General features: G+C 34.0%; 2 protein-coding genes and 1 pseudogene across 2 annotated transcripts; 1 reads left to right on the forward strand and 2 right to left on the reverse strand.

The window, feature by feature from the left end:
- The first annotated feature begins 10620 nt into the window (after positions 1-10620).
- Positions 10621-51265, forward strand: LOC145296034 (putative enoyl-CoA hydratase echA8). The gene is made up of 7 exons (XM_080142078.1): positions 10621-10846; positions 16612-16773; positions 21726-21832; positions 24208-24352; positions 28337-28486; positions 47773-47946; positions 49774-51265. Exons 1-7 carry the CDS (start codon positions 10717-10719, stop codon positions 49839-49841), a joined length of 936 nt encoding a protein of 311 aa, XP_079998204.1. The 5' UTR covers positions 10621-10716; the 3' UTR covers positions 49842-51265.
- Positions 51266-59246: 7981 nt separating this feature from the next.
- Positions 59247-206748, reverse strand: LOC145296033 (phospholipase ABHD3-like). Its single transcript, XM_080142076.1, has 10 exons — positions 206234-206748; positions 118910-119073; positions 118398-118516; positions 81068-81128; positions 76361-76412; positions 70652-70764; positions 69891-70064; positions 63288-63336; positions 61405-61570; positions 59247-59816 (listed from the first exon to the last, which is right to left on the reverse strand). The coding sequence occupies exons 1-10, from the start codon at positions 206396-206398 to the stop codon at positions 59635-59637; spliced, it is 1245 nt and encodes a 414-aa protein (XP_079998202.1). The 5' UTR covers positions 206399-206748; the 3' UTR covers positions 59247-59634.
- Positions 128017-128151, reverse strand: LOC145296513 (U2 spliceosomal RNA; annotated as a pseudogene).
- Positions 206749-246808: the final 40060 nt, after the last annotated feature.

The following is a 246808-nucleotide window of genomic DNA, read 5'->3' on the forward strand; positions in this document are numbered from 1 at the left end:
TGGGGGATGCCCTTTTCTCTACCTTGCAACCTCTCTCCCACAGAAGAGATGTTGCGAGCCTGTCCTTGTTTTATCGTTATTTCCATGGCAGATGCTCGTCTGAACTCCAATCTCTTGTCCCCCTCGCCAATCTTTCATGAAAAACACCCGTCTAGCTGAATCCACTGTGAAAAATTTCCCCCACTCTATATCTGTGCCTAAATCAAAACGCGGATTCCATGAACAAAGCTTCTTTCTTAGAACTGCACGCCTGTGGAACTCTGTTCCGTCTGCCTGCTTCCCTCCGGACTACAACTTGGATGTCTTCAAGTCCAATGTTAACAAATTCCTAATGAACCGCCCCCTTAAGTAAACACTTCAGCAAATTTCCTCACTAACTTAATGTACTTGCAATAACCCTTATCCCTGAGGGGCTTCCGGGCTTTGATAAGTGGTGATCACTGTGTAAAAAAAAAACAAAAAAACAAACTACATACTGAAATTCCTTTAAGCCTGCTGATATATCTCTAGTGAACTCAGCCAAAAGTAAATTCACATAAACACAATGAAACTTTGAAACAATCTTTCTGATGCTTTTGTCTACTTCTTATTTAAAAACTTTAAAACTTCTCAACAAACTTTGGTCTTTCAAAATATATTTTATATCTCTCTAAAATTGTTGACATAAATATATTTTATGCGTTGACTCTTATTTTCTCACTTCCATTCCAAAATTCCCACTGTTGAGTTAGCACTTGTTGACTTGGGACCGATTCATAACATTAATATTTTTTTTATCCATCTTTTTCATTTGCCATTTTAACTACATGTATATTAATTGTTAGTGCTGTTCCTGCCACATTTCAAAGACATTACTAATGCCAAAATGCTATACATAGCCAGGAGTACCACTACAGTACTATATTGAAGAAATAATTGTAGGTTAAAGCAAAGTAAAGTCATAGTAATTCATATTCACTAATAATAAGATGAATCGTTGATAAGGTGGGCAAGAAAAATGAGTAATTGTGTCCATGTGAAGCAGAGGGAAAGGAGAAGGAGAGAGGGAGGATGCTTAATAGATGACAAAAATGGAGTCCGTATAAAGGTTTCATAAGTGGCAGATGATCTAGTTAAAAACATTGAAAAAATAACTCAGGTTAGGAAAAGTCTCAGAAAAAAAAAAGAATTATGGGGATTAAAACTGACTTTTATCAATTCTCAACACTAAAATCAAACAATACATAGAAAGGATGTGGGTGGGAGGATAATAGAGTTGATGAGAGAGAAAGAAATAGTAGAAGGAACTGGTTAAAGCAAGTGTAAGGTTGAAATTAATTACTACAGGGTGACCCAAAAAAAACAAAAGCTAAATGGAGGCCATCTAGAACATATGCTGTAGAACGAAGAAAAAAGGCTAAAGACCCTAGTCTTTTGATGTGATGTTTTGAATATAATAAACTAGTTATGACCAAAGTTTCATTTCATTCAGACAAAACACTAAGAAACGGGGCCTAATTAGAATTGGGGCCCGTTTTTTGGGGGGGTCACCCTGTATATGGAAACTAAAATAGATAGGAAGAAGGTAGGAACAGATCTACAGAAGGGGAAGAGGAAAAATAAGCCATCAATGGAGATAAAGGGATGAGAAAATAAAGGCTAAAGTTCGGTAAAGGTTAATATTTTAATTTAATATATTTGTAATCTAAATAAAAATTTACAGCACTCCTTTTCACTTACACTATAATTTGAACCACTAAGTTTGATGTATTCACAGCTGCTAAACACTCGATTCCTTATTCTCCCCAATTTGTTCTTCTTAATGCAGTTATTCCTCTCATATGTAAATTACATTTATAATAATATTTTTAAACCACACACCCAATGATGATTAAAAATCATGTCACAGTTGGTACTTATATTTCTAACTTTATATATATATGGTCAGACACAGCTAAACCTCCGTACATGACCAGACCACTAGCCTTTCGTACACAGCCATACACAACAAATACAAAATATACAAGGAGTAGAAAAACATATACAGTAGAAAACATGGTCGTCTTTAAGTCCAATTGAGTTTGATGCAAAGTTATTAGTAAAGAGTTTGGCTTTGTCGTATGCTGACAAAATCACTTCAGGTCCGTTGATGGTCAGGATAGAGGGTGCACACTTGTTTAGGACCTTGTTTGTTATTTGCCAAAACTCATGGAAACTAACCCTCTGTTTTTCAACTTTAGACTTGATGGACTGAGCATTTGACTCTCTCACGTTTTCTATAACCTTTTTGCAATGATTGCTGGCAATTTTGATTTTAAAAAATCTATTACATTTAAAGCAATTGAAGTAGTGGGTGCTACGTACTATGTAGGCAGCGCATTCAGGAGTATACCATGGCTGGCTGTTTAGTTTCTGTTTAAATTTCTTGGAGCGTATGTAGCTGTCTATGCTAATGGTTAACCAATCAGTTAAGTCAGATGCTATATACAACGTATTTTCTAACACATAGAATGTAGGAGTATTTCTAATATGAGCATTCAGAAATGCATCCTCTTCTACCTCTACAGGGTACAAAACAGACTTCGGCATCTAGTGGGTGATGTCCTTTTTTTTTTCTCTGCTCTACTATTATTTTCATGGCAAGTGCTCGTCTGAGCTCCAATCTATGGTCCCCCCTGGCCTGACTTTCGTGAAAAACACTTGTTTAGCTGAAACCACTATTAATAATTTCTCCCACTCTTTATCTGTGCCTAAACCTAAATGTAGATTCTATAAACAAAGCTTCTTTCTTAGAACTGCATGCCTGTTGAACTCTGTTCTGTTTTCGTGCTTTCCAACTAACTAACTGAACTTCACTCTGTCCAATAAGTTTTCGGGGTAAACATCCGACTAGCTACAGCAACTATCATCAATTTCCCTTACTCTCTCTCTCTCTCTCTCTCTCTCTCTCTCTCTCTCTCTCTCTCTCTGTCTAAATCTAAGCAAAAATTCCATGAGCAGTTTTTTCCTAGAGCTGCTTATTTGTGGAAAAAAATATAATGGAGCTGTTTCTCGACTAACTTTGACATGGTCGTGTTCAAATCCAACTGTACAAGTTCTTGAAGAGCTATCCTCTAAAATATATTATTATCAAATTTTCATTACGGTATCCATTAACACTTATCCTCAAGTAGCCTCCGGACTTTGATGAGTGGTGACTATATAAAGTAAAAAATTAAAAAAAACTGTCCCAGTCAGCCATCGAGTATCAATACACTGTTCAATGGAGAGACATATTTCAGGTTTTGTTATCGTTTGTTTTTGTCTTTATGGAGACAACCAAATGATCAGATCTTAGCAGAGAGAGAACTGAGGATAAGCACAATTCAGGGCATATTATTAGAAAAAGGTTCAGTAAACTCAAGTGGATTCATTGGCAATCTGTGTTAGGTCATATGCAAGAGATAAACCATGAGAAAACATTTTTTCGTCATTTGCTTCATTCCATTTCAACATTGTAAGTATTGAAGTTTCCACAGACATGAATGTTGGTTGACAACAAGTAAAAAAAACTTTTTTGTTTTTATCTTAACCATGCCTTTTAGGCACAGCTATTAACAAGACATTTTCAAACAAAAATTAGCGTTTTCAAAATCTGTATGAGATTAGGTGTGCAGAGGGAGAGAGAGAGAGAGAGAGAGAGAGAGAGAGAGAGAGAGAGAGAGAGAGGTGAGAAATAAAGAATTCCATATTGGATGTCTGAGATATTTTGGTGTACATGTACTATAATATCGACAGGAGAGAGTTAATCGCGACTAACCTGGCAAGCAGCAAAATCTCACCCCTTCACTATTGAGGTCCTTAAATGCCGGAAAACCTTCTACTCTAATAATTTCTTCCCTCAGACTGATAGACTTTGGAATTCCATTCCTGTTTCCTGCTTTTCTGACCACATTAACATACAGAAGTTTAAATGGGATATGAACAACCCAACTCCCATCAACTTCCCTGTTTGACACAATCCCAAATAGTTGCCCCCTTACGTTTCAAATGGCAATATGCCTTGTTTGGGTTGAAAAAGAGTAAAAAAATAAGTTAATATAGATGTGAATATCATGTTTTAACAAAAGTTTGGTCTGTTTTTGTTAGGCTTCACAAAGCAATACAAACACAATATCAGATTTCATTGTTCATGCCATTTTCATTCTTGTCCATGACCTTTTCAATCTGCCATAATAGTGCTTGACTATACACAGCAGAAAAGAAGATGAAAGGTCTCATATAAAACATAGCTGGGGAAACAAGGCATTCCTCAAAATCGGCTGCTCTTAAGAATTTTGAAAAAAAAATTTTTTAGTGGATTAAGATTTTACATCAAAGATGAGTTATTTTTCTTTATACGCTTTCTCTCTCCATGAACTGGATTGACATTCTCACTCTTTCTCTCTCTATCTACTACTTATGCCAGAGAACACCACCGTGTAGCTGACGGCTAACATGGCGCACAGTTTAACTGATGTCAACCCTCTATCTTTTTCTGTGTCTACACGCTGGACTATCATTCCCATTTTCCACTACATCACTCACTTCTCTTCCCACGCGCGAACAAACGATAGTGACCCGAACGTGAGATGAACACACATTTCCTTTTTCCTTCTACACTACCAATCCCGCAACAAACGATGGTTACACCTGCGCAGACATGAACACGTGTTACATCTAAAACATTCACTTTTCAACAGTAAATAAACGACACGTTTATTTATTCCAGCAATTGAGTTTTTGTTTCCTTCATTCCATTCGTTTCATTATTTTTCTTTTGTAATGGGATTAGGATTTATATATCCTAGTCCTCTACAGATTGGGTATTATCAAAATTTTTTTATTTAAAACTAGCTGTACCTATCCGGTGTTGCCTGGAACTAAAACAAAACAAAAAAAAAATTTGAAAAAGAAAAAAGACGACTTTGTTTACAAAGTGTGTTCGAAATAGATAAATTCCTTTTCATTGATGTATAATTCACACCTCTTAACTTCACTGTGTTTTCTTAGCTTCAAAAATATGTCATGCCTCAACGCGGCATAGCCGGAAAATCTTCTTGTTGACCTTTCTCTAAAAACAAACTTCTCCTGTTCTTCAAACGGCTTACTTATATGCAATCAAAGATCGTCTAATCTGCATATGATCACCTGAAGAATATGTAGAAGATTAGGATATAAATACCCTAAACTCGCTACAAGAAAAAATAATGAAACAGATTGAATGAAGGAAGCAAAGAAATCAAATGTTGGAATAAAATAAACATGTCGTTTATTTTCTGTTGAGAAATGAAAGTCTTGGGTGTACATATGTTCATTAGGCCGTTGACGACTATGCGCGTGGAAGGAAAGGGGGATGCAATAGAGAAACGCAAAGTTGCAAGCCAGCCTGTAGAAAGAGAGAGTTAAGCTCAGTAGAGCGTCACGCACATGTCTGTTTTGATGGACCAAAGCCGAAGGGGAAATAGAGTGAGAATGTCAATCCAGGTTATGGAGATAGAAAGCATATAAAGTGTACGTACTGTTTGTTAGCTTTTTGTTCCACATAGTAGCAAGTGGTGTGAGGTACGCGCGTGCCGAAAAGGCACGCTGTCGAAAGCTGGTCCTAAAAGGAAGAAGCCGCTTATTGCTCTTTCTTTTATACTTGTTTCCGATTGTCTTTTGCGCATGTGTGTATTTCCTTTGAAAGGGGAAGTGACATTGTCCATGCGTGCTTACATGTGCGCATGTGTGAGTACATGTGTGTATGTTAGTGTGTGTGTATATACACGTGAATGTGAGTGTATGTATGCGAATGTGAATATATGTACGTATGTGGACGTGCGCGCGTATGTTTGTGTGCGCGTATGTATATGATAAGTAATATAGCTCGAGATGTGAACACGTGTTTTTGTGTGAGACTAGAAAAGAGACTCGCGCAAAGGTTAGAGGTTACATCACTTAAGACATCATATGAATAACACTCAAAATGAGAGCAGTAGTTCAAATGATACAAATTAAATCTTCATCTAGGAAATTCAAAAACATTAAATTTGTTCCGTTTGGCAAGCATTCAACTATTTACGTCAAGACTAGAGAATCTCCGTAAACACTGAACAATCGGCAACCCCCTCTTACAAATCTTTTCCTTTCTGTCTTTTTTCAACTATTTCTATTTTTTGTATAACTAGCAGTTCATCCCAGCTTTGCTCGGGCCCTATGCACTGTTCATAACTTTATTTGCACATGTATATATATATATATATACATTAAAAAGTTTGACTCATGTCCACGTCTCCTACATCTAAAATTTTAAGTGTTTAGACCCAAAATTGGTGGAAGAGTTTGGTAGACTCTGCAAAAGTCAGCTCTTTCAACTTTGACCTCTTGCCTGCCAAATTTTCGCCCAAAATCCGATTAAAAAGCTTGCTCTATGTCTGAATACACTTTATGTAAATTTCAAATGTTTAGACCAAAAATTGGCTGAGAGGTCAATTTTCTTTTAAAACTCTGACTCCAATTTTTACCCCTTGTTTTGGGCTCAAACACGGCCACCGAGAGTAAGAAGAAGGCCTGTTAACTGAAAAATGCCTGCAGGCAATGTAGGTAAGATTTGTCAGACTGTCAGTACTATATGAGGGCCATTTGAAAAAGAGCAATAAAACATTTTTAAAAAGAAAAAGGAACACAGTTCGATTAATACTGAAACTGAACTTTATTCAATATAAAATATAAATATTATCTATGTAAAATTAAGTAATTTTAAAGCAATATACAATTTAATACTGATAAAACTGAATTATGAATTTAGGGAACAAACAATTAAAGAAACAGTAAACACAAATATTTTTTTGGCCTTTGGAACAAGATCACAGTGTAGTATCTGTTTTGATGCTACACTTTACCTTTTCTGTCCTCGGTCAGTGGAGGAGAAATCTTTCATGACTGAGATTATTTTTTTTTTCCTATCCAAAGTGCCTCTTCTATGTCCATTTTTTTCCCCATGTTTTTCATCAAAATGTGTAGCATATTAGTTGTCTCACAGGCCATCATCAGTGATCGCTCACTGGCAGTAACCTGTGGTGTTCCCTGGAGACTAAGTAACAACAAGTCTCCCCAGATTTCCAGTGTTCTCCACCTCTTGACCACTTGTGCAGATGATTGCATGTTATCGCAACAGCCGTTGTCACTGATTTCTCATTGGCATCGGCCATTGGTGTTTCCTGGAGTTTGGGTGACAAAATGCCTCCCCAAGGTACCAGATTTGAACTGCACACTCTCAGTGGAGATTTGGTTAGTACTCTCCCACCTCGGTCTTACCATCCTCCCTGACCCTTCACAGCTAGTTGGTGTGGCACCAGTCGATGTCATCTACACCAGTTTTTTATTATTATTACTATTATTATTATTATGATATTAATAAGGGTGCTTGTGCAGTGTACGCACGTGTATTTTAAATATTATTTTCAAGTTAAATCAAATCTTGGGTTTGTATTACTGTACACATAGATTCAAAAAAGTTGTCAAAAATCAAATATATACCAAATAAATGTTATCAAAGGTTAGATAAGTTACTCTTCTACCTATCTGGAAAGGTTTTTAGTGGTTTTACTCACTTTAAAACGTGTAATCGCTTTGAAAATCATACAATTTTTATCGATATATTTTAAAAAGAAAAATGTCGGCATGCTTGCTATTGAACTCGGTAAGTTTAGGAAAATGAGTTCAAACAAATAAATTATACAAAATACTGTTAGAAACCCACCGAATATATGTCCGCCTATGTAACATATATTGAGCGAGTTTTTAACAGTATTTTGTATAATTTTTTTGTCTAAACTCGTTTTCCTAAACTTACTGTGTGCAACAGCAAGCATGCCACCATTTGCATTTTTCAAATACATCAGTAAACACTGTATGCTTTTTGAGACAAATAAACACTTTACATTAAATAAAAACACTAAAAATTTAGCCAGTTTGGTAGAAAAGTAACTTATCTTGCCTTTGATAACATTTATTTGTTATATATTTGTTTTTTTGACAACTTTTTCGAATTTATGTGTATAGTAAAACAAACCCTTCACGTAAATTATTTACAGTTAAAATGTTATAAACAACAAAAACTTGAAATTTTAAATATATTTCAAAGAAATAAATTCCGCCCAGTGCTAAAATATTGAAAATTCACCGATCGTTAAAAAAAAAAAAAAAAAAAAAAAAACTGCCATGAAAAATACTAACTTTAAAATATTTGGAAATACTCAGTGAAAAGTTTTATTTATTATTAAAAGAACAGACTGAAAAATATTATATAAAATTGTTTGTATTGTAGCAAAAAAAAAATAATAAAATGGAATATTCGACTTTCTCCGATAGAAATAAAAGTTAAAAAACTAGTTCACTTACTATATTTTGTTAGATTAAAATTATCCCAATGTGCAATTATAATAATTATTATCCAAATGGAGAATTGTTCTTTCTCTTTAGAACATACATGGACAATAGGTAACACATATTGGTAGCCATGGACAATCAGTAACACAATCGGTAACCATATTTTTTATGCCTCTTAGCGTGACTACGTGGTTGAATACCAAAAATTTTCTATACCTACAAGTCGATCAGGAAGTGACGTTATGCTGTCATGTTCACCAGTCTACTCTCTCGGTGATGGTGGCTCAAATCAAGTTAAAAAGTTTTACCCATGTCCAAAAGGAAACTACATCTTAAATTTCAAGTATTTAGACCCAAATTGGCAGAGGAGTTTGGTAGAGTTTTCAAATGTCAAATCGTTGAACTTTGACCCCTTGACAGCCAAATTTCTGTCCGAAAACAGATTACAAAGATTTTCCCAAATCTCAATACCCCTTATGTCAAACCTCGAGTCTGTAAATTAAAAATTGACAGAGTAATTTGGTAGGGAAATGTACACACACAAACATACACACAGACAACTTTATTTTTATAGATATATAGATATAATAATTTTTTGTATGATGGAATTATAATTTTTATTATAATATAATATTTCATTTTATTTCCACTTGTGCTTTATTTCTTCTTTTTTGACTAATTTCAAGATTGTTTACATTCACATGTAATTACTTAAAAAATAGGTACTTTGGCATTTAACGACCTGCGCTGAAATAATAACGTTATTATTTAGAAACCTATTATGTAAGATAGGGAAGGTGAAAACGTTTTGCAACTATTCTGTACTTTCACCTAACAATATAATCCAAAAAAGATGTTGTAAAACTTGAATTTAACTTGAAAATACTATTAAAAAATTCAATGCAAAAACACCTTTCAAAAGTTGTAAATAATTTTTTTTTTAATTAATGATGGCGGGGGGGGGAGGCGACAGACTGAACTTTTCTCAAAGTGAAAAGTGTAAGAAATTCTACAGAAATAAGCAAGCTTTTTATTGAACGGTTTCTCTGCACACAGATTTATTTTAACCAATCAAATTGCATGTTATAACTAACTGCCGATAATGTTCTCTGCGCCAAATTCCCTTTTCAGATCAGAATCCGAGAAGACGGAGAGTTGGAAACACATGGATTCTCACTCGAATCGAGGCAGCGAAAATACTTTGCTGCTTCAAGACGTTTCAAATGCCCAAATGTTGAGCGGCACTTTATCATTGCAATTACCAATGCCCTTAAGTAGGGCGAATTTATATTTGCACACTTTTGCTACAAATTAATGTCTGTCAAGATAAAATTAAAGTCTACTGTTTGGCCTGTCACTTGTCCGCCATTGGACTAACAGCGAAGGATTCCTCCTGTATGCCCAGCCAGCAGCATCCGACTTGGAAGTCACCTCAACATATCCAACCTGCACATGTCTTCGTCAGCAGGAATTCTACCCAGCCTTTATCGAAGACAAACTATTATTCCCTTCGGGAATGTTACCAGCCCTTAGTGGCCGATAGCTGAAGATGACGCATCTTTTGCAACATGGACCTTTTTTTTTATTTTAATAAAATTTACGTTGAAGTCTTAAGATGAGCTTGTTGTAATTTCTGTTTGGTTTTCTTCCATTCTGCAAGCGACAAAAACCTTGTGAGAGAAATCTCACAAAAGTCGAAAAAATAAAAAAAAAACAAAGAAAAAGAAATAATATAATTATGACGGGGCAGGGTGGGGCTAAAGGAGCCAACGTCAAAACGAGGCTGTAAATCGGTTCTAAAACATGGAGTTTTACTCGAACGTTGTATGTGAAACTGAACACCCCCCCTTCCAAATCTTTAAATATTGATTTTTTTTTTTTTTTTTTTTTTTTTTTCAATCTTTCATAATCTGGTAACTTAGTGTCCAATCGATGAAAAAAAAAATTGTAAGGGATGCCGATTGTTCAGGTGGGTGCACCCACTCAAATTCTTTGATGTGCTAGTGCACAAGTATCTCTTGTGCTTGCTCTCTGCTGCTCTTCATGGGGATGCAATTTAAGAACATTAAACTTTAGTTCAAAACTTAACGACGAGATATTTTTGATTTTCTATGTTGTTCTTTTTTTCATTATTTAATTATTATTATTATTACGCAATGAAAATGATGTAAATTATTTCAACGTTAACCTATTAATTTATTTATGCGTTTATAATCTGTGTTTATTTTTTTTTTTTTAATGCGATGATTAACACGAAGAAACTCGTGAGACGGGATTTTGAAAGAAGGGAGGTAACTCGTTCGGCATTGTATGTTCGCAGTTTGCACATGTCGTTAAGTTGCTTAAATGTATTCACGAACTTTGATAATCACCGGACGAAAATGTCATCTCCTAGGAAATTCGCAATGTGCTTCTTTATTTAGTCGACGAATAAATCGAGATTTTGGACCAGCAGCCACACGGAAGCTGAGCAATAGTAAGAATGATTCGTGTTTGTCCGACTTTAATGTTTTTTTTGTTGTTTAAACAGATTACAAAGATTTTCCCAAATATATGGTGCTGGTGCATGAGTTTTGGTAAACAAACATTAAACAAAGTTTATTTGGTTCATAGATACAGTAAATAATGCGTTTCTTTTGCTAAAGGCCGCAAATAAACCGTAATACTTGACTTATACTTATTCTATTTAAACCAGGAATTACTTTACACACGTCAATATCGTTAATCACTTTCGAATGTTACGTAATCATTCTTTTTTCTGTTTCTATTTTTAAAAACTATCATATAAAACCTCGTGTGTGCGTAACTTTGGTGATCATTACTATCACCGACATAAATTATTATAATAGCAAAATAATCCGAAAAGCGCAACGTTCAAGCCAAAATAAAAAGAACAGGGCCAGACACGCCAAAGTTCTTTCCTTTTAGGATTAATGAACGCTCCCTAGAACGTGCTGCACTGCTGCGTGCTGCGTACAACATCGGAGCCGATGTATTTCGCTTTGGGGGCCTCGTATACGTCTGCCAAATTAATTATTTTGATGAAAATGCACTGGGCGGGGGGGGGGGGCATCCGAAGACTTTAAGAAGTGGATTACGGGATGTTGAAAATAAGAAAATGCCTTAGGAATAAACACCCTCCAACCTCTCCATGTTAAGAACGGCTTTTCGACCCCCCCCCCTTTGGAGGTTGGACAACCAGTGCAGTGCACATTTGCGACCATTATTTTAAAGGAAATACAGTTAGAAATTAAGCGCTCATGGAGTTAAGACAAGGATACGATTTTATTATTATTATTACTTGTTTACTTTTCTTAATCTGCCTCGGCAATTTCCAAGACTATACTCTTGTGAAGACGAGGTATTTATTTTTTACTTAAAATTGTTTCATTGTTTGATGGATTATTTATTTAGCGTCCCAAATGATCTCCTGCAAAAAAAAAAAAAAAAAAAATGCTCACTTAGTCTCGATGTTAGTTATCTCCCTTGGATACATTGATAAGTATACCAGAGAGTTAACCTCCTTCTCATCACCGGAAGAGCAGTACAAGACCAAAGGGTAGAGGGACTAGGCCAGCACACAAGAGATAGTACTCTAAGCCAAAATGCCTGAGCACAACCTTATGAAACAGTTAATCATAAATAAACCCCTTATGAAAGAGAAATGTCAGACTTATCGGCGAGGATATATCTTATGAAAGAGAAATGTGGTCCACTCTCTGTCAGACTTACCAGCGAGGATATATCATTGACTGATATATCATTGCTAGAACAATTTTTTTGGCTCAGCATATACATATATGTATCAGTATAGATAAGTATCCGGATAGTAAAGCTAAAACTATTATACAAGATGGCCCAGAAATCTTGTTTCTTATCTTACCATAAGCTAATGAAAGAGGAATAAATAATACAGCAATATAAAACACATGCCCTGGATTTCATCTATTCATTTGATTTCATCTATTCATTTGATTTCATTTGAAGAAAAAGAAAAGAAAAACAATCCCTATTTATTCACCTCTCCATGAGCACATAGACACTACATCAATTTTTAACTTAAGGAAGATCCAGCTCCCCAAAAAGGGTCACTCTGGATTGCAACAAAAACAAAAATTGCCTCTGTCTAAAAGGATTTCTCCTTCACTCACAAAGAACAGAAATGATGATGTACAGTATCGGAACAGGTTTCACACTATGATCTTTTCTCCCTCTTTCTCTTTTTCCTGACTCCGATCAAGCAAATTTCCTTGGTTGGTTGTTTTTGTTTTACGGCATATCAACCCTTTTCAGGTTATTTAATGCCGAATTCAAAGATTTTGAAGAAAAAATTTTTAATAGAATATATTTGTTGTTTTCAAGTCGGTTTCTATTTAACCCATAGTTGGAACCCTAACAGGTACTACCACTCCGGATCAGAGTGGACCTGAGAGCAATGGTAATTAAAGGGTGGCTCCACACTCCCCAAAGCCCGCAAGCTGGGGCCGCACCACTGGATATAGTTTAAGGTCATATCCAGGACCCCCATTGAGGGACTTTTACCCTCTGCAGGGAAGCAGTCAGTGTATTCTAATGCCCCACCGACAGGGTCCAAATTTCCTTGAATTTCAATTTCTTCTTAAGATTCTTTAAGAATAAGCCTTAAGTTTTAGACATTTTCTAGAATTAAAATCATTAGCTTCAAAAAATTATTTACTTATAAGTGACCCTTTATTAAGACAAAAATGCATTCAAGGATAAGAATAGATTGTTGGTCAGTTGATTGATTTAATATTTCTAGAAACTTCCTCCTTTGGCACAACCCACACAGGGTGCATGTTGCACCAGAACAGAAGATGGAATGAAAGACGGGCTTTTATTTTTGTCATCATTATTTTCAATATTAATAAAATTAATATTAATTTTACAAAAAGTTATAATAACTTGATGAATGAACTAAAAATAAATTTTTAAATTTATTTTTTTTTCAATAATTGTTTTAAATTGACAATAATCTGCTTTGCAGGATCGAGTGTGATATGAAAATGTAAAAATTCCCCATTTATAAATTAAATAGAATCAATAAATTAAAGATTATTTGACAAAATAACTGACTTCAGCATTAAAAAGAGTTAAAATGACGTAAAACAAGACTATTGAACCTCCTCTTATTCTCATTACTATTGCATAATTTCTAAAACACCTTTTGTACTGTTCAATCATCTGTTTGGGAAATATTATGATTGAGTTTAAAGATTTAACATATCCATATTTGGTTTAGCCGCCGTTTACATTGCATTGATTTCCAAACTATTTCTGGCCATATCTTCATGTATAGGTTGCACAGTTTGAAATTGACCAATTTTCTTTGGAGGGCATTTCTTGATTAAGGCAAGATTTTGATAGGTCAAATGCCCTTTCTAATGCCATCTCCATGAGGTAATAGGACCAACGTTTTATCGAGACACCATCTCTAGGTGACTGCCCATCAATTGTATACTTCAGGTGGAAAGATTAATAATTAAGTTCCTACCTTATAAAGTTGTTAAATACAACTCATTTGTAGTTAAACCCAACTTCCAACATTTTGTGACTTTTTCACTTCCTCATTTTTAATATATGAATTTTGGATCTAAATCTTTAGTTTATATTTGAAGACAAAAAAAGGGTCAGAACTTTTCCTCACACGTCTTTCGTTGCCCACACAGATTGCTTCAACGAGATTATGTCCTGTCACTCTCACAAAAAAAAAACCCTGTCCTAACACGCAGTCACTTTTAATTCCAATCGTACCACAATTTGCATATTTCTCTTTTTTTGTACTGGACGGATTCCAGGTTGGAATGAGAGCGTTTTTTTGTGCACATCCTATTTTGTCAACTCTGCAGAAGCAATGGCTTGTTGTTCAGTGCCGCTACACCACTCTCCCATCCGGTGATCATCAGATCACATAGATGACAACTCGGAGCTGATCTTTGTCCAACACTCCTTCGAGGTAAAAGTACTTCCTCCTTGGATGACTCATCTAGAAAAGTGTTATTTGGTGTAGACGCATCAGCTTCTTCAGAGAAATCACCACGTGCCTCGTTTATGGTAATCAACCTCGCACTCTGGGTTGAGAGATCACTGCCACTTTTGTCCTCTGTGGTATCTAAACCTATGCCAAGATGCAAGTGGCTTACATGGCAGGGCATCTGGTCGATAAGGTTTTGTAGGCTTTTTACTCTTGTGACACATCCATACATATAAGGAGTCATGCACCATCCATTGGGATCTTCACACAGACACGATCGCCCATATTGTATCTATTCTGCTGTTCGGGCTTATCTGAAGAGAGTGTGTTGATGTGCTTTAGTCCAATGTGGTAACGATAATCAGGTTAGCTGAGGTAGTCATCAGCAGCAACACATCATAATGAGGATAATATTGTACCAATAGACTGCTTCCACTATGGAACAATATTTCTTTGCCATAATTTGTGTCATACTCTGATGACAGTGCTCCATAATGCCATTGCTGGAGAGGACGTATACACAAGAAAAGTGCAGTCGAACTCCCCATTCACCCAGAAAGTTTTCGAAAATCCTGCTGCGGAATGCTGTATCATTGACGACGAGTATTTCTGCCGATGCTTCACGCTCGCAAAACAAGGTGGCTGATAATGCTTGCTGCATCCTGTTTTCTCAAATGGGACCAGATAGAGAATCTTGTGGGCCTGCAGTCAATGAGCGACAGATGGTGTTTGCCTTGGTAGTGGGTGTCGCTAATGTCTAATTTACCTTTTTGCAAACATGTGGGTGGTGAGTCGATCAACTAGCATTTTTCGCAATTTCTTACCATAGCCCTTACTAACACCTTGGGAATCATGGGATCCACTTGTTCGTTTTATGCTGGGATGGCCACTTTGGTGATGGACAGACTTCCTCCAGTCAAGGTTGTACTTACTTAGCGACACGGCTCCCGCACAGTACGAAGGTTCAAACTGTTTTTTTTTAATTAAATCGAGCAATCGCTGTGGTACTCTCATTAGAGTGTCTGCTCAATTATGTTTTGACCTCACTAGGACTGCATCTACGGACAGTTTATATTCCTTGACCAAACTTGCAAGTGCGTCAAGTCGCTGTCTGATCTTTGGTTTGCTCATTGAACTCAGCATTGAAGTCTGGTTCCTCTTTTCTGATGGCATCGCCGAATCAGTTTATGTAAACTCCACCCAACCTTTTGTATTATATTCATTCTTATAAGAATATCAGAGCCCAACAGCGGTGTGTCCATGACTAGAACATCAACTTTTACGGGGCTTGCATCTTCTATTGCAAATGTGATAGTCTTTACATCCTTGTTGCGGAGAATTTCCCCGTCAACTATTAGGACCTTCGATGCTGACCGACTCCAGAGGTCACACACTGATCCAGTCATGAGGGACCGAGAGCATCCACATGCTTCTTGTCATTAACGACGACTTATATTACAGGTAGCGCCCCTTTTAATTTGACTGGGGAGAGAGTGGCACTGACGTCTCGCCCTTGTTCCCGTTTCCCAGACATTCTCTTGCTAGGTGCCCTGTTTTGTTGCAAGGAAAACAGCACATAGTTGATCTATTTCTCTGATTGCTACCTCTATCATGCTGCATGCAGTTTCTGGCCAGGTGGTTTGGGCCTCCGTTTCTGAAGCAGTTAATGCAGCCACTCCTACTACTTTGGCCAGGCGTTGGTGCATACGGGGCCTGTCTAGTTTTCACTGCAGCAGCAAGAGCCTCATCCCTGTTGTCCACCAACACGGCGCATGCTCTTTCAAGCAGTTTTTTCAATGATAGGGTAGCCATTCTAGTTGACGAAAAAATGCTATCATTAGAAAGAGAGAAGATTGAATTTTATTTACTAATATTTACTAAGATATAACCTGAACAATAGATGAGTTATTATAAGTTAAATTTTATCTAAATTTCACATTTTTTTAAACCCGTTTTCGCAACATAAACATGCTGAGTGAACAGGGTTGCTCAGACAATTTTTAAAAAACTAAAATGCAGCATTTCTTGTGTACTGGTCTAGTCTACCTATCTTCTCACCTTGTGCCATATCTTCCACTGTGGAAAAGAAAGAAATACATTCTCCAAAGCTTTCAAATAAGGCCTCAATACTGAATGCATTTTACAGATCATACATAGGACCTGAGCATGAGCAATACTTGAAATTCTATAAACACACGTGTGCATCCATCCGATGTGATTTATTGTTTCATCTTTTTTCCTTTCTACAGAAACTGTCGATGTCGAAACGGTTGGTAAAGTGCGTTTGATTGCGATAAATCGTCCTGAGAAGAAAAATGCTGTCGACACATCAACTGCTCACCAACTCTACCAAGCTTTCCGAGATTTTGAGAATGACGATGACATCAATGTAGCCATTTTGTATGGAAAAGGTATTTTTTTACATCTAGTAATTATTCAACTTTCTTAAAAGAAATTTAAAAAAAAAACAATTTTTTATATTACTTGTATTGATTGGACTATTGTTCTCATCTTGAATGTTATTTGTGCAACATTTTGGTCAGTTTGGCCTTCAACCGTCTTCAGGCATGTTGGCTGTTGTTTGAAAAAGAAAAAAAGTTACTGGCTCTGTAGATATTTTTGTATTCTTTGAGTTAGTCTCTGTTTTGTGAGTGTGGTATCGTATGTGTGAAAAAATTGGTTGAGAAAGGGGAGGCAACTCTAATAAAGATTGACAGGAGATTATCTCCCTTGCATTGGCAAAATTTTAAGTGTGTACAATTTTTGTTTTTCCTACAATTGGAGGCTTGGTCTGCTTGGTAATTTTTTTTTTTTTTTAGTATATGTGCTGCCTCTTTGAGTCATCTGACCCTCCACCTTGCATCCCTGTCAATTATTTTGACCTTATTCCACAAAAGTGGTATTATTGGGACAATTTTTCAATTTTTCATTTGCTTTTGTTGAGTATGCATGTCATCTATTTTCTTTTTCTTCAGATAAATTCATGAGTTTTTATAATTTTGACATGACATGATATATAAATGTATAAAATTTAAATGACATAACATATTTCAATAATGGCGTACATAGAAAGAGCTTGATAAGCTAAGAAAGAATCTTTTTAAATTTTTTAAATCCAATTAAAATCAAGGAAGTTATGACTATTTTTGTGCCTAACACATTTGGATATTTTTCTCTCTTTAAGACCATATGCATTTTGTCACATTTTTTTACACTACTTTTTCAGTAAAAATGCTATATATTTATTAAAACACAAGATTAAGCAGTGAAATTTACAATATAAGTGTATTGTCGTGTAAGGAATCAGAATATGCTACTGAAAATCTCCAAAAACTGCAGTAAATGCGCATAAATATGCTGCAATTCCTTAAAAATGCCATATATCCATTAAAAGAAAAGAAGTTAGAGAACTCAAAGCTGGTTTGTAATGCATTTTATTTACAAAATACTGAAATCTAAATCTACGACTGTTTAAAAATGAATATATTACAATATTTCTTTAATATTATTGTAGATTAATACCTTCCATTACCCCCTCCTCGACCACCTCTTCAAAATGTGTTATTCTACCATTGTAGACAATTACGTGAACACCCTGAAAAATCTTTAATGAAAGATAAACAAAAATTATTTTAGAATTTAATGTAAAATAATTTCCCATTTTGAGCCATTTCAGCATTTTAGGGCAGTTAACCCATTTTTTTTTTCTATGGGAGATAAATCTTGGGCATTTTTTTTTTCTAAAAGGCGAGTATGTGTAGTTTTAAGAGGTTCTTTGTGCAATTATGAGAGGGTGGGGAGGTTGCCACTCTGACTTTGGGTTTATGATAGGGCTAAGGGAAATTATGTGTGAACATCCTGAGGACTTAATAGAAACAAAGCAAAAACAATTTTAGAATTTAGAGTGGGGGTTGGTTTCACATAAATTTAATGTAAAATAATTCACCATTTCAAGACCATTATATAGCGTTTTAGGATAGTTGACCAATTTATTTTTTATGGGAGATAAGTCATGTGGTTTTTTCTTTAAGGAAAGATCTTTTTTTCATGTAGCTTACAGAGGAATTTTGTTTGGTGGGAAGCTTGCCACTCGGGCTTAGCGCTAAAGAAGGTCTTGGTGGAGGTTTGCCACTCATACTTAGGGTGAGTGATAGAATTAAGGGTGATTTTTTTTTTTTTTTTTTTGTAAAACGGCGTTTGACACCCCTTGTGAAACTTTACAAGAATTACGACAAACAGACAAATGTTATTTAAAACAAGTGATGTCACAAAACGTGATGTTTGGAAAAGTATCAAGTATTTTTTGCCCACCTATATTTAAATATAAAAAAAACTTTTTGCTTAAGCTGGCAAGTTGTTCACAAATTTTGAATTAATTTTAATTTTTAATTACATTTCATGTCTTTTTCTACCATTTTTATTTCTTAACTTCACTGACATTTGGAAAAGTATCCTTCATACAAATATTTAAATATCCAGTTTGCATTTTTAAATTATAATCGGGTAGATTAGTTTCCATTTGATAATAATACGCTGAAAACATTGCAAAAAAGATAAAAATTTAAAAAATATAGAGGGGGAGTACTGCTCGTAAAAATCATATTTCACATTTCCGGTTGTTCAAAGCAAAACACAATATTTTAAAAATAAGACCACTAGTCAGATTTCAAAAATATTTGTATCGTTGATAACAAAATAGCTTTAATCAAACATGTAAGAAAATTTGTTATAATCAGATTTTCAATTTTAATAAAATTCGACCTGAAATAAAAATCAACAACAAAAATAACGTCTGTTTACAGCCGTCTTATTGCTGCTGATGATGATGATGATGCTGATAATGATATTACTAATACTGTAAGATAGTCTACACTCAAACTCAAAATGATTTTTTCCGGGTATCATGATTTTAAATTGCTAGCTACCATAAGAGAATGGATAAAAACAATAAAAACATTGTTTTATATAATAGTGGGTGTCTGAAGAAAATTTTTTTTTTCAAAATTTTTAATACTCATGTTGAAATCTGTTTTTTTAACACAACAAAAATAAAAACGGGTGGTCAAAAGTATTTCAGACGCCTCAAACTATTAAAAGTGACATCTCTACGGATTAGTTTCCAAATTTCATTACAAAATCTTACCAAAATTGCTGTTTTAACCTGTCCAGGTTTTTATTACTTCATTTGCTTAAAACTCTAAAAATATATAATGTACATTGTTATTTATTAATTCATTTGAAAGTATATTCAAAACGATATTATTTTGAAGACTTAAAGTGCTTTGGTTTGTAAAATATGACTATTTTAGCAGAAGCCCCTTAAAATCTGTGATCATCCAAAGCGTTTTATCATCCATACCTGTTGATAATCTATTCAGCCACATCTCTTTGCTGGAACTCCTGTTTATATAAGACTAAAAGGGAAATACTCATTTGACCTGCTATTGGAGAATTCTACTTGTATTTCTGGGAGATTCTATCCTTTGCAGGTTGGTTTATGATTGAAAATCTGAAAAACACAAAAGAAATTTTTATCGCTTACACTTTATTGGATGTTACAATGTTTTCTCAGCATTTCCCACATACTGCAAGAGAGACTCTGCTCATAAAACACTAATAAAATCTGACATTTACCCATTCTCTAGTTATTCAATTTTTGCTCCCCTGACAAAAGGAGGGTGAATCTGTAAATTCACCCTTGTCTGTTTGTCCATTCATCTGTCTGTGCTTTTCTCAATAACTACACCTTGGAATTTTTAAAAATTTCGCACAAACATTAAACATGAGATGAGTTAAAAAGTAACAGAACGGATTTTCCGAAAAAACTCGGGTTGGCCCCCTAGTGGTGGCTTTCGAGTTAAAATGGCTAAAAGTGATACTTTTGTGCTTGGATTTTTATAAAACATTATGAAAAGTTGTAACTAACTGATTTCTATATAATTTTGTTTGTCTATACTTTGTGATAACGCTTGGGTGTGCCCCAGGGGCTCTTTCAGGGCTAATTAAAACACTCCATTATTGGGACTATTTTACCATATTTGTCCAAAATTTTCTGTGTATGTCTATTTAGCAGTTTTGCATTATGTTATACTCAAATTTAAATATGTTAAAGCCTTGGGGACTTTTGGGGCTAAATGGGAGGTGGGGGCAAATGATAAACTTAGTCATTTCTTTTTTTGCATGGTGCAGAACTCAAATTTACGGATTTAAGGACTAAAATTGTACCGTTTGTTCATTTTCACCAAGATTTGACATCCCCTGGGGACTTTTGGAGTTAAATGGGGGAGAGGGGGCAATGCTGAACTTAGTCATTTTTATATGCCTCGTTCAATGTGCACTCACGGGGTACCATGAATGCATCACTTGTTTTTTCTTGTTTCCATTCTAATTATGTTTTTCTCTGTAAACTAATCCAGAGATCACTTTTTTTTAAATTTTCAAATTTCACAACATTGTATGCAAATTCCAGCAATGCATTCTTCACTAAAACATATTTACATCACAAATAACATAAGTACTATCTACCTCAAACCCCCGGGGGGCAATCTCATTACAGTAATTGTTTTCGTTCTTTCTTTCTTTTGTAAATAAAGATATCAAAATATTGACCTTTGATAAAGCAAATAATTTCTTATATAAAATAACAATAAATCTGGCTGAGATTCCTATTTTGTTTCTCTCTGACAAGTTGAAAAGATACATAGGCTGGAACTTTCCAGTTATGAAAACTTACACATTTCTCTCTCTCTCTCTCTCTCTCTCTCTCTCTCTCTCTCTCTCTCTCTCTCTCACTTATATCTTGTCATGGAGTCAGATGTTTTTATGTATTTCACAAGCTCACTCTTTAGTTCTTAGGGTTCAGCAGCTCAACTGTCTCTAAACTCCATTCTCCAAGCATTTGTTTTCATGTATTCTTTGACCGACAAACTGTCCTGCAATTGAAGATAACCATAATTCTGCAAGTGTTTACCAATGATGATATGAGATTCATTCTTAGAATAACCTTTATGCTGGGCAAATATAATACTTTCAGCAAATCCTCTGACAATGTGTTGCCTTTAGTTATTAATCCATCTAATCTTGGATTTGTTATTACACTGCAGCCAGGCAAGACAGGAGTAGATGAGGACTCATCATTTGCTACCATATAACATGATACTCCTGACTGCTGCTACATGACTTACCCCAGATATCCTGATGTTATCAGAGGTAACAGCTCACAAAATTTCGCCCATACTGCTTTTACGTTTGTGATTGTACTTAATTCATATTCTGCACTTACACTGAACATATCACCAAAATATTCAAACCATGTTCTCTGATGAGATTTTTTTTTTTCTTTTGTTATTTAAAAAAAAAATAGGTGGCAACTTTTGTTCTGGATTTGATCTCGGGGAATTGGCCAATTGCTTTCGACATACCACTGATTCTTTGCCAGATATGCCAAGCCGGTCAGAAAGGGCACCGATGGTAAGAATTCTTCTTGGTTTCTTATCTGAAAAAAAAAAATTCTTTTTCAATGTGATTTTGATTATTGCAGGTATAAACTTCACTGACATAGGGTTTTAGATGCTTATTCATTATTTATTCATTATTTATTCATTGTTTATTCATTGCTCTTCTTATGAACACCAATAAGGACATCATGGTTATAAAATCTAAAAAACAAAAATTTTTTTTTTTTTTTTTGCCTTGCCCAAGCTGCTCCACAAACTTCTCTAGATCATAAGTCAGTCATGACCCGCCAGTCAATATGCATCTCCTTTTATTGTACACAAAACTCTTTGATCATTACACAATAGATGCCTATCTTATTTTTTTTTTTTTTTTTGCCACACACACTCAACAATATGTAAAACACATTTTTTACAAACAAACTATCTGCATCAGTTGTTGACTGCCAATACATTGCATCCTTTAAAATCTTTATGCTTTCCAAAAATAACCAAAATTACATTTGATTTTCCCTCAACCATTCCTCCATCATGTGTATGTATTGTACGTGCACTTTTGATAAGCTGTAGTGCATCTGCATAGTATACACAATTTCATTCTTATTATGTAAAATATATATCAAATAATAACTTTTAGTATATTTTACGGCTCTGTCGGTGGGGCATTAGAATATGCCAACTGCCTTTCTTAATGCGCACTGTTTGAAGATACTGGCTTTCATCAAACATTAATGTTATGTTTTTTTTTGTTTTGTTTTTTTGAAAAACTTAATCATATTCTGCAAAGTCAAACACAAAACAACCATTTTTCTATAAAAACAAACACAACATTATAAATAAATATTTAAAGATATAAAAAGAACTTCAAACATTAAATCTTTTTCTAGAATTACTGTATTTGGCATTAAATATCCTGAAAAGGGTTGATATGCCATAAAACTAAACAACCAAACTGTATATAAATATTAAAAAAAGAATAATTTTTTTTCAAAAACTAAATAACTTGAAAAGTATTGACATGCTGTAAAGCAAAATAACCTTTTATTTATTATTTTTTTCAGAGATTCTGTATGCTAGCAAGTGTTGCAGTCAAGTTTTAGTCCTCTTTAAAAGTGGAAATGTTAAAATTGTTTTTTTTTTTTACTTTTTATAAAAAAAAAGAAATTGGTGACTGTTAAAATTCAACAAAATTTAGATGTATACATTTTTTTTTTCTTGAACTCATCCAGCATGGAGTTTAGATGCCACTGTTTGTTTTTTTTTGTTTTTTTTTCAATTTGTATCCAATACTTAAATGTTAGCTTTTATAATGATTTTCATGGAACATTCTAGAAGCTTGCGTAAAACAAAATGATTAAGCATATTGTACATGTGTTCTACTCTATGCATTGTCACATTAAAAATTAAATGATTGGTTAATTCTATGCATCAACACTTTCTACTATTTTAATTCTTAATCATCAAACCTATAAAGTTAAATATAAACAGTCATTGTTATCTTTTCCAAATGTCAATCAAAACTTGAGATTGAAATTATTTAAATTCTTTCTTTGTTTTGAAAAGCATCTAAAATTTTGCTTTAAAAAATGGTTAAATAATAACCGTTTTTTTTTTTTTTTATTACAAATTTATTTTGATAAAAATCACCCCAAACAAAGCATAGAACAAAAGTGAGAAAAAAAATCAAGAAGGGATGGTTGATGAAAGTCATTAGTGTTGGGAAAGTGACAATTTTGGATAAGTCATAAGACAAAAAAGTTAAGACAGATTTCACCAGCAAGATCTGTGCAATTAGAGTGAAAGAATGAGTCAGATTTATGAGCATTAAAGTCACCAGAAACAAAAATGGAGGTTGATGGATGAAACTACAATGCATTATCAATAATAACAACAGAGCAGTCATAGTTAGAAGGAGAAAAGGTACAAAAAGAACAAATAATAAATGGACAACCTCAGTCAGATGAAAAGACATGTATGGCATTATTGGAAAGTAACTGATCATTATTAAGTGCTTGTAATTTACTGAATTGAAATAGAATTCTTACAAAAAAGAGTATGATAAAGGATAGTTTTATTGAGAATTTTTTTTATTTTATCCTTTAATCCACACATTATATGACAAAAGGAAAAGAATTGCTGTTTTTTGGATTGATTATTATTTTGACTCAATATTTTCAATCTCTCTCCTTAACCCTTATCCTTATTTTTTGTTCATTAATAAGTTGTGACTCATTTGCAAAAATAAATTACTTTATTATTATTTTCTTGGAACAATTACATTTCAATAATAAATTCAAAACGCTTAATAAGAAGAAAGTTGCTTTCCAATCACGTTGTGTATTCGTACAAATTTCTATGTTAATTTTTATTTGTTTCTGTTCAATATTTAAGGGTCCAACTCGAATGTCATTCTCCAAACCTGTAATTGCTGCTATCACTGGTTATGCTGTAGCGGGTGGCTTAGAATTGGCTCTAATGTGTGACATGCGTGTTCTTGATGAGTCAGCCATTATGGGTGTTTTCTGTAGGAGATTTGGTAAGACATGTTTATTTGAATTCCATCACAAAAAAAAAATTTATAGTGACGATTGCCTTTTTTTAGCTTGACAGTTGTACAAACATAAATATCCTTTTAGAAACTATTATTACAATATGTAACACAAGATAAATAGGTTGGGCAGTATATAAGTGACTTTCATTTTTTGAAAAGAGAATGCAATTTAATTCTTTTGTGGTATTTTTTAAAACTTTTATTCACCCCTAAACCATGCATATTGACACTGAAACATAAGGGACCAGATTTATAGAGGCAACCTTAAGTGGGGAGTTGTGCAGCAAGATTTTTGTTCACATTGCATTTGAATTTTTAACACACTGGAAAAATTGGGGAAAACAAGGAGCAGAATGAAAATTCCAAAGGCAAGCAATCAATGAAAAGAAACTATTAGAATAGAAAGTTTGCCAGCTATTGGAGAGCTCTACAGTGCAAGGGTGAGAATTAGCAGCTAGTCGAGTTGGTTAGTGGTATTTACATTAAAGGGATATAAGTGCAGTAAGCATATTCCATGGAAGTATTTCCACAGAAATGCAATGCTGAGGCTGGAATTTGGTAGGCAGTATGGGAATATTAATTTAAAGACTCTCATCTTGTCCGTGCACAATATTCCATGGATGAATGAATGGTGTCTTTACAGATGCATAGGATACTGGCAGGTGTAAGAAGTTTTTTCTTGGTAAAGGGAGCTCCTCTTCTTGGCAATGTATTTCAATGCATGTTATCTTAAATAATTCACACTGCAAATTTACTGTTTCAGTGTATGTAATAAAGTCCTTATTTTCTTGTTTGACAATATTAACCATTTATAACATGTGAAACAAACTGTCACATACGCCAAATATTTTCAATAATATTTCAATCATTTCTTCAAATCAAATATCCTGTTTTATTTTTTTGTTTTGTTTTGTCTTTGTTTATTTTGGCAGTATGAAATTTGTGTACTTCATATTTTCCTGAGTGCTTAATTTTTGTAATAACAAAATAGTTTTTCTTTGTCAGACCGTAACTGACATCTTTTTGAAAAAATTGTTTTGTATCTTCTAAAGTATGCGAGGAACATTATACCATCTGTTGGTTTATAATAAAATTCCAAGAGAGAATTAGTCATCCTTTTGGTGGAAAACATTTTGTGTCTTCTCATTGGTCTACTTGCTTTGTTAATACATTTTGCAAGTTTTCTTGTTTTACTATTTGCTTTCATAATTTTAACTGCAGTTCTTGTAATTTAATTTGTTGATGGTGCTCTTGGTAATTGCAACTGCAACAATTCGATTTATTTTTATCTTTCACATTTTTTTTTTTCTGTTCTGACATGGTGAAAAATAGTTTTCGCAAATTCCATCACCTGTTCCATAATTTTTATATTAATAAAACAAAATAAGAAAACTAAAAAAATAAAGTCTCAACCTTTTAGATTAATCCAAGAACTTGGTAAAAATAAACGCATTCATCATTTTTTTTTTTCAAATAATAAAACTGCTCCCTACCTTAATAGTTTTAGTTGTTGTTAATCTTTCAGGGTTCTGTTTTTTGTTTTGTTTTGTTTTGTTTTTCTTTTTTTCTTTTTTTTCTCGTTCGACTGTCAACTTTCCACAAGCACTCTTTCATTTTCCTTAGCCCTATATTCTTGTGTTGTTTGAATCCAATCATTGCCACAGTTATTATGAAACACTCAGGTATATTAAATTTAGATTTTCACCACATGTTCTTGAATCGTCATTAAACACTGTTATATTGTGGATTTCTATATAAACAAATAATAAATCACAAGTGGAGTAATTAATCGAACAATGGATTTATTGTACGAATAGTACAAAAGGAGTAGAATATAGTCCAAGGAAAGATATATATATATATATATATATATATATATATATATATATATATAGGCTGGTTGGTAAGGTTAGAAGACTGTTTCACTGATATGCATGAAGTTACTTTCTTTCGTCTTCCCTATTGTTAAATTTACTTCCTTTTTTTTTAGCATTCTTTCAGTCATTGTCTTTAACTATTTATTGTTAGAGGGGTGCTAGGTTTTCCCATTATAACAGGTTGTCCGTTCTCATTGGAGTTGGGCGCCGGGACGGGAGATTCTGAACAACTTGGAATTTTCCCTTACCTGGCGACTGGTCCGTAACGCGCTGCCCCTTCTCGACGAACTCTGCCGGTATAAAGAAAATACAAGCGGCTTCTGTCCGCGCTGTGACGAACGCGAACCCGAAACGATCGGGCACGCGTTTTTTAGTTGCAGCCGGATCCAGCCCTTATTGGAGTACATCGGGGGGGTAACGGCTCGCATCAATGCCAAATGTCCACTCGATCTCGACGAAGGTTTTTTTGTGTACAACATGGAGCCGCCGTTCCCCAGGGAGGAAAGAATGGTTATCCTGGCGATCCTGGCAGTAGCGCGCATGGTGATTTGGATCACGCGCCTCAAGTTGGTCCGCGAAGGGACATCTGTTCCGGATCGGGATCTGATCGTTTACTTTAAACATCTGCTTAAAGTAAAGATCAGATGCGATTGGAGGAGGTTGCCTAGAGCGGAATTTGACAAGAGGTGGATGCACAGCACTAGTTTGTGCATCCATCGAGGAGCCAAGTTTCAATACGTGTTCCCTCCTTAAGCATGGCACGGGCGGTGCTGGGGCCTTCGGAACCCATCCCGCTTAGGTTCTAGCTAAGAAAAACTTAAGAAGACTCTTGACTGGTGGTATAAATGAGATCCTGTTCCTGATTTTATTTTTTGGTACTAGAGAACCTCCGAGTCTGCCCATCCCCTTTGTGCAACATCCTTGCTTTTTCAACATCCCCGGTCACTTCCCTACTCAGAGGTCACCTTCCAACCCCCCTCCACCCGTTGCTTTGTTTTCTCTCACTGCCATTAAGATATTTTCCCCAATCCCCAATCAGGGATCGCCCTGCGGAGGGAAAACAGTGGGGGGTCTAGTCACCTAGATTAGTACAGGGGGGTCTCACTAACAACCCAGTAGGATTTATTTTTTGTTTTTCATATGAACACTTTTAATTAGTTTTCCCCTCTCCACGAGCAATCCTTTTCCTAATTTAAAAACTTTTTTATTTACCAATGAAATTGAACTTTATTTTTTCACACACACACACACACACACACACACACAAAATTAATTTAAAAAAAAAAAAAAAAAAAAAAATGCATACACAAACACAGACAACTGTTTATTAATTGTAAATATGGTTTTCATTCTTAAATGCTGGGGATTTATTAGTTAGTTTAAGATCCATAGAGTGAATAAGGTATTTTGGTAAATGTTGCCAGTCAAGAGTAAGACTCCAAAGTCTACATTTATTACTTTTTAATCACTTTAGTCACAAAGACCCTGAACCCTTCCCCTCCCCAATTTCTTGTAGGGCCTTGTGCCTAATTTTGTTGTTCAAAAATCTTTTGTTTTTTACTTAATTGTATTTTCAAAATTTTTAAAAAAGCAATAAAATATATAAACAAGATCAAAGTGTAGTATCTGTTCTTCAGATGCTGCACTTCTATTTCTTGTTCTCTTTCGGTGGAGGAGAAATCCTTCACGACTGAGACAATTTTTATTTTTGTACCTTTTCTCCACGTTAAAAAACGACCCTGGTGTCTAACTCTGTCCCGTGGGGAGGCATAGTAAATAGGTACTACTATCACTACGATGAGAGACAAAAGAGACGCCATGTTACAATTTTTGCAAGAAAAGACACAGATGACCTATACTCGTTGTTACTATCAACTTTGCATTATAGAAACATGTATTCATACTACTGCTACTAGACAAATGTTAGATGACACACGAAGAACATATTTGTTCTATGTTTCATCCAATGCATTACAAACAACTTCTGTTTTTTTTTTATCTTACAAAGAATTCATTTAATTTTATACATTAAAATTTTTTTTTTCACACTGATCTTTTTGTAATTTAACTTTTGAATTTGTTTGACTGGCAGGGGTTCCTCTGATTGATGGTGGCACAGCACGTTTGCCGCAACTGATTGGTTTATCTCGTGCCCTTGACATGATTCTCACAGGTCGACCTGTTGATAGCAAAGAGGCTCTTAGTTTTGGATTGGCTAATCGAGTTGTACCAACTGGTACAGGTAAGTGAAAATATTCAATGTCATTTGTTCATTGCACATCAAGGTTTGTTTTTCCACTCTTAAACAGTGTATGTTACCTTATCTCCATATATAATAAAGTTACTGCAGAAATTCCCCTCTGAACCAAAGTGTCATAGGTTTTCAACAACAGATGCCACATACAAGTTCAATACATCTGGCCTAATAGCTACTATTTTATGTAGCTTTTGAACACTATTTTGGACACATTCAGTTAAATAAAATACTACATTGCATCCAACGAGCAACACCATCACAATTGCAACATCGTTAGAGGAAGTAGTTCCTATTTTTCTTTCTAAATATTAAGTCCTACACCTGCTACCAGTTGTCACCGGAATGAATTCTACATGATCCACAGATTCTGTGAATACACCAACTATAACTGGCTATTACATGCATAGACCTAACATAATTTTTCCAAACTCTGATTTGTAAATAATAAAGGCTCCCTCGCAAAAGTTCTAATTGACTGAGCTCGAAAAATGTTTATATTCCGGAATCCAATTCTTCACTTTATAAACGAATGCTTACTAACATTAAAAGATGGCGTCACCAAGAGACATATTAAGACGTCTTCGTCAAAACAACAAGTACATTGAGCAGCCTTTGCGATCGACTTTTTATACCATTAAGCACACTACATATAGATTGGTGATGCTTCAAATCAATGCATTTCATATCTATTTATATATTGAGGAGTTTAGCTCCCAAGTATTTGCGTCTTTTACATTAAGATTTCTCCAGAAAAAAAAACAACCAAACAAAAAGAACACATATAAAAAAGATACGGTAATTTATTTGTAGGTCATTTTATCTTTTCCATGAACGACATTTACAGGTAAAAAAATACAGACATTTATTGAACAAAATACAATTGAACTTATTTTTTGCAAATGATTTTATTTCAGCAACATATTTTTTCAAATAAAATTCCATAATTTTTTTTTTTTTTTTTTTTTAATAAATTGGAATAAATTATTATTTGGAAGCTAACCTATTCACTATATAAATATATATATATATATATATATATATGATATGTGTCCGTTTGAAGCATCACAAATCTACACAAGCACACAAAATATAACTATAATGACGTGTAGTTAAGTCTGGACTAAATTGAAGAGGTTAGCTCCCAAATATTTTCGTTTTTCTTTTTTATTATGCTGAAAAAAATTTACAAAAGTTTATTGAATGAAATAAAACAATTTTATTTTTTGCCAACAATTTTATTTCCGCAACGTATTTCTTTTATTAAATTTCCTGGACTAAATTTAAGTCCCCAATTATTTGCGCTTTTTTTTTTTTTTATTATGCCAAAACATATATTACGGAAGTTTATTGAACGAAATAAACCAAACTTATTTTCGGTCAACTGTTTTCTTACAGTCATTAAAAATACTTAAATTTTTTTAAATCTGAGAATTAAGCCTGTACTCAATGATTATTGCTGAACAAAAATGACGACAAAGTAAAAAAAATAAAATGTAAAGGCTATGAGAATCCTTGTTCAGGTCTGCAGCAGTTTTTTTAGTTTTTTTTTCCTTGTGACACAATATTGACATATTAAGTGAGAGCACAGAATAATCACAGCATATAATCATATCTCCATGTTAAGAATGGGTTTATAGATACTAACATTAATTTGGCACAGTACATTCATTTTGCCCACAGGCACCAGTTCCCGCTTTTTATTGGGCTGGCAGTGGCTCCCACTAACAACCGTTCAATTTTTCTTTTTACACTGGGCAATGCTGGTACACAGGTCCTGTTAGTATGTAATAATATTCCAATGCGGATAGTAAAATAAACAAGGTTAGAATAAGAAATTTTCATATAAGATTAAAATTAAGTAGAGTGGAATTTCTCATTAGAAGTCAAGTTAGAATTCCAGCAGTTATGTCACACACAGGAAATCACCATATATACCTTTTGTATAAGTCGATGTGCATTTTAAGATTAAAAAATTGTGTCATTTTAGGTATTACCTGTGTATAAGTCAACTGTAGATTCTAGACAATTTAAATGGTCCGTCTCCTGGCTTTCTCTTGCACAGATAATTTCCTTTTTGTTTTTGTTTTTGTTTTTTTGTATCTGCGAGCGATAATATGTGCATCTGCGCATGTGTGAGCTATTCGATTTTCATATATGGAACCAACCCGCTGCACACTTACATGGAACGAATGCAAATGTTGCTAATCATACATTCTGACCAATGACATGCTGTAGATTCCAGACACAGTTACTGTTTTTAGACATAATTTATGTCACATACCATAATAATGTAAATGCATAGATTGCATAAACCATAATAATGTAAATGCATAGATTGCATAAACCATAATATGCCATAATAATGTGAACATCTGTGTTAAAAGCCATTAAATGGTTTCATTAAATAATTGTCATTAAATTGTTAAAACTTGTTGAACTTAGGGGAGAACAACATATCATAAACACTACATTTCCTTACCTACTAAAAAACTGTCATATCATCACCGAATACATCATATCAAACATAGGCCTAGAGCCACATCTAGAGAGTGAACATTGCATGAGCTATTCCAATTATTATTAAGCCTCCCACTAAAAAACTATGCATGTGCTTACATGCTGACAAACACACTGCAGTGGGATTTGGAAGAAGTGCAATTAATAACTGGGACTACCGGTATATACCAAGTTATGATTAAGCACCGAGTTGCTCTTTAACAACATTCCCAAAAACATTACCTATGTATAAATTGAGCCCCCAAAAAATAACCTTAAAATCGTCTCCCAGAAATTCGACTCATACAAAAGTATGTACGGTACATGAATGGACAGAGAAGATTTTTCTCTTTTCAATGAATTGGCAGAGAGAATGGTCAGGTTGTTTGGATAGTTGCTCCCAACTCTCTTGGTGAATGGGTTTGTATTTTCAAAATTTTTAAAAAAGCAATAAAATATATAAACAAGATCAAAGTGTAGTATCTGTTCTTCAGATGCTGCACTTCTATTTCTTGTTCTCTTTCGGTGGAGGAGAATTCAATAAACTTCCATAATATATGTTTTGGCATAATAAAAAAAAAAAAAAAGCGCAAATAATTGGGGACTTCAATTTAGTCCAGGAAATTTAATAAAAGAAATACGTTGCGGAAATAAAATGTATACTGCCAATAAAAAATAAAACCCTAGAAGTTGTTCAAACTCAAGTGAGTTTATGTTCTTTTTTTGAAGAACATGAAAAGAATTTGTTTATAATTATAATTAGACAAAAAAAGAATTTGTTTATAATTAGACAAAAAAAGAATTTGTTTATAATTATAATTAGACAAAAAAAAATTTGTTTATAATTATAATCAGACAAAAAAAGAATTTGTTTATAATTATAATTAGACAAAAAAGAATTTGTTTATAATTAGAGAGAAAAAAAAGAAAGAAAATGAATTATTGCTGCATGTCATCAGCAGAATTCTAGCGGTGTCCATGAAGAGCTGCCATCTGGATAATCAAATCATTAATCAATTCTTTTCTCATAATTTTGTGATCAATTGCTGTTTAAATAGCTAAATAAAACATCTGTTTTTTCAATCATATAAGGCAAATATTAGTTTGTGTTGTTAAAAGACAAAAATCTTATTTCCTATTGATTTCATACTTAATTTGATCAACAGATTTTGTTTTGATTATTAATATCAAATAGTAAGTTCGAGGAATTAGCCCTCACATACTTTATCTCTTTTCTTTTGTTGTCTTTGGCTGACCGATGACACAAAAGGAAGAGAGGGGAAAGAAAAGAGAAAAAAAAAACAGCCTGGTTTAATAGTATCATAAATTTTTACTTAGTGCTGTAGGTCAATCGGTTAGCTTACTGTTTGTGAATTCAAACCTCATTCTGCACATAATTATTTTTATGTGCAAAGTGATTATTTTTATGCGCAAAGTGATTATTTTTATCTTAGCTCCCAAAATGAACTTAGACATAAAAGTTCACCTTGGGAACCATACAAATTTGGTTACACTTTTATTTATTTATTTTCTTTTGTAATTTACAGAAATTAGGACCCTAAACAATGAATAAAACTACTAATATATATATATATATATATTAATTACACACACACACACACACACACACACACACACACACACACACACACACACACTCAACAAAAATACACAAAACCTTATCCTTCAGATAAATATAAGGTTGGTCAGAAAATAATTGAATTTAGAAATAAACACATATGCATTGAGTTTGTACCAAAATCACTTGATCTATTTTTGTTATTTGATTGTTTTAATATGTAGTCTCAAATGAAAGTAGTATGGTTTAATCTAACTTCTAATTTATCATTGACGCAAATTTGTTTCCTTTGGTACAAAAAAATAGGAGATTTTGCTATAAAAAGAAAATAATCGTTTTATTTTGTTATTTGAGACCTTCACAAACTGTCAACTGGATTTTGGAAATTTGCATGTCTCTCCATCTCCCAATTTGTCTACCTTGAAAATCTTCTATTCCCTCTGACTAGTCTCTCTGCCAGTTACTTTGTCTAGTAATTGCCTGTGAAATAATGGAACGTTTACATGTTAAGTTACGGGCTGGAGGATCATTGGGGAAAGTAATGTTCCCAAAAAAAGCTCCTTAATTCATTTTTTTTTTTCTATCATTATTTTTTAATTCATCAGTGAAAGTACAAGCATGATTTTTTTAAAGTTGTTTTTGAGGATTTGGGATTTTTCTGTTATTAAGCATTATTATATCTTTCGCAGATTTATAAAAACAATGAGATTATGTACCTTATAGCCTTTGTTACGATGAAGCACTGTTACTTAACAATAATAATAAAATATATATATATATATATATCACATCAAACAAACGGAAGAGGGTAAACTCTTTCAAACCCGTTAAAAAAAATTCTTTTTAAAAAAGGCAAAATAAAATAGACGAAAAACACAGTGGAAAAACAGAACACAAACATGAAGTTTAAAATTTTAAGTAATTTTATTCATATTCTGGGAGGAAAAGATAGCAAAAAATCAAGATAAAAACAAACAGTGGAGATAGGAAATTTTACTATCTAATATCTAAAAATATCTAATATCCAAAAATGCTGAATGGAAATCTGTAGTAATGTCACAAATAATCTTACCACTCGAACATTGAAAGGAGAAAGAAGAGAAAACACAAGAAGTGTACTTTGTTTTATGCAAGAAAATGTGAAGAACGGGATAAGCCTATGTGACTAGATGAGATTTGAGGCGAATAAAAGAACCCAATTTTGGGGGAATGAAGGCAATTCTCTATTACGTCTTGAAATGTTCTGATTAGTTGCCAACTTTCAGAACAAGCTAATTCCTCGTTAACTAATAATCAAACGTAAATGGCAGGCAAAGCATTTGACATTCGGATGATTCTGGAATTTTATGGTGTTTCACCCAATCATACAGTGTTTGAATAGTTGGAACAATTAGAGTTGGTGTGTAAAATGTGCACTGTTGACAACGTCGAGCATGTTCTACCACTCAGAATGAGAGGCGAAGCTTTGTCAATATACCGATGATTAACCTGGGACCAGAGGAAGGATTTAAAGCAGATGATACAAGTTCTCCTCGTGGTTTTTGTGCCAGACCCTTTTGTTGCATTTGACAAATTTGTCTCCTGTCATTTGCACCCTGGGGAAACTGGACGAATACTTGTGTGACCTACAAGACTTGGCACGTTTAATAAAAGAAAACCCCTCTGACTGGTGGCTCAGTTATGCATTCGTATCAGGATGCCCTGCTTCAGTTAGACAACAATTGCGTGGCTCCTCAAGGATGAAGCACATGACCCTAGAACAAAACCTTGTTAGGGCTCAAGCTCTCATGATAGAAGAAGTAGAGGTAGGTGAGCCTGTTGCTGAGGTTTTTCTCATGTACTTGTGGACCTTCAATGCAGTGTAGTGCCACAAGTGTGGAGGTGTCAATCATCTCAGAAAAAGTACTCCCCATAATAAAGCTAAAAATCAATGGGGTAGATCGGATAGCATTAGTGGATTCCGGATGCTCCTCATCCATTGTGAGTGGGTTGCTATGTCAACCCAAAGTACGTTAAAGTATTACAATTCTCATAGTAGGCAGGAAATACCACATACACTATGGTGTTGGCAGCAGAACTTTAACAGTGACCAAAAGAAATCCCCTGAAGGCTGACGTTTTAGTGGTAAACAAAAAGCTGGGAATGGACTTCATCAGAAAATTCGGTGGCATGCATATCAACAAAGGCGACAAAGTACATTTTTGCTAGGGCAACTCCTGCTCCAGGTGGGACAATAGAACTGGAACAGCTTGACTTGCACACGGAGTTTAACCGGAGTTCACTAAATCCTGGACGATGTTGTGGAAGTGGTGACGTGATCAACTGCCAGAAAAATTATGTAACAAAGTACCAGAGTATAACATCTCTGCAAGAGCTCATGCAGAATACAATAAGTTACAAGTTTGGATTGATAATTATTGGTTGTTTTTTTACCCAAACGAGGAATTGAGGTCTCCCATTGGTTTGATCCCACTAATGATAGTCAATAAAACAAACAAAAGTAAGACCAGTGCTCAACTATCCAGATTTTAGCATTACAAGTTGATTTTTTTTTCTTTTTAGATAACTATTTTATCAACTTGCATGAAAAGAGCTGTGTAAAGATGCTTAGAACTGTTTGCATTATGCAAATACCATCAGTAGTTCAAAAGTTTGAAGAATTTAAGTGCTTTTCTGTGGACATTTTTCTTTAGAAAAAGTGGGTTAAATTACAGATTATGCCAAGAAATTCAGTAATTTCGCCACCATTTATTTATTTTTCAAGCTATTCTTATGAAACTTGGTATTCTTTTGTAAAATTGTGTACTCTTTCTGATTATGCAGTCAAATCTGATGTATCTTTTTACCATAAGCCATGAATTATAAATTAAGATGTACAAATTAAAATATTTTTTTTAATCGCGTGCAAGCGACTCTAGAAGTCACTCCGTCGGTCGGTCTGGCAGTCTTTCTGTCCGTAACACTTTTGTGCTTGACCTTTTTGGTTAAGATCAAAGGTCTGTTGTTAATAGAAGCTGTTCTTAGCTTTTTAAGATTTTCCTGGCCCTTTGGCCAAGATCAAAGTGTAGTATCTTGTTCCACGTTCACTTGGCTAGGTCAGACGGACCATAAACTAGTTATGGCCCGGCTGAAGCTAGGAAATAGCTCACTGGAAGTTAAACACCTCCTTTCTGGAGATCAAGACTTCCAAGAGAAGCTAATAGAATTAATTACCGGAAGTAAGTGGTGGGTAGGTCTAAAAGCCAAAATTAGAACCTTCTCCGTCAAGTATGCCCAGCGCCTTGCACTAGATAAGGCCAAGACGAAGAAGAAGCTAGAGCAGAAACTAGCCCGGGTTATGGGGGAAGGTGATAGGGTTAGTCAGGAACTAGCTAGCTCTGCGTGAGAATAGCGTGCGTTATAAAGGTCAAGTAGTCAGAGCTAGGCTTAGGAAGGTAGGCAATGAAGCAGTCAACTCCAACACTGACGCACGTCGTGAAATTTCTAGGCGTGGCTCGAACAAATACATTGCAAAGGTAAGACATCTGGATGGACGCACCCTGGAATCGACTCGGGAGATCTGCGAGGGGTTTCGAGAACATTTTGAGGAGCGTTTTACGCAACAGCTCGATCTTCCGGTCCTTGAGTTTAGCGACTATTTGGCTGACTTTCCCCGCCTCGAGGTGGCTAGAGCAGCTAGTTGCGAGGGCCGGGTGACAGAGCGGGATGTCTTTACTGCGCTGAAGTAGATCAGCTGTGACAGATCGCCGGGGCTCGATGGTCTGCCATACGAACTACATTTGAGGCTGTCACCATGTTTCTGCCTCTTCTGATGGATGTGTTCAACCATTGGTTTGCTCAGGGATCAATCCCGGGGCAAGTCACCAAGGGAGTGATCACATTGCTGAGGAAAGGTGACGGGCATGGTGGGGAAGAGTTAGACGATTACAGGCCTATAACTCTGCTAAACACAGAGTTGAAGATTTTGGCCAAGGTCCTTTCGAATCGGCTGCAGATTGTTATCGGCGAGTTAGTTGAACTGGAACAGAACTACGCTGTGAAGGGGAGATCAATTCAGAACAACTTGCACCTGATCCGCACGATCCTAGAGGGAGGGATAGATGACGACACGGAAGACGCGCTGATCAACTTAGATCAGTCCAAAGCTTTCGATAGGGTCGACCATCGTTTCTTGGCGTCTGTCTTAGCGGACTTAGCGGGCGTCTGTCTTAGCGGACTTCTCCATGTGGATCTCCGTGATGTATCGACAGCCCACAGTCGTTGTGCAAGTCAACGGAAAGTACTCGAAACCATTTGTTATCTCTTGGTCGGTTCGTCAGGGTTGTCCGCTGTCGCCCCTGCTCTATGTCCTGGCTTTGAAGCCCCTGCTCCGCAAGCTAAGACGTGGGGAAGCAAATTCGGCCCTGCGCCGAATTACAATACCCAGTGGTTCAGCGACCAAGGTATCCGCGTTCGCTGATGATGTCACGGTCTTTGTGTCGAGCTTCAGAGACATCAAGATCGTGTCGGAGGCGTTCGCTCAGTACGAAAGAATTACAGGGACCAAGATAAACTGCAGCAAGTCGGTAGGACTGCGGTTGGGAGCCTGGAGTGGCAACGCAAACCTCCCGGCGCCCTTCAGCTTGACGGATGGCCCGGTTCAGATCCTCGGCATGTGATTCGGACCGGGTCTCCAGCTTGACAAAAATTGGTTGGAGATACAGTCAAAAGTGGAGGCTGCAGTCAATTCGTGGCTTCCTAGGAAACTTTCCTTAAAGGGTAGAGCTGAGGCATGCGCCACTTACGTCTTTCTTCTCATCCTTTACCGACTGGCTGTACTTCCCCTGCCTGCACAGCACCTAACAGCTCTTGTCGAACTCTTGTCCTCGCTTTGGGACAAAGGAAGACACTGGAGGAGCAGACAGATCTGTATTCATCATCCGTGTGAGGGAGGCTTGGGAATGCCGGACTTGAAGTGTCATCGAGACGCTAAGAGGCTGGCCTTCCTGAGCCACTATATGCAAGATGACCAACTGTAGCACCCTGTGGTTACGGCTGCCTTCCCCGACCTTGTTCTTGACCCTTCTATCGAGAGCCGTCGCAGGCCACCGGGAAAATCTGCCTACATGAAAGAGTGCCGAGCCGCGCTAAAACGACTACCAAGGTCCAGCGACCTTGTGACTGCTACCCGTAGGGAACTCCACAGGGATCTAGTAAAGGAGGCCGCCGCCGACCCGCTATGCACATGTTTGGGTTGGCAGCAGAGTGAGATCCATGGAGTTGGGCGCCAGGTTCAAGTCATTTGAACAATTCAGAGTTCTCTCTGACCTGGTGATTGGCCTGAAATGCACTTCCACTCAACAACATACAATGCAGTACCGGGTATTTGGAGTCGTTTCTATGGCCATTGTCCCCGTTGTGGGACAATGGCCATAGAAACGACTGATCATGCTTTCTTCGATTGCCACGAACTCCGCCGGTACTGGTTGTATGTCAGCGAGGTGACGGCTCGCATCGATCCTGAGCATCCTCGCCCAATTACCGTATCCAATGTCACGGACAACGTGAGGCCGCCGTGGGACTGGGAAAGACAAATGATCTACGTTACGATCCTGGCATTTGACAGAAGATGGATACATGTAGCAAGTCTGTGTGTACGAAGAGGAGCCAAATTTGAATACGTGTTCCCCGCCTAGGTGTAGAATGCGCAGTTCCGTAAAGTAAAATTAAACAAGTAGCCTCTCAGCTAGCTGAGTGTGTGTTCCATCCCTTCCCAATTAGGAAGCCTCCAAGATCCCCACCCCCTCCTTCTTGCAATTTTTGTTTTCACCCCCATCCTCTAAATTTCACCCATCTTGGAGAGAAAGAAATACAAACTAACCCCCATTCCTTACCCACAAAATTTTCTTTTCTCCAGTCATCCCCATCTAGAGGGCATTCCCACTTAGAGACTGACCTGCAGAAGCGAGGTTCCTTTTACAAACCTAGTGAAACGGGCAGTCTATCAACTAGACGGGGTTCGGAGGGTCCTACTAATCACTTCTTTCCCCCTCCCCCGCCCTCGACACAAATGAATTATTGTACCATTTTTATTGCTATCTTTTTTGTTTTTACACGTCAATAAAAATTTTTTTTAAAATTGGGAGTTAAGTAGGACGTCCCTCAGTATGAAAGGGTGAATGTGGTATTATGGTGAAAGAAGATACTAGCTGGGAGAAACTTTTGATTTTGTTTAGTTCTGGAGTGACAAGGATGACCAACGACCCCCACAATCCCCCCTTTTGAGTTGGCCATGTGCCTAAGTTTTTTGTTCATTGTTGATTTTCAATGTATTTTTAACATGAATAAACGATTTAATATCTCGCAGTGTAGTATCTGTTCTTAGTACATGCTGTACTTATGTTTGTAACTTTGTGATATAAAGTGGGGGATCACTTTTCTCTATTAATGTAATGTAAAATGATCACCCACTTTACAACCAGTCAGTCTCAAAGCCATTCAAGTCATTCTCCAGATCATTCAAGTTGTTTTTGAACGATTCCAGTTATATTTTAAGCATTCAAGTCATTCTTAAGGTCATTCAATTCATCCTTAAGTGCATTACAGTCATTCTAAGTCATTTACTTTTTATTTATTTAAGTCATTTCAGCCCATTTTTCGGTCATTTTAGTTTATCTTTAAGAATTTCATGTTAATCCTACATTCACGCATTTATTCATTACACGAGAGCATGCGACTAATGGCTATCGGCCTTGTTTTTTTTAACTTGCGCTTGCACAGTGGGTGTCTATTCATGAACAAAACTAAGTATTATACTGGTATTTAAATATAGCCTTCTGGGGTGTAGCCATTGAATGCCTAAAAAGTATTCATGGCCGGTATTTACTACTCGCCTCAAAAAAAAAAAAAAAAAAAAAAAAAATCGAGTAGATATGAATTAATCAGAAATAAATCGAAGAAAATTTTTCATATACATTTTGAATTTCTGTAAAAGAAGGAAATTCCCATAGTTGACCAGAATTTATGCATTTGGGGACCAGTCTAATTCTCAAAATAACTCCTGATTCACATTTTGTAAATCCTCCTTATCTGGCCAAAAATATACCCCTATTTTCTGAGATGCAGCCATAAATGGTATTCTACACGAGTCCTCGAATGTAGCTTCCACAATACCAGGATACCTGATAAGCAACAACTATATATTCACCAGTTTATAGTAATTTTCATCATTTCTATTCTGTTGTTGTTGTGGAGACGGCCACTAATTAACATAGGTGGGTGAGTGAGATATATAAAGGTATCAATCACCAATACAGGGGGAGTTCTGCAAATAGGCAAGACGCCTATGTTGCCTCCAGTAAGACATGCAACACGCCACCGGCCAGAATATCTCCAACTGAAGTATATCTGAAGACATGTAAATATGTATATAACTTTTCTTCCTATTATATTATTGTATACCTTTACTTTCCATGTTCTTGTTAATTATTTGTGCAGACGCCACAGTGGCGATGGGAATTCGAAAAAAAGATTTACGCGGGATAAAATCCACTATTAAACACAACAGTGGCATTGAGAATTCAAGAAAAGGCTTACTCTCAAATAGAAAAAGAGGGGTTAAGCATTATTTTTGCGGTGACGAAATTCCACCATAACTTTTACGGGAGACACTTTATACTGGAAACAGATCACAAGTCCCTAGTAACAATCTTCGGCTCAAAAAAGGGCTTGCCAGTATATATGACAAATCGCCTACTCCGTTGGGGTGCGATCTTGCTAAATTATGACTTTCAAATAAAACATCTGGGTTCGAAAAAATAAGTCATGCGGATGGCCTGTCAAGGCTTATACCGAAAATGGAGGAAACCCTTGAAAAGTCAGTAATTGCAGCTATACGTTCCAATTATGAGGAAAAAAACATGGTGGCGAATATAATAAAAGAATTACCAGTCACGTTAACCAATATAAAAAGGGAGGCTGAAAATGACGATGTCATCACAGACATAAAGAAAAAAATAAGATAAAATGATGAAAAAACGCAAAGCATATTTTCCGTATGCAATGATGTTTTATTATATAGTGAAAGAGTTGTTATCCCGAAAACCTTGCAGAAAAAGATCTTACGTGATTTTCATACAGGACACCCGGGTATAAATAGGATGAAGGCACTTATGCGGGGTTACGTTTACTGGCGTAACATGGATGTGGATATTGCACTAACAGTAAACAAGTATAAAGGTTGTGCGTTGAAAAAAAACTGACCAGCCATGGTCATGCATTCATATAGACTTTGCTGGACTGACTGAAGGACAATACTACCTAACCGTAGTAGATAGTTTTTCCAGATGGCCTGAAGTAAAGCGTTTCAAGAACCCGACGACAAATAACACAATAAGTTTTCTGCATGAAATATTTGCACGTTTTGGTGTGTCAGCCATTATAGTCACAGATAACAGAACACAATTTACATCAAGTGATTTCAAGGACTTTTGTGACACTTTTCAGGTAAAACACATAACTACACCACCGTTCCATCCTCGATCAAATGGATTAGCGGAAAGGTTCGTAGACACGATAAAGCGTGCACTTAGAAAATACATAGGGACCCCGACGGATAAAGCATTACAACAATTCCTGCAAATATACAGGATAACTAAGAACCCAAATACACCATCGAAATTATCGCCAGCAGAATTAATGTTTGCTAGAAAAATAAAATCACCATTTGATAAAAAAGCAAGCAATCGTCCATCAAACTACGCACACATCACGTAAAAGGTTTAAACCTGGTGATCGTGTTCGTGTATATTTTAAATGTATGAAAAATAATATTTCATATTGGGAGTTTGGTATGGTAGATAAATGTATCGACGACTTGGTCTACATGATAAAAGGTCCAAAAGGGATACACAAAAGACATCAAAATCAATTGAGAAAACGTCATATAAAAGACAACGAACATGACAAACCTGATGAAAAGGAAGATCCAATTGATATACTATACGAAGCGTTTGATATCGAACCACTACAAACCATGCCCGAACTGAGAAGATCGGGAAGGAAAAGAAAGTTTACAGAACCAATTATAATGAACCCCAAGAGAAAAAGATATTGAAATCTACACAACTTCAAATCTTGGGAGGGGGGGGTGTTGTGGAGACGTCCACTAATTAACATAGGTGGGTGAGTGAGATATATAAAGGTATCACCAATACCGGGGGAGTTCTGCAACGACTGCCAAACAGGCAATACGCCTATGTTGCCTCGAGTAAGACATGCCACCTGCTGGAATATCTCCAACTGAAGTATATCTGAAGACATATAAATATGTATATAACTTTTCTTCCTAATATATTATTGTATACCTTTATTTTCGTGTTCTTGTTAATTATTTGTGCAGACACAACAGTTGTTTTACTGAACATTCAACTATGTAAATAAAGAAATAAAGCAGTAAATTTTTACCTTGTTTTCACCTTAAAATGACTACTATCTGGGTTTTCGGGCATGCTGAAAACGAATATCAAGTTTAAATTTTCCGCAAATAAGTAGTTTTCCAGATATTAAGCAATATCATTTCTTATGTTATTGCTAGTGGCCAGCTTGGTATGCGCAAGTGCAACCCTGAGAAACTACACGCAAACATATGGGTTGATGCAAGCTCTCTTGCAACTGGCATGCATTAGTATGTGATGGAACTGTAATAGCGGATGCTTGCTGTTTACATCCAGAAAAGAACTCCTAACATATTAACATCGTGGCACTCTATGCTATTATCAAAGGGATAAACTTGGCAATCCTCCGGAAGGCAACTACCTTACACTTGTTCACGGATTCTGCTTGTGTCCATAAGTGGATATTGGATACCCTTACCGGCAGGGCCAGGGTACAAAGCAAAGGTATAAGTGAGATGTTCATTTGACAATGGTTTGACACTAAAATAGAATTGGTGAAGGAATATGCACTGTCAATAGATGTATCCTTGGTCAGATTTATTCAAAACAAAGATAGATCAATGGATAAGAGTGCCTTAATTCAATTAAGAGGAACACTAAGCCTGTGCAACCTGTCTGCACTGAGCTCACTTGGGCTTGACCAGATCAAGATTGTTCATCAACAAAGCGGGCATCCTGGTCTGAGACAGGCACTTTACTTTGCAAAACAGATTTGCTCTGGGGTTTCTAAGGCTACTGTGAACACTTGTCAGAGAATGTGATCTGTCACCCATACACTCATCAAAGAATGCTTGGAATGTTTCACAAACATGGCACAGGCTAATAATGGATATTACCTGTCGTAACAGGGGGCTCATTTTTTGACATTGATTGTGGTCGCACTCTATTTGCTATCTGACGACACCTTCCTTGACAAGATGCAACAAGTGTAATCAACTAACTAAAGATGCTCAAGAGAGATTCTGACAGATAATGAGACTGCTTTTCAGAGCAGCTTGTTTTTTTTTTGTTTTTTTTTTACATGGGGTTCACCACTTATCAAGGCCCAATGGTCACTCGGGGATAAGGGTTATTCTGTGTACAGTACTCAATGGGATAGTGTAGCAATAGTATTGGAGAATTGATAAGGTGTCATTACTTAGGGGGGACGGTTCATCAGGAATTTGTTTGTGTTGGACTTGAAGACATCCAGGTTGAAGGCAGGAGGGAAACAGGCAAGCGGAACAGAGTTCCACAGGCATGCAGTTCTAAGAAAGAAGCTTTGTTCGTTGAATCTACGTTTTGATTTAGGCACACATAAGGAGTGGGGAAAATTATTGACGGTGGTTTCAGCTAGTCGGGTGTTTTTTTAAAAAGATTGGCGAGGGGGGGACCAGAGAATGGAGCTCAGATGAGCACTTTGATAACAAATAACAATAGAACAAAGACAGGCTCGCTACGTCTCTTCTGTGGGAAAGAGGTTGCAGGGAAGAGAAAAGGGCATCCCCCACCAAGCCACGAAGTCTATTTTGTATTCTGTCAAGGCATAATAGGCTGTTTTTAGCAGCTCCTGCCCAGATGTGGCAGCAGTATTCCATCTTTGGACATACTTGTCTCTTATATAGATAGAGAATTGCATCAGTAGTGAGATATCTTCTGGAGCAGTAGAAGGATCCCACCATTTTCCCAGCAACCTTAGCCACAGACTTGATGTATGTGCTCCATTTAAGATCAGGAGTAAAGGTCAAACCCAGAAGCTTATCAAAACATGGGGCCTCCCCTAGACAAGAGCCATCCATTTCAATTGATGCCAGATGGGGATCAGAGCATTGCTGATGTAAAGATAGGAGCTTGGTTTTTGATGCATTAAAAGTAACCAGCCACCTCTTTCCCAACTGTACCACGCATTCAAGATCAGAGGAGAGAGAATCAGAGACATCATCATTTACAGCCTTTGATGTGTTGCCATAGATGGTTGTGTCATCAGCATAGATGTCAACGAAGGATTTTAGTATGTGTTTTGGGAGATCATTGATGTAGATCAGGAAGAGAGCTGGCCGCAGTATGGCTCCCTGAGGGACACCAGCATTAATACTATGGGCCTCTGATTTCTGCCCATCAACCACTACTCTTATGAGCCTATCAGAGAGAAATGATTTAATGATCGAGAAAACATTTCCAGTTCTGCCGTGGGTGGAAATCTTGTGTAGTAGGCCTTTATGCCAAACCTTATTGAAGGCCTTTGATATGTCGAGAGCAATTGCCCTAGAAATGAAGCCTTTGTCGAGAGATTCGCTAATCCTATGAGATATAACCATCAGCACATCTGCTGTAGATCTAGCAGAACGGAAACCATATTGTGTGTCGCTAAGAAGGTTATTTCTGCTGAGGTGGTTGACTACTTCTCTATTTATTGTGGATTCCAGCAACTTACTCATGACACACAGGAGACTTATTGGTCTGTACTGAGAGGGGGATGACTTATCACCTGAATTCTTAAATACAGGGCATACTGATGAGGTTTTCCAGGGTGTTGGGAAGCACTTCTCCTTAAGGCAACGCTTAAACAGTTTTGTAAGTATGGGAGCAAGTTCTGGTTGTAATTTTTTTAACACTATAATTGGAATACCGTCAGGACCAGTTGCTTTACTGGAGTCAAGGTTCTTGATTAGCTTGGCGACCTCACGCACAGATATTTGTATGTTGCATAGCGTGTTGTCTGTTATAGGAGGGAATACGGGGAGTTGATGGCCTTTGTCGCACAGGGTAGAATTTGCTGCAAATTTTTTGGCAAATAGTTTGGCCTTCTCGGATGCTGTCGAGATGACCTCTGGTCCATTGATAATGGTTGGGATAGAACGCACGTTTCTGTTCAGGATCCTATTTGCTATTTGCCAGAACTGGTGGGAACCAAGCCGCTGCTCAGCTACTTTGGATTTAACGGATTGAGCATATAGTTCTCTTGCATTTTTTATTACTCTTTTACAGTGGTTGCTGGCGGTCCTGAAAGCAGCTTTAGTTTCAGTGCATCTATTATGTTGGTAGCTAGGGAAAAAGTGAGTTCTGTGTGCGATGGCAGCAGCACATTCAGGGGAGAACCATGGCTGGCTGTTAGGTTTTTGTTGGAATTTTTTGGATGGTATGAATTGGTCTATGCCTACAAGTAACCATTCAGTCAGGTCTGATACTATTGGGGACACATCCTTTTTAAACATGGAATGGAGAGGTAAATCAGATATGAATGTATGGAAGCTATCCCAGTCCACCATAGAGTATCGGTATACAGTACGGTGGAGAGGTACGTCTGTAGATTTATTATATTTCATTTTTATCTTAACATACGACGCAGTGGTCGGCGGATCCCAGAGGACATAGAACGAAACATGAGCATAGCTCAGGGGAAGTGGATAGAAAAGGTCTAGAAGGCTTGTGTACTGACCGGTAGTATCGGGCACACGGGTGGGCTCACGAACAATCTGAGTGAGGTCATAGGCAATGGCAAAATCATGACAGAACCTCCCCTCCTCATCAGTCTTATTTGAGTGGGTCAGCCATTCCACATTATGGATTGAAGTCACCGCAAATGTGAATGTTAGCCGAAGGATGAGCAGACAAGATGTGGTCAATTTTCTCTGATATACTCTTAAAGACAGTAACTCCGCTGTTGTGGGGGCGATAGAGGGCAAATATAAATGCGGTGGTGTAAGCAAGTGCAACCCAGAAGCACATATAAAGTAGATTAGGGTCTTCTCTGGAGATATCCCTGCCACATGGGAAGCCATCTTTAATGTAGGCACATATTCCATGCCCGTGGCGATCTTTAAAACTTTTCTAGATGAATAGAAAATTCAACTTCGATTCCACTGTGCATATGACCCTTCTGGTAATGGCATCATCAAGCTGTCACTGAGCTATAAAACTGATCGGCACTAGAATATAGTGCACTATACCAGAAGTAGTATATTGGTACAATATCATGTCTAAAGGTGGCATGTCCTCTGCCACAGCACCTGCCAATATGGTCTATCAGTATTGCATACATTTAAAAGGAATCAATGGAACATCAATGCCAGCATAACAGGCGACCGCATGTGGGTAAAGGCTCTACATGGATGATGTATCACAAAATATGGAGTGGGGCATGTGACCAGAATTACCAGTGCACAGAACATATCAGTTGACGGAATGCCACACCATGTAAAAGATCTGTGACTCATAGTGGCACCAGATTTGCCAACGGTCTGTTCTACCATGTCTTCAGAGGATGTGAGTGTGAACTGTAGTTGTATTACCACAAAAAGACAAATAATGTGTTCTTTCTGCCACTCACACATGGAAAGAAGAAAAAAGAGAAAACACAAGAAGTATATGAGTACCTGGTTTTATGCAAGAAGACGTGAAGAACTTGATAAGCCCACGTGACTAGGCAAGATTTGAGATGGATTAAAGAACCAGTCTTGGAGGGAAAGGAGGCAGTTTTTCATTACATCTTGCATGAGTGGAAACATTGCGATCAGTCATGACCTTGCAGAACAAAATCATCTCGATAAACAAAAAGGCAAAACAAAAAGAAACATCAATTCATCGCACGAGAGAGAGGAAGAAAGTAGACTTACAGTTCTTTTTTTTGTGTGTTTTCATATCTTGTGGCATTTCCGTGTTCAATTTACATCATTTCTGTCGTGTTCCTTTTATCTGCAGTTTTTTGTCAACAAATTTTGTTATTTTACTTTTTTGTTAACAAATTCAATCTTCTGCTTCAGTTCACATTGACAAATTTTGCTTTTGAAATCCACTCGTCAAATGTCATTTAATGAAGGCAGTCTTTCCGACACCACAATCTTTTTTTTTTTTTAAATGCTGACATTTTTGCAAGTCATATTTTTCTTTTTTCCATTTTGTTAATCTTGTGTCTTTGTTTCTTTCTTTTGTCTGTTGAATCTGCATCAACAAGTTTGCTCATTTAGTTTTTCATCGTGTTCCATGCCCACCAAAGTTAAGGCCGTCATTTTTTTTTTTTTTTGCTGCTACTCTAAACGGGATTCATTCGCCATCCTTAGCCATGATTGCTTGCTGAGATGTGCCAAAAATGTCTTTCTTCTTTACCTCTTCCTACATATTCTGCCTGATTTTCCTTTTGGCATTGGGTGTGAATCATTCGTGTTTGACCAGGTCAATTGCTGAGTCACCATCCATCCAGCTTTTGAAGTCCTGTGGGGAGGAAGGAAGTTGTAACATGCCTCATCCATTTGTTTAGTCTTTTCCTTTACTCTCTCTTCCCCTCTCCTGACCCTCCCTTTCTCTTCTACATTTTCTCAACAGCGAGGATTAATAAAAAAAAAAAAAAAAAAAAAAACAATGTTTTCACTCAGCTTAAAAATAAAAATTTAAACTTCTTTTCTTTTAAAATACATAATCCAATGTTGCACATATAATACCTTTTCACACATGAAAACAATCAGATTATATAATCTACAAAGATGGTCGTTGGTGATGAATCTGATTTCATTAAAATAAAAAATTCTAACTTTTCGCATTTTAAAATGAATTGTCCCAATATTGAATTCTGTCAACTGAAACTACAATTTTTAACTACATTTAACTGAAAATAATGGTTACTTTTATGTTCTCAATAGTATTAACCCTGACAGATGTTTATTATATAAAAAGGAATATTATTATTAATTGCAAATTATACAAATTGATGTAGAAAGCACTATTCGTAATAATAATTCTTTTTTTTATGTCTTTTAATCATTTTTATTCCTTTTTTATCCTCTCAGCCGTTGGTCAAGCAACTCAGTTAGCATTAAGCATTTCTCGGTTCCCTCAACAGTGTCTGCGAGTTGACCGATCATCCGCTTATTATTCGGCCTACAATTCAACTTCCATGCAAGATGCACTACAAAATGAATCTTTCAGAGCCAAAGATGTAATCCGAAATGAATCCCTTAAAGGTAAGATTGTTAAACTCTCTTGCCTTGATTGGCAATCTGTCTAGAAAAACTATGAATTGCAGAATTAAATGAGTGTATGGGAGCTTTTTCTACCTACAAATGAAGAATGTCTTGCATATTTATGGCAGAAGAGGAAAGGTATGGTTCAATTCATTCCATTGGATTGTTGAGCTTATTCATCTGCCGATTGTAAATTGTTTCTCAGAATATGACACTCAGAGATCAGAATCATCTGATAGGATCACATTTCAAATAAGAGCATCCTTCATCAGGTAAACATTTCAAGCACGTTAGCTCTGTTTATCAAATGTTGATTCTGGTGGCTTGGCTCTGCCAAGTGACTGGACAATGGGAGGAGCCTTAAAGACATTCTATTCAGAGAGTTCACCACTGGCCTGTAGGAAAACCTATCCTATGATAGCTAGGATATCTGCAAGCAAGACAAGGAGGGCAGGTGGTATTGACTCAAAAAACTGGGAGTCTGTGACTGGAAAACAGCCGCTGAAAAAGTGTTGTGAAGGCATGCTCCAAGAGGAAGTGAGAGACCGGCAGTTGAAGGGGAGGAAATAGAGCACAGATGGCTGAAATAGAGCTCTCACAACCATATACTACCTACATCAGTAGCAACTACAATAACGTTTGCTAATTCAGGATAGATCTGTACAGTCACAGTAGATATTACAATTTGGCAAAAGACTGATCTACGGTGCAGAACGTTACTATTTCTAATTTGTAAATTGTCATAAAATACTGTAATAAGGAGAACGGAATTGGTTATTTTTCTTAGAAAAATGACAAGAACTAAGGATATCTCACACGACTTGCTAGCTCAACCTAGCAAAAGTATATCTGGATGGCAAAGCTATTTAGATTGTCAAGTTTTGTTACCTTAGTGGTACGACTGGAGCACAGGGTGGAGAAGATGCTAGCAAAAGTGAGGAGTGGATGGAATAAGTTCCAACCTGTTGACAGGGAAAGACCAAAAGTAACATGGGAGGAACTGATAAAAATGAACATTAAAGAAAAGAGAATAAAGACTTTATTCAAAGATTTGTTTGGAAGTTATTTTCCAATGCATGGCAGCATGTAAATTGGATGTTAAACGAATGATGATTAATCCAATTTTGGCAACACTAAGCTAAAGTGCAATATTTAATTACGGATGGATGTATTGTTGTATGAGTTACGATGCAAAATGACCTGGATATGAGTTGGAGATTTGGCCGAAGCCATCTGATGCTTGTTATCCAACAAGATGGGAAAGTGAAGGGATTCCTGGAGGTCATTCACTTCACAATGTGTTAATGAATGCCAAGTATAGGCAAGATTGTCTTATCAACACATACCTGAAATATTGGCTTTACATTCTCTAAACTTAGGTGATTTTTATTATGAAGAGAGGAAGGGCTTGCCACTTTGACTTAGGATAAGTAACCTTTTTCCTTTTACAGCATGAAACTGAAACTTTATATGGTTAGCAATTTTAGTTTTAGTATGATGATAAACCACACGAGCATCAAAAACAAATTCTGAAATAAAAAAATATAGTTTCAGTACATTAGAAGTATACATTTCAGTAGAAAATTAAATATTATTGCATTTAGTTATTTTTTATTTTTTTTATTTCATTTAATTTCTTCAGTTAACTCTACTGTAATATTGCTGAATTGTTTAAACTGTTTTCCTCTTACCTATAGCATAGCACATAACTTTTTATAATGGATATAAACTTTTAATAAACTGCTTTATGCCCCTGAAAACCAGCCAGAAGTGGTTAGTTTTCAATTAAATCATTAATTTAATAATTTTTTATATTTGATTTTCTAGGTGCAAATAGCTTCATGTCTGGTGAAGGCAAACATGGTTCATTTGATGATTTTAAGGAGAAAACCTGAAGTTGATGTTCAGATTTCAAGAAATTTTCATCTGACCACAAAAATGAAATTGGCACAAAAATATTATTTTTTTCCGAATTCTTGTCACATTTTTCACATATTTATTAATTTGCAAATCATTTACTGAAAAATGAAAAAAAAAAAAATGGTTTAAACGTTTGAAACATGTCTTGTTTAACATAAAATGTGAAGACAAATCAGAGGTTTTTATTTAAAACATTTTTAAAACCAACTTTGGTTGTTTTTTGTGACTTTAATTTTATTTTGCTCTCGTTTATTTAGTTAAAAAAAAAAAAAAAAAAACTTTATAGGGAATTAGTTCCCAGAACAATTTTACACTACTTTTATTCCTTCATGAAAATTAAAATCAAGATCTAACAATAGTAAACCTTATCTTTAGAATTTCATCTTAATTTTGATGATTTTGATTCTAAAAAATGTCTAAAATTTAAACCTAAGGCTTAAATTTTAAGCTAAGGTCATAAGAAATTGAAATTCAGAAAAAATCTTGCTTAATGTCTAAATCTAATTCAATGTAAATTTAATTTTCAAATGGGAGGCTGTGTCCATATTATGTCTCAGAAAGCCCCTTTAATATATTTCGAATTAACTGAAATTTCACCCCACTCTTCGCATAAAACTAAATATAGCCCACATTACAATCCCTTATACCTAGTAGCTCTGTTCCAAAATTAATCTGGTGCTACCAGATCAGGCTGTCCTAAGATATTGACTTCCTGAAATGAAATGCACCTAACATTGATGCTTTTTGTTGTTCTACTTCCTTTTGCCAAACTTATGTTCTACAAAACTAAAAGCAAAAGTAACAACCCACCTTTTCCTCCTTCCCATTCCCCTTTCTATCTCCCATTTCCTGATTGGTTTCCTAATTTAAAATGTACCAAATATATTAATACTGTAACCCTTTTCCCTCTCCTATTGCAAAACTCATTCATGTTCTGCAGGGCAGGGAACAAAAACGATAAAATCCACTATAAAACAACTCCACAAACACTACAAACCAGTGATTGAAGATACAAATAAAAACCTTCTTTAAATTAACTGGATGCAACATGAATACTATTTCCAAAATAATTTGATTTGGCATTAAATAACCCAAAAAGGGTTGACATGCTGTGAAACAACTAAACCAAATCAAAATTCATAATGATTAGTTAATTAAGCAACGAATCCTGTATATGCAAATATATAAAACTTTATAGAAACAGATTTTATAAATTGTAGTGAAAACTTGTTTTGTATATTGATTGAACCATGGACACTCAAAAAATTTGTGTGTGTGTGGTTAGGGTCTATATTTGCTTTAAGTTCAATAAAGAATTTAGCAAATTCGTTATATGCATTGAAAGCCTGAATTTCTTTTATACATTTTTATCAATTGAATAAATGTCTATTTTTAATGATTTTGCTTGCTTTTTTTTTTTTTTATTAGACCAGTTGAAATTTCTTTTTTTGTAAAAGTTGTAAACTTTTCAAGAAACAGAAAAAAACAAAACAAGACACAAAAATCTTAATATTTTATTTTTGAAAACTACAATGAAAGACATTTGCATAATTAGTTTTCTCTTATATTTTTCTACAAATTACAGCATTTAGATGCATGTTTCTTAATTAAATCCAGAAAGGAATTCATTTAAAAAAAAATTCAAGAAACAAAAAAAAGCTTCTTAATTCAGGCGATAAAATTGTTAAAGGAAAACCCTGTGGAACTTGATGCACCAAAAGTTGCTTTAATTTAACTGCGCACAAAGATTTATTGGAGTTGCAGAGAAGGTGGTTAGGTTCCTTTTTAAAAAGGTCTTCTACCCCTCCCCTCCATACCTCTTTGAAATTCTTGAATTACAACTTTGGTGCTCTAAAATGACACCAGTTTTCTTCTTCCAACCCTATGACAATGATCTGACTTATGTGGCTAATATCTTCTCCGGCAAGTGTGAATTAGCAAATAATAATACAAACTGTGAAATTGGCACGCTGATACCCTCCAACTATGGGTAAAATATTTATCATGGGTATTGAATTTGGCTGAGATTTAAATTTGAAAAAAAAAAAAAAAGCAAAAGAGGCTTAAATTGTGCCATAAAACTAAGTGTTAAAAGTTATAGATTTTTGTAAATTTTTGATGTTCAATTGGAAGAGAGGGGGGATGTCATTTTTTTTTTTTTTAAGCTTAAAAAAACAAAAAATACTAAAACAAATCCAAGTTTTCCGTTTAGAAAAGTGTTTTGTTAAATGGAAAAATATTTACAATGCACTTTTCGAACCTGAATTTTTAGATAAAATTTTCCTTTTGATTTAAAACAAGTGTTTCTTTTTTTCTTTTTTTTAAATTTTTTTTTTAACTTTGCTGTGAAACAAAATGCGGAATGTAATAAGTTCTTTTGCAAGTAATGAAATCAAGTAGGATAGTTGGATAATCCTGCCATTTTGTGGCGGTTGGCTTGCAGATCAAAGCAAGGGGAATTGAGATTAATTGATATGTTTCAATGCCTTCTATTATTTTGGTGGGATGATTTTTTTTTTTTTTTTTTAATTTGATTTGATTTTTTTTTACTACAAGATTACACACCTACAAAATTCATCTCTCCCAGATGAATGCAATCAATTTAATTTCATTCTTCTTTTATACAATTAAAAATGTTCCCGTGCATACTTTTTTTTTCCTTGTTTTCCTAAAATTATTTCGTTGACTCAAAAAGAAACTCAAATTTGAAGAGAAAATTCTTTGAAAGACTTTTTTTTATTCATAAACCCAAGTGACTTTCTCCAATTTTTTGTTCATTTCATAAAATATACAATCAAAGAAAGTTTAAAGGTGATGGTGGAAGAACAGTTCATGCGGTTTTGGATGAGCAGATTAAAGAGAAATCACACAAACATGAACTTTACCATTTTTAGGGAATATTTCAGGGTGGCTTGAGAAATCGGTGCCAAATATGGGAGGAATTTGGATTTTAATTTGTTTCAGCTACGATATATTTGGTATAAAAGATTTTATACAAAGTTTTTATCTACACCTTTACAGACATATTTCCGTTAAACTGAAAATCAGCTGAACTTCTCCAGGTCACCATTTAATACAGTTGCTAAAAACGTGTCTCAAATGTTTGTATAAAGTAATAATAAATCATTGTATTCTTATTTGGTAAAATAAGAATACAATTATTTATTATTACTTTTGTAGAAACACGGTAAAAGTTTGCTGTAAAAATAAATTTTATTTGTATATATATATATATATATATATATATATATATATACACATTAGTATGAAAAAAATGTACATCCTGTCAAAATTGGACACAACACTTGGTGCTTTCCATTGCCAGGTTTTAAAAAAGGTAAGCCGTTTCCATTTTTATTTTCTGCTTCAACAGATGAATTTTTCTGCCAAGACTTTTTTTTCCATGAAAAAAAAAAGCAAAAAATTTGCTGCACCATTTTAGTTTTCTAACTTTTTGGAAGAGAAGTTTTATACAACAAAACTTTGAAAAGAACAAAAACCAAACTTAAAAATTTATAGGGAAAGGGGTAGAAGGAAAAAGTAAAAGAATAAATCCTAAACTTGTGTGTTTGCTTTGCTGTTAATTTCAGTGTCACACATTTTAGAAATCGCTCTCAATCACGCAATAATCAATAAAATAAAATATCCCCTCATATTTGGTTAGCATTCTGAGATAGTAGAGTGACACTAAAATCTAAAACAAATAGTACTTGATGCCCCCTTTCTAATTACTCATCATTATAAGATGGGGATCAAGAGTAAGTGTAGTAGTCTTAGGAAAGGAGTGACACTCACCCCTACACCTTTGTGTAGTAGCCACTGAAAAGGGAACCTTTGGGTTAGCTTGGACTATGATCGACCGCTTTACATTTTTACTTACTCAGATAAAACTGTGTTTGAAATAAAATCATGTAAGTCAAAAAGGGGAAATAATTAGTGATGGAATTTTACATTTTAGCTGCAGAGTTCATGATTGTCTTCCCCTGCTATTATTATGTGTATTTTTGCTTAAAATACATTCTCTTGTAATAGTTTGAGTGTTTTTAACTAGAAATTGGGAGGCTTTTCTTTTTATTATATAAATATAAATTTGAAAATCAACACCATTCACAACAAAATCAAATAGATAAAAAAATTTTAAAAAAGAAAAAAAAAATGATTTGCTTACCAAACCAAAGAACCTCTTCCACCTTTCACCTTATTTTCTCATTTCTAACAAAAATAAAAATGTTTTGTGCATAGAGACAAATGAAATAGTAAAACTGATTTCAATTTGCGACCAAAAAAAAAAAAATGCCGTTAAAATTCGTCATCATTTCTGCTTTTTAGTAACAGGTTTTCAGAATTCCCAAATGGCTGGCAATCGGCTTGAAAAATCGTTTTAGTTTGGACTTTATTTTCCAAATTTTTTACTCTTTTTCTTAAAGGTTTTACTATAAGCATGGCAGAGGATAGTGAAATCAACTTTTCTTTTCAACTTATAAATTCTGTAGTTTAAAAGTTGCAAATTTCTGGTAAAATAAGTGGACCCCTTTTGCGGACAAAATACAAATTGACAGGAAATATTGTCTTTTGCATGAAACTGAAAAGATTACAAAGAATACATTGAGTAATTTCTTTTTGTTTTTTCTTCACTCATCAAAATCTCTCGTTGCAGATGAGGCTCGAGAAATATTTCTGAACCTCATTATTTGATTTTTTGCTTCTAAGTTCTTTAGTAAAAAAATTAATATAACTGGAGTCATGAAATTTGATTCAAGTTTTTCAAAAACAAAAAAAATTCAAGAAAACGTTTTTAAAATGTTTTTTTAGATTATGTTTTTTTTTTTCCTCGGTGTAAACATTGTGTGAATTTCAATTAGAATGCGTAAGTTACGAAGCCAATACAACGCAGAATATTATTTTGGATACAAATTTATTTAAAAATTAAAAACAACTCCATTTCATTGATATATGTCTTCATCAGGCAAGGAACCATTTGTGGTTTTCTTTTTTCTTAGTGACAAAAGGAAAAAAATTCTTCGTTGTACTGGCTTCGTAACTTTTAAATCATAATTCAAATTCACACAACGTTTACACTGAGGAAAAAATGTCATTTATTTCATGTGATCCTTTGATTGGAACATTTAAAAAAAAAAAAATTTTTAAACGACCCAGATTTTGATTTTCTAATGACATCATGTCACAAGGAAAGAAAGAGGAAGAAACACAAACTATTTCCATGTTTGATGAAGACATATCATTGACACAGTTTTTAATTTTTAAATAAATGAATGTTTATTTAATGTTTTTTTATTTGTTTTTTGTTCGTTTGTTTTTAATAAAAAAAGAAGTGACAAGAATTTCACAAAATGATTATTTTTCCTAACCCATTAAATTATATGAGAAAAATGTTTTAATTGTCAGGTAAATAGTTAAAATTTAAACAAATTACAGAAAAGAAATTTGAATTTTCATTTAAAGAAAGGGGTGGCTTAATGAAGAAATAAAATTGTCACAAGTTGTTTTTTATCATAAAAACAAGAGAAAAAATATTTTAAAGGAAAAACATGATTTAGGTTTCTTCTCCATTGATGAAGACACAGTCATTTGTTGCACCTCTCTTACCAAATCAGAACTGGAAGAAAAATTTGTCATTTCAGGAGAAATTTGTGTACGATAAAAAATTTGCTCAAATTTCTTCTCATGACCTCAATAAAGCAGAAAATAAATTGCACAGTGACACTAAAAACAAGCATACTCCAGAGAGAGGGATCACCTGGAATTATACCGATAAACTCCACTGCAAGAATATTTTAAAACTTGTTAGCAAAAATGTCATCAACACAAAATGTTGCTTTTATTTTATTTTGCATGAGATTAAGAAAAAAGCGGATGCAGTTTCTATCAAATGTTTAAAAACTGACAAAATACTTTTGAATTTTCCACTTTGAATGTAACTTTGATTAAAACAGTTCAAACTTTTACCCAAGTCAGAAAGATTTCACAACCCTGAAAAACTTCAGTCAATATTCACAAATTGGGAAAAGAAAACATTCAAGGATTTCTGCTTCCTCCTCACACATTTTGGCTGATATTTACAAAATTCTCAGTTTCTTGTAAAATGATTTAAAGTTTTTGTTTCTAAAATGGTAGAATTATTTAAACAAAATGATCATTGGGTTGCAAAAAATTTTTCTAAGTTCAATTCGCTTCTTTTTGGAATTCTAATATTAACATAAACGGCCCACAAGAAATTTCAATAAAATTATTTTCAGTCAAGAGTTGAAAAAAAAAAAAAAAAATGTTTTATACAAATTGTTTAGTGGTGATATTTTGTGGGTTTATTTTTAAGCCAAAAAACTTGGAAACAAATATACAATTTTTGTTTCAGAATTTGTTTTTGCTTTTAGATTTTCAGTCTTGAAAAAAAGAAATTTAATTTTGAAATGAGACAAGAACTAAGTGTAGAAAAGAAAAAGAAAAATGGCCTATATTATAAAAGAAGTGTATATTCACCTTAAAAATGTTTTTTTGTTTACTTATAAGAGATGAATAAATGGAGTCAGAGGAAAAAGTAGTCCAGTTCTAAAGAAAAAAAAAAAGATAAACAAAATTGGGATAGAAAAGAACTAAATGGAATGATAAATTGTATTTATATATCATATGAAATATTAAATATCATATGAAATGAAATATCATATGAAATATTAAATATCATATGAAATGAAAATATCATATGAAATATTTATCATATGAAATATTAAATATCATATGAAATGAAAATAAATTTAAACTTAAAAGTTTACGACATTTTCTAGTGATACAATTTCACTTTCCATCTGATAAAACTTATTTAATTTCTTCACTTTTTAAAAAATACAAAATACGTTGGACTCCCCAATTAATTATTCAGGATTCGTATACAAAACAAAAATAAAAAAATAAAAATGTGTCTAAAACGATAAGAAAACAATTCCATGAAAAAAAAGCAAACATGTAATGTATTGCTGCATCATTTTAGTTTTCTAACTTTTTTGAAGAGGAGTTTTCTTATACAACAAAACTTTGAAAAGGAAAAATGAGCAATCTTGTGAGACAGAAGAACATGCATGTTTAGTATTTAGCCGCCATTTTTAAGACCAGTTACAAATGAAAGAGAAGTGCGGATAAAGAAAAATGTGCCATCACTACAGACTCCCAAAATATGAGTTTTCTATTTTTCATTTTAATAAACCTTAAGTGCAATTGTGTTTTTCTTCTTTCTTGGATGAAATTGCAAGGGAGTGACAAATATTTGCAGCTAATCGATGATAAATAAGAAACTTTCCAGAAAAGAAAACATTTTTTTACTGCCATATTTCTTACCATTTAAGATGAATGTCAACATTCTTGAAAACTTAAAAACTATATTAAAAAAAAAGTAATCCCAAGTCTTTTGTTGGGAAATTTTGCCAATAAGTTAATTAATCTCTTGTGATTATGGTATTGGTTTGCTTTCAATTCATCTATACTATTCCTAATATTATATCAGGGATCATCAGTTATTTACCATGAAACACGGTTTTGAGGATTTAAAAACTTATGGTGAAAATTATGGAAACAATATTCACACAACATATTTTAAAATACTGTAATTGTATGTGATTTATTCAAACTAATCAACTTGAGAATGTCTTGAAATAAAGACAAAATGATGTATATATAAACAATTTTGTTCTTTCATATATTTTATGCAATATTTGATAGAATAAAATATAAGATTATAAGATATAAGAATATATTATTTTCAATATTTACTTCAACAGTGATCGATACATGAGAAAGGATTAGTATGAATATTTGTGGCGTTTATACTCAGAGAGGCGTTTGTGTTTCGTCATAGCAGGAAATCTTCAGGCTAATCCGCTCAATATCCACAGGGATGAAACATGGGCGCCTCTGCGTAGCTTGATTGCAACAAATACATTTCCATACTATTACTAAAAAAATGTTTTTTTCAAAAGTGCTCAATACGTAATTAGAGCTTTTATAAGTAAAATTATATCAGGAAAGCTCTAGCAATCTGTATTTTAATGTTAACCATATCATTAGTTAATATTGAAATGTAAAGCTTTCCTAATTTTTTAGATCATTTTAATTATCATATACATATATATATATATATATACACTGTTGAAATTTGTGTCCCAACTGCCATAATATATTATTTCAGTGAATGATGAACCCCTACATTGGCATCATCACTAACATTTTCAAATGCATTCTTAATAAGCAAAAAAACTTTAATCTAAGTATGGTTCTAATATATCTTTGATATAAACTTATTGTAATTTTAAAAACTAATAATTTCCATTTAAATTACTTCCCTTGAAAATTAATCAACATATTTCAAGAAAGGTTTTGATAAATTATCCATCTTTACTATTAAATAACTTTAATTACTTGATATCAACCACACTTAGAAAAATAGAATAATAAGTTTGGAAATTAATAACGCTACTATCATAAACTATTATAAAAATAGTTATGCAAATTACGCATAAAAATACATGTTTGGATTTTTGCTCAAAGTCCAAAAGATTATGTTGTATTACGGATTAACAGTCGCTGTGACAGATGTGAAAAGAATCTTTTATATTTGTTCATTTAAATGATACAAAAAAGTTAAAGTCAGATAAAACTCAGCATTCAGTATTAGAGTATTTCATAGAACAGACCAATTTGTTTAGACTTTAGTGTACCTTATCTAAACTACGAACACATATCAAGTTGTTTAGCTCCGTTACATGCAGAAGTTTAGCTGAACTCTTGAACTACCATCATCTTGCTCAGACCTACCTACATTATTATTTTAGGAGAAAGAAACGCATCTTATATGGTGGGAAATATGCTGATTTAGACAGTCTTAATTCTTCCATTTTTAGTTGATGACTCAACTTCATCCAAATCTAATCAAGCTGAATATGAAATATTACCTGCTGCTCTCCATTTCCTCCTCCCTAATAAAATGGAGAAACAAAATACAAAATGATTGGTTAATCAACAAGAGGAAAAAAGGGTGAAAGTCTCAAATGATTGTCTTTTCTCCACTAAAATCCTCAGCCAGACATCATTTTACTTCCCATTTGAAAAATGTTTTTTCCAAATATCAAAAGAAATTTAGTGGAACAAGAAACAAAAAGATTCTTATAAAAATTAGAATTGAACTGTCATTACAAAATACTATATATAAAGTATGGACAAAAACAAAACAATGAAATTCTTGTGGTTGGAAGTCGGATTTTTTTTTTTTACAACCTTTGCGTTGTTTTAAGCCGGAAACTTTTGTGAATTATAAAAAGCAGTCAAGAAAAAAATATTCAATTATGTAAATAATAAAAACAAATGTAAAAAGTCGATTTGATTTCTAAAAAATGGAGTTTTTTTTCGTTTGAGATAAAAAATAAAAATAAATAGAAAAAATGTTTTAAAAAAGAAAAAAATAGTTTTACCTAATCAATTCGAATTTTGTGATTCAAGAGTTGGACCATAGTTATCTCCCTTTACCTTTTAGCGTTGCTCTCCGGTGATTGGACGAGTTTTAGTTTTAATTTTTCTATTTATTTTACATATTTTTTTTTTTTACATTTTTTTAATTTCTTTCATGCATGTGAATATTTTTCTCGGTCATTTTTGTGTGTATTTGTGTGTGTGCGTGTGTGTATGCGCGCGCGAATCTTTCTTCCAGTAAGTTAGAGAAAATGTTCACAAGTGAAAAGAAGAAAAAAATGGGCATCATCGTTGTGGTTAATCATCTTTCAGGTCGTTGTGTGCGTGCTTAAAGACAGCATCTGCAAACTGCACAAAAAGACGGTCCATATAATTAGCATTGCGTGGTAAGATTCCCTCTAGGAAACCAATATGCCCTCCATGAGAAGTGATGACAAAAGCCACGTTTTTATTTTCTTTTGCTTGGGTAACTGGAATGGCTGGGAAATAAATAAATAAAAAATCAGTGAAAATAAGGCAGTTGTCTGTGTATATGTGTTCTTGTATTTCCAGCTAAAAGTAAACAACTACAAAACAAGCACCCACAAACACAGATGAACAGAGAAATAGATATTTTAATCAAAATAGGTTGCACTTTTGTATCAAGTAATGCAAGTAACGAGTAGTCATTTTGTTAATGGGGGGGGGGGGAGTTTATTATTACCCCCCCCTCTCAATTTCTTTCTCCAAAATCTAAGCATTGAATCTCTTACATGGCATTTTTTGTGAAATAGTGACCAAGCAAAGTTGAAACTTGTTCAGTAAGGAATCAGAACATATTTTTCATGGAGAAAATGATGTGAAAATGATATGATGTAAAGTCTTAAAAATTGACTTGGATTTGATGACCTTAGTAGAAGATTAAAGACAATATAGGGAGATGTGTGCAGAACAAGTGATTTTGTTATGGCCATATTGAAAGAATGGATCAGAGTGTTGAGGTTAGTGGACGTAGAACAACTGAGGTAACAGTATGCATAAGAATGTTAAGGAAAACATGAAGTGATAAAGATGGACTTGAAAGAAAGGGGCATGAACAAAAACCTGACCAGAGATTAGTTTGGAAGTTGGAACAGCATTAGCTTATCAATATTGAATCAGATGATGATGATGAAGTCAAATTTGTTTGCCAAAATGATGATATAACTCGATTATGCCGGGGCATATTTTTATATTGTGAATATAATCAAAGAAGTGTCAGGTTGGCCAAAAAAATATCCCATAAAAATGAAGGCTTCATATTCATCTAAATCTGTAGTGTCTACAAGACACTAAATATAAAGATATGATGGAGAAAAGAGACACAAGATTGTGTAGTGTGAGTGTGTACGTTCCAGCAAATTACTGTTCGACCCACATGTGAAATAAAACAGAATTATAAAAAAGATAATCAAAATAATAGAGAAAATATGCATTTACTTTTACTTCCACTCCATAAAACATTCCCAGCAAGAACTCGTTTTATTAGCACAGTAGAAAAAGACTTTTTCTTTGCCTATGCTCCAAACATCAGGGAAAAAGGCCTTTCTCCATTTTTCGGTTTATTCTTTCTTCTTTACTTATTCTTCTTTTTGCACTAAGTGGTAATGGGATACATTCAAATCAATATTTTTCTCCCTCTCTCTCACTCCTCCTGTCAACTCACATATTCCTTACAGCAAGAACTTGTCTTCTTAACATAACAGAAAAAAAAAATTTCTTTCCTCTTTTCATGTGCCTAGCATCAAAAAGAATTCCCATAAATAATCAAACTCCGTTCATTACATTGTTGATCAACTTTGGTTAACAATTATTCCATCCAATTACTTTTTATCCTCACGTTGCTCCTGGCTTTGATAAGTAGTGACAAAAACAAAAAAAGAAATTTGTTGATTTCAAAAATGATCTGAAAATACAAAAGGTAACATGGTAATCCCTTAAAAAAAAAAAAAAAAAAAAAAAAATTGGGGTTTTGAATATATCTTACTAAATTCAGATTATTAGTTCCATCCCCAGTTTTTGAAGGATTCGTTACGCCTTATATCTTACCGTGATAAGGTGAAAAAGGATCATCAGCAGCATTGAGACACAGAAGAGGGATCTTGATCAAATGCAGTTTGTCATGGAGGCAAGCATCTTTATAGTATTTCTCCCAACTCCCATAGCCAAACAGTTTAGCCGTGAATCTGTCATCAAATTCTTTAATTGTCTGACTCTGAAAAAAAAAAAATACCTTTACGTTTTCCAAATTTATGTTACAAGTTAAAATAGTTATGATATAAATTTCTGTGTGTATGTCGTAAATTTCAAATATGTTTCATTTATAGATAAAGTTAGGCATGTCTTACATATTTGCATGCTTCACTCCGAAATTATCTCATAATGATGACTTTTAGAACACAGCTGTTAGGATGTGGGTAATATGGGTTATATTTAATTTAATTTAGTTTTAGGCAAAGGAGATAAAAAAAAAAGAGGTGAAAACCTTATTGAAAATTAAGATATCTCTAATATTTGTAAAATTTTTACAATAGATATTAAACAAATTTATAAATATTCTGCACACTTTAGTGTTTTCTAAGGATTTTAGGAGGCATAATATGGGAATAATCTCCAATTTAAAAAATTTAAATATATCAGTTTTTTATTGAATTGATTCATATTCATTAAACACTAATTTAGCAAAATCCCCTCAATTTCAATTTCTTCTTAAGGCCCCTTGAGCCAAAGCTTGAAATTTGAGACATTTTCTAGAATCAAAATCATGTAATGGAATTTGAAAAAATAAAGATTTTGTATCTTAATTTTAATCTTTATAAAAAGACATAAAATGGTGCAAAACTCTTCTGTTCACGGAATTTTTTTTTTCAGTTCTAGAATGAATAATTCTTCTAATATATTGATATACTTTGAAAATCTGGGTAGTTTTTTTTGTTTTTTTTTTTGTAAAACTTTAAAGAAATTCCATAGAAACTAAACGTTTTTTTCTTTTCTGAATCTTTTTTTACACATTTCTTACATATATATATATATATATATATATATATATATATATATTTTACATATTTCTTACATATATATTTTTTTTACATATTTCTTACATATATATATATATATATATATTTTACATATTTCTTACATATATATTTTTTTTTACATATTTCTTACATATATATATTTTTTTTTACATATTTCTTACATATATATATATTTATTTTACATATTTCTTGCATATATATATTTTTTTTACATATTTCTTACATATATATATTTTTTTTTACATATTTCTTACATATATATATTTTTTTTTACATATTTCTTACATATATATATTTTTTTTACATATTTCTTACATATATATATTTTTTTTACATATTTCTTACATATATATATTTTTTTTACATATTTCTTACATATATATATTTTTTTTACATATTTCTTACATATATATTTTTTTTTTTACATATTTCTTACATATATATATATTTTTTACATATTTCTTACATATATATATATTTTTTACATATTTCTTACATAATTTTTTTTTAATACATTTCTTACATAATTTTTTTTTTTTACAAATTTCTTACATAATTTTTTTTTTACACATATCTAACTTGTACTGTTGGTTCGTCATTTTGTTTTCAATCATTCATCAAGCTTTTGAGAGAAAGTTTTTAATATTTTTAAATATTCATGATTTTCATTGACATGTATATTACTGGATGGAGTTTCATATCAATTCTATTTAACCAATAGATGAGATTATGAGAGTTACTATCATTCCAGATCAGAGTAATCATGAAAGGAAGACATCCCATAACTCTCAAACTGGGGCCTCACCACCGGATATCAAAATAAGTGGTAAACCTCGAATTAAATGAAGCACATCATCTCCAATATTGCAGAATATTTTCGTAATAAATCTTTACCTTCATTACGTAATCCATATCAAAGTGATGTTCAAATAATTCAATATTTCTGAAAAAGAAAAAATTCAAACGATTAAAGTTTGGGAATACACTTAAGTTGATTGACAAAATCTCTAGTAATTAAAGCTTTTTTTTTTTTGTTTTGTTTTTTTAATCTTAAACAGTTACAAATCTTAACACAATTACAATGGTTAATTCTTTAACGAATATCAAGGGTCAATAATTCTTGAAACTAAGTTGAGTTATTCCCCTTGATCGTTTTCTGGCTATCGCCTCAAGGCCTAAAGGAGACTTTCAAAATGGCGATTTGATCAGTGACACGTTGACAAATATTCATTAAATCTATGTGAATCATTCATCTCACGACTTGTGAATGCAGATCAATATACTTTTCTTATCAATTACATCAACGTTTGTGAACTATTTTATCTACAATGCTTATCTCTTGGCTAGAAAACAGTAAACACTAGGCGATCCCTTTCAAATTTCTTGTCAGGTTCTCAGCTCACCTGAGATGGCCTCTGATTGGAAAAGGAAGTTCAATGCTTGCACTAATCATCGACAAGCTTAGAAATTAAGCATAGATTCAAAATTATTAACCGCGACTTGTTGCTGCACATTACTCATCATGAGTAATCAGATAGACATCTACAGGTTGTTCAAGATAAATTTAACATGTTTTTAGAAAGTAAATAAGTCATAATTTGGTCGATAATTGACAGATTTTCAAAATTTAAAAGTGCATTTTTTCGAGAATCTTTTGACAAATACAACTCACTTGACCTCCAGACAGAACCTGATTCTAGAGCATCCAGCCTTCACAGTGTCCTTCGAGAGGTACTTGAGCAATAGTTTGATCTTGTCAATCAAGACATCATTGCTGTTGAAGGTGGTACATTTGCTGTCTTTCCCAACTGCACCCAGCACCATGTGACATTGTCGATTTCGGGCCATAAAGTTATCATTTTGGAAATAGAATTATGTGTCAAGTGGTTTTGACTTGATTTGTGAAAATACGGAAGTTTTATGTATTTTATGTTTGTGATTTGTTAGGACGATGAAGAGTCGCCTGGAAAATACTTGTGTGGCTGTTGTTAAGTGATCGATGAATGATGACATGGAATTACGAGAATGGCTGATCAGGCAGTGTATGCAAGAGAATCACTTGAAACAGGAAATTGATGATTAGAAATTAACCTGATGCCATAGAGTTAAATGACATTAATTAAAATAATTTTTTAAAAATAATAGTTATTTACTTGCTTCCCCTCAACAGCAGTTAGACAGGTTAGGGTTAGACACTAATGTTTTAAATGTGGGGAAACGGGATTGGAAACATTGCTTTAGTCTTCAGGGATTTATTCTACTTTTAAAAAAAAAAAAAACACTAGAAAATCATTTTTTTTTTTACAAGGTGGTCACCACTTATCAAGGCCCAGAAGCCACTCAGGGAGAAGGGTTATTGCATATACAGTACGTTAGTATTGGAGATTTGATGAAGTGTCTTAAGGAGGCAGTTCATCAGGAATTGTTGGACTTGAAGACATCCAGGTTGTAGTCAGGTGGGAAACAGGCAAGCGGAAAGAGAGTTCTGTAACCCCTCCAGTGCAGCTCAGCTCAGGTGCATAGGCCCGTGATTGAAATGCACCCGTAGCCGATACCTGTGGCGTTACCCGTGGTTTCGTCTAGTGGTCGAATTCATCTTCGCCGCCGTCGTCGGTCGCTCTCCGGTTTCGCTTTCAAATCAGCTTCCAACCGTCACCTGGGCTATCGGAGAAATATATTGCATTCACAACGGCGTTCCAATCAAAGAAAAGAAAGTCAAAACTTAATTGGTTTTTCTTAACATAGAATTGATTATTGTCTTTGACTTTACGATATAATAGTTGCACACTGGCCTAGTGATGCAACTTAGGGGGCTGGCAGTTTTGTTTCTTTTACCAAGTTCTCCGTTCTTCATCTACCGTCAGTCAGCGAAAAGGGACCCCAATTAGCCAAGTGTCTTGTTTTTATCAAATCAGTAATTCCTCCTTCCCCCTTTTTGGAATTATTCTTTCTTTTTCTTCCCTTCCTCTCTTCTTTTAACTTATTAATTTGTACTCCCTTTTTCTTCTTTTGAATTTCCTCCCTCTCTCTGTTTCCCTAATTTCTACTCCTCCTTTCGGCTTTATCTATAACCATTTTAACCCTCATTGCACTGAGGTGTTCACTTATCATGTAATTAGGAGCTATTAGTCACCCCCGATTCCGACCCCAAGCTTTCAGCTTAAGAATCTCTGGATTTCTTCATATCGATTAACAGAGGGTCTAAAAACAACCTTTTCGTTGTTAACGGATATACAATAGCAATAAGATGAGAACAATTATTTGTTTTTTTTTCTCTCTGACAAAATCCCATAGACATTTCTGTTTAAAACAACATCAAACCATCATCATTATTAGAATTCAGCCGTGCGAATTCCTATGAATTCATGTTGACTAGCATCGCTCGGTCCACATCATGTCACAATTCCACAGGCATGCAGTTCTAAGAAAGAAGCTTTGCTCATGGAATCTACGTTTCGGTTTTGGCACAAATAAAGTGGGGAAAATCTTTGACAGTGGTTTTAGCTAGACAGATGTTTTTCATGAAAGATTGGCGAGAGGGGACCTGAGATTGGAGCTCAGACGAGCACTTGCCATGGAAGTAACAATAAAAGAAAGACAGGCTCACAACGTCTCTCTTGTGGGAGAGAGGTTGCAGGGAAGAGAAAAGGGCATCCCCCACTAAGCCATGAAGGCTATTTTGTACTCTGTCAAGTCGGGATAGGCTGTTTTAGCAGCTCCAGTCCTGATGTGGCAGCAGTACTCCATCCTTGGACATACTTTTATATAGATAAAGAATTGCATCAGTAGTGAAATATCTTCTGGAGCGGTAAAAGGATCCTACCATTTTTCCAGCGAGCTTGGTAACTGACTTGATGTACGTGTTCCATTTCAGGTCAGGAGTAAAGATCAAGCCCAGAAGCTTATCAAAACATGGGGCCTCCCCTAGACGAGAGCCATCTATTTCAATTGATGCCAGATGGGGATCAGAGCATTGCTGATGTAAAGATAAGAGCTTGGTTTTAGATGCATTAAAAGTAACCAGCCACCTCTCCCCCCACTGTACCATGCGCTCGAGATCAGAAGAGAGAGAATCAAAGAGAACTTTGTCATTTACGACCTTTGATGTGTTGCCATAGATGGTCGTGTCATCAGCATAGATGTCAACGAGTGATTTAAGTATGTGTTTTGGAAGATCATTGATGTAGATCAGGAAGAGAGTTGGACCCAGGATGGACCCCTGAGGGACTCCAGCATTAATTCTGAGGGCTTCTGATTTCTGCCCATCAACCACTACTCTTATGAGCCTATCAGAGAGAAATGATTTAATAATTGAGAAAACATTTCCAGTTATACCCTAGCTAGAAATCTTGTGAAGCAGGCCCTTATGTCATACCTTATTGAAGGCCTTTGATATGTCAAAAGTAATTGCCCTAGAAAGGAAGCCTTTGCCAAGGGATTCACTAATCCTATGAGATAATCGTTAGCACATCTGCTGTAGATCTGGTAGAACGGGAACCATATTGCATATCACTAAGAAGGTTATTTCTGCTGAGGTGGTTGACTACTTCTCTATTTAATATGGATTCCAGCAACTTACTCATGACACACAGGAGACTTATTGGTCTGTACTGAGAGGGAGACGACTTATCACCTGAATTCTTAAATACAGGGCATACTGATGAGGTTTTCCAGGGTGTTGGGAAGCACTTCTCCTTAAGGCAACGCTTAAACAGTTTTGTAAGTATGGGGGCAAGTTCTGGTTGAAGATTTTTCAGCACTATAATTGGAATGCTGTCAGGGGCAGTTGCTTTACTGGAATCAAGGTTCTTGATTAGCTTGGCGACCTCACGCACAGATATTTGTATGTTGCATAGCGTGTTGTCCATTATAGGGGGAAATACGGGGAGTTGATGGCCTTCGTCGCATAGGGTAGAATTAGCTGCAAAGTTCTTGGCAAATAGTTTGGCCTTGTCTGATGCTGACGAGATGACCTCAGGTCCATTGATCATGGTTGGGATAGAACGCACGCATCCGTTCAGGATTCTGTTTGCTATTTGCCAAAACTGGTGAGAACCAAGCAGCTGTTCAGCTACTTTGGATTTAACGGACTGAGCATATAGCTCTCTTGCATTTTTTATTACTCTTTTACAGTGGTTGCTGGCAGTCCTGAAAGCAGCTTTAATCTCAGTGCATCTATTACGTTGGTAGCTATGGAAAAAGTGATTTCTGTACGCGATGGTAGCAGCACATTCTGGGGAAAACCATGGCTGGCTGTTAGGTTTTTGTTGGAATTTTTTGGATGGTATGAATCGGTCTATGCCTACAATTAACCATTCGGTCAGGTCTGATACTATGGAGGACACATCCTTTTTAAACATGGAATGCAGGAGTAGATCGGATATAAGTGTATGGAAGCTATCCCAGTCAGCTGTAGAGTATTGATATACAGTACGGTGGAGAGGTACGTCTGAAGACTTATTGCATTTCGTTTTTATCTTAACTGTTACAACCGAGTGGTCGGAAGATCCCAGAGGAGACAGAACGGAACATGAACATAGCTCAAGGGAAGTTGTGAGAAAAAGGTCTAGAAGCTAGCGTACTGATCGGAAGTATTGGGCACGCAGGTGGGTTCGTGAATAATCTGGGTAGGGTCATAGGCAATAGCGAAATCATGACAGAACTCTCCTCATCATCTGTGTTGTTCGAGTGGGTCAGCCATTCCACATTGTGGACATTGAAGTCACCAGAAATGTGGATGAGCAGACAGGATGTGGACAATTTTCTCAGATATGCTCTTAAAGATAGTAACTCTGCTGTTGTGGGGGTGATAGAGGGTAAATATAAATGCATTGATGTAAGCAAGTGCAACCCAGAAGCACATATAAGGTAAATTAGGGTCTTCACTGGAGATATCCCTACCACACAGAAAGCCATATTCCATGCCCATGGCGATATTGAGGGTCAGATTTAGATGTTAAGTTAGAGTATCCTTTAATTATGAACTCGTCTAGGGAAATGGTCGGCTCTATGCCAGTTTTGCTTAGGAAGAATATGTCCGGTTTTGTCTCCTGTAATTGGGTTTCAACCTCTGGAATGTTGGAACGTAGACCTCTGATGTTGGAGAAGGAGACATGGTAGTAGGGGTCTACGTTGGAGGATGGGGTTCTAAGTTTATTCGTGTTTTTTTTTTCTGGAGATGTTTCATGTTGAGGATTTGGAATTTGTGGAACAGGTCGACAGACTTGGTTAAAGCAGGACAGAAAGGGAAAGCACGAGAGAAAAAGACAGGAAATTTTTATTTTTCTTTGTAGAACATAAGGGTAAAGCTGTAACAATTACCCACTAGTATGACCTCGAGAGGCCCCATCAGAAACTAGTGCATGGTCCAGAATCCATTCACCAGATGGCAATGCAGCAGCCCCAGTACTTTAGACATAGAAACAGAAAAATTTCCGACATCTCAGGCTACTGTTCACAAAGTACTGACAACTTGGAACGCAGCTTTTTCTTCACCCTTTGCCAGAAAAATCACTCATAGGAAATGAGGACAAATAAGGAGAAGTTTGAAAAAAAAAACAAAAAACTCTCGGCTGAAAGTTGTGACTGACTAAATTCGTTTTGTTTTTATTTCAATAATAAAGAAAAACTTATTTTTTTATTTAAACTTACAAAGATTAGAAATAAAAAATGTGGCACACTGGGTTGAAAAAGTCTCAGTCTTTAAAAATTTGCCAAAAATAATCGCAACTGTGCCTAAGTCATTTTATTGTTTATTTTAATAACATTTTTTGCACTGACGGACTTAGTGGATCGCTTGTGTCAGAGGGAATATTTAATAAAAATCGGGAGTTTTCTTTAGCAAATATCTTCTTAGATATGGACTTAAAAAGATATTTGCCAAAAATAACTGCCAGAAATTTCTGAGTAAATTCTTCGTTTTATTGTTTATTATTATTATTATAAGATTTTATGAGATTTTATGCTGAGAGACCCAGTCAATCGCCTGTGTTGAAGTTGCTTTAACCAGCAGCAGTGGTAATTAGTTGTACAATGATTGTGCATCATTTTTAGTCATACATATTTAGTAAAACCCATATTCACACAAGGAGCCAGATTATTTTCTTCATTTTGTTCTCTTCACCAACAACAAGAAAGCTGTTTACACTTAATATCAACAGTAGTAGTTCTCTTCACAAACCACAGTTCAAAAAACAAAAGAAACACAGATGACATTGCATCCAAAAAACCAACTGATATTTTAGCAAAACATCTCACTCCAGCCATTTTGAACTACCAACAGTGCCGATTTTGCATAATCATGACTTTTGCCTTAAAATCAAACAATTCTATGTTTGCGCCCGCGTGCAGCCGCTGTTTCTTTGCAGCAGGTGCATGCTAGTCGTGACCACTTATCCCTCAGTATCTCCACATCATCACCACATCGATACCAGGTAACATCACACAAGAAAATGTGAAAGTAAAAAGAAAAACAATGTTCTAAAAGGTTCTACTTACTTGTGAACCAAGTTAACAAGATTTCTGGCCAAATATTTATTAAACAAGAGGTAGTTGATTGGCTGTTCTAAGGTCTTGGATGATTCAAAAGAATCCCATGCTGCCGACACAGCCATGGCTGCTTGAAAACGGGTATTTTCTCCAAACTTGGCCAAATAACCTGTCATAATCATACTAAAAAAAGAAGAAAAAAAAAATTGTTCAACCAGAATTTAGAAAAACAAAAAGAACAAATATTTTTTAACTAAAACAAAAAAAAACAAAAAAAAAACACTTATTTCAAATTTTGAAGAATTTTTCAAAAATTAAAAACTTAATGTTATTCAAATTAATAGAATGTAAAATTTTATTGAATAAGTTTTTTAAACAATTTTTGCTCATCTAAGATTTTCAAGAAAACAATCCCATTATGGTTGTCGAGCATGGTCAAAAGTAGCAATAATTCCCAATTGCTATCATGGAAACTGAAAATTTGGTCAAGTGAGAAATGATGACAAGGAATAACAAATGAAACCACAAAATTAGTAGAAAGAATTTTGATTGATGCAAAGTTTGACAGAAAATCAGAGAGAGTAACCAAAATCTAGACACTTTGCCGATTTATAAAAACAAAGAATTTGCAGCAAAGCAGTCATTAATGTTCCACTTTTGTTTCTTCAAAAATAAAAAACAAAGAAAAAAACAAACGAATCAATGAAAGAAAATGATCTTGAATGGAACCATGCTCTCGATTCCTTCTAAAAAAAAAAAAGAGTACTTACCCACCGAGTGAAATACCAACGCCAAATAAGGGCGCTTCAGGGTATCTATTTTTCACATGTTTCACAACTGTATCTAAATCTTCTGTATCTGTCGCACAATAAGTCCGTGGAGTCTGAAAGAAATTAAATGGTTCATGCATTTAAAATAGTTGGTAGAAATGGTTCAATTGTTTTGATAAATTGTGTACAAACTCTTAACTAATATTCATTTTAGCATCAACTTTTGGAGTAAAATGAAATTAAACATAACAAAATTACACATTCACATACAATAATCGCATAACATGTGTCATTGTACAGTCACTGTAATTGTTACCAAAATATTTTGGATTCAAAGGTTGGTCAATATCCAATCAAGAGTCTTGTGTGTGCTGTTGCTGCTGCTCTTTACCGTTGTTGTTGTTGTTGTTGTTGTTGAGCTAATCACATTGTGACTCAGGATCTTCTGGTCTTTTTTTTTTTTTTAATGTTTTTAGCCAATTTTTCGGTATTTTTCGTCTGAAGAGTCGAGCTTCAAATGATACTGATCTTGTCGCCTCTGTCAAAAGTTTTAGGCAAACATACAAACATTTATATATTGATAGCTCAAATTTTCGACACAAATCAATTAAAAAGCTTGCCCTATCTCTGAATACCCTTTATGTAAAATTTCAAATGTTCAGACCAGAAATTGTCTGAATAATTTGGTGGAGACCGCAGAGGTCAAATTTTTAAAAACTTTGACCCCTATTATTATCCCTTAACATTTATTATTTTGGGCTCAAATCAAGTTATTAATTTAGATCCATGTCCAAGGAACCTATATCTAAAATTTCAAGTGTTTATACCCAAAATTGTCGGAGGAGCTTGGTAGAGTTCACAAAGGTCAAATCGTTTAACTTTGATCCCTTAACAGCCAAATTTCTGGCCGAAAACGGATTACAAAGATTTTCCCAAATCTCAGTACCCTGTATAATCAAATTTCGAGTCTGTAGACTTAAAATTGACAGAGTTATTGCATAGGGAATTGTACACAGGCACTTTCACTTTTATAGATATACTAGCATTTACGGCCGGCGTTGCCCGGGTGTTGGGAGGTGTATGTTGAGCAAAAAAAAAAAAAAAAAAAAAAAAAAAAAGCAGTCAATTTTTTTAACTTTGACCCCTATTTTGACTCCTTAACATTTATTGTTTGGGGATCAAATAAAGTTATTAAGTTAGATCCATGTCCAAGGAAACTATATATAAAATTGCAAGTGTTTAGACCAAAAATTGTCAGAGGAGTTTGGTAGAGTTCTCAAAGGTCAAATCGTTGAACTTTGACCCCTTACCAGCCAAATTTCTGCCCGAAAACCGATCACATAGATTTTTCCAAATCTTAGTACCCTGTATATCAAATATCGAGTCTGTAGACTTTAAATTGACAGAGTTATTGCATAGGGAAATGTACACAGACAGACAGACACGTTCACTTTTATAGATATATAGATAGATAGATGTAGTAAAGAAATACCCTCCTCCCTAAAAAAAAAACGAAATGATTAAGTAGAAAAAATATAAAACAAAAATGCAAGTAAAAAGACTGCTAGACAACGTTCGGTAGGTACAACTAGTTTCAGATATAAAGCATAAAGCAATTTAAAAAGGAAGATGAATGGGGAAGCAAAAGGAATTTCGTGTTCATGCCTTCAATGAAAATTCGCTAATGTTTTGGAGTTTGCTTTTTTTTTTTTTTTTTAGTGAACACTGGCAATTATTTAGTACATTTAGTACCATTATTAAAACAAAGAGAGAAGAAGGAGTACAGGGGAGGGTACAAAAGCAGAAAAGAATAAAGGGAATCGATTACGGTTTTCAGATAGTTTTTCATTGCTTTTAAAAGACACGAGTTAAATTGATACAAACAATGCAAGAGACAATGGGAGTTTGAATCATTAATATCAATCAATAATGTTTGACATTAACCAGTGTTTCCTCATTTCTGTCTATATTCATGTAGTTACCTATGAATTTATAAGTAGATAGATTTGGTCATGAGGGGGAGGGGAGGGGATGGACTATATATACAGAGGAAGTGAAGGATTTGGCAGCCTTGTCAATATTTAGATATGTTCAGCCATGAAAAGTAAAAGATAGAATGAATGAAAGAGAGAGAGGGAGGATGCAAGAGTGAGAGTGTGTGACAGGGAAGGGATGAGAGAGAGAGAGAGAGCACGAAAGGATACAAGAGAGAGACAGAAAGAGAGAGAGAAAGCGAGGAAGGTATGAATGGGAGAGAGAGAGAGAGCGCATATGAGAGAGAGGAAATAAGAATACAAAGTGAGAGAGTAAGAGTACAAAACAGAGCAACAATACAAGAGGATGAGATAGGTACAAGAGTAAGGCAAGTTACGATAAAGACAGAGTAAGAAAAAGTACAAGAGAAACAGAGTTAATCAAAGTACGAGAGAGAGAGAGAGAGAGAGAGAGAGAGAGAGAGTTGAACAAGATACAAAAGAGGGAGAAAAATAGAGTATGAAACAGATAGTGTTACGTGGTAAAGAGTTAGATAAAGTACAAAAAATAGAGTGAAAGGGAATACGAACGAAAGAGCAAAACAGGGTATGAGAGAGAGAGAAGAGAATGAGACAGTGTACAAAAGAGAGAGAGAGAGAGAGAGACAGTGTACAAAAGAGAGAGAGAGACAGACAGACAGAGAGAGAGAGGGGCTATGATCAAGAGAGAGAATGGGTTCAAGAGAAAGAGAGAGTAAGGATGAGATGTAGAGATAGAAGGAGAGTAAGATATAGAGAGAAAGGAAATGGACAGTAAAAGAGATAAAGAGGGAGTTCAGAAAAAAAGGGAAAAGATGTTAGAAAGATGTGCAGTTAAAAGTGTAAAGATGTAAGACAAACAGGCCAATTATAGAGTTTTAAAAAAAGTGAAGCTAAAAAAAGACAAGTTTTCATTTCTCGGATTTCGATGCAGACAGGTGGAGATGAATATGGGTTCCATGCGGTTAGTTTAGAAACTAACAGAGCCAAGTCCATATATACGTATCCTTCCGTTTGTCAGTAGCATCATAGGGAGGGATGAGGGAAAGGAAAATCACCCCACCCCACATCTTTCCATCCTTTACAAGATTCTGACTACGTCTGACCTTGGAGCATCAATCACTCTTTTCTTCAAAGCCACTTCTACAAAGAACCTTAAAAGCCACCAGAGTTATTTCCCCATGACAACAAAAGCTAAACATTTCATCATCTTTGCACGAAAATAGAATGTTACTTAGACTTGTTGATGTGTTGGATTTTGAAGATTTCTTCAAAAGACAAATTTGTGGGAATGGTTCATTTCAATATGAACTGATACAAATCACCTTTCAAGGTCCACAAGGTTGATTTGACAACAAAACTTTTTTGAACATGTTTTTATTATTTTACTCGCCCGGCGTTGGCCGAGTGTTTGGAGGTGTGTGTTGAGAAAAAAAAAAAGTGGTAGTAGGCAGGCAGGCAGGCTCGAACTCATACCGCAAAGGAGGAAAATAATGTTAAAAAAAAACAAAAAAACGTGACATCTTAGCCATTGAGTCCATTGCCAGACCGGAAGTGGCGAAGGTTTAAATTAAGGTTAGTCAATCGAAAAGAGGGGGTTGACTTTCCAAAATATTGGCAAAAAAAGCAACTCCTCCTTGTAGAAAAGTGCCAAGTTGAGGGGTGAGGAATTAATGTTTTTAGCCAATTTTTCAATATTTGTCGTCCAAAGGGTCGAGCTTCAAAACGATACCAATCTCATGAAAATCCGTCACCTCTATCGAAAGTTTTAGGCAGACTATACATACATACATACATACATACATTTAAACAGACAGGAGAGATTTAGATAATAGATAACAGTTCGTTTATTGTTTGAGGATTGATTATGCGTCTATATTTTCTAGAGACAGAAACAACTGGTTTGATTTCAATGAATGTTAACTGGTAAATTTAAAGTTGAGGTTTGTAAAAAGTAAGAAAAACATGAAGTCATTTCTCATGGAACTACGCTTCACTTATATATCTATTTAATAAAACATGTTTGACCTTCTCGTCATTTTCGTTTATGTTTTCTTTGGCATGTTTTCTTAGCTATTGACTAAATACCTAAGTATTTTTGTCTTTTTCCAACCTTTTTCTTATTTACCCGCTTTTTCTCATGTTTTCTTTTCATTATAAATATTTAAAAATTCAAACATTTTCTCTCATTTCTGATGAAATTTTTTAATAAAAATGAAATATTAAAACTTCATTAAACCAGTTAATTTGATTGTATCTGCCTATTTTTTTTTTTTTTCAGATTTTAATTTTTTTTTTTTTTTTTCATATCTGTACATATAAAAGACACTGTTTGTGTGTGTGTGTTCTAGAAATTGATATGTTAACAGAACATTCAAATAAGTTTCAATATGGAAATATTGAATATATATAGAATATATAGAAACATTCTTTTGATTTCACTCTGGCAATTATTGTTCATAAAATAACTGAATTATATTAGAATGAAAAGAAATAAAATTTATTTTTTTTAAATTGATTATTTTTTATTTTATAAGACAAAATTAAAATTGAAAAAATATTTCAGTGAAGCAAATGGCTTTAAGGAAAGGAAATGAATTTGTTTTTAATTATTTTAAATCTTAAGATTTAAAATAATTAAAAACAAATTTACTTCGTTTTACACCTTTCTCTAAGAAACATAGCATCAAGAAGATTTTTGTTGTCTTTTTAGATGTTCAAATTTTTGCCCAGAGGTGAATATAACTTCATACAGTCGACAAATGAGCACAGTCTCTTCAACAGAAAAAAAAAAAACCATTGAAAAGCTTAAATAAAAACTTTTTTCTTAAAACACCACAACACTAACAGTTTTTTTTTTTTAATTACGTGACTTCATATTGCAAAGATTATTTTTCTTCCAAAACAAAAAATTGTAAACATTGAAATTACTTTTTTCGCAAGAAACTTTCTGAGCAGGAATATATCTGCACATGGACAACACTGGGTGAGTATATCTGATAGGAAGATCACTGGTCAACATGAAGCCAACATGCATAACCACTATAATCTTGATATTAATAAGTGTCTTCATATGTCAACAGAAAAAAAAATCATCACTATCAGCTCCTCTGTATTGGTCAATAGCAGAAAATGATATTTTACCAAAAATACTTTTCATCAGATGTTGTATAAGTGTTCACATCTTTTCCTTGAAATTCAGAAAAAAAATTAGTCCTGCCATAAAAAGACTCATCTTTGTCTAACGTAGCGAAATTGGATGTGAGGAAGAAGAAATAACATAATTAGAGTATTTATAGGTATCCATTAATAAAAGATGAGCCCAGCAGATGTCAGTTGCATTTTAGCATTTGAAGGGCTAAGGTCATTGAATGAAAGAGATCAGTATTGAAATAGGTGTTGTTAGAAAAGAATGAACTATGTAAGGAAGTTCTGGAGGTGAGCACATTGTTGCAGAGTTTAGTATTGAAAACGAGGTAGGTGGCAAAGAAAAGTTTATTCTATGACAATGATCTAGTGACAAACACGTTGTTGCATTGAATACAGTGTTAGCTGAAAAGAGCAGATCCAGTGGTGAGGATGTCGTTTCCATTTGCAGAGACCATCTTTCCCTCCCTTTGTTATTCTTTCATGTTAATTACATATTTCAAGAGAAATAAAAAACAAACTTGTTGAATGTAAATGTAACCAAACTCACCAAAAGTTTATCTTCATTTGTACTTGTCCCACGGTAATTAAAAACTACCGATCTGAAAAGAAAAAATTGAAATAAACTGTTAAACTCTTCTTCCAGTTTTGGGTCTAAACACTTGAAATTTTAGATGTAGGTTACTTTAAAATGGATCAAACTTTTTAATTTGATTTGAGCCCAAAACAATAAATATTACAGGGTTAAAATTGGGGTCAAAGTTTAAAAAAAAATGATCTCTGCGATCTCTACTAAATTACTCAGCCAATTTTTGGTCTAAACATTTGAAATTTCACATAAAGTGTATTAAGACACAGGGCAAGCTTTTTGAACGGTTTTTGACGGAAATTTGGCTGTCAAGGGTTCAAAGCTCAAAAGGTTTTACCTTTGCAGTCTCTAGCAAACTATTCAGCCAATTTTGGGTCTAAACATTTAAAATTTTACATAAAGGGTATTCAGACATGCAGCAAGCTTTTTTTATCAGTTTTAAGGCGAATATTTGGTTGCCAAGAGGTCAAAGTTGAAAGAGTTAACCTTTGCAGACTCTACCAAAATCCTCTGCCCATTTTTTGGTCTAGACACTTGAATAATATACAATAAAATATAATACATGAGATATATATATATATGATACTAGAATGGGTATCGGGCGTTGCCTGGGTTGACATGAAGTTCCGTTTGAAACACGCCTGCTATACTAATAATTTTCATCATGGATAACGTGTATACCCCCACAACAATTTCAAAAATAAAAGAACGGATAAAAACATGTAAATTTAATCGCCCCCAAAAAGAAGTATCTGATACCCTTTCCACCAGATATTTTGGCAGAAGGGATCACTGTCCTAAGAAAACTCACGATTTTGTGAACCTAAAAAATAACGTTTATAAACATTAATGTGTACGTTTATTTTTTATTTTGGTAAATGTGTAGTTTAGCGGCATAAATTATTTGCCAGACAAAAAAATATAAAACTATTTTTATATAAAACACATTGTTAGACCCAAAGGCTGAAATAAAACCAGAAAAAAATTTCATTTTTATTTTTTATCATTTATATTTATTATTCGAGGCCGCTATATTGCTTTTAAAATTTGGCCTTTCTAAGGTTTGGCAGATTGGCCTTTTTAAGCTCTTTCATGAATTATGTTTTTGGCCACCATATTTTTTTTTGTAATGAAAGAGCGTAAAAAAGGCCAAATTTGGCCTTAAAAAAGCCAATCTGTCAAACCTAGAAAAGGCCAAATTTTAAATGTGTAAGGTGTGCACATTTAGTCTAATAAAAATGAATTTTTTTGTTTTATTTCAGCCTTTGGGTCTAATGTTTTATATAAAAATAAATAGTCTTTATAATTTTTTTGTCTGTCAAATAATTTACGCTGATAAACTACACATTTACCTTTATTTTTTGTAAGGGCACTTTTTTCACTGTTTTTTTTTTTTGTAAATAAAGGAAATTTTCCATTTGCTTTTTTTTGGGGGGGGGGCTTTTCGATTTGCTTTTTATTTGTCGTTTTATGTTTCTAATGTAATCCCCCCCCCCTATAAAAAATTGAATTTGTCATATTTTGAGGTTTGTTTTGTTTATTAAATTGTTAGGTGAAAGTAGAGAATGGTCTCATAAAAAAAAAAAATTATTTTATGTTTCAAATATAATTCCCCCCACACCAGAAAAAACAAATCGTATTTGTCAAATTTTGCCCTCCCCCTCAATCGCCAAACTTGAAAAAATGCTAGAGGTGACATGTCTCGTTGAACGCTTAGTGGCCAAATGCTTATGTCAACAAAAAATAGCACTGTCTGTATACAGTCGCGGTATCATCTTTTGGCATACGGACAGGACTTGTGACACAATAGATAAAGTGTCTGACTACGGATCAAAAGATTTTAGGTTCGAATCCTGGCAAGTGCGTAATAATTTTAACCATCATTTTATCCAACGTTTACTTATTATCCTTACCCTTATTTAGATTATTTTTGTTTTTTCAGTAATTTTGTTTTGTGCATATGGGAATTTCCCATACTCTGAGTTCACAGAGTAAGCGTTGATGGCAAGACGATATTGAGTATACTTGATGTTGAGTGCACTCAATTTTGTGTTTGACTCGGCGTTGTGTGTGCCAACGCAGTGCAGCCGCTAGTATATAATAAAATCTAATAAATGAGATATATACATATATATATATATATATATATATATATATAAAATCTAATAAATGATATATACATATATATAATAAAATCTAATAAATGAGATATATACATATATATAATAAAATCTAATAAATGAGATATATACATATATATATATATATATAAAATCCAATAAATGAGATATATACATATATATATATATATAATAAAATCTAATAAATGAGATATATACATATATATAATAAAATCTAATAAATGAGATATATACATATATATACATATATATATATATAAAATCCAATAAATGATATATATATATATATAGAGAGAGAAAATCTAATAAATGATATATATAGATACTTATATATAAGAAATTGTTTATTTATTACAGGAATCAGGTCAAATCAACATGATACTGGGATCAATGCATGCCAAAAAACTAAATTCAGCATTGAACAACACCTGTGTCTTGTTAATTGGCTGCCTGAAGCCGACCAACCTGAATAACTTGCACCTCCTCATGAGCATTGCCTTCTTTAAACGTGAGAAGAGAAATTGCCTACTAAGTAGAAATCACAAAATCTATGAGTGATGGGCACCATCTCCTCGTGGATGTGAAGCAGCAGTCCAATGAGTGAAGGTAAGGAGAAGCTTCCTCAGCTACATTTAACTTATAACAAAATCTCAGGAAAAAAACAGCTCTGGAGAGGATGGCTACAGAATACCTCCCCCTACACCTCATACTGACATGAGAATCTCCTATTCTGAGACACTCCTTCTCGGTTCGAAAGCAATCTGACTCCAGTAGAAAACACCCAACATCTGAGAACAAGAATGGAGCAATTCAAAGTTGCTATGATCAGATGAGGCTACAAAACTGACCCAACCATCTGCGAATGTGGAGAGGATGACCATACGATGCAAAACTACCTTGTCTGTTTTCTACTACACAACAAGTGCAGCTGAAACATCTTACAGAATAAAATAATGCAAAAGACTGCATCAAAAGTGCAAAACTTGTATGCATCAAAGACATACAAAAAAAGCAGAAAAAGAACATGATGTCATAGGTTCCAAACCTGGAGTGAGTTCAGATCAAAAACTAATGTTTCATACAGTTTATATTAATAAACAAGTCAGTCTGGCTATCTAACGGCATATTTGATTTCAGAGAAAGTTGTGAGTCTTTCAGGGAGAAAGGTCACTTTCTTTTTATTTCTTTTTGGTACTTAAATCAATGGAGGTCTTTCTGTAAGAAGACCTCAATCAGACTTTATGGAGAAATTGGTAAATAAGGAAATAAATTTTAGGAGGAATAGATGGACAAAACAAAACAAAAATTTTAATGGTCGCTCCCTCAAAATGTTTACTATTGAATTTCTGGAAGTTAGAGTATACATGTTTTCTTTCGTCTTTTCCCTTAGTTATTGATAGCATTTCTTACACATATCCCTAGTAAAAATTATATATAATTATAGATGCAATATGCATTTAAACTATATTTAAATCAAGCTCAAAAAAAAGATATATATATCATATTGCTAAAACACGTTTCTGAAACTGTTTTATTAAGGTTTCAAATTACAGTTCAATTTTTCTGATCTTCAGTAGATTCAAATTATTAAGTCTAGAAATTTAACTAACATATTTTTTTTTCTTTTTATTTAGTCAATATTCAAAATCTGTTTCAGCAAACCACACAAGATATGAAGTAATACACAATTGTGAAAATCATTTTGTAGTAAAAACATCCCAGGTTTATTTAGGGATTTAAATCATTTGCTGTTTTAATAACTTTTTTTTCTACCATTCAAATGTTTAAGGAATTATCTGAATTTTCAAAAATAGTTTCCTCTTCCTTTTCATTCATTTTTCATAAAACTAAATATATCCCAGATTAGTCAAAGTAGTAAAAACACATCCAAAATAATTTATAGTCAAATCATTTTTGGCATTTTCCAAAACTTAAATCAGTTTAAAACTAAGTAAAAATTAAGAGAAAGTGTGCAGGGTGGGGAACAGGAAGTCATTTTTTGATGAAATAAAAGTCATCTGACTTCCCTATCTTCATGAATAGTTTCAAGTTTTAGCTGTCAGTGCAAAGTTAACATTTTCAGTTTATACAAATAATTGTCATAAGAGAGAAAAGTAAAGAGAAAGAGAAAACCAGACAAGAGGAAGATAGATAAAACAAAAGAAAGGGGAAGAGAGAAAGAAATAAAATCTAGACAAATAGTGACAAAAAATAAAGAGGTAAGGCTCTAGCAATTTTGCAGAAATCAGTTTTTCCTTATTAAAAAAAAGTGGATTTCAGCCAAAAAGGAGAGAAAACTCACATCCATGAGGGGATCTAGCAATTTCAACAGAAATCCACTTTTTCTGGATTAAAAAAATGGAATTCAACTAAAAATCAAAAAACTCACACCCCTGATTAGTGCATAATGTAACTTTGATATATCTGATAGGATCTGAGCAGAGCATAGAGGATTCCACAGTCTGTGACGATATCCATTATGCTAATCATGCACTTCCACAAGAAAAACGGGAGAAACCAGACTCACCTATACCCGAGAATGGCTGCTTGTTGAACAATATGAAGGGCATATGTCTCCCGACTGTTTCCTGAAAAGAAATGAAACACAAATAAAAATAAAGAAAACACAAATGTGCAGAAAAACAAACATATTTGTTTATGTGAAAAGAACAATATTTGTATATTGTTTTAATTGATTTTTATCTGCTAAAGAAAAATAAAAATAAAAAATGTACAAGAGCTTTGACAAATAGTAAAGAAATCTATTTGAGAATCATTATTCTGAGTTTACGTTAATTTTTTATTGAATAAAGTTGTAGATCATCTTTTGTTTTAAAATTATGTAAGGAAATTTTCTGAAATTAAAATTGTTTTTTTTTTTATGTAACATTACAGATGAGGTAGAGTGAGGTTTTCTTCTGTATTACTGACAAAAAGATAAAAGAATCTGTTTAGTCATTAAGATTGTCAAAATCTTATGATAGAATTATGGCGCAAGGAACTCAGTATTGTATTCTGGGTACTCAGCACTGAATGTAGTCTGATACCATAAGAATTGCAGGCTTCACAACTGGTTTTGGATTACATTAATGAGGAATGATTCACTGCAGCACGATAGGTTCACATTTAATGCAGTGTCCAGGATTGGACCTTGAGATCCCCACGGCCATCTACACCAAAGTTCTGCAAATCTTTGAACATTGGCATAGAATATTTATAGAGCAATCATGCATGCAATCTTTGTGACATCAGATGAAACTTAGTGTATAATAATAGGCTGTATTATGACAAAAGCAAATTCTTTTTCAATCGATTTTAGCTTTGATTTTTCTTTGCTTGTTGATAGCATCAAAAAGTAGGAGATAACCCTCTGTCTGACATAAAAAATCTCAACTAGGTTGTAATTGTAAATTTACATTCTGTTGACTAATTTAAAAATTGAAGTTCATATTTTTTTATAAAGAAATTTTACTTATATAAAAATTGTAGGAAGGATATTTTCAATTATTTTCAAACATTAACTTCCCAAACTTCTTATTCAATAAAATATCATAACTATTCATGTCTATTGTAACCACAGTAAACAAAAATAAAATGTATACATTTTCAGTGTCCTAAATTTTCTTCAAACAACCGTCATTCGATTTGTAATTTTACAATTACATTTCAATTTAAGGTGTAGTAACAAAATAATATCCATAAATATTTATTTTAATATTGATTCCGTTTTTAAGGGAACTTATTCTATTTCATGTATATAGACACACACACACACACACACACACACACACACACACACACACACACACACACACACAATGTCACGGTTCTCCAGTGCGGCTAGACTAGCAACTACCTTAAGCCAGGAATAACACTCGACCACTTAGGCAACAGTCAACACTTCTAACCGTTATGCTATTTGGCTAAGGTGAATATGTGAATTTACAATGATCAAACATTGTCCAACAGCCTAAGCTCTATTTGTTTAAAAAAAGAGCATTACTTTATACACAAGCAACAGTTTGTTATTTCTTTGCCCAGCATACTCAACCCAAAATAGGGAGCATTTATCTACAGAGAGTGTTTCGCTGTATCACAGTTTTTCAGTACGATTAATATATAATTTAAGAGTTTTTTTCTAGCAGCAAAACAAAATACTAATCTTTTTCAAGAACAGAATCGGTATTAAATCTTCTAAATGAAAACAATGTAAAAATTTCTTTTTTAATTTATCCGAAGTATATTTATATCAAAACAACTTAGGCATATTTAATACAATTATACATTAAAACATATTTGATTTAATTTTAAATTAAAAGGAAAAATTGTTGTTGATGATGATGATGCCAACAACAATTATTACATTTGCCAGAAAAAATAAAAAACGCCCTGCCACTCATCTTCTTGAATTACGAGGGGTGTACAATAAGTAATGCTCCTGACCCACTTTCCATAGTAGAGCAGTAGAGCAACGAAACTTGGCACAGTTATTAGTCTTTTTCTACATAGGAAGCACCCAGAGTTATGCATTTCTCCCATCGTTTAATGCAGCTCTGGAGACCGTTTTTGTAGAACACCCCAGGTTGGTCCTCCAACCCCGATGTGACTTCAGAAATCAAGGTTGCATCATCTGGGAAACGCTTTCTTTTCAAAAACAACTTCATGGCTGGGAAGAGGTGAAAGTCAGAGGGTGCAAGGTCAGGAGAGTAGGGAGGATGGGGTAGAATTTCATAACCACATGTCCATGCTTCTGATCTGGCGAGTTGTAGACTGGATCGTTGTTCTCCAGTCAAAAGGAGGATACCTTTGCTGATCTTGTCCCACCTCTTGATTTTGATAGCTTCCCTTAATTTCATCAAAAGTGAAGCATAATAGGCTCCTGTAATTGTGGTACGCTTTGCCAGGAAATCTTATCACTACTTCGTCCTGATCCCAGAAGACTGAGCATAACCTTGCCAGCGGAGGGCTGCACCCTTGCCTTCTTTGGAGGTGGTGAGTCCAAGTGCTTCCACTGCATTGACTGGGCTTTGGTCTCTGGATCATAGTGATGGATCCAGGTTTCATCCTGTGTAATCAGTCTTTTGAAAAACTTTGACTCATCTTCTTGGCACATCTCCAAATTCATCTTCTAGCACTCGACGTGTTCTCGCTTCTGGAATGGTGTGAGCAGCCTGGGAATCCATCTGGCAGACACCTTATGCATATGCAAATGGTCATGAATGATAGTTTCCACAGACCCTGTACTAATCTTGACCTCTTGGGCTATTTGGCAAATAGTAATGCGCAGATTTTCCACAATGGCAGCCTCAACTTGACAGATGCCTCATCAATGGCAGAAGGGAGGCGACCAGGTCTGGGAGCTGTTTCCACAGACTTCCGGCCATGTTTGAATTCACGATGCCAGCGTTTTACAAGGTCATATGATGGGGCATTATCACCATAAGTTTCTTTCATTTCATCAAAAGTCTCCTGTGGTGTGCATCCTTTCAAATACAAAACCCGAATCACTGCTCGACATTCAACAGGCTCCATTTCACACCTGACTCAGTTCAAACACCTGTAAAACCGAAACCACAATTAGTTCAGAGCTGTAATTTGCCACATAACCCGTACAGATATATATCATTGCACATGCAAAATTTCAGCTAAATTAGACAACTGGAAGTGGGCCAGGGGCATTACTTATTGCACGCCCCTTGTAAAGATGGACAAGGCTACAAGAAGATTGCCAACTGAAATTGAACTGCAGCACAATGGCTAAGATCATCCAGCATTTTAAAAGAGCAGGGTTCACTCAAAACATGCCTCAGGGGTCAATCTGTTAGCACACAGACTATATGCTGAACTCTACATTAAATTAGTGTGCATAGCTGTCACCACAGGAGGAAGCTTTTCCTGAAGATGATACACAAGTCCACAAACAGTTTGCTGAAGACATGCCAACAAAGCACATGGATTACTGGAATCATGTTCTATGGTCTGATGAGATGAAGATTAATTTGATTGGTTCTGATAGTTTCAAGCATGTGTGGTGGCGACCAGGTGAGGAGTAGAAAGATAAGTGTGTCATACCTACAGTCAAGCATGGTAGTTGGAATGTCATGGTTTGGGGCTTCATGAGTGTTGCAGGTGTTGAAGAGTTATATTTTATTGCGTGAAACATGAACTCCAACATGTAATGTGAAGTAGTGTAGCAAAGCATGATCCCTTCCCTCCAAAAAACTGAGTCATATAACAATGACCTCAAACACACCTCCAGGACTACCACTGCCTTACTGAAAAGGCTGAGGGTAAATGTGATGGACTGGCCAAGCATGTCTTCAGACTTCATCTCAGTAGAACATCTTTGGGGGATCCTCAGAAGGTGGAGGTGCACAAATTTTCAAATATCTACCAGTCCATGACGTCGTCAACTATGGAGTTTACCAGAGCTTCACAGGTAGCCACTGGAATGCTCTTCTCCAGGAGAGTAAAGGAAGTTCTGAATAATGATAGTGGCCTCATAAAATATTGACATTTGTCATAGTGTATGTTAATATTAACAACTTTCTTTATGTGGTGTACTCATTTTTGGTGGGAGATGTTTAGCTTTTAATGGTTATATTTTTAATTATTTTGAGAGGAAAAATGTGTTTTTGTTTTATTTATTTATTTTTTTTTTTTGTTTATATTTTACAAAGGAGTCACCGCTTATCAAGACCTAGAGGCCATTCAAAGATAAGGGTTAATGAGTGTACAGTAGTCAATGGGAAAATAGAAAAGAAAGAACCTCTTTAGACCATGACATTTCTAAGCCAAATGCTTCTTATCAGAAAAGTGAAACACCAGATTTATAAATTTATACAAAAACAATTAGCTTAAAGACATTAGTTTAGAAATGAGAAAAAAATGATGAGTACAACAAGAAGAATTTGAGAGTATAGGTAGAAACACAGTTATATGAGAGAGTAAGAACTACTAAGAAAGAGGTTAGTATATATATATATATATATATATATATATATATAGTGGACAAAAGATATATATAAAAAAATTAATTTAAAAACTGAATTAATAAAAAATTTTATTCAACTTCCAATTCTCATCTCTTACTTAGGGTAAAAGGAAAATATTTTTGTTTGCATTTGAGATTAAAAAAGAGTTTAAAACAAAAATTGCAAATAAGAATATAAAAGAAATCGTTAGAATAAATTTTCAAATAAAACAAGTAAGTTGGGGGCTACAAAAGTAATTTGTTTTCTTTTTTTATCGATCAAGCAAAAAAAAAAAAAAAATGGAGGAAAAGAAAGAATATTTTGCACATTCTTGGCTTGACCAGAAAAAATATCTTTAATTAGAGTCATTGATTTTTTAAAGTCAGTTAAAGGAGGAGAGTAAGAAAATGTGTGCCTTGGAACAGCTTAAAAAACCGACAGAGAAAAAATGAACAGGCAGGGAATTGCTTCATTCTTACAGCCAAAACCTCACCCGGCATGGCACACAAGATGCGTTTAATATTGTTTGTATCAGCAATTAAAAATATAGAAGAGACGGTAAATAGATAGAACAAATACCCTATAACAAAGTTGCCCAAATAATATATTAAGTTATCTTGTGGATTTCTCAGTATCAAACCTAAATAGCATTGTGTCTGCCAAATCGATATTTGATTCCTCATGGTCATTGAATTAATGAATTGTTTAATCCATGTTATTCTAATAATGAATAAAGAATTCCCATCTATTTCATCGATTATATATATATAATCGATGAAATAGATGGGAATTCTTTAGGTAGTTGCCTGTCTAGCCGCACTGATGAGCTGTGAAACAGCGAAACAGTACTGTATGTGGATGACTATATATATATATATATATATATATATATATATATATATATATATATATTACAGCCTTTGAGACTTTACACAACCAGTCGCCACAGTCGATTGAAAATTTCTTGGGGCAACTAAAAGTCGTAAATCACTCGCCCGCCAGTCTATAAAATTTCTTTAAATAAAGAGCCGAGGGGCAAAAACTCATTTATTTTACGACCCTCAAATATGCGGTGACTTAGAATGACCTATCTCTCATCATTTGTGAATTCTTTCATCTCTAGCTGTGAGACTGTTGGAATATCGTATTGAAAAAAGAGTGGTCACGCTAAAGGTCAACAAGAGGTCAAATTTACACATTCTGCATGTAGTCAAAATATCGCCTTCATTTAGCTCTCTGATTTTGAAATTCATTTGAAAAAAATTTCTTCGACACTACAACTACATACACTTCATGCTTACAAAAGTAAAGACGAATATTTGAAAGAGAAAAAAAAACGCATCGTTCCGTCAAGCACGCACCGAAAATTAAATTATACAAGTAATCATATTTTTCTCAATTATATAAATTCAGATATTTGCATGCTCTTTTTTGCGCAACTTTCAAAAAAATCATCGATACTCAATTTTAAAAATAATATTCTAAATTTTAGAATGTTGTTCTGAGGTGAATACTTTGTTTTAATAGAAACAAAGAGACCAATTTCTGTTCTATATCAAAGTTTTTTTTCCATAAATTACAAAGAAAAATTGACCGTTTAAATTTTAAAAAGATATTAAACCATGCCGATTTTCTAAGAAATCTAGTTCATTTCAGCTAAATGGTATATTTTTTTTTGGGATATCTGAGATTTCGGGCCACGGAGATCTCGTACCAGGAGATTTCAGTCCACAATTGCGAATGCCTGGAGATTTCGTAACACTTTTTTTTTCAACACCCATGGTTTAGGCTAGGTATTTTAATTTTTGTATGAAATTTTATGATATAATTTGGGTATCGGAAGATGTTGATATTTTTATTAAGAATAAAGAAGAAAAATATAATTGAATTGTTGTAAAATTATTTACTATTATTGACTGAAACAAAGACATAATTCGGACGAGTAAAAATATTTTGGGGTGAGTAAATTTCCCCTCACACTCGACCGGCGGTCGAGTGATTTCTTTTTCAAATCTTAAAGGCTGTATATATATATATATATATATATATATATATACACACACACACATTCATCAATAAGAAAAAGTTTATACTGAACACTGGTATTGAACCAATCACATTACTGCATTTGTTACAAAAAGAAAAAGCGATAATGAGATAAATAGAAAAGGGATTATCATAATATTATTATTATAATTATCCTTACTCTTATTTTTGTTGTCACAATTTGTCTCTGGCTATTGTTAACGTTATGCTAATAGGTAGATTATAACATTTTCTTTTCTCCGGACTCAAGTACTTTCCACAATATTCTGGTGGTTCCCAACAAGTCAGTCTTCTGAAGCACTCCAACATTGCAATGAATCTCAATTTTCTCAATCTACTTTTCAAATCCATCACAACGGGTACAACTACTTTCTTCCACAATCTTATTTCCTTTTTGGGTACTTTTCTAACAAGATTAAATCTAGTCTTTACAATTCATAAATAGGTGTATCCTTCTTCTCCAACCTCTTTCCCCATTTAAAAGCTTTATTCCTTCACTTGCAACAATTTTTTCCCCTTTTCAGTTTCAGGACACTACACTTCTTCATGCCAAATTTCATATCTATGTCATGACTGAACAATCCTCACAAGCATATTTAGTTGGTTTTCATTCTTTGCATGCAACTTTAAGACGTCCATAAATAATAAATAGTTTACTCAGTACTCCTACTTTCCCCATTCATAACATGCATTTACTTTTCATGATATGTAATAATAATGGTACCATACTCAAAACAAACAATAATGGCGACAAGCTGTTCACCTTAAAAATTATTCTCTTCACATGAACTTCTGCAAGATCTTCCCCATTTGATGTCAATAACACCTATTGTTTCATACTATGACACTTTCACTTGAGCGGAACCCCAGTATGCCATCGATGTAGCTGGTTCCAAAAGATCCAGTCCCTAGGCTAAAATACTTGCTAGAATACCAAAGGGCTTTGACTGCAATACATGTACTAGTGCATATCGAGGCTGATATGCGTGCGTGTTCACAAATTGATCAAGGAAGTTTTTTTCCCCAATATCTTATCTGGGAGCATCGAATTTGAAATTTTCCTACATTTATTTTAAAACTTTTTCCTTGTTCACTTTCACCATATTTTCGGTTTGCTGAAAATCACTTTCTATTTCATTTGTCAAATCTTTCAGCCACAAAGCATTTCTATTATGGTCCTTTTTAATGCTCCAAATATCATCTCAAAATTTTGTGTATTCTTCTGAATTTGGTATTTAATTTAAGCAATTTGGCCTTTTATTAAGTTCTCTGGTCCAAACAAAACAACCTATTCTGTCTAAAATTATTATGTGCTCACTACGAATACTCACACTGGTCATCATCAGAGATTGTTCACTGACAACAACTGGTAGTGTTCCCTGGAGTCTGGGTAACAACAAGTCTCCTCATATTTTCAGTACTCTCTACCTCTTTCGATGGTTTTTACAAATTGAATTTGCATCATCGCAAGAGCTACTTCTTATTGACATTTCACTGGCAACGACCATTATTCACTGGAATTTGGGTGGCAGTAAGCCTCCCCAAAGGGGCAGTTTTCTTTGCACACATCCAGTGAAGGTCTAGTTAGTGCTTTATCTCCTCAGTTTTTCCATTCTCCTTCACTCTTCTCTACTATTAGTGTAGTGCCAGTTGATGCCATCACTGCAATTTTTATTGGGGGAAGGGGGAGTAATTTAGGATTATAAAGTTTCAGTTTTCTTGTTTCCATATGGTATCCTCCATCTTTCTGTTTCACCTCTGTTGCAGTTTTCATACGGCTGGTTAGTGCTTGTAGTCCATGTGTATTAGTCTCTGCATTCAACGGTTTTCATTATTGCTATCAAGTGTACCTTTTCAGCTATCTCCAGGATTTCAATTTCTCCCATTCTTGTTTCAATGTTTTCCAAGATTGTTCCTAGTGCTCTTACGATTATTGGTGTTACCTTGACTTTCTTCATCTTTCGTATCCCTTTCTGCTCTCTGGCCAGTTCAGTGTGTTTGCTTCACTTCTCCATCTCCTCGATATTCACCGTGCTCTGATGGAACAGCAAAATCAACGATTTGATAGAACTTTTCTTCTTGTTAACTATTATGACATCTGGTCTCTTTGCTTGGATGGGTTTATATGTTTGCACGTCTATGTTCAATAGGATCTTATGGTTTCAGCTTTCAAATACTGCTACCGGTTTGTGCTTGTACTATTTGTCTAAGTGTTCAAGATGCAGTTGTTTGCATAATTCCCATTGTTCTGCTTTCCCCACCTGGTTATGTATATTCTTATATCCTTTTGAGCTTGTTTGCTGCATTCACTTATGTGGTTTATCGTCCCATCCTTTTGTACGCGGTCTGCATTTGCTGTTTTGTGTGTTGTCAATCTTTGCTTTGATATAGTTTGTTCTAATCATGTTATCTTGTGTGGTGGTTATTAGCGATTCAGTTTCTCTGCTTAGGTATCCTTTTCGTAGCCATTTCCAAGTGTTCTCGTGAGTCTCATCTTTTGTCATAATTACAAATCGTTCATGTAGCGGTTTCCCTTTTCATTTAACTTTTCTCATCTTATCTTTTGCCTCTCCATTCTCCGTCTTGTTTATTTGTACAGTGTCTCTTGCTGCAATGATTAGCCTTTCTGCGTTCTACATTATGTACTTTTCTCATTTTTTTTTTTTTTTTGTGTGTCATTCACACAGTATTCTATACTAACCCTAACCCTCTTCCTCCATCTTTCGTTTGAGTGTAATGCATTGTACATGGTCGTAAGTTTCCTGGTCTTCTGGTCAAGATGTCTCAATTCTTCTTTGGCTAAGCCTATGCACGGTCCAGGGTATCTTATTAGGGATACTGCCTATATCTTTTATTAGGTTCGTACTATATAATTTAGTTTCTAGGAGTTGTCTTGTTCTTCTTAGAGGTATTCTGTTCTAATTTGTTTCTTTCATTTCTAATTATTATTATTATCTATATATTAATACGACAGCGCATGTGTTATTGTGTCACGCTTACATCTTTTTTATTAAGAGTGGCTGTCATTTAATTGTTATGACCTTCCATTTCTCGTATAAAAAAATTATTTTGCCAAGATTTCTTCATAAGTTTTGGTTTCGGTTTCGATTATAGCTGATACCACTCAAGTCATCTATTTTTTATAAATTTTACCAAGAATTTTTCATGAGTTTTGGTTTCGGTTTTGATTCAAGCTAATGCATCCAAGTCATGAATATATCTTTTTATTTTGAAATACAACTTTATCTATATATAAGAATCGATAGAAAATTGATTCTATAATAATATATACAAAATCTGTATGAATTAAAATATCATATTTAAGCATATTTTACAACCAGGCTACGCTGAGCGTCCCTGCTAGCTTAGATAAATACTTTTGCTGTTTTAACAAAAGAGCAACAAAAATATTAGGGCGTCTCCATTTATGTTGAAGATCGGCAGAATGTCAACATTAATATATTACATATGATGCATTTAGATGTGACATTGAAATAAAACAACAATTAGTAAAAATGATCTGTTGTTATCAATGCCGATCTAGAAAATGTTGTTCATTTTTAACAAAAATTTCTTAGCGATTTTCAATTGCGCAATGAATTTTTCTTTAGTTTTCATAATTATATATTTTTTCTTTCAAAAATAAATCACAAACATACAGATAAATCGAATAAAAAAAATATTTTTTAGCCACTTTTATTACATATTACCATGTTTTCAATTTCTCTAATTAAATCATCAGCTATTGAAATGAAAATTTTAGATACTGAAAATTAACACAAGCCATATTTTTAGATTATCCCCCTGTCAATCTTTATTAGAATTGCCTCCCCTTTATCAACGATTTTTTTTTCCTCACAGATTCAAAATAATGACCAAAAAGTGGAGACTGACTCACAGAAATACGAAAATATCTACAGAGCCAGTAACTTTTCTCCTTTATTTTCCAAACAACAAATAACATGCGAAGGACAATCCGACCAAAACGTTGCACAAATAACACTCAAGATGAGAACAATAGTCCGATCAATGCAAGTAATTATTCCTCATCTCAAAAATTCAGAACCATAAAAACAATATGCATGTTTTTCGCATTATGAAGATGCTTTCCATAAGATAAATATCGCATCAGTCGTAATTCATATTGGCATAAAATGAAACTGTATTTCATGCCTACATGAATTATGACTTCATATTTGTTGCTCAGTCATTCTCTCACCCACTCTCAGGAATAAATCCATCAATTTTAAGTCTCCATAAATATCTATATTCTGGTTTTCTTCTTTATCCTTGAAACAGTTCACAATTGTACCAAGATCTCAGTCTTTTAGAAACAACCCTTTCTTTTATCATCTGATTTGTCAAATCTATGATCATCTCAATTCCCGTTTCACTTACACTTTTCAGCAAAAAATAAAAACAAAAAAAAACTAAAAGTTAGGTTTTCAACAACTTTTCCTTTTTTTTTTTTTTACATAGGCGTCACCACTTATCAAGGCCGATAAGCCACTCAAGGATAAGGGTTAAAGAGTGTAGAGTAGTCAAAAGGACAGTCGATAGTAATGGAAGTTCGGTAAATTTGTTAACTTAAGTGGAACGGCTCATCAGAAACTTGTTCACGTTGGACTTGAAGACAACCATATTATAGACAGCTGGAAAGCAGGAAAACGAAAGACAATTCCACAGGCGTGCAGTTCTAAGAAAGAAGCTTTGATCATGGAATCTATGTTTAGGTTTAGGCACAGAAAAAGAGTGGGGAAAATTATTGATAATGTTTTCAGCTAGTCTAGTGTTTCTTGTGAAAGTTTGGCGAGGGGGGACCATAGATTGAAGCTCAGTCGAACACTTTCCATGAAAATAACGATAAAGCAGAGACAAACTCGCAACATCTCTTCTGTGAGATAGAGGTTGCAGCGAAGAGAAAAGGACATCTCCCACCAGGCCACGAAGTCTATTTTGAACCCTATCAAGGCAGGACAAGTCTTTTCTAGCAGCTCCTTCCCATATGTGGCAACAGTATTCAATCCTTGGACGTATCTGGCTCTTATATAGATAGAGAATTTTTTATATACTACCTTTTATGTTTCGTATATTCCTCTTATGTTTGTCTTGGATATACTATTTCTGTAAGAATAAATTGTATCTATGTAAATCCAGCTGTTTCTCAACCATTGTCTATTTTATTCTGACCCTTGTGTATGCAAGAGAACACAACACACAAAATATTGGCATCATGTTCGGAAAGATATGCAAACACATGTGTCGCAAAAAACGTTCATAATTTTTTAGTGTACGTGTAGGAGGGGAGTGTCAACAGAGACTAGGCCCAGAGGAAGGGGGGGGGTATATCGACACTGTGGTCAATTATAGTTTTATAATTGAAGAAAATTGTTGGAATAATCATTGCTTTAGTAAAAATCTACGTTAGAAGACTACAGAAAGTTTCAGAGAATTTGAAGGCAGATACCCCTCCCATTACATGTTTATATACAAATTGTAAAACAAAATTAAAATTGTTTGAGGTGGATATAGAAGGCCAAAAAAATTGAGACTACTAATAAAAAATTATTCTTGGTTTATAGAAACGTTTGGGTAGTTTATTTGTCACAAAAATGTTCCACTGACTAGAACCACATGAAAGACTGAAAATTTGTCAAATAAATTTAAACATTATTTGCAAGACATTTAAATTGTGTTTTACAAATTAAAAATTAATTACTAACATTTTCCTAATTATTTTTCATATTTAAATTTATATTTTAATGAATCTTTGTAGAAATTAAATAGATTCTTTTTTACTATATACGACTTTATAAGTATTATTATTATTATTATTATTTGGATTTTTTTTTTTTTTTTTTTTGAACGTCAGGTCAATTCCTTTGACTTTAGACATGCAAGCTGTATTAACACTATCGCCATTCCTAACAGGCACTCCTTTTGCAAAATTGGAAAAGAAATTGTTTTATCAATCTGATTAAACCATTTATGGTGGCCTTTTGTTATGGTCCCAAGCAAATCAATTACAATGGGAATCACCTTGACTTTTTTTTTACAGTTTGAGGTGTTGACATTGTATTATTATTATTGTTTCATAGCAGTGTTAACTTTTTATTTATTCATTTTTTTTTTCTTCTCATCTTTGGTTTAGACATTCAAACTGTACCTTAACACTTTCGCTGTTCCCAACAAGCAAGACTTTGCAAAATTGGAAAAGGAATTGTTTTATCAATCTGATTAAGTCATTTAAGGTGGCTTTTTGTTATAGTCCCAAGTGTTTCAATTACAATGGTAATCATCTTCACTTCTTTACATTTCCAGAGCCTAACTAATTCCCATTTCAGAGCTTGGTATTTATTTATTTATTTATTTATTCTTGTTCTTTCTCTTGCACTCTGGTATCGAAAGGGCAGGCTACGTCAATGAATGAGCAAGTTCTTTTGTTTTTATTTGGTAAAATTATATCAAGTTTGGAGTGTTCAAGAACCTTATCATCTGTATGCGCATATCCCAAAGAAGTTTGACATTGTCATTTTCCTGAACCACTTCTGGTTTATGCTCATACCACTTCTCATTGTGGTTTAATCTGTAGAGTTTGCATATATTCCAATGTAGAACCCGAGTGACTTTGTCGTGTCTATTTTTTATAATGATATTTAGATAGCATAGGGCATTCTGATACAGTATGAACTAACGTTTCTTCCCTTTCATTACACATGCTGCACATCGGGAATTCTGCAGTTTTGTCGATGTAGCGTTTGATGAACCTCGTGCGAGTGGCTTGTTCCTAGGCTGTCATTAATATGCTCTGAGTAGATCTTTTAAGATCCCCCCCCCCGGACCAACCAATTCCAGCTGTTGTTATCTCTAAATTCAGTATTCTTATGATAGCTACTGCTCTGGCATAGATGGCATATATTGTATTCCGACTGTGGCAATGTGATTTAAGAATAACCTTTAATCTTCTGTTGTACTCGGCCGTGACCTGATTTTTTATTTTCTTAATCTTATCTGCTTCCAATATCCCCAAATACTTTTAGCCTCTCTCACTGTCAGCATTCTTTATCAGATTTGTTGTTGGAAGTTCAAGGCCATCTGAGTGGACTAGCTTGCCTCTTTTCATCACAAGAATAGCACATTTGGAGATGCCAAATTCCATGCTTATGTCATTACTAAACAATCTGATCGTGTTCATCAAGGTATCAAGTTGATTCTCATTCTTTCCAAAAACTTTAAGGTCATCCATAAATAATAGATGGTTGACTGCAGGAAGTCCTTTTCCGATTACATACCCTGCTTTTACATTCTGTAAACGAAATGTCAACGGGATCAAGTTGATGATAAAAAGTAGAGGGGAAAGTATCCATGAATGTGGAACCATGTTAATGCCTTTTTGTAGTCTACTCAGCCAATGACAAGGTTAGTAGATCTTTTGCAGTTTCTTAGTATCATTTTAACGATTAGAAGCTGATCCTTGATGCCTCATGATCTTTTTTGACAGCCTTTCTGTTCTTGTGCAAATTGTTTTGGTTCAAACGATCATAGATACTTTTAGACAGTATGCTAGTGAAAAGTTTCCACATGGTTGAGAGGCAAGTGATTGGTTTAAAGTTTGTCACTTCACCCACTTTTGTCTTATCTTTTATAATCAAGATTGTAGTTCCCTTGTCAGCCCACCAGGGAAGTTAACCATCATCAAACAGTCTTTTAGCATTGTTGGAAAAAGTAGGTGGAGAACTGGAAGGTCCAGGTGCTTTCCAATTTGAAAGCTTTTTAACCTTCACCTTCAGCATTTCGACGGTGAGTGCTATGTTCATTTGTTGCTACATTCTAGAGGATACCTCTTTTTCAATGTCTTTGATCCATTCTGCACTTCTTGATGTTTTTCTTCCTTTTCCCAGATGCCTTTCCAGAATACATGTGATTCATCAGCATTAGGTTCAACGTCTTTCCCTCTTTCAATTCCTTTTAGTTGGTTAAAAAGAAGTTTTTGATTCTTCTCAAACAGTCTATTCTGCCGATAATGCTCAATTCTGTCGTTGTAGCGTTTAACTTTGGCAGTTTTAGCTGTGATATGCTGTTTCAGTTCTTCAATTACACACTGAAAACTTTTTTGTTGCATGTTAAATTTTTGATTTAGTTCATCACATACGCTCTGACTTTTAGTTTGCCTTCTCCAGCAGCCTGTACTCTACTTAGGTCCTTTCGAAGTTGTTTTATTTGCCCATTTAGACATTTCCACCACCAGGGCTCCTTCTTTTCTGCTTTTTTCTGTTTTCCCACTCCAAGCAACATTGATACAGTATTAGCAGCAGCTTTCATGATGTTAATGCACTGTTCTAAATTATTTACTGGAAAAAAAGGCAAGACTTTATGTACTTTAGTTGTGAGAGATTTTAGTCTTCTGCGATTCACAAATCGGTTCGGCAGTTGTTCTAAATTGCCAGCTCTTACCTTCTCATTTACCAATCATATCAATCTCTTCTTTCGTCTTTCCATGCTCAATCATAAGTTTAACAATAATTTTTTGTTGTTGTTAAACTTATTGTTAAAATAATGTTTTTTAATATTATTATTATTTGTTGTTGTAAATTAACACCCTCAGCTAAATCACCTTTCCAAACTAAAACGAGATTCAACCCTTTTAGATGATTATGTGTTAACATCCTGAAAAACTTAGTGGAAAGAAAAACAAAAAAAAATGTCAATTATTTAAGAATTTAGAAGGGAGGATCTGCTTCACATATTAATTTTACGTAAAATGAGTTTCATTTCAGAGACGTAGCATTTTAGAGCAGTTAACCAAAACGTATTAGTTTTCTCCAAGAGATAAATTCTGTGCATTTTTAAGGGAAGCAATGACCTTGCCAAGTGCGGATGAAACGCCGAATATTCAGTGTAACTTAATTGCCATATATATTTTTATAACTTACTACCTAGCTCTACCTATGTATTGAGCACTGTTGAAGTAAATACTTAGTTTACGCATAAAATAATACTTTCGTATATTAATTTATGTGATTAAATGAAGTAATCATATATATATATATATATATATATATATATATATATATACTACACTACCCGTGATCCATTGGGTTAGTTTAGTATATGTTATAGTTAGCTATGGAATAGTATACAGAATTAATGTATAAACGTGCAAAAATTGAACGTACACATAAAAATAAACGTAGCGGCAAGTGAGAACAATGCACAAAATAGTGTACACAAAAAATTGAATGGACGTTTATAGTAGAAATTTGGTAAATTGGATTACTTTAAATTACCTAGTTTTTTTTTTTGTTTTTTTTACATAAGAAAAAGATAGTTGCTTTCTGTTTTTTTTAAAAACAATTCCAACTTGCAATGAAAAATAGAAATAAAATAATCATAAAGAAATAATTTCGGGCAAGAAAAATGTACAGTTTTTTTTTTTAATAAAGTTTTAATCGCACACAACTTTGGTAAAGAAAATATTTTAAATAGATATGTAGGTGCACCTGAACAATCAACACTCCCATACAATTTTTTTTCTTTTTATCTATTGTCAACTATTTCTGCAGATTATTATCAAATGGACACTAAGTTACCAGATTATAAAAAAAATCGAAAAAATAAATCAATATTTATAGATGTGGTAGGGGGTTCAGTTTCATATACAATGTTCTGGTAAATCGATCCCCCATTTTCAGAACCAATTTACCACCCTGATTCGAAGTTGGCTCCTTCAACCCCCCTCTCTCGCAATTATTAAAAAAGCTTTTTTTTTGCGACTTTTCACTGTGAGAAAAGTTTAGTCTGCCCCCCCCCCCCCGGCCGTCATTATTTTTAAATTTATTTACGACTTTTTAAAAGGTGTTTTTTCATTTAACGACCCAGGCTATTTTTTTAAATAGTATTTTCAAGTTAAATTCAAGTTTTTCAATATCTTTTTTTTTAGTAAATTGTTAGGTGAAAGTACAGAATAGTTACAGAACACCTCCCCATGTTAAATAACAGGTTTCTAAATAATAATGTTATTATTTCAGCGCATGTCGTTAAATGCAAAAGTACATTTTTATATAATTACACATGAATTAATGTAAACAAACAGGAGGGGGGTTGAAAGATCCTTTATATAACAGTGTAATCCATTGAAAAAAATAGAAAGAAAAAAATACAGTGTGCATCATTAGATCCACCCTACATTTTTTTTATTTTGTGTTAACAGCTTTAAAAATATTGGGAAATAATTACGTAATATTTCATGGTGAGACAGTATACATTATAAAAGTTACTATTTATATTGTTTAAAATTAAAAATAAAAAGGTTTATCTATATAATTATAAAACTCAAATGACCTTGTAACGGGTGTTGCGTATGCGTGCATAAACAAATAATCAACACGACAATAAAACATATTGTTTTACTGTGTACGTTTTCAGCATCCCAATTATTTTTTTTTTCGTATTTAAATTATCCAAATAAACAATTGTTAATACTTTCTGCATTTTTTTTACATCGTTCATTTCCATATTACATTAAGTTATTTTAACACAATTTTCTTACAAATAAATCTACTTTAACTCGTTGACAACCATAAGAGCATTTTACAATGGCGATTTACCCACCGCCTTCATTTTTTGTTTTTAATTTATTCTCCATTTTTTTAATACACTTTCTTAAAAAACCTTCATACATTTTCTTCTACACTACCAACATAAATAAATAAACCCAAAAATATGTTTTTTCTTAATTTGCGTTATAAATGAATAATCAACGTGACAATAAAATGTATTGTTTTACTGTGTACGTTTTCAGCGTCCCAATTGTTTTTTTTTTCGCGTTTAAATGAAAATATATAAATTTGAATTTAACTTTAAGTATTATGGTATCTGTTCAGTGCACATTTACCAATGACAAACCCTATATAATTCAATGGCTGTATTTACCTATGGTAAATATTATGGTATCTGTTCAGTGCACATTTACCTATGAAAAACCCTATATAATTCAATAGCTGTAAGTTTTTTGTTTTTTTTTCAAAAATAAACAATTATAAACAGAATGACTCATAGAAATCTATCTATATTCTTTTTTCATTTTAATATACTTTCATAGAAATGTTTTTGTTATGTCACAAAATTTTTTTTTTTTTTTACGTCACAGGTGTCACGCACATACATTAATTCCATAGCTAATATAACATACTGACCTAACAGTTCACGGGTACTCTAGTATTGTTTAAGATTACGAAAATTTCTGCATATATTGTTTAAAATAAATAAAGTGTTTATTATTAAAGAAAACAAAACAACGTTGTGTTCATATTGTTTATTTTTTAAAAAGAATTTTTGCTTATGACTGTTTTTATTTCTTGAGCATGCACATTGTAAAGCTGAAGAGGAAACACAGTTTCAACGCCCAAGCAAAACGATTTGAGTCTTTTTATATATATATATATATATATATATATATATATATATATATATACTAGCAGGCAAATTCAATGCTGTCTGAGATTGAATGAGGATCAACAAATATTTCACACCTCCAATACATTTATTGACATCGAAATTGATAAAATCGCCCTTTCATCAGTCAAATCGATCGACTATATGCTCTAGTCAGGAAGCCACCACGGTGCACCAGGAGGAAGCTTACATCCCTCCCTGCTGTGATTTAGTCTATAATACACTGTACCGAACCTACTGTTGTTTTCTGAAATTATTTTTATATCATGACTTGAATTAATGTTTAAAAATGAAAAAAATCAAGTATCATGGTTCGATTGGTCTTTTTTCTTTTTTTTTTTTTTTTTACATGGTAGTCACCACTTATCAAGACCCAGAAGCCACTTGAGGATAAGGGTTATTGTGTGTACAGTAATCAATGGGATAGTATCGTAATTGTTAGTATTGGAGATTTGATAAAGTGTCTTAAGGGGACGGTTCATTAGGAATTTGTTTACGTTGGACTTGAAGACATCCAAGTTGTAGTCAGGTGGGAAACAGGCAGACGGAAGAGAGTTCCATTGGCGTGCACTTCTAAGAAAGAAGCTTTGTTCATGGAATTTACGTTTTGGTTTTGGCACAGTTAAAGAGGAAAAATTTTACAGTGGTTCCAGCTAGACGGGTGTTTTTCGTGAAAGATTGGCATGGGGTGACCAGAGATTGGAGCTCAGACGAGCACTTGCCATGGAAGTAATGATAAAACAAAGACAGGCTCACAACGTCTCTTCTGTGGGAGAGAGGTTGCAGGGAAGAGAAAGGGGCATCCCCTGATAAGCCACAAAGTCTATTTTGTACTCTGTCAAGGCAGGATAGGCTGTTTTTAGTAGCTCCCACCCAGATGTGGCAGAAGTACTCCATCAGTACGCCATTCTTTAAGCAGAAACATTCATTTCAAACGCGCCCCTGTCTAATCAAAGAATTTAATGTTGATTTTGTATGCTAGGCCTCTCTGTTTCTGCAATGATAAACCTTCTCAAATGCATTTATGTTAGGCTGTAAAGAAATGTGAACTTTGGTCAAAATCAGACTTATTTCTTTAATGGGATTTTTTTTTATTATCGATTTTTTTATACTTATCAGAGGTATTCCAATACAAAATATACAAGAACACTCCCAGACACATAAGGTACATTTGTGTGAACAGTCATAAAAATCGGCCCGGCTGTTTTAGAGTCCATTAGAAAGGAAGGAAAAAACACAAACACACACACAGTGCGTTTACATATAAGATATATATAAATATTTTGAGAGAAAGAAAGAGATAGGAAAGAGAAAGAGAGATATACTGGGGGGGGGTAGAAATGGATAAATTCTATTTTAATTACTCCTATTTTCATGATTACTTGGCCTTCAGGTCAAGATCAAAGTGTAGTATCTGTTCCGGCAGATACTGCAAGCTATGACTAGCTATGACTAGCAAAGACCAGATGTGGGGGCAACCCCACATGCCTGACCATTAACCAGCTCCCATTTCCCACCTCTCGGGAGCTGATCCCCTTTTTCCCTTCCCCCTCCCTTCACTCCTCACATTAAAAATTGGCCTTGTGCCTAATTTGCTCGGTGGGGGAGCAAATAAATACCATCTGTTCCGGCAGATACTGCAAGCAAAGACCAGATGTGGGGGCAACCCCACATGCCTGACCTTTAACCAGCTCCCATTTCCCACCTCTCGGGAGCTGGTCCCCTTTTTCCCTTCCCCCTCCCTTCACTCCTCACATTAAAAATTGGCCTTGTGCCTAATTTGCTCGGTGGGGGAGCAAATAAATACCATCTGTTCTTCAGATGCTGCACTTCTATTTCTTGTTCTCTTTCGGTGGAGGAGAAATCCTTCACGACTGAGACAATTTTTATTTTTGTACCTTTTCTCCACGTTAAAAAACGACCCTGGTGTCTAACTCTGTCCCGTGGGGAGGCATAGTAAATAGGTACTCCTCCCAAAGCATTTGTTGTGTTGGTGAAAACTGTTGAATAAAATTGATTTAAATTGATAAGAAAACGTTTGTCCATTTAGTCAAAACTTGGCGATCGTTTACTTCATATCCAACAAGGACAGTTGGATGGATACTGATGCCACCTCCTCACCCTACTACAAATAGCGATCTGACATTATTTTCCCATCCATCAACAGACCTGTATATAAAGTGTTGAGATTGCTTCATAATTTTTATTTTTTAATATTTCTTTCGACATGTTCATTTGATGTCTGAGAAGTTGAAGATTACGGATTCAATGTAGATTTTCATCATCTCATACTAAGTTTAAAGAAATTTAATGAGCTTAAGAAAATCCGTTGGCCAAAAGATTACAAATCGGTGTATTGATTTCTCGCAATGTCTGGTCTTTACAGAAAAGTAGTTGCTAATTTTGGTTATTCTATCAATGCACTTAGTGATAGAATCTGCTTAGATATAAATGTGAGAAAAAGTAACAAAATCTGTGGAAAATCTCAACAAAAATCTCATTATATATCATATTCTGCTCTTTCTTATAGAATATATAGGTTGGTATTATCTATATATTAATACGATAGCATGTGTGTTATTTTGTGTGTCACACATCTTTTTTCTTCCGAGTGACTGTCGTTTAATTGTTATGACCTCCATTACCAAGAATTCTTCATAAGTTTTACTTTTGGTTTCAATTATAGCTGAAGGAACTCATATATATATATATATATATATATATAGAAATATATATATATATATATTTCTCTAGAAATATATTTTCTTATAATATATACCAATCCTTATTTAAGAAACTCAATGTACTTACAGAGCAATATTGTGAATAGGTGACAAATTATATTCCAAAATTCATGATGTTGACCATCTTATAATTTATTCCTTTAATTCAGTTGACATTTACGACTCTTGATAGTATCTGTTTCGTAGCGCAAAATCAATCAATTATATCAATCAGTGAATCTATTATGCCCTTAACTCATCAGAAGAAATAGCAACGATCAATCTGTCAAAAGGAAATAAAGTGTGATTTGACATGATTAAAATCCGAAAATTGAAGAGAAGCTGCAAATACCTTTAATATGGTTCCATTACGCCATTTTGAATTTTATCAAATAAAGTCAGTACACCCAACTATTAGTACAAACATCTTACATTAATTTATGAATATTCTACCAAAATGTTCTATTTAATGATTAGTAATATAATGCTGCTATATTTCTGATGAATTAAGGGCATAATAGATTCACTGATTGATATAATGATTAACTGATTGATTTTGCGTTACGAAACAGATACTGTCAAGAATTGTAAATGTCAACTAAATTAAAGGAACAAATTATAAGATAATAAATAATCATGAATTTTGGAATATAGTTTTTTGTCATTTATTCACTATATATATATATATATATATATATATATATATATATATATATATAATTTTATTTTCATAAGTTTTGATTCAAGCTGATGCATCTAAGTCATATGATATAGTTTTTTTATTTTAGAAATCACAACTTTATAATATATAAGAATCGGTAGAAAATTGACTATGCTAGCTTAGATAAATACTTTTGTAATTTTAACAAAAGGGCTACAATAATATCAGGGCAAGTACAACTTGGCCTTCGGGACAAGATCAAAGTGTAGTATCTGTTCTTCAGATGCTGCACTTCTATTTCTTGTTGTCTTTCAGTGGAGGAGAAATCCTTCACGACTGAGACAATTTTTATTTTTGTACCTTTTCTCCACGTTAAAAAACGACCCTGGTGTCTAACTCTGTACCGTGGGGAGGCATAGTAAATAGGTACAATAATATCAGGGCGTCTCCATTTACGCTGACCATCCACAGAATGTCAACATCAATATCAATTACATATGAAAGAGTCCGCTGTGGAATTTCTACAGGTCCTATTAGTATAAATTATTCAAACTACTGTTTTCATCTTGGAGATTATTCTCACAACGTTTCGGTTAATGTAACTTCCCATTTTCTTCAGATGCATCTTGTCAACCTTAAGAATCTGTATATAATTTCAAACATGACCACAGATAAAGTACTAAGTAATATTCAGTTCTGAGTGACAGTCTTCCGGAAATTAAAGGTTCAATCTTCACTACAGTTAATCATCAGAATATGATTAAGAATTATTTAAAACTTCTATGTGGATATGGGCTGACAGAATGAGAACAATCTATTCCTGTGCATTAAATAAAAGATTCAGTTTGAAAGTCCATATAGATTCTCACGTTAGACAAGAAAAATTTAAAGAATGGCGGAGGTTACATCAACCGAAACAAGATGTGAACAGTAGTTTGAATGATTGACATTATCATTTTTTAAAAATTGCAATACAAATGCAGGTTTTAATCTACCACCAATAAAAAAAAATAAAATGAAACCAATTATGTAACCAAAGTCAATTTACACTAAACAATCTCAGACCCATAGAACTAATAAATATTACATAATTAGAAATGAATAATTGTCTTGTTCACTATTGGGTTATTACTTATCAAGGCCGAGAATCACTCGTTTTGCTTCCCCTCACTCTATATCTAAATTGTGATTTTTCCCAAATTTCCAAATAAATATTAACAACCAACTCCTCCAGACCTATTGTTGTGTAGCGGGGAATTCATAACAGGGACGAGATATGACGGGTGATATAACAGGGACACATAACAGCATTACTTGGTGTATACAGTAACAACGAAGAGACAGTTACTTGAGGTTTCATATTTATAATGGAAGGCTGAGATGTGAAGAGATGATGTAATGGACAGTTCTTTAAACACGGAGGGGAGATTCATTATTGATGAAGGGGATACAGTCAACACTTTGGAAGGGGGTTCATATAAAGTTCATTATTCAATACGATGAAGACAAAACATTACTTTGCGGTTGATGACAAACAAAGACAAAGACTTACGTAACAATATGAAGACATTTATTTTCAGATGATGACGAGAATCCGATGCCGTGTTAAATTGCTGCATTTCTCGACTTCCTCCCCTTCACTTCCAAAGGGGCTTAAGCTAACTCTCTCCAACTGAACTCTGACTCGCTCACTGTCATCCTCTCTCAACTGCCAACTGTTTTCGAACCCTAACTTAACTGTATATATTGAATCTATATTTCTTTGTGACGTCAAAACATGGTCAAACATGTGCATGTTTTGCATGTGGATATTGCATATGCTTCCAACACGTATCCTGGTGACACAAAAGACATTACTTAATATGATAGTTCATTATTTCTGCTCCGACCTAACTTTGTTTTATAATTATTTCTAACTACAATGAATAATTCCACTGCATTCCTGGAATCGTATCTCAATGACAATATGTATTCATTTTAACTTATAATAATTGAGTTCGATTCCAGCATTCTCCTTTAATAATAATTATATTCAACCCTAATTACTTTGTTTCTCTAATTACCGGGATTTGTCTTTTTATACAACAATATTTCAATTTTGTTATCCTCAAGTTTCTATATAGTGACAGAGTATCTTAAAAAATGTACTCGCACTTTAACTGTTATCAATAATAATAATTGACAATACTGGTCATCAATTTCGACATTTGTCTTCTGTATTCAAAGTTATTTCATTTCACTCATTTTATCATCAATTGAAGTGCGAGTATATGGTACATTTTTTTTACACATCCTGTATTTCTTCTGACACATCCCCAAAATTACAAGTCTCCTCTTTCTTACTTTTTCGGCTTCCTTTCTTGACAATCTTGAAAAAAACCTAATAACAATTGAGCAGAACGCTGAGATGCTCATGTGAGTTTTTTGGTCTTCTCTTTCCATTTTTTCTCATCGCGCCAGATTTAGACTCATAATTTGTCAGATTTACTTACGTAAATTCATATAAGTCATGATTGGAATGAAGTTTATCCATTAACTGAAACTCCACTAGTAAGGCTCTGATTTGGTTGTTTTGCAAAGTGTGAACTTATGCTTTAGCTCATATTATTCACAGCTTCATTTTGAGTCAGAGTAATTAACAAACAAAATGATGCTAGACTATTTTAGACATCCTTGAATAATTCTGTCTAGGTATCAGGATTCGATATAAAGATTTCTAAACTTGGAAAGTTGCACCTGAAGAAGATTGGAGGCTTCATTAGCGGAAATGTTTGTAGTCGGATTAATCCAAACAATACAAAAAAAGAACTGAATTAACATTATTATCACACAAATAACATTTCTTTCAGTAGTAGACACAAATAAGAATGAATTCTTAAAAAAATAAATCTCCTACACAAGAAATCTTGATAAGAAATTGATTTCTGTTCCTTTGCTCTCTCCATGAAAAAGATTTGTTGAATGAGTAATAGTAATTGAGGATCACTAAGGAAGGAGGAGATGAAGTTGTGGGGAGAGGTGGTTCCAACTCTGTGATATCTGCCTCTGCTTGTTAGTCTCTTGTAAACAGATCTAAGGTTTCCAATTGCCAAAAGTTTCTTCATTGAAATGGAATTTGACTATTTATACAAACAGAAATTATTCTATCATATGTCAACAGAGAGAGGAGAGGATTACAAATGGCCACATTAGTTGAAAAGAATTATTGCCCTTCTCCCCCAATACCTAAGCTCCACAATGTCGGCTCTAATCTATAGATACTATGTAACTACAGCATCTCTTGCTTATTTCCAACAGTTATGAAAAGAAAAATTGTCTTTTCTGTCTGCCAGTTCGGCTAAAATTCAAAAACTACCAAAGATACACATACAAACTATAGACATTCTGATTTAATAAGGACTCATTCAGGTTATGATAAAAAGATTACTGCTTTATTCATTCACTTGAGGTCAAGAAAAATCAAATTATTGACTGCAGAGTAATAAATAAAATGTCCTTTTGTTCATCGTTTTGTTTTATGAACAGTTTTCAAGTTATTTCCCCTGAATTAATTAGGATTGAAAATTATAAAAATTGAATTAAAAAAGAGAAAAAAAATCAGTAATATAAGGGAACAGAGCTCGAAGCAGGAGCACCAGAAATCCTCATTCAGAAGAAATGTCAGGCATCCCTGCTAGTATGTATATAAAACTGAAACTGTGGATCTTCTTATGTCATCTTGCCCCTGTGCATACTGTATGACCTCATAATAATCATATGACAGTCCATTAAAACAGAGATAGAGATAACTGTGCACAGTAGATAATGTCACAAAATGATGTCATCAATCAAACCAGACAGAGAGAAAGCTCTTTATGACGTTTTATCTAGATAATCTGTAACTCTAAGAGTCACGTGTCATTTACTAGATGACTTTTTTTTTTTTTTTTTTTTTTTACAAAGGCGTCACCACATTATCAAGGCCCAGAGGCCACTCAAGGATAAGGGTTAAAGAGTGTACAGTAGAAATTGGTCAATATAGTAATCATTAGTAATAAAAATTTGGTAAATTTAATAACTTATATGGAACGGCTCATCAAGAACTTATTTACTTTAGACTTGAACACAACCATATTGTAGTCAGCCGGAAAGCAGGAAAACGGAAGACAATTCCACAGGCGTGCAGTTCTAAGAAAGAAGCTTTGTTCATGGAATCTACGTTTAGGTTTAGGCACAGATAAAGAGTGGGGGAAATTATTGATAGTGTTTACAGCTAGACGAGTGTTTCTTGTGAAAGTTTGGCGAGGGGGGACCATAGATTGAAGCTCAGTTGAACACTTTCCATGAAAATAACGATACATCAGAGACAAACTCGCAAAATCTCTTCTGTGAGATAGAGGTTGCAAGGAGGAGAAAAGGACATCTCCTACGAGGCTACGAAGTCTATTTTGAACTCTATCAAGGCAGGACAAGTCCTTTCTAGCAGCTCCTGCCCAGATGTGGCAACAGTATTCCATCCTTGGACGTACCTGGCTCTTATATAGGTAGAGAATAGCATCAGCAGTGAGATATCTACTGGATCGATAGAAAGATCCCACCATTTTTCCAGCGGCCTTGGCAACAGATTTGATATACGTGTTCCATTTAAGATCAGGAGTAATGGTCAAGCCCAGAAGCTTGTCAAAACTTGAGGCCTCCTGAAGACGAGAGCCATTGTTTATATTAGTGGGGAAGTAGGTTAATTATATATATAAACTAGAAGAATACTCATCTTACGACGGGTAAAATTAATTCCCAAAACAGAACAGTTTTTGTTATATTCGAATTCTACAAACTACTGTTCTCATCTTGAGTGTTAATTTTCACAATGTTTCAGTCGATGTAACCCTTGATTTTCTTCAGGTGTATCTTGTCGAATTTGAGAATATGTACCAAATTTTGAATGGAACCCTTTATTTAATTCCCAAGAATAGCATGCTCTCGTTCTGTCATCCATGACTGGATAGAGGTCCTAAGTAATTCACAATTATACAATAATTCGCAATTATGTAATTATAATAATGTAATATTTCTGTCTATATCAAAAGTGAAAGAAATTCTTTTCTTTCTTTTTCATTGTTATCAGATATTATTGAGATTAAGTCTTTCTTTTTTGTGCCCATAAATTTTAATTTGCATAGGTGATCATTCTTTAATTTCTTTTTATTAGATTATGATATTAAGCCTCTACTTTGCTCATAAGAATTACAGGTACATATGCAATTATTCTTTTCTTTTTTATTAGTTTCTTTGTTCATGAAGTTTAAATTTGCATAAGTGATTATTCTTTTGTTTTCTTTTCTTATTATCAATTATTATTAATATTAAGCCTCCTGTTCTTTGCTCACAGCATTTTACATTTGCATACATGAAACAAGCCAGACAACATACGTTCACTTTCATTATAAAAGTAAACATGAATTGTGAACATTAAACTTTTTTGTAAATAAAATAAAGAAATCATCCTACGCACATTTTTCTTATTTGGTCAGAAAATTTTGAAACAAAATTCACTTTAAAAAGTTGTTGATGGGATGAAAAAAAAAAGCTGTTAACATTTACAGATTTTTGCAGTTGCAGATTGAATAATTCATTTGACCTTTTCAGGTCGGTTGCGAAGGAAAGAATATTAAAAAATAAAAAAATAAAAAAAAAAATGGGGCAGATTTTAACAGTCACTTCAAACTGGCAACGTGAGACATTAAAACATTTTTCCTGAAATTTTTGTTTCTTTTTTTTTTAGAGAGAGAGAGAAGACAAGGAATAAAAAAAATGCTGAAAGAAATTAAAAACAAAATGTCAACAGGAGAATTTTAAAAATCTCACCTCAATAGTTAATCGAATTGTTTAAATCGTTTTATTTGCAATAGTTAAAATATTACAGTAAATAAGCACAAAGTGTTTTGTTTCAATCATTAATAATTATTTTGTTGCTTGTTCAGAATAACGAAAATCAAAATTTTGAATTTCAGCTAAAAGTAATGTTATCTACTTAATTGTCATGTCGAAATTAGTAACATATCCCAAAAATACAAAAAATGATAAAGTAGAAAATTAATTATTAAGAAAAATTGCTTTTGAATAAAATTGAAAGTTTTACTAAAATAATAAAGAAAATAGTTCTTATGATAGCAGGGGAGGTAACTGAATGAAATCAGCTGAGGTAACTGTAGTAATGGCAGGTCATTGATCGTGGAAGTAAATGTTTTATGCAATAATTTCGACATGACAATTAAGTAGATAATATTGCTTTTAGTTGAAATTCAATTTTTCGATTTTCGTTATTATTCGGAACAAGTACCATTATTTTTCATTATTAAAAAAATGTTTTGAATTAAAAAAAAATAAATAAAGGTATGGTATAGTTTAATTAACAAAAAATTATTAATGTTTTTATGGTATGTGTTATTTCGTCTAGAGGGAAACTGGTTTCCTCACAAAAGTTCCTCATCTTGTAAAAACGAGAATCAGACTTCAAATCTCATGGTGAGAACAAGATTTTGTTGAAAACTTTCATGCCACCATGTGGTCAAGAATTAAGAGTGAATTTCATCCTCATTAACTATTTGGACATCCCATCAATTAAATCAGGCAAGGGTAAGTTACAATCTACTCGCCCCTCTAGGAGTTGGACACAAGATCTGTTTTTATGTGGGAAAATCTAACTCTCCAAAAAGTCACTTTTGATTGGGACAAAAAATTAAAATTGCCTCAGTCTAGAAGTATTTCTTCTTTATCAACCGAAGACAAACAGTGAAGTGTAGTATCAGAACAGATACTACACTTTATTCCTAGCTAAAAAGTGAAGGAAGTGGAGCATGCAAGTAACAAAAAGGACACCACAGCAAAATGTAAATCTTTGCTTTGTGCTTCAAACATTTTTTTTTCCTTTTAAAGGTATAGGTTGTGCATTCTGTTATAGGGGAACAAATGTATTGTGTATGTTTAATCTGTTTTAACATTTCTCATTTTGCTGTCTTTACAGCTGGTTGTAGACACATTATCTATATATCTATAAAAGTGAAATTGTCTGTGTGTGTACATTTCTCTACCAAATTACTCTGTCAATTTTCAGTCTACAGACTCGAGATTTGATATAAGGGTATTGCGATTTGGGAAAATCTTTTTAATCAATTTCGGCCAGAAATTTGGCTGCCAAGGGGTCAAAGTTTATCAATTTGCCCTTTGGAAACTCTACCAACCTCCTCCGCCAATCTTGGGTCTAAATACTTGAAATTTTAGATGTAGGTTACTTGGACATTGATCAAACTTTTTAATATATATATATATATATATGTGCACATAAAGTTATGAACAGTATATAGGGCCCAAGCAAAGCCGGGCTGAACTGCTAGTAATGAAATAATTTTCAAAAACCCTAAAACATTGGAAAATATTCGGTTAGTTCAAAAATAATGTACTTTTTTGACATATATATATCTAATAAAAGAAAAACATTATTTTTGCACCAACCTATTATATATAATTATTCGATTATTCATAGATTCTCTCAAGTCAATAAATAATTCATGTCACCATCATTTTTTTTTTTATATTTAAAAGGTGAGATGTGATTATATACTGTAAAAACGAGGTCCAAAAATTCCACCAGAAAAAAATATATATATAATAAATTGTCCTTTCTGCTTTTTTATTATCAAATATTAAAACAATAAAGGCAGTACCTAAAAGTCAGATTAGATCAAAACTAAATCAGAGAAATTTTATTGCAAAAAAAAAATTTAATTGTCCGGGAGATCGAGTTGTGTCAGCACGTGTGTGGTCGGTATCACCATCAGCAGAGTGGTAGCTTCTTACTTGTTTGACAAAACCGATGTCTTTTTCTACACAATGCAAGATCCAATTGGTGCCAATGTTTGGAACGAGGGTATCTCCAAGAGACACGATGACACATTTTCTGTTTGAACAAGGTGTTTGCAATACAAAGTCCCTGTTGACTACAGAGCTCCAGAGTTCTTTGACCATTTTCATTTATTTTACCAGTACCGAAGTGACCAATGATGTCAGGCCAGGCACTATGGTTTGCACAGACTCTGGCGTTGAAGTCTCCGAGTACTAGGAGGTGATCACTGGCTGCGATCCTGCTCAGTATTTCGTTGAGACAATCGTAGAATTCATCCTTCACATGATCTACGCTAGGCAGTGTTGGCTAATGAGGCATACTGGTGTATCGGTGCAATTGATCTTCAGTGTCATAATTCTCTCTGAAATGCTGACCGGAGTGTCGACTACATGTTCTCCAAGCAATTTGTTTGTCACTGCAAAACCTACTCCATGGATGCGATGTTCCTCTTCTGCTTTGCCAGTTCAGAAGAAAGTGTAGTTTTTTTCCGAGATGGAGCCAGTTCCAGCCAATCAGGTCTCCTGTAGAGTGACAATGTCAACAGACAGCTTGGCAAGTTCACGGTCAAGTAATGCGGTCTTATGAGGCAGACCTTGTGCACGAAGGTTGAGATCCAGGTCATGCGTGAAACCCAGGCACAGTGTAAGAATGTTCCAACTTCCGAGTCAGAGAGTAGTCTTTGACTTGTGATTTGTAATAGGTGAATGATTTATGTCTGTGATTGCCTGACCACCCCATCGAAGTGGCGGACGTGACGGGTAGCACCTTACTGACCAGGGGCTGCCTGGTTTGAGGCAGGCGGTAGCCACTCACTGGGGCTAAATAGCCCCTCCCACTGTTGCAGAGGATCCGAAGCGCCTGGTCGCAACGTCAATTTGACCAGACTTAACTCGTAATTATCTTCCACCGTTGCGAGAGCCTGGGCAAAGAAACTTGTGCGTTGCTCAAGCGGCACGAGTGGAACTTGCCCAGAGCTGGTAGAACCCAAGGAAAGACAAGGTCGATACGTTGGTACCGACTCTGGCTGCAGGAGATGGCCATTGACTCATAAGAAGCTCATCCGACCTTTGATAGGTCTTGTTTTTGGTTCTGCTAGGTGTCCCCACACCCTTTTCACCCAGGTTACCCCGGGCGGGGGAGCCGGTTTAGTCGCCGATGACCCGACCATGGTACCAGTGGAAGTCTAAGACTCAGCTGACATTGTACCCAATATATAGTAGTTTATCTCCCCTGGCATTGTTCAGTCATAAAATATGCTTAAAATGATAGTTTAATTTATGCAGATTAAATATTCATTATTAGAGCCAATTTTCTATTGAATATTATATTATACCTAATATATAGTACTGATTTCAAAAGTTTTTAAAAAATGACTTGTGTGCTATCAACTAGAATATAAATGAAAACTTTAGCACTCAAGCCTTAGTCATTACCATTTAAGCTATCGACATGGATTAGAAAACGTTCAAAATTGAACTGGATTTGAACAGAAAAATGTATATTTGCACATGTGGAGAAGTAACAGTTTTACTCCTGCTTTTTTTTAATTTTGACCCCTTAGCGACTATTTTTACTGAATAGAAACCATATCGGTATTCCTTATATATCAAGTGTTTCTAAGATACCGAAATATTTCTAAATGTTTCTAAGATACCGAAATGTGGAGATAATTAACTGATGTCTAATATTTTACATTTCACAAAAATTGCATAAAACTAAATTCAAGGAAATATACCTGCCTTTATGCCTAGTTGGTTTATTTCAAACTTCATACTGGTCATGTAATTAGTTTAAGAGTGAATCCTTTACACACAAATATATAAACATGTTACAGTGCGCTTAAGTCGCGATGTGTATTTTTACTATGCTGGCCATTTTTTCTTTTTTTTTTTTGTAAACAATTTCATATACACTGCCTGGCAATAAACAACTCATTTCGAATAGAAAAGAAAAAAATTCAACCTGTTTTCCATAAAGCAAAGGAAGAGACTTTGATGCCAAGCTGAATTGAACATAAACATAAATTGAACATAAACACAATCAATTTACATTTGAAATTCTTTATTGTGATTGATTTGGTGGGGAATTAATGCCATTCATTTGTTTTCTTACTGAGAGTGACATTTGTGGTACCGACCCCCTGTCATGAACACAGCACTTCTGCTGCAAAAATTTGCTAACTTGGCTCTCCAGTCAAGTTGAAAAGCCCAGCAGCCGAAGGGTCTCATCATCAGCAGCAGCAGTTCAAACAACCCTTTTCAGGGCTATCTTTTCCACAACTTATCTGAACCACAAACTACTCCTATGCAAACCACTATTGCCTGTCTACACCCTGAGATTACCCTTCTTCAACCAGCAGACTTCAGCCCACTCCTACGGTTTCCAGCACCTGCCACAGCTTCTTGCAGCCTTTCCAGCAACCCTCAGCTCGTCCTGCAGCCTTCCAGCACCTGCTGCAGCTTCCTGCAGCCTTTCCAGCACTTCCTCCAGCTCTCAGCAGCGTTTCAGTGTCTGTAGTCATCAAACTACCCCTTCCAGTGCCAGTCGACATCAGGCTACCCACTCCAGAGTCTGTCAACATCCAAAAACCCATACCTGTGCCTACAGATGTTCAGCAACCTTGATCCAGCACCCATTGTTGTCTGGGTACTTCCTCCAGTTGCCTACTGACGTTAGGCTGATCCTGATTTACTTGAACTGACCACAATCTCCAGGCTTTTTCAAATTTGCCGTTTGCACTTATTTTGGGGGGAAAATAAAAGGTGATTCATTGTCTTTAAACGAACTTCAACTTTTTGTCATTTTTTCTTTTGCTATTGCCGTTCACTTTTTGCCTCTGTGTCTAATATTCTTAGTTATACGGTCGATTGGTTTTATCACCTTTCACTCTCCTCTGCAACAAGCATATGCACGTGCCTATACTAGCTTTATATTAATAGAAAGATAAATGGAACAGTTCATAATTTAAATCAGTATAACATATTCTACTAAAGTTATCTTGTTTTTCATTAATCATATATTATTTTTGGTAAGAATTTACAAATGGCATCTTTATTTCTGGAGAAATCTTTGGACGATCAAGACAAAATACTAAGAATCTCACAATAACAGGAGTTAAATTGATTGATTTTTTTCATTCATCTCTACACTTCATTGGATTTTATCTAACATTTTTCTTCACATTTATTAAGTAAACAAGTTCCTCATGGTCTGATGACCAGATAACGTATCCAGGTAATATTGTTGCTATGTTCAGTTTTGTACCTCCAGACGAGTTTGCCTGGTATTATGATAGCTATATTTAGCTTACTCTTTTATGCTGAAATTGTATATTTTCTAAACACTTATGATTTTGGAAATTTTTATTACCGTAAGGATGCAACGGTTTGAAAGAACTGATTTCATTATCAGTTGGTAACTGCAATGGATACAATGAGATTCTTGAACAAATTGGCATCATTTAAATGCGAGTGGCTTATGTGAGCTAAAGTTATTGCCCATTTGTCTCTGTTTATTTCACCTTGGATTGTAAAACTGGTTATTGCTTAGTGTTTATATTTGTTTTATGAGAACGTGTTCTACATTTTTTTTTCTTTTTTACATTTATTTTATACATGGCTATAACTTGTACTGCATATGGGTATATGGTAATGGTAAATAATACTTCCATGTGCTGTGTCTGTTGAACTTAATGTAATTGTACTTCCTAAACTGACAAAAAGCTTTAACCTACCAGATTATCCCCCTTTACTGTGGAAGTTCTTAGATGGAAAATCATTTTCTACTCTGATAGCTTTTTTGGATGAACAAAAGTTGTTTTTTTTTTTAATTAAAATTTAAAAAATTTCACATCTGACTTTAACCCAGAATCTCAATATGGAGTGCTGATAAAAAATCTGGATATGAGGAGTTATATTAAAAATTAGAATGAATAATATTAAAATAGAATATAACACTTACTTCATAATGTTTTTCCAGTAAGAATTTAATTAAGAGCAAAGTGTAGTAATCTGTTCTCTGGCTGCACTTAGTCTTTTCTGAACAGATAAAATGTAGTACCATAACAGATACTATGCTTTGATTGTTGTCAAAAGACGAACATGTTATTCTCTCTTGTTCCCCACCCCTCCCTCCCCAGTGTGTTGGCTTTTCCATTTTCCCAAAGACTTGCATAGCTGGCATCCATACTTGAACAAGTTTGATCATATGGTAATGAGTTGCTTGCAGCTAATATAAAAATAATTTAGTTTTCTAGCACGTACAGCCAGTAGACTGGATAAGTAGTCACTGAATATCATGTACAATTTGTCTGTTAATTATTTTAAATGCCATTTTCAGAACTTTGTGCTAAATTTTCCTTTTTTGGGGTGTAGCCATTAGTTGCTACTGCTGCTGTCACTATGCACGATTTTGATTACCCGTATGAATTGCATGACATCATGTTTGTAGAATTTTATCATTTCTATATTCTCACGTGTTTGTGGGTTTTTCTCTCCTCTACATGATTTACACATCATTTTTTTTATTTATTATTAATTTATTATTTCCTAAAATTTTACAAAATGTTTTCAAAGATGTGATCAAATGCCTCTTCAAAACTTGCACCAAACTATGCATATAACTTCACTTTCAACAACCATTAATAAGACCAGACATTTTCTTTTTATCTCTTCATAAATTAATGACTCCTCAGAATGATTACCACCAAAAAAATGAAGATGGAAAAAAAAATTAAAAAGCCAACAAACTTCTTTGAAAAAGGTTTATTACACTGAAAGTCCCAGAAAATAATTTTTAAACCGATAGTAATCATTAAATAAAATAATTTAATACAAAATTAAATCAATATGAATGCATTTCCATTTCTCTGCATACCATTTAAATCTTTTGTTAATAGTTTTTAAAAAGATGAATGAATTACTTTGTGACCCATTCAAAATTTGAAAGAAATTTGGAAGCATTTAAACAATTGAATAAAAAATCATTTTTAGCCTTAAAATTCTTTAATTCTAATAAGATTGAAAGTTTTGGAAGCTATCTACAGCCAAGAATTTTATATTCTTGTGTGTATGTGCGTGTCTTGCCTCCACATTACTTAAAATATTTTTTATAAAAAAGGAATCCATTGACCTCTTTCACACATCTATTAACTAAGCCGTTCTTAAATGCTTTGAAAAGCCACACAGTAGTAGATATAAACTTTGCTTTACTAAAAATGATAAGGAAGCTATCAAAGACCTGGAGGTAGTGTGAGAGGTTGCTTCAAAAGTTCAAATCTCAACCATCAGTCTACGAGCCTATCAAGAAACCTGTGCAAAGATGTGAAGAATTACTTGAAATAGTAAACAAAAATCTTGCAAATCATGTTTCTGAAGTTACGGTTCACTCGTATTAAAACAGTGTGAAATAGCCAGGAAAAGAAGAAATAACTAACTACTACCTTGAAACATCTAAGCAAATCTCCTGATAATTAAATACACAGAAAAGAAAGATATTTTTTTTATTGAACTCACCTCAGACAAGTCATAAAGCCACTTAATGCAAGGAGCTAAAAAAAAGAAACAAAAACATACTACTTCAAGTGCAAAATCTACCCGACAATAAGTATTGGAAAAATAGATTCTAACCCCACAAGCAGCAATTCTTTCCCCTTTGACAGGAAGATTTTTCATGAGGATTAAAAGGACAAAATAAGGAAAACACAGAGTTACAAGGCTGCTAAAAGTAAACCAAAAGGTCCACTTTCTGTTTTTAATTTATTGCTAATTTATTATTAGAACAGTTTGACGATAACGATACAATAGCTACTCGTCAGTTCTATCCATTATTATGCCACTAAAACTGTTTATGACCTTGTCACAGTGCGCACTTCATTTGTATATGAATGCTTTGGATGGTGGGAGGAAGGACAATTATTAATAAGACAAATGATGAGGGAAGTAGTGAGAGAAATTGAATGATGTGAATACTAAAAAAGAGAAAAAGGGGAAGAGAAAGAAGGAGAAAGGAAGTGACGGAAAAAAGAAAATGAGAAGGAGGAAAGAGTGGAAAGAACGAGAGAGAGGAACAGAGAAAGAGAGTATGAAAGAGAGAGAAGGTATATTATGATGTGAGAAGAGAAAACGGAAGAGCAGGAGAAAGGGTTTACTATGACATCATAATGTATACTGAAATTCTTCATACTCATAAATACAGACACTTTGAATTAATTTTCAAGAAAAATGGTTAGTAACCAACATGAAAGAAAATATATAAAAGCTTGTGTACAATTAATTAGCAAATAGAACAGTTTTGTACAATATTTATCTCCCCTTGCTGAGATTAAAATCAAGATATAAGGCTACAAAAACTTATGTCTAGAATCCTCGAGTTTTAATCCTATTGTATTTAATTAGGTGATAAATTGAGATTTTAATTATCTCCAATATAACTCGTCGTATCAATATATTTTTAAAACGCTGAGGATGTTGTTTATCTTGTTATCTGTTGTAACATACTTCATGTTTTAGATGGTGAGAGGAAGGTTGAATAACAAAGAATGAATGATGAGAAGTGGTGAGAGAAATTAAATGATGTGATAAAAAGAGAGAAAGGAGGAAGAGAGAGGTGAGGGGGGGGAGAAAGAGAGAGAGAGAGAGACATTTTGAGCTCTTTAACAATATTTTGTCTGCCAACTCAACAATAGTTGAAACTCTCGCTTCTGATAGATATTTAATTCATGTTTGTTGCTTGTGTTATTAGCTCCTGTGTTGAAACCGTCAATGTAACTAGCTAAAGTTCCAATTTAAAATAGTTAATCACAAATTCCTTCAATAACAAACTATTCAAATACAAACTTTAGTGATCAAACTCTTGTCTCTTTAATCACCAACGATCATTTTTTTTAATTTTTGGTTCAAATTAAATAAACCATGTATCAGTTTACTTTGCAGAAATCAGAGTGAACAATGTTACCAAACTTTGAATCCTAAAGCAAGCAATGAATTTTCACTAACGTTGACTACATAGCTCTGGTTATGACCCAAATAATTAGAATCCTTAAAGTCAAAAAAGATTGCTACAAGTATGTAAATCACACAGAGAAATTATATTGACTAAGTTTTTTGTTGTTTTTTTTGTTTTTTATCTCAGTTTGTTTTAACTTATATTATGACAGAATTAAACAACAGGGTGTTGTTTTAATAATGACTACTAGAATGATATTGCATTGGCTAATTAATGTGATGTTCCTCTTTTAATCAACATTAATGATTCAGCAACTGGTTGATTATCTATGAGAGTTGTTTGTTTTCTTGCATCATTAAAGCAAATCTTATCTAGGCCATATTTCAATTTGTTGATTCCTTTTGCTGAAAAATGTACACCCCTCCATTTTTATCCATATTTAAGCATTATTGGATATAAATTATCCAGATTTAAGACTCAAATTACATCTTCATCATATAACCCTCATATCATTTCTCTCCATGTAATGCAGGTCCTCAACACTCAAACCTGACCAATAAGAGTTGAAGACATGTGTTGCATGGAGAGCATATGATGGATGTATAAGGTTAGTCTTAAATACAGGTCTAGTTTTGATGAGCACAGAGTGATATTAAATCTGGATAGTATAGAGATATGCGTGTAGAACAAGTGACTTTGATGGTATGTTCATGTTAAAAGAATGATGAAAGTTCTTGGGTTAATAGATATAGAACAGTTAAGGTAGCAGGAGCAGTTCATAGAGGAAGGTCAAGGAAAACATGGGAGGAAATGATAAGAATGGATTTGAGAGAAAGAGGGATAAATAAAGATCTGGCCAGACACAGGTTAGTTTAGAAGTCAATTTTTAAAGCTCTCCAACTCATGCCAGTATGTAAAATGGATGTCCAACCGAATGTGATAATAATGACAAGAGTATCTTTTGGATAAAAGAAACAAATTTGGTTTCAAAATGTTTTAACTGTTTCCATTGGTAATTTTATATTATTAAAACTACTATTCTCATCTTGGTTGTTATTTTCACAACATTTTGGTTAATGTAACTTTTGACCTTCTTCAGTCTAAATTAGATCTAAGAATTGTCAAAGGTTCAACTCAAAGGTTCCTAAGCAAAAGAGACATGCTGTACTTACCAGTTAATCCTGGTAATAAAACAATAGTGGGACGTTTTTCTGGATGTGGGTGAATAGTATTTTCATTTTCAAGCCAATCTATTTGGATACGTCCACCATCACGAGTCTGCAAAATTTCACTAAAAATAGATTAAAAATAAAACAACTTCACAAAATTAAGGTTTCAAACGATAAACGTGACATTAAATATCAAAGAAAAATATGGGGGTGGGAGGTTGAGGGAATAGAAGTGTCAGTAAGAAAGGGGTAGAAGGAAAGTGGGAAAGAAGTGCGAAGGGGGAGGTAGAAGCATGACCGAGAGAGAGAGAGAGAGAGAGTAGAATTGTGACGGGAAGCGTGTAGAGGGAGAGAGAGAGTAATGGGGTAGAAGTGCAAGGGAGAAAAGGTAGAAATGTGAGGGTGAAGGGGTAGATATGTGAGAGAATAGGGGAAAGGGGGTAGAAATGTGAGAAGGAGGGAGTTAAAGAAAAGTGTTAGGGGGTGGGGGAGAAGAAGAGGTAAATGATGCTTACCTTTGGTATGGAATGTTTGGCGATGATTTTAAAATAGTTCTCACTATTGTCTGTGCCCGGGACTCAAAACACCAAAATGTGGGCCAAAATTTTTCATTCAGAATTGGACAATGTTTTGTAATAAACTTTAACAATTTCTCATCCCCGCATACAAGTTGGGGTTTCTGAAATGGGAAGAAAAAAAATGTTTATTTATTTCTGTCTTTTTCTAGAATTGTCTTTTTAATGGACATACTTGAAATGTTTGAAAAGAAAATGAAATAAATTTACAATATCATATATAAATATATCAATAAAAAACAATAGACAAGGATATGATTCAGACTCTTCCCTATGCACATTTGATGTTGTAGAAGATTTTAAAGAAATAAACTTGATTATCTAAAAGATAAAGAACACCTACCATATTTCAAAACATTTAAAAAGATGAAAGAAAATAGAAAATCACTCCTTAGATTAAAAAAAGTTCACGTCAAGGTTGCAGAATCAGTGATGGAGTCAGAGATTTTGGAAAGAATTGAAGCAAGACTCCTAAGAATTCTAGAAGTTAGAGTTAGATTTGTTTACTTTCTGAAGAATCAACACACAGTCTAAATATAGGAAGGCTTTCAAATAAGAAGTCAGAGTCTTTTGGAATTCTAGAGTCCGAGTCAGATCTTATATCTTCCATCGCATAATGGATTAGTATAATTCAGTTGTAAGTTACTCTTCTTGAGGTTGAAGGCTCAATTCTCAGCACAGACAACACTCCAAATACAATTGTGAATTACTTGGGATTTCTACCCATTCATGGCTGATAGAGTGAGAACATGCTACCCCCATTTGAAATTTAATGCAGATTCACGAGTTTGAGTGAAAGATTCTGTTGCAATATTTTTGCCCTATAATAGGGTATGATCCTGCACAGTCGCGAGATTCTATTTATAAACGATGCTGCTAGGAACTGACAAATCAAATTAATTCACGTTCTGCTACCAACCAATCAGAAACCAGAATTGCTCCATAAATATTAAACCATTTTTTTTAATTTTTGAAATTTATTTTACATATTTGCCCCCCAAATTATTTTATTTACCATCCAATGGTAGAGATGAGGCATTTTAAATACCAGTCTTAAAATTTGAACTTGATCTATCATATTAGCACAACATTACGATTGCTGTACCCTGTGACCTTTTTTAGGTGTTGAATACATGTTTCCTTTTCCTCTTCTAAGGAAAAGAGGGGTTAGCACTGCATTGCAAGAATTCGAACCATGGGTTTGAGGGTGGGTTTGTAGATCATAAAGAAAGTTCAATCATCAGAAGTCACTAAGATATTTTTTTAGGGTTTTCCTATGACTCAATATTTCGGGATATCTATACTAATTGTTAATATTAGTGAAAAAGAAATCTTTTACGAAACAGAGGATCGATACCCACGTGCATTTTCGTTGTTTTTCGTTGAATTCTCTTTTCATTAGTAGAGAAAAGGAAACATGTATTCAACACTTGAAGAAGGTTGCAGGGTGCAGCGACCGAAACATTGTGCTAATAACACCCAAGATGAGAATAATTGTCCGATTAATCAAAATAATACAAGCAATAATCGCCTGAGGCATCCTTACCAGGAATTGCCTCTGTTTTTTTATGTGGGCCAGCATGCACTATATCTTGTGTGCTTACTTTCCAATATCCACCTTTCGTCTTTCTGTTACGTCTTCCCACAGTGGCAGGAAAGTAAATACTAACTCTGGTTTATACTCCAGAAGGTTAAACTGCACACAACGGTTTTTTTTTTCCAAATATTATAAATTTCCTTCATTAACGTTTTGCTTAAATTTCACCAAAAGTTAGGATTTATGGTTGTTTAAATGATCGTTATATAATCATGTTGCCACATCAGTTCATGTAAAATTACTGAAGTTAATTTTCGAAATAGAAGTTCATTGTAATCTGGCAATGATAGATCAAGTTCAAATTTTAAGACTGGTATTGAAAATGCCTCATCTCTACCATTGGATGGTAAATAAAATAATTTTAGGGGCAAATATGTAAAAATATTTGTTTAAAATAACCCCAAATCCACAGTTGTTTATATTATTCAAATAGCAGTGATTGCAAAGGGACTAGACATGTTTTATTCGTTATCTTTATTAATGTTGTGTTAAAAGCGATTCTATATTAATTTTTTGTACACTATTTTAAGGAAAAGAACAACAAAATAAAACTAAGAAAGCCTCCAAAGCGCTGCTGAAATCATCCTTTTTGAGAACCTCATCTCCCTTCTCACCCCTAGCAAGCTTGTCATTCAGAGGTATCTAGCGATTGCTTTGTGCATACATTCGTCCCGATCTGCTTTTAGCTTTACAAAACATGAAAGATAGAATCGGACAAAGAAGATCTTAAAGTATTCTTATGAGCCATTTTCCTTTTGATTCTACTTTCAGACAAAATTAGCACTTCAAACATATTTGCCAAAGTAGCAGAAGAATTGGCACTGTATGCCCTCCCCTCCCCTGCCCTGCCTTTATCCGTTTTGTGCCATTCCAAAGTCTGCTTTACAAACGTGTTGATAGAAAAATCTTTGATCTATTCTTTGGAATTGAAGAGGATAACAAAAAAAGATGTTCTGTCTTGGGGATTGAAACATAATGATGGACAGCATTTATTGGAAAGAGTCAGTCAGTCACTCTATCAGTCTGTGTGTGTGTGTGTGTGTGTGTGTGTGTGTGTGTGTGTGTGTGTGTGTGTGTCTCTCTCTCTCTCTCTCTCTCTCTCTCAATACATCCAATGCATGAATGAAAAACTTTAGTTACCACAGCAAAAAGAAAACTTTTTTTTCTGTTTTTTACAACAATGAAGCTTAAAAAGAAAAGTGTCAAACAAAACTGACAAACTTCATCATCATCATTAATTTTATCATTTTATTTCTTTTCGGCAGCGGTCTGATGTTTTCTGACGGTCTGTAATATCGGTTTCTACGTTTGGCATTTTTAAAGATTGACTCCGTTCAAATTGCACTGAGATTTTTTTTGTTGATTTGCATCTAAGTTTTTTGGAGGATCATTAAACTCCGGTCTTCCACCTCAATGTCTCTGCATTTTCTTACCCAAGATTCATGTGATATGTACTTTGTGCTTGTTGCTCAACAATACTAAAATCTGAATAAGATGAAGAAAAAGAACCATGGCACATGCATTTGGAGTAAGACAATTAATTGGTGACGTGCACATAATTAGTCACTCCTTCCAATGATGTAAAACCAATGTAGTCGATTGATCGTCAAGAGTTCATCAAGCTTTGGTATATTCAGTCTTATAAACAGGAACTCAGAAATGATAAGCCAGGTCTCATCTGAGTGGATAAGCCAGGTGTGATCAGACATTACATATCCATCTGCTCATTGCCCTGTAATTATACTGAAGATGGGCAAATGTGAAGTGGGTGGGAGCCCAGCACTCAACTTCATGTGATATCATACAATATCATCATACTTTTTTAAAAGCAGTTTTGCTTTAACAGAATTATACACTGGAACTCCTACATGTACAACTGTTGACAAATAGTATTTGGTTGAATATGATTGACATCAACATATATTTAAATATGAAACATGAGTATTATGTATATGTTATGTACACATTTGAAAATGTGAATGTCAAAATAATTATAAACAAAAAAATTGTTTTGTGCTCAATTATTATCATAAGTGTACTTTTGAGATGTACTTTCATCATTTATGGATATAAACAATGTTCAGAAGTTTAGAGATGAAGGTTCATAATTTGTATTATTTGTATAATTCAAAGTAAAGATTGTTTCCGGTTTGGATGTTGTTCTTACCACATTTCAACCAATGTAACCTCTGACCTTAAGGTTCATCCTATCAAATTCAGAAATGCTGAAGTCAAATTCGTGGATCTGTCTCAAAATTCTTTATTTAGATACATAGAGTGCTCTCATTCTGTCAGTCATAATCGGGCAGAAGTCTTAAGTAATTCACAATTGTATTCTTAGTATCACCTGTACTGAGGATTGAACCTTGAACCTTCAGAAGATTGTCATTTAGTATTTATATCCATTGAAGCCCAAGTTGTTGCGAATAATTTTAGTATGAATTTTAGGAGCCTTAAATTTATTCTTGTTTTAGATGTGTAGTCAAACTACTTATCACTACTGATTACTATATACATTCTCAGAGTTCCACAGGATGCACCTGTAGAAAGTTGGAGCTTAGATCGACCAAAATTTTGTAAAATTTTTATATCAAACTCAAGAATCTGTATGGAATTTCAAACAATAGAAACTTATCATTTGTTGCTATTCTGAATCCAATATTTGTTAATGATGTAAAAAAATAAAATAAAATAAAAAAGAAAAAAAGATTTTTTTTTTCAAATAAACATGAGCAAAACAAAAGAAATGGTAAAAAGTGTGTGAAAAAAAGGCAAATGTGTCACGGTTTCAAATCACCGCCTACATTTTTCTTTCTTTCTTCGCCCTCCCCCCCGCTGTTCTCTTCACCTTCACTTAAACAAAGGATGCGATAGGCTAACGTGAACTAAACCTATCAAAATATCCGGGTTCAGTGAATACATTCACCTTTGCTTTCATCATCAACTTCGCTACGCACATCAGAATTCAAATATATCAAACAAAAAGCCAATAATTCAGGCAATTGACTTTTTACTTTTTAGACGAAATTAATTTAAATGGAATCAACAACTTTTGATTGCATAAATTGCGTTCTAGAATTAATTAGAGTTGTTTGTCGTTTGGGAGCAACACCACTAATATCACTCCTCCCAAATAAATAAAGCCTGTTCTGGCCCAGTCAGGCCAGTTTTGGCCTGGCGCCAGACCCAGCCGGGGAGTGGGAGGAGGCTCCTGAAGCAACGACTGATGCTACCAGTCATGTTGACCGACTCCACCAGCTGAAGGATTCCCAGTGACACCAGCCGTCTCAGCAGCAGTTTAAACAGCCCTTGTCAGGGCTAAACAACCAGCCCTTATCAGGGCTAATAAGTTTTTCTACTAATGCAATTCACTACTGCTTGCCTCCTAAGACCCACCAGCAGCGTCTCCAGCGCTTCCAGCTCACTCCAGCAGCTTCCTGCTCATTCTCGCAGCCTTTCCAGCCCTTGGTGCCTCCAGCTCGCTCCAGCTCACTCCTGCAGCCTTCCAGCTCTTGGTGCCTTCCAGCTCCTCCTGCAGCTTTCCGGCAACCTCACCTGCACCTCCGACCAGCAACCTTGCTTGCACCTTGCTCCTCCAGCCTGCACCCTCACCTGCACTTCGTTCCTCTGACCTGATACCTCGCTTGCACCTTGCTCCTCCGACCTGCAACCTCACATGCTCCTCCGACCTGCAACCTCGCATGCACCTTGCTCCTTCGGTCTGCAACCTCGCCTGCACCTGGCTCCCTACCAACTGTCCGTTCCTTAACACTGACCTCACGCTCTCAGTTTCGTTCGTTCTTTAACTCTGATCCTACGTTGTCAGTGTCATCCATTCCTTAACACTGAACACCTCATTCTCAGTGTCCACCATCTGTTCCAGACTGCCCTAACATCCAGCCAATCGTTCCAAACCCCACGAGCAACCCTTAACCACGCTACGTCTAGAGTACCTGTTCCAGACTTCCAGACCTTAGCCTCCGGTGACGTGCAACCTTCTGGACAACCAGCATCCAGATCATACGATTTTTCACTTCCTTTAAAAACATAAAAGACGAACCCTCGTCTTTAACCAAACAACTTGTGTCTGTCATTCTTTTTTGCCTTTTTGCTGGTTTTTGCTGTCTACCTTGTTAGTTGTTGGGTCGATTGTCCCCAGACGACCGGCCCCGCAACAAATGTCTGCAAACAAGAGACGCTACTACATGAACGGGTCTTAAATGTTTCATGTGTAAATAGACACAAGGCAGAAAAATAAATAAAACTTTCAACAGCTGAGCCATGAAATGAGATTTTGTTAATAAAATATCACAGTATGGACAATGTGAAATAAATGTCTGATATTTGTAAAGTAATGGCTGTCTGCTGAGCAGCCAGTTGCTCTGGTTGAAACAGAGAAAGAAGGGTTTTTTTTTTTTAAATATAGTGAACATACTGTTTAGAAGTGTATATGCATAAAGCTAGTTGCAACACCAAATTAACTACATAAACTGATAAGAAAATGTATAGCGTAGGTTCATTGTTTTTGTTAAATGGCATATTTAAACATTTTTTGTTGAGGGAGGGAGGATTATTTAATGCAGATCCAGTAATTTTTTGAAAACGTTTTTATGCTTCAAGTGTTTATATCTTCAAATAGTTGATGTATGATATAGGATTCGGTATGGACGCCATCATACACCAATACTTTCTCAAGCTTGAGAAACCGGATCCACTGGTTTTAAAGTAATTTGCTTTTTACTAATGAGACACTACTTATCAAGGCTAAAAAGACACTTGAGGATAAAGATTAATGAGATGGATAGATTGGTAGTTGAATCATGATGAATACAATGAGAGGATTTTTAAAATCTCTACAAATCACTTGACCAAAACAGCAATTCAGAAAACAGCAATTTTCCCCCTTTGTTAGAAATATTCTAAAATGAGAAGATTAAAGGATAAAATGCAAGTGAGTTACAATATTGCCCTCCCCATGTGAAATCATTTAGCATTTCCCAGGCAGTTTAAGAAGCTTGTGGCAAATATTGATGTGTGACCCCATGCTCCCTCGCCAGCCTGAAATGCCGTTTCCATGGATTTCTTTCATCTTTTATTCTGCGTGCGCCGTCGTCTCTCACATTGGCAACTGCCAAGGAGGTGAGCACGAGTTCACAAATATAAAAATAAATACAAGAGAAATAAAGACTCCAACACTTTCTCTAAATATCAGTTGGACTCTGGGTGTGCGCATAATGAAAATATAATGAGAAACGACCCTCGAAGTTCTAACTTCCACATCTTAGTCACCTGTCGATCTATCATGTTCACCAGTTGGTTGATCAATTCATCTCATCTGTTCCCGGTTACAACTTGTCGTCAACTGCCCAAAACTGAAAACCGTTCTCAATTGTTGCAAACTCGACTGTTCATAAACTGTTCCTACATGTCGTTACCTGACGCAAGATTCACTGCTATTCTTAAAACTGTCAATAAATTAACTCTAAATATATCAGCCTCTATGTCCAATCCTTTGTCATAGTTACTGCCACACCTTGATTAACAATGCTATTTCTATTTTTCCTTTGCGTGCCTAGATGAACAATTTCTTACCCATTGTCTTTCTACTAACTTTACTTTCTAAACCCTTTGTTTTACTGATCAACTTATTTTCTTTTTTGTTATAGTTTTTACTCTTTTTTTACTTCCTAACACTTGGAGGGAGGATGCCAATAGTATCACACTGACACTAATTGAATTCGAAGTAAACTATTAAAAACTAAAAACAACATGCTATACACTTTATCATGATTATTCCTTATAACACAATCACTTGATAAGGAGTTATTTTACAATTGCCCAATATATTAATGAGGAACAAAGATTGTGTAAAAATACTCCCCCCCCCTTCCTTCAATTTTATTTCCTTAACAGTTTCCTCCCTTTATGTACTCTCACCCATACCATCTCGTATCAATAAAAATATTATTTTTTTACTTTCATAATAAAGTATTGATTTTGCCTCAACTTTTGTTTTATTCTCTTGAAGTTTGGCGGTTCAATCCTCAGTGTGGGCGACCGAAAAATACATTTGTAAATTACTTAGGACCTCTATTAAGTCATGGCTGATGAAACAAGAGCATGCTATTCTCATAAAGTAAATAAAGGGTTCCGCACGAAATTCTATCCAAGTTCTACAAGATACACCTGAGGAAGGTCGGAGGCTACATCAACCGAAACATTGTGAAACTCACACTCAAGATGAGAACAGTAGTCCGATGAATCTAAATAATGCAAATAACCAATTCTCATCTCAAAAATTCAGAAACGTCATGAAAATAACTTTTATAAAAATGTTTTGTTATAAAATTTCGTTTTTCTCTTTAACAAAATTCTATTTATGTTTTAAGTAGCACTTGCTACATGGTGACCCTTCTATTATTTTAACATTTCATTTTATTTATTTCGTTTTATCATACATGTTCCATATATATCCTTCAATTTCTACCTTTGCTATAACATAACTTTTATACCAAATATATATTAAATGTTGATGTGGTTCTTGGCTATACACAAAGACAGCCTCTACCAAAGCCAGGGATCATGCCAAATAATCTTTAAAATCAATAACTGTTAATGGGACTAGCTTTAAAGTTTAACAAAAATATATTCACTAAAACATTTGCGTTATTATTTCGTTACGACACTGCTTTTATTAACAACCACAGTTTTTTTATTTTCAACAATTACATGTAAATTAATTATGCTAAATTTCATGGACTGTTGTGGGGTACCTTGTAGTTGGAAGAAGATATATTATATTCAGAGCCAGAGCTGAACCTTTTAAAATTTCAGTAGTAAGAGTTGAGAATTTCGATTAGCAACTTTGGCCCATTGATTATGTGCAAAGTGTAGTAACTGTTCTGATACTACACTTCATTTTTGCTGTACTCGGTCAGTAAAAGAAAAAAAATCTTTTTCAATTGAAGCAATTTTTTTTTTCTAATCTAAAGTGCTGCTTGTTACAGAGCTGGAATATTCCGCTACATTAAAAACTGATTTTGTGCCCAACTTTGCCATCGTGGAAAGGCAAGTGAATAAAGACTCCACAGCCTAGTTGCAATTTTTTAGGCAGATTTTAATCATATGTTTGCATGGATTACTGGATTAGATAGGATTATTAAATCGATTATTCAGACTGCTAGTCTTATCTTGGTTATTTTCACTATAATAATAATAATAATCTATTACTCATAGAGATTTGGTATCTGTCTGAAGCCAAATTATATTATAACTTCTATTAATTGTACTATTATACCGTTTTTTAATGCTGAATTCAGTTATCTCAATGTATAATCATTCAATACACAGTTCAGAGGTTGTAGTATAGCATCTGATAGCACCCTGTACCTATTTACAATGCCTCCCCACGGGACAGAGTTAGACACCAGGGTCGTTTTTTAACGTGGAGAAAAGGTACAAAAATAAAAAATTGTCTCAGTCGTGAAGGACTGCTCCTTCACTGAAAGAGAACAAGAAATGGAAGTGCAAGCATCTGAAGAACAGATACTACACTTTGATCTTGACCAAAAGGCCAAGAACTAAACTAACTCTAACCACCTATTTGGATGGGGGGGGAGTATCTGTTCGGTTTATTGACCTCCTTTCCACCACACGAAGATGTAACACAAAATCGGAAAGTGGGGTTTGATGAGTCAACGCAGTAGAGGCAATGCATTTTACCCCTACAGAAAATTCCTGGGCAGCTCTGTCAACATTTCTCAGTCAAGATCCCCCAGGATCAATAAACTAATACCTCCCTAAACAGGGAAGGCAAGGCCTGCGAGGATAGATCTCTTAGGACTCAGAACCATACTTCAGCCCTACAAAAGGAAGGCCACCATCAGTTATGACTGACTTCTGTCGGAACTTCTTGATGGAGGGGGGGGGTAGCATATATCAACAAGAAATTGTCACAACTAGTTGTTCATTAATAAATTCAACACTTTCATTCTAAATACTAAATGCACCTGGTGGAAGGGGTGAATATTATTGCTAGTGTATGTAATGTGAATATTATTGCTAGTGTATGTAATGTGAATATTATTGCTAGTGTATGTAATGGGAATATTATTGCTAGTGTATGTAATGTGAATATTATTGCTAGTGTATGTAATGGGATGTTGTTCTTGTGATAGTATATTAGTAGTATTTTTTTTTCTTTTTCATAGTTTGGTGTGACCGAGAGATAACTCACAGGAAACCGGATATTGTAGTTGGAATTAAAAGACCCATGAATGCCAAATTATTGATGTGGCATGTCCAAGTAACATCAACTTAGCCGGCAAGAAGAATGAGAAACTATAGAAACTCAGGGTGGAGATTGCTAGGTTGTGGAACAAGAAAACTAGCATCGTGCCAATCATCATAGGTGCGTTTGGCTCAATTCCAGATGATCTTGAGAAACCCTTGAACTCTTTGGGAATCAAGTAAAACATCCCTGTACTCAAAAAGTCAGTTCTACTTGGCACAGTAAACATCCTATGCCAGGTGGTTTTCATTTAATTGATCCTTTGACTATACTCACTAACTTTTGGTGTAAAAATCCGCTGTTGAGTGAAAAATTAACCAGTGTAAAGTATGACGACATTGTGAAGTTAGCAAACATAATAATGAAGAGCAACAGAACTTACAAAACGTGCAAAAAGGAAGAGAAGAAGCTGAAGAACAGTGTTATGAATTTAATTAATTGATAAAACAAATTAACGAGTAAATATGTTTGAATCTTATGCTTATATTGAATTATTTTCCATTCAAATTTTTTTTTTTTTTTTTTTTACAAATTGGTTATCCTTTATCAAGGTCCGGGGGTGGGGGGACTACTTGCAAATAAGAATTAAAGAGGTCATTCGTAATGTTAAATGATAAGGGCTGTTCCCTTTTCATGTAAGTATAAAAATAGAGAGATTTAGTTAAAATGAAAATGAAATAGCAATAGACGAAATTCGAACCTCGTAATTTAGGTTTAGAAATAGATTACGTGTGAGAATTAGAAAAAGGAATGTAAAACAAACGATTGTTTAGAATAGAGATAAAATAGTTTTCGAAAAGAATGTGCACTGTCAATTTTGTTATGAAAATTCAATTGAAAGAATGCAGCTACAAGATAATTTAATAAACATGTTTTTAACATATTGGAAATATAGGTTACTGAGTATAGGTTAAAATTCCTTTTGTAAAAAAAGGAAAAGTTTTGGACACGTATGTCCAGAACACGTGTGTATGACGCCATGGAAAATAGAAAGTTCTAGAGATAGTTAGAAAAACTTTAGAGAAAAGAAAGGAGAAACAGGGAGAAAGTCAGAGAGAGTCTGAGGTCGACAGCCGACAGTCCAGTTTGTCTTTCGAACGTCTAGAAACGAGACGGTCACTTTTGAAACTTAATATGTGAAGCTTTGAATTCTTGATGAGAAAACCACGGCCGGTCGTGAAGAAATAAACCCATCATGTGTTTTTATAAAATGTTGTCTTGTGTTGTGATTCTACAAAAAGGTAAATTGAATTGTTATTATATGTCTATATATCTGTGTTATAAAATGTCTTTTCATACACGTCTCGACATCTCATATCTACACTAAGACTGTCTGAACACTGTTTCCTCACTAAGAGATTCCTCCATCAACACTTCTAAGAATGAACATTTTAAAATAAATATAAATCGCGTCATAAAACAACAATCTCTAAGTCAGCAACATCCCTCTCTCTCTCTCTAAAACTCAACGACAAACTCTCACTAAGACTCTAAGACTCTAAAACTCTCTTAATAAAACCTATATAACAGTAAGACGATGATCGCCACTGGAAACCAATGGATGGGATGAGCAGAAGATTACTTAAAAAGAATTGATTATCCAAAAGGATGATTCAACAAATATTTGTTTACATTGGACTTGAAGATGACCATGTTGTAGTAGGTTGGAATCAGTCTCATGGTGACTTTTTCAACAACTGGAATTCTTTTGGAAAGAAACTATGCTCATGGAAGCTCCATTTGGCTTTTGGTGAAGAGAGAGGAAAAGGAAAGTTATTTGTGTGGTTGTAGCAAGGTGTGTTCTTGCTGTGAATGTCTTACACGGGAGTGAATCGCTGTAGAGCACCTACCATGAACATAATGTTATAGTAGAGAGAGACTAGCAACATCTCTTCTGTGTGAAAGAAGCTGAAGGGACTAAAAAAAGATCATTCTCCACTCGAGTAATAATTGAATAATTATTTTCATTACAAATGCGAGTGTGAAAGAAAACATTAAAAAAAAGATTTTAACAACCACAATGCATTTCATAAGATGTAAATTCGCCTCCACTTCCACTTTTCAAATGTATCTCTTCATTTTTATTCTCCTTTCTTTATCTGCTTTCATTTTTTTTTATATTTATATAAAAAGTAAAGTGAGATTATCCCCTATTTCATTGACCGGTATAGCGTTCTAACAAAAATATGCATAAATAAATCTGCTTTGTCATTTATTTTCGCAATACATTGGTTTGTGTACCGAAAACAAAAAATTAATTTTCAATAACATTACTTTATTACACAATTTACACTGCTTACTTGTCAATATTTATTTATTTTTTGTGGCAGATTTCACCACCATCAATTGCAGTTATTTAGTAAGATGCATAATTTTCGTTTCACTGGTTGTAGGGGTGTATTACAATAATAATCTGTCACATTTTCTAACATTAACAGATATGACTTACGAATGGTTTTAAATGGTTCACAGCCAATTACTTATATAATTAGCTATGAATAATTTACTAACTAATTATTAGCAAATACCGAATATTCATTAAACTTAATTGACTTCATTAAAAATTAAAGGCACATCTAAAATACACGTTAGATGAGATCATTAAGCTTTTTGTTCCGCAACTATGCATCTGAACATTATACTCAGCAGTATTGTACAGAATGACTTGAAAATTTGGGATGCCAATATAAATTTCAAAAACTTTCTTGCTAGTGAATTAACAATGCAAGATTTATTTTAATTTACTTTAAAGAAAAATGTCATTTACTGGATTTTTTTTTTTTTTTGACGTTTCACCTCAAACAAGCCACAGAACACTTAGTCATGAGAAACTGCGATTTGGGACCAGATTTGAACGGTTACTATTTATGGGGTTTGGCAGCGAGATGCCTGTTCACATTACACTTGAGTTTTCTGCATGTTAATACAGTCAGGAAAGCAGGGGTCCAGGAGAGAAGTTCAAGCTATTAGAGTAGAAGGATTTATGGCATCTAAGGATCTCAACAGTGTAAGGGTGGGATTTAGCTGCTTGTCGGGTTTGTTGAGGGTATTGTCATTGAGTTTGTCAGAGTACTTTCTATTGAAATATTTGTTAAACAGGTACAATGATGCCACATTTCAGCGATGGGACAGATTTGAGTAGTTGGCAACTTTTTTTAATCCTGTCTAGGAGCAAAAGACTAATGGCAGATGCACTAGCCCATATGTGGCAACAATACTCCATGCATAGGCAAACCATGGCCTTGTAGAGATACAGGATACTCTCAGGTGTGAGCAGCTTTTAGCACGGTAGAGAGCCCACCTTCCTTGCAGCAGCCCTGTTGGATAAGGGGGGAATTGTCGATTATTCATTATTTACTACACTGTTAAAAATTTTCCAGAAATCATAAATTCCTAGTTTCTGTGACTCAATGCATTTTCTGATGACTTCAGAATGCCTTCTCTTGGCTGCGGCTATTTCTCTTTTACAATTATTTCTAGCTTCTGCAAACTTTTGCCTATTTGTATTGGACTTATGTCATAAGTCTACGGAATACTGCTGCCTTTGAGCGATAGCAGTTGCACAATCAGAAGTGAACCATTGTGGATGGTGTGGTTTGATAAAGTACTTTTGTGTGAGAACGTGTTTAGTAGTTTCATTTGCACTGTTCCACAGGAAGAGAAAAGATATTACTCCATGGAGAGTCTCTGATGTGATCCCTGATGGCTTCCCAGTCAGCCTTCTTAAATACTTTGTCGTTTTGAGTAATGGCTCTTCAGCTTTGGGTCAAGAGTTTAGAGTGATTTCTACCATTATCACGTGATCAGCATTCCCGAGTGAGCTATGCGCATTTGTTACACAACACTTGGGAACTGCGGTCAGAAATAGATCTAGAAGTGAGGCTTGTTGGTTCTGTTGACCTGGGGAATGGGTGGGAAACATAACTGTCTGTTATAGGGAATGAGATATAGAGAAGTTATGTGTTATGTTACCAGCTGCCTCTGTGTAAGTAGAGTAGATATTTTCTATCTTTTCTGTTGCATTTAATTTTTTTCTCCTGTAAGGACTAAGCAGACAATACTTATAATTTTCTTTTTATGCGCTTTTTTTTTTTTTTTTTTTTTTTTTTACTTCTAAACAACCGAAAAAAAAAAAAAAAAAAAAAGATTCCGGAAATTAACTTTCAGCGTTATATATTATTTTCTACAACATTCAATCGTATATTTTGGGGGATTTAATGGTAAATTTCATTAGTTTTCAAATATTCTGCTGTTGCAAAATTTTTTTTTTTTTTTTTGATAATTTTATAGAATTATTTTCCTATAGAATCTGTTTCACAAAATAGTAGGGTTAAAGGAATCTTTTATTTTATTTGTATTTTTTTATTTTTTAGATAGAAAATCACCCGATTGGAAACAGAAAGGGAGATTCTATAAATTTACCCTTTTTTTCCCCCATATAATACATAAAACAAAAATAAAATCATTATAAAAATGGGGTGGGCATTAATAGGTTTTCTTTGGGTTAGGAATATAAAACAAACAGATTCGTCAACTTTAAGTCAAGACCAAAAATAATTTCTAACAGAGAGTTTAGAGAGCTGAAAATCACTTTTGATTTTCGAACAGCCACGTTATAGTGAGCAAGTCAGCCATTTTAATCCATTATAAATATAGAAAAAAATGTCCGACGTCTATTGAAGATCGTTTGAAAGCAAAACAAAGAATGAAAATTTAAAAAAATGTCTCCTCGGCAGCTATTCTATTATATGAAGATCCGTTGTCAGTTTGTGTTTTCGTGTCCACCTAAAATAAAAAACTACACAAGACATACTCATAAAACTGATATATTCTTTTTCAGCATTGCCTCGAGCAGAATATGGGAACGTTTTTCATAATATTCATTCTTCGGGAGATCATCAAGAATAGAATTAATCAGCAGAAGAGAAGGGGGACATTTTTTTCCAGCAACATTTTACATGGAATGCTACTTGTGATAGAGAGGGAATTATAAAGACAGGAAAAAAGCAAAGGGGAAAACTTCCTAGCAAATGGAGTCAAAGGTGGCCTTTTAACTGGGTTTGAATGTCCAGATCAATAGTAATTGTCACTTCCTGCACTGATAATTGCGAAAACATGAAATACTAGTGTCTGTAGACATGAAAATAATTTTATAATAATTTTATAATAAAATTATATATATATATATATATATATATATATATATAATTATGTATCCATAAAAATATAAAACATTTGAATAACACTGGGTGCAGTGCCATCATTAATTGTTGAGGGAGGGTTTTCTTTTCTTTTTTTTTTTTTAATATAGTTTAACTAAATATTCTTAAAGTAGAAAAATTTAACAAAGATGTTTTGGAGGTTAGAATTTCCCAACATGTCCCCTCTTCGATACGTAGGCACAAAAAATGACCAACATTCGGGCATGTACAAGCTCATAAGTCGGGCATTGGTGAACATCTATTGCAGTGCTAGATCTGCACTGGAGGATACATGAATGAAATTTTATCTATTTTACACAGAGCACGCTCAAGTATTCACTTAAAAATTCTGGAGGCGGTATCTATTAATTTGCGCCAACCATGTCTGTGTAAACAAAAAGAACATACCCCTAATTTGGAACTCATTGGTATTTGATGAGATGGTTTCCTTTTCTCCTTTTCCCCATACTATTCTTTTTCTACCCTCGTTAATAATTTATGGTCTTTTGACCATGTTTTTAAACAAACGATAACCCCCCCCCCGTTGCCAGCGCTCATTTTGAAAAATATCATCGATTGATAGAGTTTTTTTTTTTCTACCCCACCCCTTATTTATCCCATTTTATCTAATTTATGTTAAAGAGAGAAAAAAAAAATTTAGAAGTCAATTTTGGTTTCCTTTAATTGTTAAATTTTTCTTCTTTAAGCATATATGGTTAAACTATTAAAAGAAAAAAAAAAACAGCAAACCCTCAACAATTAATAATGGCACTGCATCCAGTGTTATTCAAATGCTATATATATATATATATATATATAAAAGCGAGAGAGAGAGAGAGAGAGAGAGAGAGAGAGAGAAGGGTACGATTAAAAGAAAGCTGTAACACTTTAACTCTTATTGTTGTTTATGCCCCCGGACGATGCCGGGTAGTCATGCTAGATACTTATAATGCAAAAAAAAAAAAAAAATAGTAATAAAATAAATAAAAAAGCAACACGGGTAACTGCAATTACATACAATAACCAACTGTTTGAAAGCTGTTATGATTTGTGACGGAGGTGTGGTTGAAGGAGAGGGAATGAATCTGATGAGCATTTCAAGTCCATTATCTGATTAAATAAATAAAGGTTTTATATGGCAATTATTGTTAGTGTGTAAAAAAGCAAACTCTCTGTTCTCGGAATTGATAGTAAAAAATGAATACATAAAATGAAAGAAAAACGGTTTTTCTCTTTAAAAGTGAATTCCTAATCTAATTAAGGGGAGCAAGTTTGCCATGTTATTTCATCACCTGCTGAGACACTCGTTAACACTAATTGCTTGACAAAATCACTTTCTGTTAGTCTGGTTTTTCACACTTCATTTAAATACACCTGAAACAAAATATTAGAAAAAAAACAACAACAAAAAAAAAAAACATGAATCGAACATTGATATTTTTCCTTTACATCTTTAAATTAATGAAAATAATATACACTCCTACCCCATCGCATATTTTTGTGAATATATATATATATATATATATATATATATATATAGAAATGTTGAGTATCTCCTTCTTCAAAGAAGGAGGTATTTTTTGGGAAGATAGTCTCATGACAACAAAACAGATACTACACTACCATCCCCAAATGAGGAGGCAATGTCTAGGAGGATGATATCATGAAACATACCACACTACCCTCAAGAGAGAATGCAGCTCTAAAGGAGGCAGAAAAAGACTACATTCCTATTATGGAAGAGGAGAACATTCGAAGAATGGAGTCAAGATGGACCTGGGAAGAAAAGTGGATACTGATGTGAGCAATGGAATATGCTCAGGCAAAATATTCCAAACAAAAACAAAGGACAGAGACTTGGAGGGAAATATTCTTCCATTTCTGTCCAGGCAAACAGAATGTCCCATCTCCAAAAATTAGGTCACAAAGATACAATAGCCTAAAGGTGATGAATGAGGAAGAAATAAGACATCTAAAAACAGAAGTCGCATCCCTCATTAAAACAAACCAGAACCCACTTCAAAACCCCATAGAAATACCACCCAATAACCTACCCATATCTACGAATGAAAATGAAAGAACCACAAATAGTCTCACACTGGACCTTGATTCTTCGGCACCAATGCTAACAGGTGAAATACCACAAACACCAGCAACACTCCCTCAGGAAATGCCCGAGGTGGATGATGACCAGTTAGTCTTGGAAGAAGAACTATGTAAGACCATTGAGGAGGTCCAACGGATGGGACTTCAAGAAAGACAAATGCTGCCTAAAATAACAACCACGAGAGCAACAAAGGTAGCAATAAAAAGGGTTAATGTTGCTCTCAAGAGACTAGTGCCATATAGCACAACCCTGACTGAGTTAAATCAGGTCTCTTATGCCTCAAGACTCTACATTGTAAGGAAAGTAATGCCAACATTCCAAAAACAATGGGAACCAGAGGCAAAAGACAAAATACCACGCTGGAAACAAAAGATCCAAAACCAGCTAAACCTGTGCCGAAGGGAATTGTCCCAGATTAAACAATTCCTAGCCGCCCTTGCTGTACAGGGACGACTGAAGAACATCATCGGCAAACTCAGCAGGAAATATAGTACAAAAGCAGGACAGCTACAAAACGTAGCTAGAGAATTAGAAGGAAAAATCCCAGCACTTTCCAAACGCATTAAGAAAAGAGAAAGCAAGAATAGGGCAAAACATGAAAACAAAACATTTAAGCAGAATGCTCGGTTATTTTACCGTAACCTAATAAGGGACACTATAACGGTGAATAACCCGCCCAAAATGCAAGAGCTGGAGGATTATTGGAGGCCTCTCTTTGAGAACGAGATCACCCATAACAAAGAGGCTCAATGGATCCATACCATTGAGAGGAGCCTAGAAAATAAGCCAGAGATGCCGGAGCCAAAGATAACAGCTGGCACTATAAAAACAAAGCTAAATGGCGTCTCAAATTACAAAAAGCCTGGCATAGACAATCTCCCCAATTTCTGGCTGAAACAACTAACATCATTACATGGGCATAGCAGTTGTTTCAACAGAATATTGAGCGGAGAAGAAACCACACCAGAATGGCTATTAAGAGGAGATACAACCCTCATAGCAAAGACAAAAGAAACGCAACGCCCTAATAAATACAGGCCCATTTGCTGTCTCACTACCACCTACAAACTCTTCACTGGCCTTGTTGCGGACAGTATATACCAACACCTCTCCTGCGCCACATATCTTGAAAAAAGAACAAGCAGGCTGTAGGAGGGACTGTCTAGGTACCAAAGACCAGCTCTTAACAAATAAAACTATCTTGGAAGACTGTAGGAAGAGACAGCGAAATTTAAGTATGGCTTGGATTGATTATCAGAAGGCTTATGACAATGTACCACACACATGGCTTCTACTCTGTCTAGAGCTATATAAGATACACCTGATAATCAAACAGGCTATAGCTACACAAATGAAAATGTGGCAAACAAACATGACATTAAGCCACACAAAAGGAAATATAAGGGTCACGGACGTAAACATCAGGCGAGGAATCTTCCAAGGAGATAGTTTATCCCCTTTACTCTTCTGCTTGGCAATAGATCCGTTAAGCAAACTTTTAAACAAAAACAAATGTGCTTACAATCTAAGCCAGGACCGCCGACAAGACCCAAACAAACGAATTAACCACCTGCTCTTCATGGATGACCTCAAGCTGTATGCCAGTTCTGATGCCGACTTAAATGAACTCTTACAAGTCGTACATAACTTCTCCAGAGATATTGGCATGAAATTTGGACTGGATAAATGTGCCAAGTGCTCCATCAAATCTGGGAAGAAGATCGAAACTGAAAATATACAGCTTGATGAATATACCACCATCAAGGACCTAGAAGGGCAGGAAGGATACAAATACCTTGACATAGAAGAGAATGATACCATCCAGCATGCCAAGATGAGAAACAAAATTGGAAGTGAGTACATACGCCGAGTCAGGATGATATGTAAAACAGAACTCACAGGCAGAAACAAAATAACTGCCATTAACCAACTAGCCATGCCAGTGGTAACATACAGTTTTGGTATTGTCGACTGGCCACAAAAAGACATAAATAGACTAGACACTAAGACATGTAAAATGCTGACAATGTATAAAGTAATATACAGAAACCAGTGTCTGTCTAGAATGTATCTGCCCAGATGGAAAGGAGGTATGGGGCTCTCGGAGATTGACCATCAACATCGTGCAACTATTGTGAGCACCGGACAATATCTGATGAGCTCTAAAAACCCAACTCTCAAGATGGTACACCAACATCAGGAATCAAGAGCCAGTAGAACAACATCCATCACAAAACTGGCCAAACATTTTGGGAAAGACTGTCTTACAAGTGAGACAGAAACAGAAAAGATACCTGCGACTGAAATAGCCAGAACAAGTCGCCAGAAATACACTAAAGCTTTCCATGACAAGAAAGTTGAAGAATGGGCCAACCAACAACGGGCCAAGTATTTTCTGGACGAATATAACCAAGACTATATTGATAAGGAAGGGTCTATAAGCTGGCTAAAGGATGGATCGCTCCACTATGACCAGGAGAAGTTTATAATAGCTGCCCAAGATCAAGGCTTGATGACCAATGCGTTTAAAAAGATGAGTGGTCTCAGCAAAGACAACAAATGCAGGTTCTGCCACACAGAAGTAGAGAGTGTGAGCCACCTGATTTCTAGCTGTAAGGTTCTGCTAGGGGACGGCTACTATACAATGCGACACAATGAAGTATGCAAATATCTCCACTGGACGATCTGCAATAAGTTAAATATCGAATGCAGCAAGAAGTCATGGGAACATATACCCAAAAGAACAGTCGGAAACAAGTCATATACCATCCACTATGACTATGCAATCCCTACAGCCACGTACCTAAGAAAACGGAGCTATAAAACCCGACATTGTAATATGGGACAAGAAGGAGAAGGAAGCAACCTTGGTGGAAGTTAGTGTCCCGAATGATGCTGGGTTAAACAGAGCTGAGAGGGAAAAGATTACCAAATACCAGGGTCTTATGTATGACATGAAAAGAAACTGGAACCTTAGATCTCTACCATTCCAGTAATTATAGGAGCAACCGGACTTATGAAAAAGAATTTTACAAACTATCTTACAAATATACCAGGTAAACCAAGTGCAAAGGAGATTCAAACAATTGCACTTAAAGGGACGGTTAGAATCTTAAAAAGATCTCTTGGTTGGAGTGTCTAAAATAGCAGGTGTATGTTTGGCATCTGGTAGGATGCCCCATCCCTGGCTTAAACAAAATGATAAGAAAAATGAAAAAATAGAGAATGTAATCTCTCATGTCAATAGAACAGCTACTACACTACCCTTCTGCTGAACTGAACATTGAAAGATAGCACACTAGTACACTAGATAGAGGTAATTATATTGTTTCAGATTCAGAAAGATATCAAATCGCCATTAATATTTTTTTTATGTGTGTGTGTATTTCTCGTGTCACCGTAACTTTGTATTCACTATTCTACTCAAGATGGCTGATGGAACGAGGACATGCTACACCTATGGATAAAAAAAAGGGTTTCATTCAAAATTATGTGCAGATTACCAAGTTGGATATGACACACCTGAAGATGGTCAGATTACATCAACTGAAACATTGAGACTAACACATAATGAGAATAGTAGTCTGAACAATCCTCATTTAAAAAATTCAGAAACATAATTTTCTTTTTTTTTTCTGGTTTCAGTGAACTGAGCTGTGATTCTGGAATTGACAGCAGATTCCATAATTCTATTCTTAATGGTGTCAAAGAGACAGAGCAAGTGGAGTTCCGTATATGTGGCATTTCTGTTCAAAAAGTAGAGCTGAAAACCATTGTTTCTATCTAGGCCGGCTGACTCAAGAATTGAGAACCTAGCAAAATCAAGACAGGGCAGACGACTGACACTGAATTTTGTAGGTGAGGTGTAAAAACTCATTAACAGTTTGACCACAGCAGCATTCCTGTGGCAGACATAAGCTGAGCCTCAGCCGTTGTGAAATAGGAATCCCAATAATGTTGTTGTCTAAAAAGTTTCCCAATGTTTTGGAGGGAAAAGCATTGAGTCATGCACTGTTGCAAGGCGTGGCATCTGCTTTCAAACAAATGACTAACCTTTTACATTACAAATATTTATTCACGGTGTTTGCTTTAATGAGTTATCCATGAAACTGACATCTCATCTGTCAGAGCTGATACAACTGCAAATGTTTTGCTGATAATTTGTCATCAATCTGGGACAGTGAATAGAATCAATACAGATAAGCTGAAAATAATTGTTTATGGTTAAATTATATAGACACATTAGTTCTCATCAAATCACTCAAGTTTAGCAATATGTTGATCATGATCAGTACTTAGATGGGTGACTATTTGTGAATAGCAAGTGTTGTAAGCAAACACTTCACCCAGCTGTATAAATAGGTAGCAGAATTGCTTGGAAGTATAACCGGTGACAGACTAGCATCCTGGGAATGGTTCAAGCTATTTAATCATATAAGACTGAGGATAAGCCATGAATGAAGAGACTGAAGGGATAGAAAAAAATGGACGAAAAAAAAGAAAAAGAAAAAAAAAAAGAAATTAAAAAAAAAAAAAGCTTGAAATTCATTGCATGGTATACTCTGCACAGCTGACACTGTATTCACTGCAACAAGAAGATCTTTATCACATAGCAGATGTCTCCAACAACACTGCTTCTGATATTAAACTCAGAAACAATGTACTTACAACTGGAACTTCGTTACGTACATTTTTCTCCACTAACCTCGTTTTCTATTACTAAATGAGTTTAGCCTTTCGAGTGCTAAAACGCCACTAATAACTTCAATTCCGTTCGTTTTTTATGAATAGAAAAGCATGTGGGTTTCACGTGATCAACATACATAACATGCTTGTTCCGAGTATGCCCTTGTACTTTCTCATCTCCAAATTCTACACGCAAGGTAGAGATGAGCCCTTTTATGATGGCAATAATGTAAGTAAAGACTATTTACACCACTTGATTCAAGGTTTTGCTCATTACTATTACAGAGCCTTTCAGCCTGACAAAGGGACTAATTAAATTATATGCTACTCAAATCACATTTTTTGATTCATGTTACACATGAATATTATCAGAGTGAACAGACTGAAAATAAAAAATGAGAAAATGTGGTTGTGCAGATTCTCTGAACTTTTCTTCTGGTCTTCAAACAAATAGAAGATTTGGTAAAAAACAAACTAACAAAAAAAAACGAAAAAACAATGATGGACATCTGTCCACCTACCTCACAATTTTCTTGCTATTGACCAATCTTCAATCGCTCTCTGCCACTTTACCTTTCCTTGACAGACTGACCAACATCTCAGCAGTCGATAAGAAACATTGTATGTTATATCGATTTAAATATAATGCAATCATTTTTTTTTTTTTTTTTTAACTAATTCAGGTTTCTTTTTCCTTTAATTCTTCAGCAACGTATTACTTTCATTCTTTGCTTCCTTGCAACCATACACAGTATATAACGTTTAGAATTAACAAATTATTTTATAAAGCAATTTTTATTTGTTGTACTCAGTGTTGTACTCAACTTTAATTTATATTAGAAAAAGTTGTAATCAACTTTAATTTATATTAGAAAAAGTTGCAACCAACTTTAATTATGTTGGAAAAAGTTGCAACCAACTTTAATTATGTTGGAAAAAGTTGCAACCAACTTTAATTATGTTGGAAAAAGTTGCAATCAACTTTAATTATGTTGGAAAAAGTTGCAATCAACTTTAATTATGTTGGAAAAAGTTGCAATCAACTTTAATTATGTTGGAAAAAGGCAAAATCAAAAGTAATAACAATGTCAATTCATAAATAAATATATCAACTTTTTTATGCTTAGACAGAACAACCAAAATTAAAGCATTAGAAACAACATTTATCAAGGCTAAAAACACTCATGAATAAAGGTTAATGAGATGGATAGATTGTCTAATGTTATTAGGGATTTTTACACACTGAAAATTTCATTTGTGGTGAGGATTGTGGAATCAGACTCTGATCAACTTCTTTGCTTTTGTAGTCTGAGAAAATGTAGTTATTCTGACATTAAAAAAGAAAAAGAACACATGACGAAAAAATACCACCACCATCCCATGTAAGAAAAAAAATCTTTGCATTATAAAGTAAGGGTTGATATTTTGATTGTGAGCATTTGTCATCATTTTTGTTGTGAAATGTTAGCTAGAATTTGCAAAATCTGGTGAAAGATAAGTTATAAAAACTTATCAATGTTACAAGCCACTTGGCATAAAAGTTTATGAGATGAAAAGATTGTTAGCCAAAAAATGAGGAACAATTAATGCCATGGACTAAGTTTGATTACTTAAGAAGCAGTTTTGGACAAGTATTTGTTTACACTGAATTTGAAGATGATTATGTAGTAATCTGCCAGAAAGCAGTACCATGGTAATGTGTTGCACAAACAGTAAGTCCTTAAAGAAGCTCTTTCCATGGATATTCTACCTGATGCTAGGTAACTGGAGGAAGAAAGGAAGTCTTTTTCTGCTGTGATAGCATGGTTTCTATGGAAATAACGATAGGGTAGGGAGAAACAAACATAATGAAAAATATATATAAGACTAAGGTCAATGATAGATGCATTGAAATTAAAATACAAGAAATTCTTGCAAGCAAAATGTTTTTGCAGCTTAATTAAAAGGTAAGCTGATATTGTCTGTTTAAACAGCATTTGCAAAATAGATTTTTTAAGGCATCCAGTACGAGTGAAAACTATTTCAAAAGAGAACAAAAATTAGGCTTTTAAGTTTTAGTCCAGTAAAAGAGAATTGTTTTAACTAATCAAATGGAGTGACTATAGAATACAAAGGAGATAATGTATTAACACAATAGATAAGGGGAGATAATCTATTTTATGAGACAAAGGAAGGTACCATATTGATATGCTTTTTTTTCATGAATTTTCTTCATTTAAAAAATGTTTTAAAAAAAAAAAAAAAAAAATCACAGAATCTTAAAAACCTTGACTGTTCTCTTCAAAATCAAAATGTTATATAATTTCCAGTAGGTATAAATTTTTACTAATGTAATGAATTTCTTCGATCAAAGTTGAACATTTAAAAATTTAATGAGTCAGAGTTAATGTTGAGGTTAGCGATTCCATACTGTTGATTGTGAACTAATTGAAGAAAAAAAAGAAAGACTGGAAGTGCAGAGAAATGTAGTTTCGATTTTTCACGCACAATTTGATACGTAGCCAATGAGACAAGAAGTCAAGATGTTATATCAATTTATTGGTTTCGATTTTTTTTCTTTCTAATAGATTCGTTCATTTATGAATTACATCCAGACAGTAGAAGCTGGGAGAATAATAGAAAAAAATGCCAAGAATAATCAATCATATTCAAAAATAGTCAAGAAATTGATCGGCCAATTTCACTAGAGCAAACACAGGTTTTAGTTAATTGGATGCACACCTAAGAGGTTTATAATCTCACAAATTAGAACATGACATGCAACAGAAAAAAAATCAACGATTAAAATAAAAGAAATCAAATGCCATTTTAATTTTTAGTTTATCGAAACGAATGAATTTTTATTTAAAAAAAAAAAAACAAAGAAAAAAATCAGTATACTTCGGCCATATACTTAGATAGTAAGATTTAGTATTGTTTAATTTCGTTTTTAGTTCAGCAATCTAGTAAGATGATGTAATTTCCCAACAAGTCATTAGAGATTATATGTCACTACTTATATAATTATATGTTATTAGTTAAATAATATAATTATAAAGTGTCACTATTTAGGATTATTGCACGTTTCAAATAAGGTTTAATAAAGTAGAATAATGATAAATAGCAAGTTGAAGAGAAGCACAAATTAAATAATTTGGTAATACCATAGCCAGACAGTTTATACACTGGTATAGCATTTGTGTATGATCAGCATAGCTGAGGTTTTTTAGTTATTTATTTATTCTGAGCATTCTTAAAACATGACATTTTTCATGGGAAGATAATTCAGATTTTTAAAAAGATTCTATTAATGCATAATTTCTTGTCTTTCTTCTATATTGTTGAAAAGTACACATGTTTTCGTATACTATTCTTAAACCAGTGTATGCTGTCTATCAAAAAGGACAAAAAAAAATCCTTCGCCAATGTGTGCACTAATATTCATATAAAATAACGTCTAAATTGAAGTTTAAAAAAAACAAATTAATAAATAAAAAACATCACTAACTGGAAAATGAAAAAAGAAGGAAATAAAAACGTATAAATCGGCATCGGAAGTAGGAAGAAAAATAGAAAGAAAAAGAAATAACCTGTCTCATTATGAAAATAGATTGGAGGTGATTTGCTTTCTTAATTCTCCTGAATACTTGGAATGGATTCGTCCAGCAGATTTTTTTTTTTTACTCAGTAACTTTTTGTGTGACTGGATGGATAATGCTAATAAGGGAGTCCAGGGTTGGAAAAGTAATCTGCTGTTATTGGCCAGGTACAAAGGGGCATAATGTGTTTTACAACAAGGTATAAAATTTATAAAGACATCTGAACAAATGTGACAAAATCTCCAAGGCCTTTTCAACCATCATCTTGACATGAGATTTTCTCTATATTTTGCATGAATGAAAAATATTATTGACGAAAATAAAGAGCATATAGGGAAATTGAATCCAGAGAATTGATACGGAGCGATTAGAATAAATTTAATTCAATATTCTTTTAAAAACTATTAAAAGGGTACAGTGAGGAGTTAAAAAATAAAAATATTTTCATTGGTGTATGAATGTACGTGCATGAGGGGAGTCAAAGTTCCCTAAAGAGATTTAACGTTTTAAGGAATTCCTTCATAAGGAAGATTTACAAAGTTTTTTTTTTTTAGATGGTTTTTGGAATTTGCTTTTTTGCAAATATATGTTTACATGAATTTATGCCCTAAATAGCATGTTTGAATCGTTATATTAATTTGATAAAGAAGAAAAACTAACAAGAAGCAAAATATTAACATATTTAACTGTTAGTATAATTTGGATTATTTGGATTATTGTTCTGAACTTGATTGCTATTTTCACGACTTTTCAACTGGTGTAACCTCCGACTTTCTTCAAATGTATCTTGGCGAAATTGGAAATCTGTCAAACTTGCATGTATTTGGTAAAATTCAGGTGTATGTTACATTCTCCTGGTGGTTGAAGATTCAATCCTCAATGTGAATGATACTCAAAATACAAGTGCAAATTACTTAGTACTTCTACCTGGTCATGTCTGATGAAACAAGAGTATGCTACCTCCCACATCAATTAGATAAAAGGTTCAGTTCAAAATTTCATGCAGATTTTAAAGTTTGACAAAAAAATTCCAGAGTGTGAAAAGATACACTTGAAGAAGATCAGAGGTTACATCGATCGTAACATTGACAAAATAACATACAAAATGAGAACAGTAGTCCAAATAATCCAAATTATCAATCCTTATCTAAAAAATTCAGAAGCATATTTAACTTAAAGTTCTGAAATTTTTAGATGATGGCTGATTGTTTATATTACCTGTATTGATCGGACTATTCTTCTCATCTTGAGTGTTATTAGTGCAACGCTTCAGTCCAAATAAGACTCAAGATGAGAACAATAGTTCGATCAATACGAGTAATATAAACATATTTAACTGTTATCGTAACAATATTAAAATTCACATAAAAACCAATCAAACAAAAGATAACATTTTGTTTGATGTGTTGCATATAGATTTAAATATTGATTTTAATTTAACATGCATGTCAATCCATGTGTGTCAACTTGTAGGGAGTTTTAATTTTATTCAATTTAGATAATCTTTAAATTTTGATAAACATGTAATTAAAAAACGCCTTGAACAGATTCCGTCCATCCGAATGTACGAATAGAGAAATAAGAGGATTTTATCAGCCATTCACGAGTAATAATAATCTGAACTTATTGAATGCTGTAAATAATCCTCATATAATCTTGGAGTTAATCAGCTTTTATTACAAGACTAGATGTTACTCTTATCCTGATGCACAACATAAAAATCCATAGAGGACAGTTTATTATGCCTCCCGCCTCTCAATTGCTAGTCAGCACTCCCAATAAAACCGGATATTTGCTCTTTGAACAGCTCGGCTCGTGATGCAGTAATCAACACAATTTCATTGTTTCTGTGAACATCGTCATTCTACTAACCAATCTGCTCTCAAAGTATCATATCAGCAGCAGCCAACCATGCTGCATGAAAACAGGTGTGTCTTGTCCCTCGTGGTTGTTGTCAGACATGATAGCAATCTAGCAAGTCTTTGCTCTCAGAATTCTTGCAAAACGAAACAATTCAAAGTCACTCGCAGCAGCAGGGAGGTAATGGTAGCTTAGTGGTTAACAATACTGACTGACAACTTAGGTGTGCCAAGTTCAAATCCAGTTTGTTTCACAGAAAGACTTTCACTTAGGAACGTTGACAACTTTCACATGGTCCCTCTCGTAAGTACCTGATATCTTTCTAGACAGAATTCTTAATAGAAAAGATACCTGAGAAACAAATACCAACAAAATCATCATGAATGACACTTAACAACAACAACAGCTTTGATTCTTCTTTCTACATTTCTTTCTAGGTTTCTCTTGAACCTGCGGTAATAATGACTCATCATTGTAACAATGAACTCAACTTTTCCTGATCTACATTAATGATCTCCCAAATCATCTGAAGATCATTTGTAGACATTTATGCTGATGACGCTACCATCTATGGCAACACTTCAAACGCCATAAAACGATCAAGTTCTTAGATTCTCTCTCCTTTGATCTTGAGCACGTGGTGCAATGGGAAAAGAGGTGGCTGGTTACTTTTAATGCATCTAAAACCAAGCTTCTATCTTTACATCATCAACGCTCTGATCCCCGTCTGGCATTAATTGAAATGAATGGCTTTCATCTTGGGGAGACTCCATGTTTTGACAAGCTTTTGGGTCTGACCTTTACTCCTGATCTGAGATGGAACACATACATCAAATCCGTTGCCAAGGCTGCTGGGAAAATGGTGAGATTGTTCTACCACTCTAGTAGATATCTCACTGCTGATGCAATTCTCTATTAAGTATAAGAGCCAAGTACATCCAAGGATGGAGTACTGTTGCCACATCTGGGCAGGATCTGCTAGAAAGACTTTATCCTGTCTTGACAGAGGTCAAAATAGACTTTGTAGCTTGGGGATGCCATTTTCTCTTTCTGCAACCTCTTTCCCCACAGAAGAGACGTTGCGAGCCTGTTTCTGCTTTATCGTTATTTTCATGACAAGTGTTCGTTTAAGCTCCAATCTATGGTCCCCACATTGCCTGACTTTCATGAAAAACACTCGTCTAGCTAAAACCACTATCAATAATTTTCCCCACTCTTTATCTGTGCCTAAACCTAAACATAGATTCCATGAACAAAGCTTCTTTCTTAGAACTGCACAGCTCTAGAACTCTCTTCCGTTTCCAGCTTTTTAACTGATTTGGGTTTTCCTTTCGATAAATAATGCTCTCTCAATATGTTTAATGCTTTGCAGCCATCGTCCAGGGCTTCTCTCATTACCAGTGATAGACTTCGGTCATCTAAACACTGTATTAATTCCGCAAAGACAGTTGCGTTCTTTTCAATGAAGTCGGGGTCGTTTCTGTTTTCAGGTTGTGTTTGTAGTACTTTGTGTAGCTTTTGGATTCGTAGATATCCCAGAAATTTAACTTGCCACAATTCGAATTTTGATTCGGATCCATCGAAATAAAGACGCATGCTTGGCCCATAACCTCTAGAAGTGTAAGCCATTTTGAGTTTCAGAACAGTTTCAGATGGTTCGCTGTTACACACAAGTCCTGGGAGGTGACTTGTTTGTAGTAGACAGTTCCACAGAACAAAATATTCTTACCATGTCGAAACCCGGGAAAAGAACATGTGAAATTGCTCCAGAAAAGGTTTAATATTTATGAAGCAATTCTGGTTTCTGGTTTCTGGTTGGTAGCAGAACGTGAATTTATTTGATTCGTCAGTTCTTAGCAGCATCGTTTATAAATAGAATCGTCCGACTGTGTGGGATCATACCCCATTATACACCCAAAATATTGCAACAACAATATGGTCATCTCCAAGTCCAACATGAACAAGTTCTTGATGAGCCGTCCCCTTAATTCTCATTGACTACTATCCACTCATTAACTCTTATCCTCGAGTGGCCTCCTGGTTTTGATAAGTGGTGACTCCTTCGTAAAAAAAAAAAAAAAAATTCTGTTGCAGTTGTTTCATTTTACACCCTAAAAGCAATTCTCTGTTGCTCACTATAATCATCACATTTCAATTATTTTCCATTTTTGGGTTTAAACACTTGGACATGGATCAAACTTTTTTTTTTTTTTTATCTCTTCTTATGACGTAACAATGAGAGCAAAGATTGCCTTAGATATGACTTGTTTTTTTTTTTTCCAAGAGCATACCAGGTTTTTTTTGTTGTAGTTTTTTCCTGTGGTGTCGTGATCTAAGTCCATCATCCATGTTGTAGTAACTTATTTGAAAAGAAACAAATTGAATTTCAAGGCCAGTTTGAGAAGATGAGTTTGAACTTCTTTTGTGAGTTTCAATAAAAAGAAACGCGGATAAAATTGCTGAATAGATTCATAAAAGTAAAAGAATGAAAACAAAAACGATTAGACAAATCTATTGAAATATATAATCAATGAAAAAATCTATTGAAATATATAATCAATGAAAAAAGGAAATTATTGATCTTTTCGATATTTTTGGATAGAGATTATTTAATGTTCGATAAACAAGAGAAAGAGGCTTAGTTGACAAAAAGAAAGTTATTTTCTCAAAGATCTTTACAAAGCTAAAAATATTGAAAAAAGAAATTAAAAAAAAAAAAAAAAGATTAATAAAAATGAAGGATGATTTCAAATTCAAAATAAGAATCATTTCGGATGAAGAAACAAGCAAAAGCAAAAATGCTTACAACGAAGACAACTAGTCGTCTTTATCTCCATTAATAACTCAGGTCGTCATTCGACATTGCTATGAAAGTGTTAGAGATTGACCACAAGAGGGAAGAAGATAATTGATTCGGTGTCATGTCAAAATTTTCTCACTATCCACAAATAGAAGTGTATTCATATCAGATAACAGTTCGTTATTCTGATCTTCATTTCATTTGGTCAATGTTAACGCCAGTAAATCCGTTTTTGTAAATAACGTTTCAACATTAAACGCTATTAAACAACTATTTCAAAGCAATCAGAAATATATACTAGTTGAATAACAAAAAATTAATTGAAAAGGAAGCCTTAATATTTAATAAACTAATTTCATTAACATTTCTGCTAAGTAATTAAATATATCTTCATTATCGGGATAAACCCAGCATATTGCTGATCGGAAATAATTCTAAACATAGCATGTTTACAATTTTTGCCTAAAAAATAGTAAAAAAAATAAATAAAATAACATTTATAATACGAGGTAAAGTAAAAAAAAAATGTTTGTATGGTGGTATTAAAAAAAACTACGTTTTTTTTTGTTTTGTTTTTTTCGGATAGTTGTTGTAAAACAGCACATGACTTTAACAAAGACGAAATTAAAAATAACGATAAAAATAATTATTTAAATGTTTGACCCTTTTTCTAAATATATTTTTCACTGAAATATTCTTTGTTTAATTTTATTTTGTTTTATGAAAAAAAGAAGAAAATCTATTTTGATTATGTTTTTATTTGTTTTCATCTTGGATGAACACAACGTTTTCGGCCATCTACATAGTTCAGTTCACTATGGAGAAGGAATATAATAATTGCTCTTCTTCGATGTATTGTAAGTTGTGCTGATTGAAGGTTCAGGTAATCCATATAACGCAAGCCAACTTTCACTGGACAGTATCTAAATTTCAACTCTCACCATCCATATAGTAGAAAGGAATTAACCATGGCCTACAACATCGAACAAAGGCAATATATAGTAACAGTAATACATATCAAGAGGAGTTTAACAACTATCCAGAGAGTATGACATTTAAAGAAATTTGCGATCAAACATCAAAGGACACCATCCCAAACTCACAACAGTTTGATTACCATATATGAAGAGCCTGTTTGAAAAAAATTCAAAGAATATCTAATGCATACGACATCAGAAATCTTCAGGAATTATCTTGTGCAAGAAAAAGTCATGACTAAGAACATTATCCAATTCCATGTAAGTGTAAGAAAATATAAAAAAGTGAAACATGTTGCCACTAAAACTAAGGTTAGAAGAACATCGAAAAGCCGTAACATGTGGAAAGCGTAAAAAGTCAGGTATGACTTACCACATATTGTGAGGGAAACCATCTACCCTTATGGGATGCAGTAAAAATTATAGACAGAAGAACAGTGACGCGTAAAACATATGTTAGGCAACATTGACTTCCTAAATAAACCTAGTATAGAATTTAATACAATATGGGAAGCATTAATTATGGTTGGTTGGTTGTTTTATGACATATCAACCCTTTTAATGCCGAATCCAAAGATTTTGAAGAAAAATTTTTTAATAGAATATATTTGTTGTTTTCAAGTCGGTTTCTATTTAACCCATAGTTGGGACCCTAACAGGTACTACCACTCCAGGTCAGAGTGGACCTGGGAGCAATGGTAATTAAAGGATTCAACATGATATACCTGAAGAAAGTTGGCTGAAATGTTAAGAGAATAACATCGAAGATGAGAACAGTAGTCAATTTTTGCATGAATTTAAAGAGTTGGCTCTGAGCATCACTAGATCTCTACAACACTAATAGCTACGTTGGTTGTTGCACTAATAACACTCAAGATGAGAACAATAGTCCAATCAATACAAGTAATATAAACAATCAACCCTCATCTAAAAAAATTCAGAACATTAATAGCTACATTCCACATTGAATAGAATGCTGTAACTTTCAGAAATCTAGTTACTTCAACCATTAACACTAAGGATGAAGTTCATCCTATTTGTAATGAAATCTCAATGAACATTATTGAAATGTCACGAATATCAAACTCCAAACATTAAATAGCTTACAGACTGGACGAAGTTTTAATTCTCTGAAGTTGGTCAAAGTGACTTGAATAGAACAGGAAAATACACTGGATGCTCTTTAAGGACTTCTGCCTGGTCAGTATCGACGTCCATATCTATATCACTTAAAGCATTTTATAGAGGTGTGTTTGTAAACTAGTTGCTCATGTAAAAAAAGTTATGGATGTACATAAAAACATAATATTTTATTAATTAGATGGCTGGAAATGATGTGAAAAATGTTTCGGATTTCAAACAAACATTCACTACTTGGTTTGAACGATTTGTCTTTCAATTAAGAAAATAAGCTTTCGAAAGTTACATTCCATTATTATGGTATTGTTTGGATATTAAATTTTTAGTGAATCAAATTGTGATGTAACTATAACTAATGTTGTTAAAATGTTTTAATCTCTATAAACTTATTGGATATAAATAGTTTCTAAAACTTTCATTCTTTTAAATGAGTAGCTGCTGGAAATTCTGAAGCCAGAAATTACTTTCTATTTGACAGTTTAAACGCTCAAAATTTCTTTCAAATTTATAAAGGTTATGAAGAAATTTATTTTTTAAGCATTAAGAAAAGAAATTGAAAACATATTATAGTCGATTTAATTTCGTAATTAAACTATTTTAAAATAGAATTATTAAACAATTTGTTTAAGTGTATTATGCTATTGCAGTTTTGATTAATAATAAATAAGTAAAAATAAGGTGCGAGTCATATACACGCAACAAACATACAGAAACACGAGGAATGGCCAGACAAGTTTATTAATATAGAGAGAATTAACTTTTGGTATGTCTAAAAACAATTCAAATATACATGATTTGTTTGAAATAATTTTCAACGCAAAACTAATCCAACATGCAAAACAAGCCATCCACACTAAAATGATACAGATGCATACAGATAATTTATGCTACCATCATCATCTTGACATCCAAACTAACTTATTTCTGGCTAGGTCTTTATTTATCACTCTTTCTTTCAAGTACAATCTTATCACTTCCTTTCATTATTCCCCTACTCTTCTCTGTGAACTGAACCTGATACCTCAACTGTTCAACATCTAACCCCAAAACTCTCATCCATTCTTTCAATGTGGTCATACCATTAATGTCTCTTATTTTGCACATATCTCCATATACTTGTAACGATGTTGCATGCCCGGGTAACACCAATTCACCTTGCTTGTGGGCTAAGAATTGGGTGGGCTGTTTGACATGGGGTTTAAGGATTCATTCTTTTTTTCCAAAGTCTGGAATGTGTTCTTATTGTCGATATGGTGGACAGAAAATATAAGTGAAATTGACAATAGCAACGAGAAGTCTGCTCTATTATCTAAAAAATATTGTCATTGGCCCACCTGTTATATTTAAGTGCCAGACCCTCTGTGTAAGTGATAGGAATTAAAACCGAAAGATAGGAAAGCAGAAACTGATAATACAGTTTCTTTAAGAGAAAAATAATTTGAGTTGGAGAGAAAGAAAGAAAAAGGAAAAAGAGAATTAAAGAGAGATATGGTTAAGATAGAGAAAGAAAAGATTCACGAGAAAAGAGAAAGAATATGAAATAAAAAGTAATCTCTGGAAAGGAGAAATAGTGATCCCGAAAAGATGGGAGGGGAAGAAGCTGATTTAATAGTCATTGTATTCTGAGAGACCGGGGTTTTTAGCTGGCTGGCATTGAAGAGAACGCATCGTCCTGGGCTCTTGCCCAAGGGCAGAAACCCCCATAAGAGCTAAGTTGAAAGGCTTTTGTTCCTAATTGGGAAATTGTCTAAATGAACTTAAGTGAAAACGTCCTCCATCAGAAAACTTAACAACCCAGAGAACTTAACTTTCCTTGTAAAAAGTTTACTGTGATGATTTTACGCAATAGTTATTTTTGTTCATAAGAAATGATCTCCAGAATTATTATTGATTGCATATCGATTTGAGAGTAACACAGATGATTTCAGATCTACTCTGAACCTGACGGCACGTGGCAGCTGAGGAAAGCAGCATGCCAGTTCTTCACCGGAGCAGCTAGCAAGGATGAACTCAACCGCAGCATCTGACGACTAACAGTCAGCCGAAAATAAAAGTGTTGCCACACAGACTTAGGGTCAGGCACGTTTTGCATGCCCAGAGTATCAGAGCAGTAGTTTCCAATAACCAGTAAGCATCTGTTTACATTTTGAGAGATCCACCACTAGACAGAGATAAAAGTGTAACCACAGGAGTTAGTGCATATTTTCTTGCCCGTGTGTACTCCGTAGCCCTGATCGCTTGCATCTATGGCCCCATGAGCAGGTATCAACAAACGCGCCCAGAGCTTATATCACATACTGTCCAGATTTAATCTTCCTCTGAAGTCACCAGATCTAAGCATTTAGTCTATGTATTCTAACTTTTTATAATCTCTTCATATGAATGAAATGCAAAGAAAAGATTTTTAAAAGGCCAACGAATCTAAATGGCAGATGCGTTGAAAAGTTTGGTCATAGAATGACATTTATACTAATTCCTCCAGACAGACAACATATGTAATTAGCACAGTTTATTTCTGGGATCAGGATGACATGTGAATTCTAACTACATAATTTCTACATAAGAATTTTGAAAAATTAAAATTTTAATTGTAGCAAAATTAGTAAATGGCAAATTGTGAATAGATTTAGAAGAAAAGAAAACATTTACAGGATGAGGTTGAGTGGTTGGTTTTACAGTATGTCAATATGATTTTAAAAAAATTTTTCTTTTACTATTAGGTCACTGCTTATCAAGGCCAAGAGCCACTCTGGGATAAGGGTTAATGAGACATGATTGCAAGCCGAGGAACAATTATACTCTGCAATGTGAATTAAATTTTTAGGAAATGAATTCTTATTTAAATCACGTAAATCCTTTCAAGTTTCAAAACACAACTCACATTGGATTTTCCCCCACCACGAGGAAACGTTTGTTTATCCATCAACAGCAGCAGCCCTCTTTTCTTTCTCCCAATTGACAATAAACTCACATATGAACGAAGCAACATCCAAAAACGAAAGACTCAAGTCAAACAAAATGTCTGCCACCATAGACTCCTAGCAGTGCTTAAATTTGTATACTTGTGTTATTTTTGTGTCAGAAGGGTTCCAGGTTCGAGTGCCAGTCCTTCTTTACAACGGGCACATGCCAACCATGGCGCTTGTACAAGTCTCCACACTGTTACAACATAGCATACAGAACATAGAAATATTTTAAATGAAATCGAATGTAATGGATACCAAGCAACATCAGGGCTGGTACAGTAGTATATATAAATTATTAGTAGTGAAAGAAGAATATTTCTTAGGTTGGAGTTAGACCGTTTAACATTTCAGAAATCAAGCTTTTCGACTACTGACCGCACAGCGCTCTGCCAACAATGCAACATTTCTCTATAAAAAAAAAACTGTCAACTAATTCTACAAAACAGTAATCAATAAATTGAACAAATGATTCATTTGATATGTTATTCGAAAACATCCAAACAAATAAATCCAAATTATTATAAGACATGACAGGAAGGTAATCAATGCAATTACAGAAAAACAAAAACAAAACCGACACTCAACGCGCACGCGCACGCACGCACACACACACACACACACACACACACACTATTAAGTCTAAAAAAAAAAAATAGAACTGATAATGGATCTACTAATCATATAATGGAAAGAAGCTGCTCTCATGTTAGGAGATTCTGAACGTTTTATTGATTTATTGAAATTTGATATCTATTAACCTCTGTTATAGAAAAAAAAAATATTGGAGATAACATGGCAGAAGAAAATATAAATGGATGCAAGAATTTGCAGGCAGAGTTTTTTTTTCTGGTTTGGAGCACTGAAACAAATGATTTTTAAATAGCGGTCATTTTATGAATTACTTAACATGTTGACAGATTCGATTTTATGCTGCAACAGTTTTTTGTAAATATTTTAAGTTTCCCTCACATATAGATAGATATATATTAGAATTTAAATATATCAATAGAATATTAATAAAATAAAAAAAAAAAGAGGGGTAATAAGTGTGTATAGTGGATTCGTCCGAGCCATATAAATACAGTAGATTTTTTTAAAATAAAATATAAATACTTTGTTTTTGGAGAAAAAGACGAGTGACACGGGTACGAAAAGGTTTTTAGTAATATGAATAAGTTAGCCTAATTAAAAAAAAAAAAAAAAAAACTGAATCCAATATCCGGAAAATGTTTTGTTCTTTCGTTTAAGGGGGATAGTGTTTGATCAACACTGCTGGGGAATCATGATTTAATATACTGTTTTGTTTTTTAATCCCCAAAACAGTGTTCCATAGTAAACAATTGATGACCCTTTAGGACTACTGTGAGTTCGAGAAAGCAAGTTGATTCAGCGATTGCAGGAGATTAAATGACTTACAAAAGAATTTTCCTACAAAGCATTAAAATATTTATTTATTTGTGGATTGTTATCCACATCTTCATAGTTGCTGTTTCACGACGTTTCGGCTAACTATTCCTCTGACCTTAGTCAGGTGATCAAACAACAACAATGAAAATGAGAATTACAGTCCGCAAATAAATAAATATACAAATTACTTATCTCCAAACGATTCCAATAATAAAATAAAGGACAAAAAATTAAATTAAAAAAAAAAAATTGTTGTATGGTTTTGTTACAAATAATTTGATAACAGTTTCAGAACAAAAATATTACACATATTTCTAAAGGAGTTGAAGGTAACTCCAGGTAATTTACACCAAACAACAGCATACATATATAACATGTATCTCATGATACCAGACAAATAAATCAAAGTGATCAACCGTAAAAAAATACCAGAACAAAGTATGTATTGTTTTTTTTTTGTTTGTATTTTTGTTTTATTTAAATAGTATACACTTAGGCTTCAAGAAAGATTTCACCCATCTGGGTCAACCAGAACTTAATAAAAATTAATTAATATTATTAATAATAAATTTAAATATAATAAATTGTTGTACACTGAATGCTTTAGATACATAAGTGATTGAGATTACCAAGAATTTTGAACAACTCAGACATATTTGGAAGAGAGAAACACCTAAAGTTACCCATTGCATCAATAATAGCGGAGTAAAAGGTTTCAAAATCAAGGACAGTTATGATGCTCCATTTCTCTTACAACCAAGAAATTAAAAGGCAATCAACTTGAATTAAGAACTGAAAAGAAATTAAAAGCAGATGAAACGACTGCTATTAACATTTTTAGATCATAAAAATATTGATATAAAAGAAGCAGATGAAGCGACTGCTATTAACATTTTTAGATCATAAAAATATTGATATAAAAGAAGAGTTTTTTCTATTCTTCTTGATGCAGTGTCATCAAAAAGGTTTACTAAAAAGACTGGTGAAAAGGAATATCAAATGGAAAAAGATCTGTTTAGAAGAGAACAAGACAAGACAATAGCAGAATCATTAGAAAATGACCACCAGACCATATCGGAATGGGGCCACAATCACAAATGGATGGTAACATTTAATGCTAGTAAGACTAAGTTGCACTCCTTTAACCATTGCAAGATGCCTTCCCAACCGCCTATATCCATGACAAATAACACCCTACCTGAGAATTCTTCCTTCAGACTCCTCGGCCTTACATTTGTGAGCAATATGAACTGGAACAAATAGATTGAGGACATTGCGAAACCTGCTGCAAAGAAAGTGGGTTCCCTCTATCGAGCTAGAAGACTCTCACACCTGAGAGTACCTCTAAAAGGCCACCATTCGCCCATGCATGGAGTATTCTTGCCACATCTGGGCTTGTGAATCTACCACTAACCTCTCCCTCCTGGATGGGGTCCAAAAAAAAGAGTTGTCAATCTAATCGGTCCCACTTTGTCAACTAAGCTCCAACCCCTGTTCCATCGCCATAATGTTGCATATCTGTGCCTGTTTTACAAATACTTTAATGGAATGCACTCTGATAAACTTGTTGCACTTGTGCCTCCTCGACGTACATATCCCTGACAAACCTGCTTAGCAATAAAATCTCCCCCTTTTACTGTTGAGGTCCCTAAATGCCAGAATGCGTTCTATTCTAATAGTTTCTTCCCTCAAACAGCTGGACGTTGGAATTCCCTTCCTGCTACCTGCTTCGCTAATTATACTGATATGCAGTAATGTAAACCAATATCTTGTTAATCTTTCCTAGACATGGTCCTAAATAATAACCCCTTACGTCCAAGTGGCGGTATGCTTTGTTAAGGGGGGGGGGTGACCACGGGTAAAAAAAAAATAAAAATAAAAACTTTATTCCTAATAAAATCGACCTACAATACAATGCCTTCCACACTAATTAATATTAGATGGAGAATAGACAATGGAGACAAATACAGATGTGAGAAAAAGAATTCTCAGGCATATTTTGTCCAAATATACCTTAGTAGTTGGTAAACGTGGAAGCATAACTAAGGTCTGAAAAAGTTATAGAAAAGCTATTACACCAGAAAGAAAAGAAATTTAATGAAGGAGAACTACTAAGAATAAAGATTAAGGTGAACTTTCACAAAGCTTTTATAAAATTCATGGTGAAAAGTCATTCAAGGATACAGTTAACTAATGAAAGACAATAAGAAAAATAGAACCTGGCAGTAGAACACCAAGATTTTTCTAGTGGTCCTTACACAGCAGAGATCTGACCTTGTAGTGTTAGAGTGAGGAAAAGGTTAAAATTATGTTGGAGTTGGCTGTACCCTGGGGGAATAATTTTGTAATTGCAAATATAGAAAGGATGAGATATGCTAACTTGTTGAATGAGTGTCATGAGAAAGAATAGAACTTTTAGTATTATTTGGCTGCGGGTGATGAACGATATGTTGAGCAAAAGTTTACTTACCACAACATCGATTTTGTTGTACGAATATAGAGGTAAAGAAATTTATGAGGAATATATAAAAATCAGCAGAGAAGGCATCATATTAGATCTGGTTTAAAAGAAATGAGTCTTGAATAGGAAAATAACTTACACCAGTACAAATACGACCTTCCAAAAGTCCTGCCACTTCAAAAATGCAGCAGAGGAATAGGTGCTGAAACTGAAGTGGTTCCTCCTGATGATCATGATAGGTAATGAATTCGATTAGCTAATGTGCACTCTAGATGATGGATGAGTCCCTAACCCTCCAAGATCATGGGGGGGGGGGGGACGGGTTACATTATTTTATGCAACATGTCTGGGATAAGAATACTTACGTGGTGCCCAGCCCTCTCCAGGATTCAGAGTACATATAGAACCTAGTATTCTCAAATAGTCACCCATTTAAGTATTGACCAGGCTCAATGTTGTTTAACTTCGGTGATCTAACGGGAACCGGCGTGTCAGCATGATTATACTATATATAGATGATGAATAGAAATTGCAAAAACATTGGTAATATTGCTCGCATGTTTGTAGATTGATTGTTTTAGATGGTAGATGAAAAAGTGAATGAAATGGGAGGTGATGGAAAAGAGGAGAATAGAAAGAAGTGGTGGTAGTAGTAGCAAGAGGAGGAGAGTAAGAGGATGACAAATAAATGGCATAAATAAAGAAAAGAAAATGGCTAAAATGTATGCACTACTAAGTACCAATCAGTTGACACATTATTCTTGAAATCTTGTTTGCTTCCGTTAAATTGAAAGCAGATAGTAACTTTATTCTCTAACTCTCTGGATGTACTTTTAAAGTATCTATTTACCTTCATTTTCTGAAGTTGAAGTTGACTGCCGGTACATAAAATTACAATCGAAATAAAACGCTTTGCAGGCAGACGAGGGGGGCTATTACTGTGAGCAAAAATGCTCGCTAAGCATGATATGAATCAATAGTGCTGAACAACTTTGGATGTGATTTGAAGAGGGGGAGTATGGCTGTCACTTGATAACATATTTGCTAAAGAGTAATCAGGTGCGATAAAAACAAGTCTCTAATCAGGAAAAATGGTCAAAGATTGAGAGTTCATCATAGCTGTGTGTTAGTGATAGTCAAAATGATCAATTCTAATGGTTCAAAGGCAAGAAACGTTCTTTTATTAGTGATAAAAATTGTACATCTAACAGTTAAATACTCAACTAGCTAAATAAGCTCTTGTCAATCATACATGACTACACAGACTCCTTGAGGGCAAACTAAATATAGCCTTGAGCGCTATATCATAGATTTCTAATAAACAACATAAGATACAGGCATAGACTACTGAACATAATGCTGGTTTATAAGAAGCACGCATACTGACAAAACAGTTTTCTTTGTCTAGATACTTTGAATTCTTATTAACTCTTTACTTTTGGTTGTTCTAAGAAGAAATATATTTATGTATGGATAGCCATTCTTTTGATATTGCCTTATTAGTTACATACTTAGTGATGCCATTTTCAATGCTCCTCTACAGGTGTCAATGTGATATATATATACATACATATATATGTAAACATGTGACCATAATGTAGTTATTCACTTTAAATTTGTTTTACGCATAATCAAGTTTTTACATTTGTCTATATAAATAATAATGATTGATTTTCTAAAAAGATTTTAGTTTGTTTATTTAAAAATACATTTTTCATTTTCTAAGAAACTAGTAAACCCAAGAACATTGCTAAAGTGAATATAGAAGAATAGACAGTGTTGATAATGAAAATGGAGGAGTGGAGATACGAAGATGAAAGCAATAAATGTTGCACATAATAAAACGTCTTCAGTCAGCTTGTCTTTTCTACATCAAATATGGGATGCACAATAAGCCATTGACAACTGATTTTCTTTGTGAAATTTATCATTTACATCGGCTTCAATGTGCCATTGATTGAAGCAATTTCTGTCTGAGACACTAAGTATTCTTCAGCCTGCCTTTACTATCAACTGAATTGTATGTATATTCATTTATCCATGCAGAGCTTCATTCAACATGTCCATATCACAATAGATAGTTCCAATGCAGAGTTGCCTCTAGCCTGGGCAGCTTTTGACTCAATAACAAGGAATAAGAACTGTCATTATGACATGCACCACAAATCCACAAAATCTGTCATTTCTCTGCATCTTCAGAAATTAACCAGCGGTTAACCTTGCACTATGGATATAGCTGTTGTAAACTCGATTCCAAATAACAACTGAAAGTAAACATAAAATTATATTTCATTTATTTATTTTGATAATCAAACTCATTTCATATTCCACTCATTTTATTTAAATTTCCAAATATATCAACTCAATATTATTTTGATACCAATTAAGTTTTCAAATTCTTTCCAATTTAATTTGAGTTTATATTTAACCCAAAAGAGTAAAAATAAAAACATTTAAAACCAATTTGAAAAAAAAATCTTTATAAATCAAATTTTAAAAAAAAAGTTTATTCAATAATTTTTATTTTGCTAGCTAAGTTTATAATTTATGGAAGAAAGTTTGATTTTCACAAATGTAAAGCAAAATAAGATTCAAAGGGATCAGAAGTGACTAATCAAGTAACTTCAATTTGTAATACAAAGCTAAAAAGAAATGTTTTTCATGGCGTGATTAAATAAACACCAGCAAAGAAACATTAACAACATTTAGGGTCGGCATGAATGTTAGATATGTTCGCTAATGGGTTATGAAACCGATGTTCAATCCCCAATCAAGTCATACTATAATGATATTTAGATGCGAATATGTAAAAATAGGATTAGAAAACTTCTGCTTAACTTCCACATAAAGTTAACATTAAGTTGAGAGAGGAATTTTCCAATTCGAAATCAATTGAAAGCTACATATCATGGCAGTTTTACATAAGTAACAGGAAGCTGCACTCATCTGACATGGCGAATGGGCAAGAAAGATCTTTCTCTTGATTTAATCAGCAGAAAAAGCAGGGAAGTTTTTATAAATATAAATGAATGCTATGAAGAAAAAAATCAAACTCAAAAAAGATTTTGGAGCCCAAATACATTTATGATGTTTTTGTTTTTTTATTAATAACGTTTAAGAGAAGTTAATGAGAAGAAAAAAGAAGTTTACAACAACAGAGAAAAAGAGGGAAACCTTGGCAGTCAGAGCATTACTGCAACCACAGAAATAAAACCAGTTTTATTAACATGGATGGCTTATGAGGATTAAAGAACACTCCAATTATATTACAATACCAAAGACTAAAAATAAATAAATAAATGGTACTTGATGTCTCCTTGCTAAACATTCAGCATTATAAGGTTCAAGGGTAAGTGAAGCAATGCAGATAAAACTCAGAATCAATGACCTTTCAAAGGATTTTATACAATTTTCATTTTGAAAAAGAAAAGAACATTAAAATCAATTTTTCCAAACAGACTAAAAAAATTTAAACAATTTTTATAGAAATAAAAACTTGATAAAATCACCAAAAAGGAAGATGCTGCAAATAAAACGATTAATTCTGATAAAAAGATTGTCAGGAAAAAATAAAAGCTTTCAAAAAATAAAATTCAATAAATGTTCTTTGAAATAAAAAATGTATTTTTCAAATTCTAATTTTGTATAAAAAATCTTTATCATACTGTTTTTTATCTTGTTATGTGTCAATCATAAGAAAAAAAATCAATTCTAACCATAGTATTTCCATTTAGTTTCCAATAACTTATGCTAAATAAATTTTTCTGAAGACATTTAAAAGGAAAAAAATGAAACAAAACAAAAATGTTTTAATTTGTCAGTTGAAATGTTGAAGTTATTCGCTTTTTTACTTTCTGAATGAAGAGAATTTCTATTCAAACAAGTTTCACCACAACGTCCATAAGTAAAATTCATGGGTGATCCACAAGGATTTACAAATAGACACATTCTTGTACAACACTGAGATAATAGAACACTAATTCACGTATGTTTAATGATGACATATGTTGGCATCAAGTGTGAATCTTCCTTACAAACTATTATTTGGATTCTTTTTGGACTACAGTTTTAATCTTCAGTGTCATTTTCACAATGTTTCCATCGATGTAACCTCTAACTTTCTTCAGGTGTATCTTTTGAATTTGGGGAATCTTTCTATCAAACTTGGGAATTTGCATAGAATTTCGAATGGAATCCTTTATTTAATCCATGGAGGTAGCATGTTCTCGTTCCATCATCTATAACTAGGTTCAAGTACATCTATGACTAGGTTCACGTACATCTATGACTAGGGTCACGTACATCTATGACTAGGGTCACGTACATCTATGACTAGGGTCACGTACATCTATGACTAGGGTCACGTACATCTATGACTAGGTTAAAGTACATCTATGACTAGGTTAAAGTACATCTATGACTAGGTTCAAGTCCTAAGTAATTCATAATTGAACATCGTACACACTGAAATGTGAAAATGACTCAAGATGAGAAGAGTAGTTTGAAGAATACAAATAATCAATCCTCATCTCAAAAATTCAAAAACAATTTCACATAAAAGTTCATAGATGAAAAGTGCATAAATGCAATCATAAAAAGTCATATTTAAAATATGTGCAATTCCAGTCAATCAGAAAATCTTTCATGTCTTTCTGCAACTTTACCTAAATTATACAAATCATTGAATTGCTATTATTTTATTTATTTATTTTTTTTTTTTTTAACAGAAAAAATTCATCCAGTTTTTGATGACAGTATTTTATTTCTACATTTGAAATATCTATATCAGAAGAGCCAGCTTTAGTCTTTGTGGTGGACATAAACTAGAACCTGGATCAAATGGTAAAATAAAATAGTCTTCAGTTACTTTATCGCCATCATAAAAGAGACAGTCTTTGTCTAGTGTGTAAAACCTTGTTGTGAGAGAAAATAAGCGCATGCTGGAAATAAAATATTTATCTGCATCGATTACATGTGACTAGCATGTTTTACAATCCATAAAATCCGAGCTTAAGAGAAATTTTCAAAAGGCATTTCAGCATTCAAATGGCTATGATCATTGAGTGATAAAGATCAGTATTGAAAACTTTTTTTTTTTTTTAGAAAAGTATCTTACATAAAGCTCCAATAATGAACTCATAATTTACAAGATAATTATTGAAGCGTCAATTTCATTTTTACACATTATTCAATAAGTCCCGAGTTTAACTAGTAAAACAACAACTTTTAGGCAACATTCGATTTCATTCACCATCATAGTTCACTTCTGAAGTGATACATCATTTCAAATGTTTCTCTACAAATTCTATACCTTTTTTTAGAGAACGATTTGATTTTGAATTTAAAATATAGCTCACTTTTCTATTGAAGCCAAATCTCTGGTAAATTCTTTTGAAGTCTGTAAACAGTTAATAGTCATTGAGAAGTCAGATCTGGAGAATAGGATAAGTGTAGAAGCAATTTGAAATGCAATTCATGTAGTTTTGCCATTGCTGTAATCGATGTGTGACCATTTTGGGTCAATTTCTCCCATCAAACACATAAATAATGTTATAATATTCATTATTATTGGTTCTTTCTCTCTTAAGAAAATCGATGAATAAAATTCCTTGCAATTGATGGAATTTGGTTAAATTGGTGTGTAATGGCTATAGATCAAATTCAATGTATATATTTTTTTTAATTTCAAAATTCAATGTATATTTTTAATTTCAAAATTCAATGTATATTTTTAATTTCAAAATTCCCTAAAGCACTTTTGAGGTTGGTAAACAGTCATTAGTCGGTGGGGGGCAAGATCTGGTTGGTGCAGAAGTAATTCAAATTGTAATCCATGTAATTTTGCTATCATTGCGATCAACTTGTGACATGGTGTATTGTCACAGTTAAAGACAATATTTTTCTTCTTCATTTGTGACCCTGTATCAGTGACTTCCTTCTTCAAAGGCACTAATAATGCTATTGAATATTCACTATGAATTTTTTTTCTCAAAGTAATCGATAAACATTATGCATCTCAAAATACAGAGACCAAAACCTTGCGTGCTATATTTTGTGTCTTTGGTTGTTTTAGATGGCATTCGCATGCTGATGTCCACTTTTTAGCGTGTTGAAACAGTTACAAACAACACCTGGAATTATTGACATTTCTTATTGCAGCTGTCTTGTTGGCAAATATTCATACAAAATGATAAATACACTGCCTTCAAATATATCCAACTCCTCTGAAATCTTATGCAATTTCAAGTAACAATCAGTCAAAAATGAGGCTGGATTTTTGTTGTTTTTCAGAACAACTGCCGAATCCAGATAACATGAGCATGCAGTACCAATTGCGTTTGTATGACCAGGTTTAAAGTCAGTATACCACTTGTTAATCACTATTTCTGATGGAGCAGAGTTTTAATAATACATATCAAGCTATTCTTCTGTTTGAACAGTATTTTTTCTAATCAGAAAGCAATACTTTATCAATACAAAAAATGTAGATTTTTCTATCATTTTGAAATTTTGCAACAGTAGCTTTATTTAAATGACTAATTTGTAAATGAATAGTCCAATTAGGCTCAAACTTTTACATGATATTTAAAGGTTGGTACTTTATAAAAATCATATGGATTTTTATTAGTTCGTACCATCTATATGTTAGGCCCGAAACTTATTAAGTCATGTATTATGAAATTTCACATTTAAATAAAATAGAATGAATTTAATATTTTTATTTCCAGTAAAGTTTTTAAAAGAAATTTCCAATGGCAAAATTCTTCAGTCATTTCAGAAAAAAATTGAAGCTCCAATACAAACCAGAATTAAAAAGTGTAGTTTTTTTTTTACAACTCTAACCTTTTATCCATTTTTTCTCAGTTAAAATTAAAACAAAAAAGAAAGCAACTGTTAAATAAAAGTTCTTTCCTTCAAATGACCAAACCAAAATATTCAGACTATTTTGCTTTAGTTGTTGAGTTGCCAAAACTCTTACATACAAGTGAAACATTTTTGCTTTTTTAAAAGTCTCTGTATCTTTTAGAATTGAATTAATTTTGGGTAATTTTCAGGGGAAATCAGTTTGTTTGGAGTTAAATATAAAAAAAAGTAAGTTTTATTTCCACAATATTCTTGTTAGGATATTTTTAAAGAGTTTAGTAAATATTGTAATGAGCACAGCTCATTTTTGAGTGGTTGTAGTGAAAGATGGATGCCAAACAGGATGACAATCAGAAACCTTGGAAGCACAATGATATTTTTTGCCACGTTTTTATCAGATGTCTTTAAACAACATTTCTGAAACAGACTAACTGAAAGAGACGAAAACTATTGAATCAAAAATGTTTTCAAAGAATACAAACCTCATTTTCACAAGAATGATTTGTGGCCAAACTAAATCAAACATCTGCTTTTAAGTCATTCAATAATCTTTTCTACATGTCTTAATACCCGACATTAACCACTAAATCCATCATTATTTTCTAATTCTATATTTTTACCTACATAAAGTATATACAGAATTCACTCCTAAACTAGTTAACCGATTATAAATATTGAAATACAACTGCTAGGTATAATGGATAGAGTGAGCTATATTTGATTTAATATAATGGGGTAAAAACAGGTGGAAACTCTTTGAAAATTCAGATACTCTGATTTTTGTGGTATTTTAACAATTAATTAATATTTTCTAAATTTTAGTCTTTTATATTTTAAAGGTTATTTAGAAGGCATAATACAAATGCAATCTACCATTTGAAAATTCAAATATTTCAGATTTGCATTAAATTTAATCCATATTCATTAGAAACCAATTAAGATTTTTTGAATTTCAATTTCTTTTTAAGACCACTTTAAATGTAAGACATAAATTTGAGATATTTCATAGAGTTTAAATGATGTAATGGATTTTGATCAAAATTAGAAGGATTTTAGACATAAGCATTTCTTAATTCATAAGGGAAGTGGTATAAAATCTTTATGTTTGGGGAATAAATTTTACCATTCCTGGATATTCTAGTCTATATATATATATATATAAAAATTACATATGTGTATATGTTTATATACATTTTCATGTATAGGATTCACTCCACTAAGTACATTATTTATTTTGTAAACTTTACCATAGGAGTGTGTGTGTGGGGGGGGCTCGCACCCTGCCAAAAAAGAGAACATAAGTAATGTAAACTGTTCTGTTCGAGGAACTAATTTTACCTATTCTGAAACGGGTATTCTTCTAGTATTAGTATAAAGTTGAGTAAGTTTATTCAATTTGCCATCTGGTATTTTCCTTTTGTTTAGTTTTGTTGTTTTAGTTTTTTTTGTTTTTTTTTACATAGGCGTCACCACTTATCAAGGCCGATAGGCCACTCAAGGATAAGGGTTAAAGAGTGTAGAGTAGTCAAAAGGACAATATAGTAATCGATAGTAATGGAAGTTTGGTAAATTTGTTAACTTAAGTGGAACGGCTCATCAGAAACTTGTTCACATTGGACTTGAAGACAACCATATTATAGACAGCTGGAAAGCAGGAAAACGGAAGACAATTCCACAGGCGTGCAGTTCTAAGAAAGAAGCTTTGATCATGGAATCTATGTTTAGGTTTAGGCACAGATAAAGAGTGGGGAAAATTATTGATAATGTTTTCAGCTAGTCTAGTGTTTCTTGTGAAAGTTTTTATAGACCACATAGGTATTTTATAGTGATCTCACAAAACTTCAGCAAACAAATAAATGATTTATAACATTTCTCATTAACCAATTCTACAAACTTAATGTCTTCCTGTTCTATGACACATCGGCCTTTTACATATTCTTAACTCCTGAAAATCGGAAATAAAAAAAATTGTAGAACCTTTAAAAAATTGTTTGGTTGTTTCTGCATCAAACAAATCATGAAAGTGTTTATATTATCGTTTTGCATTCATTTTAAACATAATCCAACACACCTTGCTCTCTAATTTAGATGAATATATTAGGGAGATTCACAAAGAAATGATTTTTTTATAAAAGAGTTGATCTCTATAAAACAGAATGAAATTTAAAGAAAATAAATAAGTCAATTTTTACCTTTGATACACAAATCATAATTTATAGGTGTTTTAAGTATTCATATTTTTTTTTTTTTTTATTCTATGATGTATTATCAAAGTAATGTATTCTAATAGCACTGATAATATTATACCAACATTTTCCATAGGAAAAAAAAACCTTTACACTAAAGATAACATTTACCTAGTTAAATTTAAGGTCTTCTGTAGTGAAAATGGTTGAGGTACTTGAAAACAAATATTTACCATTCATTTTTCATTCAGCTTTTAGTACAATGTTTGTATCCCTATTTTTTTTCCCCCCGATCACACTAGATAACAATTAAGTAAATAGTTTTAACATTTGGTTTGTATAGTTTGTATAATATGAAAATATTCAATTTTATGTTTAATTATAATTTATACTAAATTGATTGAATTTTTTAAATATTTACTTTTGTAAATTATTCCATAATGTGTCATGGTAGTATATGTTAGTAACATTTATATCAGTGGCAATATGAGTTTAGAGGTAGAGTTATTTCCCTTGAAGATATATGTTAGGTTATAATACAAGAGGGGTTTTGGGGAGTTAAGAGTTTGTAATCCCATTCTATTCATGCAATGAAAAAGTTCAGAACTTTCTTGGACTTTTGGTTAGAAGCAAAGTGTAGTGTTTATCTGATATGACACTTTATTTGTTCTATCCTTGAGTGATAAAAGAGATCAATCTAGACTGAGGCAATTTTTATCTTTCCAAATCCAGTGCCTCTTTTTGAGAAACTGTATTTTTTCTATGTTAAAAACTAACCTTGTGTCCAGCTCTTTCTTCCTGAGAAGGTAAGAAATCAGAGACTCCTTTCTATCTATTATAACCTGTAGTCTGGTAGGACATCATTCACACGTTTGGAAAAAGATACTTATGCAAAAACAATAGGCATGAAATTATTAATAATTTGGTAGTAGCTAGTGTAAGGTAACATAGGTTTTGTGGATGTGAAAATCCTTTGCCAAAGTGTGACTAGGTTTGAATGCGGGTGTGTAAATACAAAATTAGATTCAGGAATTTCTATTTAAAATTAAATAGAGTGAAATTTTCCCATTAGAAATCAAATGAGGGTTATGTGTCCAATTAAAAAGGCTAAACATTTCATAAAAGCAGCAACCAAACTGATGAGAAACGAAATATAAAAAAAACATGAAGATATAAATGCACCAGAAACTGCATATGCAGCATTGACAGCTATCTATATACTTACAAAAAAGGCATATTTTGTTCTGCGTCTTTAATTTCGAAGAGCAGCATTCTATTATACATTCTGGATCTCTCACCAAATTTAGATTTTGAAAAAAATCTATGATACAGATATCAAACTACTTAACCGAAGTTGGTGAATGCGATAGAAATTTTATAACTACCAGGACTGAAGGAATAAGAAAAAAAAAACACACACACTATATATAATGCAACAATGTGCTTGTTCCTGGATTTTTTATTCAGTCATAGACTTTTTTTCCAACGACACCATTTTCAATACTCGCCTATCAGTCAATGACTTTTTGCCCTAAAATGCCTGTGATGCTTTTACAGATGGTAAAACATTTTTGTTAGACGTAATGCATAAATTACTTTTGTACTTCCTTATATCCAAGTTCTACATACCAAACAGAGACGGATCTTTTCACGGTGGTGAGTTCAGACTGTCTTCACTATTCAATCCAGATTCTAACTCATCACGTTTGCCATGTTGCTGTACCTGTTATTGACAATTGTACACTGTGACTGTAAAGGACACTGTCAAAACAGTTGTTCCTGTAAAAAGCTGGTTTGTGATGTGCATCATTATTCTATAGAACTACAATAGTTTTTCTACAAATACAAAATTATCAAATTAATTATCGTTTTTTGAAGAGTAGAAACATTACCGTTTTAAAAACGTACGGGCATGCAACCCCTACTTGAATGAAGAAGAGTTAAATATAGCATATTAGTGTTTCAAGGAATAGCGAGTAAAAGTCACATGCCACATAGTTGTTGAGCAGCATATGATTGGCTAATTTTGAACATGTGACTAAATTGTGAGTTCTACTTGATTTGGTTAGATAATTATACCTCAGAACTAACAGAGACTAGAATTCATATGTGAACTTTGTTCTAGCTACCTACAGAGATTTTGTGACACTGTACCACAAGAGAGAGAATGGCCATGACATTAAATATATTCATCAAATATTGAAACTAAACTATCAGGATTTATTGATCATCTTCTTAGTTAATATTTAAGGAAGTTAAAAAAAAAAATAATAACGTTATGCAATTGCAAAAGGAGTACAACATAACACACTACTTGAAATGTGTGATAGAATACTTGAAACAAGCTGCTTTCAAACACGACTAAAACCATCAAACAAACCAGTCAATAGAATCACAGTCATGGAATTAGTTCAAATGAATTATTCAACTATTATTTAATAAAGAAAGAGAAAATAAAAGAAAGAGAGAGGGGAGAAGAAAAGGAGGTGGAGACTGATTCCAATGGATGTTCATCCTGAAATTAATAGCTCAGAAATGGCATTTCTCTCAAAGGAAATAACCAATATGTCAACAACAAAGAAAATGCAGCATTCACGCCTGATGAGAGTCATATACCGAATTTTATAAGGTCAGTTTTGAAGTTTAAAAAAAAAAAAATTAAAAAACTTTTTTGACTAAAAAAATTGTCCTTGTGAAAAAAAAGTCTAATATTTTGAAGCATAAAAATGTGTGAACGAAAAACACATTTTTTCTTTCATTTAGAGAAGTCAGGATGCAATGCAGGATTATTCTTCTCAACCAATCTCTTTGAAAGAAGAGACTTCTCTTATTTGGCCACACTGCATGCTGCGACGCAGGAGAGTTTATTCACAAAGCAATAGCTTCAGAACCGCACCAACGTTGGCGAAGATGCCCGGGAGGTCAACTAAAGACATGGTTGTACGTCATCAAAGAAGATATCGATTTGGTCCACAGATCTACAGTGTTTGCCACTGGTCATAGGATTAGTTACTCATCACTCTTCCAGCTGCTATGAACCATCGTGCAAGGTGTGCAGTCATTCAGGATGCTGTGTTCTATGGGAGGAGCTTGCTCAACCCATCTGGGGTTAATTTTACCTCAAGTACAAGTATTTAAACTTAGAGGTTGTGGATAATGTTATAATGAATATGGTATTGTAGCAGAATTAACGACGGTTGGAATAAATATCTTACATAAATTAAGGATCCTGTTTGTTATTCTCCAAGACTTATGGAAGCCAAGACTTTGCTCAGCAATTCTAGATTTAGCAAATTGTGCATTGGACTCCTTTGCACTTTCTGCAACATTTGCAGATTTGAACGCAATTTTGATTTCAGTGCATCCATTTTGTTAAAAGATATTGAAATAACAAACACTAGTGATGGCACACTCAGTGTGTACCAGTTCAACAAGGATAGATGCTTTGTTTAAAACCTGATTTCCATACCTTGTGCCTAATTTTGCATTTGTGGGCGGAAGGCAAATAACTAGAGACATTTTTTTTTGTTTGCATCAAAGCATAATATCGATCAATCTTCTACTCAATTAAAAATGACAGCCCTGTTCTAACAAACTAAGAGTTGATGTGTGCACGGTTAAAGGTTAAAAATCGTGGATTTGGTGGATCCATGCCAAGGATGAAAAGATTTTATGCGCCCCAACATCACCCCCGTTCTGAAATAAAAAAAATGTCCTTTGGACATTACCCCTCAACACTTGGAGTGCTTTTCTTCTTTTTCATATAATTTTAAATGTTTCACAAAAGATTCATACTCCATGTGAAAAGGCAGTTTGCTACGTAAAGGTACATTCAACAGCCGTCATTTATGTTGTGGAAGCGGAAGCTTGGAAATGGCAGAAAATAGTCCTTGGGTTCAGGCGTTAATACCATGCAAACAGTAAATTTGCAACGGTTGTAGTGTATCGCTATATTTACCGTATATAATTATATAATAAAAATAAATATAGAAATAAACCAATTTATTTAGATTTAAAAAACAATATTATTATTGTTAAAAATATTTTTTTAAAAAGTCAAATAAATAAATAGGAATAATTTGAGACGATTTGTAATGTTATGACCCTTTAGGCTGTGATCATAGCGTAGTATCTGTTAACTGTGGTAAGCGGGGTCAATGGTCAAAACATTATTATTATTGTTATTGTATTCTTATTAATTGATTTGAGCGACGGATGGTCGCTGGATCAGTTATTATGATTTGAAGAATAAACAATTAAATTGCGGAAGAAACGATTGACGTGTGAATCGCAAAAGGAATGTGAAAATAGAAAATATATATAAACATTATTTTGGGGTTTCAAATAAACAAATAACTAGCTGTGGACATTAGGTTGGTCTGAGACACGTAATTAGGTGACGTAAGAGAACACGTGATGTAGTTAGTTTTGGAGGGATTCAGAGTGTTGAGGATTGACCACCAAAGCAGACGTCTAGACAGGGTTGGACAGACAGCTAGGGAGCGAGCTGTAAGAATAGAAAATGTAGACAAACTGCAGATCCTGTGAAAACCATTTGAGACAACTGTAATAAATTTATATTATAAAAATATAAAGAGTTGTTTTATGGTTTTCACAAAGAAGAACAGATGTCTCAATTGGCTTCATGGTTCGTCACGGAGCAGCGGGAAGATACAGAAGAACTCTTCAAGAAAATAAAAGGTATGAGGCATATATTATTCTTCTTACATATGAACTGTAAAAATATCCCGTGCAATAAGTCTGATACAACATTATTCAGTTTACACGTCAATATCATGTCCTCCTGGCTAAACAACATACATACGATTTATACGTTTATTACTTGTCTGTTAAAAGAACAATATCTTACATCCACTAGATAATACATGACACGTTTTAATATATCATCTCCTCTAATATAAACCAATATCACAGAAGAGATGTTGCGAGTTTGTCTCTGATGTATCGTTATTTTCATGGAAAGTGTTCGACTGAGCTTCAATCTATGGTCCCCCCTCGCCAAACTTTCACAAGGAACACTCGTCTAGCTGTAAACACTATCAATAATTCCCCCCACTCTTTATCTGTGCCTAAACCTAAACGTAGATTCCATGAACAAAGCTTCTTTCTTAGAACTGCACGCCTGTGGAATTGTCTTCCGTTTTCCTGCTTTCCGACTGACTACAATATGGTTGTCTTCAAGTCTAACGTAAATAAGTTCTTGATGAGCCGTTCCATATAAGTTATCAAATTTTCATTACTAATGATTACTATATTGTCCAATTTCTACTGTACACTCTTTAACCCTTATCCTTGAGTGGCCTCTTGGCCTTGATAATGTGGTGATGCCTATGTAAAAAAAAAAAAAAAAATATACAGCAGATTGAATATAAAAGGCTAAAAATTTAATCAAAAATTTAGTTATTTTTGAATTTCATTTAGTAATAAGAATATTGTAGAAAGTGGAATAAAAAATCAGTTAGCGATTGAAGCTGCAAAAAAATAAAAAAAATGTTAAATTTTAAAGAGTTATCAAAAATAAAGAGAAAATAAGACAAAAAATGAATATCAAAAGATAAACAAAACATGCTATTCCCCTTGAAATTTGATGTTATTGTATTTTTGTTGAATTAATCATGACTTTCTTTTTCTTTACATTTTTTAATATATAAAATGACTCCTGAAATTGATTGTTATTAATTTCATAGTGCACGTTTAATTCATTGTTAAAATATGACGTATCTTCAATGAAAGAAATTTTACGAAAAATATCAAATCGTTTTCGAAATTCCCTTAATTGTTTTTCCACTTTTTCGCTGTACCAAATTTTTTCGCTACACAAACTTTCGATTATATAATGATATATTTCAAAACAACAATTCCACAGGAATCGGAATCGTACTTCATATCGGAATCGTTAATCAACATTTTCCTGGAATCGGAAAAAATTTAGGAATCGTCCTAACACTAATAATTAGGTTTGTCAACAATCTAATCAGTTCATATGCAAGAGATTTATGAGATGCACTGCTATGTAGGTCTAAAATCAAGAATCAAACAATGTTTTTTTATAGATAGAGCAATTGGATTGAAACATTCACAAAGTTTCACAAAAAGATTGATAGTAAACTTCATGTTTCTAAATTTTTGAGATGAGGATTGATTATTCATATCATTTGGACTATTATTCTCATCTTTACACAATGTTTCAGTCGATGGAACTAGAGAGTTCCATTGGGAATTCCATGCAGATTCCCGAGCTTCACAGAAAGATTTCCAGAGTCAGACAGAAAGATTTCCAGAGTCAGACAGAAAGAGTCCCAGAGTCAGACAGAAAGATTTCCAGAGTCAGACAGAAAGAGTCCCAGAGTCAGACAGAAAGAGTCCCAGAGTCAGACAGAAAGAGTCCCAGAGTCAGACAGAAAGAGTCCCAGAGTCAGACAAGATACACCTGAAGAGGTTCAGAGATTACAATGACCAAAACGTTGTTAAAATAATAGTCAAGATGAGAATAGTAGTCCGAAGAATCCAAATAATATGAATAAACTTCATCTTTTCTCTCCTCGATCAGTGAAATGAAAATCCTTATAGACTGAGGTAATTTTTATTTTTGTTCCAACCCAGGATGCTCCTATTGCTGTATTTTTCCTACACTAAAAACCAACCTTGTGTGTAATTCTGCCTTCGTGGGAGGCAAGTAAACAGAGAGTCTGGAGTTATCATTTGGCTAACTCCATCATTTGTGCAGCCAAATTCGTTTTATTTTTATTTTTAGTTTAAAAGGAAACAATTATCTCCCATCACTCGTGTCTAGCAAAATATTTAATAGAATAAAAGAAGAAATCAAAAATGCTGATGGGTCATCGAGAGCAACCCTATCCTTTTTCATCTACACTTCTCCCTACCCTCCAACCAAATAAAAATTCTTTATTCGATGCTTTGGAAGAATTTTTAAAAAATAAGAAAAACTCTCTGCAATTCTGCGATTTTTACACATTATTGCACATTTCCTTATTTTTCAATCATTTGCAAAAAAAAAAAAAAAAGAAAAAAAGTGAAATTGTGATGTTGACGATGGTGATTATTCATGGAAGGTCATCAAGAGGAAGAAGAGAAGGAGGAGGAAAAAGAGACAAAGCAGACGTGCAGGTGTTTTAAAGAAAGAGACAAAGGAAGAGACAGACAAGGAGAGAAAGGGGGAGGTATAGACAAAGAGAGGCGTGGCTAAAGATAGGTAAAAACAGAGAAAGACAGGTAGGCAGACAAACATAGAAGTAAAGGGTCATTATTTTTCAGTAGATGATGATCTATTGAAAAGAGCAGTGATTTCTTCTGGATGTTAACAGCAAAGATTGTTGTTGGAGGGTAGAAACAGAGGAGGATGGGTGAGACAGACATCAGCCCCTACCCTAGCTTCCCCGACATAAATTGAAAATAATGGAGAGATGTGAGACATTTGCATCGATTTTGATGTGATCTACTACTACTTCTCACAACTGAATATTCAATGCATTTTAGTGTGAAGAAAAGGAAAGAAAAAGTGTGTATGGGGGGGTAATGGAAGAAAAATAATAATAAATGTGGTTGTCTGTCTGGATGTTGCTTATACAAGTCTAAAACGAGTATAGACACCTCCTCTCGCAAGAAGGAACGAACCATTCCTGATATCGAATAGTCTACAAAAACCAATTAAAAGTTCAATTGTAGAATCGAGACAATGATAGTTGCTGTTAAATTCTATTTTCAATTTTTAGTCATGCAAAGTTATAGTTTTTCTTCTTTTTTTTAAGTCGTAAAACTGTAATACAAAATCTAATCGCTGGCAGCCATTTGTTTTATTGCTGATTCTCCTTGATTATTATCGACTGATTTTACACCTGTGCAAATTCATTGAAAAGATGCAAAAAGTACTTAAATCTTGGAAAGGCTTATTTTCATTTAGATTCCAGGGAAAACAATGGGCTGCGTTTACAAGAATGCAAAATGATTAGCAATAGTGTTCAAAAGAAATTGAGAGTGTAGTTGGGAGAGATTTGCTGTCACTCAGGTTCAAAGTCACACCAACTGTTTTTTTTTTCCACTGAGTTACCATTTGGAAATGATTCGTGTGAAAATTCCAAGAAAATAATTATTGTCATCACCATCGTCAATAAAACATGCTACTTTAGTTGATTTGCTTCTCCATACAAGTTATTGTGAGAAAAAGAAATACAATATCAAAATTTTACAAAAAAGTCATTGAACCATCAAATTTTGCTTTAATGAAAACACATCAACATGAACATGTTTCTGAATTTTTTAGATGAGTCACATAGATCTAGTATAAAATTTAACACAATATGGCAAGCATTATATATATATAATCTGTAATATTAAAATAGTAATGTATAGTGATAAGTAGGGCTGTGACAACAGCATATTCTTTTCATTGTTTTGACTCAGTTAATCAATCGAGAACCACATCACTATATAAAAACATAAAATATTAACTGATATATACTCAAGAGTCAAAATAATAAAAAGAATATTCTGTTGTCACAGGCCTAGTGATAAGTAATAAGAATGTACATTTATGCTATTATAAAAAACCTAGACACCTCAAAAGCATGTGGACCAGATCTCATCCCGGCTGTGCTATTAAAAAAATGCTCTGCCGAGGTTGCTCCAGTTCTGTCCAAACTTTACAATAAATACCTTAACGAATCTTGTTTTCCCGACTGCTGGAAAACCGCCTCTGTGGTACCAGTCTTCAAGAATTCTGGTGAAAGAACTGACCCACTAAATTATCGCCCCATTAGCCTCCTCCCGCTTTTCGCCAAAATATTTGAGTCCTTAGTTAATCAAGCCCTAGTCCAGCACCTAACAGCTGCTAAACTCCTGACTGACAAACAATATGGATTCAGGCAAGCCCGTTCAACAGCAGATATCTTAACTGTAGTTTCTGAACGTATATACCGTTCATTGGATAAAACAGGGGAGGGTAGAGCAGTGGCCCTTGATATATCTAAGGCTTTTGACAGGGTATGGCACGATGGTCTTCTAAGGAAAATTAGATCATATGGAATCACTGGAAGAATCCACAATGTAATTAAATCCTTCTTAAGTAATAGAAAAATCAAAGTTGTCCTCGATGGTCGTACATCTAAACAATATGACATAAATGCGGGAGTACCTCAGGGGTCTATCCTTGGACCTCTATTATTCCTGATATTCATAAATGACCTCCCTGATAAAATTGTTTCGGAGATGGGTATATTTGCCGATGACACCACTCTCTATAACAGATATGAGGGGAAAACAAATGAACACATATCCAAGGAAATGGCAGAAACACTAGAGGATGACCTCTAATCCGTAGTGGAATGGGGACAAAAATGGTTGGTCACATTCAATGCTGCTAAGACTAAGCTTGTTTCCTTCAATAACTACAAGAAACCTTCTCTACCACCAATAGCAATGGCCAAGAACACATTGCCTGAAAGTACTTCTTTTAAACTCCTCGGCCTAACGTTTACAGGGAATATGAACTGGAATAGATACATTGAGAGCATTGCCAAGGCTGCTGCAAGGAAGGTTGGCTCCCTCTACCGTGCTAGAAAACTACTTACGCCTGACAGTATCCTATACCTTTATAAGGCAACCATTCGCCCATGTATGGAGTACTGTTGTCACATCTGGGCTGGTGCATCTGCTGCTTGTCTCTCGCTTCTGGACAGGGTTCAAAAGAGAGTCGCCAACCTGATAGGTCCTGAACTGTCATCTAGGCTTCAGCCTCTGTCCCATCGACGAGATGTTGCATCCCTCTGCCTATTCTACAAATACTTTAATGGTGAATGCTCTGACGAACTGCAAACACTTGTACCTCCCCGATGTAACTACCCCCGACAAACCCGACAAGCTACTAAGTCTCATCCCTTTACAGTAGAGATCCCTAGGTGCAAGAAAGCCTTTTACTCCAATAGTTTCTTCCCCAGAACTGCGGGTCTTTGGAACTCCCTTCCGGGATTCTGCTTTCCCAACTGCAATGATATGCAGAAGTTCAAGTGTAATGTTAACAAACATCTTTCTACTCTTCTCCCTTCATAATGACCCGGCAAATTAAGTCCCTAATAGTAGCCCCCTGCTTCAAAGTGGCACTGTGCCTTGTTTGGAGTGAAAATTGAATAAAAAAATTAAAAAAAAACGAAAATAGATTTAAGACTCTCAAAGTTCATACTAGAATTGTCCACAAGTGGAAAAGCACTTGGTAAAATTCAGTTACGCTCTCCTAGAGGTTGGGGGTTCAACCCTTAGTGTGAGCGATACTTGCAAATTGCTTAAGCTGACGGAACGAGAGCATGCTACCCTCATAGATTAAATAAAAAGTGCTGTCTGCTGTCTGAAATTCCATGCAGACTCCCGAGTTTAACAGTAAGATTCCAGAGTTCGATAAAATATACCTGAAGAAGATTGGAGGTTATATCAACCGCAACATTGTATGAATAAGATCCAACATTCACATCTGCGGTGACTTTAATGTTAATAATGTGCAATGGCTGACCACTCAAATAAGACAGATGATGAGGGGAGGTTCTGTCATGATTTTGCCATTGTCTATGACCTCACTCAGATTGTTCACGAACCCATCCGTGTGCCCGATACTTCCAGTCAGTATGCAAGCCTTCTAGACCTTTTTCTCACAATTCCCCTGAGCTATGTTTATGTTCCATTCTATCTCCTCTGGGATCCTCTGACCACTCTGCTGTATAAGTTAAGATAAAAATGAAATGTAATAAGTCTTCAGACGTACCTCTCCACCGTATTGTATATCGATACTCTATGGCTGACTGGGATAGCTTCCATACATTCATATCTGATGTACCTCTGAATTCCATGTTTAAAAAGGATGTGTCCTCTATAGCAGTGGTCGGCAACCTACGGCAACATGTGGCACGCCAAGCAATTTTCAATGGCACGTCGAGCCCCCCAGCTCCCAAGCTCCAATATAGCCAAGAATATAGAATTGGATCGCCTATTATGAGAATAACTTAAAATTCAATTCTATGGCCGAGAGCAAAGGGGGAGAAGAAAAATTGATTCTACATACGCTGTTGGGGCCAATGAAACCATGAGAAAGGAGAATTGCCATCACACAGGCTTCGATGACATAGTCATACGAGTTGCAGATGATTGTCGATTCATTCATTGTTGAGCAGTGAAATCAGCAGCGATAATAGGTAAAATCACGTTTTTTACTTAAAAGTGTATTTTTTAATTTTCAAGCTCATAACTGGTATTAGAGATGAGCAATTTCGATAATCTATATACAAAACAAAATGGTATGATTGGAGGAATATGCGGATGAAATATCTTTTGAATTGTGAATGTCACGCACAAATGAGAGCTAATCAAAACCTTTAGACTACTTCTGGGACACCCTGTACATAATTTTTCTCCACAAATTTTATTAAAATGTATCATGGTTTTCCCACAGCAAGGGTGAGGATAATTTGGTTAGTATTTTATATATCATAATTGACGTTTGTGTAATTAGGCCTATTTATATTTTCAGAATGTCCCTGGTGTTAGTTATGGCCGAAAAGAAAAGAAAACTTGATCATCGCCCATTTCAAGACAAATGGACAAAAGAATATGAATTTGTGGAACAAAAGGATCTGTTTGTGCTTTCTGCTGCGAAAGTGTTGTGTGTCGTATATCTAGTGTACAAAGGCTGAAATTGCCTTTGTACACTACATGTGCGACACCAAGCATCAATCTAAGTTTAAAACCTCAGAGGAGAAAGGTGAAGCCATCAAAAAAGCTATTTCTGGTTTCAAAACACAAACTGGTATTTTGAGCCAAGCTGTTGGAATGAAGAGTAAAGTTACTGAATGTAGTTACAAAAGAGCTCAGTGTGTGGCTTTGAATGGTAAACCTTTCACAGATAGTGAATACATCAAAGAAACTTTTTTGAGCGATGCTGAAGTTTTGTTTTGTGATTTACAAAATAAAGACATTATAATCTCTCGAATTAGAAAAATACCAGTTTCTGCAAGATCAGTTGAGAGGCGCATATCTGACTTGGCTGAAAATGTAACAACTAAACAAACAACTGGATTAAAGCAATCTCACATATTTAGTGTCGCCCTTGATGAAAGCACTGATGTAAATGATGCGTCTCACATAACTGTGGTTGCAAGATATCATGAGAATAACCACATTTATGAAGAAGTATGTTGTTTATTACTCCTTCAGGATACAACCAAAGCAGAAGATATTTTGTGTGCATTTACTGGTTATTTTTCTAAACAGGACATTGACTTGAATAAATTGTTTTGTGTAACAACCGATGCTGCTGCTGCAATGATTGGCAAGAAGAAAGGATTTGTAAAACTTCTTGAAAATCATGTTGGACGCAAACTGATAAATCTCCATTACATCAGGAGGGTTTATGTGCAAAGACCTCATCTTTGAATTTGGTATCTGTGATGAAAACTGTTGTTGAAATAATCAACTTTCTAATTTCTCACTCTTCATTGGTTCACAGAAAATTCAAATCTCTTCTACAAGAAATTGAGTGTGAATATGGAGATCTTCTGTCATACAGAAATGTTCGCTGGCTTAGTCGAGGCAAAGTTTTAGCTAGATTTGTTTGTTGTCTTGAGGCTATTAGGGCGTTTCTTGATAAAAAGCAGAAACCATTTCCTCAACTGAATGATGAAAGCTGATTGTTAAAGTTAATGTTTATGACCGACATAAACACACATTTAAAAGTTAATGTTTATGACCGACATAAACACACATGAGTTTAATTTGAAATTACAGGGACAGGGTCAAACAGTCCGTGATCTTTTCAGCTATTGGAAAGCATTTACAATGAAACTTGACATTTTTACCCGTGACATCAACATCAAAGCATTTAAGTTCTTTCCAAATGTGAAAAATCATGCAAATCAATTTGAAGTGAACATAGATGAGCTTCAGGAGTACGTTGAAGCACTCAAAGCAGAATTTGATAAACGAAGCCAGAACTTCTACATTCATGAATCCTTATTTTCATATCTTATTAAGCCTGACATTCTTGATTTGACAAATGCCTAACTGAAACTTTTTAGCTGGCTGGACATTGATGATTTTGAAATGCAACAGGTTGATTTTAGGACTTCAGAAATATGGACATTAAAATTTGTTGAACTAAGAAAGTCTCTGGAAGATGAAAATTTAGAAAAGTCTGGTGCTATTTTGAACTGTCAGACTTCTCTCTCAAGCTCATTCATCTGTTTGAAGAAAATTGCTTTTGTTCTTCTCTCGGCTTTTGGTTTAACTTATTCTTGTGAGCAAATTTTCTCTCGCACTGAAAGCAGTGTTGTCTCCACATCAAAGTCGTCTAACGCCTGAACATTCAGAAAATTGTATAAAGCTCAAAGTTACAAAGTATGTTCCCGACATTAAGGAATTGGCAAAGGCCATGCAAGGACAAAGGTCTCATTAATAAAAATAAACTTTACAAAAACTTTTAGGAAACTGTTTTTTCACATTATTTATAAACTTTGATATTATTGTATATTTTACGAAATAAAATACACTGGGAACAGGTATATTGACCTTGATAGCTATAAAATATGAATGTTGGCACACTAAATAATTTGAAACCCTTAGTCAGCACACAGTTAGCAAAAGGTTGCCGACCCCTGCTCTATAGTATCAGACCTGACCGAATGGTTAATTGTAAGCATAGACAGATTCATATCATCCAAAAAATTCCTACAAAAACCTAACAGCCAGCCATGGTTCTTCCCAGAATGTGCTGCTGCTATCGCGCACATAAATCACTTTTTCTATAGTTATCAACGTAATAGATGTACTGAGATGAAAGCTGCTTTCAGGACTGCCAGCAACCACTGTAAAAGAGTAATAAAAAATGCAAGAGAGCTATATGTTCAGTGTGTTAAATCAAAAGTAGCTGAGCAGCAGCTTGGTTCCCACCAGTTTTGGCAACTAGCAAACAGGATCCTGAACATAAGTGTGCGTTCTATCTCAACCATCATCAATGGACCAGAGGTCATCTCATCAGCATCAGACAATGCCAAACTATTTGCCAAGAACTTTGCAGCTAATTCTACCCTATGTGATGAAGGCCATCAACTCCCTGTATTTCCTCCTATAACAGACAACACGCTCTGCAACATACAAATATCCGTGCGTGAGGTCGCCAAGCTAATCAAGAACCTTGATTCCAGTAAAGCAACTGGCCCTGACGGCATTCCAATTATAGTGTTGAAAAACCTTCAACCAGAACTTGCCCCCATACTTACAAAACTGTTTAAGCGTTGCCTTAAGGAGAAGTGCTTTCCAACACCCTGGAAAACCTCATCCATATGCCCTGTATTTAAGAGTTCAGGTGATAAATCGTCTCCCTCTCAGTACAGACCAATAAGTCTCCTGTGTGTCATGAGTAGGCTGCTGGAATCCATATTAAATAGAGAAGTAGTCAACCACCTCAGCAGAAATAACCTTTTTAGTGACATGCAATATGGTTTCCGTTCTGCTAGATCTACAGCAGATGAACTAACGGTTATATCTCACAGGATTAGTGAATCTCTTGACAAAGGCTTCCTTTCTAGGGCAATTGCTCTTGACATATCAAAGGCCTTCAATAAGGTATGGCATAAGGGCCTACTTAACAAGATTTCCAGCTACGGTATAACTGGAAATGTTTTCTCAATTATTAAATCATTTCTCTCTGATAGGCTCATAAGAGTAGTGGTTGACGGGCCGAAATCAGAGGCCCACAGTATTAATGCTGGAGTCCCTCAGGGGTCCATTCTGGGCCCAACTCTCTTCCTGATCTACATCAATGATCTCCCAAAACACATACTTAAATCATTTGTTGACATCTATGCTGATGACACGACCATCTATGGCAACACATCAAAGGCTGTAAATGACAAAGTTCTAATTCTCTCTCCTCTGATCTTGAGCATGTGGTACAGTGGGGGAAGAGGCGGCTGGTTACTTTTAATGCATCTAAAACCAAGCTCCTATCTTTACATCATAAACGCTCTGATCCCCATCTGGCATCAATTGAAATGAATGGCTCTTTTCTAGGGGAGGCTTCATGTTTTGAAAAGCTTCTGGCCTTGACCTTTACTCCTGATCTGAAATAGAACACGTACATCAAGTCTATTGTCAAGGTCGCTGGGAAAATGGCGGGTCGTTCTATTGCTCCAGAAGATATCTCACTACTGACACAATTCTCTATCTGTATAAAAGCCAAGTACGTCCAAGGATGGAGTACTGCTGCCACATCTAGACAGGCGCTGCTAAAAACAGCCTATTCTGCCTTGACAGAGTACAAAATAAATTTTGTGGCTTAGTGGGGGATGCCCTTTTCTCTTCCTTGCAATCTCTCTCCCACAGAAGAGACGTTGCGAGCCTGTCTTTGTTTTATCCTTATTTCCATGACAAGTGCTCGTTTGAGCTCCAATCTCTGGTCCCTCCTCACCAACCTTTCACGATAAACACCCATCTAACTGAAACCACTGTCATTAATTTTCCCCACTCTTTATCTGTGCCTAAATCAAAACAGATTCCATGAACAAAGCTTCTTTCTTAGAAGTGCACGCCTGTGGAACTCTCTTTTTGTTTGCCTGTTTCCCATCCTAACTACAACTTGGATGTGTTCAAGTCCAACATAAACAAATTCCTGATGAACTGCCCTCCCCCTAAGTAAGACACTTTATCAAATCTCCAATACTACAATACTATCCCATTGATTACTGTACACGCAATAACCCTTATACCTGAGTGGTTTCCAGACCTTGATAAGTGGTGACCTCCATGTAAAAAAAAAAAAAAAATGATGAGAACTATTCCAAATAAGACCAATATGATTATATAATTAGAATAGTAGAGTAGTCATTCCCTAAAAAACAATGAACAATTCAAAAAAGGCAATGTATAGCAATAACATTTAATTGCAACAATGGATAAATTCATCAAAATTATATCACAATGGTCATTTTACAAAAAATCTCATTATATTCATCTGTGTGGAAAACAATTGCAATATTGAAATTGCTAGTGTACACTTAGTTATGGCCCAAATTTGATTTTATTAACCCCGCCCCGACAAAAAAGAAAGTTAAGAACTTGTGAAATAAAATAAATAAAATTATATATATATATATTTATATATCATTATACACTATGCAATAAGTGTTTGAATATATACTTATCTGTTAGTTTTACTCATTTAAAACTACTTTAAAGCTTCATCGCTCACTCATTTTGCGACCAAATTTCAAACAATTTTTACAGATCATAGGTCACCTTCTCAGCTATATTTTGAAACAAATATTTTCAATTTTCGTTCATTAAAACAAAAGTTATAAAATTACTGGTGTTCAAAAATCTTCAGAATAAGTAAGGAACAGGAGAGACACCTTCATAAATCATAATGGGGAATGTTGCTCGCATGCCATCTTATTTGATTTGGGTTATATAGATAGAGTTAACAAAAGTGATACTTTTTGCCGTGCTAGAGCTGATAATACTTCTCTTACAACATCGTTCATTAATTCTGTTTCTATTTTTTTTTGTCCCTTCTTTCTATTTATTTACTTAATTACATTTTTTATTTTTTTATTTAGTCAATTTAAGAAGTTGATAATAATTTTTTATGGATTGCTGAAAATGTGGATGATATTAAACACGAAAACCAAAGCCTGGAAAAATCATGGATTACATAGAAAAATGCGAGTATGAAAAGTAATATTGTTAAGATTAGACTTAGAAAAATAAAAGGACTAGTTATTAAAACTGGAAAAGAAAAAGACAAGATATTCTAATAAAAATGTGATAAATTTATAACTTAAAATATTGCAGCATTAAGATTCTAAAGATGTTTTATTGAATTATTTAAAATATTCTCAATGCAGCAATATTTTAAGTTATAAATTTATTATATTTTTTACTAAAAATCTTGTCTTTTTCTTTTCCAGTTTTAACAACTAGTCCTTTTACTTTTCTAAGCTTAATCTTAACCATATTACTTTTCATGCTCGCATTTTTCTATGTAATATATAAGTGAAATTGTCTGTATGTACATTTCCCTACCAAACTACTGTGTCAATTTTCAGTCTACAGACTCGAGAATTGACATAAGGAGAATTTAGATTTGGGAAAATCTTTTTAATCTGTTTTCGGACAAAATTTGGCTGTCAAGGAGTCAAAATTCAACAATTTGACCTTTGAAAACTCTACCTTTGCCAATTTTGGGTCTAAACACTTGAAATTTTAGATGTAAGTTCCTTGGACATGGATCAAACTTTTTAATTTGATTTGAGCTCAAAACAATAAATGTTAAGTGGTCAAAACTGGAGACAAAGTTTTAAAAGATTTAACCTCTACGGTCTCCAAATTACCCAGCCAATTTTTGGTCTAAACATTTGAAATTTTATATAAAGTGTGTTCAGATATAGGGCAAGCTTTTTAATCGGTTTTTGGCCAAAAATTTGGCTGCAAAAGGGTCTAAGTTCAAAAGATTTGACCTTTGCGGTCTCTAGCAATTATTCAGCCAATTTTGTATCTAAACATTTGAAATTTTACATAAAGAATATTCAGACATGCAGCAAGCTGTTTAATCAGTTTTTGGATGAAAATTTGGCTGCCAAGAGGTTGAAGTTGAAAGAGTTGACTTTTGCAGACTCTACCAAACTCTTCCGCCAATTTTGGGTCCAAACACTTGAAATTTTAGATGTAGGTTACCTGGACAGGAGTCAAACTTTTTAATATATATATATATATATATATATATATATATATATATATATATATATATATATATATATGCACATAAAGTTATGAACAGTATAATAGGGCTCAAACAAAACCGGGCTGAACTGCTAGTATATAAATAAATTAGGTATGTGAATATTATGCTTATATATATTTCTATCTAGAGGATTCATTTCTAAACTAATGAACTGATCATTATGAATTTTGGAATATATATCCTAGGCAATATAGTGAATAACTTGGACAATTTGTTTTGTAAACTTTACCATTTAAGGGGTGATCACCCAAATTCTCCCCCTTACCCCTCCTAAAAAAAAGAAAAAAAGATTTTTTTAATAAGCGAGATACAAAAGGGTTACAAAGACATTATGAGTTATATCATGTAATAAAATTTTAACCAGAATGTAGGAAGTGTAAATTATATTTATGTGTAATTAAGCTCCTAAACTAAGGAACGTATCATTATGAATTATAGGATAACACTGTGATTAACATGAGCATATTTTTATTTTAACTTTATCTTTAGTGGGGTGGGGGTGGTGAAACCACACTATATCCTAAAAAAATAAACAACATATATCACTAATACTCGTCCCCATTACCAATTGTCTATTTCTTAGATTGAGCAGAAATTATGGATGCTGAAAAACCTAAATAGAGAAGAGATACACAATGAACACAGTTATTATTATAGCTGAGAGGATTATAATTCTGTATGAAAAAATAAGAGTTTAAATTTCAATTAAAGTGTTTCTTCCAATTAAAAGAAGAAACATTATTTTGCATACTTTATTTAAGATCAAACTGATTATGTAAGTGATTTTTTTTTTTAAATTTGCTTTGAAAATTTTTTTAGATGAAGATTGATTTCTATTGAATTGTTCAGACGAATCTTGAACGTAATTCTCACATTTCAGTTCTGTTAGAAACTCCATACAGATTGCCAAATTCAACAGAAATATTCCAAAACAAAGAAAATCAGCGATTACACCGCCATTGTGAGAATAATATTCGAGGTGAGAACATGAGTCCAAGCATAATACAACTTTTTAAAATGTGAAAAATCAAAATTTAATTCAATGTTTAAATCGCTATTTATAATTTACCATTTTTTTACAGCAAAATATTTTAACTTTTTTAAAAATGTATTATTGTTATTTATTGCATACTAAAACCTCAATAGTTTGACACCAAAAATATTTTCATGGAATTTAACGAATCTAAAAGCAGAGAAAGCATAACTAGTTGATAATTTCATAACAATTGCCAAAAACAAAAAAATGGTGTCACTGTAAAAAAATCTTTGCAAAAAGTTCACATTTGTAGACTTTAAAAAGCACTTATTTCAAGACAAAATCAATTTTCTCCAAAATATGTGTTAAAGTCAACCGAAATAGGTATTTGAAGAATCCCTAGTCTACAACTGATTCAAAGAAAAAGTACATTTTCATTTTTGATTGATGAGGGAAAGTTCTAAATAACTTATTGTTGCTTAAACTCATGATAATCATGTTGAGACACCTGTTCCCATTAGATCACTAAGTTAAATAACGTTGACCCTGGTCTGTGCTAGATAAGTGACATTTTAAAAATACTAGGCGCTGTACGTAAGAAGACATCAACACCTCCAAAATTGCAAAACCTAATGTCATCACCTCCCCTGATGAGGACATACAAACTACTTGTGAATTTGATATTCTCATGAAGCTTCCTACTTCAAATGAAGCCGGTTCTATCAGCCTAGAGTGAGTGAGTAACTCTTAATTTGTGAAGTTTTGTTTTTTTTTGTTTTTTTTAATACCATTAATACTAAGATACTTTGGGTGCCCATTCCCTAAAAATACCAAAAAAAAAAAAAAAAAAAAAAGTAAGAATTTTCTTTTTTTTTACAATTACTCACCATGAAAAAGCACCTTATTATCTTCTTTTTTTTTAATAGTCCAATTTGTGACATGTGAATACTTTAATAGTCATAAAAGCACTCGTCTAGCTACAACCTCTATTAACAATTTCCCCTACTCAATATCTGTGCCTAAATCTAAATGTAATTACATGAACAAAGTTTCTTTCCTAGAACGGCTTACCTGTGGAGCTGTTCTGTTCGTCAGCTTCCCAGCTGACTACTACACAGTTGTCTCCAAGCTCAATTTAAACAAGTTCTTGATGTTCCACTCCTTTAAATAATCAAATTCTACCTAATTTCCACCACTAACAATCACTAAGCTGATATCTCAGTGACCACCTTATATTCATTAACCCTTATCCTTGAGAGGCCTTCCGACCTTGATAAGTGGTGACTCCCTTGTAAAAAAAAAAAAAAAAAAATCTTTGAGCCTTGTTACATTACATAAAAATATGGATGCTTAGGCATGTTCTTTTTATTTTGTGATCAGTATTAGACTGCAGTGGCACATAAATGTCCACTATTTTTATGCTTAGTTACTTAGCAGACATATTTTTGAGGGACAATATTATTTTGTAAATCTTTGTATCAATGAAATTCAGTGACCACTTTTGTGAGTGTGTGTGTGTGTGTGTGTGTGTGTGTGTGTGTGTGTGTGTGTGTGTGTGTGTGTGTGTGTGTGTGACCCCTACATGATTTTACAAATCATTATTATCCCTTTTTTTCTTTATTTACAAACTGACCTGGGTCTCCATATTGCATAGGAAATTAGAGTAACTCAAGAAATTTCAGACCCCAACATCAGACTATTGAATTATTTGTTGCTGATAGTTGTCCTGTTCAAAGGCAGATCCCACGATGCTAATGTCAAACAGCAACCGGAAAAGTAAAAAGAAATAAAAAATAAAAAAAAGAAGAAATTTGCAAATTGCATGACCTAATGAGTAAAAGATTTGGGATGCTTATTCGTAAGTTATGTAGAGAAAAACGAAATTCGAATAAAAATTTAAGTAAAACTTAATTAATGTTAAAAAATAATTAAATTATAAAATTATAATCTACCAAAGTGCATTTAAATTTATTCATAGAGAAGTAAGCCATTTTTAATCTTTCGTTATTACTTAAACAAAAAGAATGAATTAGTTTGCAACTCTTGATATTTTAAAGAAATTTGAAAGCATTTAAACTGTGGAATGGAAAGCCATTTCCGGCTTTAAAATTCTTAGCACAACCTCATGTATTCAAAAGTCGAAAGTTTTGGAAACCATTTCCATGCAACAATGTTTGTTTTTACATAAATTCAATGAGTAAAGAGAAAATTGCTCAGCACTTATGATCAAAGTGTAATATCTTCTTTAAGCAAGGACAAAGCATAGATACAAATTGCAAACCCATGTGTACGAAAAAGAGTCAAGAATGAGTATGTGTTTCTTGCTTGAATATATGGTATACACGATTCTAGGTCCTGTTGGACTCCAGACCAGTCATAGTAGTTAGTTGAATGAAGGAGTCCTGTCCGTTTTATTTTCTAATAATAAAGATCTTTCAAGATGTGCATTTCGTATTTTTATTTTGACTTTGATCTCCCTAACGGTTTTTATCTTAGAAGGAAACTCATCCACTCTCAAACTCTACATCTTTCATCCTACTTATGTTCCACTCCTATTTGAAGATCGATCTTCGTATTTTTGGTTTTAAATAAATCAGGAATTAGTAATTGCTTTTTAGAAGGAGTTCAGTAGGTCTTTGTTGTGGGGACTCCTTCATGCACAAGATATGAACTCTTCCAAACTGTATAAATTAACTGAGAGTTACGACTCTTGGTGTGTTAGTGTACTTTTGTAGTCCGCCATCTTGGCTGTACTTACTACAATGGTTGCTCTTTGTATATGTTGTTTTTTTGTTTTAATATATTTTACCATTTTTAACTCATCTCAGTGTCCGCGTTTTCCTTAGTGACCCTTATAGGACTACAACAATCTTATACAATCATATTTACATTTACCGGCACGAGGCCCATAATAGATTATACACTGATAGACTAGCAGCCAATTTGAAACCGACAATGGAGTTGCAATCTAAGCATAATGGAACACTCTTCTTATAAACTAGATTTCTGAATTTTTGTCACACATTATTTAGTTGATTTCAATTGGTAAAGTATTTGATCATTGATTATTAAATTCAATATGGTGCTATAAACAAGATCCATGGATTGTGAAGATTGGGAACATGACCTGGTCAAGGGAAGGATCTCTGCCAGCACAGACAAAACCTATGTTGTCACATTTGCAAATAGGAAGCTGATGAAAACCTACAAATGATGGATCATGCCATGTTAAAAAAGCTGAAAGTTACAATGTTAGAAACCTTGTCCATTCTTAATGAAGCTAAGGAGCTTGTACACTCAGTGGTGCCTTAGTATAGGTTGTCTAACTAAACTATCTCAGCTCCATCTTGAAATACCCCCCCCTCTCCTGAACAATTTAGAAAATTTAAAAAACTCAGGAATCTTTCTGCCAAACTTGGGAATCAGCACAGAATCTCAAACAGAATTCTTCTTTTAGCCATGGGGGCAGCACGCTCTTGCTCCATCAGCCATGACTAGGTAGAAGTCTTTAGTATGAATTTTAAGAGCCTTATACCTATTTTCGTTTCTAGATGTAAATATCAGTTTTTATTACATCTTTGGAATGAAAAAGGATTTGGTGAAAAAATGACACTTATTATTATTATTATTATTATTATTATTATTATTATTATTATTATTAGGCACGTCATGCAAATAACACTCAAGATAAGAACAGTAGTCCGAAGAATCAAAAGAATACAAACAATCAATCCTCATCTCAAAGTGTTCACCAACATGACAAGCATGCCAATATTTCAGACCATCATCCAGCTATACAATCCTGTTGTGTCTGTATAGAATGGCATAGTCAACATTCACCCTAAATTCTTCATCACTGATCCAGACCAGCTACTAGGAATGATAGAGGTATTAAAATTTCAGATGTTGAATCCCATTGAGTGAAGATGAGATACAAAACTATCTTATCCACCTCAGCCCTGGAATGCAATTGTTATGTAAGCACCACCTGTTTGATATTTACATGAAGGAATAACTTATGATGAGTAGGATAGTGAATGATGCCCTCCAAACAGATCTGCTGGCCAAAGCTGGATCACTTAAATCTCTTAAGCAGAATGTAAGTTATTCGGAACTATTTGAATCAGTATTGTGAGACCAGACCTCAATGAGCAAGACCTCAAACATGGCTATTTCTCATGACAAAAGATCAGTGCTCCACAATGAATGTCCTTATTTGTCTATTTTCCACATACTCTTGATCCTAAGACACCCACCTCTTATAAAATAGATGCCATGATGGAATTAACAACCCATAAAGTCATGACAGATTACAGAGACAATGATACAATCCTGTCACGTGATCACATTCGTGCATCTGTACGAAACGACTAGTATTACACAATTCTGATTAAAATGATTCAACAAAGATTTTCATCTAAAATGTTTTCTTATTGAACTGGAAGTCTGCATCTTCTGAGAGGTATGCCATTAATTGGATATCAACAAGGTTTTAGTATAGATGCATAGCAGAATTGTCATGCTCAAATCTCTCAGAAAAGGAGTACTATACCATTTACACTCAACCCAGTGGATGTAAAATCTAATTGGCATTTACCAGTATACAAGGTTAATAATAGATTTTCAACTCAGAGATTAGCAGCCAATCAGAAAATAGAGTTTCTAATCTAGACATAATGGAATATTTTAGCTTTCTTATAAATGTGTTTTTTAGGCTTCTGTCAATTTATTTACTTGAGTTTAACTAGTCAGTTGAACACAAACTACTAAATTTGATAGTTACTTTGTTTAATTCTTTTTTTTTTGGGGGGGGGGCATTTGTTTTTTTGTTATTCCACTCCCCATCAATAAAATTGTGTTTGTGTGAATATATATATACATATCTCCGAAACAGTGTTTCATGGTAAACAACTGATGATCCCTTGAAAAATTAAAAAAATTGGTATTATAGTAAATTTGAGAGAGTTGATGCAGTGATTGCAGGTGATTAAATGACTTACTGACTAGATTTTTTTTTTTTTTTTTTTTTTAACGAATGATAAAAAATAATTTTTTTGTATAGTTTCAAATGTTAAAAACTTCAAAGACTATATATATATACACACACATACATACACACAAATGAACAACCATAGCAGACTTGACCAATCCATCAGCTACAACCCAGTTATCACACTTTAATCAGTCATAAACTGAACCCATTAACTAATATCCTTTTCCGTACTAGATATTTGCAATCTATCTGCCCTTCCATGGACAAACTGTACTTTTGACAATCAACAAAACTACTACACAGGAAAATTATTTGTCCTTCTCAGACTGTTCTCCAACCTCAATGCAACATCTGGTCTGGTGAGTTGTTCAGCAAATTCAGTGTGTCATCTACACTTTGACCACCGGTGTTGAATAAATAAGCATTTCATAATCGTACATTCTAGACAAATGAAACGGGTTATTTTTTATACAACTTAACTACTGTGTTTGTCACCTTCTTTTGCTTAGTGCCATATTGCATTTGCGTTTCCAAAAGATTGTGTGGGTAAACTCCCACAAGATGATCTTGCGACAAATAGTGATCCCAACGTAATTACAGATAACAGCTGGGCAAAGAACGTGGCAGAACACAGACAAATCAGCAATCAATGTATCAGCACCTCTGGACCATTTGTCATCTTACAACATGAGTACAAAGAGATCACCCTGACCCATCATGGTTGCAAATAATCCTGCTGAAAAGATCATTAACACAGAATTTGACTTAATACATCATAAACAAATTCAGACTCAATGAACATCTAATTTTTCTTTGAGTATTGCGTACTAACCATTTCCAGCAAAAGATATCATAACCAACTACACTTGGATATTTATAAAAAAATGTCTGAAACTTCAATTGACAGTCATTGCCAAAATCATCACAGAAAAGTCTCGTCAGTTATACATAAAGATGCAATAAATTAGTTAACAAGTGAACGCTTGATTAACTCGTTTGAATAATGCATATCAACAACAGTGAAGATCCACTTACATTACTGACTTACAACGATATTTTCAGATTTCGTTAGAAACAGCATAAACTGATGGCAATGTAAAATTCACTAGAACTCATTGCTTCAAACATTGCAGACTTACTTGTACTACTGACTTCGGCAACAGTGCAGACACAAATAATTCACTTCCAACAAAACTTCACTAGGAGCAAAGTGTAGTATCTGTTCTGATACTACACTTAATTTTTTCTGTTATGAGGTCAATGAAGGAGAAATCCGTCTAGACTGAGGCTATTTATATTTTTCTCCCAAGTCCAAATGTTCCTGGATTTTACCTACAATAATAACGAACCTTGTGTCTAACTCTGCCCTCATGGAGAGGCAAGTAAATAAGGATTCATATTCAACAAGTGTGCATATCCGTTTGTTACCAATTTTTTAAAAATACTTTTCTGATTAATACAATCAATTATTAATGAAGACGGCTCGGTCATGGGCTGTTTAAAAATCCCCACAATTTTGATGAACAAACCAAATACTGTTAATCTAATTTGACCTTAATCTTTCATTTACAGTTGGCTCAACTAACTACACTGTATGCATTTACATAAAATCAATGGTAAGTGAACAGGAAATTGCATTGCAGGTCTGATATTCGGTACCTGTCGTAACAATTAAAGTGTATGATACATACAGTTTCAGATCTTTTCAGACTCCAACCTAGTAATTTTGCCTCTTATCTAGTCAAGTGAAGGAGTCCATCACTGTTTTAAGTTTTTGGTAATAGAACTCCTCCAAAATGTCCACTCCCTGCTCTACAGCTGCATCCTAGTCATTTTAAGTAGTATGGCCTTACAGTAAACATGATATTGTGGCATGATTACAATGATTCTATAGTAAGAATAATAAGGATAGACAGAGGATGACCATCAACTTACGCATAGTTTGCACACTTTTGATGGCCTCGTGCCTAATTTGTTAAATTATAATTTTTACTTCATAGCAAATAATTCAAAATGTAGTAATTATTCCTGTTTGTCTATTCTGTCACAGAGATCTGGCTCGGTAAAAGCTCAACTCATAGATCAAAATAAGGGGTTTATTTGACTATCATCCCGGGTATTAACTCCTCTTTGGGAGAAGGCACTTATTTATCACAAGTCTTCTTGGCCACCCCTAATAATAACAAATTGAGCTCAAAATTACATACCATCCAGAGTGTCCCCTATTTGAGGCTACAGGATTTTTTACTCATGCTAAACTGGTGCAGTGAAAAGCAGATAAATAACTATAGCAATTGTCTCCATGATCAAACTGTAGTATCTGTTCTTGCCTCTAGGAAATCTGCCCACTGTATTTCTCGTACTATCCTGATTTACCTTTCTGTCGGACGTTTATTGCAGTTTGGCTCACTACACTAATCCACTATTGATGTTCAGTTGTTTATTAGCATCGATTCGACCAGTCCAGATGTCATTTAACTTAGCAGATGCATTCTGATCATCACACTCAACAAACGCTAGACTAAACTCATTAGCAAACGTCCTTTTTTTCTAGACCAGACACTTTCCATCTATGTGCTCTTTAAGATAAACTGTTTTTTTCTATTTTTAAATGTTGCGAAAATGTTGCATCCCTCTGCTTGTTTTGCAAGTATTTTACACTTTAAGAGAATTAGTTATAGTTTTCTAATAATTCGGTTCAATAATTTAATGACCAAACAATATTATAATAATTAAATTTAATTTTCAAAATCCTTTTTAAAAATTAATAATTTGTTAAACAAAAAAAAAATAATGAAAGTAAGATTCCCAGGCAACACTGAGTAAAGTAGAGCTAGGTTGTTTTTGTTTTACGGCATATAAACCTTTTCAGGTTATTTAATGCCGAATCCAAAGATTTTGAAGAACAATTTTTTGATAGAATATATTTGTTGTTTTCAAGTCAGTTTCTATTTAACCCATAGTTGGGACCCTAACAGGTACTACCACTCCGGGTCAGAGTGGACCTGGGAGCAATCACAATTAAAGGGTGGCTCCACACTCCCCAAAGCCCCAAGCTGGGGCCTCTCAATTGGATATAGTTTAAGGTCATATCCAGGACCAACAGTAGAGTTAGTGAATTATAATAAGATTATTATACGAGGGGTGTGCAATAAGTAATGCCCCTGACCCACTTTCCATAGCAGTGGAGCAACGAAACTTGGCACAGTAATTAGTCTTTCCCTACATAGGAACCACCCAGAGTTATACATTTCTCCCATCGTTTGATGCAACTCAGGAGACCGTTTTTGTAGAACACCCCAGGTTGGTCCTCCAACCACGACGTGACTTCAGAAATCAAGGCTGCATCATCTGGGAAACGCTTTCCTTTCTAAAACAACTTCATGGCTGGGAAGAGGTGAAAGTCAGAGGGTGCAAGGTCAGGAGAGTAGGGAGGATGGGGAAGGATTTCATAACCACACACCCGTGCTTCTGATCTGGCGACATGCGAGTTGTGGGCGGTACCTTTGTTGACCTTGTCCCGCCTCTCTTGATTTTGATAGCTTCCCTTAATTTCCTCAAAAGTGAAGCATAATAGGCTCCTGTAATTGTGGTACCCTTTGCCAGGAAATCTGTCATCACTACTCCGTCCTGGTCTCAGAAGACTGCGAGCATGACCTTGCCAGCGGAAGGCTGCACCCTTGCCTTCTTTGGAGGTGGTGAGTCCAAGTGCTTCCACTGCATTGACTGGGCTTTGGTCTCTTGATCATAGTGATGGATCCAGGTTTCATCCTGTGTAATCAGTCTTTTGAAAAACTTTGACTCATCTTCTGGGCACATCTCCAAATTCATCCTCAAGCACTTGACACGTTCTCGCTTCTGGAATGGTGTGAGCAACCTGGGAATCCATCTGGCAGACACCTTATGCATATACTAGAGGGGGGGGCAACCAGGTCTGGGAGCTGTTTCCACAGACTTCCGGCCATGTTTGAATTCACGATGCCAGTGTTTTACAAGGTCATATCATGGGTCATTATCACCATAAGTTTCTTTTATTTCATCAAAAGTCTCCTGCGGTGTGCGTCCTTTCAAATACAAAAACTGGATCACTGCTCGACATTGAACAGGCTCCATTTCACACCTGACTCAGTTCAAACACCTATAAAACAGAAACCACAATTAGTTCAGAGCTGTTATTTGCCACATAACCCGTAGAGATATAAATCATTTCACATGCAAAATTTCAGTTAGATCAGACAACTGGAAGTGGGTCAGGGACATTACTTATTGCACGCCCCTTGTAAAATATACAAAACTTTCAAAAATTATAAAATGATCATAAATTATGGAATGATCATAAAAATGAAAATTTTATTTACAAATGAGAAAATATTCATAGAAAAAAGTGAGAAATGTTAACATGTTATTTATGTATATTTGTATTTTGATAAATTCTCGAATTCTGGAAATCGAAATAATTTTATCAAAATGAAACAATGGAAAGCCTACATATTAAGTTAATTCGAAGAATGCTATGAGAGTAAAGTGATTATAGTTGTAGTATTCGAAAACATTAAAAAAGAGGAAAGTTTCCCTATTCGATTTGTGGAAAGGGAATTGGCCACAACTCAATTTGTTGTACACAAGAAGCAGAGTGAAATTACAGACCTAAAGATGATAATGAATTTGTGTTCAAGAAGTTTAAGACAATGGAGACAGACGAAAACTCAGATATGAAGTATATTTGGATGTCGAAGCTCTTGGGAATGTTCAGAAGTTTTGTTACCTTGATGATTACAATTGAATCGTAAAGAGCTGGTGCTAATATCATTGCACAAGTTAGGAATGAATGGAGTTACTTCAGGGAACTTTTGCCATTATAAATAGAGTATTATCATTGTCGACTAAGGGGAGAGTCTTTCAGGTACATGTATACAGTGTAATGATGTATGGAAGTAAAACCTGACCAGTGAGGGTTGAGATCATGTGTTGCATGAAAATAATATGGTAACTGTGAGTCTAAATCTAGACAGTCGAGGGATATGTGTGTAAAACACATTTATTGGTATGATCAGGTTTAAAGAATAAATGAGAGGTCTTGCGATGTAGAATAGTTGAAGTAGCAGGGTCTAACTGAGATTCTACTTTTTTTTTTTAGGCAATTGCATGTCAACAGCTTGAAGAGAAGAATGAGAGATCAATTTCACATATAAATTGCACACAAGGAAAGGCAAAATAGATGAAAGTTATAAGAATGGATTTGAGATAGAGATTGGATTATGAATCAATTTATACAAATTGTTCAACACATTACAAGCATGTAAAACGACTGTTAAAACTGAATACGATGATGAAAATCTACAAGAAAGAAATAAGGTTCACAAAGTCATCAAATGTCAAAACAGTGGTCGTTTTATGAGCTGCTGCAGTCAAATACAGAGGTAAACAAGATTAAAAAAGAAAGGTTAAAAAAAAAAAATAATTAAAACTCCATATTTGTTGCACGGATGTTCTAAGAGTTTGATTATTTGGGTCAAAAATTGGAATTTTTTATGTGTTGAAAAATGCAATAGATAATAATTACATGGATTGTTAAAAGATTGAATCATTGATTTTATTCGCTATTCAAATTAAATTTGCTGTACCTACTGGACATTGGCGAGAGATTTTGGGTTTTTTTTTCACATTTAAAAAAGTGCCTCTTTTCTCGGTTTACATACACAATTTATCTCTCTTTACTAAAACTTTCATTTATATGTTCTTAAAATGCTATCCAGTTAGAAACTACTGGCTCGAAAAAAAATAAAAAAAATATCACTGATCATTTTAAGTGAAACTTACATGCGAAACTGATCACCCACTCTTTTCTCCAAGCTATCAATGTCATTTTTAATTTTAGCTGAATTAGCAAATTTATTAAAGGTGTAATTATTAAAGTTATGTTGATACGAGAAACTAACAGACACCAGAAGTGGATAAACAAGTTTTATTAATAAAGAGATTATAATTAAATTGGATAATAATTTTTAATAAAATTTACATTGGCAGAGGATGATTGAAATATTAGGTAAAATTGACTTTGAAGGGTTCATTATGGCCACTGCGTGCGCACCATTTGTTTATATATATATATATATATATATATATATATATATATATATATAGTTTTTATATTTAAATTTTACTCAGCAAAAAATATATTTTTTTAAAACATATTTATTATTTGAACAAAGAATACAATTCAAAGCAATTTCCTTAATCCATGGATTAAGGAAATTACTTTGAATTGTATTCTTTGTTCAAAAAATAAAGTTTTTGTTTTGAAAAGTTATATTTTTCTAAATGAAATTTAAATATAAAAAACTGAAAATTTTATTTTCCTCTATCTAATATATTGAGCAATTATTTAACTGGGATTGTCTTATATAAAAAAATATTACCTCCCTAAAATATTTTGTATACCACAAGATTCAATAATCTGTGGTCCAATTCATCTCATTATTCTGATTATATATATAAATATATAAAGGTGTGTGTGTGTGTGTGTGTGTGTGTATTTCCCTACAAAATAAGGCATATTGAGATATGAGAAATCTTTTTAATGGTTTTCAGCTAGAAATTTGGCTGTCAAGGGGGCAAAATTCAACGATTTGACCTTTGAAAACTATCAAACTCCTCTGCCAATTTTGGGTCTAAATACTTGAAATTTTAAATGTAAGTTACTTGGACATGGATCAAACTTTTTAATGTGATTTAAGTTAAAAAAAATACATGTTAAGGGTCAAAATTGGAGTCACGGTTTAAAAAAAATTCACCTTTGCGGTCTCTACGAAATTACTCAGACAAATTTTAGTTTAAACATTTTAAATCTTACATAAAGTGTATTCACACATAGGGCAAGTTATGAACAGTACATAGGCCCCGAGCAAAGCCGGGCTGAACTGCTAGTATATATATACATATTTTATAGCTTTTACTTTTTTTTTTATGTAAATGCAGTCATATCTTGCTACGGTGTGCAGACCATCTCGGTCATAGTTGATCTCATCAGGCAAGAAAATTTAAAAACTAAAGTTACAAAGCCATTTTCAATTTTAGAGGAGAGAAAATATACTTTGCCATGATCGGTGTGAAGCAAGGTTAATTTTTAAACTTTCATGCCTGAGGAGATCAACTATGATCGAAACGATCTGCACAGTGTAGCAAGATATGACTGTATTTACATAAAGAAAAAGTAAACGTTCTAAGAATTGACTCTTTGATTGAGCACTGTCAACGACCTTTGTTGAAATTCAATTATTCTTAATTTTTGGATATCTTTCAAACTGGAATGTACATTTATATATATATATATATATATATATATATATATATATATATATATATATATATATATATATAAGTGAACGTGTCTGTGTGTGTGTCTGTCTGTACATTTCACTACACAACAACTGTCAATTTTTAGTCTATAGACTCGAAATTTGATATACAGGGTACTGAGATTTGGTAAAATCTATGTGATCGGTTTTCGGCCAGAAATTTGGCTGTTAAGGGGTCAAAGTTCAACGATTTGACCATTAAGAACTCTACTAAACTCCTCCGACAATTTTGAGTCTAAACACTTGAAATTTTATATATGTGTTCCTTGGACATGGGTCTAACTTAATAACTTGATTTGAGCCCAAAACAATAAATGTTAAGGGATATTAATAGGGATAAAAATTTAAAAAATTGACCGTTTTTTTTTCGTATTTTTTTTTTTTTTTTTGGCTTAGCATACACCTCCAAAGCACCCATGCTAGTATATCTATAAAAGTTAAAGTGTCTGTCTGTCTGTGTACATTTCTCTATGCAATAACTGTCAATTTTCAGTCTACAGATTCGAGATTTGATATACAGGGTATTGAGATTTGGGAAAATCTTTGTAATCCATTTTTGGGTAGAAATTTGACTGTTAAGGGGCCAAAGTTCAATGATTTGACCTTTGAGAACTCTACCAAACTCCTCTGCCAATTTTGGGTCTAAACACTTGAAATTTTAGATATAGATTCCTTGGACATGGTCTAACTTAATAACTTGATTTGAGTCCAAAACAATAAATCTTAATGGGTCATAATAGGGGTCAAAGTTAAAAAAAAATTGACCTCTGCAGTCTATACCAAATTACTCAGACAATTTCTGGTCTAAACATTTGAAATTTTACATAAAAGGGTATTATGAGATAGGGCAAGTTTTTTAATCGGTTTGGGTCAAAAATTTGAGCTACGAGGTGTGTGCAATAAGCAATGCCCCTGACCCACTTCCAGTTGTCTGATCTAACTGAAATTTTCCATGTGCAATGATTTATATCTCTACGGGTTATGTGGCAAATTACAGCTCTGAACTAATTGTGGTTTCTGTTTTACAGGTGTTTGAACTGAGTCAGGTGTGAAATGGAGCCTGTTCAATGTCGAGCAGTGATCCAGTTTTTGTATTTGAAAGGACGCACACCGCAGGAGACTTTTGATGAAATAAAAGAAATTTATAGTGATAATGCCCCATCATATGACCTTGTAAAACACTGGCATCGTGAATTCAAACACGGCCGGAAGTCTGTGGAAACAGCTCCTAGACCTGGTTTCCCCCCCCTCTTCTGCCATTGATGAGGCATCTGTCCGTCAAGTTGAGGCTGCCATTTTGGAAGATCGGCACATTACTATTCGCCAAATAGCCCAAGAGGTCAAGATTAGTACAGGGTCTGTGGAAACTATCATTCATGACCATTTGTATATGCATAAGGCGTCTGCCAGATGGATTCCCAGGTTGCTCACACCATTCCAGAAGCGAGAACGTGTCAAGTGCTTGAGGATGAATTTGGAGATGTGCCCAGAAGATGAGTCAAAGTTTTTCAAAAGACTGATTACACAGGATGAAACCGGGATCCATCAGTATGATCAAGAGACCAAAGCCCAGTCAATGCAGTGGAAGCACTTGGACTCACAACCTCCAAAGAAGGCAAGGGTGCAGCCTTCCGCTGGCAAGGTCATGCTCACAGTCTTCTGAGACCAGGACAGAGTAGTGATGACAGATTTCCTGGCAAAGGGTACCACAATTACAGGAGCCTATTATGCTTCACTTTTGAGGAAATTAAGGGAAGCTATCAAAATCAAGAGGCGGGACAAGGTCAACAAAGGTACCCTTCTGCAGGACAACACTCCGGTCCACAACTTGCAGGTCGCCAGATCAGAAGCACGGGCGTGTGGTTATGAAATCCTTTCCCATCCTCCCTACTCTCCTGACCTTGCACCCTCTGACTTTCACCTCTTCCCAGCCATGAAGTTGTTTTAGAAAGGAAAGCGTTTCCCAGATGATGCAACCTTGATTTCTGAAGTCACGTCGTGGTTGGAGGACCAACCTGGGGTGTTCTACAAAAACGGTCTCCAGAGCTGCATCAACGATGGGAGAAATGCATAACTCTGGGTGGTTCCTATGTAGGGAAAGACTAATTACTGTGCCAAGTTTCGTTGCTCCACTGCTATGGAAAGTGGGTCAGGGGCATTACTTATTGCACGTCCCTCATATCAATATATAAATGTATGTATATTTGCATGTCTGCCTAAAACTTTCGACAGAGGCGACGACTTTTCACAAGATCAATATCGTTTTGAAGCTCGATCCTTCAGACGACAAATATCGAAAAATTTGGCTAAAAACATTAATTTCTTCACCCTCAACTGGGCACTTTTCTACAGGGAGGGGTCGCTTTTTTAGCCAATATTTTCAAAAGTCATCCCCTCTTTTCGATTGTCTAGCCTTAATTTAAACCTATGTCACTTCCGGTTTGGTGGTGGTCGTTACAGCAAAGACGTCACATTTTTTGCCCCGGTCTTTTCCTCCTTCATGGTATGGGTTCCAGCCTGCCTTCTTACTACCACTTTATTATTTTTTTTGCTCAACACACAGCTCCAAACACCGGGCAACGACTGGCACCCATGCTAGTATCTATAAAAGTGAAACTGTCTGTGTGTACATTTCCCTACACAATGTCAATTTTCAGTCTACAGACTCGAAATTTGATATACAGGGTACTGAGATTTGGGAAAATCTTTGTTATCCATTTTCGGCTAGAAATTTGGCTGTTAAGAGGCCAAAGTTCAACGATTTGACCTTTGAGAACTCTACCAAACTCCTCTGCCAATTTTGGGTCTAAACGCTTGAAATTTTAGATATAGGTTCCTTGGACATGGATCTAACTTAATAACTTGATTTGAGCCCAAAACAATAAATCTTAAGGGGTCATAATATGGGTCAAAGTTTTACAAAATTTGATTGCTTCGGTCTCTACCAAATTAGACAATTTCTGGTCTAAACATTTGAAATTTTACATAAAAGGGTATTCAGAGATAAGGCAAGCTTTTTAATCGGTTTGGGTCGAAAATTTGAGTTACCAATATATAAATGTATGTCTGCATGTCTGCTTAAAACTTTCGACAAGAGGGACAGATTTTTACAAGATCAGTATCATTTTGAAGTTTGACCTTTCAGACGACAAATATCGAAAAATTGGCTAAAAACATTAATATCTTCACCTTCAACTGGGTACTTTTCTACAGGGGGGATGGCGTTTTTTCACCGATATTTTCGATAGTCATTTCGATTGTCTAGCCTTAATTTAAAACCTACATCACTTACGGTTTGGCGGTGGTCATAACAAAGACGTCAGGTATTTTTCCTGTTCTTTTCCTCCTTTGCGGTACGGATTCGAGCCTGCCTTCCTACTAACACTTTTTTTTTTTTTTTGCTCAACATACACCTTCAAACACCCGGGCAACGCCGGGCACCTATGCTAGTATATATATTAGTGAAATTGTGTGTGTGTGTGTGTGTGTGTGTGTGTCTATACATTTGCCTACCAAACTACTGTGTCAATTTTCAGTCTACAGACTCGAGGTTTGACACAAGGGGTATGGAGATTTGGGAAGATCTTTTAAATTGGTTTACAGGCAGAAATTTGGCTGCCCAGGGGTCAAAGTTCAACGATTTGACCTTTGAAAACTCTACCAAATTCCACTGGCAATTTTGGGTCTAAACAATTGAAATTTTAGGTTACTTGGACATGGATAAAAGTTTTTAATTTGATTTGAGCCCAAAATAATAAATGTTAAGGGGTCGAAATTGGGGGCAAAGTTAAACAAAATTTTAAATTTTACATGAAGTGTATTCAGACATAGGGCAAGCTTTTTAATTGGTTTTTGGCCGCCAAGGAGTCAAAGTTCAAAAGATTTTACCTTTGCGGTTTCTAGCAAACTATTCAGCCAATTTTGGGTCCAAACATCTGAAATTTTACATAACGGGCATTTAGACATGCAGCAAGCTTTTTCATCAGTTTTTGGACGAAAATTTGGCTATCAAGAAGTTGAAGTTGAAAGAGTTGACCTTTGCAGACTCTACCAAACTCCTCGGCAATTTTGGGTCTAAACACCTAAAATTTTAGATGTAGGTTACCCGGATATATATATATATATATATCATCATCATCATCATCGTCGTCATCGTATTGCTATCAGGTTATTTTTTTTGCTATTCCACAATTTTTCTCTGGCACAACAGGTAAATTATAGCCAAAATAGTCGTTGATCCTAACTTAAATATTTCAGATTTTTCAAATCTCTTTGCTACAGAGTCAGAAATTGTAGAATTAAAACAAACAATTGAAATTCACCTTTTTTTACGTCAATTCATTTTTAAATAACGCATAAACATGTTTTAAATCGCATAGCAAAGCATGAATTTGGGGAATGTTAACAAATGATTTTCTGTTATATTTCATACTGTAAAAGAATTTAATTCTGAAATTTAAAGGATAAGAAATTTTCAATTTATTTTGAAAAAAATCCACCAATATAAGTGTCGCGGTAAACCCTCTATGGTGGATTTCTATCAGTATTTTGTTAATTTTCCACTTTTGAACCATTATCGGCGCTCCGAAGATAGCATGCTTTCGTCGACCACCTTGATTGCCCGTTGAACTTAACTACTCGACACTACTTGTCTTTCGAACTGAATAAACGCTTAAAATTCCGTTAAAATACACAAAACTCATCGAGATATGTAGAAAAGTAATTTATCTTGTCTTTGGTAACATTTATTTATATACTTGAATTCCCCCCAAAGGGGGGGGGGGGCTTCTCTATTAAATACCCTAATTGCATTTTGGTGGATTTAATTTGGTAATTTATTTTTTTTAAATACGATTTTTACATTTTCGTTATCTGACGCTCTTTGCGTTTGTTTTGTTCCCATAAATATTACATATCCAATAAATAAATAAAATATTAATTCAATTTTTATAGTTGTGAAAAAGAAGTTGTCTAATGATTTTAATGGGTACAAAAAAAGTGGTTAAAAAATAAAATAACAAATAAATGGGTAATTTGAACCATGCTGAAATATTTAGAAAGCCATTCTAAACATGGGAGGGAGGGGTGTTTTGTAACTGCTGTACTTTCACCTAACAATTTAATAATAAAAAATTAAATAGCTTTAAATTAACTTGAAAATACTATTTAAAAATAGCGTGGTTAGTTCAATAAGTGCATAAGCACTAATAAATGTTATCAAAAACAAGATAAGGGTAAAACTTGCGACGAATGCTGTTACAGGTTAAATTTAAGCTTCATATTTTTTTTTTTTAATTGTTAGGTAGAAGCACAGAATAGTTACAATACACCCTCCCCATGTTAAAAATGGCTTTCAAAATAACGTTTTATTTCAGCACGGTGGCAAAAGTGCACAAGGACCTTATTCTGTACTGTGTCACAATAAAAAATTAAAAAAAAAAAAAAAACAATTGAATATAACTTGAAAATAATATTTTTAAAAATAGCACGGTAACATAAGTGCATAAGCACCAACTTTGTATATCTTTTGATTATGCTTTCAAAGAATGCTTGTGCAATTTGTAGACCGTGCTATTCTTAGAAGGGATTTTCAAGTTAAATTCAATTTTCACGGTATCTTTTGTCTATTAAATTATTAGGTGAAAGTACACTAAAAAACAAAAAAAAAAAAAAAAAAAAAACTCTTAATAACGCCATTATTTCAGCAAAGTTCATACTGCATCTAAATTAAAAGGCATTAAAATGGATATTTTTAATAAGCTGACTTAATTTCGCATTTTTAATCATTATTTTATATTTTAAATATTCAATGTATTGGCGAAAGCAGGCCAAACATCCGCGAATGAAAATGTCCGCTGGCCGAAACGTCCTACACAGAGTTTAAAAACTAGGTTTTATAGATTTCTTTTTATAGGCTAAGAAGTGTGTCTCATATTTGTCTACCAAGGTGGTTATTTAGTGTGCAGCAGCAGTTGGGTTAGTGTGGTAAAGGGGCGCGGACTCTCGGAGCAACTCTGCAACACTTTCACTAATACCCTTGAGAAAGGCATGAAACTATGAACCTATAGATTCTCCATTCTATTATTCGGTCAATAGTAGAAATGTTCTGCAAATGGTCTATAAAAATAAAAAATAAAACTAGAAAAATAATTATCCCCCCCTCTCTCTCTCTCTGCTTACACCGGCATTCTTTCCGGTTGCATTAAAATTCTCTTCGCTATTAGACATAAGCAATGCTGGTTCAGGAAAGATGCGGTTGGTAATGCGCAACCTTTGTTTCAAAGTAGAGTCTTCGCACAGTCAGTCTTAGGAGGTATCCGTTAGTTCTTAATTGAGGTCTTTGTAGTGGATGAATGAAATAAAAATTAAAGAAAGGGGGAAAAAATGATTTCGCTTTTCTTGGCTTGATTCTTTTATGCATTACATTTTAAATAATAAATAGTTGGTGTGCTCGAAAAAAAAAAATTACTGTTTTTGTTTTTTTTGTTTTTTTAAGAGGAGTGACACAAGCGATTCTTTTATAAACATTAATTTTAGTCATGAATTATTCGGACTACTATTCTCATCCTAGTTGTATTCAAAACGTTTCGGCCGATGTAAACCCCGACCTTCTTCAGATGCATCTTTCCAAACTTGGCAAGCTTCGAGTTCAACTTGTAAATCTTTATAAACCTCGACGGAATTACCGTTAATTTCAAAAGCTTCAAAATTACTTTCGAATGCCAAAGTCTACGACGTAAACATCATTTCCGACATATTCTGCTTCTTTTTCTTTTCATTCATTTCGATATTAAAACTATGTTACCACTTCTCGTGTATCTGCGTTTCTCGCCTCTACGTGACATTTTTATTTTATTCGACTATTTATTGAAATCAAAAACAAACAGAGTAAAATAAAACAATTTTTAAAAATTTTATTTTAAAATAATTACGAAATTAAATCTTCTAGAATGAGTTTCGGTTCATTCGTAAACAAGTCAGCCATTTTATCTTTTATTAGTAAAAAATGAAAAGAATTGATATATCATTATCCTTCGAAATTTTAATGGAATTTGGTAGCATAAACTGCCGTTTTTGACTTAAATTCTTAGAAAATCCACATGTATTAAAAGATCGAATATTTTGGAAGATTTGCATCCAATAATTTTGCAGATTAAAACAATATTAGCTTGAAATTAATTTGTAACAATTTGGTTTAATTGATAATTTAATGGCCAAACGATGTCGTAATGATTGAATTTAAGTCATAAAATTTTATTTATAAACAAATATTTTGGTAAAAACAAAACAAAAGCGGAAGTAAAATGAAAGTAAAAAACTGGTTGTGATTTGACCGTCAGAAATCGAAAACGATTTTGGAACCTTTAAACTGCCAATTTGATTGCAATTTCTGGTTAGAATTAAAGTTTGTATGCTATTGCTACAGTTGTGCCGTTGCTATCATTTATTTATTTATTGCGAGTAGGTGGAGTGTATCGTTCTATTTTACGATATATTCAGTAAGTAAATGCTTTCTCGCTCACGTACTCCTATTCCGAATTGGTGACCGTAGACCACCATCAATAAACTCTCTTGCACAAAACTGTTATAAAAATAAAAAATAAATAAGTAAGTAAATAAAAAAGTACAGTAAAAAAAAATTTCACGGAAAATTTAACGATGAAAATTTATTAAAATTTGCTGGAATAACTTTTTTGTTTTCATAAAAAGTAAAATATTAAGTAAAAAATGGATTTTGTTATGACCGAAAAAAAAAAAATCTCCATCAAATCGAATCAAAAAACCATCGAATTATTTGTTTAAAAAAAACTGATTTATTATTATTATCATTTATAGTATGCAATTGGTTTTAAATTGTCTAAATTAAACTTTAAATGTTATTTATGACAGTTTGGTACAAAAAAGCAAGACAAAACTCCATTGATGGCGGCCCACGGCCACGAATTCGGAATAAGGGCGTGTGAACGAGAAAATTCAAAATAATCTTTGATCAAGTACTTACCTTGCCGACGTAGAGTAGGTAATACGCGATGTAGGTAGCTCCAAAGACACATAGAATCGGCAGAGATGGATAGTCCCGAAAATAATCAACGGCGTGCCACACATATTCCATTATGTGATCCAAATTGTCAAAACCGGGATTTTTAAGCGAACTAACGAATGACATTTTGGGATTTTAAGGTGTTGTTTTGTTGTTTTTTTAGGGAGGGGAGGGGGATGTATATAAAGGTAAATCTGTCGAATTTTAGTCTCTCCTTCAATAATGTTTTTTTGGGGTCCGGCGTTTAAAAAAATGTAAGAATCGGTGCTTTAATGAAATGAATCTTGTTTTTCTTCGGAGAAGAAAGGATGAATGGAAGAAGAAGGCTTTGTTTATATTTTTTGCTAGTCGTCGCCGATGTCGAATAATTAATTAACTCATATATATATATTTATTTTATTTTTTTTACATATATGTAGAGTTGATTAATAGTATATATGAAATACTGTGTTTTGTTTGTTTTTGCTTTTTAAAATAAATAAACATTATTTGTCGCGTTTTTTTTTTTCTTTTTTTCCCCCCGGTTGCGCTATAATGGTGAGCGCAGAGTGAGTGCGGAGCGCAGAATAACAACGTCAGCGCACTTGTTATTCTGCGGCACAATCCTTTCTTTTTTTAATATGATATAACTTTTCTATCTATCACTCTCTCCCTCTCTCTTTCTTTCTTTCTTTCACACACACACACACACACATATATACTTTACTTACTCGCTTCAATTCTAATAATAGCTTCCAGTTCTTTTTTTTCTTTCCGTTTAATATATTCGTCTTTTCTAGCGTGTGTGTGTGTGTGTGTGTGTGTATTTATTTATTTCACCCAGTCTTTCCTGACGGCTAGATTGAACACCAGTAAAAATGAAAGTAGTTCACTTTTTTTTTTTTTTTTTGGACCTCGAAAAAAAGAAAGGACCGGGAAGGGAAAAAAAAAATGATGAAAAGACAGGGCGCGTCACGTGACCTTTCCTCTTTTACGCAACGTTGAGTAATTTTGCCGGGGAAAGTGAGGGGGATATCACGTGTCCGACTCGACCGGCGGAATCCGCCAATATCATCATCACTATCATCATTATGGTTATCACCATCTAAGCAGAACTATCATTATCATTATTATATAACATAAAACGGAAGAAGGAAGTTTTTGGCGTTTTCCATTCTCACCTACGTTTCCTATCTTTAAAACTCTCCACACACAACAAATTCAAAATATTAGAGACTGTTAAATTAAAGAAAAGACAAAGCTAATCTCTGTGTGTGTGTGTGTGTGTGTGTGTGTGTGTGTCTCTCTCTCTCTCTCTCTCTCTCTCTCTCTCTTTATATATATATATATATATATATATATATATATATATATATATATATATATATATATATATATATATATTATTTTTAAAATATAATGGTGGTGGTGGGTCCCGATTTCGAATCTCGCCAGATTCAGCCACTCTGATGAGTCGTAGATAACGAAACATATGTCAGTGTGGATAATTATATTTTTAAAAATAATATATATACCGCTCCCCATGTGGGGGTACCAAGTTTGTTAAAGGGAAAATTATTCCCAACTCGCATTCAGGTAAAAATGCACTTTCGTAAATAATTGAATTCATTTAAAACATATCGCTAAAACCAAAACAAACATGTGTGTACATATATATATATATATATATATATATATATATATATATATATATATATATATATATATATATATATATATATATATATATTCCCCAACTTCTGGAGAAAAACTGGCTGCTATGGTTTCAAATGATCTGAAATAACAACAAGATTTGATTCCAAATATTTCTCATATGTTATATTTCCTCTCTTTTGGAAATAGGGTACGATTATGAATATCTCCAGTATCAAATAATCCTTATACACTATGAAATTTACTTTATGTATGAAAAGCAAAGAGGGGATATAACGTATCTATGATTTGGAATCAATTTGGAACCGTTGCTGTTATTTCAGATCATTTGAAATCATATCAGCAAGTTTTAGTCTCTCCTCCATCAAGGCCAGAGATTTTGTGGAAACATCAGATATTTTGTAATTTATATGCAAAACTCTGAAAAACAAATGATTATGATTTAAACATTTTATAGCTGTAAAATAGTGCCAAAAATAGGCTCTGGATGATGGAAGGCGATTTTAAGGGCAAATGTCACATAGCTCATTACACAATTCAGGTCATTATTTTTTCAACGAGCCTTCATTTAAATTCTGATCAATAGTCACTGTGATTTGGAACTTTTAAAATTTCCCCAAAAAGGTGGAATATCTATCTATATATGGATGTATCTATACTCGTAGCCAAATTAAATATTGAAATGCTCATATCTTTGGTTCTATGTGACGAAACTACATGAAAATTTCAAGCTTTTTGAAGATTATAATACTATTTTATGGTTAAAATTTTTATGACAATTGGTAAAAAAGAACCTATATTTTCTAACCAATAAAATATGCCCAAATTTGCCTACATTTGTATATATAGTGTCATGATAAGCCAGCTTCAATTTTGCTGCTTCGGTTGTCTCCCTTATGGCCTTGCCAGGCCACAAATATATATATATATATATATATATATATATATATATATATATATATATATATATATATATCACACACACACACTCTTTCTTTCTTCCTTGTCCTGGGTATGATACACAACCAACATCCAGTGGTAAGGCCCTAATTTGAGAGCTTTGTTTAGTATGGTGTCACGCTTAAGTTACCACTGCTCCCAATCCACTCTTACCAATGATGGTAGCACCTGTCAGCGTCCAGTATATGGCTTAAACTGAAATAATCGGTTAAAAATTATTTGTTTACAAAAATATACATGCATGCAAAACAAATTAATTTACAAACGAGTCGTATGAAAAACGTGTGTACAGTTTTGGCATAAAATGACGAGTGCCTTGTTGTAATCCCACCCCCTTTCTCTTAAGGTTTTTGTGAGTGGGCAAATAGGTAAACATGGGTGAATAAACAACTTTTGTAGCAAGTCTAATATTTCATTATATAATCAATTAAATTATATTATTTAATTATATAATCAATTAAATTATATTATTTCATTATATAATCAATTAAATTATATTATTTAATTATATAATCAATTAAATTATATTATTTTATTATATAATCAATTAAATTATATTATTTAATTGTATAATCAATTAAATTATATTATTTAATTATATAATCAATTAAATTATATTATTTAATTATATAATCAATTAAATTAATTATTTAATTATATAATCAATTAAATTATATTATTTAATTATATAATCAATTAAATTATATTATTTAATTATATAATCAATTAAATTATATTATTTAATTATATAATCAATTAAATTATATTATTTTATTATATAATCAATTAAATTATATTATTTAATTATATAATCAATTAACTTATATTATTTAATTATATAATCAGTTAAATTATATTATTTAATTATATAATCAATTAAATTATATTATTTAATTATATAATCAATTAAATTATATTATTTTATTATATAATCAATTAAATTATATTATTTAATTGTATAATCAATTAAATTATATTATTTAATTATATAATGAAATATTAGAATGAAATATTAGACCTGCTACACAAGTTGTCTATTCACTCATATTTACTCAAATATTGCACAAAAACATTTTCTCACTAAATTCCAATATTCTTTGTCCTGTGTAAAAAAAAAAAAATAAGGATGGGCATTCTACGGTTGAAGGACAAATGCAGGAAGTTATTTGCAGCTGGGAACAAAATCATATCTCCAGGCAACATATACAAAAATATGAAAAGTTTAAACCTTCCTCTTTTAAGCAACGCTGAGTAATTGTGGCGCGGGAAAGGAGGGAGGGGTCCGTTTCGAACATTACACAGCTCATTAATGTAGTCTATTATTTCATCAAGCACATAAGGCTGAAATTTCAGATTGCAGTCATCTCACAAGAATAGAAGACGGGATACATTCTTAAGATGCAGATATTCAATCTGTGAAAGATAATTATGAAAATTTTTTTTATACTATTTGAACGTTTAATCACTTGACAAATAAACGGGCCTTCAATCTTTTTTTATTTTTTTACGAATGGCAGTTAGTTTAGACGTGTAAGCACCCCTTATAAAAACATGAAGTGAGCTCTGTAGCATCAGAGTAACCATTCTTTAGATAGCATGGATCATGGCTTAAATAGAGTGTAAATTATTGTTGAATCTTAGAAATACGCCAAGAGACACATTGGTTGTTGAATGTTGGTTGCTAAATATTGGTTGTTAAATGTTGGTTGCTAAATATTGGTTGTTGAATGTTGGTTGCTAAATATTGGTTGTTAAATGTTGGTTGCTAAATATTGGTTGTTGAATGGTGGTTGCTAAATATTGGTTATTAACTGTTGGTTGCTAAATATTGGTTGTTAAATGTTGGTTACTAAATATTGGTTGTTAACTGTCGGTTGCTAAATATTGGTTGTTAACTGTTGGTTGCTAAATATTGGTTGTTGAATGTTGGTTGCTAAATATTGGTTGTTAAATGTTGGTTGCTAAATATTGGTTGTTAACTGTTGGTTGCTAAATGTTGAAAAAAAGTATAAAATTATGAATATTGAATAAAACATGTTTAGTGAACACAATATTTTTTATATACATCCAAAGTTATTGATTAGTGTAACTTATTTGAAAAGTTGAGTTCTCATATTGTACAATGTGCCAACAAGAAAGGCAACAGCCGTGTGAAAGAATTAGACAGTTTATCTTTGTATTATTCGCACTACTGTTTTCATCTTGAGTATTATTTGTCTAACGTTTCGACATATATAACCTCCAACCTTCTCCAGTGGTAGGTTTTCAAACTCGTCGATCCTTTTTGTTAAACTCATGAATATGCATAAAATTTTCAGCAGAACCTTTTATTTAATCCACGAGAGCAGCATGTCTTTGTTCCGTTAGCCATGACGGGGTAGAAGTCGTCAGTAATTTGTAATTGTATTTTAAGTATCGCCTTTCCAGAAGAGTGTAAATTACGACTTAATTTTACCAAGTACTTAAAAAAAAGAAAAATTATATATATATATATATATAAATAATTTTCCCAAAACCTGTATCTTTGATGGAGAGAAAATTAAAACTTGCTGCTATGGTTTCAAATGATAAAAAATAACAGCAAGGGGAGACTTGATTCCAAATAATTCTCATATGTAATATCTCCTTTCTTTTGAAAATAGGGTACGATTATGAATATCTCCAGTATCAAATAATCTTTATACACTGTGAAATTCACTTCATGTATGAAAACCAAAGAGGGGAGATATAGCATATCCCTATATATAATAAAAGAGGCACAGTTTTCCCCCTCTGGACCAAAATACCGTAGGTTTACAACAACAGATGACACATACAAATTCATTATGTTTACACTATTAGCCATTACCTTATTTAACTACAGAACGACATTTCAGACACATTAATTCATGATATTAAAACATTTATTTGTAGGCGCAACATCATCGTCATCGTCATAACTTACAGAGGAAGTAGTTTCAATTTTACCCCCTATTCCTTAAGTTCTCTTACAACCCCATTCTTCACCGCGTGAATTTATACTTTTTCCTACTTTCCTGTGTCAACGGCGTCATTAACTGGCTACTGAACTAATACACATCGCATACTCTTACCACTTTTCACCTACACAAATAATGATGTCTCCCTTTACGTATTCACTGGATTTTGATTGGCTGAACTGTAACCATTCCTACATTCTAGATTCACAGTATTAGCTTCAAAACCAAACGCTCACTTTTATTTCAATATAGCCTCTTCCAATTACATACATATGAAAGAAAAACCTTCTGACTTATTACTTATCGCATTAAACACACCGATAACATATTACGCATATATTTACACATTAAAAAAAACGTTGCTCTGTGTGTATGTGTGTGTATGTGTGTGTGTGTGTGTGTGTGCTATTAAACTAATAAGTCGCATAAACTTCTGCACACATGTGCTCGTGTTTACACACATACATGTGCGTGTGTGTTTGTGTTTGTTTACTTGCATGCATGTGTTTGTGCATGTTTGTGTGTTCCATTAAATTAATAGGCCGCAAAAACTTGCGCAAGCATGTTTGTGCTTCTACACATACATATGCACATGTACATACATACATGCGTGTGTGTGTTTTTTTGTTTGCTTGAGTGCATCTGTGTATGTGTACATATGTGTGTGCATGTGTGTTCATGTGTGTGTGTGTGTGTGTGTGTGCGTGTGTGCGTGTGCCATAAAACTATTAAGCCATGTAATATTAGACGCATCTTGGTGTTTATGTACATGCATCTGCATGTGTGTTTTGTTTTTTTTTTGTTTTATTTGCTTTTCTTGCATGCGTGTGTGTTTGCTTTGAGTATGTGTATGTGCATGCATGTGTGTGTGTTTTCTTTTTATATATGTATTCTTTATGTTAACATGAACGTGCAGTATCAGAACAGATACTACACTTTCAGCCTTGGCCCAAAAACCAACTTATTATTATATTTACTGTTTCGAAGATAGTAGTAAATAAAATAATAAAATAAAGCAAAATTGACGAAATACTACTTTTTTTAAACTACACGCAAATTCATTTATGATTATGAAATTATTCAAAATTGCAGAAATACAGCACAAAAGCAACTGAAAAAATTATTCAAACATTTTTTTGGAATATAAATATGTCAAACGAAGTGGTGCTTTTGGATTTATATTACCATGCTATTTTCATGCAAGAAAAACAAAACAAAACACATGCATATGTATAAATATCAACACATGTGTCCAATATTACGCACGCGCCCCAGTACTACCCCTGCCCCTCTCCCCAATGTGAACAAAATTTTTGTGAAGTTTTGTGAAATTTTGTGAAATTCTAAATGATATGCAACTTGGTAAATGTCAGTGTGTTACTTACGGAAAAACGGTTAATTAAACTGCAGAAGCATCTGCTAACCTACACAAGTGCTGTAATTGAATATACCCCCTCAAAAAAAAAAAGAACGAAAAACAGTGTTTGGTGGTGTGAGAAACTCCAGTTACAAAGTTTTAAGCCGCCTATGCACATTTCTTGTAGTTAGCCTGTGATTGGTTAATTTGTATGGGCTAAGATAATTACTTGGCACCTTTTTTGTAAAGATCCATTTGTTTTTCAGTCTACGAAAACCTCCGGCAAGAGCGAGACTCACCAGAAGTCGGCTCCGAGAAGAATGCCTTATCGAGAATGGAGCCGCAATAATTTCTTCATGTTTAAATCATGTAAATGTTTGGTGAAAAGGGACTTAAAATTTCTACAAGCAGAGACACCTTCATATTGTACCGAAGATATCCCAATTAGAGGATGGCACCATTTGAACATTTTCATCATGTTTATATCACCTAAATGTTTGAACTTTTCTCAATTCAATTAGGGTCCTAAAGGACTCGATTTATGCCTAATTAAAGGCACCAGAACTCTTGCCGAGAACACCATGAATTATCATGGGCCTTTTTGAAGGAAAACAACTCCAACAAAGGGAGTTAACTGCTGGCTCCCAATTTGAGAGGCAAAACTGACCCACCGTTTAAGACTGTACCTGGACTAATAATCTTTCTTTGATGTTATAACTGAATAAAATTTGAGCTTAAAGGTATGGTTTTGTAATTGTGGAATTATTTTTGCCTCAGTATTTTTGCCTCAGCCAGGGAGTATTGAGTTTGTGAGATTAATTTCTCACATTCTTAATTTTGCAAAGCGTTAAGCCGTTATTATTAATTTTGTTTAATAATTTGAACAAATCATTGTTAATTCTTCTTTTATTAGTTTCTATGTAGTCAATTAACAAGAAAATTTTAGAAGTTGAATTGGAATATTACACACTCTAATGTGTAGCTAAAAAAAATTTTTTTTCTTGTTCTTTAAATTGGAAAACGTTTTTTTTTTTTCTTTTCGTTAATTTTGAATTTGAACTTAACTTCAGGCGCTAAAAACTAATATGACCTTTATTTTAAGTCTCGAATAAAACAATGTGTTTTGCACTCAAAAAAAGTAAAAAAATAAAAAGAATTTTCCTTGTATTTGAAATTGTTTTTCGATAATGATTTAATTTGACTTTGAAATTGTAGTCGTAGGTTACAAGTATATTAAACTACATTTATTTGAATTAAAATCCCACGTGGGTTACATTGTTCTTGATTTGAAAAAAAAGGGGGGAGAGGTTTCAGTTCAGATTCTGTAGAAGTAAAAAAAAAAAGAGTAAAAGGGAAACCTTTGAAGATGATTTTTTCCTTGATTTGAATGTTTAAATATAAAAATCACACTAAATTGGAGTGTGTTCTATCTTCACACATTAAACAATAATTTTAATTTTAAATTGATTGATGTTGATTTGAATTAAGATTGTTAAATGTTTTGATTTATGATTTGCATTGCCACGAGTAAATATTCACATTGAATTTGTTTGTGCTTCTGTCTTGTTATTTTTAAATAATATTGTGGGTTGAAATTTTATTCGCTAAAAGAAGAAATGGGGGGAAAGAAAAGGCCCCCCCCCCCGATTTCGTCAGCACCTCTCTTGGTGCTGCTCGGGAATTTTGAATTTAGTTTAGTAGTGTGGCTTGATTCTTATTCCTTATAGTGAATTTTCCCTAATTTTGGGGTCGATAATTGCTGATGGCAAATTTTGTTAGTGTTGTTTTTATTGTTTTGTGGTTACGATTCCGTTTTGGAAGAATAAATATTGGCGGTCTTCGCCACCTTAAACATTTGCGGATAATTCTGCTATTTTATTAATTGTTCACTAGGGACGAATCATGGCTCTAAGGAAATTAATGACTAAGTGGGAAGCCAGAAAACTTTGCATAAATAGTGGTGTGAAAACAACCCTTCACAAGATAAGTTAAGGTCTTGCAAGATGGCAATTAGAAGTTGTTTGAAGGATCTAGATGATCTGAGAGATTTAGTACTAATCAAGACTCCGGATGAAGAGAAATCGCATCTTTGTGAGAATTCAGAGGTGTTTTCTTCGGAAGTTGAAGAAAAATTGTTATCGTTGAAATTGAAAATAGATATGCCATGACAGACAGTGGTTATGCCCGTAAAGATGCAACTGGACTGTCAAAAGTTTTCCGGTACGTCCATAGACGATAAGTTTTCTTTCAGAACCTTTTTGAATAAATTCGAATTTTGTACAGATAATTTGAACAAGGCTGACAAATTGTTAGTACTTAAATCTAAACTAGAAGAAGAAGCCTTTGAAGTGGTCTCGAGTCTAGATGTAACATTGGACAACTATGATGTAACCCTGGAACTTTTAAGGGAAAAATATTTAAATGTAGATTTAATTAGAAATCGGGTTTTCGACGAGATTATTCTTAGTCCGTCTCGTGTAATGAATCAAAAGAATTTAAGTTCATTTCTTGAAAAGGTTAAACGAGATCTGACAGAAATTCATAAGTCTTTTGGGACTGACTTTTTATTTGGGGTAGAAACTCGGGGGCACTGATAGCCCATGTATTATTTGCAAAATTTCCTTATATTATAAGGAGGGAATTAATGAGTAGAAGTGGTGAATGGTTCCCTTCTCTAAATACTATAATGTCTCATGTGTTCGACATTACAGAATATTTGATGGTCACCCCACTCGATTTTTGGCAGGAAAATTGCGCGCCAAGATTGGCGCTTTCTTCACCTAATACACAATCCAATATGGTGTCTTCTCCACGTGAGGTGAAGGCCATTTTATTATGGAAGTCGTCGTCCTGATAATTGAGGATTTATGACTTTTGGAACGCTTCTTCATGTGTATTTTACATGTATGTGTATGTGTGTATATGCATATGTATGTATATGCGTATATGTGTGCCTCTATGTGTATATGTTTACATGTGTGTGTACATGCATATGTATGTTTGCGTACATCTGTATGTATGCATGTATGTGTGCATGCATGTGTTTATTTCCATGTGTATGTGGGGTGGAGAGGGCTCCCATAAGCCGTGGTGAAGGCCATCTCTCTAGGAGAAGCAAATCGCTGATTTCAAAAAACCATGAAGCAGGAAACCAGTACCCACATTAAGCTGGTCTGCAGTTTGACTTGTTACTGGCTATCTTGCTCTTGCTTGTTGCTGAATGTCAACATTTTGAACCGAGAGAGTGATTAGATGTCATACAAAGCTAAAACTCTGTAACATCATCTTTGTATAGATACTCCCTCAGGCATTTGTCTATGAAAAATAGTCCTGTCGCGATGGAAAAGTTATGACGTGTGTAGGCCTGAAATGATGGAAGCATATAATAATTGATCTGCGATCATTATATTTACCTATGTATGTATGTGTGCATGTATGTATGTATGTATGTATGTATATGTATATATATATGTGTTTATATACGTGTATGTATATGTATTTATATCTATGCATATATGTATGTATATATGTATGTGTGTATATATGTATGTATATCTATGTGCATATGTACATATATGTATGTGTGTATATATGTTTATGTGTGTCTGTATGTATACATGTATATATGTTTGTGTGTGTATATATGTATATGCATGTGTATATGTGTATATATGCATATATATATATGTGTGTATAAATGCATATATATGCATGTGTATGTATATGTAGGTAAATGTATGTGTATGTATATATATGTGCATATATATGTATATATTTGTATGTGTATATGTGTGTTTGTATGTGTATATATGTGTGCATATATATGTGTATGTATGCATGTGTATATGTATATCTATGTATGTATATGTATTATGTATGTATGTGTGTATGTTTATAGATTTGTATGTGTATGTATGTGTATATATGTATGCATGTATGTCTCTATATATATGAATGTATACCAATGACCGTCTTCAGTGTCATGTCTGTTTGAGCATGTAAATTCGCGGCAGAACTAAAAAAAGTAATTTTTGGGCTCATGGATTTTCAGTGTCTGAAAGAGTGGCAATCGTCTGACAAGACGTTGCAATCATCATCATATTTATATCTATGCATGTATATATATATGTATATATATGTATGTGTGTATATATATATATATATATATATATATATATATATATATCTGTCAGGTCATGTTATATGCTACTGGTACCATGTAACCGAGTACTACCTGCCTCATGGTCGGATCACCGGCGACTAAGCTGGTTCCCCCACCAGACTTGTTTGGTGAGGAGGGTGGCTAGTCTCCCTGAAGGATTTAAAACAAGACCTTTCAAAGGGCGAATGAACCCTATCTCGGGGTCAACGGCCAACTAGCACTGTGTGTTTGTGTACATGTATGTATGTGTTGGGGTGGAGAGGTCTCCCGTAAGCCTTGTTTGTTGCTGGATCTTAACATTTTGAACCGAGAGAGAGAGACTTAGCTGTCATAAAAAGTTAAGACTCTATAACATCATCTGTGTACAGATACTCCCTCAGGCATTTGTCTATTAAAATGGTCCTGTGGCGATGGAAGTCATTTTTGAGCTCATGAACTTTAAGTGTCTGAGAGAGTGGCACTCGTCTGACAAGACGTTGCAATCATCATCATATATATATATATGTATGATGTATGCATATGTATGTATATATATGTATGTTTATATATATGTATGCACATATATATGTATATTTCGTTGTATATATATATATGTAGATATTGTATATATATATATATATATATATATATATATATATATATATATATATATGCATGTATGTATGTATATATATATGTATGTATGTATATATATTGTATGTATGTATATTGTGAGAAATTTACACATACAACCGCCATCTTTCTTTTAGGCCGGCCATACAGCTCTAGTAGTCGGTTTGTGATTGGCTTAAATTTGAATGTGTCAGGTGATTTGACTTGGCACCTTTTTTTGTATTCCTGCGTTTATTTTTCAGTCTAAGAAAAAACACGTAACGGGATAGACTCAAACCACAGCGGTTCTCTCTCTAGGGAGCCAAGACAATTCCTTCCTGGATACCAAACAGTCGGTGAACGAAGGACACATTTCTACAAGCAGAGACAACTTATTTTCCTGAACCTATTCAAATCAAGGAGGACATTCTACAACTGTTTGGCATGTAATTATCCAAATATTGGATGTTATCTCATTTCTTCTTGAGTCCCAACGGACTCAAATTGTGCCTGATTATAGGCGCTATCATTCCCGCCGTGTTCTCCATGAACATCATGGATCCTTCCAAAGGAACAACGAACTAACATTCCAACAATAAGAATTCATACTAAAGGCTCCATGCGTATGGGGGCAAATCGGGCAAAAGTACTTACCAGAACCAAAGAACATTCATTGCTGTTACATTGTGAATAAATTTTGAGTTTAAAGGTATGGCTTTTGTTTGTGGATTTGCGTCTGCAGGGAGGAAATTGAGTGTGTAGGAAAGAAATTTCTTACAATATATATGCATGTATGTATATATATATATTGTAGTCAGGTCATATCATATGCTACTGGTACCATGTAACCCAGTACTACCTGCCTCATGGTTGGTGTTATATTCCTAAATACTTAGGAAATAAAGACAAACGTGAGTTACACCGAGTGGTATGTGTAATGAGGTTTATTTATAATACAGAAACGTAAGGCTGCTCGCCTAAGGTAAATAGAAGTACATAGTAACAAGTATGGGGAAGAAAGTCTGATAATCAACACGTAAGACTATCCGTCTTACTGCGACTGCTTGTCTGCCGCTGTCTGCCGCTGTCTGCCAAACAGTCCAATATATATATACAGTTTGTAACCGGTGTATAGCCAGTTATGTTCCTTCACAACACCTCCCCCTGAAGCTGAAATCTTCCTGATTTTAGCTTAAATACCTCTTCCTTTTAGGGTCAGGGCTTAATCTCCTGGTAACTTTTCTCTTTCTTGCGCTTTTCCTTCTGGTCAGCGTTACCCGGGGTAAAGGTTTCTGTCCAGCCCGTATGGTCGGTTCAGGCGAAATATTCATTGTTTGCGGTACACACGCTGGTTTTGGTATATCAAAAATATCGCACAATGTTTCCATTGGTGTCTCTTCCACATTTGGAGACAGTCTGGGACGTATTTGATTTCTGTGTCTTTTGCAGACAAAACTTAATCCTTGGATGGTATAGACCATGCTCCCAATCCTTTTTTTGATAATACCTTCAACCCACTGATTTCGTCCATTTTGAAAATTTTTGAAATATACATTTTCACCTGGGGAGAAGCACTTGGTATTAAGGTTTTCTTTTTTGAAAACTTTCTTTTTCTCTGGTAGCAGCCTATCGAAGACAGATCTTATCTTTCTTGCAAACATTAGCTCAGCCGGGGAAGAATTGACATTATTATTAGGATTTGGTGTCACCCTGTAAATTGCTAAAAATGTTTGAATACATTGTTCGTCTGTGTCCGTAGTAAGATTTTTCTTAAGTGCCCTTTTAAACGTATCTACAAATTTTTCGGCCAACCCATTCGATCGTGGATGGTACACAGGTGTTGTCATATGTAGAATATTTAGTGAGTCACAGAATTCTTTGAATTCATGAGCAGTAAATGCTGTTCCATTATCGCTCACTAAGGTTTTTGGCACTCCAAAACGGCTAAAAATTTCATTAAGCGCACTCACAGTGTTTTTTGCTGTTGGATGTCTAAACTTAAATATTTCTGGCCATTTTGAAAAAGAATCTACAATAATCAAGTAAAAATAACCATTTATAGGTCCCGCATAATCAATATGCAGACGTGACCAGGGTAGGTCCGTCTTTGGCCATGGCGTCGTTTTTACTGGAGGATCTCGAGCTGCTAATTGACATCCTCTGCATGTCTTGACACATTTTTCAACTTCCTTGTCCATACCAGGCCAGTACACATATCCTCTCATAAGGGATTTCATTCTCGAAATGCCCGGATGACCTGTATGAAATTCCTTCAGAATTTTCCTCTGTAACGTTAGTGGAATTACGATCCTCTCACCATACATGAGCACATCTTCACAGATGGAAAAAGGCGTTGTTTGATCTACCTTTTTATTTTTTTTTATCCATCCCAATTGATTTTTCATTTTCTTAATGAAAATGTCATTTACTGCCTCTTTTTTTATTTTTTCGAAAGTTACCGGAAGTTCACGTATCATATTACACATTGAACTTGTACATTCACTTTCGTCTTTAAGCGCAGCAATTACCGTTTCTTCGAAACTTTCGCTTCTTTTAGGGATCAACCGTGATAATGCATCTGCGTGTCCTAACTTTTTTGAGGATACATGTTCCATCTTAAACTGATAGTTTAAGAGGGTTACAGCCCATCGCTGTAATCGATTCGCAGTATGTGTGGGAATGCCTTTCTTTGATCCAAATATGGTAAGTAGGGGTTTATGGTCGGTTTGCAAAATAAAAGATCGTCCATGGAGAAATCGATTGTACTTTGTAATTCCAAATATTATCGACAGCGCCTCTTTTTCAATTTGGCTGTAATTTTTCTCCGCTGCAACCAACGTTCTTGAAGCATGGGCGATAGCTTTTGTCCTACCATCCTCATACTTGTGAAGTAATACAGCGCCAACACCGTAATCACTGGCGTCCGTTGCTAGTATTAGTTCCTTTTCTGGATTGAAATGTGCCAATGCTAAGTCTGATAGTAGACATCTTTTGATATTTTGGAAAGCAGATTCACATTCCTTATTCCAGTTCCATTTAACACCCTTTTTCAGTAACTCGTTAAGAGGAGCTCTTAAATTATGTATGTTAGGGATGTAAATTGCATAGTATTGAACTAATCCCAAAAACGATTTTAATTTTGTCACTGAATCTGGAGCAGGCATCTTTTCAATTGCTTCAGTCCTTTGTGGATCCGGTCTTCGACCCTCTTTGTCGATTATTTGACCTAGATATTTAATTTTTTTCATAAAAAAATCGCATTTTTCTGGGCTCAATTTAAAACCAAATTCCTGTATTCTTTTGAATACTTCTTTTACATGCTTCTTATGATCTTGCAAATTTTCACTTTTAATTAGGATATCGTCAAGGTAGGCCATTGAAAATTCCAACCCTGCCAGCATCGTGTCCATAATTTGCTGGAAAATAGCAGGAGCAACCTTTAATCCAAAAGGAAGCCTCTTTAGCTTAAAAATGCCCTTATGAGTATTTATGCCTAAGTATTTGGAGCATTCATCGCTGATCTTAATTTGCAAGTAAGCATCTGAGAGGTCTATCTTAGAAAAAATTTTTCCTCCGTTAAGCTTAGAGAACAGATCTTCTGCGGACGGAAGGGGATAATTATGGTCCAATAGACAGTCATTTAAACCCGTTGAAAAATCTCCACAGACCCTTATTCTGTTATTTTTTTTCTTTACATAGACGGTTGGACTTGCCCAATCTGTGTGGTTAACTTTTTCAATGACTTCCAGTTGTTGAAGTCTATCCAACTCTTTTTCGATTGCGTCCATCGCTGAAAAAGGCACATTCCTTTTAGGTTTGAATACTGGAGTGGCATTTTTCTTTAATTCAAATTTTGCCTCTGTCTTAATACAGAGTCCTAGTCCTTCGGCAAAAACATTGGGAAATTCAGTTTTCAAATCCTTCCGGAAGTCTTCCCTTTGGTTTGCTTTTTCTGCAGTTAAAACGTTACAAAACGAATTTATGGGTTTCTCCCATAAATTAAACAGGACAATCCAATCTACCCCAAACAGGCATGTATTCTTTCCTGGTACGACGTACACTTTGGATTTATGAGTCTGGTTAGCGAATGTCACTTTGCATTTTAATTCTCCCTTGAACTCTAATCTTTTGCCGCACACACTTCTCGCCGTCTTTCTGGTTTTCGTTAATTCAGGTCGACCTATCCTTTTCCATATATCTTCATTTATAATACTAATATCTGCACCGCTATCCAGAAGCAATGTAACCAGATGTCCATTTATCCGAACATCAACATATTTCCGTCTTTCGCAGCTTTTTTCTTTATTCATGCGAAGCGTATTTACATTATCGGTCCCTTGTCTTTTCTTCTGGGCACAGTATGTTCCCTTGTGACCTCTGAGACCACATTCATAACATATTTTGTTCCTAAACCAGCAGGTCTTATTGTTGTGTCTTAAACTACCACAACATTTACACTTTAGCTTTGGGTCTTTGTATCCTTTAAGGATCCTGTGTTCTTGGAACCTGGACTTTCTTGTGGTCCCTTGCCTTTTTACTTGCTGCACCTTAAAAATATTTTTCTCTTCAATGCGAGTGTTGTCTTTCTTTATGTTAATCAGACGTTGACACTCTTCAGTGACTTTTTGCAATGTTATGTTAGGATCCGCCTCCATAATTGTTAGGATCCGTGAACGTATATCTTTGTCCCTTGGTGCTGTGAGACCTTGTACAAAGATTAAACATTTAAATTGGTCTGCGGAAATTTCATTCAATTTAAATGATTCGCATAAACAGTTCACAGTGCAAGCATATTCTAGATAGTCTTCAGCTTCTGCCTTCTGAATGTTCAAACATTTGTATCTAGAGTGAAATAGGCTATCCCTTTTATCAAATATTTTCGACAAGGTACTAATTGTTTCCTCGAACGAAACCTCCTCCGTTTTTTTTGGTAGAATTAGATTTGCATACTTGGTGTTTTCATCAGTACCCAGTTTTTGTAGTAGCAGGGTAACTTTTTCCTCATCGGTCCAGTCTAAACATCTTTTCGTAAAAATTGTTTCGTATCTTCTGTAGTATGCAGGGAAAGTAACACCAGTATCCGGGGAGTAACGAAATTCCGTTAGTGAATTTGACATACCCTCGGCAGAAAAATTAGTCTTCTTCCCGGTCGACGTTAGAATTAGCTTTTCTAAATTCTTTTGCTGTGTCGACATTTGTCGTTGTAGTATGTTTGTTTGTTCTTGTTGTGCCTCTAAAGTTTTTTGTGTTCTTTCTTGTTGTTGTTGCAGCTGTTGCTGTAGCTGTTGTTGTTGAATTTGTTGTTGTTGTTGTTGTTGCGCTAAAAATTGTTGAGTCATTTTTGTCTGTTCCTGGATGCTAAGGGCTAGAGTCTTAGTTAACTCTGCTAATTGTTCCATGTTAGCTTCTAGTACAAAAATGTCTTTTCGAATTCTACACAATAATTCCAAAGAAAAATCGTAAATTTACGTATATCGTAAATTAGTAGCAATATGCAGACACAACACGTTTCAACAAAGTTCATCCATAGTAATTCAACAGGCTTTGTAAAATAATTCTTTTTTTTTTTTTTTTTTTTTTTTTTTTTCAACAACGTAAGTTCATACACAAAATATTTCTTACTTCCCACGACAAATAGTTCCAATTATTTATATAAAGGCAATAACAAACAATTAATTTTCCAAAAAAAAAAAAAATATATATGGCTGCCGTTCCCACGTGGCATAAAATGGTACAATAGTCGTTGTATTTATATTTTTTCTTTCGAAACTCGTAATCCTTTAGTGTAGTTTCGAATTCAACTTGCGACCATTTTTTTTTTTTTTTTTTACTTGTCAAAATAAATATAAATTCCACTTTACCTTGAACATGTTTCTATAATTTCTTGTGAGTTCTTTACGAAGAAAAATCCGTACTTTTCGCTACTTTAGGTAGGAAAAATTTTTAAATTCATTGACGCACGTGGTCAAAAATCCTTGTGTAGTTTTTTTTTTTTTCGTAAAACAAAAAATCCTTGCATTGTACACAGTCCTTGGTATGGTAATTTATCTCTGTTAAGAGAAAGAACATCCTTTCGTCGCCATTGTTATATTCCTAAATACTTAGGAAATAAAGACAAACGTGAGTTACACCGAGTGGTATGTGTAATGGGGTTTATTTATAATACAGAAACGTAAGGCTGCTCGCCTAAGGTAAATAGAAGTACATAGTAACAAGTATGGGGAAGAAAGTCTGATAATCAACACGTAAGACTATCCGTCTTACTGCGACTGCTTGTCTGCCGCTGTCTGCCGCTGTCTGCCAAACAATCCAATATATATATACAGTTTGTAACCGGTGTATAGCCAGTTATGTTCCTTCACAACAGTTGGGTTACCGGCGACTAAACTGGTTCCCTCACTAGACTTGTTTGGCGAGGAGGGTGGCTAGTCTCCCTGAAGGATTTAAAACAAGACCTTCCAAATGGCAAATGAACCCTTTTTTGGGGTCAACGGCCAACTACCACTGTGAGTGTTTGTGTGTATGTGTGTGCTGGGGTGGAGAGGGCTCCCGTAAGCCGTGGTGAAGGCAACCTTTCTAGGAGAAGCAAATCTCTGATTTAAAAAACCATAAAGCAGGAGACCAGTACCCGCTTTAAGCTGGTCTGCAGTTTTAATTGTTGATGGCTATCTTGCTCTTGCTTGTTGCTTGATCTCAACAGATCGAGAAAGAGACTTAGCTGTCGTACAAAGCTAAATCTTTGTAACATCATCATTGTATAGATACTCCCTCAGGCATTTGTCTATAAAAAATAGTCCTATAGCAATGGAAAAGTTGTGACGCGTGTAGGCTTGAAATGCTGGAAGCATGTAATAATTGATCTGCTATCATTATATGTATCCGTGTGTGTATGTACGTATATGTGTACGTATGTATATATATGTACATGTGTATGCATATGTGTATATGTATATATATATATATATATATACGTATATATATTTATGTGTTTTTATATGTATATATATGTGTGTGTGTATGTATCTATATGTATGCGTATATATGCATATGTGTATGTTTGTGTATAAATGCATAGATATGTATGTATATGTAGTTAAATGTATGTGTATGTGTAGGTGCATATATGTGTACGTATTTATATGTATATATGTATGTATATGTGTGTTTGTATTTGTATATGTGTGTGTATATAGGCGTATATATTTGTGTATGTATATATATTATGTATTGTGTATGTATATATGTGTGTGTGTATGTGTGTGTACGCATATATATGTATGTATAGCAATGACCGTCTTCAGTGTCATGCCTGCTTGAGTGTGTGAATTCACCGGTACCACTAAAAAAAAGTCATGTTCGGGCTCATGGACTTTAAATGTCTGAGGGAGTGGGACTCGTCTGACATGATGTTGCAATCATCATATATATATATGTATGTGTATATATATATATATATGTATATATATGTATGTATGTATATATATATGTATATATATGTATGTATATTTATATGTATGTATATATATGTATGTATATATATGTATATATATGTATATATATATGCATATATATATGTATATATATATGTATATATATGTATGTATATATATATATGTATATATATGTATATATATATGTATGTATATATATGTATGCATATATATGTATATATATGTATGTATATATATGTATGTATATATATGTATATATATGTATATATGTATTTATATATATATGTATATATATGTATATATATGTATGTATACATATATATATATATATGTATATATATGTATATATATATGCATACATATATATATGTATATATATATGCATATATATATGTATATATGCATATATATATATGTATATATGTATATATATGTATATGCATATATATATGTATGTATATATGTATGTATACATATATATGTATATATATGTGTATATATATGCATATATATATATGTGTATATGTATATATATGTATGTATATATGTATATATATATGTATATGCATATATATATGTATATATATCTGTATATGTATATATGTATGTATATATATATATATATATATCTATCTATGTACATGTATATGTATATATATGTATGTATATATATGTATATATATTTATATATATATTATATATATATTTATATATATATATAATAAATATATATATATATATACATATTCATATATATATATGTATACATATATATATATGTATACATATCTATCTATCTATATATATATATATATATATATATATATATATATATATATATATATATGTATATATATTTATATATATATATATTTATATATATTTATATATATGTATGTCAGGTCATGTTATATGCTACTGGTACCATGTAACCCAGTACTACCTGCCTCATGGTCGGGTCACTGGCGACTAAACTGGTTCCTCTACCAGACTTGTTTGGTGAGAAGGAATGCTAGTCTCCCTGAAGGATTTACAACAAGGCCTTCCAAAGGGCAAATGAACCCTTTTCAGGGTCAACGGCCAACTAGCACCGTGTGTGTTTGTGTGTATGTGTGTGCGTGTGTGTTAGGGTAGAGAGGGCTCCTATAATCCGTGGTGAAGGCATCCTTTTTAGGAGAAGCAAATCTCTTATTTAAAAAAACAATAAAGCGGGAGACCAATACCCGCATTAAGCTGGTCTGCAGTTTAACTTGTTGCTGGCTATCTTGCTCTTGTTTGTTGCTTGATCTCAACATTTTGGACCGAGAGAGAGACTTAGCTGTCGTACAAAGCTGAGACTCTGTAATATTATCAGTGTATAGATACTCTCTCAGGCATTTGCCTATTAAAATGGTCCTGTGGCGATGGAAGACATTTTTGGGCTCATGGACTTTATGTGTCTGAGGGAGTGGCACTCGTCCGACAAGACGTTGCAATCATCATCATCATATATATATATATGTATATATATATGCATGTATATATATATTTATATATATATGTATATATGTATGTTTATACTCATATGTATGCATATATATATGTATGTATATATATATATGTATAGATATATATCATTTATGTCTACTGACTGTTCGATCTAGTCAATTAAGGAACCATTAACTGCAAACCAACACTAGCCTAACGCCTCTCCTTTTCAGATCACCTGTGAAACGTGTCTCGGAGAGTGCATCAATGTCTATATTGTATCTTTGCAATTCCTTAGTAAAAATTACAGTCTTCCGTTCTAGTCTTTTACCATTGTGAATAAGTGTTCTCACATTCCAGCAACGGGGCTGGAGTGGGTGTCGTTTAGCATAATATCTTCTGTTCCTGTTAATATGGATAGCCATCAGCCGCAGGTTGCTGGCCAGCAGGTCAAAGGCAGTCTTGTTTAGGATGCATTTTCTTGTTCCCTATATGTTCCCTAATCTTGCTGAACCGATTGGAAAAGTATATATGTCCTGATATCCTTCCGGAATCTCAATCTGGTTTTAGAGATGGACGAGGAACTATGAATATAGGGGTTTCAGCTAGACAGCTTTTGGAAAAATGTGTTGAGCAGCGTATGCCTCTTTGCCAGGTGTTTGTGGATTTAACCAAGGCATTTGACACAGTCAACCGTGATGTTCTCTGAAAAGTGCTGGAAAAATTTGGCTGTACACCTGCTTTTACAGTTCAAGCATAGTATGAAAGGTCACGTCAGCTTCAATGGTCGGCTTTTGGAAGAATTCCCCATTGATAATGGAGTGAAGCAGAGTGATATAGCTGCACCAACATTGTTTTCGCTCCATCTGACTGCTGTGCTCTGGTATGGTTTCCATATGGTTTTGTTAAAACTTGATTACTCTGTGAGACAAGCTATTGAGAAGCTACACAAGGAAAAGCAAACCATTAGAGACATTGATGACATACATTGATGACATATCGAAGGCCTTTGATAAGGTATGGCATAAGAACCCACTTCACAAGATTTCCAGCTGCGGTACTACTGGAAATGTTTTCTCAATCATTAAATCATTTCTCTCTGATAGGTTCATAAGAGTAGTGATTGATGGGCAGAAATCAGAGGCCCACAGTATTAATGCTGGAGTCCCCCAGGGGTCCATCCTGGGCCCAACTCTCTTCCTGATCTACATCAATGATCTCCCAAAACACATACTTAAATCATTTGTTGACATCTATGCTGATGACACGACGATCTATGCCAACACATCAAAGGCCGTAAATGACAAAGTCCTCTCTAATTCTCTCTCCTCTGATCTTGAGCACGTGGTACAATGGGGTAAGAGATGGCTGGTCACTTTTAATGCATCCAAAACCAAGCTTCTATCTTTACATCATCAACGCTCTTGATCCCCATCTGGCATCAATTGAAATGAATGGCTTTCGTCTTGGGGAGGCTTCATGTTTTGACAAGTTTCTGGACTTGACCTTTACTCCTGATCTGAAATGGAACACATACATCAAATCTGTTGCCAGGGATGCTGGGAAAATGGTGGGATCCTTCTACCGCTCCAGAACATATCTCCCTACTGATGCAATTCTCTATCTGTATAAAAGCCAAATACGTCCAAGGATGGAGTACTGCTACCACATTTGGGCAGGAGCTGCTAAAAACAGCCTATCTTGCCTTGAAAGAGTACAAAATAGACTTTGTGGTTTAGTAGGGGATGCCCTTTTCTCTTCCCTGCAACTTCTCTCCCACAGAAGAGACTGTCTTTGTTTTATCGTTATTTCCATGGCAGGTGCTCGTCTGAGCTCCAATCTCTGGTCCCCCCTCGCCAATCTTTCACAAGAAACACCCGTCTGGCTGAAACTACTATCAATAATTTTCCCCACTCTTTATCTGTGCCTAAATCCAAACGTAGATTTCATGAGCAAAGCTTCTTTCTTAGAACTGCACGCCAGTGGAACTCTCTGCCGCTTGCCTGTTTTCCACCTGACTACAACTTGGACGTCTTTAAGTCCAACATAAACAAACTCCTGACAAACCGTCCCCTTAAGTAAGACACTCTATCTAAAACCCCAATACTAATGATTACTACAATACTATCTCATTGATTACTGTACACGCAATAACCCTTATCCCTGAGTGGCCTTCGGGCCTTGATAAGTGGTGACCCCCATGTAAAAAAAAAATAAAGAAAATTAGAGAGATTTCAGAGAAAGTGAAACGTTCCAAGAGTGTTTTAGCCAGGGTTGTTAAATCCTATAATAGTTAGTGCTTTTAAAACCGGCAGACCCCGCAAAACTTCAGCAAGAGAAAATTGAATAATGCAGTGTATGTCATTAAAAGACCGTTTAAGTCTTGCACAGAAACTAAAAGGATTATGAATAGTACCTCATATGTTAATGTGTAAAGACAGACTGTTTCTAGACAACTGTAAGAAATAGGGCTGTTTAATCGAACCCCAGAGAAGAAACCACTTGTTAGTTTGAAGAATAAGAAGAAGAGATTAGAGTTTGCAAACAGGGATGTAATTTGGACATATGAAAATTGGGAAAAAATATTTAATTTTTAATTTATTTGGAAATGATGGAAAAAACAATGTAAAGAGACGTATTCATGAAAAATTAAGTGTAAAGTGTACTAACAAAACTGTCAAGTTTCAAGGCGGAAGTGTCATGGCATTTGAAATGTTTTCTAGCCAAGGTACAACGCCTCTTGTCCGGTTACAAACTCATGTAAATGCGCAGATCTATAAAAACATTGTTCAAGATCACGTTGTGCCAATCATACAGAATTCAGGTTTTGATAGGGCTACCTTTATGCAAGATAATGCCCAATGTCACGAGGCAAAGGTGGTAATGAGCAAATACCTTAGCAAGCAAGATTTCGAAATTATGGATTGGCCACCACAAAGTCCTGATTTAAATCCAATAGAAAATCTTTAGAAGACCTTAGGAGTGAAAGTTATGGAAAGAAATCCTACTAACACGGAGGATTTGTGGGTAAAGCTTCAAGAAGAATGTCAAAAATTAGTATCGAGGATTGTCAAGAACTGATTCGTTCTTGTAGTCAAAAATGTGCAGCTGTCATTGAAAGCTCATTTACTAAATATTGATTGTACATGTATTTTTATTGCTTTTTGGCTGATTACATTGTTTTTCTCAATTTTGTCCCTTATTTTTGGACGGTCCTATTTTGAAAATAAATAAATAATTGTTATAATTCTTTTTCTTTCCTTTGCAGATGATTCAAATTTTAGTATGTTATTACGGATGATAACGACTACCAGTTGTCAAAATTTCAGCTTTTCACATTTGTTATTTCTTATAAATATTAAGTTATAAATTTTGTCCCTTAGTTTTAGACGCTTCTGTATCTCCCTATACTGTCCATATTTAATCTTCCTCTGAAGTCACTAGATTTAAGCTTCTCTTTAAGACACATCTATCATTTGCATATCATTTCTCTCCATGCAATACATATCCTCAACTCTCACTTGCCAGGTTCCACTTTTATATGTCATAGCACTACTATTTTACATATTAGCACAGCAAACAAATTCGAATTCATATTTGCCAATTTGCCCACACAACAATCTCAAAATGTTCTCACCGGATTACAATGACAATTTTATTCTCTTCAAAAAGGATTGGTATTCTTGATAGCCGATTAAATTTGAAGTCAAATTCTAGAATTCGTTTGTAATTGGGAAATATTTCTATGTATAAAAATGTACAGGAGGGGGTGGTAGCAAATTATTATGTAGATGAAAAATGTTTTCCAGGCAGTTCACATTAATAGGATCAGATGTGTTAAGGGTAACTTCTAACAATTCAACACTCAAACCACACAATGATGAGTTCATTGTGAATATATATATATATATATATATATATATATATATATATATATATATATATATATATATATATACAAGCTGTGATACAGCAAAACAATACTGTATGTGGAAGAGTATATATATATATATATATATATATATATATATATATATATATATATATATATATATTAGGAGCCTTGACTGCCGTACAAACGGTCGGGTTTCAATCCTGGCTAGAGGTAATTGCCTGTCTAGCCGCACTGATGAGCTGTGAAACAGCAAAACAGTACTGTATGTGGATGACTATATATATATATATATATATATATATATATATATATATATATATATATATATACTCATCCACATACAGTATTGTTTTGCTGTATCACAGCTTGTCAGTACAGTTGTATGTGGATGAGTATATATATATATATATATATATATATATATATATATATATATATATATACTCCACATACAGTATTGTTTTGCTGTATCACAGCTTGTCAGTACAGCTAGACAGGCAACTACCTTAAGCCAGGATCGAAACCCGACTGCCCAAAGGACAGTCAAAGCTTCTAACCATTAGGCTATATGACTGCTGCTGTGCGGGTAGTGAATTGACAATGTTTTGACATTGTCCAAATGCCGAAGCTCAACTTGTTTGCACAAAGAGCATTGCTTAATATGCTAATGGCAGTTTGTATATCACTTCCCAATATGCTCAACCCAAGATAGGGAGCATTATAGTCATCCACATACAGTACTGTTTCACTGTATCACAGCTCATCAGTGCAGCTAGACAAACATCTACCTTAAGCCAGGATCGAAGCATGACCGCCCAAACGACAGTCAAAACTTTTGCTGCTGTGCAGGTAGTGAATATATATATATATATATATATATATATATATATATATATATATATATAAAGCTGAATGTCTGTGTGTGTATGTGTGTGTGTGTGTGTGTGTGTGTGTGTGTGTGTGTGTGTGTGTGTGGTCACGAATAAGCTCCTATATAGTTGACTATTTTAAAAAACTGATTACATATAATGATAGAAGATGTATCAAGACACAGGAATGGGTATGTTTGATCTTCCACAACAGTGGTTCATTAAAATTGTGGGATCTGCATTCGCGCCTGGTCCACAAAATATGGAAATAAAAAATTAAAAAAATTAAAAAAAAAAACGTTTACAAGTGTTTTTGATATAGATGTACATAAGAATACTTTGATAAGTATGTTTTAACTTAAATGAAGTTTTAATGAAACAGTTACAAGTAACTAGTAACCACTTCAGGCGATATTGCTTATACAAAAGCTTAGTCTGTTATGAAAATGTTCATCAGTCTGCAATTTTTCCTTGGCTTTTCTTATAAAATCGTCACTTTCCACTTCTTTCCTTATATCATCCAGGGTAACAGTGAGTTCTTTCATAGGATTGAATGGGATCGAACTGTAATCTCTTTCTGATCATAGTGATGCCTTCACCTAGTGATGTGTGGATTCAGTCCTTGTTATTAACCAGAATAGGCCGTCTGCATGTCCTAACTGCTTTGACAGAAGGAACTCCATATCAAAGTCGTAATTCAATAGGATTTTTCCCTATCTTTGGAGCCTGTTTGCCGTATGGGTAGGCAGTTTGTCGTATGGTTAGGCAGCCCTTTCTTCAAGCAAAAAGGAGAGATCAGCGACTTGTGATCCGATTGTAATTTGAAGTGTTGTTCATGCAAGTATCTGTGGAATCTTTCTACCATGAAAATGATACTTAAGGATTCTTTCTCTATCTGGCAAGGTTGTAGGGTTCTCGCAGCGTGTGCTATACGTTTCATAGATCTGTCCAGGATTTTATTCTATATACACATATGCCAATTTCATATGTGCTTGCATCACTTGCAAGATTAATGTCTAAATCTGGGTTGTAGTGAGTCAGGAATAGTTCTGATGTGAGCACCTCTTTCAACTTTTCTACATCTTACATTCTGCGGTTCAGTTCCAAACCTTGTCCTTCCTAAGTAGTTTGTTTAAAGGTGCGTGCAATGTGTGCATATTGGGAATAAAGGATTGGTAAAAACTTTGCAATGTTGCTATGTTGTGTGGCTCGAGCATACTTTTTATTGCTATGGACCTTTCTGAATCTACTGTTTTTCTATTATCTGTTCTCAGTACTTTATTTTGTCAAGTAAAATTCACATTTAATGTCTTTAAGTGTGAAGCTGTACTCACTTATCTTTTCGAATACCTGAAAAATGTGTTTTCATGTTGCTCTATAATTTCACTTTTCATTAGAATATCGTCCAAGAATCCGAAGGAAAAATCAAGGGTACTCAATATCGTATCGATTATCTGTTGAAAAATAGCTGGTGCTACTTTGATTCCGAAAGCTAACCTATTGAATTTAAATAGTCCCTTGTGAGTGGAAATACACAAAAGTTTTGAGCTTTCTTCTTTAACAGAAATTTGTAAGTACGCTTCACTCAGATCTATTTTTGAGAATATTTTCCCTCCATTTAGTTTAGTAAACACATCCTTGGGGCTGGGTTGCAGGTAATGATGATCCATTAGTGCTACACTTAACCTAGTCGAGAAGTCGGCACATACTCTGATATCCTTAGATTTTTTCTTTACATGCATGGTGGGGGCGGCCCACTTACTGTAGTCGACTGTGGTCAAAATTCCTATTTTGACAAGTCTGTTCAGTTCTTCATCGATCTTATGCATAGACTGGGGTGACATTATCTTGTAATTTGAACTTCGTCTCCATTTTTGTACAGTAGCTTAGTTTATCCGAAAAAACATTTCAGGTCTTTTTTTAGTTTTTCAGCTTCGGCTGTAAGGTTATCCACTTTTTGACGAAAAATCGCTAATAGGCGAGTCCCAGAGTTCAAATATTTGGATCCACTCTGTACTAAAAAGGTTATTAAGGTTTCTTAACACAAACATCTTGAGTTTCAGTGTCTTTCCCTTCAACATTACGTTAGTAGTAACCTCACCTTAAAATCTTATTCTTTCTCCAGTTATTGAACAAGCAACTTTCTTAGTTCTCATCATCTTCAGCTTCCCAATTTTGCATCAAGTATAGTGGTTTATAATGGACAAATGCGAACCACTGTCAAGTTGAAGTCTAACACCCTTGTCCCTGATTGTTACTCTAATGTACTTCCATACATTTTCGTCCCCCGCTTGAGGCTTCGTTGCTTTTATGTAGCTACTGTGGGTCCCTTTGTCCTGCAAGGTGAGGCTTTATGTCCATTTCATCTGCACATATCACATTTCCGGAACCGGTATGGACAATAGTTCTACCAGTGAAGTTCTCAACATGTTTTGCATGGGTAACGGGGCTGTGAATCTAGGTACTTGATGTTGATCCTTCCAACCCTTATTATATCTTCTGAAAGGGCTTGAATCCTTGGAACTGGTTTTGCTTTAACTTTCTTGGGCATAAAAGATGCTATGACGCCCATGGAATGTGTTAAATTCATCAATACTTCTTACATTATGGTCCACATTATCAGCTAAAAACTGCACAAATTCAGTTTCAACTGGAGAGAAAGTTTCAGTGCCATGAGCAAGAGCAGCACTTCTTTTGAATTTCTGGGCTTCTGAGTAAGATGAAGAGAAGCCATGCTTATTCAGAGTCCATTAAGAACCTCAATTCAAATTGGTCATGCATCTCCACTACTAAACCAAACTGCAAATGTGCAAAGAGAACTCTGGGTCTAACAGCCTGTATTATTGCTTGACCTAATGATGCAAGTTTCAAATCATTGTCTTTGCCTGCAAATATCTTCCTGAGAAAGATCAATAATGTTTTAGGAATATATTCTTGATAAACTTGGCTGATGTCTCTATGATTCTAATGACCTTTGATTCTGAATTGTCTGTTTTAATTTCCTATTAATTTCAGTCACAATGATTTTGTCTTTGAAATGTTCTAGCAATCGAGATTTCATGTATGAGAGACAGTATGTTTCAAATCAGTGTCCTTAAGAATTTCCTTCATGTTTTTCACAAGATCGACAATGGTGAGTTGCTCCTTGTCATCTTGCTGCAAATAATTAGCAACTTCCAGAAATGCCTGCTTTCTCTCTGAATCCGCTGATCTACCAAGATTTTGTTTCCTAGAAGCATCAGTAGAAGAGAATAACTTAGGAATGTTTTTTATTGGAATCAAAATTTGCAAAACATGTTCTGTGATAACGTGTTTCTTTTGAAAGAAAGTCAGCTACATAACCTATTCTACCTTTCACTGCATACCCAGCCATCATTTTTTCGGATTTTCTCACAAATTTTTAACCCTCTGTTCTTAAACTTAATAGTTTCCACATGGGAAATATCAACTCCTCTTTTCTTTCTATCAGATTTTGCTCTAGAACCACAAAAAGACGATGTTCCTTAAATTTAAACACACATAAAGAGCGGATTGCACGGAATGGCATTTCATCGTGTTCATCTGTTTTTATGGTCAATTTCTATGCATTTGGAGTTGATCCAACATGTCTGCATTTCTTGTGAAGACATTGAATTATGATCTTCTCGTTGTTCAAAAGCTCTGATAATGGAATCCATTCCCTTCTGGATAATGAACGTTTCTTCATTGCTGGACAGTTCATTGTTGTAAATAGCACGCTTGTCAGCATCGATAATTATCGGTACTTCACTTTGGCTAACCTGAAATTAGAAGATCACAAAATATTAAACCCTGCAGTAATACATCAAAAGAGATAAAAAAAAACCATAAGCATAAATCATAAAAAAGGCATAAGAAGTTATAATTATATTTAACTTTATGAAAACTGTTTGTTTTATTCAATTTCACATTGTTACATTTGTTATTTTTAAAGATGAATTTATGGTAATTGAGTTGAGAGTGGGGAGGCTAGAATCGGCAGCCGTTGACCCATTTCGGCAAGGTTGATTGTGGTAAACTTTTTTTATCTGAAAGAGAGATTATTCATGCCAAATATCCAAGTTAAAAAACTTTGTTAGCAATTTGTTTGCGGTTCAGCCAAAAAACTCAGCTAGATTGACTGGACTATAAGTTTTTGTTTTTATTTTGTTGTATTTGTATAATGCTGACTTTTCTCCTCTTCTAATAAGAAGAATTTAACTTCGAAATGTCATGGCCCGAAGAAGATTTTTTTTCTCCTTCTCTTTTTTTATTAATCTGATGATATAATAAAGTTCTGTGTAACATTTATACCTCATTCTTTATTTAACACCCCCCCCACACACACATACAGAAGGAGGGAGAAAGAGATCAATATCATCATTGTGTCTGTTTCAGTGACAGTCAACTATAAAATTATAATTGCCAATGAATTTTGTGGAGGTGGAAGATTCAATCCTCAGCACAGGCGATGCTAAGAATATATTTAAAACTAACAGGCCGCTCGATGTTACCCGGCCATAAAATATGCATAAATATTGTATTTTCATATACTCATACATATGTGAGTATTATGGGCTTTTTTTTTAATATGTAGTTCATTTCTTTTACTAAAAAAAAAAACTTGAGCTGAGTTCTAAACCAAAACCTCAGACAGTGAGTCAAGTATGATAACCATTAGGCCAGTTTGATACGGTGTTTAAAAAAGTGCTTTTACACCTACTAATTTTTAACATAAATAATTTGTCAAGTGAACGATTCATGCATATTCGTAAAATAGTTAGCGAACAGATAAAATCCGATGACCCCCCCCACCCACATACAAATTTTTCAATTTTTACTCCTTATAAGCCCATTTGTCGGGATGAAAACCAATTAAAAAGTTTTCCACATGTCTGAATACCCTATATACCAAGTTTCAAGTCTGTAGATCAAAAGATTTGTTGAGTATATAGGTTGAAAATTATCCTCATACACACATTCTCACTCATATATATATATATATATATATATATATATATATATATATATATATATATATATATTACTTTTATCTGAGCTAACAAATACAAATGCCAATTGTTTAATGTGTGTTTTATTGAGCCAAGGCTGATCGAGAAGTACTTGAATTTATTGATTCGTTGACAAATGTCTACGAATATTCATTCATTATCACAATCAGCTTGTTGGAGGTCATGGACAGTGTTGCCAACTGAAATTTTTAAAACCCACTAAATTAGGACATAAAATTCTCCAGCAAATAGATTCTAACTTTAAATGTAGTAAAATATTCTGTATTTTATGCACATTTTTTTTATTTTAATGTTATTTAAATTATTTGTCGCTTTAATGTTATTCAGAAAAAACAAGAGTTGTAATTCATGACGAATTTATTTTAATGTGCTTTTTTTTGTTTGCTTTATCAACATAATACTGACAGAGAATAAGTTACTTGTATGAGGATGTAGTTGCGATTTGTAATCATAATATTAAATAAATAAATAATTTGTAATCATAATAATTTGTAATCATAATATTAAATAAATAAATAATTTGTAATCATAATAATTTGTAATCATAATATTAAATAAATAAATAAATAAATTGTAATCGTAATAATTTGTAATCATAATATTAAATAAATAAATTCCATAAATTCACTGTTAAAAATTCAGATATTTTAAAAAGTCGTCGGGTTTTCAGTTCCCAACAATTCTTCATGCATTTGGGGTATGTTATTAGTAGATCCTTGTTGAATAATCCAAATAGTATAAAACACTTGTTGGTATTGGTCTACTCAAAAAGTGTCTCCTTTTTCATTATCTGCTATCTGAAATTGATGGTGTGTTGGTTGTAAACGAAATCACCATTTTATAAAAAAATAAAAAAAAAAATTTGCTAGTCGTTAGATTCAAATTTTACTAACTAGATTCCAGTCAAATTCTCCAGATCTAGCGTGAAAAGCAACTAAATTGTCAACATTGGTCATGAAACTCAAATAACTTACGGACCCACAATCAAGATGTGATATCATCGATATGAAATTAGTAAACTGACACATTTATTACCATTAATAATGACGACTGCCATCAGAGGGAAACAATGAATCTAGGCAAGAGAGTATTATTTGCCCTTTCTGATAAACTGAACCATCACTAGGTTAACAATAGAATTCCGAGGTTTTTAGCGTTTTGACAATGATTAACTCTTAAACGTATTTGGATAATGTCATACTTAAATGACGATATGTGAAATATGTATTTATGCCTGAGTCACGAAAATGTCAATGGCCATAAAATATTGATATTTCAAACTTTTACTGCTGCTTTGCACGGCTGACCATCAGCAAAGGAAGCAAAAACTGTAAATATGAATAATTTTTACAGAGTGCTTATTCACTTTTTTCTTGTCCGTGTACAGTTACGAAATCGTTGATTTTTTGAAGAGTTTTATGAGTTTATATATAGAACACTTGAAATATTTCGAACTTTCAAACTTGAATTTATTTTCAAATGTTCAGAACTCTAAAACATTTCAAAATAAACGATGAAACTACAATAAAATGTGAATACAAGACTAATTTATGAATATTTATTATTTTATCTTTGAAAATAGCATTCACAAATTTAACCATAATTTTCTAAATACAAAAAAACAAACTTTTATGCTTTTTGTAAAGTGGATTGAGTATCATTTCTTTTCTGCGGCACTTTTTACAGTGGAAACATTTTGTTTTATTCATTTAAACAGAATCATGACTTTATATGTATTTCATAAAAATTGTTTCCTCATTCTCTGATTTCTGCAATTAAGCTGTTTATTTTGTACAACTAATTTATTTTCATAAAATTAATTAAAATATCATCCATCCTAATTTCCACTTATATGTATGCTTGCATTAAATGCTACAAGTGTAGATTCTTTTTATGGATACAAGAAGTTTTTCTTTATTCATGATGTATGTAATCAGTTGTCATCATTGACTCTCAGCAAAACAAATGACGACCATTATGTTATCATTTTTACATTTCATTATTGTAGTATTATGATGTGAATATGTGGAAGCTAAATCGTGTAGTGATTACTACAAACGCTAAAAAGCAAAGTGCTATAATTGCCACACTCTTTCTCCATTTTATTGAAATTCGCTTTCCAATGCCAACAATAATCATTTGATTCATTCAAATAAATGATACTCAACAGCAACAGCAAGCTCCTAAAGGCCGATCCTTCCTCACCATGGCAACATAGTAGTGTCAGAGCTGCCTGAATAGCAGGGCTCTGGTGAAAATCCAGGAGGAGTCAGTATCAAGATCCATCGTCCTCTGGTCATCTCTGCCTCTGTGTGTGGCAAGTAAAAATGTATGAAAGGGCTTACTCTTAAAGCATCCGCGTATGTGTGCATCATGTGGAATCAGTGCCACAACTTTATGACTAGTGATCTTGCAAAGTAATGCAAAATCTTGCTGCTCATGTGCAGATTAGGTGGGTCTCAACTTAAATGCATAAAAGTAGGCAGTATGGAGAACAGAGACAGGCTGTTGTAGGAGAATCCTTGGAGACTGTTGTTGTGTGTTGCTGAGTTAGTTTTCTTTCTTGCCCTTTTTTTCCTTCCTTTTTTTGTGTTACAACGTACCAGGTACAGAACTGAACATTTATGGATTGCGAGTGGCAAAGTAATTTCTGCGGCATTCCTTTGTATGTTCTCAAATTTTTCCAATCATCACATGCAATTGCTGAGCCTTGTTGCTCTAATATTAGGGATAAATCTTTCCAGTTAATCAATTGCTGTGATCAATGGGAAGGACTTCATGAAGACCAGACAATCCTGAATTGTGATCTTTGTGAGCTCTTTGTCTGACTTGCTTCACAAAAACAGAACCAGCAGCAGCAGCTGCAGTGTTGTATTGTATTATAATAAAATGGAAAACATTGACACAGATCGTGGAAGCTGAAGAATTCTATAAGAAAATCTGTGTGGTCATCGAAAGTCAATTCATCCTTCCTCGGTTGGAGAATGCCCACTTTCAACTTTCAACAAACATTAACAACAAGGTGAGGTCACATTACACAAGAACCCAGATCAAAGAATAACTGAAACCTACCCAGAAGGACTTAATGTAACTCAGACAATCCTGAGACATGATTTACGTGAGTTCTGTGCAGAAAACTGACTCCCTTAACAACAGCAGAAGAAGTTGCTACAACAGCAGTGAATGAATACTGATAAACAACAGTTCAATATGACAAAATGCTTTTATCAACATTGAATTGCTTTTTCTTGCCCATTTTTTTTTAAATATCCTCACCAGCTAAGGTCAAAATGTATGACACAAATGAGTAAGCAAATTACTAAATGATAAAAAGAAGAAAAGAAAAAAGGCTCCATTCCTATGTTTCTTAGCATCGAAAAAGACACAAGTGAAACGGATTAGCTTGTGGAACATTATCAAAATAAAAAATGACAAAATTTATTCATACAAAAAAAAAATAAATAAATAAATAAAATAAAAATAAAGAGTTCATAGTGCACGAGAATGTTCTGGGTGAAGGTGTTTTGTCCATAAGAAGAAATGTTCATTTTAACTCTCATATTGTGCATTTGCGTGTGTATAAGTGGAATAGGCATTGTAGACATGTGTGCATATTAAAGTGCCCGGTTTGTGTGTGAAAGAGTGCATGTATGCGGTGTGCATTTTCTTTTAGCATTGTATATCAGGATTTTCTATGGTAATGAAGAATATTATCAGAAGATTAAAAATGTTTAATGACCAAAGTGTAATTATTTATGAGGACTGGACAATTTATGACAAATATTAGTTGGCATTGGATTTGAAAATAGTCATGTTGTAGTCTACATGGAAGTAACTCCATTGTAATGTGTCTGACAGATGGGAAGTTCTTGGAAAGAAACTCTGCTCATGGAAATTCCACAGAGAATGAAAAAAAGATCTTTTCAGCTGATGTAATAAGATGAGTTCCTGTTTACTTGCCTTTCCACAAATACAATGTTAGACAAAAGATCTGTTTTGAACGTGGAGAAACACAGTTCCCCAAAAATCAGACTCTGCTGGATTGAGACAAAATTAAAATTGCCTCAGTCTAGAACGATCTCTCATGCACTGACTGATGACAGTAAAGATGAAGTGCAGTATCAGAACAGATACTACACTTTGAATCTGTGGTGTCAGTTGTTCCTAGTCTTTTACCAAATTTTTCAAAACTACTCCTAGTGCTTTAATAATTATGGTAGTTTTATTCTAATAATTTTTTTCAGTTTTTTGACAAGTTTTATATATTTAATTAGTTTTTCTCTGCCTTCTTCAGCTGCACTCTCTGATAGACTGACATGGCAAAATCTACTATTTGACAAGTTTTTATCCTTCATGTTGGCTATTAACATGCCTGATCCTTTTGCTTGAATGAATTCATCCATTTGCATTTCTATACCTTTTATTTTTAAATATTGTTTCCGGTTTTGCGTTGACACTATTTATTTCTGAATTGTTGAGATGAGGGTTGATAATATGGATTTTGCACTACTGTTCTCATCTTGTGTATTATTTTAACGTTTCAGTGATATAACCTCCAACCTTCTTCAGGTATATCTTGACAATGGCTCTTATTGATGAATGGTGGAAATAATGATTGTTTTATTTTTGTTTTCCGATAAACAATAATTGTTAGAATTTAAATGAGTTTATGATGTGTTTATAAAATGGAAAGAGTGTTGAGTCATTTCCATTTTTGTATTCATTCAGGTCCGTTCTGATTGGATATGATTTTTCTGAATTTTTGAGATGATGATTGATAATATGTATCATTTGGATTGTTCAGAATATTGTTCTCATCATGGGTGTTATTCTGAAAACCTTTCCACCGATGTAACCTCCGACCTTCTTCAGGTGCATCTTGACAATGACTCTTATTGTTGAATGGTGGAAAAAGTGCCTTTGTTCTTTTTTATGCTATTTGTCCAAATATCCAAGTGTAGTAATTTTAACAGTTCACAAAGAACTACCTTTCCTCTGGGCGTTATCAACTGAATCAAACCCGTTGATTGTATGACACAAGAGTCAAGTGTAAGGCGGGGGGGGGGGGAGAATTCAACTTGTCTGTTCAGCTTCTGTCAAAGTAAAAGTTGCTTCCATTGATATAAAATGAACAAGACAAGTTTTTTTTTTTTTTTTGTTATGAAAAGAATGTTTTTATTTCTTAAATACATTCATTTACAAATCAACAAAATGGGCCTTCGATCTGTGTGGTTGTGTCACAGTAATTCTTCGATCGGAGAGAAAACAGGATTGTTGTTATAGAAGCTTTATTCAGTCATTTTAGAAATAGAGTAACATTATGATGCCAAGTAGACACACGCACACACATATATATATAGTTTGATGTCTACTAAAAAGGTAACAAAGTAGCATAGTTAGCTCCATTTCTTTCCTGGAAGGAGGGGGGGGGGTGATCATGTTATGCAAGACAAAATGGGGAACACTAACTTGTCTTCTTGTTGGAGAATTACCCATGCATTTCTTGAAGCATCTTTCCCCTCAAAGACTAGTTTACAATCGAAGACTCGAAAAACACAAAAAGAATTGTTACTGCTCACTTTATTTGATGTTACACTGGTCCTTGCGGACAACAGGGTTCTTTATTTAATCCTTGGGTATAGCATGCTGGGTAGAAATCCTAAGTAATTTGCAATAGTATTTAGTGTGTCTGCAAGACCCGGTAGCACAGTGGATAAAGTACTTGATAAAATCCAATTGTAAGTTACATTCTTTGGGAGTAAAAGGTTCAATCTTCAGTGCAGACAACACTCAAAGTACAACTGCAAATTACTTAAGACTTTTACTCAGTCATTGTTGATGGAATGAAAGCGTGCTACCTTCAAGGATTAAATAAATGGTTTCATTCAAAATTCCATGCATATTTCCGAGTTTAACTGGAAAATTTCTGAATTTGACAAGATACACCTGAAGAGGGTCTTTTTTTTTTTTTTTTTTTTTTTTACATAGGCATCACCACATTATCAAGGCCCAGAGGCCACTCAAGGATAAGGGTTAAAGAGTGTACAGTAGAAATTGGACAATAGAGTAATTATTAGTAATGAAAATTTGGTAAAGTTGATAACTTATATGGAACGGCTCATCAAGAACTTATTTACTTTAGACTTGAACACAACCATATTGTAGTCAGCCGGAAAGCAGGAAAACGGAAGACAATTCCACAGGCGTGCAGTTCTAAGAAAGAAGCTTTGTTCATGGAATCTACGTTTAGGTTTAGGCACAGATAAAGAGTGGGGGGAATTATTGATAGTGTTTACAGCTAGACGAGTGTTTCTTGTGAAAGTTTGGCGAGGGGGAACCATAGATTGAAGCTCAGTCGAACACTTTCCATGAAAATAACGATACATCAGAGACAAACTCGCAACATCTCTTCTGTGAGATAGAGGTTGCAAGAAGGAGAAAAGGACATCTCCTACAAGGCTACGAAGTCTATTTTGAACTCTATCAAGGCAGGACAAGTCCTTTCTAGCAGCTCCTGCCCAGATGTGGCAACAGTATTCCATCCTTGGACGTACCTGACTCTTATATAGATAGAGAATAGCATCAGCAGTGAGATATTTACCGGATCGATAGAAAGATCCCACCATTTTCCCAGCAGCCTTGGCAACAGATTTGATGTACGTGTTCCATTTAAGATCAGGAGTAATGGTCAAGCCCAGAAGCTTGTCAAAACTTGAGGCCTCCAGAAGACGAGAGCCATTCATTTCAATTGATGCCAAATGTGGATTAGAATGTTGATGATGTAAGGAGAGAAGCTTGGTTTTAGATGCATTAAAAGTAACCAGCCACTCCTTTCCCCATTGTACTACGTGCTCAAGATCAGAGGAGAGAGAATTGGAGAGAACTTGGTCGTTTACTGTCTTAGATGTGCTACCATAAATGGTAGTGTCGTCAGCATAAATGTCTACAAATGATGTAAGGATGTGATTTGGAAGATCATTAATGTAGATCAGGAAAAGAGTTGGGCCCAGGATGGACCCCTGAGGGACACCGGCATTAATACTGTGAGCTTCTGATTTTTGCCCCTCAACTACTACTCTTATGAACCTATCAGAAAGAAAGTCGGAGGTTAAATCAACGAAAACATTGTATGAATAACACTCAAAGTGAGAACCATTGTTTGAATAATCCAAATAATGTGAATTATCTATTCTCATCAGAAATATTTCAATTTCTATTTAATAAATTTACATAAATATATTTTATTAAAATTATTTTATAACTTTAAAATCATAGGAATTAAAAAATAACACAAAAATTGGTAGTATGTGGTTTTGTGCTGCAATCAGGAGTATGCATGGCTCTTCATTTATTCTTGAGCAATGTCAGAATTGTCTGCTAGCAATTGATAACATTCAATGTAGTTCCCAAAGTAAATCTTCCTATATTTTTAACTTGAAAAGTTGAAGAGCTATGAAAATAGGAGTAGTACCATTAAAATGAGTGATCTTTTGTACTCCAGAGTTTATTTTTTCTACATAGTCACCATCATTTTTAATGCACTTTTGCCAGGAATTCAATGACACATATCTGCTTCTGATTCACATCCATGACAGGAGTTTCTTTCTTAGCGTTTCACACCGTCAATATCTGCAACAGAGAGATGAAACTTTCAGGTCATAAATGCATAAGTTCAGTCAACAATGCAACTTGTGATTCCATCTGATCTATTCGGACAGAATAAAAAATAGAAGCCATTACTTTTGGAATGGCGCTTGCATTGCGATAGTACATACAAGATATTTTGTAGAAAAGTCCCACCCCAAAACAAAATACAAAAAGTAGGCATAATGTGAATTATATAAAAACGAACAAACAAACAGTTTATTATTTGCTGAAGAGAATCAAATCCATTCATGCCAATGACTATTTAATAGTGTTGGAATGATTAATCAGAATTAGTATTGGAATTGAAAGAATTTGTGACTATTTTCCGATGCCAAAAAATGATTCTTTTAATTTTCTTTTTATTTGATTTAGTTTAAAGTAAAATATTCCACTGCTGATGGTGATAATAAAATAATAAATATTTATTGATTTTAAACTACCAGTAAAGTAAAATATATAGATCATCCCTCACAAGTGTATTTTTATGTTTGAGAAAATATCTGCACATTACTGTAGAAACATGTGTTTTGCAGTAATCATGACAAAATAACAACTTTGCAGTAATCATGACAAAATAACAACTCTATAGTTAAATATTAAAAAAATCTATAAATAAGCGGAATCAGAGTCGGTAATTTTATTGGAACCAGAAAAAATATAGGAATCGTCCCATCAACATTTACACATTTGCACAAAAAGATTGCTTCTAGTATAATCCTACTTCCAGAAATAAAAAGATTGCTTCTAGTATAATCCTACTTCCAGAAATAAAAAGATTGCTTCTAGTATAATCCTACTTCCAGAAATAAAAAGATTGCTTCTAGTATAATCCTACTTCCAGAAATAAAAAGATTGCTTCTAGTATAATCCTACTTCCAGAAATAAAAAGATTGCTTCCATGATAATCCTACTTCCAGAAATAAAGACATTCCTGCTTTAAATAAAGTAAAAACATATTCGTTTTATTTATTTAAAGTATATTTAGCTAATAATGATAATATTTTTATGGAAGAAGAAAGAGTAATATTTTCCATTTGTAGAAATCAAATGTAAATGACAACATCTGACATAATTTATGCTTTTTTGAACAAACAAAAAAGAGTTAAAAAATGTTCAAATGTTTAGACCGAGAAAGTGTTATGGATTGCTACATAGATTTTTGGTGCAAAAATGAATTCTGCGTAGCTACCGGCATCGTAGCTACCGGCATCTCGGCAAAACAACATAAATCACATTCATGGATTTAATTCTGATAACAACAGCCTATCAATCTTGATAATCTACAAGTTCATGCATATGGATACAGTAACACTTTCCTTCTCTAGATCCACGAATTTTACGTAATAAAGCAAAAATAACACTTTCTCATCGAAACTCATTACTTTGGTTGTGACATAAATAAAGTTGATATGTTAGAATAAACTTTCGCGTTTAGTTTTGATAAATGCCTAAATTCTACACGTTTATTCTTTCAAAAAGAATATTATTTTCAACAGTAAATTATACAGATCGATGAAGACAGCACTATAGTTTCCACAGGGTCCCACTTGTATTTATTTTTTTATCAAAAATTAATATACAAAATATAAATTCTTTAAAGAGAAAGTACATATTTTCTAAAGTATTTATAGCCAAAGGAAATGTTCTTTTAGTCGTACATCTGAACAGTCGAATTCGTACAAATGAAAAAGAAAATTTACACACAAAAAAGAATGCAGACAGAATAAGTCATAGCAGAAGTATCAGTAACAACAGAGAGAGACAATTGTTTCTTTGAACAAAAAAGCAAAGAAAGATAATCGCGTCTACCATTTTCAAGACAAAAGGGTTATTTGCCTTTCCAAAATACTTACTAAATAGTATGTGTAGATAAAATAGCTGAATTGTATTTGTAGACATATTGTTGTAGAAGAATGATTGTAGATAGATTTATCTGAGAAATGGCAAAGAGAATTTTCTCATGAAATGAAAGTAGAACAATGAATGCAGCAAAGAAGAAACTGATTCTAAAACTGAAAATAAGTTTCCACCTAAAATTAGACAGACATTAACAATGCTTGTCTACTTATTAACTAATGCTAGTTTCACAGATATGTTGATAAACACGATTACTGGAAAAATGATTGGATCATTCTACTGCTCCAGTAGGTATCTCACTACGTATGCAATTCTTATCTGTATAAGAACCAATTACATCCTAAAATGGAGTACTGTTCCCACATCTGAACAGAAGCTGCTTAGCGCACTATCCTGCCTTGATAAAGTTCAAATTTGGCTTGTAGGTGATGCCCTTTACTCTTCCCACAGAAGAGACGTTGTCTCTGCTCTATTGTTATTTTCATAGCAAGTCCTCCAATCTATGGTCCCTCCTTACCAAACTTTCACAAAAACACAGATAGCTACAACTACTATCAACAATTTCTCCCAGTATTTATCTGTGCTTTAATCTAAACACAGCTTTCCAGAACAAAGCTTC

The sequence above is a fragment of the Euprymna scolopes genome, chromosome 16, assembly GCF_053919585.1.
Source record: "Euprymna scolopes isolate OS-2025 chromosome 16, ASM5391958v1, whole genome shotgun sequence".
Lineage (NCBI taxonomy): Eukaryota > Metazoa > Mollusca > Cephalopoda > Sepiida > Sepiolidae > Euprymna > Euprymna scolopes.

Coding starts and splice junctions, on each gene's coding strand:
- LOC145296033 (XM_080142076.1), bottom strand. CDS start 206,398: ATGTCATTCGTTAGTTCGCTTAAAAATCCCGGTTTTGACAATTTGGAT. Junction 118,517..118,909: donor CCAAACATTCCATACCAAAG/GTAAGCATCATT, acceptor ATCTATTTTTAG/TGAAATTTTGCAGACTCGTG. Junction 59,817..61,404: donor TCCTTTTTCACCTTATCACG/GTAAGATATAAG, acceptor TTTATTTCCCAG/CCATTCCAGTTACCCAAGCA.
- LOC145296034 (XM_080142078.1), top strand. CDS start 10,717: ATGTATTCACGAACTTTGATAATCACCGGACGAAAATGTCATCTCCTA. Junction 10,847..16,611: donor CACACGGAAGCTGAGCAATA/GTAAGAATGATT, acceptor TCCTTTCTACAG/AAACTGTCGATGTCGAAACG. Junction 28,487..47,772: donor AGTTGTACCAACTGGTACAG/GTAAGTGAAAAT, acceptor TTATCCTCTCAG/CCGTTGGTCAAGCAACTCAG.